This window comes from Melospiza melodia, chromosome 20, assembly GCF_035770615.1.
Source record: "Melospiza melodia melodia isolate bMelMel2 chromosome 20, bMelMel2.pri, whole genome shotgun sequence".
In the NCBI taxonomy this organism is placed as follows: domain Eukaryota; kingdom Metazoa; phylum Chordata; class Aves; order Passeriformes; family Passerellidae; genus Melospiza; species Melospiza melodia.
This window is the reverse complement of record NC_086213.1, coordinates 4,207,564-4,455,378: the sequence shown is the minus strand read 5'-3', so window position 1 is coordinate 4,455,378 and position 247,815 is coordinate 4,207,564. Positions and strand designations below refer to the sequence as shown.

The 247,815-nt window shown below is 44.1% G+C and overlaps 10 protein-coding genes across 33 annotated transcripts; 7 read left to right on the top strand and 3 right to left on the bottom strand.

Annotated features, from left to right (window-relative positions):
• The first annotated feature begins 9,676 nt into the window (after window positions 1-9,676).
• Window positions 9,677-15,180, top strand: DRG1 (developmentally regulated GTP binding protein 1). Its single transcript, XM_063173201.1, has 9 exons — window positions 9,677-9,784; window positions 9,949-10,072; window positions 10,829-11,004; window positions 11,394-11,463; window positions 12,028-12,197; window positions 12,869-12,999; window positions 13,359-13,526; window positions 14,466-14,588; window positions 15,063-15,180. The coding sequence occupies exons 1-9, from the start codon at window positions 9,743-9,745 to the stop codon at window positions 15,160-15,162; spliced, it is 1,104 nt and encodes a 367-aa protein (XP_063029271.1). The 5' UTR covers window positions 9,677-9,742; the 3' UTR covers window positions 15,163-15,180.
• A 1,285-nt stretch (window positions 15,181-16,465) lies between these two features.
• On the bottom strand, window positions 16,466-37,067 carry EIF4ENIF1 (eukaryotic translation initiation factor 4E nuclear import factor 1). 5 transcript variants are annotated; one of them, XM_063172770.1, is made up of 19 exons: window positions 36,963-37,067; window positions 36,385-36,511; window positions 33,128-33,201; window positions 32,207-32,334; window positions 31,433-31,713; window positions 30,640-30,841; window positions 29,363-29,538; window positions 27,740-27,875; window positions 27,223-27,402; window positions 25,140-25,369; window positions 23,791-23,862; window positions 23,151-23,334; window positions 22,615-22,694; window positions 22,113-22,252; window positions 21,854-21,938; window positions 20,681-20,813; window positions 19,248-19,592; window positions 18,871-19,035; window positions 16,466-18,338 (listed from the first exon to the last, which is right to left on the bottom strand). In XM_063172770.1, the coding sequence occupies exons 2-19, from the start codon at window positions 36,481-36,483 to the stop codon at window positions 18,112-18,114; spliced, it is 2,937 nt and encodes a 978-aa protein (XP_063028840.1). In that variant the 5' UTR covers window positions 36,484-36,511; window positions 36,963-37,067; the 3' UTR covers window positions 16,466-18,111. The 5 variants fall into 5 exon arrangements, with proteins under 5 accessions (XP_063028840.1, XP_063028842.1, XP_063028844.1 ...); XM_063172772.1 differs by having other exon boundaries at window positions 19,248-19,529; XM_063172774.1 differs by having other exon boundaries at window positions 19,248-19,310.
• Window positions 37,068-37,332: 265 nt separating this feature from the next.
• On the top strand, window positions 37,333-66,699 carry SFI1 (SFI1 centrin binding protein). Of its 3 annotated transcripts, XM_063173390.1 has the most exons (32): window positions 37,333-37,409; window positions 39,324-39,405; window positions 41,315-41,494; window positions 42,473-42,544; window positions 44,216-44,323; window positions 44,481-44,575; window positions 46,068-46,185; window positions 46,827-46,929; window positions 47,863-48,019; window positions 48,783-48,944; window positions 49,358-49,428; window positions 50,147-50,239; window positions 50,600-50,697; window positions 50,984-51,065; window positions 52,024-52,202; window positions 52,431-52,506; window positions 53,251-53,346; window positions 53,782-53,858; window positions 54,521-54,623; window positions 55,107-55,203; window positions 55,852-56,012; window positions 56,407-56,481; window positions 56,764-56,838; window positions 57,201-57,374; window positions 58,154-58,287; window positions 59,207-59,302; window positions 59,482-59,734; window positions 60,391-60,538; window positions 61,259-61,382; window positions 62,088-62,190; window positions 62,703-62,835; window positions 66,051-66,699. In XM_063173390.1, the coding sequence occupies exons 2-31, from the start codon at window positions 39,386-39,388 to the stop codon at window positions 62,808-62,810; spliced, it is 3,438 nt and encodes a 1,145-aa protein (XP_063029460.1). In that variant the 5' UTR covers window positions 37,333-37,409; window positions 39,324-39,385; the 3' UTR covers window positions 62,811-62,835; window positions 66,051-66,699. The 3 variants fall into 3 exon arrangements, with proteins under 3 accessions (XP_063029460.1, XP_063029463.1, XP_063029461.1); XM_063173391.1 differs by lacking the exon at window positions 37,333-37,409 and having other exon boundaries at window positions 39,121-39,405; window positions 58,157-58,287; XM_063173393.1 differs by lacking the exons at window positions 37,333-37,409; window positions 59,207-59,302 and having other exon boundaries at window positions 39,115-39,405.
• PISD (phosphatidylserine decarboxylase) lies at window positions 63,046-85,394 on the bottom strand. 6 transcript variants are annotated; one of them, XM_063173397.1, is made up of 9 exons: window positions 76,751-76,785; window positions 76,531-76,599; window positions 72,038-72,453; window positions 70,287-70,452; window positions 68,087-68,323; window positions 67,825-67,963; window positions 66,959-67,105; window positions 66,088-66,248; window positions 63,046-65,796 (listed from the first exon to the last, which is right to left on the bottom strand). In XM_063173397.1, exons 3-9 carry the CDS (start codon window positions 72,232-72,234, stop codon window positions 65,572-65,574), a joined length of 1,272 nt encoding a protein of 423 aa, XP_063029467.1. In that variant the 5' UTR covers window positions 72,235-72,453; window positions 76,531-76,599; window positions 76,751-76,785; the 3' UTR covers window positions 63,046-65,571. The 6 variants fall into 6 exon arrangements, with proteins under 6 accessions (XP_063029467.1, XP_063029470.1, XP_063029468.1 ...); XM_063173400.1 differs by lacking the exons at window positions 70,287-70,452; window positions 72,038-72,453; window positions 76,531-76,599; window positions 76,751-76,785 and adding exons at window positions 80,311-80,486; window positions 84,213-84,307; window positions 85,282-85,394; XM_063173398.1 differs by lacking the exons at window positions 76,531-76,599; window positions 76,751-76,785 and adding an exon at window positions 80,311-80,426.
• Window positions 85,395-87,414: 2,020 nt separating this feature from the next.
• Window positions 87,415-100,557, top strand: LOC134427506 (melanotransferrin-like). Of its 2 annotated transcripts, XM_063173394.1 has the most exons (18): window positions 87,415-87,500; window positions 90,797-90,931; window positions 92,401-92,564; window positions 92,923-93,022; window positions 93,420-93,596; window positions 93,775-93,937; window positions 94,044-94,108; window positions 94,717-94,874; window positions 95,357-95,543; window positions 95,686-95,834; window positions 96,043-96,133; window positions 96,439-96,507; window positions 96,725-96,907; window positions 97,187-97,343; window positions 98,037-98,119; window positions 98,936-99,120; window positions 99,456-99,642; window positions 99,930-100,557. In XM_063173394.1, exons 2-18 carry the CDS (start codon window positions 90,880-90,882, stop codon window positions 99,977-99,979), a joined length of 2,220 nt encoding a protein of 739 aa, XP_063029464.1. In that variant the 5' UTR covers window positions 87,415-87,500; window positions 90,797-90,879; the 3' UTR covers window positions 99,980-100,557. The 2 variants fall into 2 exon arrangements, with proteins under 2 accessions (XP_063029464.1, XP_063029465.1); XM_063173395.1 differs by lacking the exon at window positions 99,930-100,557 and having other exon boundaries at window positions 98,936-99,129; window positions 99,456-99,558.
• A 902-nt stretch (window positions 100,558-101,459) lies between these two features.
• PRR14L (proline rich 14 like) lies at window positions 101,460-121,430 on the bottom strand. 3 transcript variants are annotated; one of them, XM_063173388.1, is made up of 9 exons: window positions 121,382-121,430; window positions 119,661-120,153; window positions 118,503-118,584; window positions 110,982-117,282; window positions 107,970-108,038; window positions 107,059-107,227; window positions 106,678-106,784; window positions 105,673-105,744; window positions 101,460-105,058 (listed from the first exon to the last, which is right to left on the bottom strand). In XM_063173388.1, the coding sequence occupies exons 2-9, from the start codon at window positions 120,108-120,110 to the stop codon at window positions 104,782-104,784; spliced, it is 7,527 nt and encodes a 2,508-aa protein (XP_063029458.1). In that variant the 5' UTR covers window positions 120,111-120,153; window positions 121,382-121,430; the 3' UTR covers window positions 101,460-104,781. The 3 variants fall into 3 exon arrangements, with proteins under 3 accessions (XP_063029458.1, XP_063029457.1, XP_063029459.1); XM_063173387.1 differs by lacking the exon at window positions 121,382-121,430 and having other exon boundaries at window positions 119,661-120,648; XM_063173389.1 differs by lacking the exons at window positions 119,661-120,153; window positions 121,382-121,430 and having other exon boundaries at window positions 117,217-117,282; window positions 118,503-118,574.
• Window positions 121,431-121,758: 328 nt separating this feature from the next.
• DEPDC5 (DEP domain containing 5, GATOR1 subcomplex subunit) lies at window positions 121,759-165,198 on the top strand. Of its 10 annotated transcripts, none has more exons than XM_063173309.1 (44): window positions 121,773-121,922; window positions 122,484-122,601; window positions 123,320-123,407; window positions 124,081-124,127; window positions 124,461-124,546; window positions 125,336-125,419; window positions 126,088-126,137; window positions 126,642-126,711; window positions 127,044-127,122; window positions 128,055-128,116; window positions 128,539-128,608; window positions 129,028-129,100; window positions 129,254-129,357; window positions 129,670-129,744; window positions 130,748-130,882; window positions 131,345-131,406; window positions 131,494-131,567; window positions 132,074-132,143; window positions 132,655-132,691; window positions 133,140-133,260; window positions 134,699-134,919; window positions 136,868-137,071; window positions 138,751-138,886; window positions 139,238-139,347; window positions 141,267-141,332; window positions 142,184-142,255; window positions 142,701-142,857; window positions 144,585-144,745; window positions 145,515-145,632; window positions 145,789-145,956; window positions 146,785-147,004; window positions 148,262-148,395; window positions 148,744-148,852; window positions 151,599-151,661; window positions 153,209-153,351; window positions 154,119-154,196; window positions 154,630-154,762; window positions 155,589-155,697; window positions 156,365-156,529; window positions 160,421-160,590; window positions 161,538-161,709; window positions 162,723-162,783; window positions 163,509-163,591; window positions 164,382-165,198. In XM_063173309.1, exons 2-44 carry the CDS (start codon window positions 122,544-122,546, stop codon window positions 164,675-164,677), a joined length of 4,794 nt encoding a protein of 1,597 aa, XP_063029379.1. In that variant the 5' UTR covers window positions 121,773-121,922; window positions 122,484-122,543; the 3' UTR covers window positions 164,678-165,198. The 10 variants fall into 10 exon arrangements, 9 of the variants coding, with proteins under 9 accessions (XP_063029385.1, XP_063029386.1, XP_063029379.1 ...); XM_063173307.1 differs by having other exon boundaries at window positions 156,365-156,589; XM_063173310.1 differs by lacking the exon at window positions 151,599-151,661 and having other exon boundaries at window positions 156,365-156,589.
• A 1,504-nt stretch (window positions 165,199-166,702) lies between these two features.
• ANHX (anomalous homeobox) lies at window positions 166,703-176,437 on the top strand. The gene is made up of 5 exons (XM_063173470.1): window positions 166,703-166,956; window positions 167,553-167,677; window positions 167,899-168,022; window positions 168,893-169,120; window positions 176,345-176,437. Exons 1-5 carry the CDS (start codon window positions 166,705-166,707, stop codon window positions 176,435-176,437), a joined length of 822 nt encoding a protein of 273 aa, XP_063029540.1. The 5' UTR covers window positions 166,703-166,704.
• A 9,153-nt stretch (window positions 176,438-185,590) lies between these two features.
• YWHAH (tyrosine 3-monooxygenase/tryptophan 5-monooxygenase activation protein eta) lies at window positions 185,591-192,723 on the top strand. The gene is made up of 2 exons (XM_063172816.1): window positions 185,591-185,902; window positions 191,300-192,723. Exons 1-2 carry the CDS (start codon window positions 185,816-185,818, stop codon window positions 191,954-191,956), a joined length of 744 nt encoding a protein of 247 aa, XP_063028886.1. The 5' UTR covers window positions 185,591-185,815; the 3' UTR covers window positions 191,957-192,723.
• A 26,660-nt stretch (window positions 192,724-219,383) lies between these two features.
• Window positions 219,384-245,839, top strand: SLC5A1 (solute carrier family 5 member 1). The gene is made up of 15 exons (XM_063173229.1): window positions 219,384-219,709; window positions 221,988-222,059; window positions 229,338-229,442; window positions 231,434-231,493; window positions 231,910-232,014; window positions 236,679-236,784; window positions 237,005-237,085; window positions 237,422-237,642; window positions 238,575-238,710; window positions 239,431-239,538; window positions 240,424-240,574; window positions 241,117-241,285; window positions 242,706-242,921; window positions 243,800-243,902; window positions 244,752-245,839. Exons 1-15 carry the CDS (start codon window positions 219,623-219,625, stop codon window positions 244,973-244,975), a joined length of 1,944 nt encoding a protein of 647 aa, XP_063029299.1. The 5' UTR covers window positions 219,384-219,622; the 3' UTR covers window positions 244,976-245,839.
• The last annotated feature ends 1,976 nt before the right edge of the window (window positions 245,840-247,815 follow it).

The following is a 247,815-nucleotide window of genomic DNA, read 5'->3' as shown; positions in this document are numbered from 1 at the left end:
CCGCCGCGGGAAGGGGCGTGCGCGGCGCGGCGGCTGCAGCCGGGAGGGACGGGGGTCCGGCGGCGGCTCCGGGCTGCCGGCTCCGTCCGTCCCTGTGTGTTTGGAGCGGAGGAAAGATGGCAGCGGCTGCACTTCCTCTTGCACTTTCACCCCTGGGGGGAGGAGAAGGAGGGGGCGATACCACCCCCCCTACAAAAATCCAGCGGGGGCCCCCCGGCTGCTGCTCCCCGACCGAGCGCCGCCGCCGCCGGCCCCGGTCCGGGCCCCGCCCGCTTCGACGCACCCTCACCACCGGCGCCGCAAACTTTCCTCTCTTCTTTGGACGAGAAGACCCCCACCCTATTCGCGGAGACCCCCCCTCCAGCCACTCGGGCTCCCCCCTGCCCCCCCGCTTCCTGCCCCCCTCCCTCCCCGCATCCGCCAATGCAAGAGCAGCCAGAGCCAGCAGGCCGGCCCCCACCCCGCCCGCCCGCGGAGGCTGGGGGCTGCAGTCTCCCCCTTCCCCAGCACCGATCCTCCAATGCCGAGCCGGCAGCGAGGCCCCCCCCCCTGCGGCTCACGGGGGTGGTGGGGCTGCGCTCGCCCCCTCCCCCAAATATCCGGGCTGCAGCTCGCCCCCGAGACCCCCCTCCCGCTGGAGAGAGGAGGAGGGGCCGGCGGGGGGGGCTGCAGGCAACCTTCCCCCCTCCCCAGGCGCGAATCGTCCAATGCAAACCCTCCCGGAGCTGCAGAGGCGCAGAGCGGCCCCCACCTCCTCGGCTCGCCTGAGGAGAGCCGATCCCAGAGGGGCCAGGGGCTGCAGCGCAGACCGGCCTCCCCCCGCTCTTTCATTGCATTTCTCACCCCCATCCCCCGTACGCGATCAACTCTCAGCCTCGCTAGAAGAGCGCGGCGCCGGCATTGTGGGGGAGGGAAGGGGTACAGCGGGAATTCTTGCAGTGCGAAAATGCCCTCCCCCTGGGAGCGGCTGGGAGGAACGGTACCCGCGGGCCGGGGGCTGCGGGAGGCACGCGCACCTCAGAGCCCCGGGTGCGTCCATGTTGGGGAAGCGGCTGCCCGCGGAGCCCCTCCCGCGCTCCCGGGGTTCCCACGGCGCCCGGAGCGCCCCACGCCCCAGCGCGGCGAGGCTCCCGCTCCCTCGAGTTACCCTTCCCGGGCCCAGGTTAAACGCTCCGAAATGCGCCGCCGAATTCACTGCGCGGGGCTGCCTGGACTGTCCTAGTGCTGAATCTTCCCTGTGTGCTCCAGGTCTCTCTATGAAGAGCTGCTATTTCAACATCGTCGTTATTCATTTGCATCTGAAATCTGCTTTCTGTCTCAGAGAGGAATTTTTCTCTACTTTTGAAAAAACATCTCTTCCCCCCCCCCCCCCCATCACACACACACATACACATTCCCCAAACATAGTTCTTTGTTTTGTTAAAGACAACGCTTGGAAAAAAGTGTTCAAGGACACTTTTTTTTTTGCATTTGTAACATCAAGCTTAATTAAGCATGCTTGGACCACCTATTCACGATCTAATATTGTCACTTAAACTGTTCTGTGGAAAATAGTGAACTTGGCTCATGTGAGGGCATCACAAACTACAGAGCCTTCCAAAAGCTCAAACCCAGCACTTGAATTAAATAGTGGTGGAACTGAAAAAGCATTCTGGGTACTGATGTGCAAATGAGCGCACCAAGCTTCCAACTTTCAAAATATTACATTAACACTTAAGGCCGCACAGTGCCCTCAGCCTGTACACCAGATTTCTTGTGCTTTCGATAGGAACTGTTTGTCTCTGCTGCAGTCAGAATACAACCAGTAACTTTTTATTACTGCACTATGTGTGTGAACACCCTGATATGAACATACACTTTGAGAAATTCGAGGTGGAGTGGTAGCAATGCTGACAAAACCCAGCTTAAGTACACCCTATTATGTAGATAACACAGTGCTTGTATTCTCTTAAGTCTGTGACACACAAGTTGTACTTGCTACAGTGAGGAAAATGATTGTGTTTAACTCACTAGCCAGGCTGCAAGCACACACAGACATGGAGCAGTGAAAGAATCTGGAATTTGCTTATCTTTCCTAGTGGCTTTGGACAGTTGTGTGCCTTTCCCCCAGTGGTTTATTAATTTGCTTTCTTTTAGCCCCCAGCCTCCTGACATGGTTCCTGCTTCCTATTTCAGTTCCCTCCTCGCCTGTTCTTTGTCTCTCCTCTAGGCAGGGGGAGGGGGGTCCTGCCTCTCTCACAGCACTTTCCTCAGAACTTTCTCCAGTTGCCACGGAATGTTCTGGTTTCGGCTTCCAGCCCTCCTGTTTAAAAGGCACCATCCCACACACCCTGCCTGCTTCTCTGGGTAAAAGCTGAAAAAACCCAAAACCATGGCTGTTTTCTTGGCAAGTGACCCACTCACACTTGCCACGAGGATGCCAGATCAGCACACCGGGAGTTCACACTCTCAGTAGTTGCTGGATGCTCATTCAAGATGACTTCCAGCACCTTGCAGTCCCGGGTAATCACAGGGATTACACAGCCCTCTGCCTTGGCTCCTCAGCACTCTGCCATGGCAGAGCCTGCAGCTCTCCTCTTGGTGCTTACAAGCTGTGCACACTGCCTCACTGCACCCTACAGCACATTTCAAGGACTGCTGCTTAGAACGTTCTCTGGTCCCAAAGTTACCCTGTCTCAGAATATGACACTATCAAAGTAGTCACTCAACTAGTCTTTGTTAAAACATTGCCAAATTACTTCTGAAAATGAACAGGTACTAAACACACTGAGCAAAAATTGGGCTCATCACTATGAACAGACTTGTAAGGTGAAGTTCCCTAAATTGAATGTGATGACTAAATGACACTTCTCCATACATAAGTGTGTAAGCACACAGGAATGATTACCTTCAAACTCAATTACCGTCACAACTAACAAGTTACTTTTTAAAGATAAAGTTCCAGATAATGTGAAAGAAAGTTTTAAATTTCAATTTTGAAATTTAGGTTTCTGTATCCAGTATTTCCTCTCCTTTTTAGATGATTCATAATCTATTTTCTTTGACATCTTCTGCGCTGGAACGTGCTGAACTTCTTTTGAATCCATCCCTCCTTTAAATAAAGGCATTTTCTTCAGCTACTTTATTCAGCTTCTCACTATTTCCTGTCTCACTTCTGCTCAAGGGAATTCCTGAGGTGTCCCTAAATGTTTTGCAGCTGCCTGGTGCCTGCTGAAGCACTCTGATTGGTATTTCAATAGTATTAATAATCTCCTTTTCTCCAAACATGTGTGTACCATTTGGGACTCCACATTGTACATTGCTCGCTTCACTGCAGATCAATTGCTACTGGCCTTACCCAGAAGTGCAGACCTTAAATTGGTGTGCAAATATAGGAGGTAACAAAAGACTGTTACAGTTGAATCTGTTCAAACATATTTGGGTATATGTTAATTAGAGTTGAGTCATACCTATTTGTTCAACACTTTCAACTTGTGAATCTGTGTAGGTCTTGAGGCTACTGAAATTTTTCAGAATAGTCCCATTATTATACTCTTTAAGAAGGTTAGTCACTGTTTCACAGGGATTATAATATTAGCAGAGACATTTGTGCATAGCACTTGTGCCAGCTAATCTGTCATATGAACCATTTCCTTTCTATGCATGTTCCACAGAAATACACAGCACTGAGCACTTTGTGGCACACTTGCGATTTCAGTGAGTAGCTGTCAGTTTTTCTGAGCTTTCACCCATATTTTAATTAACTGCTACTGATATAACAAGCAATTAATTCAGCATTCATTACTTATTCGGTTGATTATTACTTAAATTTAGTTTTTAAAGCTTGCTCAGTTTATTATTAGGAATCATCCCATGAGAATGCCAACCCCAGCAGCAAGGATTCTCAGACTTGGAGACAGCAGTTTCCTCTGGAACCCAGACGTGGGTTTAGTGATTTGTCAGCTTTCTCCTCTTTAAAAATACCCAGCACCCTCACAAAACCGACAGCAACAGGATGGTATGTGATGCTGTGGAAAGTACACAGGAAGACTTACTTTAAAAAGAGAAAACAGCAGTGTTTGGTTTTCCTCTTTTTGATCACTCTCCTCACTGCACCCCTGTACTGTGTACTCTGTGTGTTGCATGGCAGTCCACGACAAAGTGTGGGGAGCTGATGTTAAACTATACAACTTTTAATTGTTATACTAATTTTACAGTCTTGGGAGCCAACCTTTGATACTTAATCTCCCTTTTGTTCCCCTCATTTCTTCATTCTACTCAGTTTAACTTATTCTAGACTGCCTGGAACCAAAGCAACCTGACCCATTCAAAACAAGATTGCCACATTAGGCATCTGTGCAACCTGGAACTACAACCTAGGATTCCATCTGGTTGACTCCCAGTGAATTAGGCATTCATGCCTACCTAAGCAAACCTGACTGACAACTTTTTCTCCTAAAACATACATTACAATACATTCCTAAATATGCAATGCAAGCACAAAGGTTTGGTATTTACAGATTAACAGCTAAACTACTGTGCTTTCCCCCAGGAAAACTCCTACCTAGATAACAAGTAAACTGGCATGAAAAAAGTTAATCCCAAAAGACAACTAGGAGCAGCTACATCTTTACATTTTACAGCATTCAAAAGAGACACAACTTTATATTGGCTCAAGAGTTAATTAAGATGTGAATTGCATCAACTCTCAGAGTCACTTCACCTCAGGCAATCAGTATTATGCTTCCATTGAAGATTCAGCACTATGGATTTAAAAAATCTTACCTTTAGATAGAGCGTTTTCAACATATCTTTCCTCCAAACAGACATGGAGCTGGCCCTTAGTCCACTCATTATAGCTCATTGTAGTTTTGTCTCCCCTTCAGCACGAGCAGTTCTTCCCTGAAATACAATGATAGGGTTAATTAGCAGCCAGTTCTCCAATCAAAGTACAATTCATAGGGTAAATTTGCAGAACTGTAAAAATGAAATAAAACCAAACACCAAAACTGAATAAAAACCCACAGAAAAGCCACCTTAAAATGAACCAATTCTCCACATGCCTTTAGTTGCAGTTACCCTATTTTCATGAGGAAACTCTGTCAGGTGGTTACAGTCCCATACCCATAATTGTTAAAATCATAAGTACTCAGATCACCGTTACCATTTAATAGAGATCATTTTCCCCTGGGCAGGTGATAATTTCTGAGAGGATATGAAATTTCCAGATCCTTGCTTCACCTGAAATCATGATTTCAGTTCCTCCCTGTCACCTTCTCCCCACTTTCTGAAACCCTGCAGAAATCCCACCACTAATCTGGAAGTGCAGTCTGTAGCAAGCCCACACAGCATCAGCTGATTGCCAGTGGAGTCTGCAGCTTCTGGCAGGAGGTGAATTACCAAAACCACAAGGGCTGTACTACCACCAAAGGAGCTCTTAAGCTAAAATGACCTTCCTAGTGCACTGTGAATAAACTTGATATCCACAAGTATTTGAGTTATTTATTAGAATATAAAAGAGGAGGAAAAACCCTCAAACCTGACTAGGTGAGCACGCACTGCTTATTTTTAACAAGGTACTTTATGTGATTTTAATGAAGCATTACATGAGTTATCACAATTAATTTCATACTCACAGTATTTACCATGTATTGTACAATGATAAATTTTAAATGGTTATCCAAAACACTTGCAAGTCTCTTCTCAATTTACTTTGTTTGCATCTCACTATCTCATGTAAGTAAAACTCTTACTCAAGCTAAAATACTGGTTGATTTAGAAAGAATTTCAGAATTTGAATCATAATGAAGTAGCTTATTTAAATTTGATCGTTTGACCTAAAATCTAAATGCATTAGCTCCTAAGCTCTCCTGTGGAAGTGAGCTACAGTTACCATACTCCAGGGCAATGCTATGGAAACATGACAGTTTCAATCATTCTGCAGCAACTGCACATTCCTCCTGTGCAAAAATAAAACTGTAAAGGAGCACAAGTAAAGGAAAAGACTTGCTCAGGATCAGTGTCAGCAGGACTGAAATGTGTAGATGATTTTTTGAAATCCATTTTTCTCCATTGCTCAGATCTTGCTGATGAGCTGTGTGCCATTTCAGTCACATCCCTGTCACTGGTGAAACAAACACTCCTGGTTTTTCCCAATCATTGATTCCAGGCTGTGCCGTGTTCCTGAGGTGTTTGATGAGACAGCCTTTACCTCAGATGCAGTCCTTGTCCACCTGCTGAATACTTTCCAGAATATTGCTTTCCTTATCTTATTAGGAATATTATAAGAGAACTGCTGAGGGGTTTATCTCCTCCCCACTCCCAGTTTATCAGTTAGTCATTCATAGGACTGTGTGATCATTTGTGAGTTTTACTGCAGATCTGAGCCTTCATTCTGTGTCATCTGACATTACAGGAGAGACTGACTGTTGTGCCAGTCCCAGCCTTTGGAATATTCCCTCTGCTGCACTTCATCTACATTTCCTACATGGAATGATTGCAATTTAAAAACACACATACACATTTTAATAAAAAAGATGGCAATTCACATACTCCATCTTCCATCAGTGCCCACTATAAAGCTCAATTAACCTTTGGAGCAGATCTCAGTCTCTTGCATCTCCTTTCATTTGCTCTCTGCTTCTACTGGGGGCTTTTATCTCTTCTGATATGATATCCAATTTTCTATTAATATTTTCCTTGATTTTTCCCTTCTCTGACTTTTTTTTTTTCCCTTTTTCTTTAATAAGGTTTTATCATTTTCTAGTTTTTACTGCAGTCCTCAGGGGACATCATTTATCCATTCCCAGGCACCCACCCTTCAGTTATTTTTCCAGCTGTTGCACCTTATTTCCTATGGTCAGAAGCACCCTGTTCTCTAAGCACCATATCACATAAAACACCTCTAGATTAAAAAATTCACAGCAGAAAGAAATTCACAAGAAATAAAAGTAACATTACTCTGTTCACAACCTGGAAACAATCTCTGTTGAACAAGCCTTTCTGAAGCTTGAAAGATGGTGCTGTTATAAACTAATATAAACTACTTTAAACATCCTAACCAATTAGAAAGTGTTAATTTGGCTACCAAAAATCAGACTAATTATCTTTATTAATTAAATTCTTTCTTCCTTCAGGTAATTAAGGACAATACTCAACACTGAAAGAAGTTTTTAGGTGCCTAAATTCCTTATACCCTTTGCTTGAGTAGCTTTCTGAGAAAAAAAGAATTTAAGAGCTTACTGAGCAGCTCTATGTTGAGAACACTATGGAAACATAAACCAGGAATACAAAAACCAGCCAGTAACTAAATATTCACACCATGTACTTTATTGGCATCTTTGTTCATTCAGCCCCCACTTTGAAAAATAATTTTAAGTTAGACTCAGTTTATGAGACTTGAAGTGAGTTTGTAAGAAAAATTAGCAATAAGTTCTGGAATTAACCATGACCTACTGCACAAAAGAGGGGAGATCTTAAATCCTGATTGAGCATTCAGAATCTGTATTTTTCTCAATGTTTTTCCTTTTACTGAAAAGAACCACAAATGTGGACTGATTGTATGGCTGATTTCAGTTGAGGCATAGAGAAGTTCAACTCCATCTGAAGTAAATAGGAAAAAATTTGTACCAGGGTCAAATCCCTGTCCCATGTTGGAAAAGGATGTTGTTCACAAGGAATAATTAGAAAACCATGAACAAATATACAGAGGGTAGGTGCATTTATATTTACCCTAGCTTAGCTGAACTAACAGTACCAGGAATAGCAATTCCATTTTATTTGAGATTCTATTTTAGTAAGCTCTGTATAAGCTTATATTAATAACAGTTTCTACTATAAAGAGTTTATGACAATAAAGGCTCCTTTCTTGATGAAAATGAGACAGACAGGGAAATGCAGAGGCAGAGACCACAAATAGCAGTGTGGTTCCCATTGCACTAGCACTCTTTTTTTCCCCATTTTCGCTGTAAGTTAAAGAAGATTTAATGATTCCATAAAAATTCTATCACTGAAACTGTTGTAAGGTAGGTTAAATTTTGCCAGTTGTAACTCAGAATTCTGTCTGAAGATGTGGCAGGTGTGTCTGTAAGTGTTCACACTACGGGCCCAGGAGAGTGTATTTTTGGCTTTTTTTCCTAAAGTTAAGTTTTACGTTTAGATACACCCTACAGAAACAGACTTGGCAGTAAGTTGAGATAGAAGAGCCTTCCTGGAAAGGACACTGAACATGGACAAAAAGGTTTCTATAAATATTCGAATTTAGACAAAATATGACACAGAAACAAACTTGTAAACCGAAGTCCTGAACAACTATTAAATTGTATTTCCATGTCATAAAAATACTTTTAATTTGAAATCCAGTTGTTTGGCTTCTTGTGAAACAGCTTAGCGCTGGAAATGCTTGGCATTTTAAAGTTTGAAGGGACCTTCTAAAAAATCCTTGTTCTATTTAATTAGCCTGCATTCAGAGCAGAGTTACAGATGTCCCTGGGGCACAGCGGTACGTTCAGGACTCGGCTGAAAGGAGCCGTGAGAAAGCTCCGGCATGAAGTCCCGGTGTGACAAAGCAGCAACTCGGGGAGGCTCCGCCGCGGGCAGTGCGGCAGCGCCACCCGGGCCGGCAGCGCTGCGGATCGCGGAGTGCCACAAATGCACAAATACACACCTGGCTGTGAGCGGGGCGGGCTGCGGGAGGGACCGCGGAGAGGCTGCTCCGGGTTAGCCCCAGGAAAGGGCACACGGCACCTCCCCTCGAGGGCAGCGAGACCCCCGGCTCCTCTCACACCTGCGGGGCCGCTGCCTCAGCGCACGGCTCCGCTCGCACCGTCCTCTCTCCCAGCCGAGCCCCAGGTTTCTCTCGCCGCCGCAGCCCGGCCGCCCCTCACGGCCAAGCGCCTCAGCCGCGCCAGCGCCGTCCCCGGGCCCCCTCAGGGCTCTCGCACACCCGGCTCATGCCGGCTCCCACAGCCGCCACAGCCTCGCACACATCACACGGACACGGGGCACCGACACACGGATCTCACACACACACACAGATCAACGTACACGGATCTCACACGTACACGGATCTCACACACATGGACCTCACAGACACAGACCCCAGCGATACACCAATCTCTCTCACACACAGGGATCTCACAGGCACACGATCCCTCTCACACACAGATCCATCACACACATGGATGTCACAGGCACACGGATCTCACACACATGGATGTCACAGGCACACGGATCCCTCACACACACGGGTCTCTCACATACACGGATCCCTCACACTCAGGCATCCTTCAAACACACACGGATCCCTCGCATACACACGGATCCCTCACAAACACGGGTCTCTCACACAGGGATCCCTCACACACACATGGATGTCACAGGCACACGGATCCCTCACACTCGGGCATCTCTCACACACACACGGATCTCACACGCGGGCATCTCTCACACACACACGGATCTCACACGCGGGCATCTCTCACACACACACGGATCTCACACTCGGGCATCTCTCCCTCACACTCGCCCCCTCACAGCATTGCCCGCTCTTTCTGTGAGGCGGCGGCGCGCGCTCTGCACACGGCCCAGGGGGCGCTGCGCCGCCTCCCCTCAGGGCAGCGCGCGAAGCCGGCGGCGCGCGCCGCGCGCCCTTTCCCGGCCGCCGTCTCTCGCGAGAGGTCGCCGGGCGCGTGCGCGGCCCCGAGCGGTGCGGGAAGAGCGGCGGCGCTGAGGGGCGGCCGGGCGGGCCGGGCCCGACGCCACCATGAGCGGCACCCTGGCCAAGATCGCGGAGATTGAGGCGGAGGTACCGAGCGCCGAACGGGGCGGACGCGGGGCTCGGGCCGGGGAGGTGGACGGGCCGTGGGCAGCGCCGTGGAGGGGTGGCGGGGCCCTGTCCCCGGGCGTGGCGCAGGGGCCGAGGGCGGCAGAGCCCTCCCGGTGCGAGCCCGCGGTGCTGTGCCCTTGCAGATGGCCCGGACGCAGAAGAACAAGGCCACCGCCCACCACCTGGGGCTGCTGAAGGCCCGTCTGGCCAAGCTGCGCCGGGAGCTCATCACCCCCAAGGGAGGCGGCGGCGGCGGCCCCGGGGAAGGTGCGTTGTGTGTGCGGGAGGTGGGACGGAAATCGATCTGATCTGATGGGGGGCTCTTGTCCCGCAAATCGTGTCAGGTTATCTGCTAAACAGTCACAGAAACACAGACGGGTTTGGGTTGGAAAGGAGCTATTTCGTCTTACCCCCGTCATAGCGGGGACGCCTTCGCTAGGTCAGGCTGCTCCTGTTTAACCTGGCCGTGCACACTTGCAGCGATGGGGCAGCCGCAGCTTCTCTGTGCATTCTGTTCCGTCCTTGCTTTCTCTTGTCCTACCCGGTACATGGACCTCTAACCATGATTTCTGTCCCTTCCTAGGGCTGTGGGCTGGAGCACTTCCTGAAGTGTAGATGAAAGTGCTTTTGTATTTTGGCTCATACGGTCTTTGCAGAAATCTTAAGGTTTTTACACAAAGAAGCACCTTTGCAGCAGCCACCTCTTTTTATATATAAAGGTGTGAATTTCCTATGCTGCAGTGCTTAAAGGGAATGCTCCACTTACACTGAAGTCAAACACAGTCCACTGTGAAGCTTTGCAGCCAAGATTTTATTAGACAGGTACATGTCATAGAGTGTTACAAAGTGGTGCAAGCCAATAAAGAGTGTGAACAATCTGTATCCCACTCCCATCCTTCTTCTAGGAAAGCCTACTTGGCTTTTGCTCAGGCAGTATTAAAAATAATGTATATCTGCTGTCCAGAACATTAGAAGATAGAAATTGTCAATCATTAGGCAAACATTTCTACTCCTTATTTGCAGGTTTTGACGTTGCCAAGACAGGTGATGCCCGCATTGGGTTTGTGGGTTTTCCATCAGTGGGGAAATCCACTCTTCTAAGTAATCTTGCTGGTGTGTACTCTGAAGTGGCAGCCTATGAATTCACTACACTGACGACTGTGCCTGGAGTCATTAGGTACAAAGGAGCAAAGATCCAGGTGAGATCCTGTGTCTGTGAGGGCAGGATGGGCTACACAGATGCTGTGCTGTTAGGGTTCAGTGGTCTGGCCTGACATCAGCAGGTTAGAAGTGATGTGTAGAAGTGCTTGAGAATGCCTTGGAAATGTTTCCATGAGGTATGGATTTCTCCCTGGTTTTTACTTTGCTCTGGGAAGAAGTTCCTGTGGTAGTTCTAATTATTCCCTAGGAGATAATCTATTCCACGGGATGAATGTGGCACATGGGATAATGCAAGATATAACAGTCAGATCAGTCATACTCTGTTCAGATTTGCAGTAGAGTCAGCTGGTTTAGAAGGGTGAAAGTAGGATTGATTTAATGGAGAATGCTTTTCTCATGTGATGCTTTCCTCCCTGTGAACAAACAGCTGCTGGATCTGCCAGGAATTATTGAAGGGGCCAAAGATGGTAAAGGCAGAGGTCGGCAGGTCATTGCAGGTGAGTGTGTGAGAGCTGGAGACAGCAGCCAGTCACTGCTTCATGTAACACAGGGCAGGAGAATGGAGGCTTCACTCACTGCTCTGATGTCTGTAAAAAGCTGGATTGTTTCTGGACTTGAGCTGTTTCTGAGAAGCAGTAGCTGCTTTTGTATTGTTGTTTTCAGTTCTGTTTTGTGCCCTTGCTGGGTTTGTGCTCTGCATTGACACTTCAGTGAAAGCACATGGCCAGGTTTGCAGGCAGATGTGATCCCATCCCAAACAAGGCTGCTGGTTTTATTCCTCACCCAGTTAATTGTCCTCAGTCTGGTGTCTGAATGGAGACAGGAAGATTTTTTCCAGCCTCTGTCATTCTTGCAGCATGTACAGATCTGTCTGTCAGTGATGCTTGGCCAGCGCAATAAACTTCAGTCCTGGTATTTAAAAATAACCAATATGCTTTAAAAATAACCCAGCCTTCAGGGGTTTTGTAGTGCCGTCAGTCCACGAGCCATGCTGTGGTTGTTTTGTCTCAGGTTATGTGAGAATGCTTTTTGAGAGGTGACTTTCTTTTTCTGGTTCTCAGTTGCTCGAACCTGTAATCTCATTCTGATTGTTCTGGACGTGCTGAAACCCCTTGGCCACAAGAAAATCATTGAGAATGAACTGGAGGGATTTGGAATTCGTCTGAATAGTAAGCCCCCCAATATTGGCTTTAAAAAAAAGGATAAAGGAGGCATTAACCTTACAGCCACAGTAAGTTGGAACTTTTCTTTAACCAAAATTAAAAACAAATTGCTTGGAGAAAGAGGCATTTGTAGTTGATGGTATGTCTGGGACCATGCTGAGCTGTGTGTGACTTCTTTAGGAGCTGAACTGCTGCTCTGTGCTGCAGTCAGTTACTTTCCTTTGAGGAAAGGATCCTTTATCCACACCTCTCCTGGAGCCTGAGTCCTTGCCCTCAAAACAGAGCCTCGGTGGTGGCTACAATGTTCTTTCTGAGAGGATTGCTCGGAGTTTCAGGCCTTGCACCCCATTCACCTGAATCTTTAATAGCCAGAGATAGCAAAATTCAGAACTCTGCACTCTGATACCTAAAGTGTGGTTGTCTGGGCTCTGAACTAGAAGATACTTGGGTGTGTGTTGTATCTGGTCCCAAACTGGAAGGAAGCACTGCTGAAATGTGTGATTGCAGCTCTCAGTGGGTCACTGATATAAATGAAGCTGTTAGGATTTAGGTCTGGTTTTCCCTCTCCTCAGACCAGCTCTGGTGAAATCACTCATGTCCAATAAGTTAAAATGCAGCTATTCTTTCTAGCAGTGCACATGCAGTGTTTGCTTGGTGACAGCACTGTTAGCTGTAGCACTGGATTTGGCTGTTAGCTCTGCCATTCCTTAACTCTGTGTGTGTGTCTGTGTCTGCTCAGTGTCCTCAGAGCGAGCTGGATGCTGAGACAGTGAAGAGCATCCTGGCAGAGTACAAAATCCACAACGCCGATGTCACCCTGCGCAGCGACGCCACCGCCGACGACCTGATCGACGTGGTGGAAGGGAACAGGTACTGCTGGCTCCCTCCTGTGCCACTCCTGCACTCTGTCACAGAGAAAAGAACTGGCTTTTGGCTCCCTGCCTGTGCCACTCCTGCAGTCTGGGTCACAGAGAAAAGAACTGGCTTTTGGCTCCCAGGCTGTGGCCCTCCTGCAGTCTGGGTCACAGGGAAAAGAACTGGCTTTTGGCTCCCAGGCCGTGGCCCTCCTGCAGTCTCTGTTACAGACAAAAGAATTGTCTTTTGGCTTTACTTCCCACTCAAGCTGAGCCACCAATGTGGCATCAGCACAGAGATAAGCTTTTTAAAAACATTTTTTCTTTGCAGTGTGCTGCTGTCAGGTTGCTCTAACAATTTCTTTCTCTTTGCAGGGTTTACATCCCATGCATTTATGTCCTAAATAAAATTGACCAAATTTCCATTGAAGAACTAGATATCATTTACAAAGTACCCCACTGTGTACCAATATCTGCTCATCATCGCTGGAACTTTGATGATCTGCTGGAGAAAATCTGGGACTACTTGAAACTAGTCCGAATGTGAGTCAAAATTGCTGCTTTCTGTGCAGTTAAGTGCATGGCTGAGACTGAAAAAGGTCTCGGAAATGGATGTGGAATATTTTACAATGTTTTTATACCAACTGGTATTTGCTTTGTAACTCAGAAATTGTGCTTGTCTTAGCTGTTGTGTGATAGCCACAAGTGCTGATTTGAATTTGTAGGTGAATGAAAGGAGAATCTTGTGAATCCAACACCAAAGCACATCTGAAAAATATTCCTGAAAATATGGAACTCTAGTCAAACTTTGTGATAACCCTGTGATTCCAGATGTAATAATCTTTTCAGCTTCCCATGGATGCTCTCCTGACAGAACTTAGTTCTTCATCTAGAATTTCAGATATTTTTACAAGTTATTCCAGGTTTACATCATAATTCTTGGGCATTTTTGGATGAGCTTATGAATGAGTTTATTAGTACTCGTAATACAGTAATTGTTGTATTTTACATTTATATCTATCTGCTTGTAATAATATAGAATGTATTGTGAAAAGGCATTTCACAATTCCTTGTGACTGTGGTCTAGGTATCTGTGCTAATAGACTTCAGCAAGTGCCTTTTCTAATACATGTTGAGGTTTTCACAGAAAAAAAAAAGGCAAGTTGGAACCATAATACTAAAGATGTTCTTTTCCAACAACTCTTGCCATTTGGCTTTTTTAAAGCACCTTTGGAAAGCTCACAAGTGAGAAACCTTTGCAGTCACAAGGGAGAACCCTCTGCAGCCACTGGCTGCCCTGGGGCATTTTCAGCTTAGCTCCACCAAAGGTTTTGCAGTGCATCCATTGTCACCACTGGAGCAGTGGGACCTGGCCAACGTGCTGGGGGTGACAGTGCAAATCACTGAATCACTGATGAAATACCATGGTGGGTTTGAAGAGGAAAGTTTTGGTACTGACTGATGGTTCCATCTGTGTTACAGCTACACCAAACCTAAAGGGCAGCTCCCAGACTACACCTCTCCTGTGGTACTACCTTACTGCAAGACCACTGTGGAGGATTTTTGCATGAAGATCCACAAAAATCTCATCAAAGACTTTAAATAGTAAGTATTATTGTAAAAGAAGATATAGAACAGAAAATAATGCCTTCAGATATAATATTTCATCCTCTTCTAAACTAGAAGGGAATACCAGGACTTTTTTTTAATGTTAATTTGAATAAATCTGCCTATTATGATAATCAGTCTTAGTACTTCAGTTGCTATATTTGATGTTCTCATGCTCTTTGCTACATGAATGTCCTCTGTGGAGACAAATTTATGTTGCTATTTAAAAGTAGCACTAAACACAGCACTGCAAGCCATTGTCCCATGCACTGGGGTACTCAGGACAAATTCAGGCTTTGTTTTGATCTGTTTCTAGCCTGGTTCACACCAACCACTCAGCCAGGTACTTGTATGAGAACAAAAATAGCTCTGAAGCATTGCTTTCTGTATTAGCTGTGTGACAGAAATAGCTGCTGTTCTACTTGCATATCATAATTCTAAGCCTTTTAAATTTGATTTTTCTTCTTTCAGTGCACTGGTCTGGGGTTCATCTGTCAAACACAACCCTCAGAAAGTTGGTAAAGACCATACTCTTGAAGATGAGGATGTTATTCAGATTGTGAAGAAATAAAGTTATTCTTACATGGTTTGTTGCTGTGCCTGAAATTTGTCATTAATTGTAATTGACAACCCCTCCCTGCCCTCTCCCAGTTTTTATTTAGAAATGGCCTTTTCTTATAACACCTTGCTGCATGGTAAAAGTGATGTTTCTGGCCAACTTACACTGCAGGGGCTCGCTCCAGCAGAACTTGCAGATGAGAAACTCTGGTTAAATGACTTTCCCAAGGACAACATCTTACAAGAAGCTTTGATTGCTGGGATAAGGTTCTGCTGCATGTCCGTGTCCTTCCAAATTAGAAAAAAAATTCACACATCAGGAATTATTTTGTTCCAAGAACAAAACATGAAAAGCAGAGGCTAGAGAATCATATCTTATGAAACAATGCTGGAGGACAGAGTTCCAGCTGCCTTTATCTGAAAGTGTTCCTCTTGGAATACTTCAAGGCTATTAATAGTGCTGCAGTGGTGGAAAAGCTGGGCAGTTCTGCTCAGGAGCAGTTGCTTTTTCAGTTGTTTAGACTAGTGGCAGTGAGCTACTGCCTGTGTATCACTGAAAGATTTGAAGTTTTCTTATAGAATTTCCTGCCTAGATAAAGAAGGTGCCCAAGAGAAGCACATTGCTCAGAGTGGCTCTGTTGCTTAATAAAGACAAATAAAGAAGATTTTAGCTTATATCAAGAGTGCTTATCAAAGCCTCTAGCATTTGCCCTCCTACAAAAAGGAAGTAGGGGTGTTTAATTATAGGGCTGTTTATTTAGATGCATAAAAACCACTCCCCCTCATGTTGTTATACATTAAAGAAGCCCAAGTGATTAGAGACACCCACTCAAGCACTAAATCCTTGGAACAGTGGCTGCTCTGCAGCCTGGTAAGGAAACATCCAAGCCTTGCTTCTCCTCCCAGCATTTGCACCTGTACTTTTTCTCAATCCCGGCAGAAATGAGCTGAACTGCTGCTGGGTGCTTGGCTTACGAGCCTCAGTGGAAGGGGCAGAAGATGAGGCTGGTGCTCAGATTGGGTTTCACTGCTGTTTCCTCACACTCGCACTTTTTTAGAGCTGGTAAGTTTTACAACTTCTAATACACTGAGCCTCATTCCTCACACTTAGCTGTGATATTGAAATGCAATTCCATCCTGGATCATCAGTGAGGCCAGTCACTCTTGTCAAAGCAGACTGATCCTCCCCACCTCTGCATTAATTGAAGTTTTCTGCATCTCAACTCAAAGCCTGGTTCCATCTTACCCACAGGAACAGTGCTAAAAATTAATCAATATTCTGACATAATTTAGTACAAGAGCAATTGATACAGAGAGCTGGTAGAATCAACTTTATTTACAGAATGTTACTGGGAAAGTGTCAAGTTAAAAAAGTATGAAAACAATCTTACAAGGACAAGCTGGTGATTGCATGTTTTACAGGGATTGTTTTGGGAACAACCACTGGAAGAATGAGTGACCTCCAACAGCTTCCAGGTTGGAGATTGCAGCTTGCTATTTCATACAACACTGTCTCTGCTGGACTGAAACAAACCCACCACAGCACACTGCCAAGGCTTATAAAATACAGACAAGTGATTTTTTTTTTTTCCTGCTGCTGGTTTTGCTTTCAGTGAGACCGAAGAAAGAGCAAGTCTGTGAGAGTTCTGGTTTTACTTTCACCTCTTAAAAGAGCACAATGGCCTAAGCTAGGTAGGACATGACAGCAGTACTAGACTCAACACAAGTGAGGGAGTGAAGTGAGGAACCATGCACAAGGATGGAAGAGAACACTTAACTGTTCAGGGAAGTGAAACAGGCTTAAAAGGAACATAGTATTTTAAAACCAAATATACACAGTAAGATCACAAAACTACCCCATCCTCCCCCTTTCAAGCCACAGAACAAGACTCCAAGGCAAGTTTCACAGTAATGGCATCACCAGATGCACACTAGATTGAGGACAGTTCTTGGGACTCCCTTCTATGAACAGCACTGAAGGCAGTACAGAATATCCACAGCTATGACTGAGGAGTTGAAGGGTGAGGATTCCAAGGCTCCATTTTGATGACCTTTAGTAACTGGCTTGAAAGATTAAAACAAGGAAAATACTGCAGCTAAATAAGGACCAGCACCAGCCCTCTTGAAAGAGCAACAACCAGTAGGTACCTACAGACTGAAGATCTGGCTTTATCATGACTGCACCAGGTCCCATCCTCAAGGCTTTTGAAGACTAAACAATTCTCTCATTTGGTGGCAAGAGTCACAGGGAATCAGACCTTTGTTACATAGACAGCAAGATGTGGGCTTTTACTTTGACACTTTAGCTACACTGAGTGCACAGTACGTGACAGAAAAATGTGAGAGAGAGACCTAGAGGAGATGAGCAGCAAGAAAAGGCAAAGCAACTTCATCCTGTTCACTCACACTTAGGATATGCAACTTTAATCTTAAAGAAAGTCCCACACGTACAATGGAGAAAGGTCCAAACCATAGGCACAACTAAAGCTCAACTGTTATCAGCTACTCTTATGTACAGCTGTATAGATTCAAAAAGGCTATTCTAGGTGTGTATGTACAAAAGATTGTTTATACACAAGTCTGTACAGAAGGGTCTATACATGTAGTTTTCTGCAGAAGGAATCCATAGCTGCTACCTCTACACTAGAGAATATCAGCACTTCATTCACATATCTTACAAAAACAAACAAACAAAAAAAAAAATAGACACTTCCAGGATTAAACTGGCTTTGTCGTGCATCTAAATTTCTTCAGGCTTCACTATCCAAGCCATAATGGATCCTTTAGTCTTGATGCAGACATGAGACCAGGACAGGTGCCATGTGCTTTAGTCTCTCAAAAGGAAATTCTGCACAGGAGTGCTAAAAATAAAAGCCCCAAAAAACCAAACAGAGGTGAAGTCCTGGCTATGGACATTCTCATCCAGTCTAAAGAATCGCAAGTGTTCCACCCAGTGGTCACTTCACTGCCGGAATTCCAGTTCATCCACACTGATGACTTTGGATGGCATGGATGGAAGAGGCTGCTGCAACACATCTGAACCAAACCACTTTGCAAGGCCAATGGGAGAGCCACTCCTCTGGCTGGGGCGATGGTCGAGCTGTGTGTGCCCGTGAGATAATCCAGTCCGAGGCAGCACATTCTGAGGGGTTGTTTGTGCACCAGCAGGTGATCCCTGTGCTCCAGAGCCTGTGAAATGTAAAGTATTAGAGGTGCAGTAATACCCAGCACAGATTTGCCCTCGAGCTATCACCTGATAAGGCATGTGAGCTGAATGTGGCTTTTATTCATTCTATGAGCCCCAGAAGTCCAGGTACCACAGGTTTATTTTCATTAGTACTCCCATAAATGGCCTGACACTGCCAGTTCCGGACACAGACGGGTGTGAAGGGAAGACCAGGATCAAATAGCATTTCCCTGGAGAAGGTGGGTGGCCCGTGGCCCCAGAAGGCTGAAAGCCTGCACACATGCTGCAAGAGTCAGATCTGTCAGTATCAACACATGTTCTGAAACCAAACACTTCACTTGGACTTTGTTCTGGCATAACAGCTTGCATTGGCCCAAACCACCTGAGACCCACACAAGGTTAGTGATCACGAATAACTAAATTAAAGTAGCTCCATGAATAACTAAATTAAAGTAGCTTCCTGCTAGCACAGTGCACTCAACACCCCAGAAAGGAGCCTTCTAGAACTCACTCCTGCTGTCTGGTCAAGCCTACCTGATCGTTGTAGCTGCTGTTGCATCATGGCGAGCTGCAGAGGTGTCCCCGAGCGTGGATTGAGGATGTGATGGCTTGCTGTTGGTAATGGATAAAAAGGCTGGCCAAGGATGGGAGCAGATATTCCCTGCAAGTGAGACAGGTCCACTCCAGGAGGAAGCATACCTGTGGAACATGAGCAAGAAAAACTTCTTACCTGATAAGCATAAGGAACTTCATGCAAAACAAAACATATGTATTTAGATGGGTTGGAATTTATTGTCCAATTTTAAAGGTAAGTTCTGATATAATAAAGACTACCAGTAGTATCAGTTTGTGCTGCTCCTAACACAGTCTCAAAGAGAACATGCATGAACAAGAAAAAAAGTATGGATTACCTGCTTGCAGCAGAGGAAGATGCTGTGGATGGACCCCCTGTGCCATCATTCTCTGGACCAATCCTGGGTGCAGTTGATGAGCAGGTCGTACAAGTGGTACATGGGGAACAAGGGGTACTTGATGAACAGGACGAAGGAAAGGGCCTCCTGGTACTGGGGAGGCCATTGTAGGAGTCTTCCTACCAGCTGATTTGGGCCTGTAGTCTTGCTCTTTGGTGCAACGATTTGCTTGGGTAAGAGGTGTGGAACATGCAGAGCGTTGCAGTGCAGGTAGTTTGGTACCTAAGGTGGGCAAAGTTCCTTGATCTGCATTCTCCACAGAACTAGACAGTAGGTTATCTGTAGCTAGAATTGAATACAGCTATTACAGTCCACAGCTAGAAATTGCACCTAATGAAAATTAAAGCTTAATGATTGGATTTGATAGGTTCCAGAACTAGCTGAACTGTAGTCATATATATTTAATAGCAAGCATCTTTTTTCTGGATGCTTCTGGCCAAATTATTTCAAAAAGAGTAATGAGAGGGAATTTGTTCCACAGGAATCCCTGTACAGGAAACTTAAATTAGTTTAGAATCAACAGTAACTCCATTTTTAATTCTTATTTTTCCTTCTTAGGAATTTTGAACTGGCAGCACAGATGAGTCAGTGCCAAAGGTGACAGGAGGTACAAGAGATCCTCCCTAGACAAGACTGTAAGTTGGAGTTGTGCCAGAAGTCTGGCCAAAGGTGGTTTTTCAGTTTAGCTGTGTTTGGGGGTTAACAGCAGCCTTCTATATCTGATATCTGCTTAGCAAGATTTGGAACTAAGGCACCTCCAGAAGCAACTTCCACATACCATCCAGATGAGTTGGAGAAGGCCTGAAATACCCTGGCATTAAGTACTGCAGTGGAGATATTTCAGTTGGACTGCTACCATGAACTGCAAGTTGCCTCTGCAGCTACCAGTGCTGAAGCACAATGCCACAGCCATTGGCCACGTCAGTCTGACTGGGTCAGGCAACTGGTGTTGAGCATTTCCTTTTAACAGCCTCTTACATCAGCTTGGGTGACAAAATGCTTCCCTGATCTGCTACACTTAAGAGTTTAACTGGTCTCAGCTTTGACTGTTCAGTTGTCTCAAGACAACTAAGTTTTCAATTATTGGCGTAGAGAGCTATGGAAGCATTATTGTCACTGTGCTTGTTCATCAAGAAAAGTTGCAAACAATTATGGTTCAGCCTTCTTAGTGTTGCTCAGAAATTGATAGGAAATAGAGATTAAGCCCTGGAAGAGCATCCCCTCCATAGCTCTGGCCCCTCCTCCCATAGGCTCCCTCCTCATCTCCACAGCTAAGGAATGTCTAAAGGTAGCCTGGGTGCATTATGTGCTGAGACAATCTGAGTGTATTCCAAATCCCTTTTGCCTGTGGTATTTTAAAGCCATTACAATACCTTCATTTGGTCTCTGATTTTCATCTTTAACATCACTGATTTTCATTTTCCCAGAAACTGGATCCTCTTTGCTTTTCTCTTTGCTCTCGTACATCTTGCGAATCACCGAGGTAGGTGTGAAGGAAGGAGACAGCTGCAGAGGACACAGTGAGAAACTCACCTCACCCAGGGCTCATTATCCAGGCCACAACATCTCAGCTGTGGGAGGACACCAATTCTAGCACATCCTTTCCATTTAAAGCCCTTTTGAATCAGCTGCTGCATGCCCATGATTTTACTTCACCTCATTTCATAGCTTTATTCTATAGATTAAGCATTTCTCTTTAGCTCTTTTGCAAGTCCAATATCAAAACCTGCAGCTGTTCTCAGTTAAATGTACTTTAACAGGCTTGAAGTAAAATAGCTGAGCTGTAGTGTAAGTTACAGCTGTTTCCTCTTTGCTATTGGTTCAGAAGAGCAATTCCATAGGAATTCCTATAGAGCTGTTTCATCTGCATGAGCTCAGGGCTGATGTTCTGCAGAGAATTATTGCCTCATTTGGGTTCCCCCCATTCAGAGTTCCATAGATCCTGTGGAAGTCACTCATTTGGAATATAAACCTTTATTACTTGTTTCATTTGGCAGGTGATGGAGCTGCAAGTACTTGACTGATTAATTGGAAAATTTAGATGAAAACTGCATTCTACATAATGCTGAAGGTAGAAAGGCAACAGCTTGGCTTTGAGATTTCACTAATCTTCAAAGTGACCCTGAAGCTCCTAGGCATCACTTCAACCCATAGACACTTAGGTCAAACACTTTACACCCAAATACCAGTGTTCTCTAAAGCATCTCATGGCTTTCAGCACCTGTCTTAAAATTTAAGCACCAAAATATGATTGCTTGGTTTTTCATAACCACCTTCACTTGGCTTCAGAACACAAGGTCAAGGTAACATTAATGGTATTTCTTCAGTTTTAGGTAAGACAGTGGTCAGAAAAGGCTCTTTTCCAAGGTAAACACATTCAGTTAAGCATGAAGGAAAAATCATTCCTGTGTCACATGGCCACAGATATAACATGAATGTGATTAACTCGATGGCCTCCCTTTCCCCCATCAATGACCACTGCTGAACTCTGGTAACTGCAGACTCTGTGACAGTTCTCCTACAACCACTGAACATCAGGTACTGACCATGCTTGTAATGGATGCTGCAGGGGCTGGAGAAGATGCACTCCCTCTGTGTCCTGGTGCAGGGGATTTGGTCATTCTCTGCTGCCTGTGAAGGGACAGGGAGTCAGAAGCAGCTCTGCTCTTGGCACAGAACCAAAGGCAGCACTGCCAAGAACCAATGCAATCCTGAGTGACTAGTGCTAATATCTACTGAAAGACAATACTCACATTAAAAATCAGTTAACAGCATATCCCCTACATTTTGCAGTCAGGTGCTCACCTGTTTCTGTAGCCATCTCTGCTTTTGTCCATTTGTGGTTTACCAAAGCCATGCTGGTAGAAATTTGCTGCGTGTATGGCCAAGTCATGTGGGAGTGCCAGTCCCTCTAATGCAGCTTGCTGGATCTCCAGGGGACTCATCTGAGGTACAGTTGGATAAAAAGCACACAAGTCAAAGCCTATATTTGGCTGGGTTTTTAAAAAATATATTGAAGACTGATTGCTATAGCTACTAATGTCTTCACCAACATCTGCCCACCAACAGTCTGGTTTATTAACAGGCAATAGATGTTTCAAAAAATTTTGTACTTCAGATACTCTAAGATGGGCCAAATTGCAATGAGGTTTGGAGACTGTACTAAATTAGACTTGTATCCTCACACTCAGAGAAAACTTAAAGCACAAACATCTGGGTGCAACAACTACATATTTCTACACGTTAGCTCTAGACCGCAGAAGACAAAGACATGCAAATATATTAAACAAAAAGCAGGTCATCTAACCTGTGCAGCAACTGGGCTCATGGGCTTCCTTACACCTGGAAATGGATCACCAAGCAACTGCTGAGAACCTTGTCCAAAACCTAAAGAATATAGAACAGTTGTTTTTAAAAGCACTAACAGTTCCTTTCAATACAAAGAATACATATCCCAAAGTAAAATAATGCTACATGAATTAAGGATTCCTTGTGAAGACTCTCAGCTCACCCCTTAAATCTACCTAGAGCTACATCTCTTCCTTGTCACAGAGCTAGAGAGCTACAAAGAGGCTCCTGGTAGTGTTTTGTAGTACAAATGGCCAAGTACTCCTTGGAAGTTATTTTTACACAGTAGCTGAGCACATTATTCCTCACCAGAACTCACTGTGAGCTCTGGGTGATGAATTTAACATTAGAGACTAGTAAGTGAAAAGGCACTTAGCACTCAAAAGGCAGACACTGCCCTAGTTGCCCACCAAGTGCCAGGAAGTTTTTATAATTCTAAAAAGCAGTCTTAAAAAACCCTCAGGCAATGAAAGCCCCCTTTGCAGGCAGCCTCACCAATGGGGGAAGATATTCTGTGGCGCAGGTAATCTGCAGAAGCAGCTCGAGCAGGGAACACAGGAGGGATGGGGGGAGAGGGGGCTCTCTGTGCCAGCAGGGAGGCTGCAGGCTCCAAACCACCCATCAGCCCACTCAACACATTCGATGAAGCAGGTCTGGTAATGGGTGGACCAAGAAGCTCCTAAGAATAATTAAAGAAAGAACATTCAAAATAGGACAAATTTACACAAACCAGCTCATTTTACTACACCACAGCCTGCCCTATTTATAGCAACTTGGAGACAAGGGGACTTGTGCAACCAGATACACCAATCCTGCTTTGCCCAGAATCAGGCACGCAGCAAGCTTTTCATTTTCAAGCTCTAATTACAGGAAGTAACATGACAAGACAAAATTTTAGGTAAACTGATCTAGTCCCTGGCTCTTTCTTTATAGTATCTTGTCTGATATTATAAAGAAAGGACACACTTAATGGATCAATGTGATCCATCAGAGACACTGTTAAGGATGACTGACACTGCCAGTATCTTGTCTGACTGTTGATGCCATAAAGCCTTAAATGCCTTATTTTAAAATAATTTTTGTTTTCCCATTGGGGATATGCTTTTAAGTACTTCCCTCCCCGCAGTAAGAATACCTGCAGAATATTCTTTGACAGAGGCTGGCCTGATATCTCTGGAGGTGACATTAAGTGGCTTTCAAGGCTCTGCTAAGAAAATGAAAACACTACATTAGACATAAATACAACCAAGCTCATTAAGAGACTATCTACATTTGTTTCAGTGACAGAAGTAATTTAATCTGTTGTGTTGAACAGTACTTTATGCAACAGCCAAATAAAATTTCAGCAAAGTTAAGGGCTGAGCTGGCTACAGATTTCCCCTAAGAAAAATGCCTGTACTAGACTGCATACAAGTATTTCACTGTGCCTTGTTCAAGTTTGGATCAAATATATGAATTTATGTAATTGTGTAAACCAGAGATGGACTACTGAGCCATTGGTTAACTGAAAATATGTACAAACTAAAAATTGTTTGCATGTTTAAGAAATTATTTAAGATATTTTTCTGTGCATCAAAACTGCACAATGTAAAGAGACACCCAGAGGCAAAGCATTGATTTAAGCCTGAGATCAATCTGCAAATTCTTCACAGGGCAAATTCACATTCTTCACTATCCTTTAGTTAAGTGGGATGGGTCTAAAAGTCCTTGGGCATAGTTTGGCAGGAAAACCACATGCTTCAGACCTACTCGGTTGTTAGAAGTATCTTCTGGTGCCAGAAATATTTACTGACAGCTTCTGGGTCAAGCACACTGCTTAGGCAGTTAGTGGCAGGATGAAATTTCATCCTACAATTCCTTGCAGTTTAAACCTTACTATCATCTGTTGTTTAATATTAATCTTCCAGCTAACAAGTATTCACACTTCAGTTTCATCTTAGTACAAGTGTGGTGGTGTTTGCAGGGGTCTTAGGATGAGGGAAGAGATGAGGAATCTGACTCCATGTTTCAGCAGAAGGCTTGATTTATTATTTTATGATATATATTTATTAAAACTATACTAAAAGATTAGAAGAAAGTATTTAATGAGAAGGCTAGCTAAGAATAGAATAGGAATGGAAATGATAACAAAAGCTTGTGTGTTGGACAGAGTCCAAGCCAGCTGACTGTGATTGGCCATTAATTAGAAACAAGCACATGAGACCAATCCCAGATGCACCTGTTGCATTCCACAGCAGCAGATAACCATTGTTTACATTTTGTTCCTGAGGCCTCTCAGCTTCTCAGGATAAAAAATCCCAAGGAAAGGATTTTTCATAGAATATATCTGTGACATCCAAGTGCTGTTAAAAGTCAAGTGCAAAAGAACAGACTGTTCACTGCCATACCTCTACTAAACAAAGGTCACTAAAAGCATCTGGTAAACATTCAGGTGAGGGTTAGCTGTTACCCCCCCAGGTCACCAGAGGCACTGGCTGCACTTACATTGACCTTGGGCTGGGAAGGCAGAGTCCCGCTTGCCTTCATGCTGCTGACCAGTTTGTTAAACGCTGTCATGTCCCCATCCTTCTTCATCTGCCTGGAGCCACTGACGTTCAGGGCTTCTTCCATCTGCTCAGCCATAAAGGGAGTGGCAATTTTCCCCTCCTGATCCACTTTCAGACCTTTTAGCCCAGCTTCGACTTCCTCCACTGAGAGTACAACCCCTGAATGTGCTGAGAAATACAGGAGAAATACTGGTAAACCACAGTTCTGGTCTCAAATGAGATAATTCTTGTGCAGGTGTTGAATAGAAGTTGTTTGAAAACTAGGAACAGCCAAAAACTTATTTTTTGATACTGATGCTAACTGCCAAACCATGACTGATCTGGGTTTAGATTGACATTGTAAGATATCCATATTCAGAGAACTGACATGAACAACTGCCACATAAGACTCCATAACAACCTGTTTAGGCTTCAGCTAGTAAATCCTTGCTCTTTCATTTATCCTGCAAGAAATGTTGTTACTACATTTTACAACTTTGCTTGCATTTAACAGAGAATATTAATGTGACAATTGAGTTGGTTTCTTTTCTCAATTAGGAAAGTTTCATTTATCTTATACTCCAGGATTCCAGATGGTTTTACAGCCACAGTGCAAGCCATGCCGAATTTCTGAAGCTCTCATAAGCAGAAAGAATACATACCTGGAAAATCTAGACACTTCAGAGACTCAGCTACACACTTAAGCTCAGTGTGTATAAAGTTTGAAGTAGATTTTTTTACTCAGAAATTAAAGCCTCTTATAGAAAGATTTCACTGGCATAACCAGCACAAGGTACAGGGCTCTTAGCAGTACTTTTTTCTGTACATGCATATATCTACACATATATAAACACCTACTGGTGCTTGACATCAAGGCTAAACATGCTTTATGGACCAGCTGACACACATCACAAGGCATGATACCTTAAAAGAAAAGGAAGAAAAGACAGAAGCATGCCATGGGTTGCAGATATTGGACCAAAGAAACAAGATTTACTGGAAATTTGGGCAAGGAGGTGGAGAAAAGAAACAATGATGCAGACATGCAGCACAGAACATGAGCAAACATGATGCTGGTGGAGAGGAATTGATCTGAAAACTCCACAACACTTGAAGAGCTGTACAGCATTTTGTGGGAATGCAGAGGCCCACATCAGGTACTTTTGAGTAAATGGAAACTTCCTGACAGATTTTTGTTCCTTCATCCGTGGTTTGTGAGGATCAAAGTTGAAAAAGTTTTTAGTAGGAAAGTCAGACTAAGCAGAACAGAAATAGAACTACAAGTCTTTTTAAAGTGAAATTAAGGAAGCTCTCCACATGTTAGCCAACACTACCTACTCCAGACTGGATGTTTAAGAACATTTGCAGTGCTCAGATGCTTTCCTTCCTAGCTACCTCACACTAATCACTTTTTCTTCAGTCCAGTTTACATGGCAATACATGCTGCTTGCCAAAGAGAAACCAATTTGGAATCAGACCTCAAGATTTCACAGAACACATGCATTTGTACACTCCATGCATGCTATGGGCCCAGACATGCAAATCCCTACACTGGAGGCACCCTTGAAAAAACAAAACCAAACAAATTCCCATTCTCAAGGCACTGTACAACTTCTGACACTTAATGGATCAATGTGCTCCATCACAGACACTGCCAAGGATGACTGACACTGCCAGTTTTTGGTAAAGCCAGAGTTTCAATGCCACAGTTTCAGAGCTGACATTACCAGTCACCACTATGAAAAACTGCACATGCCATACACAAAGCTGGAAACTCAGATCAAGACTTGCATCATCTTATAGTTGTTTCTGGCCACTAGAACAGTCTGATAAAGTGATGTCATCCTGTGATTAGGATGAAAAGAGTCAGTGATGATATTGACACAACTGACAGCTGCTGAATACAGAGTTTTCAGTGCTGTAAGTAAATCTGTTACACTGCCTACTCCTGGATTTGGGCAGTTGAGGTTTCCAGAACACCAAGCCTCTTGCTGGGGGATACTGCATCACAAGAACTCGACAATAGCTGAAGAGGCACTTACTGCTCTCTCTAAGCTTTTCCTTGTTGGCTGAAAGACTTGAGAGAAGAGGTTTTAAGTCCACTTTGGCTTTCTGTAGCATTTCTAGGATGTCCACTTTGTTTTCAGAGTGGTCTTCCAATGGAATGGGAGCAAAGTAGTTTCCAGAGTTCTGGCCAGGGGAGAGAATGGCTTGCTCTAGACCTGCAACAGCAAAACCAGGAGCACTGCGACATCAGTTCACCAACCCAATGGCTCAAGATGAACATACACGGGCAACCAACCTCAGCATGTCACTGCAAAGTCATGCCTCACACCCCTTGCCCAAGATCTGCTGGAGAGTCATCAGGAAGCACTGACAAGAACATTTATTAACAAAGAACTTACAGCTGCTTACTCTAAGAGCTTCCAAAAGAATGCCAAGTGCTTAAACTGTGGGAGAATTCACTGTCCTAAAGCCTTATCTGCTATCTTCTTATTGAATGAGTAAGAAAGAATGTGGAAGGAGGCTCCCTGACCCTGCCTTGTCCTGCAGCCTTACCTGCCAGCCTCTCCAGCTCCTCATGAGGGGTAGATCTCAAGCTGCTTGACCGACTTCCAGAACGACTGGGATTGGAAAACCACCTGCTGAACCTGCTGGCAGACACTGAGCCTTCCCCCAGCACATCCTCTATCATCTAAGGGAGGGAAAAAAGAAAAAAACATAAGCAAGATCAGCAACATTTCTGAGAAGCTTTACTGTGCAAGCAAGATTCTTCTGCTAGACAACTAGATGCTGTTCCCAGAGTTTCAAAGCTTTGATGTGCTTTTTTCCTGCAGTTAACATAACCCAGCGTACATCCCTACCTGACACCAAATATTTACTCACAGTAAAACTGTAACTGGAAAAGCAGTCAGGGCTTTAACCAAAGGCCATTAACTACACCATTTTAAAGTGGAAGTGACAAAAGAACCCCAAGTACTTAAAAACCAGTGCATTATAAAATATAACTCAAACTAAAACTTCTCCTATCCTGCAAGACAGTACCCAGTAAAAGCCTGGCTCAATAGGCACAGATGCAGTTTCAGGCACCATGTTTTCTTTTAGACAAAAGGAAGAGCAGCTTCTTCCTCTCAGAGAAATTAGGTTTTTTCTGAAACAAGGAGCACTCAACACTATTTACAATAGAGAAAAAAAAAGTATTGCTCCATTTGGTTTTGATTGCTTGACTCTAACATATTGTACAAGAAATGTACAAACCTATGGTAACACTTGCCACAGACATCTCACCACTACAAAGAAACTCCCATTTATAACAAGTTAGAACATCTGCCCAACTGCTTCATCAGCAGTTTTTTTCACTTGGGAAATCCCTGCTTTAAAAGGAGTCACCACCTTGCACGTATGCTGAAAATCAGATTATCAAGCCTAAAGAAACCATTTACAACTTCCATAGGGAGAATGAATTCCCCTCCATGTATTTGACAAATCACTGGCACCATATAATGACTCTTTCCTAATGCAAGCGGCTTGTCCACATTAAAGATTAGGTCAGAAGTCCATTTGTTCTAAAACCTCAACATTTCTAAACCATGTCAGGTCTGTTTGTTTGCAGTCAGAATCCAATTTTTGACTTTTGACTGAACTGGTAGGCTGTGTTTATCCAACACAGGAGTAATACCTGTAAAAAATTAATTAACTTCTTAAAGATTTAAGTAATAAAGATTCAAACCCTTTCAGACATACATCCTTTCAGGCACTAGTGTCTCACTGCCTGCCAGGAACTCTGCACAGGAGATCTGCTTGCTGCATTTCCCAGACTAAGACAGAAAAAGCTGTCTTCAGCTAGGCTAAATTTGTACAATGAATCTTTTCTGAACATACCCTTAATAATTCTAAAGATCCATTCATAATGTCAATTTTGAGCCTTCAAGTAATGACCAAAAGAAAGGAAAAATGGTCAGCTAGTCTGCCTCAAACACTTACTCTGGAGCCAGTCCCAGGGATAACACCTTGGCAGAAACATCCTAACACTCCAAAGCTAAATCTCTGCAAATTCATCTTAAACTTACACATTTCATAAAGGAACTTCCACAAAGCAAGAAGTTTTAGCTTTCACAGAATGCAGCTGCAGCAAAAATGACTCTCATTAATACACCCAGTCTTAAGCCCCAGAAAACTCACGGAAGCCAGGCCAGGAACACTTTTATCCAAGTTAAAGAACTCATTGAAGTCAAACTCTCCTGGAGCAGGTTCTTGTAAAACAGCTTCTCTAGGAACTTCTTGATCTGCTGGAGTTTCATTGGCAAGGACAGCTTGCACTTCATCCTCTTCTGCCACTCCACCATTGCATTCTATGCCTTAAAAGAAAACCAAGTGACTGCTGAATCACTGAATTTGGCTATTTCCTGTGGGAACAGGGCCTGACAGCCAATGCACTTGCCCAGGGATTAGAAGCACAGGCCCAAAAAAACCCCAGCCCCCAACTGACACCTCATCAGTTACACCCCACTGGCTCCTGCTACAACTCCTAGCACACAGCTGCTAGTCTGGTAAGACTACCTAGCTCAAAAAACTAAGAATTGCCATTGAACTGGGCATAAACAACTGCATCCTGATCAGCCTGGGCTGTTATGCCACACCAAGCACATACAGCTGTTGCAGAGAGTCAACAGCTGCTCCTGGTTTTCCACCAAGAATCCTTTGGCAGCTCCTGCCTTCTTGACGTGGGTTCTTAATAGTCAACACATGACAAATACTGCTTCTCCTCCTTCACCAGGAGCAAGGCACTTCTCACTTTAAAGACTTCTCAGCAAGCTTGCACAGGGCACTGCAAAAAAGCTGTGACATGGCTACCAACTCCTGTGCTTGGAACTGCACTACAATCCAGTTATGTTGCACACCTGCAGAATTTCTAGCATTAAAAAGTCATCTCGCTTGCCATACTGCAATTTTTTTTTTAATCATCTAATGACTGCACACAAATTCAAAGTTTCCTAATTCAGTTTAAAGCTATGTTACTGGGAGATGTATGCCCAGATCAGTGTTCATAATGTTAGTATTACCATAAGGAAAAAAACTATTTCAAGCACCTCAGAGCATTAGCTTAATTTAAACAGAGCCTTTAGCACCCAGCAGGATATAGAAATGAACAAGACCTTTAGAATAACCTATCAACTTCTGATATCATTCAGCATCCATACAAGGTTTTTTCCCAGCCTCTCAATCTCACCTCTCCTTGGAAAAAAAAAAAAAAAAAGGTAACTTATCACCTAATTGATCTTTCAGGTTACAAACACCATTATAGACTTTACATCTTGTGCTTCAAGATGACTAAAAGCTGTGCAAACTTAAGATAAAGGTTTTCATCTACACTTGTCTGGGTGTGTAACAGGCACCTGCACACCCAGCAATGAGCCCCTCTAGCAGACAAGCAGAGCTCCCCTGAGATTTGTCCTTACCTTCCTTCAGCGAGGCCGTGCGTCGCCTCGTACGCTTTCTGCCTTTGTGATCTTCCTCCAGAATTTTATCATCAAAGCCTGTCAGCTCAATGGTTTCAGACTGACTTGTAGGCCCAGCAGAGAACCACTCAGGCTCCTCTTCAGTGTAGGAATCATTCCTTCTTCGCTCCCCAAAGACACGTTTGCTGTCACCAAATTCCCTCTGAAGGGGAGATGTTAAAAACATTAGCCTTAATAAAATACTGCTTCCTAAGAGTCTTCCCCAACTTCCACCTTTCACACCAGTTCTGGGTATTTTTACATGTGTATACCACCTCCTGTATGCTCTGTAAGCTTTTAAATTTAAGGCTTCACAGCTGAATTTCTGCTTCATTACACCAAAAGCTATTGATCTGCAAGTGTTTCCATAAACTCAGTTCTGCAGCCTGAGAGTTAGCAGTTCCTTTTTTTTGTAAATAGCATTAAAAACGCCTGAAAGCATGGAAAGCACCCATTTACTGAGGTTATGCTTGCTGACAACTGCCAGGTCAAGAACCACAAATGAACTATTAGACTTTTGAACCTCTTGCTAGTAAAAGTCAGCCACAGGCAGCGTTTGTCTGATAAACAGCATTACATATCTCCCTGTGAGCTCTCTGAAGGAATGTAAGTTTTGAAACACCAAGTGCTCACCCTTAAAGGACCTGCTTGCACAGAACCCTTAGCTGCTGCATGCAGCTCACCTGCCCCAGGTGCTTTCAGTGCCCAGGTGTCCAAGCCCCCGATTTAACAGCGAGGAAAAGAAGGAACAAACCCTGAAGCGTTTATCCTTGTAGTCCCTGTCCCGATCGCGGTCCCGGGCGTCCCTGGAGTCCCCGCCCCGATGGTCCTTGTCGAAGTTCCTGGAGGAGATGATCCTGCCGCTGCCGATCCTGCGGCCGCCGATGACGCGGACGCCGTCGCTGTCCTTCTCCAGGGGGCTCCCCGCCCGCCGGGAGCTGACGGACGCTGTCACATGGCAGCCGCCCCCAAAGCTCCGCCTCTGGGGACTCAGCACTACATCCAAGTCATCTTCTTTCACTCGCTCTCTTGGATCTGCCAGTCAATGACCACACAAAAAGCACTCAATTTAATGTATTAAAGACAAGTGAGTTGTGTGTATAGCACCCCTGTGTTCCATAGCCTTGCTGCTATCCACAGGAAGTGGAGACCACACGAAGTACAAACAAAAAACTGACAGCTGGGTATTGAGGAACTACTGTGGTCTCCTAGAAGTACCTGCTTTCCCACTATTAGACCTTTAAGTGATCAGCTTTGAGTTGCAGGGAAATTGTCCCAGCACTTGCATTTCACACATGTATTCACTATTACAGGGCAAGAATAGAAGAATGTAACTGACTGATGCACAGGCTTGTTCTTAGGTAACAGTCACCAGAAAACTCAGTATGGTCTAGTGGAACAACCAAGATTTTTGACACTTATCCTGTGCAGCCAAACATTTTTCAGAGACTTTGGTCTCTTTTGTGTTATCCCAACAGAAAGGTTTTGCCAACAGCCCAGGTTCAGTTTTGTGCTCAAACACACTCACCTACTATTCTACGCATAAGAGAGGTCCGATCTGAATCCAAATCTTTTTTAAAGCTTTCCACTGGTGAAGTTCTCCCTGAAGTTGGATATAAAGATGCATGCCACTTCTCTGGATCCCAGACACCATCACTAGGAAAATAAAATTGCAGCATTGTTTACTATCATGTAGCCTAACAAATGCTTCATAATGATGCTGCTGGAAACCTAGAACTTACTGGTTAGCGACCTGTACAAGTGAATTATCCTTCATACCCAACTTTTAATCTGCTGTACTATGGTTTATTACTTCACACATAGTATTTGGATCTCTTCTGTAACAGCAAGGAAGTACAATATCCAGTATCAGGTTTTAAAAGACTAGTTACTACTAGCTTGCCTGGTACACTGCAAAACAGTTCAAGCAGATCATATGGTGCTGCTCTTAAGCATTTGGGTAATTTTACCTCAATCTCACACTCCCACAATAAATTCATCTGAATAGTAAAGAAACTGCTCCTTAATAAACTTACAAACACTAGTCAAGAACACACATCTCCATTTTTTAGTGAGGTACAGTGACAACATGGGAGAGTAATCCACTAAGCAAGGCAGCTTGTTACAGCCTGACCCAGTCTGTGCTACACACCCATCCATGTTCTTGGTACTTTTTCCTGCAAGTCTGTAAGACTTGTGTTGTGTGAAGTTATGAGATCCAGCAGAAAATAATCTCTGTTCAAAGAACAAAATACTTGGCCAGAGCACTGAGCCCTTCCTAGCAGATTAGTACTTCTGAAAACTGGACTCTATAGCAGTCTGAACTTTGTGGCACATATAACCTCCCATCAACATAAGAGCACTTCTTAGCTAAGTGGTTTTGTTTTTTGCAATTTAAACTTTTGCTTTGAAAGAAATGTATATAGCCTTTGTATAATCAAGAAAATACCTGTCATATTTTTCAGAAAGACAAGAAGGTCTTTTCTTAGAGTAGGGACGCTCTTTAATATCCAGCAGCTCCTCCTAGGAAAAAAAAAAAACCCCAAAAAAAAAAAAAACAAAAATCAAGACAGGAGTTTTGATTCACACCCAGACAAGATTTAAGTGACTCAAACCATCTACTCCAGACTGCCTGTCCAATTTAGTGTTTTAATTTGACAGCCCGGGTTTCCCAATATGCTGTTTCCTATCCTGTGAAATACAGCACTGCAAGTTTATATTTCAGTTGCTCTACCAGTGGCCACTGACCAAACACTTATTCAAAGCACTAAGCCTTACTAGGCCAGGTTCAGTTTCTTGTGAACACTCCAAGGCTGCTCACACCATAAATGTTTATGTATTCACTTCCCTGGACACTTCAGCCTAAAAACAACACAGGCATCACGGACACCAGAGCAGCTGAGTTCTCAAGAAGGAATCAAAATTGCTGTGGTTAATGCTATATAGAGTTCAGCAGGTAACAAAAGCATTAGCACAATTTCAGTTACTGGTGTAGATCTGTGAATTCTAGACAAGCTTGCCATTTCTGACCATCACCAACTCCCAGATATTATGATACGTGTTATACAGTTACCCATTCCACCCAACACCAAATAAATGCTGAATAGTTTATTTTCCCACTTTCTACCAGCTTTGAGCAGCCCTTAGCTTACCACTGCACACCCTGAGCAGTCACCCAACTGGCAACCAGTGCAGTCTCACTGCAGCTTGCTGCATTCAGAAAGCATTATTAATGGTGTGATCATCAGTGCTTTAAATCAGCATTAACTCTGCTGCCCATTTCTAGTTACACTTACTCATTCTCCCAAGATCCCCTTTCTTCAACCTGCCCCACTCCCAACTGTACTGAAATATTCAGAACTGTGCAGGGATCAATGAGCAGCTGGAAAAATAAAGAAATCCTAACAGCAGACACCATACATCAGCCAAACTGAAAGAAATCTGTTTACCCTTTGCCCCCAAAACCACAATATCCTTCAGAACCCTTTCATCATTTTCCCCACATTATTAAAATCAGTTCATTAACTATGTGAGTTTGACACTTGCTCTAGGTGGCAATTTGGTAGCTGGATAAAACTTTAACATCCCCATCCCACCCCAGGCATCACCATTAAAGGGAGCCTGGCCTCCCTGCCCACAGCTTCCCGAAATAAACCTCAATCTGTGAGGAACATCAGTGCTGTAACACTATCAGAGCCTGATGCAGACACTACAGTATTAACAGCCCTGTCCATCAGCAGACTGGGAATGGGTTCTGCTGGCCACGAGAGGGAGTCCAGGCTCTCATTCACATCCTATCACAATTCTTCCACTCAAGTGAGGAAAATTTGAATTGTTTCTTGCCTTTCAGTCATTAGCTGTGCACCCTTGGGGGAACAGCTTCCCAAGAACCAGCAAAGACACAGCTTAAACTGTAGAGCACTCCTCCTACAGAGGAGATAAATGCTGGCACTTCCACCTGGGGGGTTTTATGTTTAATTCACATACATTCTAAGCAGGCTGGGGGGAAAAGTGTGCTTAGCTGTTATCAGTTTTAAGCAGAAAGCTTAGAACTACTCAGAGAATGAACCAGATATTTTCCTAGTGGTAGTAAATGAATATAAACCATTAAAGGAAATCACTCCTCTTTCTATCAGCAGCACATACCCTGTGTTCCCTCAATCCCTAATTAGTAGGAAACTGTAACACAGGAAAATGCCCCACAATGTTGATTTTCTCACCACATTAAAATATTTGAGCTGTAACGTGTAGGGAAACCATATGATGTGAAGTATTTTAACACAGACTGATTTCTGGTATTTCTTGATTCAGGCTCCTTGGAAACCAACTGATAAACAGGACCAGGCACCCTCTGGCACTAGTTCTGCAACTCTGTCCTGGTCAGAAACCATAGGTACTGAATTAACAAAACTGAAGCTACACAGGCATTGCTTTCAGTCAACAGCCACCACCACCACTGCCCTAAAAAGCAGAGCAGAAATTGAAGCTGAATTCAGCTACTACACAAGAGGACTTAGGCAAGACTGAATGAGAAGAGAGACCACTTTTTCAGCAGGGGAGCTTTAAAAACAGCTCCTCTCTTTCACTTAGCAGTTAACTGACTAACTAGGTCTGAATAACAACATACTTTGCATCCTCAAAAGTTAAGGGTACATCTTTTCTCAGAAGTAAGAGAGATCTAGAAAGCTGTGCTATTCCCAAGAAGTTTTGCCAATTCTGATGTACGTGGTTTATTGTTGATGTCTACTCAAAATAAGCTAGAGCTCTGCTATCTCAACAGAACATAGCCACAATGATAACTTCTTTTTCCTTTAAAAAACAACCTGCTAAAAAGCCAACAGCTCCAAATTCCTCAAGAAAGATAACACAGTCAGCAACAATATACTATCTCTCCTGTTCCACACTTCAGGCCATTTGCTGCAAAGTATCTTAACAGCTTTTCACAAAGCAATGACCACCTGTTCCCACAGCTTGCAGCCATGGGAAAATCAACCACCATTACACACACTTCCCAAAGGCATTTTTCAGCAGTGGTACCAAAACCCCAAACAAAATTTGAATCCTAAACCCTACAGCATATCAAGCTCACTTAGTACTAGAACAATCTTTTTTATTGGCAAGTTATTTGGCTCTTCTTCCTCTCATACATATATTTAGGCATCACAGTTAAACATAAGCACCTGTGTTAACGTTAGAACACTAAGCATTGATTAGAGTCACAACTGTTGAGGCTTCCAGCAATCAAACACGAGCAATTCTAAGGTTACAACAGGCATCCAGTAAATATATGAGAGGTCCTGATAAGATCTATGTGCTACACCTTCCTAGGAAATGGCACCTACTGCAAGAAAACATTTTTGGTCAACTTCTCAAAAGAACACTGCTGAAAACAGAACTACCAAGTGCTTGAGAAAGCTGGTAGAACAACATACTTCAGACTCTACAATAATCTCTGAGCACATGCTGTGAGGAGCTCAGATATTAAAATAAGGTGGTGGGAAATCAAAAGCATATCGAGGACAAGATTGCACAACTGCATCACATTTAACCAGCTGCTCATTTGATACCACTTCCTAAATCCTAATCCAGGCAAAGGCTTTTCAGCTTTCACCTCGCTGTTTCCCTCTCACAGGAGCCTCCACCTCCCACTCTACTGCGACCGAGACTTTCACGCACAACTCAGAGACGAAAGAAGAGTGATCTAACCTTTGTGTAACGATGTGGGTATTTAGTTGTAATTCTGTTCAGCTCCAGGAAAGCATCGCCATTTTCAGTTTCTGTTGCTGCACCTCCTCTTTTATCCATGGTTACTTCAAAGCCTTTGACCGCGGAGCTAATTAAAACAAAACCAACCCGTCAGATTTCAAGACGTACCTTTCTAGAGGGTGCATTTTCTCTCCAGCCCGAGTCAGTTTAGCACTCGGGCACAGCAAAGCAGAGCCGCGCTCCCCAGCAGCGCCCGTTCCCTCCCAACCCTGCCCCTTCCCCCGGCCCAGCCGGGCGGCTCTGCCTGAAGGGTCCGAGGCGCCCCGGGAGCGCGGCCGGCCCTATCCGCGCCCGGGCAGCTGCGGCACTCGGGGTACCGCTCTGCGGGCACGGCCGGGGCGCGCGGCCCCGGGACCCGCTCCCCACACAGCCCGCGGGGCCCTGAGGGGCCGGGCGCCGCTCGCCCCGCGCCGAGGGGGCAGCGCGGCCCAGGCGCCGTCCCGAGGCGCCGGAGCCGGGGAGGGGAACGGCGGCAGCGGGGCAGGTGACTCAGCGGATCCCCGCCCGGCCGCACTCACCGGCGGGTGTCCCGCGCCGCTCCGCTCCGCTCAAGGCCTCACCGCCGCCCGCGGCGTTTCCTGCTCCGGCCGCCGGCCCCACTTCTCCCCCGCCCGCCCCCACTGAGGGGCCGCACACGCCCCGGGCCGGCGCTGCCGCCACCGCCGTCCCCCCCCCCCAGCCCCGGCCGCCCCGCGCAGCCCCGCGCGCCGCCGCCGCTCCCGCTCCGCCCGGCGCCGCCTCCGCTCAGCCGCCGTAGCCGGGGCCTCGCGCCGCCCGCTCCGCACCCATTTAACGCCCCGCGCGCAGGCGCGTCGGGCGCGCGCGCCGGGGGCTCCCCCGCCTGCCGCCTGCCCGCGATTGGGCGGCGGGAGGCGCTGAGGGCGGCCGGGCTGCGCTCCCGCCCCGTGTCCCCGCCGCCGGCCGCCCCGCGGAACCGGCGTCTCACCCTGCGTGCGGTGCCGTGGGTGAGGAGAGGCGCGGGGCTCGGCGAGGGCCTGCAGGCAGTCTGGGCGGGCAGCCCTGCGGGGGAGGCGGCCGCCGGCGGGATGCGGTGCGCGCCATGTGCGGGGCGGCGGCGGGATCGGCGGGTCCCTGTCCCGGGACTGTTGCCGTGTCTCCGTCCCGCCTCAGGGGCAGCGCGGGGTCGGAGAAGGGCGGGAAGCGGCGGGGCGATCGCGGCTGAGATGGGCTGGGAGCGCGCTCGGCGGGCGCTCCCCTCGCCCCGCGCGTTCGCAGTGGTCACGGCGGCCTCGGGGCGGCTGCCCTGGAGCGCCGTCATGTCCCGGCTCCCGCGGCTGAGGGGGGCGGTCCGGCCGAGTCCGCGCCGCTGCCCAGCCCGGCAGTGTGAGCGCAGGGTCCCGGTGTTCTCAGCCCGCACCGGGCTCGTGTCACGTTGGAGTCTGGTCTGACTGTGCTAGGCTGGTGAAGTGAGCAGGGCAGCGGAAAAGTCTCAGTTTTTGCTAATAAGGAGTAGACATTGTTTTCAACGTCACTTTAAGGAATTTATTGAGTGAGATCGCTGCTCCGTTTGCCCACAGCTCTGTTCCCGGCACTTGGATCCATTCTGCCACAGGAACCCAGTGGGGCCGTAAGGTTTCCAAACACCTTGGGCAGTGAGGTCTGTGTAGGAACAACAAATTTCGTGTAGTGAATAAGGTGTTCTCTTCCCTGATCTCTAATGAAGTTGAATACCAGAATTAAAATCTGGTTACTTATGGAATGAGAGAAATTAATTTCTCACTTTTTTTTTCGTGATGAAGTGCTGCATTATTAATGAGACAGCACTGCAACTATTGCCAAGTCTCTTGAAGCCGGCAAGTACTTTCCAAACAAATACACAGGGAGACTCCATAGCAACCAGCGGGCCACCGGCCTCGAGCTGAGTGGTTATTATGAGATGCTGTAGGTTTTGAGACGGCCTGAACTATGTTGTGTTTCACTGTCACCTTTGTGCACATCGCTGTTGTGACCTAAACTAGGCTTTTTGGTTACCAAGGCACATCTGCCACAGGTGCCTGTTACAGCAGAAATGTCCAGTGGTGCCACAGAAAACAGTTTTTTCCCCAAGTGCAGCAACAGCTCCCTGCCGCGGCCGTTCAGCCCCTTTTCCTGCCTGTGCTCGGTAAATCCCGGTCACACCGGGGCCGGGACAGCGCTCGGCCCCGCCCCGCCGCACAGGGGCGCTGTCCGTCCTCCCGCCCCGCCGCACGGGGGCGCCCTGCTCAGGGGCGGGGCGGGGCGGGGAGCGCCCGCTCCTCCCTCATGGCGGGGCCGCCTCAGGGGCTGCTGGTTCCTCCCTCCGCTTCCCGCCCGTTCGCTGTGATTTCCCCGCTGCTTTCCGCCCGTCTCGTGTGCCGATGCCGCATCCGCCGGTGCCGGGATCCCTGGTGCCCCCAGCGGGGCGGGGGCGGCTGCCGCGGCCCCTCACGGCGGGGCTGTGGAGCAGCGTCGTGTGGGTCTCCAGTGTTTGTCCATCAACACAAAAAGCGTTCAGGGTACAGCAGGTAACAGGTGAAAAGGAATCAGCTGCTGATGGTGTCACCCTTGGTTATTAATTTATTTTTAAGTGAGGGGCACATAACTTGGAGTAGTTTACTTTGTACAGCACCTTTCTAGCACGTTTTTGTTTAGGTGAACAGAATTGCTGCCTTAGGATTCAAATGGTTATAACTTTATTACCATTAGATTAAGCCAGCACAATGTTGCTAAGACACACAGATGCTTTTCATGTTAAACATCTGGAATTGTATTATTCTGCTTGAGTGCAGCATAAGTCTGAGTGGAAATCATGTCATTTCTATGATACAGACTGCATTTAGCATAGATCCACGGTTGGATTCATCACAAGTAACAGGCACCAACTCATGCTTTGTCCATAGTTAGTAAACAACATTGCAGAGCAGAAAGTGCATTTGAACTGCAGGCTTGGAGGTACAGTGAAATGGAGAAATTCAGGGGAAGGTAAGCAGTAATAGGCAGCTACTATGTTAAAGACTTCAGCTGTAATTTATTTTATATTTATGACATCTTAAGGTTCCCATGGGGCGGAAGAAGTGGAATTGAGCCCCTCTCACAGAAGGGCTATGGAACTTTGTTAGCCAGAAAATATTCCTCTTAAAAGTAAAGTAAAAAACTGTGAACACCTAACTTGCAAACTGATCATGAAACACAACTTTATATGAGTTTACATTATCATCACATGTACATGTAATGATGTTCTTGAGCTTGAGCTATTAGACTGGAGCATAAGGTACTTGGCCACAGCTGTTGGCCCAAGCAGAGATTTACTCCGTGTTCTCTCATTCTTCCCATGCTTTTGTTTTCTAACTTTAAAAGGGAGAAATTATCCTTCTTTGACTCTTCTTTTTCATGGGCACTTACTATAAATTTTGGGGGATATAGGCTGTCATCATTAAATATATGCAGCACATAATAGTGTTCCAATTAGACAAATAACCTGTTTAAAAGTAAATACGTTGGAAAATTATTAGATATTCTCACACCTTAGACTTTCATACCAAACTTTTTCATGTTTTACCCAGGTTAGATTTTTTCACTTCCTTTGTGTAAGGTTGTTATTGCCTGTGGTCAGACCAGTTTTATCTTTGGGACAGATGAAATAGTTTAAAAGGGAGTTGGGCCTAATAGGTGTGTACAAGAACTTGTGCTGAAAACTGTTTTACATAAATTTTAAAGTGCCTGGAACTCCTCTTCAAATGTGCATAGAGTTGCCTTAACTGCACATCTTGATGTGAACAGAATTCTTTTGTCTGCTGGACAGGGCCTACCTCTTTCAGAAAACATTCAGATAATATTTTATAGAGCAAGAATTTCTCACACAAAATACAGGTCTTGTTTTCTTCCATTAACTTTTATTTTTAACTCTTTGTACCCTGCTGGCACAAGCCAAAAATACTCTATTTCCTCCCAGTGATTTGTTGTTAGCAGTGGTTATTCAGCTGAACTTTTGAAACTTGCATTGTTCCAGTCACTTTGTGAAAACAACATTTTTTTCTGGCTGCAGCCATGTTTTCCCTAGCTCAGTTCAGGAGATCTTTAGGGTGAGATTTCAGATTATCCTCTTCTGTTGCCTCTTCTGGAACTCAAGAATGTGTTTGTGTTTCTAATGTGCAAATTTTCAGGGTGGTGGCAGCATTTGTTTTGGGAAAGAAGCTTCAGTGGAACCGGTGCAGCAAGTTTTATCTGCATAGTTTTTTTTTTTTAATCCTTGTTTTCAGAAAATTACAAAGAAAAAATATTTAGAATTTATAAAAATACACTTGTTATTTTTCAGATTAGAACTACATGTGAAAGTAAACTGTGTGATAGAAAAATAGGTCTAATTTTGTTTTTTAATGATTAACATGTAAAAACAGGAAGAGATTTTCAGTTGTTTTTTTTTTTTTTTAAGGAGAAACACAGTTAAAATATGAATAAAACTAGGGAAGAGCTTGTAAAAGAGCATTTTATGTTAAAATGGAAATCTCACTTCAGTTCACCAGTGCCCAAGAGAATTTATCAGCAGTAGGCAGAATACCTTGATATGTTTGGGACTAAAAGGCAGAAAACCACAATCAGAGCTTCTCTGTCAAGACGCCCTGTGTGCACACACAAATGCATTTCAGTGGTTTCTCATTTCAGCTTTAGGGGAAAAAGAGTTGTCTGTGACATGATTGCACTGAAATGTATCTTCCTGGTTGTGTTGGGGAAAGTTTAAAATTCCAGATATTGAAAATCACCTGATAAAGAAACAATAAATGTTCTAGCATTTGTAGCTGTTGTGTTCTGTGTTTGATTAGACACTTTTGTTACAGACCAAGCTATTGCAATAATGCCACTTTCCACAAAATATTTCTTCTTTCCTTTTAAGTTCAAAATCCCTGATGATGGATGAAATCCAGCAAGCACCTGAGCATCAAGTTCATGCAGCTGGACAATCTGGTGCTCCCCAGTCTGCAACACATGAATTTCAGGACAGAGATCATGACAAACCAGGTCAAGATGGGTATACCCAGAGTGAAAGAAGAATGTTAAAAAAATTCCAAAGCAGGTGATAAATACAAAACATATTTTTCACTAAATGGAGCACGGGGTCAGACCTGAAAGTGTCTGGGTTTAGTGGTACCAGGGCAGGTTGCTATAGAAGTTTTAGTTCATGGCTATGGCAGACAGTTCTGAGAATGCCTTGTGGTGACTTGAGGACAAGGATTGACAGTCAGATTTCAGGTATTTTTTACTTTCAAAGGCAAATTTTACAATGGCTGTTTAACAATATTCTTTGATACACTGCCAGGTGTCATGATTTCTTCTTGCCCTCCTCTAGTGTTTTTTAGTGGTTTATTTTTTTTGTTAAAAGAACCTTGACAAAGGTGGGATGTAATTGTGTAGAGATTAAAAGCCCATCATTTGTTGAGCAGCTCAGACCTACTGAAGGACTGAGGCCCCCCTTCCTGGCTGTGTGCTTTAACTAATTACCTTGTGGAGGTAATTACCTTGGTGCTTACCCTGTGCCAACTGACTCTGAAATCCATTGGGAAAAAAGAGAGGAAGGGTGATAGGGTCACAGTAACACATTGGTGAGCTGAGCTGGTGTTGGGAGAACCTTGTGGAGATGTGGAAGTGCTGAGGGGAGGTGGGAAGAAGGAAGATTTGCTGGCTTCAGGAGGGGCCAGACATTAGATTGGCTGAGGTGTTCTGGACTCAGCTGTTTGACTTGGGAGAACAGTGGTGTGACCACACTGGAACCTCAGAAGGGGCTGCTTGGAGGGCATTTTGGGTGCCCAGCATTCCTAAAGAAGTACATCCCAGTTCAAGTTTTGCAGTGATGCTTGGACCTCTTAATCCTGTATGAATTGCTGTGTTACAGGTACTGATTTCAGGGTCTAAATATTTCATATATGCATTGATATCTGAAAACTAGACCCTTAGTTTTATTAGTGAAGCTCTAATAAAAATTCCTATTTTCACTACTGCCTGGGAATTTGCAGAGGAGGAGTACAAAAGCAGCTAATCTTTCCTTGTGTTCCAGATACCTAGCAAGGAAGTTTTTCTGTCTGTGGGCAAAAATAACATTTGGACAAGTTCTCCCTTCCAAAGCCAGGTACATAAAATGACAGAACTCAGAGGTGGAGCTTTGCTGTTTGGTGGGTTTTGTTTTGTATTTTTGTTTCTTTTGTTTTGGAGTTTATTTTGTTTTGGTTTTTATTTTTTTAATGGCTTAGTGGTAAACCACTGGGCTGACAGAGTACTGGCTGCCAAGAAAATATTTGGATGTATTTTGAGATCACTTGAAGATTTTCTTTGGGTACCTTTCTTGCTCTTGCTTTTTTTGTTTGTTTTTAATAATCATTGTTAAGTTTTTGTTAACCAAATTCATAGGAATTGTGTTTTGATAAAGTTGAGCAGTATGTGCATATAAATGATGGGATGTGATTGGGATACCTGCTTTAAATTTAACTATTTCCCAAAGTTATGATGACAGAGATTTCTCAGACTATTCTGAGTTGGAAAGGACCCACATGGATCATTAATTATTATTGTTTGCACTGTTGTTCTTAATGTATATCTGTGTATGTTTGTATCTGACTTGGAAATACCTGTGGCAGATAATTCCTTTTTGCTGTCAGTGTTCTGTGAGCTACTGAAACCCCATGCTGTGATATTCATTTCTTGTTTTGCATTAATTTGCATGTTCATTCTTGCTTGACCACACCCTTGGGAACTGAAGCAGTTCCCAGTGGGAAGACTTGCATTTGGAATAAGATCAGGTCCTCAGTCATTCAGTTTCATTTTTCTGTATCAAATATATTCTGTTTCTGCCTTTGTTGGTAAATGGAAGTTGTCCTGTGAACCTCACCATTCCTCCTGTCCCATCCACTGAGTTGGCACTGCTTTGGCTATCAATTCAGCTTGATGATGAATTTATTTTTTAAGGGGAATAGATTTTATAAAGACCAGCAAGGAGCACAAGCAATAATGAATTGCCTTGCTAGATTTAGAAGTCCCCAGTTCTCCATAGCTGTAATACCTGTTAATGCATGTGCAATACTGTTAATACCCCAGGTCCAAAAAATAACACATAGCTCATTTCTTTTTTCTTTTTTCCTTTTCTGCATGAGTGCTTGGAATGACTTAGCAGCTTGGCTCGGGGTAGGTGGCTGTAAATTACAGCGTGTGAGAGGATTGATTTGTTCCACTGAGAAACCTCTAGGATTCTGGGCCTAATTCTGCTGTTATTGCATGATAAAAACATCAGAGCATTATAAAATCTGTTGTAGCTTTTGTATTTTTATATATATTTATTTATAAATGTATTATATATTATATACTTATTATAAATAAATATATATTAATATATTTATATATATATAATATTTTGTGTCAAAATTGCAAAGAACAAGATTAGAAAGGAAAATACATATATTGTTATCTACTGTTCTGGTTGTTAAAGTAAAACACAGAACTGAGGATGAAAAATGTGAACAGGTCTCAAGTCAACTGGTACTGTGATGTTTGACAAGTTAACAACATTGACTTTTATTCCTTGTCTTTATGTGAAGTATTTACAGTCAGTAGAGTGATTCTTGCAGTGCTTCATGGAGTCTTCCAATAAAGTGTCACAGTAGGGAAGTGGTTTTAAATGCAATTAGAGGTTGTTAGGCTAATCAGGCAAGCCTGGAGAAGAGGTGGTGTAATATTCATTAAAACTGATTTGTGGTCATTCTGGAAACCTGTATGACTTTTCCTCTGTCCAAATCTTTCAACTGTTTAGATGTTTGTATGATCAGAAGATTCTTCAGAAAACTTTTGGAGAGTGGAAGGAGCAGTGGGCAGTTTGCAGAGACAAGAAGCTCAGCCTCAGAGCAGACAACCATTACAGGTTAGTGAAATGAATTCCCTTTGGGGTGTGTATGAGACATTTTCTGAAGGAGTTCTTAGTACCAGTGAGCAAGTTCCATCCATGGTACATCTAGGCCAAGAGTAATCTTTTCATTGCTTATTTTAATATTTTACTGAATGGCACTTTCATTTTTCAGGCATTTACTCCTTAATTTGATATTCAAGGCTTGGAGAGCCTATGTATGCCAACAGCAAGGCAAGAAGAACAAGTTTTATGTTGCAGAGTCTCATGGTAAGTGAAGTGATGGTAATTACCAGTATCTGGGGACATACTGAGATGGGAGTATCCACAGGGAATTTTTATCCACAGTCTGTGTCCCCTGTGCCTGTTTGAACCCTGAGCTCCCCCACCCCATGGCAGTGCAGTGCTTGCAGGAGCAGATGGCAGGGGGTTCTGTTATAGGGGTGTAGCTATATAGTTATTTAGGGATGCCAGTGAATAAGTTTAAGAGCCTCTCCATCTGCTCTGGATTGCTCTGGTTGTTTTTGAGCTGGTGGCTTGATTTTTGGTTGTTTGTTTTTTTTACTTAATCACAGTATGTTTTCGAGTAGAAGTTTTTTGATAAAATGTTTTACTGGAATTCTCTGTCAACTTTTGCTGTAGACATTAGATAGTAATTCCCTGTGCTTTTAACAGCACTTATTTTATATCTATTGACTGTTCCTTCAGCTTGTGTCTAGCAATTGAAAGAAGCCCAAACTTTTGAAGTGCCCTTGGTCTTACTGTGTAGGTTCTTTGCTCTGCAAAGACTTGGAGCTGTCTGTACTGGTAGCAACTTTCTTGGGTTCAGGGAATATATTTTGCTGAAGGGAGGTTGACCTTCATTTAAAGATGATAGTGAGGTTTTGTTCTGTGCTGATTTGCAGAATAAGTTAACTGCTCTCTTTGCACATGAACATAGCTTCAGAGTGTCCTAGAGACTGGCACCTTTGGACACAAACTGTCAGGCTATCCAGACTTCTTTCTGACTAAGTGAGGCCAGAGTATTTACAGCAAAGGCTGTGTGTTACTTGGTCAAAAATAGGAAAAGGTGACCTGTATCAAGGTAGGTTAATGCTTGATTCACAAGGAAATCCTAAAAAAGGAAAAGTCTGTGGTTCTTTTATGTGTGTGTGTGAAGTGGCATAGAATCAATGAGAGTTTTTTCTAATAAAATTGCTTTAGTAGTGTCAGTTTTGACAAGCCAACCTGCTGTGAGGAGAATATGCAGAGTGCTGCACTAAGTGGTAAACTGGAATTTGTGACACCACTTCTGTTTTTAGCTGCGTGACCAGCCTGCTAAATAAAGTTGACTTGTTTCTGGTTCATTTCTCTGCTTGTAGGAGAGAATAACTCTTGAAAAGCAGCTGATGAACCTGATACACTTTTTTTTTTTGTTTTTTTAAACAACCCAAAGAGAATCCTCTCATTCTTACCCAGTAGAGTCGTTATGCTGACTATTGTTCTACAGTTATGTCCCCACAAGCACTGAAGGCCCAGCGGTTATGGGCCATTGTCCGATCGTTCACGCTGCTCTGCACAAGTGGCTGGACCGAGCTGTCAGCGATTCTGAGGCTTCTCCCTGGGACACCCTCGGCCAGAGGGAGGGTCGCTGTCATTTCAGGCTTTTCCACAAGGTGTCCCTGCAGGTTGAGGACGCAGAGTCGGGGAGGAACTGTGGTGGAGTGGTTGAGATGTGCCAGATTACAGAATTTAAGATGCTGCCGTTTTTTGTCGTGCACAGCAAAGAGGCAAACTCTGCTCAGGACCTGGCAGCGCTGGCTGGTTTATGTTGATGTTCAAAGGACAAAACATGGGATGCAGTCTGTGGCACTGGCATTCAGGAAAAGAAGCTGTTTGAGGTAAGGATGGAATGCAAACAGGCAGAGAGGCACTGACCATAAGGCCATGGCTTTTATCTGTGTTATGTTATCTTTTCCTAAAAGATAAAAAGTCACACCATGACTTCATTCGGTGTTTGATTTTTCTTTAAGAATTCTTTTGTTTTCTGGGATTTGTGAGTTCTGGCACACCCATAGACTGTGAATTGAAGAGATATTATATAGCAGCTTGCCAATGCCTGATGGAGCCTACAGGAAGGCTGGAGAGTGACTTTTGCAAGGGCATGCAGTGAGAGGACAAGGGGGAATGGCTTTAAGTTGAAAGAGGGTAGATTTAAATTGAATATTAGGAAGAAATTCTTTACTCTGAGGGTGGTGAGGCACTGAAATCTGGAGATTACCCAGAGATTATGTTGATGCCCCATCCCTGGAAGTGTTCAAGGTCAGTTTGGATGGGACTTGGAGCAATGTGGGGAATGGAAAGTGTCTGCGCCTGGCAGGGGGTTGGAACAAGATGATCTTTAAGGTTCTTTCCAACCCAAACCATTTGATGTTTCTTTGAAAGGATTGTTGTTCATACCTTTTTCCAGTCAGATGAAAATGATTTCTTGCACCAAGTGATGGCACCTGTGTTTGAACTTGTCTGTAACGTTTTTTGGCAGCATTTCATGGGCAGTTTGGAGAAGACAACACTACCAGAAATGCTCTGGACATAAAATGAATATTTTGGCTCTGCAGCATTGGGCCCAGAGCCTGCAGTTTCGAGTAAGTCTCAGGAGCTTCAGCTACTGCCATTTCTAATGTTAAAGTTGCACACATGTGAAAATGTTGCAGATGAATAAAAATTGGGTCTTGTACTTATTTACTTTGAAAATTGCATACTTATCATGGAATATCATATCAGGACATGGGGAAATGGAATGAAGCTGTGTCAGGGCAGGTTCAGACTGGATATTAGGGAAAGGATCTTCCTGAGAGGGTGGTCAGTCCCTGGAACGGGGAAGTGGTTACAGCACCAAACCTGTCAGAGTTCAAGGTGCATCAAGTCCAGCTTCCTTCTTCTTGCAGGACTACCTAAAACTAAAACAGATGACTGAGAGTGTTGTCCAGATGGTTGATCTTAGCTGAAGTGAAAACAGCATGGGCTTCTTTTTTTCTTTCACTGAAACTGTGGCTTTTTGTCCATTTCATTAAAAAGAGGGGATGGTATTTAATTTGACCTGCACTGTAAGATGCAACATGGCAAATGCACTGTAAAATGCAACATGGAAATTGACCTGCACTGTGAGATGCAACAATACTGGTTTAGGGCAGTGTTCTGCTAAGGAAAGAAACTTGTGACTTAGGAAATCTTACAGTATCTCATGATGGGATTTCCTTTTATATGAAAATAATCTGAAAGAAAGTCTGTTGGCAAAAGTATTATATTGGTCTTTTTAATGGGAAAAAGTGTGAAGGTACTTAAAAGAGGGAAAAAATCTTTGACGTTTTCTATGCTGACATTCCTTTGGTGTTTGGGTTTTGTTGGGTTTTTCCCCTTTTTTGGGGGGGAGCCTCATTGCTCATGGCTTTCACCTTTAGAACTTAAATGGAATTTCTTATTGCACATGTGTTCTTCCTCTCCTCCTCTTTGTTCTACTTCTCTAATCTTGTCTGTTTTTTCCCCTTACTGCCCTTGCCCCTTAATTGTTCCTTCAGGCTTGGCTGCAGTGGCGAGAGCTCTATTTACACACCCAGAATGAAAAGCAGAAGGACACCAGGGCAGTAACTCACCATCAGCACTGGGAATTGAGGAGATGCATGGGAGCATGGCTGGGATACCTGAACCTCCACAGAGTAAAGAAACGCCAGAATGGTGAGTGAAAGTGGTGAGGTGGGACAGAACAGGGCTCAGCCCCTTTGCTGAGGGCATGGTGGTGGCTTTTTCTATTCTAGGAGACATTGGAATGTCTCTGCCCACCCAGGTCTTGAGATGCAGCTTGGGCTGTACACTGTGACAGACCTGGCTTAGCTCACATGCTGGACTGTCAGGAAAATCACCTGCTTTCCACAGGATTGAAGAGAACATGCTTTACAATTCCCTTGATGAAACTTGCATATTGTCTCTTGGATTTTGACTGAGATATCTGGGAGAAGGATGTATTCAAGACTTTGATCAGTCAGTCTGTGGATTTTCTTGATAGTCAGTCAAATCACAACTCCTATAGGATGGTAAAGGTTCTACACCAGTTCCTTTGTTTCTTCCCTTGAATGGGAATGAGTTCAGATATTTGTATGAATTGCTTTTTGATTGTGGCAGTGGAAAAGAATCTAGCTTGGCTGTGTAGGAATTAGTAATAGGAGCGTGCTGAAATGTAAGCAAGTTTGAGTATGTTGCACAAGTAATACATTGTCCTACCTTCCCTCTCTTAAGTCAGCACAGCAGGTTACTGCTTTAAAACTGCCTTTGTGATCAATAGGAATGATCTCTAGCTGAGCATTAATGTGAATTCTTGTAACCATTTCTCAGTGTTAGAGCTCATGTCACTTGTGAGCCAGTGGCTCAGGTGCCAGGATCTCATCTGATACAATGAGCCTGGGACAGAACAAGCCATGAGTGATTTGTGTTTGTCTTGCAGAGCTGGCCCAGGAGTTCCACAGGAGCAGGAGGCTCCAGAGGTGCTTTTCTGACTGGCAGCTGGCATGGGAGTGCAGGAGGAGAATGCGTGCTCATGGAAGGGACCTGGAAAAACAAGCAGCAAGGATTGCCTTATGGAGAGCCTTTGCACACTGGAAGCATTGTATCCAGCCTGGGTTTGGTCCCTAGCAAAGCCACCCTAGAAACATTCCCACAGGGGGAAGATCCAGTTAATGAGCAGGAACATTGTGCAGAAGCACGAGTGACAACAAACATGTTGTCATTATGTGTATGTAATGCCACACTAACAATTCATTAAACTGTTGTAATTACAGTATGCTAGCAGCTGTATAAGAGTATATTACAGACTGCAGAAGATAATTTATGGTTGTTACTTAAGAGTGAATCAGAAACATATTGTAATAAGCCAGCAAAATCTAAGTTTTACTGTAGTCAAAACTTCTGCAGATAACAGTGCTGGGACATTCAAACATTGAAACAAATGTAGATGGAGATGCAGTGCCCCTCTGTGGGAGAAGGTTGTTCTGTGTAAAAGATACTTTAACTCAGTGACAGATGTTGTGCTGTGTGTGGAAGAGGCTCAGCAGTGTGAGCTGGCTGAAAAGCACTACAAGTGTCACCTGCTGGTAAGAGTCCTGTTATGTGCTGGGTGGGAGGCTGTGGAGGTCTCTGTAACACTGACAGTGGTGAGAGGGTGTTGGGTGGGAAATACACCAGGTTTCTAAATTTCAGCTATTCTGGAATCTGCCAGCTGAATCCAAACGGGGAAACTGTGCTGATCTCCAGAGCAGCTATTCATTCATCTGGGAAACTGGTGAAGTAAATTGAGGGTGTTGGATTACCTGCTCCCTGGTATTCCACCATGAGATTGCCTTTTCCCCTTGATTTTTTTTTGTGCTGTTTGCTACAAGGATTATTTTTTCTCCTCTGCAGTAATGTGTGCATGCTGCTTTTCACATAAGACCAAAGATAGCTTGCTGCATGTTCAACTAGTTGATGTTTTGGGGTTTTGTTTAGATTTTAGGGTATTTTAAAGAAAAAATAAATCCCTGAAGGCTGTCTGAAAGGTGGGCACAAGCAAGCCTCCAGCTTTTTGGAACTGAGCTATTTTCAAGGTTGGATCAGTACTGGTCATTAAAAGAATACCAGTAAACTGGTTTGGATTGTGAAGTGAAAACAGTAGTGATTATAAGAGCAGCGTGATTAGTGATTTGAAGTAGGATGCTCTCATAATGCTGTTTACCATTTTCTGCCCCCACTCAAGAGATTCTAGGATTGTAGATCAGTTCTAAATTACCTGATTGGATTACAAATGAAAGTTGTGTTTATTTCTTGTGGTTACAGGAACTTGGCCTTAAGGCTCTTCGGCAGAATGTCCTGGACACTCGTCTTCAGCGAATGAGAACAAACCTGTCATCCTGTCAGCATCGAGTTACAGTGAGTTGGACTTTGTGTCAGTTTGTCTTGAGCTGTCCTGTTGACTTCCACTGTCACCTGCAAAGTACTTTTTTATTACAGCAGTGGCTTTGTTCTGAAATACTAGTAGTCACAGAAAATCTGTGTGAGTCAACTGCCACTCTTAGATATGTTTAGTTTTTCATTTCCCTGTGTTTATGGTGGATTTTTTCTTTTAGCAGAAAAACTTATAGGAGGTTAAGAAGTTTGGTATGTGAAGCACTGCAGGACACACCCATTGCAGTATGCAGTTTCATTAGGACTTTAGCAATTTATTTATTAACATTCTTCCCCTCACTGGATATCTTTTGGGGATTTTGTGTCTTTCTTGTTTTATTTCAGGTGCTGCAGAAGTACTGGAACCGTTGGAAGTCCCGTTTGGAAGAGAAGGAGGAAGAACAGCAGCAGGCCTTAACAGCAATGGCTCATGCTCGTTACAGGTACGCAGAGAACTATTGATACAGACTTGTACAAATGTGGAATCTGTGGGCCTTTGGTTCTCTTATAAGTATGCTAATGCCTTTGGGGACATGACTTGATGGCAGCTGCTCTGACATTTTCTGTGAGTAATGAAAAATTTACATCTCGTGCTTCTCTCTGGAATGTAAGAGGGAGATTGGTTAAGCCCAGCTCGGAGGTTCATTTAGTCAGCTGACATTCATAAGACCAATATGTTTTCTGAAGGAATTATCTCCTGTGCTGACATTCTCCCTTTTTGCTTGCCAGGAGGGTGTTGATGAGACAGGTATTTGACACATGGCTGCTGAAGACCTGCAAGCTGCAAGGATATCGAATGGGAGAGAAGATGGTAAATGCAACTTTTGTACCTTGGTTAGGAAATAGAGGGGATGATTTCATAGTCTCTGTCTGTGAATATGAGTTAGCATGAGATGGACTTGGTGTAAATTCCATTTTCCCTGGTGAGGGATCAAGTCAGGGTAAAGAGATGACAACAAATATTTATTGACCACCTTTTTTAAGTTAAGCAATTTGTTAATAATAGAATCAAGTCATTATTAGAGGATTGCCATTCACATAGTTCATTCACTTATTCCCTCACGGTGTGAATGTGTGTGTGCTGTCTCTCACAGAGTCTCACAGTTACTTTGTTGAATTAATAATAATAATACTAAATGGCCAACCCCAGTCATTTAAGAAGTGCAGGGTTGTGCTGAGAAATTAGCTGCTTCTAGGTAGGTGTCCATAAAGTTTTTTACAAGGCCCTTAATTTTTTTAGGGGTGTGTGTGTGTATATATATATATATATATATATATATATATATATATATATATACACACACACACACACACGTGTATATGGTCCTGGAGTATTCACCTGTAGCAGCCACTGTGGCCTTTATGTGCTCTCTTACAGAGCTCCAAGCTGCCAGTAGCATGTGTGGGTGTCTTTGTGCAGATATGGCTCACCCTTGGTGGAGGGAGGTTATCAGTTCTTGTACATTCAGCAGGACTGGTTTCTGGAACTTATCAGTCCTTAGGAGTCCTTCACATGCCGTTTATCAGCTTGTGTTTTTCCTCTCTTTGGCTTGCTGGTTTTTGGTAACAGCTCCTCCACCCGCATGCACACAGGTACCTGCAGAGCACAGTACATAGCCTCACCACTGAGGGGCTTTGGTGGCGTGTCCATTGCTGTTCAACCTCAGAAAGCAAACACTGGACAGTTCTGTGCATGCCATCTTTAAGGAGGTGTTTCCTGTAGCTGCCTGTGCTGTGCATTCATTGCCTCCTTCCCTCCCTCCATCCAGGCCGTGCTCCATTTCCAAAGGCGGCTCCTGTGCTGCTCCTGGTCCTGCTGGCGGGGAAGAGCAGCTGCACGGCTGGAGGAGCAGGAGGGCTTGGCCCGTGCAGGACAGCACTACAGTAACCAGCTGCTGCTAAAGGCCTTCTGTCTGTGGAAACAGAAGACTCAGGAGAGAGAAACAGAGTAAGATTTATTTTGAAACAGAGAGTGATTTGGATTGACTCTCCAGCAACCTACTTTGGAAAGCATTTAATTCACAATGGTGATCACTCCTTTTTTGTGCTTTAGAGTCTACTAAGTTGTCTTTCAGTAAGTGAATTACTGAAAATAACAAATGTGGACTCATGTCTGTGCTAGAAGTGTCCAATAACATGGATTGCATTGTAGGACAAATAATTATTTTTCTTATAGGAGGCTTAAGGAGACAAAAGCATTAAGATTTCACTGTTCAAAGTGTCTGCAGCAGACTTGGAACAAGTGGAGAGAGGTGAGAGTTAGCAGATGGGAAAGAGCATGAAGCCTTCCTGTTATGTTTGAATTGCTTGTACCCATATGGCTAGAAGTTAAATTGTTTAGAATAAACACTAGTCATTCCTAAGCTCTCCTCCCTTTTCATGTGGATAAAACCAGTTTGGTGTGGGTGGAACAGGAACTGTGTAGGGAGAAGAGAGAATTCTTTTTGTTCATATATGTAGATATGGTGAGAATAGGAATATGGTTTAGATGTACCTGGGAATGTAATTCAGTGTGATGAAATTGTCCCCACCACAGTAGGATCTGTCCTTCTCAAAAGTTAGAAGTTTGCAGCCAGGCCTTCATGTATGACCTGTATTTGTGTTACAGGATGTCACAAACACAGAATGCTTTCATGAGGGCCCCTTTTCCTTACCATGATATGAAGTACCAGATGTGCCTTGCAGCATGTCTTGAAAATGTATGAGAAATTTTATAGTTGGAGCTGCTCTGTCAGTGCAGACCTGTTAACTTGAATGGTTTACATCAGTCTTCAAGAGGATTCCTACAAAGGGCAGGAAGAAAAAGCACCTCAGCTAGGCCTTTTGGGGACATAGTAGAGTGAAGCACCAGTTTGAGTGAAAAGCTGTTACAGCAAAGTGAAGGATTGATTCTCCAGAGAATGGGAAGGGTCCTTTTCCCTCCTCTCTCTGCTATTACTTGTTTTCCCTCCTTCATGTGTATGTATTTTTGGGTTTTTTCCATTTCCTCCTTCTAGTATGTGGAACATCAGCGTGAGAAGTGGAGGAAGCTGGTGCAAGCAGACCTGCATTATCAACATGTATTGCTGGGCAAGACCTTGGCAGCTTGGAAGGTAGGATGGAGCAGCCTTTTTGAGGCACTTGTCTGTGTGTGCTGTAGTGTTTCAGTGAGAGCTGAAGAGCTCCCACTCTGCTTCACTGGAGGCACATACACACCACATGTGCAAGGTAGAATGGAGGCTCTTGTATGTAGGGCTGTATGAGCTCTGGCATTGCTTTTTGGAGCAGAAGAACCAAGGTAATTTTGTAGCACTGGTCATTGGTACATCACAGCTGGCATTAACTATTGTGTAGTGACTGCTTGCTACAGCAAAGCAGCATTTGATTTCAGTGTTTGGTTTGTGTTTTTCCCCCCTGTACTTTACTGCCAGTGCTACATATGAGTTACTTAGAGTTAGTTAGATGCTAGTAAGAGTTTCTAGAGGTTTCCTCTCCTCACAGGTGTTAACAGTTGAGGTAAATTTACCTCTCAATACTATTTTTTCCAGATTTACCAGCAAAACATACAGTGCATTCTGTACCAAGTAGCTGAGAAGGAGGAACAGCACACTCGACTGCTGCTGAGGTGAGCCTCTTCCTAGGCAGCATGAGAGAATGACTGCACTGCAGTCAAAATCATTTCTTCCTTTCACTGCCACCTCTGTAACTTTCTCAATGTTTGGTGCTGGGAATGGACCCTGCCATGCACTGAGAAAAAATTTTCTTTGTTTTCTGTTTCTTTGCATGAAGATCATCTAGCTAAAAGAAATCAACCTCTTCCTGTTTGCTATCTGTTTTGCTTGAATATTTTTTAAATCTCTGTTTAGTCCTGCAAGAGTCATCAGACAGCAAACTGCATCATTTATGGTATTAAATACATCTGTTATGGTATTAAAGGAGCCTGGAAGATGCAGAGCCTCTCTTTCATTACAGTGAGGAGAGTGATTAAAGATACTATCACATTGCATTAAGTTGTAGTTATTTAGTTACCTTATTTTAATGCTATAAAGCTGGAGTCACTTGCAGAGCCTGACTGGCTCAGCTGAAGCTGCTGATTTCAGAATGTGTTCTGTTTTGCACTGCCTTCTCTTCAGCAGGGACCTGAAGGGGCAGAAGTTGATTTACATGACTAAGTTTATAGATGCAGCTGGTTTTGGTTCCCTTGTGAGTAGGAAAGTGCCAAATGAACAAGGGAGAATCTTTCTTAATGGCGTTGTTTTTAACTTTTGTGTGTGTTTTTGCCTTCAGAGAGGTGCTGTGTACATGGAGAGAGAATGCTCTTGCTCTTATACATGAATCTGAGGCAACTGCTCGGGCAGATGAGCACTACAGGAGAGCAGTCCTGTCAAAGGTAGGATCTGTACAGCAGGTGCCAAGGTCTCAGTACAGCTGCTGGCTCAGGCAGGGGTCAGATAATACAATTAGAAGGACCAAAAATTTAAATCTAAGAGCCACTGCTAAGAGAGAGCTGCAAAGTGGGACTCTTATCTTGTTTTTACAGGTGTCTCTGAAATTTGTCTCTGTAAGCTCGTGGCTTTTTCTCTTCCTTCCTCTCATTCCTTAGAAGGAAGGAAAAACCAGTAGAATGATACAGCACAGTAGTATTGGTGAGTGAGGCAGGGAGGGGATGGATGAAAGAGAAGAATGCCTTGAAAATTGCCAAAAGGACCCTCTGAAACACTTCTGCATTTAATTTGTAGGAAATTCTGTCTGCTGAGTCTTGTGAGGAATGAGGTGGAAATGGTTATGTGACAATGATGAGGGGAGTACATTGTGTCCCCTTCCATCTCAGTGCCAGTCTGTGTCCCAGCTCCTGTTTGCATTGTGTCCTTAGGTGCTGCTGCAGTGGAGAGACACTGCCTGGCTACGAGCCTGTCACCGCCACCTGAAGGTGACAGCTGTGCTGGAGGCCAGAAAACACTTGGATTTAGGTGAGCTGATGGAGATGCTGAACTCTTAAAAGTCCTCACTGTCTGTGAATGAGCCATGGGCAGTGTGTTGTGTCGTCTGTACAGATGAAGTGACTGGATGGTCTGTTGTTATAAAGGATGTCCCCTCAGAATGAAGAGTGAAATTGGGACTCCAGTGATCTGCTGAATGCTGCTTGTGTTACTTTTATTTCTCTGTTTGTTCTTTTTACTATATAATGGATGGTAACACTTCCTTCCTCAAAGGAATTTTCCATTACTAATTTTGAGAACCTCAGACATCTGTTTTGAGGGCAATACAAGTAGTCTTACCAATTACTACTTCAGTCTTTCTCTGGTAATTCTTACTGAAAGACCCTCAAACTCTGCTAGCATTTTCGTGGTACCATGGTACATTCTTGACACGAGGACTCTGAAGCACAGAGGGCTTTCCTAACGATTGTAAAGAATTGGCAGCAGGGAAGACTTGTAAGTCACAGCTCCCTGTGTGTTACATGAAATGTTTCACAGTTCTTCCTATACTGAAAACTGTCAGTGCTGAGTGTTGTCCAAGTTGAGTATTGAAACAGTTGAGAAGAGTAGCTGATACTTGATACTCTGAGATTAATAATCTCCCTTTGATACATGAATTAATTTATCTTCCTTTAACAGTGCGTTTACAGAGCCTGTTCCTGCACTGGAAGGAATCAATGAGGGAGTCTCTGATGCTGAGGGCTCAGCACCACAGGGCAGCACAGCACCACCACCAGCACCTGCTCCAGAAGTACCTGGTGAAATGGAAACATTATCATCAACAGTGCCTTGGAAAAAAGGTGAGAAGGATCAGCAGCCTCCCCAGCCTGTGGGGAGTTATGGGTATGGAGGAACACCCTGTGCTCCCTGCTGAAGGGCATGGCAGTCTGGGCTGAGAAGGGACATGACAGCTTTGTGTACTGAGAAGGAAGGAGCATGGCTGTGTCATGCCTGAAGAAACTGGTAGAAGTAACAGACTTAACAAGACAACCTGAGCTTACTGTAAATGAAATCCCTGCTGGGCTTGTAGCTGTCTACACATGGGGTTACACTGTAGGGCACTTGGATATTGAGGGTGGCCTCAACAGAGCAAAGGGAGGGTGATAAAGGCTGTTTGCTAGCTGTTCTAATAGCATTTGGCTCAGATAAATGGGGTTTGTCTGCAAGTGACTCACTGTTTTGGTTGTCTTGCAGCTGCTGCAGAGAAGGGGAGATGAACTAATGACTCACAGACTCTGCTCTGCTTCCTTCTCTTGCTGGAAAACTCGGGTAAAGAATTTTGCCCTGGGTAGACACCTAGCTCCTTGCTAGTCATTCTGCCTTCTCCTTCATGTTCTGTTCACACAGGACCAAGAAAATTTTATTTAAAGATTTTCAGGATTTTTTGGTTCATCTAGCACAAGAGACACCTTACCATAGTCTGGGTGAGCTGAGAGTTTTCTGCTCTGGCTCTGCCATCACTTCCTCCTTGCTTGGTGCTTTGGTTGGCATTCCTGGTGCTGAGTATGTGAACTCCTAACCTGGTTGCTGTGCATTTTTTTCCCCTAATAGCTGTTGCAGCAGCAATGGGAAAGGCAGAAGACAGTGCAAGCATTGTGGCACTGGTCCCTTTCAGTGCAGAGAAAGGTAAGGGGCTGTGCAGGGCTGGGGCAGGCAAGTGAATTTGGTAATGTGCAGATTTGACTGCAGTCAGTAGAATGCACACTAAATGTCTGTTTCCTTTCCTCTTTGGGTTGCTGTATGTTATTTTGGGATGCTTGAAAACTCCTTAACATTTCTTGGCTGATTAAAAAATATGCACATTTTTCCCCATCTGGTCTCAGCTGACTTAAATCCCTGTCCCTTTGTCATTGTGGCAGTGTCCTGCTGTTGCTGCAGCTCTGCTCATTCCTATCCAGTGGAAGGGAGGGTGTTGCTGTCTGCAGGGGGAGTCCCTGGCCTGGAACCTGTGTGTGTAATTCCCACAGCTCTCATTGTTCCTGTTGTAGGTGTTTGATGCTTGGCTCAGGTTTGCCAAGGAGCAGCAGGAGAAGAAAGATGGCACTGAAAAAGTCACAGTTCACCACCCAGCTCCTTTGAGAGAAGGTGTAACCTGTGCCTTGAGAAACACTGCTGGCATCAAACAGCTCCAGGGACAGCTCCATACCCAGCCCCAGCTGGAGGTGAGAGAGATTGCTCAGATATCCAGAACTGGGCTGCTCTGCTCTGTGTGTGTCTGTGCATGTATGGATCTTGGAGCCCCACATCCCAGCTATTGTTTAGATCCTACATATGCTTCTATCTCTGGTTCAGAGCATTTCATTCAGCTGAGACTAGAGGACTTCAGACTCACTAGGAACCTTTCCTAATGAAACTGTTTTAAAACTGGCCAATTTCTGCCACAGACAATACTCCTGATTGAAACCTTTGCATGTGGGTCAGGTCTCTAAATTCTGTGCTAGAATGAAGCATTAGAGACTTAGACTACATCTGATCTTGTTTTAGCTTCAGCATTGCTTATACCTTCATATGTGGGCTTGTGTCACTTCTGCCTTCGAATATCAGCCCAACCCTGTGTGTGAAAAGGATGCCTGTATTGACTGCTCTCTTCCTGCTTCTGGGCAGCATTCCCAGCTCTTTTCCAGGTTTTCAGGATACCGGTTGTTCCATTTGCTAATGTGCAGCTTGGTGCAGAAGTACTCAGTTAATTCTGCTCACCCAAATGTTACCACAGTGGAGCTCTTGATTTAGTATAGAGAGCTGCTATGGCTTGGAGGGAATCAGAAATCTTGGTTCCTTCTCCATGGTGCTTCCTGCTCTCAGCCATCAGATGCTCTGCTATTCTTTGTGTTGGCAGGCAGCCTGCAGTCTTCACCAGTAGTGTATTGTTGTGCCATGCTGTGGAAACAGAGGCTCTCTCCCAGAAATTAAATAAGCCTTTTTCTTTTTTGCACCTCTGGAGAAGCAAGTGACATTTAAAAGGCCTGATGTTAGTCCAGAGACAAGAGGACATTCATCAGAGGAAGAGCCATGGCCTTCAAAATGCAGACAGCTACCACTTCTCCCTGCTGAGGGGGGCTCAGTGCTCCGTGGCCTGTGAGTGTAAATTTCCTGTCCCTCCCCTGTTTCTCTGGCATACAAATAACTTTGCATATATATAATCTGTCTGTCTCATTTTTGTGTTTCCAAGTTTTCTCATTGATAACTTTAGTTCCCTGCATTCTCCTTAGCTCTGACTGCATCCTGTGGCTGGTGGTACAGAGTTATACAAGAGCTGCTGTGTAATGCAAACACCAACCCCCACATAGGGAGGTGTTTGTGACTGTACTTGCCAGTGACAGGTAGAACCAGCTCAGCTTCCACTTTGTGTTTCTCAAGGCAGAACTGAATTTGTGGAGCATTGGCCATTTGTCATAGGAACAGTTATACAGAGAAACACTGAAAGATACCTCTGATGGGACTTCAGCCATCAGGAGAGCTTATCTTGCCCAAGTGACCCAGTGCCACTGGAGCTCTTGTTTTTTGCACTGAAGTCACTTGATGAAATGATAAATATCAAGATCCTGGTGTACAGAAGCTGAAGTTCCTTCTTGCCCCTTTCTTTTCCCTGGGGAAGCTATTCCTTAAAAAATTCCTGTTGATTATGGGGCAGTTGCAAGGAAGAATTGTCTATGAATCTTCTCAGTGCAGGACAGGAACCTTAAAGGGAAATGAGATTGTAACTTCACATTGCTGTAAGCAAGTATACCTGCCAAAAGAAGAGTTTCTGCCCTGTTCAGTTGTGTCACTTCCACCATTCTTGGTGTTGGCCCCACCACTCACATGCTGGACTAGATTCTCACATTAATACAGGTTGACATTTAATCTTTAAGAATCAGGATTGCATGCAAGGAGAATGTTGCAGAGCAGGGATGAATGATGAAACAGGGGGACTGTTTCTTTAGCTGCATCCAGCTGATGCCAGTTTACAATAATTATAAGTCTGGGGCATTCTTTATTCTGGTTTTCTTTTCAGAAATGCCATTCAACGAGCCAGGTTGGCACCCCGGAAGCCTGACTTCCCTCTGGAATCTCTAGAAAGCAAGGAACTGCTGAGACCTCCTTTTACTAGGTAGAAAATCTAATTTTAGAAGCAAAGAAAAGAGGGTGACTTACAGGGGGCACAGTAGAGCTGCTAATTGGAGAACTGTATGCAGGGGAATGACAGGAGTCTCCCCTTTTTTGCACTGACCCAAAGGACAAGACCAACAGGTTGCAGTATATAGTGACCTTATCCTTCTTCCTGTACAGGTCAGAGGTGCCCTTTCAGCAAACATCTGTGAATAGATGTCCTGCACAGACTGGGAACTTAATGCTGACACCTCACATGGAAGAAAGTACCTGTAAATGTCTGTCTCAGATGGACAGTGCTGCTCATCCCCATCCCTCTCTCACTTGTGCTTCTCTCCCCACATGGACACAGGACATGCACAGAGCTGGGCAGGGGCCAGAGCTGTGCTCTCCTGCATCTTTCAGGTCCCACATGAGAGCTGGCTCAGAAGAGGTGAGTGAACTGCTGAAGGAACAGTTAGTGTGTGTACTGGGCTGCTGCCAGCAGGCCCATTGCTCACTGCTGTGTTTTCTTGTGGTTCTTCTGAGCTGCTCTGGTTGAGCTGGTTTTCACTTGTTCTAGCTGTGATCTTTAAAGCTGACCAGGTGAACTGCCTCTGAATGCCCAAGAACTGTTTGTCCCTAATCTGAAGCAATCCACATGTGGGGTTCTGTATTTCATGCCTTTTCCTGGCCAGATCTTTTCCTAGCAAGTGATGTGAGGGTGCTGCTGCCTCTTGGGAGTTCAGAGCAGTTACAGTTTGCTGTCCAGATTGCAGGGATTTAAGAGAAACTTAGCTTAGGAGCAGTAGGTGTGTCTAAGAGCTTAAAAAAATTGAAGTTCTCTTAACCTGCAAGTAGGTGCTTGTTTTTTAACTCCTTGTTCCACACAGAATGGGAAGTCTTAATCTTGGTGAAGTATCCCCATGCTAGAAATCAGAGTCCATCTTTTAAGCTCTCCTTCTTCTGTGGGATTTTATGAGAGGGGCTCAGCACCTACAGGAGTTGTCTGAGTGGGAGTAGGACTGAGTAGGGCAGGCACATCCTACTTGTAGGGTTTACTTAAGAAAACCCTTTGAGGAAAACCCCAATATCATTCTGATCTTCCAGAGAGGAGGGCAGCCTGCCAATGGTCACAAAGGAGCCCATTCCCAAGACTCTCAACAGAATTCTGTGGAGAAGAAGTTGCCACCAAATTTGCAGCCACATTTGCTGTCATCTGAAGAGTTGGTGGGAAAAGGGAGTCACCACACTGCAGGTACATCCTCAGATCCCAACAGTAGCAGTTGCTCATGCTCCTCTCTGATCTATGTGAGACTGCAAGTGTGACACAAAATGTGTGGGAGAGAGGGCAACCTTGTGTGCCAGCATCAGGAGGGTACCAGAACTCCTTTCTGGGAAGGGAACTGCAGTTTGTGGATTCTGCTAAAGCCCTGCTCTAGGCATTGAAGGATGGGAGGTGCTTGAACATTCTTTTAGCAAGAATGTGCTCAGGTGCTGGGGTGTTCACCTGTACAGCAAAACTTGTTCAGGAGGGAAGTTCATCCTGTAGAGCTCTCTGAGGTTTCCCTGTACTTACAGCATGGCTGTAAAGGGGACAGATGGTGTCTAAGCACCTCCCCTTGTGGTGTTTTAAATGACATCAGAGCATGACATTTGTTCTGCAGGACTACTGCACTTAATTACTTCTGGACTAAATCCTGAACAGGCCAAAACAGTATCTGTAGTACTGAACCAGAGCATTTCTGTCTTTCATGTGTTCAGACTGAGTCTTCAAGAGCTTGTTCTGTTGTCAGAACTCCTGCCCTCTCACTGTACCTGATCCTTTGGGTGAACAGGTACATGTCACAGGGTAACCAAACACAGTTGGGAGGGTTCCTTTTTCCTGTCATTAAAAATATTTTCTGTTTTTTTAATATGAAGAAAGAGTGGATGTCTGTTCTACCTTCATTGCTTGTGCCTTATATCTTCCATTCAGCTGAAGGGGAGAAGAGGGAGCACAGTTCCAGAGAAGAAATGATGTTGGAGAGAAAGGTGGAAGTTGAACTCTGGCATATCCAGCAGCAGATGCAGTACTACTACAGCAGGAAGCAGGAACTCAAGTAATGCCTCTTTAGCCAGCCTCTCTTCATGCTGTCAACTCTGTTGAATTTTTTCTGTGTATCTACCCAAGAAATAACCAGTCTGTTCACAGCAGAGCTGTGAATGAAACAGAGAAAAGTTCCAGAGATTTTTATTTTCTCCTTTGGAGTTCACTCCAGGTGAAGGAGAGTTTGTGCATAACTCCTTCTGTAGTCAGCCAAGAGGTTTAATTACACCTTTGGCAGCTCTTGCAGAAGCATGTCAGAGGTATCACTGGGTGTAATCAGGAGATAGTACAAATGAATAGGGCAGGGCAGTTGAAATTTAGCTTTTAGTTATTTTATCAAGAGGACTGAGCTTTTACAGCTTTTAATTAAAAAAAAAACCTAAATATGGCTGGTATTTGATAACTGCTCTACTAGAACAAGCAAACAGAAATGCTCAAGAGAAATGGGGCTTGGGGGCGATTTAACTGCCAGGAAAAGAAGAAGTCAGGGGCTAGAAGCAGGAGGTGGAGATGACAGTTTTCAGATTCCTCTACTTTCCAGCATCTTTTGGTGGTTTTTTTTTGGTTTTTTTTTTTTACCTTTTAAAAAAGATTTTAACCATTGACTGGTTTGAGACAAAAATATGGGTCTCATTGCAAGTATCAATTGCAAGTCTAAGTTGGCTTAGACTGTTGAGCTCTTAATTTGGATAAGAATCCTTCTAATCCATTTTATCAGGTGCTGTCAGCAGCAGGCACAGATTCTGCAGCAGTGGCTGGAAATGAGCACACAGCCAGGAGCCCAGGATGGTGTGCAAGGAGTTCAGGAAGAATTGGGTCAGGTATGTACACAGCATTTAAACTGAAGCTACTGAAGTGATTAGCACTGTGCCTAAAGGCTGATGGTAGCTGTGAGGAATTGTGTAGTAAGCCATTAGTAAAATGCCAAGGGAAATTTGTAGTCAGAAGTAGGCTGAGGAGCAGAAGAGGCTGTGTAGATGCCTCTTCCTGTTGTTCAGAAATGCAACTCCTGCTCCAGTAGACCTCTCTGAGGCTATTTCCAAGGTACAGATCAAGCTTTCATAGACTCAATCTCAAATTTTTTTCTGCAATTTCTCGAGACAACTCCCTGTGTGCAGACTGGCCCTTGCCCTGCCTTCAGGCCCCAGGTTCACAGAGCCGGGTGTGGGTACTGGTACCTCTGAGCTGTTCCTCAGTGACACAATCTGCTGCGTACTGGCCCTCAAGTGAGACAACACAAAAGCTGCTGGGGCATCTCTTGCTGTCCAAAAGACTAAATATTGTCTGACCTTACACACTTATGTTGATGCTGATGCACTGGTGTTCCTTGCAGTTGCAGGTGAGGATCAGCACTCTCACCAAAGCACAGCTGGCTGAGAGACAGCACGTGCAGGCCCTGCTTGCCCGCCTGCGAGACATCCAGCTGGCCCTGGACCTGTAGGATCTACCAACTGCCCAGCTCAGGGGTAGGACTTCTGGCCCTTTCATAGCAGGGGACAATGGAAGAGATGTATCCATTCACTTGGTTCTATGTATGGAATTTATATTTGATAAATTAAGTGAAAATAATTTGGCTTTTTTTATTGTTACTGTAGCTATTGTTGCAAACTGGAGCTACACCTACCTCATGCTGCACTTGCAATACCTAGTTTAGGTTACCTGTCATGCCACAAAGATAAGCAACACAGATAAGACTCTTTATTTCAAAATGTTTGCAATTAAATGAGTTCATGTCAGTAAGTCATACACTTTGACATACAAAAATACCGTGCTACTGATACAGTTGAATTAAATGGATTCTCCGTGCAGGAGAAATTCACAGCATTATCAGTACCCTCGAGGAACTTTTTCACTCCTGGGGTGCATTGCTGGCCCCTGCATCACAAGCAATGTTGGTTTATTAGCTCGCTCTGCACAGTATTAAAACCACCATAAACAGCCACTTGCATGCTGAATCCTCTCTTCCTTCTGGGATTTCTAATAAAGCAAACATCAAGCAACCCATCCTCCATCACTAGGCTAATATGTACCTTCAGATACTATGGATGATGCTGCTGAGTAGGAAGAAATTAAAGCTTAAACTTCCTTTGGCTCTGTCTGGATGTCATAGACCCCAGTGGAAAAGAAGGAAAAGATTCAGTTGTCTTTTTCTCTCATCCACTGGAACAAATTTGCTTTCTCTTGTTAACATGACACTGAAGTTTAATCAAAAAGATCACCCAAACTTTATCCTCTCAGAGCTGATATTTGCCTTACTCTTTTCTCACTCTCAAAGGTTTAAAAAGACTTGTATCTGGTACTATACTGCTGCAGGAGTAAACTTGCTAATACCAAGAACTTTAACAAGATAGGTGGCTGAGAGCCACTTCAAGCTTTCAAACTCCTCCCTGTGTGAGGAAACACTGACTCCTGGAGCCAAATGAATTTTCTCCTGCTTGTCACCCAAACAGCCACCCTCATCTGACTCACGCCTGGCTACATCACTTAGAGGCAGTTTATCATCCCTTCCTTCCCGATGACAAGCTAAGCATACAGGACTTGGCAAACTGGACATTTGTACAACAAAATTATATTCTATTTTCTGCAGTGCATACAAAGAAGGGTTTCTTTAGGAGATCAGAGCCTGTCATCTCCTTGAAGTAGCAGAAAAGTAGCTCAAGCAAGGAAGTAGTAGGAGAAATCTTTCAGAAAGCACAAAGGCAGGTTTCATAAGCGTGTCCACTCCAACAAGCTCTGGATAGCAAAATCATGTTTGAGTGCTGGGACTTGAAACAGTTTATTCTCAAAAAACAATTTACATTGCTTTAAAACTCAATTCCTCTTCACTTTGGCAGTGGTTTTTGTCAGTGCCACATGCAGTAGATCCAAAGTGTTAGATTTTAACTCTTCTTGATGTGAAGTTGCAGAAGCTTTAAAATTTTACAGTGGATTAAGCTTCAGCACAAAGATTTTAGCCCCCAGCACATTCCTAGCATTAAGTATGAGGGTACAAGTCAGAGCCAGTGTGGTTTTTTGTTTTGTATTTTGAATAAGATGAAGTTGTTGCCCAGTCAAGGGAGGGCCAGATTGGCACCTGGGAAGCAACACGGAATTTCTTTAAAAAGCCATAAATATTTTAAACACAGTCAGTGCATAGGGCATTTCACTCTGTACAATAAAAATTGGTCCTGAAGTAGCTGAAGCTGTCCTTTAACAGAGGAACTAATTCTTCAAGAATTTAGTGACAAAGTAACAAGATACATAGCAGAAAGGAAAAGCACACTTTAGTTGCCATCACATCACCCAGCAAAAATATGCTTTGTGTCTTCTAACTCCTTAATCCAAGAGATGAAGTTAACTGTCTTTCATAAAGACAAAAACTTTAAGGCCTGGAATAGCAAAATAAAACCATGGATTAGGAAGAGGACACAGAGCTTCGTCTGTCTTTAAAAAAGAAAAGAAAATTGCAAGATGACAAGTTCTGTTGTCTGGAATGTAGACACTGTTTTCAGGTTTAAAATACACTGCAAAGCCCATTTTTAAAGCAGCAATGTCAGACAAAAGAATTAAAGTTTTTTAACAGTACAAAACTCAGGATGAGGGATGAGTGTCACTCATTGTACTGACTGACTGTTGTACATTTTGCTTTGTTTGGGCCATGAAGCCACACCAGCAAATTTCACTGTTTGGCCATCTGTGCATTCAGAGACTGCTTTTATCTAGTAATTTGGGTGGAGTTTCTTAGAATAAAATAAATATGAGAATATATTCTTTACTCAAGGTCTGTAAATCAGATTCTGTAGATACAAGGTCTGACTCAGCCTGTCAGTGTCCCTTTAACTACAGGTAATCTCTACCTCCACCCTTTCCTACTGCACCTGCCTAGGAAGGCTTAAAAGGGACTTAGAGGCTCTAAGAACATAATTATCCTGTGGCACATTCAGGGCAGAACATGAAAGACTACAGGCACAGGGTGGGCCTGAAACCACCATGGGCAACATCTTTAAAGGCAGCTGTACCCAATACATCCATGATCATTCAATTCAGTTTCTACATTCAGCAGCAGGTAAATGTAGACCAAATATTTTCAAGTTTAATGCAGCAGTGACATCTTTCTTCCTCCTCACCCAGGTCCTGCTGAGTGACACAAACTTGATAAGTGAAACACTCGGTGGTGTGAAAAAAGTCCCTTTTTATAGAAAATCTTCTTGCTGAGACAGTTCCTATAGAGAGCCCAGTGCTTCTCCAAAGCGGATTTTCTGTCCAGCCTTGAGGTTGAATCTGAAGTCCTTGGGTGCCTCAAAGATTAGTACAATTGTAGAGCCTAAGTTAAATTCCCCTAAATGTTCCCCTTTCCTCATGGGGATTCCCTCCTTGTTGTTGTTGGATATGAAGCTGAAGTCATTGTAGGAACCTTTAGAGTAGCTTGGACTGTTCGTGTGCAAGTCCTGTACAGAGAAGGAAGAAGAGAAGGATTTCAGTGCTCTGTATTCCTTCATCACCACAGCTGTGGACTGTACACACTCTCACGTTTTCCATGCACAAACTCACAGTACAAAGGTGCAATAGGAATATTTTTTAAATTGTCTATATTGGAGACAACACTGTTTAAATCAGTCTTAGAGTATCAGTACTGTGAAACACCCTAATTTCAGGGTAATAATTTTTCTTTTTAAATTTTGTTATGCTGCATCAACCTCAGCCATTAACAAAAAGGTGCCTGCTATGATCCTGCTCACCTGGTCAAAGTAGATGCGGATGGAGCCCACATTTGTTGCTCCTACAGCTGTTAGTGAGAAGAAGCCATGTTTCCAGTCACCTGTAAGGACAACCCGTTCATTGTGGCAGAACAGCTCCTTGATCCAGCGAGCTACTCCAGGATTGACAGACATCAGAGAGCCTGAAGAAATGAGAACATGTTCAGGTTAGGTTGTCTGGTTTGTAGTGATACTGTAAGGCCACTCAGATGGTGTTTTCAGTGTAACTGGAGTTGATCCAGTAAACAGCTCTGTCAGTTATTTGTAGGAAGAGAGGCAAGTGCCAGGCAGAGCAAATGAAAGAGAAGTCTGTGCTGAAAACAAAGGGGTCACAGAAGGATGTGTGTGGTGGGTCAGTCTCTTTCTCATGGTGTTTGAAACCAAATCCAAATACTTAGGATTTTGCTAGATACCAAGAAGTAAAATATTCTTATCTGCAAGAACATCTGATCCCAGCTCTAGGAGTGTAACTGTTCAGTTGCATTTTCTTTGCCAAGCACAAGCAGAGATCATCCTTTAGGCTACTGTTTGGTGTGAGCTGCAGAACTGTCTATATTTCAGGTGCAAACTGAATAAACAGTGTTTGGGAACAAATCAGCTCAGCTTGAATCAAGGGGTACTTCAAACAAACAGTTTGAATACAATATTACTGTTTTCACTATTTTTATGTGATTTGCTCTGGTAAACTCTACAGCTGCAAAACTCATTACTGTTTGAGACAAATCACTTTTCTACCATTGTCTATCATATTACTGTCCAACTTCTGCACTGGTGTGTCTCATTGTGCAGAGGCCCATAGCAGTGCTTCCCTCCATGGCTGCTCTGCAGCTGTTTCCTAGGAACAGAAACCAACCTGGGAAGTGCCGTCGGTGTGACACCGTCCAGTCTGTGGGCGAGTGGAAGCAGTGATAATCCCCTGGTGCAAGGTAAATCACACAGTGGTAGAGCTCATTCCCCTCCTTTGTGACCAGTTGTTTCTGAAAAGAGTTACCAGGTGGGGCTGCAGGAAAAGCAGGGAAAGGAAGGGGTTAAAGATATTCCTCCTGAAGTCATCTACCTTAGCCAGGCAGTCTGTGTTAGAGCCAGTGCAATAGCAGAGGATTAAATGCAGCTCATGTGGATTGGTGAGACTACAAAAACATAGCTTTCATGCAGAAATCCAATATTTCCAAATGTTCCTTTCCCTTAACAAGAAAATTAGATCCTGGATTGTTTCAATCACAGTGAAAAATTTCCTTTTGGAGTTTGCCCTTCCATAAGCAAAACAGCAGAACTGAAATCCAGTACAACAGAATTTTTACTAAAGCTATCCTTTAAGAACAGAATTTGTGAAGAGTCCTCTAAGTCATCAGACAGGAAGTGCTTGAGCATGGATCTTGTTAAGATCCAATTTTTGCTAGCCAGTGCTTGGGCCCATTTCAGTGTGACTGCAGGAGTGCTGCAGCTATGGTGTAGCAACAGATCTTGGAGTCAAGTGTAGGAACCAAGCACCAAGCAACTCAGTTCAGATAATCAGAATGAGCCAGGCATGACTGCATAAAGCCACTGGTGAGGAAGAACTAGAACAGTGACATGGTTACCCACAAATTAAACCAAAAATCAGACCTGCTTTTGTTCCTGACAATGCAAGAAAATGTTACATTTTTTCATCTCTCTTATGATTTCTGAGAACACTGAAAGGGCACAGCAGAATAAATGCAGAACTGACACAGAACTTACCCTGGCTAAAATGCATTTCCTCTGTGGAGATGCGAGGTCCTAAGAAAGATTCCAGAGAATAAGTAACCCCTTTTACTTGCTCCACTTCACAATTTTTTACCTGTCCGAAATTAAGGATCTTTCCATCAGAGGGACTAATCTACAGCAAAGAGAAAAAAGGAACCAGTCAGCAGTTCATGAAGTCTTCATGAAGCAGTGCCATTCCTCTGGGGGCTGAGGGAAGTGGCAGTGCAGGGTGAAGCCCTCCCTGCCTTTCACTCACCACGCTGTGCACGCAGCACACCGGCCGCGCCTGCGGTTTCAGCTTCCTGCGGAAGAACTCGCTGAGGTTCCTGTAGTGGTGCAGATCCTCCACAGCTGCCTCCTTCATGTTCACCCCGAAGGTCCAGATGTACAGGCTGTACACCGGCTTCCTCAGCCACGTGGGCAGCTCCACCTGGTTCAGGCGGCCCCAGGCTCGCGAGAGCAGCCGCGTGGGGACCGACTTGTACAGGGCAACCTGAGGGGACAATGGCAGCAGGTCAGTGCTCTGCCCACTGATGGCTTCCTTACTTCTGTCACAGGAAGGATCAGACTGTTCTGCAAACCTCTCCCTTGAATTCATGGAGCCTTTAAGGCAGCAAAAAATTTACACTGCACTTCATTGTCATTCCCTCCATTCTGGTGAGATCAGACAAGAGACAGGATGAAACTTTATATAACTTTAAAGTGAAGCCAGAATTTCCACTCCTTTGCAGGCTGAAGCTCCACACTGAAGTTACTGCAAACTGTCCAATGTGAGGCTTACAGAAAAAAGAGACATTGCACATATTATAGCAGAACGCTCATCAGAAAGGCTTAACATTACCAATGTATAAATTTTTGTGAATAACTAAATGAAAATTGACTGGAAAATAATTTCTCAGTGTTGGATGACATGTTCCCCAGACTGAGGGTGCTTCCCACACCCAGTACTGTGTGTTGTATGCTCTAATGAGTATACAAGTACCATCAAAGAAATATACCCACTGGATGCAGCTACACAGGTATAAACTTATACCAGCCTTACTCCTTCTCTTGCAACAATGGGAGCTGCTAATTGCAAGAATATTAAATGCCTTTATTTCTGTAGAAATACACCATTGGACTTGCACCAAAAGCCAAGTTTTAACAAGAAAAACAAATGAAACAAAGTTGGCAAGAGGTATCTGCTGTTGATGGAAGTGGAGAGATGACAACATCTTTCTGTTGGTAATTCCAGCAGACAGCTCTTCTGGGGTTTGTGGTGCTTGCTGTCAGCCAGGAAGCTCACATGGCTATGATGTAACTGGGGGAAGCTGGGGAATATGGACCAAGGGAACTGAACACTCTGAAACCAGTTTTGCAAAGGAAGTGGGGATCTGCTGACTGCTGTTTTTGAACAGCTACATTCAACTTGCAGCTAAACCTTGGGATTTTTCTTAGTGAGAGTCATTTGTTCTCAATCATATCCTTCATGATTAAGTCTTGCAAAACACAGCCATAAACACAAGCAGAAGTATGCACTGGCTCCATCATACCAAATACAACAAATTAAGATTTCACTTACAAATCACCATCCTGTGTACATACAGGGATATTTCAGAAAGGAAGTACCAACCTAATCTTACTCAGATAAAACCATCTAAATGAACAGTGTTTTAGGTTATATAAGCTGAAATACTGAAGAAAAAAAAAAGTTGCCATTTTATTTGACATGCCCTGTACTGTATTAATTTCTAAAAGCTGTTTTCCACCAACATCAAAAATGTACATACACCTATAAAATCACATCAATTGTCATAAGCAGTATTTCCTAGCAGCCCCTTCTCTTCAATGGAGCCTGGTTTTCAAGCTGATGGGATCAGACAGAACAGATGTTCAATGAAATAGGCTTAAGAATGGCAATTTTGTTCCTGTTTGCAATCAAAATACTTACTTGGTTGTTGGATTCTGAAATTGCATGATTGTGGGGAGAATTACTACGAGCAAGGCATCCCATACCCCGGTCTCAACAGTGACAGAGCAGAGATTTGTGTATCATTTGGACATGCTGGACTACAAATGCTCAATGAACTTGAGGAACAAACCCTCTTGGTGCGAAAATAACCAAAAACAAGAGACCATTTCAACAGGACCAGGAAAAGGAACTTGCCAAAAGGTTTGGTCTTCCTTGTCCGAGCCCTGATACTGTGATGTGACTGAATTCCTTCAGAAGTTTCTGTTAACTTTCCCTGACTACTAGAGGACAAAGTAATTCTCTGCTCCTTAGCAAGTCACTTGTCTGTGAGGCAATTGATCAACACAACCACAGTGAAAACTAAACAGAAGCACGAATTGCAGCTCTGCTTTCACAGCAGTGATCAGCAGGCTGCCCTGCATGCAGCAGCTCTCCCCCCAGCTGCTGCCAGCTCCAGGACACAGCTCCCAGATGTGGCACATGAGAGAGAGCTGCTCACACTTACCCTGCTCATAGGCCTCCATCCCACTCTGGTCAAGGGTTTAAGAGCACCGAAAGGCAGAAGGTAATAGAGAATAGTCAGAGGCCAAGAACGGAGTTTCAGAGCAGGCCTAGACATACAGCTCAGCTGGCCCAACCTTCGCCTCAGGGCCAGCTGGGGGAATTGCAACCTGAAAGATTACATACACAACATCAGAGGGTCAGGCATCTCAGCTGCAGAGCCACCAGCTTCCGACAGCTGGGTCAGTTATTCCTGCTAAACGTTTCTTAATCTTTCATACTACAAGTCTTTACTCCTTTATTTTGATTGGTTCTTCCCCTTCCCAAAATAAACAGTTTATCTAAAAAGTCCAGATAATGGTGTTCACCCTCATAGGTCACGTTTTATGAATGACACCCTCAAAAATTAAAGGTAAGACCAGTTTCCAGGTCTTAAAGCCTTCACTGAGTATCCTGGTTCTGAATAGGGAACACGTGGTCAAAGCCAATATTTCTACTACTGCACAACAATCTAGTCTCCGTAGCCCAATAATCAACTCCCCTCATAACCAGCTGCATCTCTGATTTTTTTTTTGTTACATGGGTGTCCTGACTGAGAGAGACCTCATTTTGCACAAATATCATGGGGAGAAGTTGACCTAACTCTCACAGGGAAAAGCTGCTCAGCTTCTTAGCAGAGGACAGACATTAGGGGCCTCAGTTCAGATCCTTGCAGGAGGTCTGGATGCAAAACCCTTCAGGTCCCCATTTATTCTTTGGCTTCTACTCATGAAAAAGCCACTGGCATTTCCAAGGTCACATTATCAAATGGAAATCTGTCTACCTGAGGGCAAACTATTGAAATGACTGACTGAACTCCTGGCTAGGAGACTGTTCTGCAAGCAGGACACAGCGACGTGCGCACACAAACCGAAGTGGCACAGTCTGGCCGCTCCCAACAGCTCACTCTCTCAAGGGATCCTGTGACATGAAAGAGAAACTACAAAATATTGCATATGTCTTTCCAAGATGGAAAGAAGCTGAGAATTTAAAAGGAAGTTTTCTTGTCAACTCGTTCTTTTCAAAACTTGGATCAGAATTAAAATATCAGGCAGGTATAACTGTCACCATTTTGGGATGCAAGATGGTGCTTTTGGCTCAGAGATGTTTTTTTCTGCAGTGAACACAACTTCTTTCCCCTGAAGAACTAATAAATAGAGAATGATCTGTGCATCTTAATGCAACAAGGAAAAAGAACCCTGGGCAGAAGTGCTGTCTTAGCAGAGTTAATGCAGGATTCTCAGCAGGAGGTAGGACTGACTCGCCATGGGAATAGGAAGGGACACTTCACATTCTCCCATCCCCACCACCCAGCAGGGCTGGCGGGCCAGGAGCCGGGTTGGGTCTCGTTCTCCCCCTCCTGCTGCTCTCCCCCCCTTCACTGCAGTCGCTCCTGGACCAATCCCTGCAGAGCTGCATCGCGTTGGAGCCCTCGGGCTTCTCACTGCCTTGGCCTGGTTTCAGAGCGGCCCCTCAACTAATTTTTCCATTCTCCGAGTGATAGAGAGTAGAAGGGAAAGGAATGAAAGCTTCCCCATTCCCCTTGTCATGGAACAGCATGCCCTTCTCTGCCAATACAATGTATAAGGAGCTTTATAGTAATTAGGCCAAACAAAAGCTTCGCAGATGGCTCCCGCTCCTTCTGCCCAGAAACCCTCCCAGCCTCCCTCCCGCCTCAGTCACCACTCCTGCAAAGCAGAAAATACTGAACAGTACCTGAAACGAGTTCTCCTACTTGGTGTCCCACCAGCAGAGCCAGCTGGGCCTGGACTCTCCAGCTGTGGGTGCTGGTCCCCGGCACAGCTGCTGCTGCCGCCGTTCCCTGAACGCAGCCTCCGGACATGAATTTTAACTTTGCGGAGGTTGTAGCAAGAGGGTGGAGGGTTAGATAAAGCTTTGTAGCATCTCACCATTTCCCTGTGTGCAGCTCTGGTCCCTGCAGGGTGTTTGACTGACACATCGTCAGGGTGACGGCTGTTGCAAGGCTCAGTCTTTTTTCCTCTACCTCTCTTTCCTTTGCTTGCTCCGGTATAGGAGAGAGGACTCGGCGTCACAGTTCCTAAATCCCCCGCTGGTTTGGCTCTGGATTCCCTCTCTGTTTCCCACTTGAATCTCTGCTACGAGAGTTGCAGCTATTGCAAACAAACAGGCATTGTGTCATATTTCAACATCCCACTACAAAGCCGACTCTGCACACGATAAAAATGAGCTGTCCATATGAGCAGTCCTTGCTTCTTGCTAGTCCGGGTGGCCATTGAAGCCCAACTCCCCAAAAAACACCCTGCAGTCTGTCCCAGGCTGCTGGGCAGCAGTGCTCTAGTGAGAGGAGCAGCCAGCTGGCCTGGCACAGCTCATCCCAGCGCCAGCCTGAATGCAAGGCTGGGAGGAGGAGTGGGGCGGAGAAGAGGAGGAGGAGGAGGAGATAACTCCCAGCTTTAATTCTGCAGTGCAGCAGCTGCTGCTAAGAGTTCTGGACTCTTGGGCACCAAAAATCCTTTCCTGTTCTTAGTGTCCAGCTTGTAAAGAACAAAACAGAACAGAAAGGAATGTCTTTCTATTTTACAACTCTTGCCAGACACAAACATCCATCTGCGGAAATCTGCTTCCATCTAAAAACACTCAGTTAAGGGAACAGGTAGTGGACATTCTTCTACAAATAACCAGATACATACAAAAAAAGCCAGTTTTAGGGCCAGCTTGATAACTAGGTATAAAAGAAGTGTTATGTGCCTATTATGTGACTTTCAGTACTGTCACAGTTTTTTGTGTCCAGTAGAACTAAAATACAAAACAGTAGGAAACTGTTTGGTAGCTGGTTTGATTTTTAAAGACCAAAGGCTGCACTGTTTCTATCTAAGCATTCTAAATATACAGAGACATTTCCCTCTTAAATCCTACAAAACACACCTCAAACATAGATTTTCTGAATCTCCTGTGACTGGGTTTGGATTGTTAAGGGAGTCCTGCTTCAAAAAGTGAAGTCAGATAGCTACATCTCACCTCAAGATTAAACCAAATACTCAGAACGATTGCAGGGCTGACTCTCTCGTGGTTCCATTTCACTTCTGCTTTCTGCTAAAGCTGGGTTGAAAACAAATTAAAAAAAACCCTCCTTGCTTCCAGAGCTTTCTAAGCACTGTGAAAACTCTCTGGCTGACAGAGTAGATGAAAAAGAGCACTGTTGCTCTGACTGAGGGAAAGGCTTGTATTGTAATAGGGATAATGCAGGAGGAGTGGGAGGACCAGCAGGAAAAGCTAGAATTAACTAGCAAATGGCATCCCAGTGAGGCCTCAAAAGGAAAATATTCAAGCAGTAATTGTGTATTTTGATTGGCCTTCAACTCCAAATATTACAGATACTCCCTAGACACACCTCTGGAGATCCTGCATTAGAATATTTTTCTCGGGTAGAAAATTTCTATATGATATTCTGTGTGTCAGGAAGATCCAAGACCTGTGTGCATGTTGTTCAAGCTGAATTTTAATAACTGCAAATTAAAAAAGAAACCCAGCTAACTGAAAGATGGGAAATTTAAGATCAGTGAAAGCACTCAAAACATACTCCTTCCTCCCTGAGCCTTGTGCCAACTCTTTTTGTTTTCCTATTTAAAATATCATTTAGTCTTTCTCTGGCTGGCACAAGAAACTCCTACACAACAAAAACGATGCCATCTGTATAGTAAAATGCTGAAAGCAGTTAGCCAAAATCCTATCAAAATTCAAAGAAAAGCAACAAGGAGCACAGAGGAGCTACTTTGGGAACATCAGAAATTAGTAAATACTTAAACAGCAACAAGCTAAATCGACAACACTGTTTCAAAAGAAACTTCATCTGACCAAGACAGAATTATTTTTCACACTGAACACGTGTGTTCACAGAACTGCAGGGAGGGAATTCGTTTGGAGCTGGGCAGGAGCAGCAGAGCACCCAGTCCAGCAGCTCCTGCAGCCAGGGTGGAACCCTGCTCCCCATCCTGTGCAACCTTCACCCTTGCAGAGAGAGAGCAAACACATCACATCTACTTCAGTGCTCTTCCCTTCAGGATAAGGGAGGTAACCCACAAGCTCTTCCAGTAAAATCCAATTTTACCCCTCAAAACACTTTTAAGGAATTATTGTATTCTCAGCTGAGTAACCATGATTCTATGGAAGCATGTACCCAGATAAACAGCTGATCTGCTCCCTAAAAAAACCTAGACCCTGAAATGTTCTACAGCCTGATGAAGGGGGTAGTACCACCCTTCAGTCCAAAAAATGTGGGGCAAGTGAGATTCCTCTCCAGGAAGGGAAAAACATGGGTGTTACAAGATTTTTTTTCTCCACCTCTTAAAAAAACTGTGTGCAGCCAAGAAAGAAGTTTCTCTGAAGTTCTGTTCTGCTCCCCTCATGACGTTCACCAGGATGCCAATACCTGAGTCCTGCTGAGGTGCTGACATGCCTGCTGTGGCTGCCCCAGAAGTAACATGCAGTTCCTACAGTGTAATGAGGCTGAAATGAAAAATCCACCCTGATTTTACCTGCTTTCCATGGGGAAAGGAACAAGAACTGCTCATCAGACAGCTCATGAGAGAGGAACTCATGTAATGGCATCTCAACAGCTGGACCTCTTGGGATGCAGGCAGTGCCCACAGCCTGTGTCAGCTTAGACATCATCAACTTAGACAAAAATCTTTAAAATGTTTGGTTTGTAGGGGTTGCAGACCATTCCCAAACTCCCTCACCTGTTGAACTCACCCAGAATCCACTCTGGGCTAATAAAGCAGCAGTTAGCAGCAGGTATGAATCCATAGAGAATTATCTCATAGAGAACTGCTAATCTGCCAGCTATGCCACAGCTTCTACTCTGTCAGCTCAAATAAGCATCAAATCCAGTGACCTCTTTTAATTACTTGTCAAATAGTGAACTACTCAAATCCTTCTCTCAAGTTTTAAAAAGACACAGCAAGGCAGTTGCAAGTAAGACTAATGTGCAACTGAACTGCAAACCTGCAGCCTCGGTTTTAAACCGTAAGCATGAATCATTAGGCTTGGAATGTGCTGGTCAGTGCTCAAAGCCCTCTGGTCAAACTTTCTACATTTGGTCACAGAACTACTGTTTAAAAAATGCACTGAACGCATCCCAGTGCTGTACTCGAGTGCCAGCAAAAACTACGCTCTTGCACTCAGGGCCGAGGTACTGGGTGCCCGTTGGTGAATTCCCGTTCCTTTCCCAGCAGTCACTGTTTGATATCACAGTGATATTAATATCTCATCCCCGCTCCCACCCAACCTTCTCGGCAGGCGGCCCGGCAGGACAAACACTGGATACTCCACACCCAGGCAGGACTCCCGGACTCGGAGAGCACAACAGAACCGCCCGGTGCCGCTGGAAACCTGAGCGCCGGCTGAGCGTCTGCCAGGGCCGCGGGATTGCCGGGCAGCGCCCTCGGGAGCTCTCCCGGAGTTTTCCAACGGGGCCACTCGCCATTGACCAGCGCTGCCTAATGAAATGTATCGTGCTCGGCTGCATCTACCCGCACTGTCTGACATGCTTTACTTCTCATTTAAAAAAGCCTTTCTATACATTTTCTCTTTGTGTATTAGGAAAAACCTTTTTATTGCTTTCCCGTAACTTTACAATGCTGTTTCAGTTACTTTGTATAAATATAAATGTTACTTCTTCAGGAAGAAAAAGAAGTATTTAAGGATAGCCTAACTGGACGACTGGGTTCTGAATTCTGTGCAAAAAGCATGTTATACAGTCTCAAAGATCTTCTGTGAAGCAAGGACACAAAGCTTTATTTATTTACAAAGTGACATGAAATTTGATGGCACCCTTTTAATACTTTGTAGTAGTAATTTCCAATTAACGGTTTAGAACAACACCGCCTCCTATCGCCCCATTATTTGAGTTTAAGATATCAGTAAAGCAAACTCTCAGCTCCAGAAAGGGTCTCTAAAGGAAGCAGAAGCCGCGTTACATCCTCCCCACAGAGCAGCACCCGGCGGAAGCTGCGCAAAAGCCCCGGCGGCTCCTCGGCCCCCCGTCCGCCCCGCGGGACTCTGGACTCCGATAAGGCTGGTCCAGCAGACTCATTCTGCTTAAATATACTCAGAGATTACTCATGAGTCGACTTTGGAACATCACCTGGAACTTCCAGCAAGCCAGAGTGAATCACCCCTTGGCCGCCAGCCCTCGCACATCTGCCCTGCGGTCCGATAGCCCTTACCTGATGCCCAGGGAAGTCTCCTTCGTCCCGGCTTTCCGCCTTCAATCGCCAAAACGACACCGACCCTTCCTTTCAAAGCAGTTTTCAGACACGTGAACAAAGCTCAGCGCACCCCCCACCCATGGCAGCGCAGCCATCCCGCCCCAGGGGCCCCTTCTCGGGGCAGGGGAGCGGAGGGGCCGCAGCTCCGCTCGCTCCGTTCCTTCCCTTCCCTTCCTACCTCCCGCCGCCGGCAGCCGCTCCCTGCCCCGCTCCGCTCCGCTCGCTCCGGGCGGTGCCGGCCCGGGCCGGCCTTAAGGAACCCCGCGGGCCCGCGGCCCTGCCCCGCCCGGCTCCAGCCACTGGCGCCGCTCGGCAGCTCCTTCCCTCGGAGGCGGGGCCAGGGCGGCACAAACGCAAAGGAAGAGAGCCGAGGGCTCCGCAGCACGGGGTCCCCCACAAGGGTCAGGCACTCCTGCGGACCAGCGCTTCCCAAAGAGCGCTGGCCCGGACAACGCGGAAAGAGACTCGTCGGGGAGCAAGGCACCGGTGCGGATTCTGTGCCTTGCACAGCTTCCCACCGCGTCTCCGGGTGCGGGAACACAATCCCACACAGGCACTGGCAGCCAAAGCACCGAAGTGTGCTCCAGTCTCACAAACTGCTTCCGAAAAGCTCAGCTAAAGTGCTCCATAAGCTCAGCAAGGCCCTCAGGAAGATGCACAGGAAGTTGCACGACTCATCTAGTCAAAAGGTCTTTTCATTGTTTAGATTTTAAAAAAACCCACAAACCCAAACTGGTTTTATTTGGTTCCATTTGCCAAGACAACCGAGAAAAACATCTACACCATTGCAGCCTTTACACAATCTGATGCTGTTGAAATGTCACTGGTTTTAACATTTTCTGAACATCTTTCTTGCGTACTTTGAACCACTTTACGAAGATTTTTTTTTATAATTGCATAGATGCTTCAATAAAACTCCAAGCATCAGAATCTGGGAGCAAGAATGAGGAATAAGAAACCAACTGGAGATTATATTTCTTCTGAAGTCGAATTAAAAAAAATAAAATCATATATTCTTTCATTATTAGCTCTTGCCTGAACTTGAAACACACCTCTTACCATAATACTAAATGTCTCCTCTGGGCCAAGAAAAGCACCTTCTGTATTGTACTGCCATATGAGCTCCAGCATCCTCTGTTACATAAATACAAGCACTTCCTGCCATCAGTAGGAAAGACTTGTTCTTAATTCTGAGAATCCAGATCCTAAACCTATGCTCAAACACTTTCCTGGTGAATTAAGTTGTTTTTAAAACAACAATAAGCTGCAGTTGGAACACTGCAGCTCACTTCCAGAGACATTTACTGTGCTTTCCTGGCACATGTCGCTCCAATAAACACTGCTTTTTCCTTACACAGAACAGAACAAACTACAGGAGGAAAGGACACTCTCAAAGTTCCACTCTCAAAACTCTGGTTCATCTGCTCACTGTGTTCCTCCAAACCCCCCCTCTGGCCAAGCTTTCCCACAGTAATTATTGGATCCTGTATCAACAGTGCCCTGCTGCCCAGGTAAGAAGAAGCAAAGTGCCCCTAGTTAGCATATGAATGGCATGCCATGCATGGCAGATCCCAGCCAGGAAATGTTCTGTGACAGCAAAGATTTGGAACAATAAGCTTCCATCCATCTGATAAACATCTACCTGTCTGCCTCCAAGCCCTCTGCTTTACCTCATCTAATTAAATGAAAGCTGATCCCCACTGGTTTCACAGTAGGAGACACTAAGGCGTTAATCAGCTCAAGCTATTAGCGACAGAATGTCTCTAAGAAAATGACACAAAGAAAAGGTCTGTGCTAAAGAAACAGTAGTTCTGTCTTTCCCTGTGGAGAAACTTAAGGAACACTTGACTTGCACCAGATTAATTTCTGCCCCATCCTTTTATGAAGCTCAAGCAAAACAAAACCACACAAGTGTACTGACTGTAATTGAGTCAAAAATGCTGCACACCTCAGTGAGGCTCCCAGCATGTACCTCTGCCACAGGGGAGCTCCCCTGCCAGCTCAGCAGGGTTAATACCTTTAATATCTGTCTTCTCAGAAGCAGGGCAATGTGCCTCACACAGAGCTGGCAGGTGGAAGAGGGTCCACATTCCCCTGTGGAATCAGCACTTCAGAGCTGCAGGCTCGGCAGTGAGGGCACATGCACCAGTTCCTTGTTCTGCATTACTCCTTCAAAGCTCATTCAATCACACTTGGTCTCTCTCTGCCTATGTAAATGGGCTTTCTCTCCCTTATTCTGCCCTAAAAACAAGACAACACTCCCCCTTCCACACCCCTCAGCATGAGCCCAGTGATGCAAAAACCCAAAACAATGGAAAATGATAGGTCAGCAAAAAATCCCACTTCACTCTACAATAAAAAGGAACAATGCAGCTCTTATTTTTCTTGAATCCTTCATTGTTTGGAATATTTCTTGCAATGTCTGACCATAGTTTCTCTTTTTCCTCATAACTATTGAGCTTCCTTTTCCTCCCACAGAATTCAAACACATCAGGAAGGACTGGGATGTCTTGTTAGTGTCTCCTACTGGGGTCTGCTGCATCTGGGGCCCTGCTTATCAGTTTGAAATTCTTTGTGCGTTTCCCCACATTTGTAAAAACCAAATCCTTTAAAGCTGTTTCATCAAAAGCAACACTCTCAGCTTCACCAAACAATAACAAATCAGCATATCAGTACAATGAAAGAAGGCAAATGCAATAAGAGAATTACCCAATTTCATACCAAAAAGTATGAACAATAACAAAAGAATATTCGTTTTCAAGCATCAAAATTGAATTGACATTGCCATGTTAAATAAATCCTCTGTGGACACTTACCTGTTCTTTTTTTTTAATCAGAACCCATTTGAAACAAACTTCAGCATGATAAGAATATACAGGAGACAGATTTACAGAAAGATTCCTGAGGAGCTATCACAGGCTAAGCTGTTAGCATCTGGACTGTCTGGATCATATCTGGTTTTGGTCACTACTGAAATTTAGGGATTCCAGCCTAGTCTCCCACAGGCATGTGGCCAAATCACTCACACACCAGCAGTGTGCTCAGGAATGCAAAGAAACTGCAGTGCCAGAGGTCACACTGAAGCATCTCCTACACAACCTTACAATCCTAGAATCTTTAACTCCTTGCCTTCAGAAGTGACACTGAAGCAGGCACTCATGTGGCTGTTTGGAAGAACACCACATGTATTTTAAACTGTCCAACATGGAGTTGAACAATATACTTAATACTTCAAAGGCAATACAGTAGCTACAGGAAGCCATGAAGTATTTACTTCAATGCTGCAATGGGTGTTTGACCTATGAACACCATACACACCACCTGCAATTCCACAATCATTTCTCAACTCCTTGGAATCCAAAAGGAAAAGGCAAAAATTCCTCTGGATCAAGAGGAATTACAGACCTAAGTGAAAAAAAAAACCTATGAAAACAAGGTCTTGCTGTATATTCATTCAAGAAACAGGTAAATTTTTATTAACCAGGCATTCATTCCATCTCAGCTTTCTTGTAAAGCACATATGGTGTCAGCCACACTAAAAGATGGAGGAGTTGCTGGCAGTTGCTAATGTATCATGGCTTCAGCCAAATGAGTTACTGAAGTGACAGAAACTTTAGTTCCATGAGCTGTCAAGAACACGTTGTCAACAGAGGCAAATTCAAGACTCGTGTGTTGAAATGGAAGCAAAGGAGCTTTGCATCAAATGTGGCAGAAGTAAAATTGCCCCAATTTTCTTACCTCCCATTCACTTGCAAGCTTCACAGGCACCTCTATGCCCCTCTTCTCCAGCTGTTGCAACTTGTAATCCTCATATTTTCTGTATCCTGCATATCCTCCACCTGTAGCTACGAGAACGTGGAAGGGCCGCAGGCGGAAGACTTGGCGCACTGCAGCAGTGTGAAGCTTCTTCCTGTCTGTAACAAAAAATCCCAGACTTCAGGAGAGAGAACAGCTACACAGGAAAGAGAAAGCAACCCTGTGCAGTGAGGGATATGAGCTGGGGTGATGAAAATGTGATTAGAAAATAAACCTGTCACAGAAGGTATGTACAGATGCTCCTGAGTATTCCAGTTATTGCAGTTTACCAAGTTACTGTAACTCAACTGACCAACACTAATTGGTCATCTGAGGTTTTAACCTCATCCCTGTCCCTGCCACCCCACATGCTTCCAACATTCTTCTCCCCAAAATATGTATAAACTGTGCTCCCTGGAAGCCCCATGGAGAAATACACAGAATTAGTGTCTGACAGCACTGTCGTTTCCAGCTGTGAGAACATTGGTACTGTGCAGAATAATCATTTTCTGGGGAACAATCTGTACCACAGTGAAGCTTTGTGCTTCTCAGTCATTTAAGCTTTCACTACAGTTAGGGAATCCCCAGACTGCTCAGCTAACTGGAAGAGGGAAGGAAATGATGACCTGTTTTAGAGTAGGTGGGTAACAGGAAAACAGGCCCATTTCTGCTGTAATACAGGTCACCACATGAAACAAAGAGATGTGTAGTATTAAATCTGGTTTTTACGGAGTAAACACCGAGCTCCTCCTGCCTAAGTCCAGCCTTGCAGTCACTGTGAGATACAAGGACACAGTGTGGTCACTAAGCAACAGACTGAGCATGGGGCAGGCACAGCTGTGGGAGTATTTCCCTTCCAAAACCTTCAGAGAAAACAAATCTGTCCAGGGCTCAGTCAGTATTAGACTGTGCTGCTCGTGTCTGTCTGCCAGCCAGTCGGAAGTTCTCAGTTCTACCTGACAGAAAATGCCCAGAACCAATTCTTGATTCCGATTGCTGTCATTCCCACAGCAATCATTAACTTGCATGCACCAGAATAAAACCAAATTAACTTCCTCCATAGTCAGGCTTCTTAGGGTTTGACTATGAAAGGATGCATTAGCAAACAAAAGAATTCAGCCAACACCAACTCTATTTCTAGGCTCACACAGAGACAAAGCACAATTGTTTTGAAGTCTGGAAGGCTTTAATTCTAAGGAATTTAGTTGATTAGAAGCATTCAGCCATGATGCTGCAAAAAGATGCCAAATAAAAGTAATTCTTGTCCATATTTTGTTTTATCAAAATAATATTTCTTAATAATTTCTTTCCTACACTCATGATTTAAAAATATTGCTACATATCCCAAATGCACCATAAAACAAAACCAGCTTTGTTCTTTCTTTAAGAAAAAAAGTATTTTCTTTTCTGGGGGAGAAAAACAAGGCAGCAACTACAGTTCCAGTTAAGATTCTAAAAATTATTCTTTCCTAAGGAACAATGCTCATGGAAGGAGAGGGATAATTTGGAACAGCAGAATGTTTAAAAAGACAGACTTGCTTGAATTTACAAAGACTCTACAACCTTTCAACTTTGTATCACTATTTCAACAGAAATGTCTGTACACAGACCAATGATACTCTTTAGCCCTAAAGCCTTTAACTCCCTTCCACTACATCTTGGCTTCTAAGTTAGCAAAGCAGCCCAGCTATTTCAGCAATTTCACAAATTCCCAAACCAAAATCCCTCAGCAAGAACAGCTTTTTCTGGTTTGGATCCAGAGAGAGGCAGTTTCTGTTTCAAGAGCATTGATTACACCCATGTGAACATTTCTCTTCCTGTAACAGTGACCAAACCATGGGGTGTTCCACAAGCCACAGCAAACACAATTTAAGTTGTTGATAAATGAAGAGTTGACTTTTCCCCATCTCCAGCATTAATGAAACAACACTTCTGTAACTGGTCTCCAAAACATTATCATTGCAAAGGCACCCAACATGCCACTGTCAAGCTTATTTGCCCTGACAAAATTCCACACCTTTCCCACACAAAGTGTACAAATTCTAAGACAAGAACAGGAGTTACTGACTCTGGCAACAGAGCCAGGTTTAGGCAGCTGGCACTGCTCAGATTTCAGCTGAACATTGTGTTCTCTAACGATGCTCCCTGGAAAGCACCATGAGAGTGTGTGGAGAGCTCATCCTTGGCACCAGAGCCACCAGAAACAAGTGCAGGGCAAGAGAAAAAAGATGCAAGACTGTCAATGTACTAATATAACATTTTTAGATACTACCCTAAATCTGAAGCCCTCACTGATAAAGCCAACCTCTTCCAGAATTCTCTTAAACACAGAGTATATCCAGCAAAGGAGAATAAAAATTAGTAACAATTTCCTTCTCTGGCACAGGTGAAAAAGACACATTCCCTCAGAAAGGCTGGAAAATTCAGGATGAGAAAGGAAGCTGAATCATGGCAGGAGTGCTCTACTTTATGCAGATAGATGCAGTAACATAAATGCTGCTCCATTACTCTGACCAAATTAAGAATTTCTTCCAGGACATGACACAAACACTTAGAGGAGGCCATTATAAGGGATAGAGATAAAATTAGAGAAGAGTTATCTTTCCTTTATATCCAAATCAGACTCTAAAATATCAATTAATTAGAAAATGTCAGGCTAAAACATTGAGTTGTTCAAAACTCAAAGCTAATTTAGACTAAAATGACTTTTTCTGCCTTGTGATCAACAACTTTGCATTATGTCTCAACTTGCAAATTTTTTTTCTGTAATGACTTTGATTTATAGACAACAAAGCCCTGCTGTTTTATTCATCTGTGTGAGCATATTTTTCAATAACAAAATATCCATATATGATATGCCAGACAAAGCACTTGGACAGGCCAGTTAACCCAAAGAAATGGTTTTGGAAAATGGGACCAATAGCTCAGCTGGCAAGGAAACAAAAATTGAAGACTATTATTTGTGACACTAATATATGGCAATGCACATGCTACAAGTTTATAAATATTCCTTAAAACCAAACAGTAATATTTGATCTTCACAGCATTACCCAGCTACAGAAACATCAAGGGCAAGTACCACTTTAACCAAGTCCTAAACATTTCATGTAAACCTACTCTGATTTCCTGATCTATTCAAATTACAACTACAGATTGAAACATAAAAGGATATTTATACCTTTTTATTCTTATAGGGCTGTTAAACTGCTGAAATCTCAATCTCTCTGACTTTTCAAGGTGAACACCTGGTAAGAGCAGCACTACAAAGCAGGTAATACATTTGAATATTATAAATATGCAGAAGTTTGATGTTGCCTTTCCCAGTCAGTCACTTCAGTAGGTGTGGAAAGTACACAAATTATTGCTCATCAAGTTCATTTAAGTGGGTTTTTTAAAATGTAAAAACACTGTCCTAACATGAACATGTCTTTCTGGTAAATTATATTGTGTTTTTAAAAAATAATTTTTGGACTCTAGACTCCTGAGAAAACTAACTAAAGTGCAGAAATTAATTAAAAAATAAACCTATGACTAATGGGTTTTAATTTGCTATGTAGGAATCATCTTCACTAGAAAAAGTTTCAGATGCTTTTGTAAAGTTTGAAAGCAACAAACAACAACAGCTCATAATGAATCTTGTTAAAAAGGTAAATATACTTCTTTTACTATGTGGAAAACACAATTTGCAAGCTTGTGTCTAAGGAAATGCCATTAATTGGTATTTGATGCTGGACTCCCAGTCCTTTCATTTAAAAAAATTACATTTTCCTATATGAGACCACAATTTGATTAACTGTGAGTGGCCTTGAGTTTGAAACCACTTGTAGCTACAACCCATCACTTACCACTGAAGAATGTCCTGGAAGGAGGCTGCTTCCACAGGACTCCAGCTCTAACACACAGGTTCCTCTGCACCAGCAGGTTACAGCTGCACAGCAAGCTGAAACACAACAAACAAGAAGTGGCTGCTGAAGTACAAATGTCTAATAATGCAAATTTCAGTAGTTCAGCATAGTGACCATCTAATGTTTAGCAGCTGAGTAACAGAGGGAAAAGTCTACTCAAGTTATCATAAAATTTCCACTGAGCCCAGTCCCCTGGTGGTCTACTCCTCTCCTAAAAAAATTTTGAAAAATCCAACAATCCAACTGCTCCTGCAGGTATTTATTTAAAGATACATCTTTGTATTTTCTTTTTCTTAACAAATATTGACATGTTCCTCTTGGGCTGCTGTAACAGTGATACTTTTCTGAGTATTGTAGATGCTGATCTTGCCAATAGTCCTTTATTTATGTTATCAGCATGTACTGTATCTTGGCCTGTCTGGAGCTCTAAAATGCAAATGGAGTGGTAACTTTTATAATTATTGTTAAGTACTTGGGATTATTCCATTTCCACTGGGCTGCTACAACTGTGTCATTTAAGAACCTCCTACAACAGCAACTGTCTAGAGAGACACTCAGGATTTGGTTCATGTTTTACCTTATCATCCTGGTGGGAAGGAGGAAGAGTGCATGGGGGAGTTTTGGATTCTATGAAGAAGTAATGGCATTTCTAAGACCAAGTGCTGTAGCTGAAAAAGTAAAAAGGCTGCCAGGCACAGCAGCTCTTCTTTAGAATTTACCTTATCACTCTGTTCACTGGTGAACTGCAGTGAGAGTGGTTCTGACCCTCTGAAAATCCCTAAAATAGACTTGGAACTGGCCAATATAGAAAAAGGGTTCACCCAGGACTTTTTGTGTGTTTAATAATGTTTAATTTCATGTTGATAATAAATCTGACAAGCAGGCATCCAGTTGTACAAGAACTGTTCCAAGTCTGTAAATAAGCATGTTTCAACAAGTATTTGACTGTGGCCCGGCAACACCCTGCTGTCAGACAGGATCACAGGGAGGAGAGGGACAGAGTTCTCACCCCAACAGGCTCAGACCCTTGGGGAGAACCAGATCTTTGTGCAACCTGCTCACTCTCAGGAGGCAATGCCACAGCTGGGATGTCTTCATCTGCCCTCTGGCCTTTCATCTGCTCTTGATCAGATACACGGAGGGAGGACACAATTACTTCAGTAGCTTACAAGCTATTGCATCATTTGGGGCCATTCAACCTCAGGAAGTGATTATTAAGAGTTTAAAGACTTAATTTCAGGTGCCTACTGAGTTACATATAGGCGTGATCCCTTTATTTCGAAGAAGAATCTACAGATTTCTTACCTAGAAGTCACACCATTATGTCAGCACACTTGGTAACTATGCTTTAATATCAGCCAATGAACAACAGCTAAAGTTTTCTCTTATCCCTATTGCAACAGTGTCAGAATATCTCACTGTGCCCTTCAGCTCCATGGTCTCTGTTAAAATCCCTGCATTAACCCAAATGTGAGAGGACAGACCCTCCCTCCCCAAGCCCCACATTCCTGTAACCACGTGCTAAACCTGCCCCACTGCTGCATCATCTCCCAGGATGTTATTTTCATTACAAGACAGAAAAAGTGCTGAACATACAGAACCTGTATGTTCTACAGAGCAACACGTTGGGATTTGTCATGAACAACGAAGTCACCTGATGCTCTTGGGTCATACCAGGCCTGCACTAATTTGTGCACTTACAAGGCCTGTTTTACAACCTATTAAAACACTTGGGATAAAAGGAGCACTTGCTCATCAGTAAGCTGGGAGCCTGTGGGCTACTTCTAAGGGAGTCAAGAAATAAAGAACTAATCGAATTAGCAACAGACTTAAATTTAGCAGAAGAGTTTTCAAATCCTAAAAAGTAATGGAAAACATTATTAAAACTTAACTGCAGCCTAAAGCATTAGTATTTGAGACATTTATTGGCCTTCCTACATACTAGTGTATGCAAAAATGCAGTCAGAACAGAACAGTTGTGTTGGCTTCACAGGAGCATCCAGGAGCTGCTCCCACTACTGAGGCAGGGCAGGGCACTGGGACTCGGTACCTCCTCAGTGAAGGACACAACACCTAACCCTAAGCTCTTACCAAAATTGCTTTTGGTGTCCAACACTGGAAAATCAGTTTCCATCTTACTCTGAAACCTGCCTAAAACCAGGCAAAGACAACAAAACTAAAAACAGTCTCACCTTCCCTGCTCCTGACAGCCTGACCTTGGTGGGTACAAATGCAAGTCGGAGTATTGACCCCCTGCCTCTCCCACCTGACTGGAGGCTGATAGAGAAGGAACTGCCAAGAAATTCCCTGTTAACTGCAGCCCCTCTGTGTCTTCAGCCATCTCTGGATGAGGGACAACACTGGGTCTGGAGGTAACAGAACAGAACACTCTTTGCACGAGGTGTTTGCTCCAGGTTTTGAGAGAGAAGGGGGAATAAGGGGACTGCGTGTTCTATCCAAGAACAGGGAACAGTGGCCGAGAAGCAGCATTCCTTAAGCTGTTTGGTTGCTATGAAAAGCACAAGCCGTAAGAGGATATCTCTTGTAGATATCTCCTCAGTGCCCGGCCGGGTGCCCCTGCTCCCAGCCATGCCCCGGATCGCATAACCCGAGGGGCTGCAGCTGCTCCCCATCCACCGACTGCTGCTCAGCCCTTCCACTCTGACAGCTACGGACTGCAAACCCAGCCAGAACTGCACGAGGCCACACGCTTCTCCTTCTTAAAATACCTGAACCCCTTATCTTCCTTTCCAGCTTGGAGAAGGAGGGCAAGGCTCCTTACCCATGCCAAGGGCAGGGCCAAGGCTGCAAAGACAACCGCACTCACCGCGCTAGGGAAACGTCAGTGAACGAGGGGGGCGAGAAAGGGGCGGCTGCGGCCCCCGGCCCGGCTCCTCCTCCCCCGCGGGGTGCCGGCTGTCAGACAGGGCTGCCGGGGCCAGACAGTGACAGCAACAATGACAGGGACAATGACAATGACAGCCCCGGCCCCGCCGTGCCCGTACCTGCTCCGCGCCGCGGCCGCCGCCATCTTCCCACGCCGCCGCCGCCGCGTCCTCTGCCGCGTCCCGCGCGGGAAGGCGGGAACAGCGCGGGGGGCGGAGCCAGGGGCGGAGCCGCGGCCGTGAGGGGCGGGGCGCTGCCGGCATGATGTGTGTGAGGGAGTTATTCCTGAGGGAACACACCGTGTAGGGAGGGGTTCGTTCCTGAGGGGAGACACGCAATGGGGTACGGCTGCGAGGCTGTTCTTCAGAGGGGGGTTTGATCTGTGAGGAGGGATGTTCTCTTAGCGCGGGGGAAAGGGCCGTTGCTGAGGCGATGTGGGGTGGGGATAGGGCCGGCCCTGAGGGGACGGGGCCAGGGGCGGGGCCGCGGCGACCGTGAGTGGGAGGGCGCTGCCGGCATGGCGTGTGTGAGGGGATTATTCCTGAGGGAACATGTTGTGTAGGGAGGGATTCATTTCTGAGGGGAGACCCGGAATGGGAATACTGCTGCGAGGCTGTTCTTCAAAGGGGAGTTTGATCTGTGAGGAGGGTTGTTCTGTTGGCGCGGGGGAAAAAGGGGCCGTCGCTGAGGCGATGTGGGGTGGGGATAGGGCCGGCCCTGAGGGGACGGGATGTGGGGACATTTTCCCGGGGATGTAGAGTGGAGACGGGGTGGTGGCTCCTGAGGGTGTGTGCTGTGGGGATGGAGCTGCCCCATGAAGGGGCTGTGGGCTGTGGCCAGAGGGAGGACGGCGCTGCTGCTGAGAGTTCAGGATGGGGCAGGTGGAGTTCAGCTGCTTTTCAGCGCTGCTATTGACACACAGGTGAGTTATTTGCCCCAGGTGTGGGATCACCAGGAATATTAAGGCAGGGATTTTAGGGAGAGGACACACGACATGGGACAGACACGGTGCTGTTCCTCCAAGTGAGGTGCCTGGTGGTGTAGTGCAGTAACATCTATTCCTCCTCTGGTGTCCTTTGCCTGGGTGTTGCCTGGCTGCCTGCTGTCCAGAGTGAATTTTATAGAGGTTATTTGGTTTTCCACTCTCTTAGATGCATCCCTAGATGAGTAAATGCTACACTGCTGGGAAGTAGCTAATTACCTGTCTCTGACAGTGACAGAGGGGTAGTTTCATATGGTGAATCAGTAGGAAAAGAATTCAATAGTCCTGGCTGTGTTTCCACATCCTTAGTGTTTTAGGACATTAATCAGGCAAGCTGATTAATTTAATTTAAATTCCTGATTTATGTTTGTGTTTTTTCCTGACCAGGCCTAAGTGAAGTCTATAATACCTTCATGTGATTCTGCCCTTTTTTCACATCACTATAGGTAGTAATATCTGTATAAGTATCTTAAACATGTACAGGAAAGTCTTTCATTGCTAAATATGTGGAATTTGAGGGGAAATCCAGACACAAACCTCATGAAACAGTAATATTATTACCTGACTGAATTGTTGGGATTTACATGTCCCATACATAATGGTAGGATTGGCACAAAGTAAAACCTCAAAGAAGGTGGGATTTGGTGCTGTTAGGTGCTTTGGTACAAGCCTTGCAAGAACCATTAGCTTTGATGTGTAAGAGCACCCCACTGCTGGGCCTGACAGACAAGTTTCCCAGAATTGACTGGGAAGTGATTCAGAGGTTAAGGTGCAGTTAAATGTAACACACTTGTTTATAGTGTAAAATAATTGTCACAAGGCTAAACTGATTAATAATCTGTCCCGATCTAATCTTTCTCCTGGGAATTAAAAGTAAATATGTGGACATGTAACTAATTTAAAATTACTTTTATCATATGTCTTGTTATTACATTTATGGGGTTTTTTAACATCTGGTGAGATTATATAGACTGCACTCACTGAGGGATAAAACTTCCCTAAGGGTATTGAGCTGTGCTAGGCCTGTGCACCTGAGCCAAGTCAAAGAGGGGATTAATACCACAGCTCCTCCAACAAATGAGATACTGGAGATTTTGGGCTTCAGAATGGTTCAGGTGGTGCCTTAAGTTTTAGCTTTCATATTTTCCAGATTCTGTACTGCCCTAAAAAGTGTCAGCAAGTTCTCTTCACAGTTGAGTTAGACAAAACAATCCTTATCCAGCCTGACACCATTTTAGCTTCAGGCCCATAAAGTGTAAAGAATGGGGAATTGAGGAGAGCAGTCTGGGAGGATGAGACTTCATAGCCTGAAGCTGTAATTGGACAGTTAACCCCAAATGTAAATTGACCAGGACTTAAAAAAGTGTGAAAACTCAGACTGCTTGTCCATCTTGTGTCCATCTGGGGTGTGGCCTCAGCTGGGCTCTTGCACTGCCCAGGGTGTATCCTTTGAAGGCCTTTAATAAATGCCGACCTCATTCCTTTAACTCTGTCTAACCTCTGTTCCAGGCAGTGCAGAAGAAATGAGGAATGCCTCAGGCTGGATGGGGCTTAGAACAACCTGATTTAGTGGAAGGTGTCCCTGCCCTTGGCAGGGGGGTGGAACAGGGTGAGCTTTAAGGTCCCTTCCAACCCAAACCATCCTGTGGTTCTGTGTAACTCCTTCTGTGATCAGATCAGTGGGAAACAACACCTCAGCAGATGTTGCAGATCTAGAGAGGGAACTTGTGAAACTCGAGGGATGTGCAATACGTGAGTGGGGAATGATGACTGAATCACCAGGGGAGGGTACATGAGGCAACAGAAGAAATCTGGGAAATGTATCTGCAAAAATACATCAAATAAACAAAGCACCAGGGAGATCTGTAAAATGAAGAAGGAAAAGAAAGTAGGATAAAGACTCTATTTCTCCAGAACTCTTGGAACAGTTAATTCTTTCCTGAACAGAAAAGATTAAACCATATTCACAATATTTTATACATCATCAGACACTTCTGTTTATATATAATACATCAATGTATTTCATCTCTCATATATAATATATAAATAAATGCATTTTTTCTTCTGTAGAATTAATGATGTTAATAGCTGCTGTGGAGTAATTCAGAGGTAATAATAATTCAGGTTAAGCATTAGAAAATAGGAGAATGAAGCAGTTTGGATGAGATTACTGGGCTGGGATGGAATGAAGAGGATCAGGACAGTCAACAGTGTCCCAGGTCTGTTCTGAATTCTTAGGGAGGCATAGGATTATTTTTGTTTAAATAACTCAGGAGATAAGCCATTATCAGGTGAAAAAAAAATAATGTAAGAGGGGACCCTTCAGTATTCTGTAGAGAGATATGGTCAGTAGTTTGGATAATTCACTTAGCTTTTGGTATCTTTTTTGTAAGTTAGGTGTAAATCTTGCCCATCTCCCAAAGGCTTTGGGTGCCTTTGGAAACAGCAGTTCTATTTCTTTTTCGAGCAGAGGCTTACATTCGTTTGTGTGTCTGATAAAAATAGAGCAGAAAATGCATGGATATTTTCCATCTGTGGGTAGGAAAGGGACCCTGTCCCTTTCTCCTTTGCTACTAGGATATACCATCCTCTGACTGTTTTTTAAAATCTTGGTTCATCCTTGTTGATATCCAAACCCCCCTTTGTTATCTTGCAGAAGCTTTGGTAATCACTGTGGAATTCCTGGTATGAGAAGGCAGAGCGTCAGGGCAGAGAGAAGATCCTTGCTGAACAGCTGTAATGATGAAGACACTGATTTTAATTGTCCTAATCACCTCTTTGCTGGCTTCAGGTAAGGCTGATGCAGAGAGGGAGAGAGAAGGGTTGCCTCTGGGTGGGTGACATTCAAACTAATGAATGCTTTGCTTTTGTTTTCCTCTGTGCAAAGAAAGAAGTTGCAGTTGAAGCTGTGCCTGTGTTTTTTCTGTTTGATCATTGGCAGATGGTGACCTTTTCGTTTTGAAGCAGCTTGATGCAGAACTCCCTCAGTAATTCAGTGAGGCTTTGTTTCCTTTGAGTAGCTGAGATCTGTGTACTCGTTAGTGGTGTCAGAATGAAGCAGGGGACCTCCAGCTGCTCCCCTCTAAAACCACTGCTGGCTCTTCTTGGAATTGTGCTGAACTAGCACCAAAACAAGTGGAGGACTAATGTCTGGTGCTGTGCTCACAGAAATAAAAACTCCAATGATTTAATTGTACACATTTCTGGTATTAATAGTTCTCCAGAGAGTCAAATGCTTAAACATCTGGAAATGACAATGTTAGAGATATTGTGGCATTTTCTGTGTGTTCAGTCCTGGTTTTCATTACATGGCTTATGATTCTCTCGAGTTACATAACTGCATGCTATTTTTGTGTACAACAGTCCCATGTTTTCCTCCTTAAACATCTAGTATCTTCTTGGAGATGTATATGATGATATATTTCAGAGGAATAATACAAGATGGAGTAATTGCAGCCTAAAGCAAAAGAGGAAATTCTGTTGGCATGTCTGGATTCCTTTAAGATGTAGCTTTGTAGTTGGTTTAAACCTACCAAGTCTCCAAGTCCTTCTGAAAAAGGAAGTTTCAGCTTCACCTCCACCCTTAATTGCATCTTTTTGCTGTGTGAAAGCACCAGAGGAAACAGCAGAGCAAAGGCTGAAAGCATGGCCTGTATTGATAACCAAGGGCAGCAGTAAAACTGATAAACCCCAGAGAATGCATGTTTACATCAAGGTTAGAGGGTCTGTGCTCTGATAGAGTCACATCCCAGTTGACTTTTAGGAGAAAATCTGCACTCTGGTAACAGGAAGATGTTACCCTGCAGTGTAAGTGCCATTCCTTCTCTTGCTGTGCCAACAGGAAAACAGCCATAGCCATAAACACATCCTCACCTTTGGTTCCTCCTAATTTTGGGTGACAGCCTTACCTAAAATTCACTAAGGTTGAAGCAAGGAAGATTCTGTGGCTTAAGCTCTTGCCATAATAATTGCTGATTCTTCAAAAATCTGCCTAAAACTGTTTAGTTGCTTTCAGTCAAAAGGAAGCAAAGAGACATATTAAAGATTCAGCATCATATATTGTCCTCATGTTGGGAAAAAGTGACCTTGGTCACACGTGGGCACATCTCTTGGGTGCCTCTAAGTGTGTGAGTGTGAGTGAGCACAATCAAGCTTTTGGGAACTTAAGTAAAATAGAATAACCTCTCTCTTCCATAAGGTGTTAAACTGAGGGTTTTTCATGAAATCCTACAAATCTTGACTTCTTTTTTGATGCTACAGGGAAAAAATTTCGATGGTGCACCCTGTCTGACCTGGAACAAAGAAAGTGTGCTGAGCTCTCCAAAGTGCTGACAGCTGTGCTGCCCCTCACTCCTGCCAGTTCCTTTACCAGGATTTCTTGCATCAGAGCCCACAATACATATGACTGCATTGATAAAATCAGGGTGAGTTCACAGAGACTTTAAAAACTGACTTTGTGTCCAAATCCTCTTGGAAAAGTAACTGGTAAACAGAAACTGTGGGAAAATAAATGATACTGAAACAATTGAACTGCTTAAATGACAAAGTACACAGTCACTTGAGAGGCAAGAATTAAATCCTGTGAGCATATTGCCAGAGGTACTGTTTTACCCCAGCTAATGTCTTTGCAATCTCCAAGAAATAGTGAAAGCTGCTTGGAAATAAATAGGCAAAAGAAAACTACTAAATTAAAATTTGTTGAAGCAGAAACTGTGGTCTTGAACCTTCGGTTTGTTTCCTTGTAAACACACTTGTTTTGAGCGTTTTTCTGTTGTTTTGAAGGCAAATAAAGCAGATGCTGCCTCCTTGGATGCTGGAGATGTTTACTCTGCTGTAAAGCTGTACGGTTTGGCAGTGGTGGCAAAAGAGATCTATGATCAAGGTAGGCTGGGAAAGCTGAAGAATAAACTGTACTTCTGATTTGGCTAATAAATGGCTCTAGATTTCTTGAAAAAAAAGGCAATATGTTTTTTATTAACTTTGTAGGAATATGGAGGTGGCTGACAACTGTTTCTAAAATATTTAATGATGATGACTAAAATCCCAGTGGTGCTTTGTACCCAGTAGCCTTTCTGCCTGTGGTACTGACAAACTTGCATTGCTTGTTTGACAAGTGCCATGTAGCCAGTATATGGTTAAGTTCCTGGCATGAGTACCTACATTGAATAGCCCTAAGATAATTTCTTCTTTAGCCATGTTCACTGAAGTAGTTCAGCTCCTCTTCAGAGATGGAAGCTGCAGAATTGAGATTTTTTTTTACACATTTTGTGCTATTGCAGGAAATTGTGTGTTTGCTGTGGCCATTGCCAAACGAGGAACTCTGGATGTCCAGAGGCTGCGAGGTGTGCGCAGCTGTCACAACGGGGCCAGGTGGACATCAGGCTGGAATATTCCCCTTGGCTTTCTCCTGGCAAGAAATTATCTTTCCTGGGATGAGTCCCAGCCTCTGAGCCAAGGTAGGTGATAGCAGCCATAGGGCTACCTCTGGCCACAGTGAATGTAACTGAAATGCCAGCAGATGGAGGATGAACTAGTTATGGCCATGATATGTTTGGCCCTTTTCCTCTTCTGATTTTTTCCCCATTTGACTTTTTTCTTTTGTTTTGTTTTGTTTTTTTTTCCCTACACCTGCAGCAATTAGTGAGTATTTCAATGCAAGCTGCATCCCTGGGGTTGGTGTTGCTGCTCCCCAGTTGTGTGATCTCTGCCAAGGACAAAAATCCTATGTCAGAGACAGGAACCACTTCTGTGAGACAAGCAGTAATGAACCCTTCTATGACTCTGAGGGAGCCTTCAGGTGAGCTCTGGGACACTGGGCCTGAATTCACTTCTGGGGGAAAAAGAACTTTAAAGGTAGGAAAGCCAGGTAAAATGTTAATAGGATGGCATTTGTCTTCCTGCAGGTGCTTGAAGGATGGAGTGGCAGATGTTGCCTTTTTAGATCATCTAAGAATTATGAGTGCCACAGGTAATCTTAAAAATGCAATTTTCTTTTCATCTCTGCCTGTGTTCTTTCCTCTGTAGATGTTTGAGGTATATGCCTATATTTTTGTTGTTTCCAGGGAAAATTCAATCCCTGCAAGCAGTTCAGGGGCATTTCCTGGCTCTCCACACAACTCAGAAAGAAACAGAACAGGAAAGTGTGAGTGAGCAATGATTGCTCACAGGAGATTTCATTAGCTGTCAGTATTTGCTTTGCCTGAGTAACAAGATTCCTTTTAAAATTCAGCATATTGAGCTGCATAACTGTGAAGTTCCCGTAAACCTGCCTTGTACTTTTAAACTCAGTTGAGCTCTGTACCAAAGGTGGTTAGCAGCAGTATTTGCAGGTATTTTTAAATAAATGCTTTTAGAGTGGTACAGCTTAAAGAGTATTTTGGAGCAGTTCTGGCTGAGGTCTCTCTGTTTGTTATAAGAAGTATTTACCAAAGACAACTTTCCCAAGTGTGCTTGGTACACCATGCTGCCTGCATAACCTTTAGCAACCTGCACTGAAAAACATTTTATATTCCATCTCTGTGCCTGCTGGCAAGTCATGGCTCTGGTCAGAAATTCATGAGTGTCTCCTTGTTTCAGAGTCAGAAAAAGAGGAATATGAACTCCTGTGTCCTGATGGATCCACAGCTGAGCTGACTGAATACAGCACCTGTAACCTGGGCAAGGGGCCTGGCCGTGGCATCGTCACCCGCAGCAACTTCCAGAAGATCACTAACAAATTTCTGAGCATGATCCAAGTGAGTGAATATTATAAACTGTCTATGTCCAGACACAGGTTTTGCTTCCATCTTTGTGTGGCAATCATGATCCAGGTTGCCTTTTTTCTTGAGAAATACATAGTTACTGTGAGTAAAGAGCTAAAAATTGTTTGTTCGGGGGAAGGATCTTGCATTGGCTTGTGTAAGGTTTTGTTTTTTTCTAAAGAGTTCTTCTGTAGGAGGCTGAGAATAAATCAGTAAAGAAGGGGAAGATGCTATAACACACAAACTGCAAAATGGCTAATGATATTTATCCTGCCATGGAACTTGAATCAATTTTTATGTAGCTGAGGAGACTCATAGGTTCAGGCAGGGCTCACTTTTCTTCATGTCTTTTTCTCAATTTATAAATAGTATTTGATATCTTGACCACTGATACAAAGGGAGGGAAGGCTGAGGCTGCCTGTTGCTGGAAGAATGAGCAGATTTGCTGCCATTTAAAAGTGTTGTTCTTGTCCTAGCGCCTCTTTGGGCAGAAAGGAAAGGAAAGAGCCCGATTTGAACTCTTCAGTTCAGCACCCTTTGGGGGAAAGAACCTGCTGTTCCGAGATGCCACTCAGCACCTGCAGCTTCTGGAGGAGCAGCTGGAGCTTGCCTATGTCCTTGGTCTGGATTATGTGGCTCTCCTTAAGGGACTTGGCCATGAAGGTGAGAACTGTAGCTAAGGAAAGGGAAGAGAAAGTTCTCCTTCCACATAATTCCTCTCTCCAGGCACAAATGCATTTCCCTGAAAATCCCCTGAACGTGTCACAGATGGGTGCACTGGTGATGTGATCTGCTCCCATTTCAGGCAGCTCCTTGGAGAACAGCGTCGTGCGCTGGTGCTGCATCAGTGATGCTGAGCTGAGCAAATGTGAGGAGTGGGCACTGAACATCAAATCCGACCCCTTAGTCTGTGTCCAGGCAACTTCCATGACCAAATGCATTGAAATGATCAAGGTAGGAGACTCCTTCTGCTCAGGGTCTAAGACTGCACAGGCTATGTATGTCTTGTCTGAACTAAAGAGAGGAAAACTAGCTTGAGGAATAAGTGGGAATGAGAGGGAATTTATGCAGGGGAATTTTCAGCCAGTGGAGAAATCCTACTGCTTGGATACTTAATTCATGCAAATCCTGTTTTTGTTATTTTCTCTAATGCTGTTGGCAGAGTAGTGAGGCTGATGCTGTCACCCTGGATGCAACACATGTGTACATTGCAGGGAGATGTGGACTGGTGCCTGTAGCTGCAGAATGCTATGGTGAGTTCTCAAGTGACCTTATCAAGGAGAGAGGGAATCAAAAAAGTACTGGTAAGAATATAGTTTAATTTCCACAGTTTGTAATGTTTTGTGATGGAAGCAGGAGTCAGTATAAATGTCCAAATACTCTTCTCAGCTCTTCCACTAACTGGCTCTAGCATTTGGTCTGTTTATTTTATCCCTTCTGTTAAAGGGACAAAGATGCTGACATGGCTGAAGAGGATCACAAGGGTTTTGAAGGCATGCTGCCATATAAAAGGAATGACAGCAGTTGCAAGATCCTTAATGTTAATCTCTCCTTCCAGGAGGAGATTGTGCCCCAGCAGCTGAGACCATGGAGAAAACAGGGAAACTAATTCATCTTAAGCACAAAGGTAACAGAAACTTTCTAGGGTTTATGCAGGAGTTTATTTTTGTGTTGGTTTAGAATAGAATTTTTTGTGCAAGGACAAGAGCTTTGTGGCTAAGCAAAGAGCAGGTCCTGTAATATAACTGAAGATGCTGTGACAAGATGAGGGAGGGAAGGGGGGCTGTACCCTTGTGGAACACTTAATTGCCTTGGTATAACTGGTTGTTGTCATTGTTTCATAGCACTACCACCAGTTTATGCTGTTGCCCTAGCTAAGAAAAGTGCCAAACAGATTCACATCCATAACCTGAGGGGAAGGAGATCCTGCCACAGTCACCTGTACAGTCCTGCAGGATGGTTACTTCTGTCCAGACACACAGTGCGAGCTCAGCAGAATGATACTGAGGACTGTGATATTGCCTCTGGTAAGGGCTGCCTCTGGCTTCTCTCTTAACTAGACCATGAAAATCTAAGGCTTACATTTGTGAGTAAAATAGAAACAGGGCCATGAGGATCCAACCAGCAACTGATGACTACAGTTTCAGAGGGTGTTAAAGCAGCTTTTCCTCATGTTTTACATGTGTCACACTATTTAGCCCTCTTCTTGCTAGCTGTTAGGATGAAATTTCTTTCCTGTCTTTTCCCATATGTGAAGAGGCTTGGGAACACCTTGCCTTAATCTCATTTCAGTTTTCTTTACTCAGCTTATCAGAGTTACTTTTGGAAGGGCTGCATGCCAGGAGCAGATGGAAACCTGTGCAAGGTGTGCATTGGAGATGGGGATGTGGAAGGAGCTCGAGTGTCCAGCAGATGTGCTGCAAGCCACAACGAACGTTACTATGGCAATATGGGAGCACTCAGGTGAGAGTCAGAAATGCAGAGCAACAGCCACAATTGCCTTTTTATTTTGCTGATTTTGGGTTTTTTGGAAAGTTTTTTTTCCCCCCTATTTGTTAAGCATCTGTCTGTATAAACTTTTGCTAGTGTGTATTTTGTTTTGGTTGCAGTTGCTATGGGATGTTCAGCTGACTGATGGTTTAAAATGGTCATTAAACCATTTCCAGAGCAAGGCAATGCTGCCAAACCTGCACAGCTTAGAGCATTGGTACTGACTCATTATAGGGAAGGGATGAAAGAGGACCAGAGAGCAGAGCTGCTGTCCTAAGAAGCAGTGTAGCATATAGGAGATAATTAAATAGAGTGGAGATTAAAAAAAAATAGTTTAAGACAGAGGCAGAGAAGACTATTAAAGGTGAAACTTTAAGGAAAGTTTAAGGAAGCACTCTTATGAAATGTACATAATGTATTTAGTTGGATTCTACTCTCTTTCCTGCCTAGGCATGGGGGAAGGTGCACATTGTGCAGCAGCTTTGACTTGGAAGCTGCTGTAAGGAATGAAAAGGATTGTTTCAGCAAATCTCTATGCTGAGATCATTGACATATTCCAAGAGATTAGAGATGGGAGGGATACTTCCAGCTATTCCAATTTTAGCTGTCCAAAAGTCAGTCACCATGTAGTGCTGTCTTTGATCCCTTTCTTTTTTCTTGCACTAGGTGCCTAGTTGGCAATCCCAGTGGAAGAAGCTTTGGAGATGTAGCTTTCCTGGAACACTCAAACCTGCTCCAGAACATAGAGGGTGAGATACAGATATTCTCTTTTCCTTTGAGAATGTTCATTAATGTCAGTTACTTCCCACAAAGCAACCATCACTCATAAGGATCAGCTTGTACAGGTTTAATCTAGGTCCATGAAGTTGTGTTTGTAAATGGAAGATTGCTAGAAGCTTTCTGCATGTAGGTGTTCCAGTAAAGCTCAACATTCAGATACTGTAAGAGAGGAAAGAAGAAGAATCACCCAGTGCAAAGATGTGTGTTGGGATAATCATCCTTGGAGACTGCACTAAATTTCTGGAAGCTTTAAATTTCACAGCTTTAAAAGGCAAACCAAAAGATGTTTTTCTTAGAGTCAAGGAGAAAAGGAACTCTCATTAAAGTAAAATAAAATTATATTTTAGGCAATTTCAGTAAGAGAAGAGGCTTTTCTAAGAGAGTAATCTCTCTAAAATCAACTGAAGATATAAGGGGCTGGAAACCCACAGGAATTCCTGCAGCAATTAGCAGTTTGTTTGGGGGAGCAAAGGGCATGTAGGCTGAATCCCTTTGTTTCCAGAAAGAGATGTGGTTACAGGTGCAGATGAGACATGATATGCTGTTCATATGCCTTGAAATTATTCTATTTTAGTTGATAGGTGCAGCTTAAGTTCACTGCCTCAGTGAAGACACTGCCCTGGTCCTTATGCTTTCCTAGGAAATGATGACATAGCACGCTGTGTTTGTTTTGAACACATTGACTAAACTTCTCCCTCCCAAGTTTTAACATTTTATTTGAGATTCACCCTCTCTTCTGCTTTAATTTTTCAAAAGGATTACCTTTCATTTCATCTTCTTTTCAGATCTGGGCAGCTCTGGCTGGGCTAGAGGTTATTCCCCCCTTGACTTTGAGCTCCTGTGCCCGGACGGAACGCGCGCCGCAGTCACAGAATGGGCTGGCTGTAACCTGGGCCCCGTTCCCCCCAGCACAGTCATGACCCGACCAGTCACTGTCACTAAAATCTCTGACTTCCTGCTGAAATCTCAGGTGTGACAGGTAACAGGGAACAGCTGGGCATGTTAACATTTGTTATGTTCAACTGCTGAAAACCCTTTCACGATTGAAAGCTTTATATACTAGTGCCTTCAGATCCAATACAAAAGAATTAAAAACGTGCATAGGAGATTGAGAAAATAGTTATTTGGGTTCTCTTAAGGGGTATTTTGGCACCAGTTCCCAAGTTCCCATTTTACAAAGGCCATACTTTTGCTGAGAAATAAGGCACTGTAGAAGTGCATCTTATTGTACTGATAAGAACAGTGCTAGATAAAAGTACTATTTAATTACCTAAGCTGTGAAACTTTTATTCTTTTTCTGTTCAGGAATCTCTGGGAAGCAAATTGGATTCTGAATTCCAGCTCTTTCAGTCCTGGAAGTATGGTGAAAGTGATCTGCTTTTCAAGGACACCACTCAGTACCTTGTTCATGCAAGTCACCTGAGCTATCAGGAGATCCTTGGGGAGTCTTTTGTTCAGCTGGCAGAATCAGTGTTTAATTGCACACCTGCAGGTAAAGATAAGTTCTTAATTCAGAGTTAGAAAGAATTGCAGCAGGCAGCCTTCTGTGCACAGCTATGGCCCTTTTATTTAGACAGCATGGAGATGTTCTACCTAATCTTGTTAATAACAAAGGTCTAAGAAGTCCTGTGTTAGACTTCTGTGAGACTAACTTGGTAATTGCAGTTCAGAAAGGGAATTTGACCTCTATGCTGCTGTTTTAATGAATAGCATCTGAAGAACTTACTACTTTTGAAGCTGATAGCATCTCTAAGTGTGTACTTTCTTACTGGTTTGTAGGCATCTTGGACTTCTGCAAACAGGATATCTGTGCATCCTCATCCAACTGACAGCTCATACAGAGGCTTTGCAGGGCACTAAACATCAGCATCACTGCTGAGAACAAGGGAAATGTGCAAGTCCAGCCAATCCAAAGCAATCAGCAAGGAAACAATCATCTCCAGAAATGTATGCTGAACACCTCCTTGTCTTTTTTTTTTCAGCAGATTTTAAGTTTATGATGATGTAATACTACTCATATATTATCCCTTTCTTTTTTGGAGCATGGCAGCATGGGGAACAGCACAACCAACAGCACAGAACTAGGATCAGCATTGTGGAAAGAGCAGGGCCAGTACCATGGACTAAAATACAGACTTGGTAGGAGTGGCACAGGTTAGTTGGTAGCATTTTGCTTTGTTTGTCTTATAAACAGTTTCCATGCAAAAAACCCAATCAGACACTTTGGTAGTTGCAACATGGTCTTCCTGTAGCTGTGATTTTGGTTGCAGCTATATAGCCCCTGCTGAATGCACATCTATATTTCTTCTTTAACCAATGATTTTTTACTAGTAAATCGAAACATTTCTTCTCACAAATAAATGTATTAAGACATTTAACACCCAGCAGAACTGGATGCTTGCAGCAATGGATATTCCTCTTTGTCAAGACCTCCAACTATTACTTTATACTGACCCTTTGGATTTGAGATTCTCTGAAACGTCAAAATACTCTCTATCAATTAAACACCACAAGGTTTACAAGCAGGAACTGCCTGAACATGATATGAAGCCCTTTGAACAGAAATCATCTGCTCATCATCTCTATCCTGTCTTGTCCCAGTATGGTGTCAGAGCCAAATCCTCAGCTGCATTTGCAGCCAGCAAGCTGCAGCCCTGAAGGAGCAGGGACAGAGCAGGATGCTGGTTTGGGCCTCTCAGGTGTTCCTGCCTTTCTTTCCTGGAGCTTCCCTGCCATCTGTGGGGCCCGTGTGACACTGCACTTGGGAGAAGGCAGTTCTGAGAACACAGTGAAGAAATGCATCTGGCAGCCTAGCTTTGCCAAGAGCAGCCTGCAGCTGACCAGGGATAAATTAAAAATCTGGGTTATACACAAGATTTTATGGGTTGGGAGGGCAGGGATGTTGTTTTCAGACACAGACATTACCAATGCTTACTGGGCCTTGTGGATGATCCTGTGCTGCAGCTCTGATTCACAAACAGCACTGTGCTGCCTTGCACAGCCTGGGGTACATGAACCAGCCTCAGCCTTGAATCCCAGCTCTGAGCTGAGCAGCTGTTTGTGCTCCTGCTACTCTGCTTTCTGAAGAGATGGATGCTGCCTCAGTATTCTGAATAGCAGCTGAGATCATGCTTAATATCTGCCAGGCTGGGATGAAGGAGCACCAGAACTGCTCCTCTGTGTCTCAGTAACAGCACTCCCTGTAACCCAACAGTGCTGATCTCTTTGGAGATTTGACCTTTCCCCCCCTGCATGTAAGACATTATCATGCATATTTACCCATACAAGCCTAAAGGCCTTAAAAACCTGAAAAGTTCTCAGAAAAATTTATTTCCATAAATTAAAAACACACACAAAAGAAACAGTAAAATTTTAGATTCACACCATATTGAACAGAAACAAAATGCCAAGAGCATGATGGAGGCTAATGGCACAAATGTACAAATTCTCATTGAGCTATTTGTTACCTTGATAGCATCATACAGACTTGTAATCCACAGTTACTATCCATAGTCTAGAAAAGCACCTGGAACATAATATACCAAAGGCCCACCTGAAATAAAATACAATGAATGAGAACTGCTTGCAGGAACTCAGATCCAGCAAGCACAGGAACTCAAATGTATGCAGACACAAGCCAGGCAGGCAAATGCTGTACATACATTAAGGAGCCTTAGCTGCTCTAGTCATAGCATGATGAAAACAATGAGTTTTTTCTTCTTCTTTTTTTTTTTTTGAAAGTGATCCTTCTATCTCTGACAATCAGCAAATTTAGCAAAGAGCTGCTTGGCTCTACTAAGAGACAGGACATGGCAAAAGCTTTGCAATCCTTCTCAAGCTCTTCTGGCCATCAGTTTGTGATGTACTTTCCATGGTGATACAAAAACATCCCCACTGGAGTGGGTCCACTTAATGAAAAGGCAAGTGTACATATCCTTGTGCTAGGGATGTATGCATGACCCCAAAAGATGAATCCTCTACAACTTTTTACTTTTAATTGACTGTGCCAGAAGCAGCTCAGAGTGGAAATGCCCAGTTTTTACCCAGTCACCACTCCCAGTGTACAAGCAGCAGCCACAAGGAACAGGGCTGTTCCATGAGTGCTGTAAACAGAAACAGAGGTGGGAAAGGAAAAAACAAAAAAGTGCATAAGCAGGACTGACACCTGCATGCTGGGGAGGGAAAGAGATGCTTGGTCTCCACTAGCTTACATTGTCATACAAACACTAAACCAAAAGAGATTAATGCTGTGTGTTTGGGTTTCCACAAACTGAGGTCTGGGAGAAGCTAAACAACTGCAACATCATTTTGTAACTCCCCCAATTTCTGTAAACTGAAGAGTATTTGAGTGTTTTCTTTGCTCTGCTCTCTCCACTGTAGGAAAAAAGTTCATAAATCTTATTTCAATGCAATCAGAAACGAGAGAATAGGGAAGATAGTAAAAAACCCCACCCTAAACAAAACCCAACACAACCCAAAGGAAAAGACTCAACACATTCCGTGTTTTGAAGCACATTAGAGGTCTGAACTTCTCCTGGACCAAAGTCTCTTCCCCCCCACCCCAATCTTTATTTCCTTGAAAGCCCCAGTAAGGTTACAGCTTAACTGGGTCACTGGAAGCCTCCCATATTAATAGAAGGTGAATGAATGCTCTGTAACAATCCCATTCTATAGCACAAATCCATAAAAATATATCTCTCACTCTTGCTACCACTTCCAACTAGTCAATAATTGGGCTAATAAGCCAACATAGGGAAACTTTCAAACATTTTTAGGAGGCAATTGATCTTTGTTTTTTAGGGATTTCTTTTTACAAAAATAAAGAGAATCAATTAGAATGTTCTACAACAGCCCAGTAAGTTAACCAGAAAAATACTATGTCAATATGTTCAAAGTTTGCCTTGTTATTTTATCCTCAAACTCCAAACACTACTACTCTAAGTGTGCACTCCTCTCTTTTCTTCAATCTTCCTGATTAAAGATAACTAGCCTTCAAAACAAGAATATAAACTTCTACAAATCCCAGCACATAAGCTGGGAGCAAAACAAACCCAGATTAGATTTCTTTCAAGATTCAGGCACACACAGTGTAATAATTCTCTTCCATTTCTCTACTCTCAAAGCTCTGCAATTCAACAGATTGCTTGTTAACATTTAGTTTTCTGTTTGGTCAGTAACAGAAGTGGTAGAGCAACAGAAGATAATGATGGTATTTGCAGTCCTGCATTTATTGGGACTTTATAAAAATTACCCACCCATTAGATATTTGCTCAATTTGAAGGTAAATAGAAACTCTCTTATATGGGTAGATAAATAAGAAAGTGCAAGTTCAAGTGACAAGTGAAAGAAAGAACAGACTAATTAAATTTGAGCATCCCAGCAACAACAGCTTTGCCTGAATAACTTCTCTAGGCACTAAGGGACAGAAATTACCTGAACAACAGCTAGCATTGGATTTATGCTTCAAGTGAAGTTCAACAGAAGTTATGCCAGAAGGGAGCTCTCTTCCTTCCAAAGGTAGAGCTGAGAAATTGCCCAGTGCTGCATCAGATAATTACATATGGCCTTACATAACAAAAACAATGCCCACATACTCAGAGGCTCTTTGTACAGCACTGGCTATTATGTACAACAGTGCCGTACAGAGAGTGTCTAATTATGAGCTACAGGAACTGTAAATCTAAAATGGTAAAAAAAACCCCAAACCCTTCTTGTTGACATTAAAATCAAGTTAGTATGAATGGAATTAAAATAACTTTAAAATAAGTATAAAAGATTTTGCTGGTCTTCCCTGCATGCAGCAGCTCAGCTCAGTTAAATAAAAATCTCTGCCTATGTATCCTGCAGCTTAACACCCTCATGGACCAATTACCTTTTCCTCTGGAGAAGAAGTTGGCATCAGCCAAGTAAGTAAAAAAATCTTCTATTTGGGAAAAAATAGTACTGGGCACCATTTTTCCTTAAAACATTACCTTTTTTTGAATTGAATTGTGTTAAAAGAAGCATATACAAAGTGCAAGTTATTTAATGTCTAATTATGTGGGGCTTCTGCTGCCTGGAGCCAGGAAGGGCAAAGATACTTAGAAGGAATCTTCTAAGTTAACAGAAGGAAGAAACAATTGTATGCTAATCTAGAGAGCTATTTTTAACTATCAAAAAGTTAGTGGTTTATCAAGAATGTGTTTGCTAGAATTTTTCTTTATCAAACACCCTATCTCTTTTGTCAGCTTGTTAAAAATAGCCATTACAGTAACAACAGCAGACTCAAATGTGCAAATGATCTGGAGTACAGAGTTCTAGCATCACTGAAGGTGCACTACTTCCTCCCTGACACTCCTACTCTACCCCCAAAAGATACATAAACATAATTAATTAAATATAAGCAGTAATTTCCAGAGGTTGAGAAAGGAAGGGTAAATTTCACGTGGCTGTGCTACACTCAAACAGGGACTTAAAAGAATCCCTCCAACAGCATTTAAAAAAAAAATAGCACCTTAAAGAGGGTCACAGCCAAAAACTGATTATCAGATGTTAGAGCAGTGGCAGAGTAAGGTTTGAAGAAGTCAGTAGACTTGTCCCAAGAAAAAAATACTAAAGAAGCTGACTGGACCATTCCAGCTAAGGGGCTCCCTCAGATGCTGGAGGCCTGCTCCTGCTCAACCTCCTCTGCAAAAAAGGCTTCAAGGTCCATTAGCTTCTGACTCAGAAGAACATCTAACTCTGCACTCTGCAGCGCAGCTCTTTTTGCTCGGGTGAAACTCCCCACTGCTTTCACTTTGCCTCGTGTCTTCCTTTTCCGGGGAAGGGTAAAGTCCTGAAACTCCAGAATCCGCTTTCTCTTTTGCTGGCTGACAGAGATCAAGTGTCCATTCTTCTCCTTGGGCTCCTCAAAGATTGTTTCCAAGCTCCTGGTAAAAAAAAAGGAACAAAAATCATGAAAACCTTAGCAGCAGCCACCTTACTGACAGGGAGATTGGGGGATTTCATAACCCAGGTAAACACACTTCTAACTTTTATATTTTATATTTACAGCCCCTCCACACCTCTTGTAATGTTATCTGTACCTTACACCTCCTACAATGCACATTACTGCCAGCTGAGTTATTGCTGCACAGACATTTGGGTAGAATCTCTTTGTATTTCAGTTCTAAAGCACAATTATAGAATCTTAATTTTACAGAATAAATAAGTTTGAGCATTTGATGACAGGCCATGATTGTTAGTATTTTAAAGAACATGTAATTCCCTTTGAATTTTGGAAAGTACTGTACTTTGATGGAGATTGGAATAAATGGATAAGTGAAAAAATATATAAAAATCCATACTTAACCAGCTGCAAATTCTTAGTTCATATTCTATTTCACTTTTAAAAATCCAAACAGTAAAAGGTATTATTTTCAAATGAATTTTCTCTAGCAGTTTAAACTATGCCAATTTTAAGAATATATCTCCCTCTCATTTTTCATACACCTTTCATCTCCCCCTGCCCCCTAATAATTTACATTTAGGAAGGAGAACCAACCTGGCAGGAGGAGGGGACTTGTAGTTCTTGTTTGTGTAAATTTCTTCTAAACTAAATTCTTTCTTCTTAAGCCTGAAAAAGTAATGACAAATCAATCTAGAAGGAAGAATCTCATAACAATCTCTCTTCACAGCAAGCAGATTTACAAGAAACAAGTACTGTTTGCATTCTGTGCCTAAATTAAATGCTAACTAATTATGCTTTAACTAACTGGGGACCAGAAGGAATGAAAAATGAGCTCATTAAGTACATAATTTCATAGTGTTTTATAAGGTTGGTATCAAGACTTGCCCTTTCTGCAGAGATCAATATTCCTTCCAGCATTCTGTGATGCTTTGAAATATTGATGCTCAAAAGGGGAAATGCCCTTCACCTTTTTGTGAAAGCTGAGAAGTCTTACAGTTTAACAGATTAATACTTCATCTCTTGAGACTGATTTTAGTTACTGACAGTTACCCAGCTGATCTGTGAAGAAATGCATCCCTTTGTCAAAGGTGGTACCTGTGTTTAGGACAGAAGTCACACTAGATGAAATATGACTAACCTGACCAGTATGACTGGCAGGCACACTGGATGATTGACTGGAAAACTTTATCAACCTCTGGCACTGTGATTCCCCACACTTTCACTGAGCTAATGCTTCCCTAAGATCATACCCCAAATAAAGAAACTGAAAAACTCCAACACAATTTGCATCAACAGGACTTCCTAACAGATCACTTCATCTCACTGTGCACTGCAGTTGATTCATTTTCACTTTATCAATAAAAACTCCTTTCTTCTTTAGAAAAATGATTGCATTGCAGCTTGCTTTTTCACATTTTGCCTAAACTCCAGTCAATAGTTTTGATCCAGTTGATAGAGCTGTGTCAATCATTTCTTGTAAAGGAAGTAAACATCAGATGTCACTCAACTGGGGCTGTATAAAATAGTGGTGGTAAGAGAAGCATTTATTGAAATGATTACACTCAAATGCTTTGAGTCCATTTCAGAGGCACTGCTCACCTTTTTGGTTTGGGCAGTCCCATTGGAGTCAGGTTAGGGTCTGGCTTAGGAACAGTTTTCCTGATTCGGATCTGTGAGACTTTCTTTGGCCTCTTTTCTGGCTCAGTCTTAAGAAAGAAAGATGGAAAAATGGAAAAGTTAAAAACAAAGAAATTAAAACCATACTAGTCAACAGAATTCTCTTTTATTCTGAATATACATTATCTATGGAATAAACATTCCTCTCTGGTTTGCCACCTTCTTTCTCTGCAGCAGCACAGAGTAGGACCTGCACTCTGTTTTCTCTCCTCATCTTTAACAGTCACTTGATAATATCCAGCAGGAGCTTCAGCTTCTGGAGAACCAAGAGTCTGAGAGATCTAAAATATAAAATGAACTCACTTTTTTCAGTTCTGTGTCATCTTGGGATCTCAGACAGGCTGGAACAGAAGCATCTGCTTCATCAAGGGCAGGGATGTGGAGCTCAGATGCTGAAAGCCTGGGGGGAGATGGCAATGGCTCTGGAAGTGTGTGAGGCTTTGGGGATGGAGGAGGGAATGAAGTTTCCAGACTGTAACAGAGAAAAGGGGAACATGAATTAGATTGATACCCAAGTGATAATGCTCTCAGGAGATGTTCCTAAATTGCAATATGGGCACAAAACCCCAACACATTTCACAGAAATGGCCCAAGTGAATGAACTCTGGCACACACATACAGCCCAAACCTGCTGCATCCCACATTGATACTGACACCACCTAAACTGCCAGAGTATTTGAACATGTCATTTAAAACCCCACTCTCATCCTTTTCATACAGCTAAACAGTATACAGCTCTATATATGAACTGACAGAAAGGGATCAATCCTCCTTTTCTACCAGCAAATTTCTTTGACTCAACTATTAATCACACTTTTTGTTTACAGATAAAATATAGCTGATACCTGCCATCCCTGCACTTAGAAGGAACAGAAGGAAGTTTCAGCACCTATCATCCAGTTGCTAAGGCAGAAAGGACTTCTATCCAAGTAAGGAGTCAAACGTCTATAGTTTCACATATTCATTTCATAAGAAGTGGCACAACATGGTTGAAAGTAACAGAACTTTCTGTCCAATGTTTTATGTGGTGTTTGCATAACTGCCCCTCCACTCCTCCATTACATCACCCAGCTTACCTCACCCACTTCCTAATCAGAAAGCTGTTCTGGGAGTGAACTGCCAAAAGCTGAAAGCCAAAATGACATTACAATGGCTTTCTGAGGAAGGTTATGATCCCACTACTCAGAGTAAATACCAACACCCCAGATACTCACTGTATTGCATGGCCTGCAGGCTGCAGTGCTCCCATACTCTGCACAGGTGAGTGTGGTAACATGGCACAGCTGGGTCAAAGAGGAATGAAAAAAAACAAAACAAGACAGACAGAAATTAGGGCTACACTATAAAAAGACAAGGGAAAAATTATTAGTATAAACTGTAAGACAAGATGCTCATATCAGGAATGAGAATGAAAGACTAAAATGATACAAAAGAAACCTACATCTGTTTAGGTAACTAAATTTCATTGTTAGGGAAACTGTCCTGCTTTCCTTTAAAAATGGTAGTAATGAGAAAAGAAAATAAAGGCACAGAAAGAGAATGAGACAGTAATATTAAAAGTCATAATTATTTAAAGTCTGAAAATTGTCCTTCTTTCTACGAAAGTCTATTTTTCTTATTCAAAACTTCAAGTTTTTACAATTTCAGTAACCAAAAACCTTGAAGGACTTGGTTACTAAAGAAAATAGTGCATAATGGCAACAGTAACAGGTAAAAGGAAGTACTTCCATTAAATTAACTCCCTGTTGTCTCTAACTCCCACAGTACCCTTACTTGATTGGAATAACCAAAGGCCTTTCCATAAGGGTTGGTAATGACCAGAATTCTATGGCATAAAAGTCAGCACAGCAGCTCTAAGTCCTTTGATATTAAGCTTTACTTTTGTGCCCAAATTGTTAACAGCAGGAAATCACTCAGGACAGCTTTTATTACATTCAACAGCAAATCTTGTATTTGCTGTTCTCTCTAACCAGCAGTGAAATACACTTCACTGTTCTAAAGTAAAGATGTTACAGCCAGACTGGAGTTCTACAAAGGAAATGAAAACCAGCCATGCTGGAAGCACAGGGAAGTCCAACTACACATAAAGAGGTCAGAAAAACCCAGTTATTGTGTTCATCACTTATGTCAGAACTGTAACATTTTGTTTCAACATTCCACTCATTATTCCAGTGTTATTGGAATCTGTATCCATAGTGCAGCAGAGCCTTCTGTCAGAGACAGAGCTTATGGTTTTATGCAACAATAATACAAAATTATAAGCACAGAAGGAAATCACTTTAGAAATTTTTAATTCAAATAAGCATTAATTAGAAAACAACTTCACTGAAAGAATGCTTTATTATTGATAGTGGAAGGGACAGTGGAAGTTAGGCAGGGCAACTACTTTAGTTCCCTGTTCTCCTGGTTATTAAGAACACGAATTGTGAGTGAAATATTTTAAAGAGAACAAATCTTTTCCAGATGAAAATGGCCTGCAGGGAACTTTTTAATTTTTCTGATTTTTAATTATCTTAAAACAGGCAAGAATTTCTGTCATAGTGGGAGCTGAAAAGGCTTTTATACTGCACAAAACATACCTCTAACATTTATGTACCAAACAGCTGAGTGGGACAGATTTATGTCTGCCTCATACACATAGCTGTAAGGTATTTTGGAGGAAAAAAAAAACCAAATTGAGTTTTAGGGTATTTTAACTCTGGATTATTTTTCACTTGAAGATGTTTGATTTGAATACTCTCCCTTTGGGAAAAAGATCACCACTCATAGCAAAGCACTTTTCCAATGACTCCTTACATCAGGAATGAAATCCTCTGACACATTAGCTGACTGGATGTGTTGTCCCGAGCTGCTGAGGAGCCTGCACACTTAGGGATGGGGAAAACCCCAAGTTCTCATCTCCCAGTCCAAGGAGAGCATGCCTCAGCAACACAAAACACTGAATTCACATTATACACACAACTCAGTTTTAAAAAGATGTTTTGTTTTTGACAATGTGTTATTTTTAAGTATAGTGCTCAAACTGTACTTTACTGGTCTGATCACTTTCAGAGTATGGAATGAAAATGGAAGTAAGTCCCATAGAATGTGCTGCAAAAATTGTCTCTATGCCATTATTCTACTTAATTCTTTTAGTGCAGACAGCTCCAGAATGGAGCAGTGCTTTGCTCACTCACACCTTTGGCAGACGTTACAATTTATATTAACAAGTGATAAACTTTTAGATATGTTACCCGTTTATACAAAGCAAAGTGCAGCATTTGTTATCTGGCAAGATTTTTGGTTACACTTGTGTCAATCTGTGACACAGGCTAAATTCAACAGCTCTCCACAGACTGCCACACTAATCAAACCAATTAGTTAAACAGACTTTGGTACAGTGCTCATGAAGCTCTCTGCCCAGGAAATGCAGGGTGACAAAATCAGGGACTGATCTGCCCTATGTTACTGAGGGATAGAGGGCAAAATCTTTGCTCAAGGGCATGCAAAAATCCTGGAACAGAGCTAGGAACTTCTTTCATTCTTTTTATTAGCAAAATGATCTTAAATGCTCATAGCAAAGTAAAATTAAATATGCAAAATAGATTTCAGTCCTCTTCCCACTTGTAACGAGATTGACACACAGAGAAAAATTCATTACCAATATTAACTGTAGCTACATTTGCTTGTGCCTGCATCACATATGAAAATCCATAGCATGCATAAAGAGGTTTCAATTAGCATAGAATGGTCATGGAATGCAATTAAAAATGTTACTGAATGACAACCCCCCGCCCTTTACAATTCTTCCTGACCTGATATTGAGCATTTTACAGTGGTTCCAAGGGGTTTTTGTGGCTCAGACCTCTGAAAAAAACTTTCCTACCTCAGAAATCCAGTTCCTCTGCAGTCACTCAGAATAGACCTAATGAAGTAGCTCACCTTTTGCATTATATACTCTGATGCATGGTGTGTATATTTTGCAAGGGAGAAGAAAATAGAGTTAGCCATTCTGCCAAAACAGGATAGTATTAAAGCAGTGAAGGCAATATATTTAAATTCAGCTAAAAGACTGTTCTGTAAGAAAGGATCTTCCACGCTGAGCCATTCCTGGAGCAGAATGTGTAGATCTGGAACAGGAGAAACTGACTCTCCAGTGCAAGCTGCAATCACCCTCTCCCTCCCAAAAAGGAGCAAGAATATACCCTGCACACATTTAATCTCAGAAATAAGGTGATGGGTTTTACCTGTTCTCGATGGCCACACGTGGCTGCCACTTGCAGTGACTGGAAAGGAGAGGAGTGATTTCGGAAGGACAGACAGCGGGACCGTGCTGACTCCATATGGACAACACCCTGCCCAGGGAGTACGGCAGTGAGGACACCAGGCCATGGGACACACACCTCGGCAGCCTGGCCCCTTTCAAACCCTGGGCCAGCTGGGATATAAACAGTCTCTGGATGGTGGGAATATGGCTGGTTAAGTTTCTTCTTCTTGTCCAAATCCTGTAACATCCAGGGGAAGAAAGTGCCAAAACTGTGTGAAGGCCGAGCGTGGAACAGCCTCCTCTTCTTCCAGCTACAGTGTTTCTTCCAGGGTCAGGATAAACAGCAACAGTCCTGGGGGTTGTTGTGGAGTGAGAGGAATGAAGATCATTATTTACACAGGAATCTTCCTGGAAAGCTGTTGTATCTGAACAGCTCTGAGAAAAGAGAAAAGACAAAGTCCACTTTGAAGCTGGTGCTGGAGTTTCTCTGAAGACTGGGCTGTGATGTACAGAGTGCTGGGATGTAATCCCTCTGAGGTCTGTCACAGGACTGGAGTCCAATTTTATGTGGCAAGAAATTGGGAAAACTGAGGTGTCCAAGCAAGAGGCTGGAGGTTCGTGGCTTACATCTGAAGAAAGTATTTTGGTAGTTTCTACAGGATAAAGTGCCAAAGGCTGAAAGCTGAACATCTTGGTGCAGCAGCTGTCAGCCCAGCGGGAGTGTACGTTCCTGTTAATGCAAGAAAAGGCTTCCAAGAGATTTTTAGATCTACATTGGCTGTACCTGTCACCCACTGGAAGAATTTCAGAAGAAGATGGCAGAGGTTCTAAGTCACGGCTGCTTTTGGCAGGGGCCAGGAGCTTGCTGGCCATTGCAGACAACTTGCTCAGCAATGCTGGTTCTTTGGTACATTTTCTAAATTTCAAACTGTTCAACAAACTGCACCTCTTGGCCCTCTGCCTTGGCATATGCACAAATCTCATGGCTGTTTCCTTTTCCACTGTTGGTGCTTTACATGCAAAGTACAAAGATTCCAGAAGCGGGTTTTCCTGTTTAGGGAATATTTCCAGGGGAATCTCAGAGACAGGTGAACTTTTCATTGTTTTGATTTTTCTTACGGTTTTTAGCTGATACAATGTGGGAACTTTTTTGCATGTCCTTCCAGGTTGTATTTTTAATGGAAGAGGTCCTCTTGGTTTATTTGTAGTTCCTCTTCGTTTATTTGTAGTTCCAAAGGCACCAGGGATCCCATCATACCCTAAATTAAGGTTCAGGTTTTCCATTTCTGAATCCTGAGTCTTCAAAAACTGTGAACTAATAAAATCTGTGGTAATCTTTGGCCTTTTAACTTCTTGTAAAGTGCTACATAGTTTACTTTCACTGCCTCTTACAGCAACAATCTCCTCTGAAGGACCCCCAAAGTTCGTACTTCTAGATGTCATCAACTCAGCTGAAGAGCTGCATAAGAGTTCAGAACTGTGCAACACACTTGGTTGCAGTATGATTTTTGCTTTCTCCTGATGTTCTAACTTCTGTTCTTGTTGTGCCTTGTCCAACTGATGTGCTTCCATCTTTCCATACTTCTGTATAAATACTTGACGTTCCTCTATTTGATCAGGTCTCTCTGAGCATAAAGCCCCATCTTCCTTGCAAACTGCACCAGTTGGTATTTTGTCCTGGCCTTCTGTTACTTCCTTTACATTTTCTTTGCTCCATGCATTCAATTTGTAAGGCACACACGCTTCACTGCAAACCACACAGTTTGGGGATGGCTCTTTGCAAGTGTCTGATAGTGTGCTCAGAGGTGGAGAAAACGTGGGCGTTGCATCATCCTGCACTTCTGGAGCAGCCTCTGTGGCAGATACAGCTCCAGCCTCACAGTCATGCACAGTTTCTGAAAGTACACTAGTACCTGCTGAGTTTGGGAGCTTTGTATCATTCTGTCTTTCTTTTGAAAGATTATTTAATTTGGATCTTGGGATTTCTTCCAAAACCTTTCCATAATTCTCAATCCTGAGGAGGACTATTTTGCTACCAGACTCTTCAGAATCTTCCAACAAGTCCCATGAACAATCTTTGGGCAGCCTTCCTCTAGGGGCTTCCTCTTTTCCTATCATCTCTTGTACACAGGTATTCTTAAATTTTTCTTGACCAGAAGGACTTTCTGGTGAGCTCATGTCCATGTCTTTGGTTGGTGTGCAAAGTCCCTCACCTTTCAGACTTTCTTTGCTGCGGGCACAAACTCTTGAGCTTTTGGCACCATTCAGAGAGCCAGCTGCTGATTCATTCCCTGAAGATGGAACCTCAATATTGCTGGATTTTTTCTTAACAGAAATTGTTACAGAAAGGATTTTTGTCATTGAAGTATCTTTGCTAATTTTTTTGACTGCAGATGAAATATCTCTTTGTGTATTCTCAGGTGACAGACACAGCTTTACTTTCTCAGGCAGAGAGATGTGAGAGTTCAGAGCTGACACAGTTTCTGAATCCACCTGAGTCTTACTAGAAGTTTCTTGGATGTCAAACTTTTCAGAATGGGATGCAGAAATACCCCTTTGAGCATCAGTTTCTTTACCAGGTTTAAAAGTTAACTGTGGGCAAGAGTTACTTAGGATAGGAGTTATACTCAGACTTTCTCTGTTTTCTGTACCTGACAGCACATTTATATTTTCTGGCTTATCTGTATTCTTAAACTTCTCTTGACCAAGAGGACTTTTTGGTGAGCTCATGTCCATGTCTTTCCCAGCTGGCATGCAAAGCCCCTCACCTTTCAGACTTTCTTTGCTGTGGTCACAGACTCTTGAGCTTTTGGCACCATTCAGAGAGCCAGCTGCTGATTCATTCCCTGAACATGGAATCTCAATATTGCTCATTTTTTTCTTAACAGAAATTGTTACAGAAAGGATTTTTGTCATTGAAGTATCTTTGCTAAAAACTTCAGCTGAAGATGAATGACAATTATCTCTTTGTGTACTCTTGGGTGACATACACAGCTTTTCTTTCCCAGGCAGAGAGATGTGAGAGTTCAGAGCTGACACAGTTTCTGAATCTGCCTGAGTCTCAACACAAGATTCTTGGACGTCAAACTTTCCAAAATGAGATGCACCAACGCCCTTTTGAGCATCAGTTTCTTTACCAGGCTCAATAGTTAACTGTGGGTGAGAGTTGTTTAAGATAGGATTTATACTCAGACTTTCTCTGTTTTCTGTATCTGAAAGCATATTCCTATTTTCTGGCTTGTATGAAAGACTCCCATGAATTGATGAAATGGGCAGAAATTGAGCACTAATTGTATTTTCCTGGTTCTCCACCAAGCACTTTATCTTTGGCAAAGATTGCTGCATTTTGTTTCCTGCAAACACCAGCTCTGCTTGCTCTTTTGCACATTGGATAAAACCAGCCTGCTGTGAGCACTGTGCTTTGTCATCAGAAAAGTTTTCTTCAAGAGCTCCTTTATTGTTTCTTTCACATCTGTTCTCATGTTCTTGTAGTCTGATTGTCTTCTCTTCAATCAGATCACTGATGGAGTCCATGGATGCTGAAGAATCTTCATTTTTCACACCAATTAAAGAGTCCAAACCCATTACATTCTCTCGTAGAGCTCCTTTAAACCTGGTTCCTCTTGCACATTTATGGTCTAACAGAGGCAGGTCACCACCTGCTTTTAGCAGAACCTCTTCACTGTGATTAGGATCAGTTTTGTCTCTTTCCACAGAACTGGTTGTGCTTTGTGAGCCAGTGTTTGGTTGGTTGGTTAAACTTTCTAAATGCTGCTCACTGCCCAGCACTGGGACATCACACTCACTCTGACAGGGATGAAACTGATTCCCCAAGGGACAAAGGGTCTCCTCAGCATGTTGTGTTGGAATGTTCACGCTGTCCAGGGCTGGCTGTGGATCACAGGTTGAAGGGCTACACTCAGAGGGATCAGCTGGGAGCAATGGCATTTCTTCCTGCTCATGTTCTCTCTTCCATGGGCCTAACAGAGAGTTGTAAAATCCAAAATTATGAGCACAGGTGTTTTTGTTAGATCTGATTAATAGCTGTTCACGAGTCCTATTTCTCTGATTGCCTTCAGGAGCATTTGGGGAATCCAAAGCTTTTGTTTTATCAAACTCCTCTGCCTGGGAAGCACACGTGCCAATGTGTTCTTTTGCCTCATCTCTGTCACAAACAATTTCACTGCACATTGCTTTACAAAGATCAAATTGTTCCACAACCTTCATGTTCTTATTTGAAACCTCATCTCTTGACAAGGTAGCAGCAGACTTCTCTGCAGTATATGCTGAGCAAAACATGTTTTTTCCTGTGGGAATATAATTTGTACCATGCAGAGCTCTACCCCTGTTGCCCCAGTCATCTTCCCAAAGAAGAGATCCACGTGCCAAAGGGGTGTGTGCTTTTGGAAAGATCATTGCCTCTCTACTCTTATATCCTGATGAAGACACTCCTTTCAGATTATCATTTTCTTCAATCTTATCAACTTCAACACCAAAAGACTGACTGTTCAGGAAAACTTCATCCACACATGTACTCCCTGATAAAATACAGGAAGTGCTGGCAGCTGGACCCTGGTTTTTTATACTCTTGTTATTATAAAGCCATGTGTGACAATGTTCATTTTCTAAACCAATGACCAATCTCTCCATATTTCCTGCAGAAGATTTTATATTCATTTGGGATACTCTGCTTGCTGTATTAGGGTTATCAAAGGTCATGTAATTTACAGAAGACTTGAATTTGTCTTTATGAAGCAAAACTTCAGCAACTTTTCCCGCTGGTGTTCCAGAAGCAGCAATTAATTCTTTTCTAGACCAATTATCCCAGGCCTTGTCCCTGCATGAAACTTCATTATTAGTACAAGGAAGACACTCCTTATAATGAGGTTCTCTTGATTTTTGTAAAACAGGAGGTAGAGTTACATTTAGTGTATAAAACAAATTTGTTTTGTTCCCAGTGTAGAAGCTGTCATTACTATCAGCTTCTGCAGCTCCAGCTAAACCACCAGCCAACTCTTCTGATGTTTTATTGCTCCCAGATTCCTTTTCAAGCAGTTGTGCCTTGGGTGAGTCTTTTCCTAGCTTGGTACCAAGATGAAGACAGCTGTGGTTACTGAGAGGAGGGATTTTATTGGCAGTGCTATAAAAGCAGATGTCTTTCTGCCCGGTTTCATGGGAAGTAATGTTACTTGTTTCCATCCACAAACTATTTTCTTTTGTATCATACTTGCATGGGTCACTGACAGAGAATTGCCACTGGTCCTTTTTCAGCTTCTCACCATCTGATGGGAATATTTTCAATTTTTCTTTTGAGAACTCCTCAGGAGATGAAGCAACAGAACCAAAAACTGGAGAAAGACACTGCTCAGAGTTAGCAGCCTTTTGAGCTTCAGGCCAGCTACAAATTTCAACGTTATCTCCCACAGCAATTTTTCTCCAGACTTCAGCAGCTTCTTCAGATTCAGAGCTGTATGATTTTCCTATAGCAGCACTTAATTCCCTAGGATCAGGTTTTGCACTAGATAATCCTTTTTTCCTTACCACTGAGATCTTCTCTAGTGGTGCAGATGTGGAAGTTTGGTTTTTTAAAAACCCAGTTCCATGGTCATAAAGAGTGTGGTGTTTGATGTTTTGGGGAAGGTACTTCTGGGGGGTTTCACTGAGAATTCTGTGAACTGCAGAACTGCCTTCTGGTGGCATATTTCCAAAGTCCAGATAACAGCTGCTTTTCAGAACCGGACATAAAACTTTAGATCTTTGTGTGGAGAGTGTTCTACAGCTTTCTGCTGAGAACAACTCATGAGGTGCCTTTTGTTCTGGTACAGGACCCTTAAAGAAGTCATAAGCATCATTTTCTTCATCCTGCTGACAAGTCTGGCAATTAGCAAGTGATGTACTGAATTCCTTAAGTGGATTTTGTCTGGGTAACTTTTCTTCTCTAACCTCCAACACAGACACATCACTCCCCCCTGTTCTCAATGGCATGGCAGCACGGGGTTCTGACCCACTATAGTCACTTGTTTTTTGTGGATGATCTGCAGCTGCTCCAATGTCCATGACTTTTAAAGGCCCTAAAAAACCTAAGATGCTGCTTTCTGAAACCCCAGTTCTGGCCATGACTGGGCATTGATTGCCCTCAGGTGGAAGACCTGTACTCACTCTGTCATTCCTGTATCCTGCTTTACTAAATATCCTAGTCCCATCAGCCTTCATACCTTGTACTTCTTCAGTGAGCTTTGGCAGAGTTTCAGCTGTCACCTGAACATTTGCTTGGTTTTCTTCTGCATAAGAAAAAAAAATAAAGCAAATCAGAACTATATGCTAAATTTAGAAGACATTCAGCTTATTAAGTACCTTTGTTGTTGTACACAACACTGTGCAGTGTTGGTTACCAAATGTTCTTAAAAGTGAGAATTGATGCTATCAATTTTAGTACAAGTCTTTAATGGAAGAAACAAACTATTCCACCACAAAGCTAAGGCAACAAAAACAATCCTTTTCACTACAGACACTTCCATGGGCAGCAGGCAGTCCAAGGCCTGTACATTTCAGATTCCTCTAACATCAAGCTAGGTGAATGCAGGTCCTGTAGCTTAACACACAGGAAGCTGTGGCCAACATTAAAATAATGCTTATTTGTAAGATCAAAATTGAACATAGGCTGGGACTTGATCTGCTCCAGCCTAGAAATAGGGCTGGCCATTGTGTGGCCATTTCCATCTCTTCTTCCTTGGAGTCATGTCTGTCAGTAACTCATCCACAGGAAAACAAGACATATCTCATCTGCCCAAGCAATTTAGATTATTAATAAACTTTTTTCTGTAAAATCATAAAGAAGGTGCTAACTAAAAATATTACAGTTACTGTAAAATATCTTCATACTCAAAACTTTACAGGGAACATATTTACTCAGACTTCTGCAGATCTTTTCCCTCTTTCCTTGCAAGCACCAAGACTAGATGGCATTTACAAGCTAAATACAAGTTTAGGTAAAGATAGCAGGGAGGGAAAAGAAAATAATTACTAGATGCAGGCAAAGTGACCAAAATAAATGGACCTAGAAAATTATGGAGGATCATGAAATTAATAATTACTTTAACTGTCCTCTTTCTTTGGATTCTGCACTTTCAAGTGTATTTTTCAGAACACTCAAAAATGAATGAGTAATACTTTTATATATATATATATATATATATATATGCTATTACTGCTCTCATGCACTCCATCTTTGAAACAAAAGGAAATACAAAACATCTGCTATTAAAAAACCTCTTCTGCTTTGGAAACAAATAACTAAACCACATCTTCTGCAGAAAAGGTCTTCAGGCAAGTACATACCCTGCCAGGAGAAAGTAAAGCATTACGTTTAGATAGTGTTATAGTTACACAGGGTAATACTTTCTAAATGAGCCATCTCACAATCACTCATCTGTTTTAAATCAACAATAAATAACTGGGAGAGAAGCAGGGGCTGGATAGGGATGTACAGCTAAATAACTACCTGTGCTCCTCAGAGATCCTGCAATTTCAGTGCAATAGGTTCTCAAAGACTTTGCCTCTTGCTCATTTAGGTGAGGGTCCTCCTGAAACAAGACAGAAATATGGTCAGACATGGTTAGCTATGGTTAGACAGAAAAATGGTTAGATCTTCTCAAGTGTCTCCTGTCTCAGGGACTGCATCTGCTCAGCTGGGTTAGTTCAGAATAAGCAATTCACTAAGAAACCTCCAGACACATCAGCCTTGCACTGCAAGGGCTTCACACAAGCACTAAGGATGTGTCCCCAAAACATTGCTGTATTTAACTGCAGTGAATACCCAATCTTGGGATGTGGCAGCTAAAATATAAGTACATGGCTTAAAATGTGAATTGTTGAAAATTGGAATGAGAAGAGTAATCCAGTCTCCATGTCTAGTTCACACCCCCAAACCACTACCACTAGACTCCTGGGAAGATGTGTCTCTATTAGAACTTGCCTTCTACTATTCCTTGGACTCAAACCCACAAACACTGGAATAGGTGACCTAGATCTGCCAGCAAAACCACCAAACCATGATCCCACAACCAAACCACCTGCATTTGGAAATATGCAAAAATTAATCTGGAAAACAGAATGACTATAAGGAATTTAACAATTTTAATTTCACAAAAGTGATAAATATTTTTTAAAAAGTCAGATAAATCAAACAGATATCAAAATTTGGAATTAAACACACAAAATTATGCAATACCCAATAATTAGGTAAAACACTCAGCTGTGCTGAGTTCCATATCTGCCTTACACCATTCCAGCAGTATTTAAGCAAGTGAAAACATTGGTATTTTAAAATACTGCTGGTCTACTGAATTATTGTCTAATTTTTCACTAGACCCACAATAATCCAGATACTGACACTGACACACACACACTCTCCTGGACGTGCCCAAGGCCAGGCTAGACAGGGCTCTGAGCAACCCGGTCTAGTGGAAGGTGTCCCTGCCCATGGCAAGGGGTTGGAACAAGATGACCTTCAGGTCCTCATCTCACCCAAACCATTTTAAGATTCTATACTAGAAGACACAAAAAAGAACCAGGAAACCCATTGCCAAACTCACTGCCTGGTGACTCTAAGCCTAAATTCAATTATGTCATGCAGGGATTCATTTCTGCATTCACTTACTTGTTCTGACCAACTTTTCTCCAGAGTTAAAGGACAACATTCAGCATGCTGGTCCTCAGCACCTTGTGCCTCTTCATCTTCTTTCTGGTACCCATCACCAGAACAGTCTAGTTTCCTAAAGTGTCTTTTTCTGCTTTTTTCATCCTCTGCAAGGTCTCCAGCCTGTAGTAATTCTTCAGGAAAGGATTCTGCTGGTCCATGAGAAATCACCTGGAGCACATCACCCAGATCCTGTGTCTGGTGGCAGAAGTTTCCCAGGGCAGAAGTCCATGGCCCATCCCTGTGTGCCAGCACGGGCACTGGCCCATCCGACTGTGCATCCAAGCCCAGGCTGGGCCCCGGCACTGCCATGAGGTCCCTGGAGAAGCTCTCTGGTAGCCCAGGGTACAACTCCTCTGTTACAGCAGACACAGAGGAATCAAGGAGAGACTCCACCCCAGATGAGAGCATCAGGGCTGTTGAAGATCAGCTGCCCTGAGCTTTTCAGTTTATCCTAAAAATAAAAGCAACGTTAAATCAACGTACATTGGACTAACCATAGAAAACCCTGAGCTGGAAGGGATCCTCAATGATCACTGAAATCCAACTTCTGGACTAGATTAAAAGGAAAAGTTTAATTCCTCAAGATTCAAGTATATATATTTATGAAAGACACTTCCAAATATATCTTTAAGAAAGCAGCTGAGGAAGATTTTAGTATCTAAGGAAATGCTCCATGAACAAATGAAGAGAATAAAGTGAAATAGATATTCCCAAGCCTCATTTCCACATTCAAACATCTCCCTGCAGATTTAACCACATCTTCTGAATAACCTGAGAAGAGGTTATAAAGCAAATCACTGGGGCTTGTATCAGACATCCTCCTCCTTCACTAGAACTAAAGCACTGTTTGATTTCCTGGGATTTTCATGAGTTTCTAGTCTTTGGAAAAGAGCTCCAAGTTTGCTTCACATTCTGTGCCTCAAAGGAACACTGTCTAAGCCATCGGCCAGCAGCCTGTGCCTGTCACTCTGTGCTGTCCCGGAGTGCAGAGGGTGCCTTGTGCCAGGACACAGCCCCGCTCCCGATCTTCCTCGGCCCGGACCCGAGCACCGGCAGCGCCTCTGTGAGCACGGGCCAGGAGCTGCGGCTGAGCTGGCACCGCTGCTCTCGGTACCGGGACAGCCTCGCCGTGCAAACGCCGCCGTCAATCGCTCCCGGAGGCCCAGGGACAGGAGCGGGCTAAGCCAGGCCTTAGAGGAGCACCAGTGACTCAGTTTAACGAAACTCGGGCTCATCAGCCGAGCGCTGCTGCGTGCTCCTCTAGCAGGAGCAGCCGGTACAGACACCGGGGAAACTCGCACCAGCCCCCCGGGAACACGGGAGCCCAGTGGTCCCGGGAGAGCATCACCGTCCCGGCGGTGCCGCCCGAGCCCAGCCGCGCCGGGACCGGGGGCGACGCTTTGTTCCGAGCGCCCCAGCAGCGCCGACGGACCCGGCCCCGGGCCCCGCGCCTTCTCCGCGGCAGCAGCTCCCGCACCGCCCAGACCGAGGGTCCGCAGCCGCCCTGCGGCGGCGCACCGGAGATCGCCGCTCTCGGTAATTACACAACCGCCGGTTGCGTCTCCTCCGCGCCCGTGCTCAGCAGGGCCCGCGCCGCCCACTCGAGCCCGCTCAACTCCCGGCGCGCGCAGGAGGCGGGGCCCGCCCGGCGCACCCCGCGCCCCGCCCGGTGCCGTTACCTGAGCGGCGGCGGCCGCCGGCCCCGCTGTGCGCGCCCGCCGCGCCGCGCCCCGCCCCGCGCGCATCACTTCCGCATCCGGGGCGGGCCCGGCGCGGAACCGGCAGCCGGCGCTGTGGCCCCGCCCCCGGCAGCGCCCGCCCCGCCCCCGAACGGCCCCGCCCATCACCGGGCCGGGTCTCTCATGCCCCGCCCCCACAGTGGGCGTGTCCCCTGCTCCTTCCCGCGGTGGCGGCCCGGGTGTCACGTGGCGCGCGGCCCCGGACGCGGAAGTGCCGCGCGGTACCCGCGGGACGGCACCGCCGGGGCAGGGCCGGGCCGGGCCCCGCGTTGGGCGCTCCGCGAGCAGGGCCGGGACTGCGCCGCGCTCCGCTGTGGCACGGCCGGCCCCGGCCGCGCTGCCCGGGACTGTGAGCGGCGCGGAGCGTTGAGGTGCCCGGGCTCCCTTGGCGCCCGGACTGCGCCGTTCTCCCCGGTGTCCTTCCCCCGTGCTCTGCCGTGAGCCGCCCTGCTGCTCGCTCTGTGCTACTGCCCCCCGTGCGGTAAGGACCCTGGCGGCCCGTGTGCCCCTCGCCGCTGCTCCGGGCAGGCACTCGGGTGTCTCGGTGCGCTTCTCTTCCCCTGTAAGCGAATGGACGCAGCGGTTCCGTGGCTGTTGAATGCCGTAGGCACGGCAGCGCAATGGAACCGCTTGGCTTTGTTTGCTCTCCGCTCTTTGAGGCGCCCCCGGTGCGGCTCTGCCGGGTCCCAGCACCAAGCGGCGCTGCTTTCCCGACCCGCATCAGTTCCAAGTCATAGAGTTTATTTTAACAGATTTTAGTTATACGGGGCTTTTTTCCCCACTACGACTCTGTAGCTCGGTAATTGACTTTCTGTAAAGCACTTCTGCAAGCTCAATCCTTTAATCTATTAGAAAAGCACACTTTTAGCACACTCTTTCCTTGTGCCTGTACCCGTAGCTGCCCCTCACTCTCCTGAGCTGGGCCCAGCTCTGCCACGCCGCGGTGAAATCGGCCAGGACAGCGCGCTGTGCTCACCTGCAGAACATAAACAATGGTTCTGTATTGTCAAGAGATCTGTGTTTGCTTTCCTTTCTGTGTTAGATATGCAAGATGCCTGTAACCGTCTTGGCTCGAAGCGTCTGAGAGGAACTGGAGCTCAAGATGAGAACCAACAAGGTGTACAAGCTCGTCATCCATAAGAAGGGGTTTGGAGGCAGTGGTCAGTATCTCCTTGCTCATAACAGTGAGATCAATACTCAATTGAAAACAATTGTCTTATTGTAAAATTGCATTTGTAAAAGAGTGAAGATGTAACAAGCAGTATTTCCAGCCAGAGTTTGGAAAGCTCTTTCTAATAACAGGATAAAGCAAAATAAATGAATGTTTCTTAGAAGAGACCAAGATTGTATCTAAAAATAAAATAGGTTTGTTTTTTTTTCCTCCCCTTTTGTTGCCACACTTCTCTCTTAATCTGGTGTTTCAGTCACCCTAAGGAGTGACACATATGTCAGTGACTTATGACTGCACATAGATGTGTTTCTGAGCACCAATAACAGTGTGCCACTGACTGCATTGCTCACTGCTTCTGGACTTACAGCACATTGATAAATCTTGTTGAGATTCTCTAGCTGTCTACTTTCCTGCTGGTGTTTGTTGTATGAAAAGTACAGAAGATGATTCTGGTTGCCTAAATAAGACACAGTCTTTTGTGAACACTTCTTTTGTAAAAGTTCTGTTATTTGAGTTTGTGCCTGCAGAAGTGGCTGATCTGAAGTGGCTGGGTGGGGACCCTGTCATGTGGGGAATAGAAAGCATTTTGCTGATGTGTTCATCTTGGTTTGGAATATTTATGTATGCTGAGCTGTTGTATGCAAACATGCAGGTGTCTGTGTTTAGTATATAGCTGTTCACTGCCCTCATTCATTTATGTCTTGTAGATGATGAACTGGTGGTGAATCCTAAAGTATTTCTTCAAATCAAACTGGGAGATGTTGTGGAAATTGCACATCCCAATGATGAATACAGGTGAGTTCTTTTTGCTGGTATCAGTGAGGTTGGAGCACTGAAAGGATCTGTTCATGTGTGGTGCTTTCTAGAGTGGAGGCTCTTAGGGCTGACATAACTTTGCTTCAGGATGCTGCCATAATTTTTTTCTGCCTAAAGAGAAGTAAAGAGGCTAGCTTTAGCAAGAGTGCTTCATTAAAATGTATGGAATTCTTTGTGTTTGGTGTTAGTTTGCTGATCTTCCATAGGCCCAGTAGCACCTGAATATAGAATCAACAATGTCTGTATCCTCTTCCTAGATCCGCTGTTACCTAAGGATTATTCTCCTATCCTTCAGTATATCCTAGGCAAAATTAAAATTTTGTGCCCTTGTTGTATGAGCCTATTCATCCTGCAGTCTCTGTCTGAAAAGCAGCAGTACACTTAAGTGAGGATCTGTGAAGTTCTTGTGTGACCTGGTTTCCCATTTGTAGCATCATCTTTACCTCAAGAGTACCTTATAATTATGGAGAGTGTAAGGAGCAAGACAGAGAGACAGGTGGAGAGGATGGTGTATGAAGCTTTCTAGAAAATATTAATGTTTCTCTTTATCTTATCCTGTGGTCCATGTTACTAAATAGTTTTGAGTGTGTGATTTACCAAAGAGACTGTTGGTATCTCAATTTGCCTACCTTTTTTCTCTTCTCCATGCTAGTCCCCTGCTTCTCCAAGTGAAGTCACTTAAGGAAGATCTGCAGAAAGGTAAAATTTGAGACTTATGCACAATAATACCATATGAAGGGTGACATGACTGGGCTGTACCTGTAATTGACTAGTGTGTGTATTTAATTTCATATGAAAATCAATGCTTTGTCTGTTTAGCAAGGGAAGGATTAGAATTTTAACAGAAAATGGGCAATTAGTTCTAAATCTGCTTTTGTTTGGGTAACACGAGTATGGTTTAAGCAAACCTGACTTTTTAGCCTGCAATGTGTGTTTCATGACAGTCTGACTGTGCTGGTTTTGTACCTGTAAATCACTTGGAACCTGTTGGTGACATTGACTCCTCTGCTGTCCTTTCTTGCTCTCTGGCAGAAACGATCAGTGTGGACCAGACAGTGGCCCAGGTGTTCCGCCTGCGGCCCTACCAGGATGTCCATGTCAATGTTGTTGACCCCAAGGTCTGTGGGTTTGCCACTTTTTTCCATCCATTCCATCACTTGACTCAAGTTACAGCCCTGTGACTTTCCATCTACAGTAGTCTGGGGGAAGAAAAGCATTTATTTTTCATTGAAAGATATTTAGTCTTCTTCTCTAAGAAAGTGAGCCTTAGGCTTTTGAATTATTTGTTGGTTTGTTATGTGTCTCTTCTCTCCCTGCAATCTCTGCTCTCTTTTTGGACTCTATGATCCTGCTTCCACAGAGCTTGGTAGAAATGTAGACATTTCTCATATTTTTAAATTTCAGAAATTCATGAGAACCAGGCACAATAAAGAAAAGCAGAAAGTAGCCCAGTCAAAAGAAGAGCCATGGCCTGGATTTGCATTATTTGGTACCACAGAGCTTCTTACAGAGAGGCATTTCCTGTAAATGTTCCAACTGTTAAAAGAGCTGCAGAAAAGTCAGAACTTACATTCTGCACAAGACAAAAGTCTGCAGGAAATGAGGTTTCCTTAATGTCATGAACAATGGCAGTAATTTATTTCAGCTTCCAACCTGCACTGAGACTTATAGTCCCTGGGCTTTTCTGATCACATTGTGCAAGGTTTTGCAGCTCACAGCAGTTGAGGTACATACACAACTTTGTTATTTATTTGTATGGGCTTCCCCTTTATCTTGCAGTTTTAGGGATATTGACTTGCTTTTGAATGGCATTTCTTGTAACATTTGGTTATTAAATGAACAGATTGGTGTGCCCTACTTAGAAACAACCAGTAAAATCTAAGCAGTGTTTTTTATCCATTTCCCAGGAGGTGACCTTGGACTTGGTGGAGCTGACATTTAAAGATCAGTATATTGGGCGTGGGGATATGTGGAGGCTGAAGAAGAGTTTGGTAAGGCCCCTGCTGCCCTTGGGCAGGGTGCAGGTGATGAACCTTTTCTTTTGCTTGCTGTGGATGGAAAGAAGTGCTTTGTAAAATGCAGAGAGCCAAAGACAAAGAGAGTGCCTGCAGCTCCTGAGGATTTTGTGCTTTAAGTGGCACATCAGAGTTGGAGAAATTGGTGTAAATGTTGCAGAAAAACAAATCCCATAATTTCCTACTCCACTGGTATAATTTTGATTACTGCCTTGGGCATTGAAAAATGAGTATAGAGAGTTTTTTTGCTTATGTTCTGAATTTTAATGATTGCTACATTTGGAAGGAAATGAATCCAAATGTTTTTCAAGCAGAAGTATGCTGAAGTGTCCCCTCTCTGAGAGTACCACTTAATAAGCAGCTATTAGAGTATCTTCTGCCTGCATCTCTGAAGTGCAGTCTCTAGCTCCTCTAAGTGCAGTGAATTAGGCAGATGGTCCCAGTTAGAGCTGATCTGTGTTAAAAGTGATTTTCTGTGTCTATTACAGAGGTTCTGTAGGCTGAGCTATTAGTAGTAACTACACTGAATGGACTTTGTGACTTCTGTCATAAAAATGATGTTTGAGTGGGTTTTATGTACATTGTTCTTCTCACTCTGAAGAACACCTGCTCTTATTCTAACACCTGTAACTCCTCTTTCCTAGGTCAGCACATGTGCATATGTCACCCAAAAAGTTGAATTTGCTGGTATCAGGTCAGTGCCTCCTCTGAGGGCTTACTGTTACTTATTGCTTTAACTTCATGAGTTTTAAGTATCCAACTGGAGACTCTTCTCTGAAAAATCCCTCATGTTTCATTGTTCTCTTACTCATCTGTAGATTTCTGTCTGCACCATGGGGTGTGGAAAGGCTTCTGCCTGGTGTGGGGTAAAAGAAACTAATAGTAGAGCAGCCAGCTACACTTGTGGCCTCTGATGGAGGCCAAATAATTTTTTTTTTGATCTCTTTGAATATTTACTCCCCTTGCCAAGCTGTATTAATAGTTCAGAGGGGATTGCTTCAGTTGCTTTTGGGGCGACACAGGGACAAGGAAATGTGCAGATGCAGAGGGAAATGGCTGTTTGACATCTTTTGGGTTAAATACCAGGTTTTAACCAAATAAGTCATCCTTGAGTGCAGATTTTGGTACATCTCTTCCGTGCTCAATTGCTGATTCTCTAATCTTCATATTCAAATATTATGCACTTCTTTTCTTCCAGAGCCCAGGCAGGTGAACTGTGGGTAAAGAGTGAGAAAGTCACTTGTGGATACATCAGTGAGGACACCCGGGTAAGAGCTCAGGAAACAGAGAAAGCAGTTTTCCCTTCCTTTCTTTGCATGCCAGGATTTTGTAATTCTGCCTTGCCTGCAGATTTGTATGGATCATTGGAATTGGCTGTGTTGTGAGGTGAAGAATGGCAATAAGTTCAGGACAATGAATAATTATTGAGCTTCAGCTCTGCTAGGAATGGCTTGTTGGAGGGGAAAGGCAGCTTGTCAGAGGGGAATTTCCCTGTGATGCAAGGGCCAGAGTTGTATGAGTTGCTGTGCAGGTAACCTCTTCATTTGGGCCTTCTAATGAATGTACTTGCTTTTAAAGGAGGTCTTGCCTTCCTTTGCAGGTGGTCTTCCGCTCCACTTCTGCCATGGTTTATATTTTCATCCAGATGAGCTGTGAAATGTGGGATTTTGATATTTATGGTATGTAGGTAACTGTGGCTGTGGATGGTCACAGCTGTCCCTTCTGCCCCTGCTGTTTTTTCTGCCACTTCCAGCAAAGTAAAATATCCTGCCTTTGGCCTAAGCAGTGCTCCAGGGTGTGTTGTGGTATTTCTTTAGCTCCTTCCTTGCAGTGCCACCCATTGCTGTCCCTGCTGTGCCATCCTCCTCCTGTCCCTGTAGAGCCTGGGTACCATTATCTGTCTCAGCCATGAAATCACTGTGAGCACTGGAAAGGTTTTCTATGGATATGAACATGTTGGGTGATAAGGGCAGGTGCAAGTTTGTGATTCCTGAAGCCAGAAATGTGTGGAGGTCCTGTGCAAAGAAGACCTTGATGTTTTAGATTTCTCTGACATTGGCTTCTTGAGGAAGTGAAACCTGCCTTAGCCCAGGTTGAGGTTGGTGACTTCAGCTGGAAGAATTACAACTAGGCATTAAGAATGAGTCACTTCTCTGTTGTCATCCTATTTTTTTTCTGGCATAATTCTTTAGCAAACCTCTTGCCACTTCCTTTGACCATGTGTTTTAGGCATATGGAACTTGGCAACTATTCAAATCAGAGCAGGGGATCAGTTGTGCATTCTCTGCCTAAAACACAGTACAGATGCTTTCCCAGCATGCTGCAAACGTGTTGGAAAAATGAATTAAAGGTCTGATCCTTCTGGCATTGTCTCATGTTTACATCCTCTGAAAAAATGATGCTTTTAAATATTTTTATCATAAAACAGTCATGCTTTTAAATCTTTTTACCATCTTATCTTAGTGATATTGTCCTTTATTATGCACACAGCTGCTTGAGATTTAATAATTATAATTGTCCTAGAATCTTAGGGTTAGATATGCCCCATATCTAACTTCTATAGGTGAAGTAACTATTGTTATCTGATGCTTGGGAAATTTTTATTTTGCAGGGGATCTATACTTTGAGAAAGCTGTGAATGGTTTCCTTGCTGACCTCTTCACAAAATGGAAGGTAAGTAGATGATTGAGTTCAGTTTTAATTTTTTATTTTTCTGTAATTGTTACGGACATCTCTGAACAGTAACACATCAGAATATCAAATTGCTGTGTGTGTAAATAAACTGTCAACTGTCTGTTTTCTTAACAAAAATCTTGGCAACTGCAGAGAGGAGCTTCTTTAGAGACTAGTGGAGAGTGCTCCTGGTCAATTGATATGGCCAAGCAGCACAGAGCCTGCAGGACAGACCATTTGTTATTGCAGAGAGGCAGATGGAGCACTGATGCAGATCCATTAATGCAATAATCTAGGTTTTGTTAGTTACCTTTGTTTCTAGGTATGAGGGAAGAAGGGCTGTTACTATGTGTGCATATACACAACTTTCTACCAAATGTGACTTTTAATGTTTTCTTTCTGCATTTGTTCTTCCTGGACAGGAGAAGAATTGCAGCCATGAAGTGACAGTGGTTCTATTTTCAAGAACATTTTATGAAGCAAAATCTATAGGTATGCAAATTCTCTATTTTCATGTTTGCATTTTTAAACCTATCTCATCTCTTGAAAGTTGGTCACAAGCTGACAGGAACTTCTATTTTTTTAAATTGCCATTTTCAGAGTATTCTCTATCAAGCACAGTAGGTACACAGCCATTGTTATGAAAGATCTGCAGTCAAAACTTTACATAGAAGAGTGTTGCAAATTTTCCTCATCATACTCAAGCTGTCATATTTGTTTCAAAGCAGTTTTTTATTATATAGGAGGTCTGATATTTCTCCAGGTATTTTGGTTTTTTAGTTTACTTGCTGGAGGCCTTTTCTTGTTTTCTGTTTGTTTTTTTAAAATGGAAATAACAGCTTCTTGCTGGAAAAGATTAGTCATTTCTATAGAAGAGCCTGAGATAAGATGTGCTTTTCCTTCCATTTCAGATGAGTTTCCTGAAACACATCGTGCATCAATTCGGCAGGATCACGAGGGAAGATTTTATGAAGATTTTTACAAGTATGTTTTCCTTCCTATTCTTTTCATCTCTTGTCCCTCAGTGTATGTGCCACCCAATGCACCCTTTTGTGCATTTCTTTATAGTTTGTTCATCCCCTCTCACTTGCCCTCATAGCTTCTTTCCTGGGCCTCAGCAGGCTGTGTTTTTTCTAGAGTTGTAGTGCAGAACGAGAGGCGGGAGGAGTGGACCTCCTTGCTTGTGACCATTAAAAAGCTTTTCATCCAGTATCCTGTGTTGGTACGACTCGAGCAAGCAGGTACAAGAATCTTCCTTTCCCTGCTTTTATCCTTTGCTCTCTCCTCTTTTTTTAACATTTTTTAGCTTGTCAGTAAACTATCCATTTTTAGTTGGAGTCTGGTGTCATGCTACTTAATGCTCTCCTGGCTGGGCAGTTTGCCTCAGTCTTTCTGTGGAACTTAATAACGTCAATTTTGCCATTTACATTTTGCCTTTTACATTTTTGAACCAATAGTATTTAGTACAGCTGTATTTTTCTGTGGGTTTTTTATTATATAAAGCTGGTATACAGAAATGATGATTTTTTTTTCCTTTTTGAATACTTTTCCAGAGGGCTTTCCTTCAGGTTACAATTCTACCTCAGCACAAGGGAACTACCTGGAGGCTATAAATCTTTCATTCAATGGTAAGTTATGAGCAATGGCTAAAAATACAACCATTAAATGTTACTTTTTCCTTAACACTGTGAGGAGGAGGGGAATATTAGGGGTTGCCTGCCTTTCTCTGAAAAGAAACATCCAGGGTGTTCTGACAGTATTTCTGCTTTCTTGTCACTGTCATATTTTTGGAAAAATTCTCTTTGCCCAGGATTTCCTTCTGGGAAGCTGCTTTGGAATGTGGTTTGGAGATGGTTTATCCAACGTGTGAATTGTTTTTACTTAATGGCCAATCATGGCCAGCTGTGTCAAAGCTCTGAGGAGCCTGTCACAAGTTTTTATTATTCATTCTTTTTAAGCCTTCTGTCTGTATCCTTCTCTTTCTTTAGTATAGTTTTAGTATAGTATTCTTAGAACACCACACCACATACAACACATCTATACAACACAACACATAACACACTGTGATGGTTTTTGCAGGGGTCCAAGGATGCGGGAAGAGATGAGGATCTAACTCCATGTTTCAGAAGGCTGATTTATTATTTTATGATATATATTATATTAAAACTATACTAAGAGAATAGAAGAAAAGATTGCATCAGAAGGCTGGCTAAGAATAGAAAAAGAAGGAATGATAACAAAAACTTGTGTCTCGGACAGAGTCCAAGCCAGCTGGGCTGTGATTGGCCATTAATTAGAAACAAGCACATGAGACCAATCCCAGATGCACCTGTTGCATTCCACAGCAGCAGATAATCATTGTTTACATTTTGTTCCTGAGGCCTATCAGCTTCTCAGGAGAAAAAATCCTAAGGAAAGGATTTTTCATAAGATGTGTCTGTGACAACACACCTTGTATAACTTACTTATATATGTTATATATTAGTTTTATTAGTTTTATGACTTATATAATTAATATATTAAATACATAATATATAATAATAAATCAGCCTTCTGGGAACATGGAGTCAGATTGCTCATCTCTCAGCTTGTCCTGGGGACCCTGACAAACTCAGCATTTCTCTCTGGCAGTGTTTGACAAGCATTACATCAACCGCAACTTCGACCGCACGGGGCAGATGTCGGTGGTGATCACGCCCGGCGTGGGGGTGTTCGAGGTGGATCGGCTCCTCATGATCCTCACCAAGCAGCGCATGATTGACAATGGTAAAGGACTGTGCCTCTGCCTCTGCAGGCAAACACAGATCTGGGGAAAATCCAGCTGCTTCTGGCTGTGAAAAAGTACCTACTGTCAGCCGTGTGTTGTGTCCTTAGCTGCAAGACTTGTGTCTGCACTTGGTATTGAAATGAGCGGATTTTCAGAGTGCTTACAGGCATTTAGTTTCTTTTGTTTGTGACAGAGAACTTCACCTCTCTGTGCAACCCTTTCTCTTAAAGGATAGTCTTGCATGAGTTGCATTAGTTTAGGAAAATAATTTCTTATATCCCTTCAGGTACTGTTGGTTTGTAGCCATACCATGGGACCATTAACTACCATTTTTCAGTATTATTGCCTCTTATAATATGATGTGAATGCATTTTGGGTCTTCAGTTCAAATTGGTGATCTATTTTGTCTTAGCATATCAGTCCTGCTTGGATAGCTGAACTCTACTGTTGTCTGTTTACAGGGATAGGTGTGGATTTGGTGTGCATGGGAGAGCAGCCCTTGCATGCTGTCCCACTCTTTAAGGTAGGGCTGCTTTCCCTTCCTGCTACAAATGTTGCTCATGTTGTGACTGGCTGGGTACAGGTAGCTCCTTCTGAATTACTCTTGCAGCTCCATAATCGCTGTGGCCCTGGTGACTCACGAATGGGTGATGACTACAATATCCCACACTGGATAAATCATAGGTAGGTGAATTCTATCACCTTTTGCTAAACACTTCTGCTTTGCTTTACTCTTCATAATCTCTTGAATTCTCCTTCTTCTTTTATGCCCTCTGATTTCCTTGTGAAGCAAAGAAATATTCCATTACTCTTGCAGAACTCTGGGCATTAATGCAACCTGACAGAAATGACAGGGTTTTCAAACAGCTGGTGTGAATCACTACAGTTTTGTAAATCAGGAAGAGTTGTGTAAATGGCACAGTAGAAATGGATGTCTTTCTGTAGAAAATGAACTGGGCAATGCCCGTGTTAAGCCCATTAAGAAGTGTCTAGACTGAGGCTGTATAAGTATCAAAGCCCTGTCTTTAGGCAGAGTAGCTTCTCTCAACCATCCCTCAGTGTTTTCCATACTTTTTTTATGCACAGAAACTTATCTCTTTATCCAATAGCTGACTCAGGTTCCTGGTCTGCTTACTGTGTAGCAAACCAACTGTGTTGTGTTCTTAAAGCCACACTATTTTTTCTTTCAGTTTCTACACATCCAAAAGCCAGCTCCTGTGTAACAGCTTCACTCCACGGATCAAGCTGGCAGGAAGGAAGGTGGGAATTTTCTGATTTATATTTTCTTACTAGCTTGTCTGATAACTCTTCTCAGTCAAGCATCACTAGTATTCCAACAGCTGGAACTAAGTTTCTGTGTTAAAAGGCTGTGAAAGCAAAGCTGCAAGGTTTGTTTTGGGGATTTTGAATGAGATTTGTAGTTTGTAGGTCTTTCCTTTCTAAATAAAGCTGGGTGAGAAATGTTTTAGCCACCCTTAAAATTAATTTTATTCTGTAACAAAGAACTGTATGAAGAGGAGGAAAGGTGTTGAACATTGTGTTTTTCACACAGATTTGTGACCAAGTATCAGTATTTAATATTTCTGAAATTGTCTGGCGGCCTCACTGAGTTAGCAAGCTGAACTTGGTCTGCTTGGTCACACTGGGTATATTTGCTTAGAACATGCTAACTGATTCCCTTCCCTCTGTCTTTTCTGTTGCTCTTTTTTTTTTTTTACTTTCTTGTTTGTTTTTTTTGGTCACTTCACACTTCCTTTGTTGGACCCTTCAGCCACTGACAGAGAAAGCAAAAAATAATCGTGATGCCTGTAAGTAATTCTGTCCTGGAATGGTCTGTCCCACTGACTCCCAAAACTAACAAAGAGCTGCAGGAAGACAATGACACTTCAGCCCAAGGAAGGCACAGTTGTTACAGGAAACCATCAAACTCTTATTTGAGTATTTCCCATATTTGTAACTTGGGATGCTAATGTGCACGTGCCAGTTGACTTCTTGGCAATTATTCATTTAGAGTTTAGGGTGTATGAGGGAAAAGCATTATGGCTTCAGCCAGTCTGATTCAGAGGCACCTCCTTTGATAATTTGATTCAGAGGCACCTCCTTTGATAATTGAGCTGCTCCAGCTGCTCTGCTCCTGACACTTTGGGATTTCTTTTGGAACAGATACTTTCCTTAGGGGTGGGAGGTGGTTACTCTGCCTTGCACATCTTGAACATTGTTGAAAGAGGTTCCAGTGCTGTATGATTTTTATTTCAGCATTAGGAGCTCCCAAGGATGCTGAGAATGCCTTGCCTATCCAGGTGGATTATGATGGCTATGATGCCCAGGTGTTCAGACTGCCAGGCCCAGCCAGAGCCCAGCGCTGCACCACTTTCAGGTGAGAGGCCTGGGAGTGCCCAGCTTCTGGAGTAGCCATGTGTGCTTGATACATAAAACACTTGGAGAAATACAAAGAGAATTGATCTGCACGCGCTCACAGTTGAACAAAAAGCTTATTCTCTGTCTGATCTTCATGGCTGGCTGTCTGGTGTTTTACTCCTAAAACAGTGTGGAGTCTAGGAAAAAGCATAAATTTTTTTTCTTTAAATCTTGAATTTTGTTTGAATAAAGCTAGTCTTTCCAGCAGATTTTGCAAGGGGGTTAAGAAAGTATTTGCACATTAGACTTGCATAGAATTGTAGAAGTAGATTGTTCAATGCACTGCTTAGTAGCTGGTGAACAGGGTGGTGAGGAAGCCTCCCTGAAAATGATGCCTGTCTGAATGAGAGAAGAGGCAGAAAAGCTGAGTGCAGGTTCTCAACTATTTCATGTCCTTTTGTCTGAGGAGAAAGGCTGATTATTCTCAGGTCCTGGCCAAATTCATTGAATAAAACGATAAATTTCAGTGCTTTTTCAGAAATACAGGGTTGTTTTGAAGTTCTTTTTTTTTACTTTGCTTCTTTCAGTAGTAATGCCTAACTCAGAGCATGTGGACTCTCTTGTTAGTATGTTCATTTGAGCAGCCTGTAGGAACCCATGCTTACAGTGAATCAGGGCAGCCCCAGCAAGGGAGAAAATGACAAGGAGGACTCCATTGATATTAGAGGGATAATTAATTACTTTATTGTACTATTGTACTACACTACATCTAAACTGAATCTGCACAAGCAACCCACTCAACTGCACAGAATCTGGTGACTGTCAGCCAACAGTCCTGACAGACATACACAGATTCAATTGGTCAGTGAATCAAAACACTCACACCAGAATCCAATTACCAATTCTCTTCAGGTAAACAGTCTTCCACAATGCATTCCACTTGTGAACAACAAGAGGAGCAGCAATTGACATAAGAATTGTTTTTCTTTCTCTGAGGTTCAGAGAATGTGAATCCCAGAAGATATCCTTGGGAAGTTGTGCCTTGCTTTTCTCTGTGAAGAGAAATGTGGCCACACATGCTGAAAGATAGCAGCACAATTGAAACAGTTCATAATTCCGAGTAGTTTCCCTATAGCTGCATGGTTCTGGCACTGTAGGCTGAGGTCTCTGGGCTAGGCCACATCTCTGCCAGGTTGGTGTGGTGTGTGTAGGATTGCAGAGGGAGCTGAGCAGGTCCTTTCACAGCCCTTGTGCTGGAAGTGTTGCCGTGTTCTTGTTGTGTTGTGTGATGTGCAGAAGTATAAATTACCCAAGCAGTCAAAAAACATAGTGATGGCTTCCCTGTAATGCTCTTCTTGAGTTCACCTGCTGAACACTGAGTCTTTTGCATGACTTGGGTCTGTCCCAGGGCCCTGCTGACCTGGGGATGATTGTGTGTTTCCTGTCACCCCGGGCAGGTCGGTGCGGGAGCGGGAGAGCCGCACCAGGAAGAGCTCCAGCTCGTACGACGTGTCCTGCAGCCCGTCCCTGCAGAGCCGCGCGCTGCCCCCCGAGGAGGTCCGGAGCCAGGCCTCTGACGACAGCTCCCTGGGCAAGATCTCCAACATCCTCATGATCCCACGGCCCCACCTGCACCAGTGTGAAGTCAGCAGCTCCCTGGGCTACACCAGCACCAGAGGTCAGCCTGGGGCAGGTGGGAAGGTGCCTTTGGTGGGGACTGTGGTGTGTTTGCAGGGGTCCCAGGATGAGGGAAGAGATGAGAATGTTGACTCCATGTTTCTGAAGGCTGATTTATTATTTTAGTATATATATTATATTAAAACTATACTAAAAGAATAGAAGAAAGGATTTCATCAGAAGGCTAGCTAAGAATAGAAAAAAGAATGATAACAAAAGCTTCTGACTGACCGAGACAGTCTGGACAGCTGGACAGTGATTGGCCATTAATTAAAAACAACCACGTGGACCAATCACAGATGCACCAGTTGCATTCCACAGCAGCAGATAATCAATGTTTACATTTTGTTCCTGAGGCCTATCAGCTTCTCAGGAGAAAAAGTCCTAAGGAAAGGATTTTTCAGAAAATATCATGGCTACAGGGGAGAGAAGGGGGAAGTTTGTGTTGGCCACTGCCAGGCTGGCACGATGGAGATGGTGCTTGAATTGGCACTCATGGTACAGCTCTTCCATGGCTGCAGCTGGGTGTGCATTCTCCCTTTGTCATCCTTGTCCAATTCCATTGCTTTTTTTTATAGCTTGTCCTAAATAGAAGTGTCCTGACACTGATTTGCTCTTTTCCCTTGCCTATTGCCTTCTTTAGTACTTGACTATTCTCCTGCGCCTGCCTTCAAGTGTGGACGTACACAAGGAACTTGTATTATCCAGGTCACCTATAATCTATTGAATGAGAACTGGCCCTAGCAGTGAGCCCTGGGGGGCCCTGCTTATAACATTTCTCTGTGGGGATTTGTTGTCATTAAGACTCACTTTCTGGATCCTTCCTTTTGACAATGTACTGCTGAGCTGTCTCAGTGTGTTAGCAGTGCTGGTACTCCTCTTTTTTTCCTTTCCAATTTAATTTTGTTCTCAGACAGTAGGCAGTATCTTCCACAAACCCACTTCATTTCTAGGTAAATTGTGTTCCTCCTGCAACTGTTTCATCTTCTATAAAATTCCCTCCCTGAAGGCTCTTCATGGTTTTTTCATCCATGCTGTATGACACTGATACCATATTTATCCTGTCACAGGAATCACAGTTGCTGGTGTGGAGCTGTTCTCACACAGTGTACTTGACATCAAATCTACCATTCATGTTTTCCCCTGCTGTCAGTTAATACAACTCTTTCCTTTCTTTGGTATTTCTGTTACTCCTTTAGTATGAAGTACAGTTGTGTGACCCAGCTGAAGGTGTTCAGCTGGATGAGGATGTGTGTAGATTACAACCACCAGGGAGGGAAGAGTCAGAGAAGCTGAGGTTTTTCACGTATTGTATTTGACAATATAGAATGGTAAATGAGACCCTTCTCTTTGGGTCTCTTCCACTTGTTGGGCAGAATAGTCAGAGTAATTGCTACTTATCTATCTGGTATATTTTTCTCTCCTATTTCTAAATAACTGTGCTTCTGTTCCACACTGAATAGTGACAGCTAACTTGTATCTTGTGGAGATCATGTCCCACATCTTCTGGGAGTAATCCCTGATTTCAGTGCTCAGATCTGAGTGTTACAGAAAAGCCATGTGTACAAGGCTCAGCTGTGGCTTTGGTACTCATCCTGAAGTTTTTATGTCAGTCTTTTGATTTCTCAAGAATTCTCCAAGGTCCGAATAGCTCTTCGTAATTGGCTTAGCAAGTGGTTTCTTAATGGATTCATTTAGTAGAAGTTTGCAGTTTACAGCAGTGCTGTAATGGCAGATGGAGTAATGATTTTTCTTGTCTGGGTTCTTGTTTCCATTGTAACTTTCAGGCAGGATAGGAATTGCTTTCAGCTTCTCTTCCTGCTTATTTCTTAGGTCTCCTTATTTCCCCTTACCCTGGGCCATCTTTATATCCCTGAGCAGTTAATTCTCTTGTGCTTGGCTCCTGCAGGATCTCACGCTGATTTGTGTGGCTCGGTTGTGTTTTGCAGATTTCCTTGAGAACATGTTGGAGTCGCAGCAGCGCGACTCCAGCGCCCCGGGGCGGTTCCACGTGGGCAGCGCCGAATCGCTGCTGCACATCCGCCCGGGCGGGTACGCGCCGCAGCGCGCCCTCATCAACCCCTTCGCCCCGTCCCGCATGCCCATGAAGCTGACATCGAACCGCAGGCGCTGGATGCACACCTTCCCCGTGGGTGAGCTCCCTCATTGCACTGCACACCTTCCCCGTGGGTGAGCTCCCTCGTTGCACTGCACACCTTCCCCGTGGGTGAGCTCCCTCATTGCACTGCACACCTTCCCCTTGGGTGAGCTCCCTCATTGCACTGCACACCTTCCCCGTGGGTGAGCTCCCTCATTGCACACCTTCCCTGTGGGTGAGCTCCCTCATTGCACACCTTCCCTGCCCACTTTCCCCGTGAGTGAGCTCCCTCATTGCACTGCACACCTTCCCCGTGGGTGAGCTCCTCATTGCACACCTTCCCCGTGGGTGAGCTCCCTCATTGCATTGCACACCCTCCCTGCACACCTTCCCCGTGGGTGAGCTGCTCCTTCATTGTACACCTTCCCTCATTGCACACCTTCCCCGTGGGTGAGCTCCCTCATTGCACACCTTCCCTGCACACCTTCCCCTTGGGTGAGCTCCCTCATTGCACACCTTCCCTGCACACCTTCCCCTTCGTGGGTGAGCTCCCTCATTACACTGCACACCTTCCCTGCACACCTTCCCCTTCGTGGGTGAGTTGCCTCCCTGTGAAAAACGCCAATCACTTGTTTTTAAAATTTTTAAAGTTTAATAGTAATAAAATGGTTATAAAAATAGTAATACAATTAGAGTAATGATAATTTGGACAATTTGATTTAGGACAATATGAGGCAATAAAGGCAAAGAGTTAGAGATGTCTGGGTACCTTTATCTGGGCAGCACAAGCCCAAAAAAGGACACCCGTTAACAAAGGATTAACCCTCAAAAACAATAACCCATTGCATATTCATACACTTCATACAGGATGCATAAATTCCATTCAAATACAGGATTCTGTCTGGTCATCATCAGCTTCTTCCTTCTAATCCTAACATTGCCTTTGAGGTGGGAAGAAGTTCATTTCTTCTGATAAGAGAGCAATAAATTCTTTTTCTCTGAAAGATTTAGGTGTCCTGGGGCTGCTATCTGGTGCGAGTGCCTCATTCCTTTCTTAAAAAATCCCACTAACTTAGTTCTTATTTTAACTACAAAAGTTGCCTTTTAATTACAAGACTACAGTTATTATTAAAATGTTAATACTGCACTACTAATCAATACATCAAAATACATATGGTAAATGTCTGCATAGAGCCATATAATATGCACTTTTCACACTCCCTGCCCACCTTCCCGTGAGTGAGCTGCCTCCCTGCACACCTGGCCTCTGTGACTTTGCCCTTGTCCAGCAAGAGAGCCAGTGAGAGCTCTGGGGTATTAAAGGGCTTGCACACTACACTCATTTGTGTGCAAGCCTGAGCAATCCTCTTTTGGGAAATAGCTCTATTTGCAAACAAGCAGCAACAGGTACAGAACAATTCCCTGTTGAAGGGAGTCTAACTCCTAACCCTATTGAAGGGAATTGTAACTACAATTTGAGTTGCTTTTCTGATGCTGAATTGTTTGCATAATTGCTTGATGCCTTGTAATTAGGCCCTCCAACATGTTTTCAAAAATATTCTGGTTCACTTGTTTCAGAGGAGATGGCAGAGGTTCAAGGCTTTGAAGATTTTGTGAACATGCTTTCATAATGTCCATTAGCTCTCTTTGCTTGTGCTTCTGGCAAAAGAGGGGAAAAGCAACTGAGGAATCAGTGCAGATGTGGTGATCAATGATCCAGTTGTACCTGTGCAGGTCCCTCAGGAGAAGCTATCCAGATCCATCATCAGACCCGGCAGAACATGGCAGAAATGCAGGGCAGTGGGCAGCAGGATCTGACACATTCCTCTGCAGAGCTGCTGGAGCTGGCTTACCACGAGGCAACTGGCAGGTGAGCCATTGAATGCTGGGTTCACAGACCATGAGCTCAGGTCTGTAGGTAACCAGCTAGGCTTTATTTCTCTCCCGAGGGGGTGTGAGTAGCTGGTTCTTTGCTGTCCTGCCAAGGCAGTGCTTTGGTCACTGCTGGAGGCAAACAAACAGTGTGGACATTTATGGAATGCTGTCATGGCCTTCTCTGTGCTGCCCTTGTGCTGTTCCATCTCTGCAGACATCAGCGAGGGAAGAGTTTGCTCCCAGCTCGGGCAGAGGGGCTGATGAGGGCTCGCTGTACCTTTGCTAAAAGCAGGGGTGGCCCAAGTGAGGAAGGCTGTACAGAACAGGCTGCTTTGTTTCTCTGCAGACACGGCAGCTCTCGGCATCCGGGGGATGGCGGCTCCTTCCTGAGCTTCGGCGGGGCGGAGGAGTTCGGGAACGGGAACGGGCACGGGCTGGGGGCCGGCCCCGGCGCAGGTAACGGGGCTGGGGCGGGGCCGGGACAGCGCCCGACGATGGGGCAGGGCTCGGGAGGGGACAGGCACGGCCAAGCAGGAGGAATCCGGAGTGGGAAACCAGTGATCTGTTCGTGCACTTACTTGGACTGCTTGGTGCATGGTAGTTCTTTGGCTTGCTTTGTTGGCTTCAGTTTAGTGTTGTTTAATGTGTCTCTACTTTTCTAGACGTGTCTTATAAGGTTTGCTATTGAAAGATGCTCATTGTTTACTGATAATAAACTCTCAGAGCAGTGATGTTCAGACACAAAAAATAACTAAATATGCACTGGTGCTCAGAAGCCTTTTTTTGGTGGGGTTGCCTTAAGCTATTATCCTTTTAGAGAGATGATGTGTCTGTACTTTCAGTTGAAGATTGCCTCTATCTTCCTTAACTTACCCAGACACCTGAATTAGTGAAAATTCTCAACATTTCTTTTCAGCCCTGTAAATGGAACAACATGCCATATTAAACATTCTGCTGTGTTTGTCTGGTTTTTTGTGACCTACCCTCTCTTTTATAGATATGCATTTTAGTTAGGCACATGGGAAAAAGTTGAACTTCTGGACTATGGCATTCAAAACTTATTTTCTCAAAAATAATTTGACGTTCTTTTCTCAAAACCAATTTAAAGTGGTTTTTTTAAGAATTAATTTGCCCTTTTGAATTACATTAGATTAAGACAATTTTGTTTTCCATTATGCTTTGCAGAACCATAGAGAAGTTAGCAGACTTAATTTTCTTGTGCCTCATTTTGTATTCACATAGTAACATTTAAAATTATTTTGTGTTGCTTCCTTCTGTGAATTTCTTCTGATTACATTTAATTTTCTTGCTTTACATTTTTGATATTTTCTGGCTTCCAGATAGGCTCTGTTTGTTTTTGCAATTGCTAAACTGCATTTCAGCTGGCTGCAGTTTGCACAGTGTAAATGCAGAGCATGTCCTGGCAATAAAAAATGCTTGCATTTATGGAATTTCTTTGTGTCTGTGGACCCTCACCTATCTGTAGGGGCCAAACTGGGTACTCAGTGATTGGACTGAGAGCTCTCCCTTATGGTTTGAGTCACCTATGAAATGAAGTACTCTGGGGGGAAGTTGTGTTTTTTGGAATTTCCAGAAATTTCTCATTGAGCCTGGTTCTCCTCTGGTGCCTGCAGCATGGTTTGATGCATCATGGGCTTCATTCAGAGTGAAAAACGATCCCATGCATTTCACATCTATTTCCCTGGGGCCTCGGGCCGTTGTCGCTGCTGGCCCGCAGGTGGAGGTGGTAGCTCAGAGAAGGAAATGCTGCAGCTGCAGTTCCCGGTGTGGATGGCAGATGGCAGGAGGAGCTGGTGCAAGGTGAAGGCCACTGAGAGCCAGCTCCCCTGCGGGTTACTGGCATCATCAGTAGCAAATATCCACCCTCTCTCTTACAGGGGAACAGCACTGGTGCTGATACCAATCTCCTGGGTAAATCCACCTAAGCTAGTTTTAAACAATAGTTCCTTTTAAATGTTTGGAGGCTTACTGAAATTTTTATTTTGATAAAAGGTTTTGAAGGCAGCAGTTTTTCTTGTCTCCTTAGCAACTCTTTTTCTCTGATGTGCCACACCAGCTGTTTATAGGAGCTTATAGCATCTACTTTTCAAGATGTTTCACTGTTTTTGGGGAGGAGAGTTTTGTTTGGGTTTTAGCTGTTGAGCACTTCAATAGCTAAAGATGTTCAAGTTAGATCCAAGATATATTTTTTCCTCATTAATTGCCTTAGTGTTTTTTTTCTGCTGTGCAGAACCCTGGGATTTTCCATGCAGAGAAATTCTGTATCTTAAAACATCACACTTTTGATTTATTTTTATTTGAAATTCAAGAGAAGTGCGTAATTGCTTAAAATAAAAACCATTTCTTTCTTATAGGGGTGAACCTCAAAACTCAGAACAAGGATTCCTTGGAAGATGCTGTCTCTAATTCTCCAGATCCAAGTAAGCAGGAGAAAGGTTTGGAAGAGAGTTTGCATAGGTGGGAAGATGGGAGGGAAAGGGCATGTACATATATAGAGGCATCAGGAGGTGGTAGGCAAGAAACTGAGGAGCCTCCTTGGCTTTTGGCAGAGGTTTATTTTGGCCTGCAGTAATTTGCAGGATCTGCCTCTGCTGTCTCACTGTGGTTGCAGTTCTGTAGTTCTTAAGAACATGTGAAGCTGTTTGTTGTGTTACAGCTGAAATTCTTTCCTTACCAGACACTATTCTGCAAAAAGCTAAAGCTGCTTTTTGAACTCTTTTCTGCCTCTCAGTATGAAAAGTTTGTTTGGTACCAGCTTGTTGAAGTAGAATTAGTACAGTCAGTTTCTGAATTTGGTACCATTTACTGAGAAGTAGCTGCCTTTATGTCCTAGAGAAACAAGTGTGTCACTGCTTAAGAAAGCATTTCCTTTGTAGCAGTCTGTCATATATTACTTTCTTGTGCAGTGTTCCTGCCATTGGGGTTAACAGTTTGATAGTAAAATAAATTTCTGTCTGTAGGAGCTCTATGACAAGAAGTTAAGCATCAGTAGGTGATACAGATTGTTTTAATTGGGTCAGAATGTAATGCAGTAGTGTGAATGGTCAGAATGTAATGAGCTGATGATTTGGTATAATCTAGTTAGCTTTTCCTTTTTAATGTCTAGTTTTACATCCCTGTAATCTCAAAACTGCAGCATAACTCTAGGAAAGGGTGTGGGAAAAGATTGCTTCCCAAGTTACTATTTTTCTGGTCTTCCCACCCCTCTGGATATATCTTCTGTTTTTATAACTGTGGAAATACTCCCTTTTCTGCTGTTGTACTATTCCAGAAAGAGGCTGGTCTGTCATTCTTTCTCTCCTCCTCTCCAGCTCCTTCTGCAGTTGTCTAGGATGCAGAACTGGTCTGATTTTCTTGTTCAGACTTGGAATGTTGATCTGTTTATTAATAATCAGTAACTGCACCTGACTTGCTGTAATTTTGGAAGAGCAGTGGCTATGTCAGCTCTAGCTTTCAATCAAGAGGAAATTAAATGTATTAACTTGGAATGCCTTTTGCATGATGGGATTGAATCAGCATGTGCACTGCATTGTTTAACAAACTCTGTCTCTTTCTCTCCCTCCCTTCTTCCCATCCTATTTTCTTTTCCCCTTCCCATTCCACACCCCTTTTTGTCCCTGTTGACTTTATGCCAACTGTTTTTCGTCTCTCATTCTTTAACTCCCCTCTTCATGCACTCCTTCCATCCTGCTCTGCACTCCGTTTCTGCACGGGTGACCCCACGTGCCCCCCTTGTGTGCCCCCATGACACAACGAGGCAGTTCTGACACTGTCTGCTCCCCCCATAGTGCCAGGCTTCTGTTGTACAGTTGGAGTGGACTGGAAGTCCCTGACCACCCCTGCCTGCCTGCCCCTCACCACCGATTACTTCCCCGACCGCCAGAGCCTGCAGAACGACTACACCGAGGGCTGCTACGACCTGCTGCCCGAGGCTGACATGGACAGGTTTGGCCAGCACCTCCTCTGTACCTCCTGTGCTTAAGGAGGTGATGGAAGAGGATCAGTTGTCTTGGTTTGGAAAGACTGGTGCCTGCTAAGGAAGGCAGGAGCCTCCCCTGAAATGGAGAAAATGAACCCTGCCACCTCTCTGAATTGCTGTAAATTTTAAATTAAGGAGCTCTCAGGCAACAAAAATTATGGGAGCAGGAAATAACAGTTCTTTAATAGGGAAGAAAATAAAAGGATAAAATAAACAATGCAGTAAATGAAAACAGTACTGACAGAATCAGAACACAACCTGATGCTGTTGGTCAGGGTGTTGGTGGCAGTCCCATTGGAATTGTGACTGCAGCCCTCCTGCAGTGTCAGGGGTGGTTCTGCTGGAGCAGGGATCCTGTAGAGAAGGATGGATTCTTCCTCTGAAGATCCAGTGGGAGGAGAGGCAGCTGCTGTTCCTCTGGGGAATCCAGTGCAGAAGCCGTGCTGGTGTCTCAAAACCTCTGGATTATATCTGGGTAGGAATGCTTGGCTCCTCCCTCTGGGCTCACATCTCCCAATGGGATGCTGTAGTTCTTATCAGCCATGCAGTGACATTCAATAGCTGTTATCAGCAGCTGTCCCCTCATGAGGGAGGAGTGATCCTGATTGCTCAGAGATAAGGCAAACTGCCCACTTGACAAAATCAACTGCCATACAGATGGTAATAGAATACATGTCACCTTGCAATCTGGAACACAAGTGAATGATGGATTGCTAACAGAGCAGCAGAATACTTACTTTTTTATTATTTTTTTTCCAGTGATAGCTTTGGACTTTTTCTGATGTTCCCACCTGACAGTATGGTGTGCTCCATAGATTTATGTTAGAAATTGTTTGGATACAAATTTTTATGTCTCTTTTCTGTTGTGTTTTGATCAAAATATTCAAGCTATAATCCCTGTTAATCTACCTCCTAGCAAGTGTTTTGGAAACACTCAAGGAGCAAATACATGTGGACAGAGTATTTAAGATGCTTATCCTCACTCTAAAGGATATTTAGTTTAAAGATTGTTGTTGGAAAACAGAATTAGTTGGACGAATAGAGCTTCTCTGCTTGTCTCAGAGGTATTTGGTAACTATTCTTTAATAGGGTTAGTTTGATTTTTACTAAAGCAGTCTCATTATCTTAAATTTTTTTTTAGTCTTTCCATAACTTGTAAGACATCAAAAGACCTGCCTGTGTTTCTGCTTTATGGGAGCAAAACAAAAGTATTAATCAGGGTGGTTGAAATACATAGGAAGGAATAGGATTAATGAAGAAACACATGAAAGAAATGTCAGTAGGAAGGCAAAGTTCGGAGCAGGAGCTGCACTAAGATGAATGTGTTCTCCAACCCCTCCCTGCTCTCCACTTCCCACTGTGGGAGAGGCTGGAGCATTGCTGCCCACTGGCATTCTGAGCTCTCCTGAACAAGTGCAAACTGCACTGAGGCTGCCTGCAAAGTGCTGGAAAAGTCATCTTTGGGCAATTTATTGTTCCACAACTGCTGTAGGAAAATTTGTTACAGGTTGCCAGACTGCTTTCAAAGGCAGCAGTAAATATTGCCAGCCAGCTCATCACCCTGTGTCACAAGGTGCCCCTTTTCCCTCCTGCTCTCACAGGCAGGTGCTCCCAGGCACAGGGCTCCAGAGCAGAGCTAAGAATAGGTGTGTGGTCAGCTCCTTATTCTGCTCTGCTTAACCTTTGTGTCCAGGAGGGATGAGGAAGGAGTGCAGATGACAGCCCAGCAGGTGTTTGAGGAGTTCATTTGTCAGCGCCTCATGCAGGGCTATCAGATCATTGTGCAGCCCAAGCCGCAGAAGCCGGCCCCGGCCGTGCCGCCCCCGCTCAGCAGCAGTCCCCTCTACAGCAGAGGTGAGTGACCTGGCCCTGGCCAGTCAGCCTTTGCTCTTCTGCCAGCCCCAGTAGCCTCAAATTAAGCACATCCACCAGTTGCTCAACACTGTGTTGGCTGTTCTTTGGTGGTTCTGCCCAGGGAAGTTCTGAATGGGTGGCGTAGGAATCCCAAGTGCTCCTCTTTGCTTATGATATCAGCACATCTTAACTGTTAGAGCAAAAGCTGCTCCCTAAAAATGTGGCCTAAAAGCTGGGTTTTAGCTTGTGCTGAGATCAGAAGCTGACTTCTAGACTCCAGTTCTGGATTCTCTTCCTGTAGGCACAGTTTGTTGATAAAGTTCTGAGTACTGCAGTGTGGTGGTGTTCACAGGGGTCCCAGAATGAGGGAAGAGATGAAAATCTTGACTCTGTGTTTCAGAAGGCTGATTTATTATTTTATGATATATATTATATTAAAAGAAAATTATGTACTAAAACTATACTAAAAGAATAGAAGAAAGGATTTCATCAGAAAGCTAGCAAGGAAAGAAAGGAATGATGATAAAATCTTCTGACTGATCAGAGAGTCCGAGCCAGCTGGACTGTGATTGGCCATTAATTAAAAACAACCACATGAGACCAATCACAGATGCACCTGTTGCATTCCACAGCAGCAGATAACCATTGTTTACATTTTGTTCCTGAGGCCTCTCAGCTTCTCAGGACAAAAAATTTTAGCAAAAGATTTCTCAGAAAATATGGCTTTGACACTGCAGTAAGCTGAAAGGGTTTTGCTTTTTACAAGCAGGTCTTGTGTCGAGAAATAGACCTGAGGAAGAGGATCAGTACTGGCTGAGCATGGGCCGTACTTTCCACAAAGTCACCTTAAAGGACAAAATAATTACTGTCACTCGCTACCTGCCAAAGTGAGTATCTCTGCTGGAGCACTTTGCTGCCAGTGTTCTGATGAACATTCTTCTCCAGCTCTGTGCTTGCTTGAGAGAACACCTTTCTTTTTAGGAGAAGAAAGAGAAGCATCAGTATCAATAATACCTGATTAATGCTTGTGTTTGATCTTTCAGGTATCCATATGAATCTGCCCAGATAAACTACACCTACAGCTTGTGCCCCTCACACTCTGACTCTGAATTTGTCTCTTGCTGGGTAGAATTTTCCCATGAGAGACTAGAAGAGTACAAGTGGAATTACTTGGATCAGTATATCTGCTCTGCTGGCTCGGAGGATTTCAGGTGAGAGCTTCTTTTCCATCCAGACTGTTCTGTGTCCTAATTGCCTCTTTTTCTTTTTGACCTAAAATTTCATCATCAAGTTCAACCCACGAATGCTCAGTACTCCAGGGAGAATATCTGGCCTGCTTTCACTGTCAGCTTCCAGCAGCTGTTGCCTTGTGGGAGCCTTGCTCTATGTTGCTGCTGCTTAAAATGACCTTTGATACAGACTCTTGATCTCAAAATTCAGCATGAACTTCTTTTTTCCTCTGCTAGAAATGCAAAGAAATAAGATAGCATTTTGTACCACACAGATGCTTTTCTTGGCTTCTTACTGATCTGACTCAAAACTTCCATTTATTTTGAAGCTGTTGCAGGTTTGCTTGAGTGCTGGGTTTGACATACAATCCTACTCCTAAGCTGTGGAGCAAGTGCTTACCAGAAATGTGGAATATCTCAACTAGTATCAATGGCTTTTTTGATATCTTCTCTCCACATAACCAGTCTTTATCATCTTTTCTTTTCAGGTCTCAGTCAAAATACCTCCTACGCTAATGTGCACCTTGAAAATCCCTTTTTGCTTGCATATTTATAGAGAAAAAGCTTTTGGGGCCTATCTTTTACAGAAAAGAAAGCATAACTGTGTGACAGTTATTCTGAGGAGAGCCTTGTTGCCAGTGGTTTTCAAATTGCTCACCATTCTTTTGCATGTGTGCTCGTTCTGTGCCAGGGATAGCAGCGAGGGTGATCGCTGAAATGTGCAGCAGGTATAAAGATTTATACTTTAGATTCTGGAAAACCCTTCCCAGGAAAGTGCTGACCTCTGTCCTGCCTTCCCCATTGCCGCAGCCTGATCGAGTCGCTGAAGTTCTGGAGGACGCGGTTCCTGCTGCTGCCCGCCTGCATCAGCGCCACCAAGCGCATCATGGAGGGGGAGGCGCACTGCGACGTGTACGGCGACAAGCCCCGCTCGGACGAGGAGGAGTGGCAGCTCCTCGATGGCTTCATCCGCTTCGTGGAGGGCTTGAACCGCATCCGCCGCCGCCACCGCTCCGATCGAATGATCCGAGTGAGTCCCGCGGGGCTGGGTGTGCCCCGGGCCGCTGGCGAGGCGTCAGCAGAGAGACAGAGTGTGTCCCTGTTCACAGGGGTCTGAGGGTGAGGGAAGAGATGAGGATCTGACTCCATGTTTCAGAAGGCTTGATTGATTATTTTATGATGTATATTATATTAAAACTATACTAAAAGAATAGAAGAAAGGATTTCATCAGAAGGCTGGCTAAGAATAGAAAAGGAATGAATAACAAAGGCTTGTGACTGACTGAGACAGTCCAGACATCTGGACTGTGATTGGCCTTTAATTAGAAACAACCACATGAGACCAATCTCAGATCCACCTGTTGCCTTCCACAGCAGCAGATAATCGTTGTTTACATTTTGTTCCTGAGGCCTATCAGCTTCTCAGGAGAAAAAATCCTAAGGAAAGGATTTTTCATAAAATATCATGGCCACACCCAAGTGCACCCCGGGCAGGTGGGGCATGGTGTCCCTGTCCCTGTCATCCATCCCTAAAGGACACTGCTGAGCCTGTGCTGTGTCAGCTTTCACACAGTGGGGCTTAATGTGCTCGTTCTGCATCACTCAAGTGATGTATTGGGAGAGGAAACAAAGCTGTTTCCTTCAACAGCTTGAGGAAATGTCCCTGGGATGAGCATCCTGTGCTGCTGTGACTGCACCCAGGCTCAGGGCAGTTCTTTCTCAGGGACAAACCAAGTTCTTCTGCACCATCTTGTCCTGCCACTGCTCTGTTTTATACTGTAGCCAGTCTTTTGTTACCCAGAGCCTCCTCTTTGAGGTGTGTTCTGCTTGGTGCTGCAGCTTAGCCTGGGTGCACCACTCTGCCTTGTGATGCAGACAGTTCATCCAGAGGGGCCTGAGGTAGTGTAGCTGGGCACTTCTGGGGTAACCTGGATTGGTTCTGTGCTGCAGATTCAGGAGGAGGATTGGGAAAAGAGAAATATGTGAGTGAGTCTTTGGGTAAACAGTTTCAGGAGGCTGAAGAGAAACTGGCTAGTGTTCCCATTCTCACAGCAAATGAGGTCATTTATTTTAAACCAAATTCACCTTTTCCATAGAATAACAGACATTTTATTTTCAGCATAACGTCCACACAAGACACTAGGCTGTTCCCCTTCTTGTGTACCAGAGGTTTGACTCCTTTTTTAAAATGTGCTTAGTGAAGCCCTGCTGACATGAGGTGATGTGTTCTTGCTTACTAGTTAAGCCTAGCTTGACTAAGTCTGTGCTTCCATTTTTCCTTTGTTAGAAAGGGTCTGCCATGAAAGGCTTGCAGATTGCTGGTCCAATTCCCACTCACTCCCTGGAGCAGTCTGGACCTCCCATTGGGAAAAAAGGAACCTCAGCACTCTCAGCTCTGCTGCAGATGGAAGCCAGTCAGAAGTGAGTCTCTACAGGCTGTGTGAAGAGCCAAGAACATCCTTCCTGCATATTGCACCTGGGCTGGCTAAAGCACACTTGGGGAACCTTGCCTCATGTTGTGTTAAATACATAAGAGATTCACATTTTTAATGCTATATTAGTATTATACATGCATAATAAAACGGAGTGCAAGGGTCCATGTTGTTTGTGGGGGTAAAAGTTACTTTTGGAATGTTGGATCTGTGCCTTAGTGTGTGGGAAAGCAAATATCTGAAAATACAGCAGTACCCCTCTGCAACAGTTGCCTCTGGGGGGAAGCTGACACAAAGTGTGTTTGAATAAACTCTGTATTCCTTCCTTTTCTTTTAGGACCCTGGGGGAGCAGCAAGCAGCAATGCTTTCTGGGAAGAGCTCTGGCCAGCCTTCAGAGAGTGGGAGCATTGCTATCACACCCACCTATATGGACAGCCCTCGCAAGGTAAGGACTCCCTGGGCTTTCTTTGGCTGCTCTTTCTACATAAGAATTCATCAAATAACCAAAGATTATTTCTCTGAGCATTTGACTACATCATACCACATTTTACTCTAATCCAGCAAGGGCTGCTCCTATGCTGGTCTTTGTGTGTGAGGGCAGAGGAATTCAGTTCTGTAAGAGTGACAATGGTGTGGAATCCCTGGGATGCTGGCTCAGCATTTTGCTGATCTAAGTGCTGTTTGCTAATTAGTGCATTTCCTTTGCTGGTAGCACATTTCATTTCAGTCATGGCTTGGCTGTTGGGTGTAGCAGTGCAGAGCTGTGTGCATCTGTGTGCAGGCTGCCTTGGAGAGCAAAATCAGCCTCTAGCTTGTGACAGTGTGAACACTGAGTGGGATTTTAACAGCAGGAACTTGGGTCTCTTGCCTCTGTTTAGAGGAGGGGGTGTGTTCCTGAGAAGTGATTTAGATGTCATTCCTTCACTGGCTGGACTCCAGGCTGGAGAAGGTGATCTTCCTGGAGCTCTCTTGAGGCACTTAAAGAAAAGACTGTGCTATCCCTCAGCCTTTCTGTCCACTGTCTTGTGAGACCCAGGAGAGCAGGAACTCTGCTTCCAAGTCCAACCAGAAATATTTGATTATTTTTCTGTGTTCTGATATGAAGGTCTTTTAAATGAAGTAACAAGGAACTGGATAAGAGTAGAGGACTTAAGTGTGACCTGTGTGTGGGTTCAGCAGTTCAAATATTGCAAAGGAAAAGTTCTCAGATTCACCACTATCAACCACTTCTTTCAGCATTTTTCTCTAAGCTAATGTTTCTACGTCCACTGTTTTGTGCCACCACTAGGAACAATATTGTGTTATCCTGGAGACCTAGATATTGAAAGTTGAAGTGATAGAGCAACCGTGATCACCTTAGTTCTAGACACTTACTCATAGCATCAGTGTTTGGAGAGCACAGATGAGTCTGGAGCAGGATGTGCTAGGCCTGGGAACAGCAGGTGCTCAGACTGACTCAAGGTGTGTGTGCAAACTTCCACATCATAATTCAGGCTTTACATGCTTCTCTTCTACCATTTTGAAAAATCAGATTCCCTCTTTAAATACAGAAATCTTAAATGTCCTCTCTACCAGTAAAACTGGTGAAAATTCCACGTGAGAAACAGGAGAGAAGATTATGTCCAGTTGTTGTGTGTGGCAGAGGGGGGAAGGGGCAAAGTGGGCTTCCCTAGCAGTGGCACAGGAGTGTGCTGGGACCAAATCAGCAGATTTTGTGCTACCAGAAAATGCCATTGTTAAAAATAATGTTCAAAAGCCTCTCTGGAAGGCTGACTGGAGACTCTGGAAGAGTGTGTTCTCAATTGAAGGCCTTTCATGCTGCAGCAGTAAACACTCCTGTAAATATTTACACACAGGGACTGGGAGATAAGCAATTGCAATCTCCTAATTGATGGCTTATGCCTGTTGGAAAGATGCCAGTGGGCAGGCAGCATTGTGCTCACTTGGGAACAGCAGCCAGTGTGTGCCTCGTGTCACAGCCCCTGCAGGGCTCCTCAGCACAGGGAGCTCTGCCTTTCCACACACTTGCAGCCAGAGAAGTGACAAATTATCACAGCTGTGAGCTCTGCCAGCAGCCAAGGGAGCAAGTGCTTTTCTAGGATGCCCTTCAGTGCCTGAGTTATTCCAGATGAAAACTGAGCCACTGGCTTTGCATCACTTTGTTTCAGAGTAGAATTGACAAGTCACTTGAGCCAGTTACTGGGCAGCACTGTGAGTTCACCCACTTGATTTAACCCAGTGAGGTTTAACCCACTTGTTCTGTTTGGGAAGTGTTTGCCCTTATGGATCCAGGGCACTTGGCTCTGCACAATGTCAATTGCCAGGCAGGTAACCCTGGCATTGATTCTTCCCAGAAACTGTTTTATATGTATGTACCAAGGTAAGCATCATCTTAACTGCAGGCTAGACAAAAATATTTTGCCAAGGGAACAGAATAAAGAATTGCAAATAGGGAATGAAATCTAGATGAGTTCCACTACATTGTCTTGTGTGATAAGAGAGTCGTGACACATCTTTGAATAGCAGCTGGGGATAACTCACTGGGTTTGTCAGTAGGCAGGAGCATAGCACAGGCAGTGGCTGTTTAATTTTGCATGAAGTATTAAACACAGTGTTGGAAGGATCTTTGTGATGAGTTTTTCTTCCCTTTCCTTTGCACCATACCAGACCTGCATGTAAGAGGAAGAGGATGCTTCCTGAAAAGAGCTCCTTTGCCTCTCCCTCTTTATCATTTGAATGTCTAGCAGATTAGAAAAAAAAACCCTGACCTTCTTTGGATATTTGTCATTACACCTGTGGTTTCTGTATTTCAGTTGTGTATTTAGGATGGAAGCCCCCATACTTCAGAGCTCAAGACTTTCTCCTTTGAAGTATGGAGGGAAGGCTGCAGTTTCAATTGATCAGTGAATTGATCAGGCTTCTGATCAGTGTGGGTTTAAAAATTTTGGGAATGCATCTGTGCCAAGGAAAAGCAATGTCTTGTTACAGAGAGAAAGTAAAGATGTGTGTGTGAGTAATCCTGATGCTGTGCATTCTGCTGCATCTGACCTTCTGGGTCTGGGATTTGCATTCTCCTCATACTTTCTCTCTGTGGTCATTTCATACTTGCACAACCTTTTATTTGCTTTTCTTGAACTCCTTGTTCCTGTTGCTGTTGCCATTAATGGGCCTGCTTCCTCTGATGCCTTCAGGATGGGGCCTTCTTTATGGACTTTGTTCGCAGCCCACGCACAGCTTCAACCTTCTACTCCCAGGTCAGTTTGGAACGGGTTCTTGTCATCTCTGGCTTTTGGATTGAGGTGATGGACAGCATTTGTGTCCTGAGCTGAACACACTGGGAACCTGTGTTGGTTTTCCATGAGAGTGAGGTGTACAGCACTGGCAGAACAAAGTGGCAGATGCAAGCATTATTTTTTCCCACCACTCGATGTTTGTGCTGTGTTCTGGATGTTCATGTGCCCTGGCTGCTGTCCTCTGCAGTACTGTCTTGTCAACTACTAAAGCTGCTTTTTCTGTTTTTCAGTAAGTGCTTGTTTTCCATCTTCCCTCACTGAACAAAATGGCAACAGCTCACTTGTCTGGTTCTTGACTAAATTTCTTCTGTGGTGTTTGACAGGTGACTCTGGAGATATCCAAGTCAAATTGTCTCCTTGGATTCCTGAACAACTGAGGCTGAAAATAGATAGTATCATCTTAGTTTAAAGGAGTCCTTGTGACTGAAGTCATTTGTCCAGTTAACAGCAGTTAGGAATGAGCAGTGACACAGTGTGGCCATAGGAAATGCTGCTTGAAGTGAGCCCTGAGGAGGGAGAAAGGCTTTTGCTGGCTGTGGGCACTGAGGACTTGACCCTGGAGCATCTGCTGGTTTTGGCTGCCCAAAAGGGGACATCTGCCATTAGAGATTTTTGGGGTGTGAGAAATGGCATAAATAAAGGACTTTTGACAGTCAGACCTAAGTCAAGCTCCCAGCTTTGTGATTTTTAGCTGTGTGTGTGCTGTGGATTCATCACAGCAGAGCAGCCCCCATGTTTATACCAGCTTGAGTTCGAGTTCCTCTGCCGTTCGTGTTCTCTCCCCCACCTCTCCAGCTTTTATATAATGTGCCTTTACTAAACCATACGTGTTAATGACAGATGGCAATTACAGCCTGTACTTAGCTGAATCCTTCAGCATTCATGCTCTTTCTGCAATGATTTTATGGTAATTTTGTGAACTATTCAGTCTACCATTGGAATAGTGTGAGTGTTCCTGCGGGAGGAAAGTGTTCCTGTTGTCTTGGCGACATAGGTGTGGGTGGGTGTCAAGCAGCCTTCTCATACTGCCCTGAGAAAGGAGGGGAGATGAGCTGGGGGTTTTTTTGAGCATTATGAAACTTGAATTCGTGTGATACATTTGCATATTTTTGAGAGTTAGACTTGAAACTGTGTTTGCTAAATGCTTACTACCTTCCCAGTGACCAAGTGTCCTGTTGTGTGCTTATAATCATAGTTAACCCCTTGGGTTGAGAATGTCAGGTTTGGACTGGTGTTGCTTATTTGCCAGTAGTTCTCTCAGTGCAATTGTTGCTGGGTTGGTGATCCTCATCTTTATTTGGGTCTGAATTTGTTGTTTGTCAGGAGCTCTGTGGTGATGACAGAGTAAGACTGCATTTATCCCTTCTGCATATGCCTGTGCTTCCTCAGAGCATTGCTTGTTGTTGACTAACTTGGGCTGAGGCACGGATGATGCAGGGAGGGGAGAAGATGGGAAATGGATTGTATGATGGATTTCACAGAGATGATGCTGTGTTTGCTCCTCCCAGGTCTCTATTGATCAATCAGTTCCTGCATCCTCAGATGGCAGCACCTTGCTCCCCACAGGGCAGGTCCCTGACAGGGGCAGCACCCAGGGGAGCACCCAGAGCACTGAGCCAGGATACAGCACAGCTGCTGCTGCAGAGGGCAGGTAGGAGAGGCCCAGCAGTGCTGTGCTGCAGAGCTGTTCAATCCCAGCCCCTTGCTGGTGTCAGGGAATGGGCACTGAAGCAGGAGCCTGGAACAGGCTGTGCTGTGCCTGTCAGCACGGGCAGGCACTTGTCACAAGACCTTACTGCAGCATTTCCACGTGCAGACAGAGTGGTAGTAAAATAAGCCCTGCAACCCAGTTTTCCAGAATTAAATGAACACAAGGCCTGATTTTTTCCACCCACAAGAAGGGCTTCATTCTTCAAAAAATGAAGAAATTCCATTTCTGAAATTTGCTAGTAGGAAACCAGGCTTTGAATTGACATCTTGTCTGTTTTGGCAAGGGGTGGGGGGGCTGCAGGTCTAATTGGATTGAGTAGGTTGATGAAATCCAGGAGGTTCTAACCTGGAAGCAAGACCCCAGGGAGGAAGCAATGTTGAAAATAAACTTTATTAGCACCTGTTTCCTGTGGTTGTATATTACAGTAAAAAAAAAAAAAAAAATTAGCCAACTTCAAAATGTTTGCTCTCAATTGCTGCTGAGTACAGCTGGATGTGGCACACTGTGCATTGGGTGCATATAGCAATGTCCTGGTGACCTCAGGGGGGAAATACTCATCTGATGCTTTTAGTTGTGCTTGAGATGGAAAAGGAAATAAATGTGGCAAAGTCATTGTTGAGAAGAGAGAGCAATTTTCTTATATGTACATATTTGAACAAATCTAGCAGCTTCCTTGATTTCTGAATCTGCTTCTGTTTACTGCCCAGCTCTCAGCAGTGTTCAACAAGTGCTCTGACTTCCTCCTCCACTTTGGTAGAGATTCTTGAAGCCATGAAACACCCCACGTAAGTTTTTAATACAAATGTGCTTCACATGTGGTGAGATGTTTAATAAGAGGACGTGAGAAGTGGAGTCACTCAAAGGAGAGCCCATGTCAGCTGTTGAAGAGTTTTCAAACAATAACAAAACTTCCTTTTGTTATTCAGTTCCAGACTCTCTAATAAGAAATTCTATAGAAATTGATATGAGCAAAGACTTCAATTATTAGAGTCCCAGAACCTTGTCAAATCAAGAATTCCCAGTAAGTCACCAAAGTGCTGTCAATGGCAGCTGTTCATCTTGTTACCAAAATGAGACATCACTCCAGGGGCACTGTGCATTTCTTGTCCTGTATTCTACCCTCCCTCTCCCTTCTTTCCTTTCCCCCAGCAGTGATTTTTGTCTTTGTTACCTAAAAGAGCTCTTGATCAGTGTTAACATGTGTGACTTGTGCTCCAGCACAGGGATCCAGCTGCTCTCTGAACAGAAGGGGCTCTCCCCCTACTGCTTCATCAGTGCAGAAGTTGTGCACTGGCTGGTGAATAACGTGGAAGGGGTGCACACCCAGGCCATGGCCATTGACATCATGCAGGTAAGCAAACTCCCCAGGAGCACAGGGAGGGCCAGAAATGCCTCACTCTGGGAAGAAAGTAAAGCTTTAGAGCAAAGCATAGCAATAATTTCTGTTACTTATTAAAATCCTCTTATGGATGAGCATTGAAAGCTGTGCTCAATAGAATACAAGGCAATGGTGACATTTTTTGGATTCCCTATCACAAAACAGCAACATTCCTCTCTAGTACTACATACTTTTTTCTACTTAAATGATGGTAGTTCTGTTTATAACCTCCAGTTAGCTGGTACTTACCAAGTGCTCTGCATTGTGTTGGAATCGAGGCACTGGGCTGTGATTTGGTTTTCCTTTCTGATAATTAGTTAATAAGGTTGTAATAAAACCAGCATATGACCTTTCAGATCTGAAGCAGACACACTTTATGCAGGAACACTGCTTGTATTCATCAGGGGATTTTTCTGTATTGAACTGTGTCAGGGGCAGAAGGTTGGAAATGTTCTGGAGTTCATTCCTCTGCTGAGATCCCATATCAATTAACAGAGAACTTAGAATGCTTCCAAACTCTTACCTTCTATAAATCCATCTATAAAACCAGAGCAGGGTATGGGAGAAAGACAGACATCTGTAGAAAGGTCAAATGTAATTTCTCAGGGAGATAAGAAATTGCTACATTTATTGAATATGAAGAGATAACTTTGCTGGTATTCTTGTTAGGCACATATCTGGACAAAAAGGTGCTGAGGAAAAGAAAATTACTTCCTAATGTTCTCTAGCAACCTTTTTATGTAATTGGAAGAGTGATTTCTGTATCATGTTTGCTCTGTTCTTTCTTTTTCTTGTTCAGAAAATGTTAGAAGAGCAGCTTATTGTCCATGCATCTGGAGAAGCTTTACGAACCTTTATTTATGGCTTTTATTTTTACAAGATTGTTGTGGACAAAGAACCAGACCGAGGTCAGCATTGTTATTACAAGACTTTCCTCACTATCCCTTTGCATAATCACTGGGCTCTTCTTGATTCTTAGGGGTGCTGCAGCAGGAATGCATTTTGGGAGCAACCAAAACCACTAATCTCAAGAGTCTGAGAAATTTGGCCTTTTTACTTAAGGGAAAAAAAAAAGAAATAGCAGAAAACATAAACTAATTTTTATCCTGCCTATTTTTCATCAAGAGCTACTTTTCTGTCTGAGCCTTGTCCACTTGTGTGGTGGTGTTCACAGGGGTCCTAGGACAAGGGAAGAGATGAGAATCTTGACTCCATGGTTCAGAAGGCTGAGTTATTATTTTATGATATATATTATATTAAAACTATACTAAAAGAATAGAAGAAAGGTTTTCATCAGAAGGCTTGAAAGGAAATAAAGGAATGACAATAAAATCTTGTGACTGACCAGAGAGTCTGAGACACTTGGACTGTGATTGGCCATTAATTAAAAACAACCACATGAGACCAATCAAAGATGCACCAGTTGCATTCCACAGCAGCAGATAATTATTGTTTACATTTAATTTCTGAGGCCTCTCAGCTTCTCAGGAGAAAAATATCCTAGCAAAGGGATTTTTCATAAAATTAATCCGTGACACACTTGTTCCTAACCGACTTCCCTTCCTCCTTGTGCAGTGGGGCTGCAACAGCCTGCCATGTGGCACACAGCTGCCATGGATGACTTCTCAGCCTTCCAGAGGAAATGGTTTGAGGTGGCCTTTGTGGCAGAAGAGCTGCTGCACTCGGAGATCCCGGCGTTCCTGCTGCCCTGGCTGCCCAGCCGCCCCGCCTCCTATGCAAGTAGGCACAGTTCCTTTAGCCGCAGTTTCGGAGGACGGAGCCAGGCAGCTGCACTCTTAGGTAGATGCACAGCACAGGTGACAGCTGGGGAAGTTCAAGGGGATATTTGAAAGGGGAAGAGCAGCCAGCCAAGGGGATGATCTCACGTGGACCAGCAATCAAGCTGCAAATTTCATGCTGGCCTTACAGTGTCTTGCATGTGGACTCGCTCTCATGTGCTGGAGGTGTGTTTCACTGGCTGGGCAGGAAACTTTTACTTTTTATTGTATTCCAGTACTCTGAAGTATTTCTTAAAATGTTCCTTCTTCCTGAACCTCTAGAATTCAGGAAAGAAGATACTTTGTCTCCTTGCAAATCCTGAGAGACTGTTCACAACCTGTAAGGAGTATGGAGGGATAAGTTGTGAGAACAGCAAAGCAACCAAACTGTTCTTAAAATTACATATCTAATTGTTTCCTAGGGGCAAAAGCCACAGTGAAGTCCAGATGTGTTAGAAGTTTCTGTGATGTGCTGGAGGCTTTCTAGCTAATCTGAACCAGACTCCTTGCATTAATGAGTCTGTGGAGCCCAGCTGCAGATGATCCCTGTGCTATGGAAGCAGTAGGAAGATCTTGCTGCTGGGCAAGGTCCCATTAGTGTCTGATGTTCTCTGAGGTGTGGAGAGTAACCCTGACTGCTCTAACAGCCCATGAAACACACTGGCTGCGTGACTGACCCCGTTGCTTTGTCAGCTTCTTGTTACATTTCCAGGCCAGCCTGAGTCACTTGCTTTTGTTCTCCTTTCCTTGTTTAAAAGAAAAATCATTGCTCTGGAACTGCAGCTTCAGGTTTATTTAGATGCATCTGTTAAAGGCCTGGCAATTAAGGATAAAAAGAAACATTTTGCTTTTCTCCTATTGTGTATATTTAACCTTCTGAAGAGAAGTGCCTTACTGCAGGTGTAGTATCTCTTAAACCTGAAGTCACAGTAATCCTTGTGTATTTCTGAGAGCCTTGTTTGAAGAAGAACAGCATCAGAAATCTGAAAGCATTACGGATAGGAAGTCTGAACTAATGGTTAATTCCCTGAAGCCAACATATGCAGGTTATTTTCCCTGTCACATGATAAATCTGTTTCCTTGGCTGGTGTCCAGCCTCATTAGCTCAGTGGCTGGCTAGAGCTGAAGCCTGAACTGGCTGGCATGGAAGTTTTGTGGAGGCTGGAGGCACTGGAGCCAGATCCTCTTCATGGTTTGATCTCTTACTCACTATTTAGCCTGAGAAAACCAGTTCACATTGCTGTGTCTGTGCTCTCTTGTGAGCTGAGAAGCCCGAGGCTCAGCAGCCTGCACCCCTGGGGATGAGTAGAGATGTGCCTCAGTGTCCCCCTCACCTCTCATTTAACACCAGCCAGGAACTGTGTATTCCTGCAGCATGTGGGTATTACACACCTGAGTAGCTCTCCTTTTCCTTTCAGTTGGGATTATGTCCATTTTACTATTTAACTCATTTGCAGCCCTTGAATGAGTGATAAATGCCTTCAGATTGCTCTCATGCAGTCTGGGTTTTCCAGGAATTATGGTTTCTTGTAGAAAAATTGAGCTTGGAAGTTTTTTCTTACAAAGGAACTGGATAAATGATGCTTCTGTGCTGTTCCTCTTCTAAACAGTATTCCAAAAAAACTTCAGCAGTTCATCTGAGGTAAAGAGCTTTACTAAACCCAGATGACCCCTGGTCCACGTGACTTCATTTGTTCCTCTCTTGGTCTTGATTAGGTTGTGGTTTTTATTTCTTCCCCTCCCCACCTTCCCTAAATGTCAGGCTGTGACATAAAATTGCATGCAAGCATTGGGAGCTCTGGAACAAGCTCCATGTATCTCTCAAATCTTTGTCCCTCCCAACTTCCCAATCACTGCCCAGTGACTGTCCCCTTTCCCTCCCCAGTGGAAGTGTGACCTGTGACACAGCTAATCTTGTCCCTTTGATTTGTAGCAGTGCATGCACTAGCAACTGTAGTCATGTATGTAGTGGAGTCTGACTGGAGAATAACCTGCCTGCTCCTCTCCGATTGCTTAGTAAATCCTTAGTTAAATACTCAATAGTAGAAGACAATTGGGAAGCAGGTGAGTCCTCTTAAAGTCTGACCTATGGAAGCCAGAGTATATTCTATTAAAACAAGTTGGTTTTAATCAGAAGCTTCTGAATTCAGACACATGGACATTCCTCCTCAGTGTTTAATGTATTTTTGATTAGCTCACCTTGTTGGAGTGGTTTCCTCTGGCTTTGCCTGTGAGCTGCAGACGAGGCAGAGGGACAGTCCAGCCCTACCAGGGAGTCTGCACAAGCAGACTCTGGGAAAAGCAACAGTGTAAGGGAGCAGGGAGCTCATTCTTCACAGTGTGCTGCTTTGGGCACACTGGGCTGTGGTGTTATCACTGACCTCTTGGCTAATGACCAACACCCACCTGACTGAGCTGCTTTGGTTTCACAGCTTCCAGGATGTTGTTTCCCAACACATTGTTACAAATTTGGCACCATAACCTCCTGACCACAAATATGGTATTCAAAATATCCCAAAGGAGACAGAAAAAGGAACTCTCACAGTGTTGGTCTGACAATACCAGATCAACTCAGAAATTGCAAATGACATATTTCCCAAAGACACAAATGGGTCTTATTTATGAAACAAAACTGGGTGATGTTCTTTCATTTTTGTTGTGTTTTTATTTCTCATGTTTTATGCTGCAGTAATAGCAATATAAAGGGTTTTTTTATAACCTTGAAAGTGCCTCCAGGTAACTTGCAGTAGCAGTGAAGGTGGGAACTTTCCATCTACCTTGAGGAAGGATTTCAATTTTTTTATTTTAAATACCATCAAGCCATCAAATTATAAGTTAATTTAAAAGCTGACCCTATCAAGGGGTGCACATCTACTTCAGCAAGAGATAACACACATCCCTCATGCATGCTGTGATAAGAAGGGCAGAAGTTTTCCCATAGAAGCCTTGCAGCCCATTGTTTTCTGTCAATTTTTAACATTACAGAAATGTTAAATTATGTATTTGTCTAAAGAGAAGTTAAAGGTGATGGTGTGTTTCATAGCAGGACTTTGGCCTCCAAGTCAGGAGATCTGGGTTCTGTCCCCAGCCTTGCAGTCCCGTTTGTGACCCCAGCCAGGTCACTTCCACTGCTGTGCTTCTCTCCCTCTCCTGCCTGGCTCCTGAGGGTTTCTGTCACCTGAGGGATGCTGGGCTGTGGGGCACAAAGGGAGCTGCATCTTGGGCACTATCCCAGCCCTCACTGCAAAGCACCAGGAGCTGTTGCAGTGGTCAGAATGCTGCTGCATGTCTTGGCTGACTCTGTGCTTTTACAGAAAGTGTTGGATGTGCACTTTCAGCATTGTGGTAATGTGGGATATTGATATGGGATTAAAGAAACAAGAAGTTTAACTTCTAATCTCCTTTAGCTGTGGAAAGTCCTGGAATGCTCCTGCCCCATGTAACAGCACCCTGTTGTGATTTCTGGTGGAGGCATATAGAAATATTTAGAATGTTTTGGGCATGAAGAAGCTGGTGTTGTCTAGCCATGCATAATTATGGCACCAGTTGCTTGTTGATTAACTGCTGGGTTCTTGGTTCTCTCTCCTTACTGCAGCTGAAATGTCTTTTGACTGCCTGGGGGGGCTGATTCTGTAGCACATCCTCCTGACATGAGAAATACTTCAGGATTTTTGTCTTTTGTCACCTGGATGTGCCGCATTCTGGGACTTTTCTGCCAGCCCCAAAAATACCTGGGGAGGAATGGGAGGACAAATTCATTTCAGATGTCTGATCTTGGTTCTGTTCTCCCCATCCCATCTGCCACCTTCTCTCTGACGGCCCTTGTGGACGCTGCTGTCCCCCGGCTGCGCAGCTGCCACGGTGCCCGAGCAGCGCACGGTGACGCTGGATGTGGATGTCAACAACCGCACGGACCGCCTGGAGTGGTGCAGTTGTTATTACCATGGCAACTTCTCCCTGAACGCTGCCTTTGAGATCAAGTTACACTGGATGGCAGTGACTGCAGCTGTTCTTTTTGAGATGGTGAGATCCTGGTGTTCTGGGCAGCCACAAAGTGCCTGTCTGGCCTCTGTGTCCCTTGGACATTGTATTAAGGAGTCTTAGGGACAGAGACGGTGGCTTCCATCTGCCTTTATTTCTATAGGTAATTTTCCTGGTGGTTGTTAGTGTTGCTGCATCTGGTCAGCATTTATCACACCAGCTCTAGTCATTCTGTCTGCCTGAGTGTGTTCTGCTTTCAGTGGGTTTTGTGCACACTATGCAGAGATCAACACAGGTCAAGGTGATAAATTTAAGTCCCCCTTAGGCAAATTTTAAGCCCTGAGCCAGGTCTTTGGAAAAAAATCTGTTTCACATTACATTCCTTCTATCCCCAAACCTTAAACCTTTAAATCTCAGTGGAATTGCTTTCATAACAGGGCTTTTCCAGGCAATGTGTTTTTCCTGCTCAGGAATGTTTTAGGGTTTTTTTTTAACTTGCTTAAAACATTTTGAAATGAAAACATGTCAGTTTTTAATTTTTAAATTAAATTTTTAGATTTCATTTTTAGATTCTTTTTCCCTTATGTAGCTTCTGTAAAACTCAAACTGTTTAACACCAGGCTTTACCCCACCCAGCCAGACAGCACTGAGTAGTCGGTTTTGCTTTTATTTGAAATCAATTGCACTGTTCCAGTAAAGCAGAAGTGTTTAGCCACTGGTGATAAGTAGGCTGAATCAGTTCCTGAAAAATGTCCTATTTTAAAGTGCTTTCTGATTGATGAGCACTTCAGAAAAAGGAAAGCCTGATGTCTTGTGCTTGTACTGCTTTGCTTGCAAGGACGTTGGTGTGCCTGCCATGCCGAGCAGGGTGAGCCTGGAGAATTGAGCATGTCTGATCTATTCCTGGGGAATGAGTTGCTCTTATGCACAGAAGTGCCCTTTGTCAGCTGGCATGTGTGCTATGATTCATTGTGTGACTCTCTGCTCAGGTTCAGGGCTGGCACAGGAAGGCCACCTCCTGTGGGTTCCTGCTGGTCCCAGTGCTGGAAGGTCCCTTTGCCCTGCCCAGTTACCTGTACGGGGACCCCCTCCGAGCTCAGCTCTTCATCCCCCTCAACGTGAGCTGCTTGCTGAAGGAGGGCAGTGAGCACTTGTTTGATGGTAAGAAATGCACTTTCTTTTACCCCTCAGGGTTCTTTGTGCAAACAGGTCACTATTGGTGCAGAATTGACATAAAGGAGCTCCTTTACCAGCCAGCCTTAGGTAAAGGAGCTGTTTTTGCAGGTCAGCAGCCCCTCAGGAAGGAGGTGCTGGAGGAAGCTGTGCTGGCAGGCTGATTGTGGGCAGCAGGAAGCACCAGCACACAGGAAGGGTGGTCTCCCCAGTGGTGCTTACCCAGTGCCCTTTCAGACCCATATCCACTAGCTGTTGTGTTTGACAGACTCTTGTCTCTTTTGCTGGTAGACCCACAGCTGCTCTGCATTTGTATCCTGCATTTGTTTATTCTCCCCCTCCCTAAGATTGGGCTTTCACCACTGCCATCCTTCTTTGTTGTTGCTATGGTTACTTTAATGGTTACAGTGTTTGCACATGAGATTAAGCAGAGAAGCTGCAATCTCCTTTTCTGCAATGTGACCTCGCCCTTTCCAGTGAGCCTGCTGTGGTAAACCTCAGGTGGAACCACAAGATCAGAGACCTGTCCCATGCAGAGAAGGGCAGAATTGCATCATGAGGAGGGACAATTAGCAAAAGGCTCTGTTTTAACATAGTAAATTTGATATTTTCATCAACCCTTGACTCAGTGTCCAGGTGTAACTGAACAATGAGTGTGACAAATCCATATTCTCTGAGGCCACCATAGCCCAGCTGACTGAATTAAATATTTTCAGAGCACTCTTGTGATACACAGCAGCCCACTCTTCTTCCTTGCCCCCTCCCATACCCCCCCTTTATGTTCCTCTCCTTCATCTCAAGAGGCACAAATAATAAATTCAGATATGAGTCTGCTACTGGCGTGCACAAGACACGTCTCTAAGAGACACCTGACAAAAAAGTGTGACTGAAAGGGGAAAAAGAAAGAGTGAACTGAGGCCTCCTGGGACAAACCTAAGTTTTTAGAAGGAAGGAAATAAAGTAGCTTTACTAGATAATTGTTACTTTTCTATTTGTTTCAGGCTTTGAACCAGAAACATACTGGGACAGAATGCATCTTCTCCAGGAAGCAATAGCACACAGGTATGCCTGCAGTGGAGTGGGGTGACCCAACAGTTCCTGCCTCCCTGGACAGTGTGGGATGAAGGCCTGTGCTGAACAGTCACTCCTGAGTCACTGGGGTTCTGTGCTGTCTGCCTCTCTGAATTCTGCTTACAGACAGACTAAAATACAGCCTGCATGCCCCCAGGTGGGTGCCAGGGGCAGCTGTGGGGTGTTTCAGCCTGGCACTCCTTGGGAACCATACTGTCCTCCTAGGGAGAGCCTTGCCTTTGGAAAGTGCCTGTTATTCCAAGTTAGAAGCAGAAAGGCTGTAAATAGATTCTTCCTGAGAAGGAACAGTGTATTATACACTGTTAAAAATACAACACCTTCTTGTGTACTTAGCATAGTCTTGAGCTGGATGACACCTGATGATTGACAATAGGCAGGAGACTGGGGTGGGAGCTGTACAGAGGAGGTTGGGCCAAATTTAAGAAGGAATTGTTGGAACTTTTTGATACTATCTAGCCTTATCCTTTTGTGTGATTGAGCTGCCAGTTTCTTTCATGGTGTAGATGCTGGGGAATATTTGGAGAGGCTCAGATCTCTTCATCCCTTTTCCTTTTGCCTTCAGGCCATGAGAAAGGGATAGTGGAAGGATTTCCTCTGATGCCCCTGCCTTTGGCTGATGAATTCTACCTGGAGTGGCTCCTTTTATCTTTTTGTTTTCTTTTCTTTTTTAATTCCCCTTGTCTCTATTTCTTCAGATTTGGATTTGTACAAGATAAATATTCAGCCTCTGCATTCAACTTCCCAGCAGAAAACAAGCCCCAGTATATCCATGTCACAGGTGAGCAATATCTGGGAGGCTCTGTGGCAAGGAGGAGGTTATTACAAACAAGAGAACTATTTTTATGTGGTTTGTGTTTCATGATGTTGGTGCTGTTCTGTCCCTAACCAGATGACAAGTAGGTGTGTCAGAAAACACAAACCAGAAGATTGGAGGGGGCAGTATGAAAAGCATGAACTGTTGCTGCTAATAAATGATGTTGGTTTGAAATCCTGCTTTACAGCAGCTCTGCAACTTTTCTTTCCAGATAATGAAGAAATTTTTTAAAATAAGGCAAAGCTTATTCCAAGGTCAATGTAAATAAATGTGTACCCAGAAGCAAGAAGGAGGGAAAGGTGTTGGGACAAGTCAGTGCTCTGTTCTTGTGTCAGTGCTCTGTTTTCATGCTTAAGGTCTGTTGTAGATGCATCTCTACCCATACACACTGTGTGGGAGATACATCAGGCATTTAGGGTCTGCTTGCTGAGATGTGGAAACAATGACAGGAAGGCAGTGTTTGGAAAACTGCAGAAGAGAATGAAAATGGATGGGAAGCTAGCAAGATGGATCAGAGCCTCCATCTTTGCTTCATTCTGTGCTTGTAAGAGAAAGGCAGACAAAGTGCACTCCCTCCTGGTGCTGTAACATACAGGAAGAAGGAGCACCTAAGGGCCAAGGGTAAAAGTGTATCCCATTTTCTCTTGCTGAAAGACAATTAAATGAAACTCAGGCCAGTTTCATTTTGGAATTTAACAATCAGCTACAGGGCCTTAGCTCTGCCTCAGACTGAAGTGCTGCCTGTTTCCTGCAGGGACAGTGTTTTTGCAGCTGCCCTATTCCAAGAGGAAGTTCTCCAGCGGGCAGCAGCGGCGCCGGCGCAACTCCACGAGCTCCAGCAGCCAGAGCCTGTTCTGTGAGGAGCGCATCGGCTACAACTGGGCCTACAACACCATGCTGACCAAAACCTGGCGCTCCAGCGCCACCGGCGACGAGAAGTTCGCGGACCGGCTGCTGAAGGACTTCACAGACTTCTGCTGGAACAAGGACAGCCGGCTCGTGACCTTCTGGACTGACTGCCTGGACAAGATGCATGCCAGTGCCCCCTGAGTGGGGCTCCCTCTCTTAGGGAGACAGCTAGAAGCTTTACCTTGTGGCAAGGAAGTAGAAGTGAAGTAGAAGTCTCTCTGTTGGATTCATATTGAGGCTCCAAGAGGACCTGAGTGATATTGCTGTTGATATTCAACAGAATTTGATTAAGTGCTTGAAACAAAAAAGAATTTGAGCTATTGGCTTGCCAGTATCTATCACCTGACCTCAGCTTGGTTTTAAGTAGCTACAGTCCTTGGTTGCCAAAACTTCAGTTAGAGCAGAGGTAAGGAAAGGAGAGTGCAAATGGTTTTCAAGGGCAGTTGGATTCAGCACAGTGTGATGGTATCAGCTTCCAGTCCCTGGAAACGGTCGGTGCCAGTTGGCATCTGATGTGCCTGGCAACAGTCTGTCTCTTCCCCTTCCAAGGTGTACCTGATTGTGTGAATATGTAAAATAAGATATGAGAGATCCTTGTTAAATTTTCATACATGTAAATAAGTAAAATACAGAAAATAAAGTGACCTGATGTTTTGTTGTAACTCCACAGACAGCAATACAAAATTGGTGAGTAAAAGAAAACAATTGCCAAAAGAAAATAGCTTTCTATGTTCAGCTCAAAATTCTGTGCTGGGGCTTTGTCTTGTAATAATGCAGGACTTTCCGTCTTCATGTCTGGATCTAGAACAGTGTCACACAGCAAGAGCAGGAAGCCAGCACCAAAGCCTAAGGAGAAATCGAGGGCCACTGAGCACAGGTTGCTGCTGAGGGTTATGGGCAGGTTTTTAGAATGTGTCTGCATGCAGCAGAGGAAGCTGCCTGCACTCAAGTGTGGAGCCTTTGTCTTTGCAGGGTGTTGGCACCAGCTGGTTGTTGGAGTGCAGGTTTAGGGTGGCTCACAGCCGGCACCCAGCCTCTGTGCCCAGGGGCTGTTGGCTGCTGCAGATGGTCCCTCATTGTTCCATGTCCTCGGGAAACTGGACTGAGGGAGGACTGACACCTTCACAGTGGTGTTCAGATCTGATTCAAGGCAAATCGTAGATGCTTCAGTTTTTTATCCCTTAAACTGAGTCAGGATGATTCATCTGTTTTTAGACAGCACCCACCTATAGAAGGTGGGTTTGAGCTGCGTGCCTCTTCATTCAGTCGGTGTAAGTGTGTCACAATTATCAGTGCTTGTCTGATCCCCATTAGCGACTCAAAAATACTCTACTATGGGAAGAACTGGCTGTCATCTGTTCTGTACCGTTCCCCATGCACTGTGCCCCCCGGCAGTGCCGTGCGGGCTGGGGGTGGGGTTCAGGGCAGCCTCGCAGCCCCGGCTGGGCGGTGTCTGGGAGCCGCGGGCGGCGCCGCACCTGCCCGAGCCCGCCGAGCCCCCGCGACCGCTCGGACACGCGAGGCCGCGGTGAGCACGGGCTGGGAGCGGAGCGGAGCGGGGCGGCCGCCGGGAGCGGCCTCGCTGCGGGGTGAGCAGAGGGGGCCCCGCTTGCAGCTCCTGCGCTTCGCAGCTGTTTCCCAGCTTCTCCCCGTTGTGCCCGGCGGGGCTGGAGCTGGCCCGGGGGTCCGGGGAATGGCGCCGTGTCCTTTGCCCAGGAAAACGGGCGGGACACAGCCCCGACGAGGCTTTTACATTTTACAGCACCTGCGGTCTGCCCGGGCCTGTCACCTGCAATTTTCGAGAAATTTCACCAAATTAGTTTCACCTGTACTCAATATTTTGTAAGTTTTAACCTGTAAGCAGTGGTTGTAAACCCTAGAGTCAGTCTCTTGAGTTTTGGGGAAAGTTTATTGTGTCTTTCTGAGCTCACTTTTCTCAACTGCAAACCTGGTGTGTCTTTAGCTTTTCAGGGCTGCTTTAGGCCTAGTTTTATTTTAAGCATTTTGAGGTCCTTAGGCTGCTTTTAACAGCACAGTGAATTTACTTCCTAAATAAAAAAAAAAAAAAAAAAGAAAAGCATACCATAGAAGCTAAAAATAGGAGATAAAAAGTTTTTATCTAACCACAACTTTGTGCATTGCATAGAAAAAGCTTCCAACAGGACATGATGATGAAGCAGTTCATGGCCATGTTAAAGAAGAATGAAAACGAGCATCCCCCACCCACCAAACTGCTGGATCTAGCAGGGCAGCTTTGCCAGGAGCTCCAGAGCTCTTCTCCTAGTCTGGAGAAGCTGGTTGAAGCCATGATGAAATGCAAGAACAGCAGAGATTTTCTTACTAACATCCATGTTGTCCGGGCTTGTGTGTCCGTTCATATCCATAAAGGGCAACATGATGCAGCCTGCAGACTCCTGGAGGTAGGAATGTGTTCTTCAGTTCTTCATGGAAACAAAAAGCCATGTTAGAAAAACAGTAGCTGGGAGCCGTGAGTGCAGCAGTACCTGAACTGCTGCACATGGAGCACTTCCAGCTCGTGTAAGGCAGTGGAAGGTGATAAGTGCATTGCTGACCTGCCAAAGCCTTTGCTGCAGGCACTTCGAGTTAATCAGCCAAGGAGAGAAAGGTAACTGGGTGATTATGGGGTTGGCTGTAGCAGGATTTTTGGTTCTTGGAGTTTTTAACAATCTTAGGGCTCAGGACATAGAAGTATTGGGAAGCCCAACATTAGGGGGCTTGGCAGGGTGGGAATATATGAGGAAGGCTGGATGGTGCCACTCAAGGTGAGGGATTTTTGGCCTCTAGATCTGGTAATGCAGATGTTTGCATCAGGGGAAAAGAAGGAATTAGGCAGCTCCCTGTGAACTTGAGGGAAGGTACAGCCAGCCATATGCTCAGATAATGCATACCAGTCAAACCAGTAGGAATCCCTGAGTGTTTCTGTTGAGGGTTTTCTTCTTCATACACAGTCTGAATGACTCTCTGGAAAGTTTGCTTATGCACAGTTTTGTTTTAGCATTGCAAGGCACAAGAGAAGGAAGAACTGGTGCAGCTTTGGCATGAGGTTCACTACCGGAGGGTTATGGAGAAGCAGCAGACAGATGTTCTGACACCACTGCAGAAATTCCGTTGCAGGAAGAGGTATTGCACAGTGGGGAAACCAAGATTTATATATTTTTTTTCTCTGTAGTTTGCAGATGCAGGGGCTCCAGATGCAGAGGCTGGTTTTACGCCTCAAGATGCTGCTTCTTGGAGCTTGGTTTTTTTTGGTATTTTGACCACTTTGGCAATGTGAGAAAATTCCCATGAATGCGAATTGTTCCTTTTGGGTCCTTTTTAATCCCATTTTCTCCTGTGTACAGGAATCCTCCACCTCTTTCCCTTTGTCCTGAAGGTTTGAAGAATCGAAATTTTTCAGAAGAAGTACGCCAGCACCTGTTCAGGTTTGCTGCAGAGGTGACAGCAAATCCAGACAAGAAACAGAGGGTAGGGATATGCTAGGGGTACTTCCAATCAAACCTCTTTGTCACAGAAAAGCAGGACACTGTAATCAAGAGTCCATAACTGGTTTAATTTTTAAATCCTTGTTTTCAAAAGGCTTACTGGGGCTAGGATTCCTCATACGTGATCTTTCCCTAAAGGTTTCTTTAAAAAATCATGAGGTTCATGCTAAGTAATTTCTCTTGCTGTGGACAAATGTTGAGGGGCAATAAATTCCTCACTGGGTTTTTAACAGTTTTAATTTTGTAGTGATTGAGCACGGGCAGCCAAACAGCCATCACTCAGCAGAGCTCTATTACAATGATAAATAGCTCTGACTTGACTGAACTATATAAAATTGCACTTTGTTCACCAGAACATATTTTGTGCTGACTTTTCAAATGCTGGTAATTTGATGTGATAACACAATAGGCTGTGTTGGTGTATGCATGGATCTGCCTTCTTTGGACAGGGACAGATTTGTAATGGAAGAGATGTGTGAATTAAATCAACAAGCACTGTTGATCACTGCCTTGCCAGGTGAGGGCTTCAGACTTCAATGTCTGCCTCTGTGAAGCTGTCATTTTGTGGGAAGTGCATGGTTTGGTGAGGGTATTATCTGGTGAGCAGTATAGAATAGCAGTGGCTTCCTTAGCAAACAGATTGTCTGGGAGTGCAGGGTGGAATTTGTGTTTTCTATCAGCTCTGAGTTTATAAAATGGTCTCCTCGATGGGATCCACAAGACCTATCAGAGACCTAGTGAGTAAATGCCTCTGGCTTTGGAAGGTCTCTTGCTGGACTGCTTTTGGAACTGAAGGGAAATACTTGATTATTTGGATTTTTCTTTTGATTTCTCCCTACACCTGGGTTTGCAGGAGGAACTGGCTCGGGCCATGAACCTGCAGCCAACCCAGGTCTATAACTGGTTTGCAAATTATCGGCGCCGCCAGAAATCCCGCCTTGTTCGTGTGGAAGAGCTCAACAATTCCTGTCCTGAGAGGGCTTTGCCTTCCCACAGAAGTGAGCCACAGGATAAAGGATCCAACACTCCACAAACTGCAGGTTTGTCTCTTCCTAATGGGTTCAGGATGTGGTCCAGAGAGGTGAAAATCAATTTGAAATTCCCTCAGGAAGGGAAGGATATTGCTTGTTCAGAACAGCATTATGTGCTGATGGATCAAGTGGATGCCGGAGGACTCTGCTTCAGTGGAGTGCCTCAGTGTTTGGCTCCAGGCTGTCACTCCAGAGGAGCAGACACTGCTAATGCCTGTGCAACAGCAGGTGAAAAGAGATGCCTGGCTTTAAGGAGGCACCAAATGAAAGCAAATACATGGGAAGCAGCAGGTTTAGCTCTCAGATTCTGGGATCAGGGCAGTGCACTCCAGGAAAACCCAGTATTTTCACGTCCTTCCGCAGACACTTAACCAAACCTCAGTCACAAGGAACACAGGGGTCTTGCTGCATTTGGCAGATTGGACTTGTTTTGTTGCCTTTTGGAGTAATCACTAGCATTGTTTCACCTGCCTGGCCTGCACCTTTCAGGTGGATCTCATGTGGACATCAGCCCTGGGCAAATAGAGATAACCCACATGCCCTGTGAGCCAGGATGGGAGCAGTCAGCTGCACCTCTGTATAAGCCTCCTGAAGGGACATATTTAAAGATGCTGGAATCCAGGTGATGTATGGCATCTTTACAGTGACAGTTCAGAAATGAAACAACATTTAAATGTATTCACAGAACTGACTTCCATGTTGGTTCCTTGGGGACATCACTTGGGAGCCTTGCCACCACTGATGGAGATGTTCCATGTCCACTCAGAGCAGTTCATCTCCCAGCTGTGGAGGGCAGGATTCAGAGGTTTAGCTGGGGGTCCCCTTTTGGCAAAGCAGTATGTCTGGCTGATTCATTTTCTCCATCATTGCAGCTGTATGCAGAGCCCTGAGCTGTATGAAGCTGGAACAAGCATGGCTTTGTTCACCACTCGCAGCTCTGAACAACCTGTACCTTTTGGCACTGAGGCTGTGAGGGAAGCAGGAGCCTGCTTTGGCTCTCCTGTGCTGCTGCCTGCAGAAGCAGTGAGCAGAGCTGCTGCCAGCCCCTGGCAGGGGAGCTTTGTCCTGCACTCCTACCAGTCCTTTCCCTCTGTCAATTATTGCCTGCCCATGTGGTGGGCCCCTTACAGCACTGGAGGAGGCTCTGGCTCCGTGTGGACCCCAGGTGTAGAAGGTTAGTAAAACTGCACCCAGATTGTTGACCCTAAGACTTCCAAGCTTCTTTTCCCATTGCTGTAAACATTATTGCTCACTTAAGTGTCCTGATGAAGGAGAGCAGGGCTTGTTTGGAGCTTTGGAGTTCCTCTTCCATGATAGTTCAGTGAGAAAATCTGCTGATTTAAGGTATTTAAACAGACATACTTACGTGCTCTTTTCCCTAAACTGCAACCACTTCCATAAGATAGTGGTGGGTTCCTTTTAGTGTATCCATTGAGAGAGTCCCTCCAAGTGTTGTCTGCTCACCTTGCCCTTTTGCAATGTTCTGGGTTTTTAATGCCTGTCATCATTAAGATATTGCCTGAGAAAAATCTGGGAACTTAACTGTGACATGGTGCTTGTCTTCAAGTACATGTTTTCGCTTTCCTCTCCCTCTTGCTATTTTTTCTCTCTTCCTCTTTGTCTTCTTTCTGTCCAGTCTTGTTCAGCGTTCCCACCCTCCTTTTCTCCTTCTTCTTCAGAACAGGCTTGATAGGATGTGTAAGTGATGCCCACTTGCTTTTGCCATCAGTGTGTAGAGCAGGAAGGGCTGTAACTGCCATTCACCCAGGCTCTGGTGAATGTGGAGCAAGGAGAGAAGGAATAGCTGGGTCAGAGGTTGGGGCTATGTTATCTGTATCTGTACTTGTGTTTAATTTGAGCATTTACTTCAGCAGGTTTCAGAGTTCCCTTGAGCACAGTCCCTCAAGCTGGCTGTGTTGAAGCCAGTTCAGAAAGAATCATTCAGCAGTCAGATTTACAGGATGAAAGCTTAATCCTTAGAGGAGGACAGCTAGGGACCCTGGAATCTATTCTTCACAGGTAAAAGGAGGGAAAGCACAGGGCTGCCTAAAGGCAGGAAGAAAAATGGTGCAGAGTCCAGCCATGTCTTGATGTCCCTGTTGAAGAGAGTTGCAGAAATAGTGACACACCTCATTCCCAGGGACTGCTTCTCCTTGTGTCCATCCTTCTTTGCCAGTATTTATATCTGTGCATGGCTAATCTTGTCTAAGTACACAAGTGTGTGTGTGGCACAAAGGAGATTTGGAACCAGCCTAATCAGAGGAGATATGACCCCCTGCTTTTTAGGCAGGTTCAGTTTCTGATCTATTTGCTTGGTTTTGGCAGAAAAGCATAACCTGTACTGATCCAGTGAGGGCTGCGTTGGTAGGGCCTGTACTTAATCCTAAAATAGTTTTTGTAGCTTCACAACCTCATGACAAGATTATTCCATAGTGCAAGCTTTCCAAATTGGAAGACAGAAAGACAGGCACTGTTCTCTTTCTGTTTTCCACCTATAACAAAGGTTTCAGATTTCAGATTTTCCCTGGGAATTGAGATAAATTCAGAGAATGCAAAACAACAAAAATTCGTGCCATTTTCCATATGTTATACAACTTCCATAATGTTACATAAAAATAAACACTGCCAGACATTATGGGCTTCCTTTAATTTGCTGATCTCCAAGGCAGAGCAGGAGCAGCAGCCCCATTTTTAACCCTCTGCTTGACACTGACCAGTGTTTGTGCCAGCATGATGCTGTCAGTTTGTCAGAAAGGGAGGTAGAAGAAGCTTTATTCCCACTTTAAAGATGAGGAAGCAGAGGCACAGAAGGCTTTGTGGCTTGTTAAACAACAAGTGAATGCAGTGATTCACTGGAGATAAGATTGGTGAGGCTTTGGCCCCAGTTCCCTGCAGAAATAATTTCTGCCTTTTGCCCCTGTTCCTCACTTGGCCTGGTGCCTCGTTCACATTCATGTCAGACTCCTTGCTCTGAATTGCTGGGGAGAACCCAGGTCAGGCATTGTAAACCTCAGGCTGTGTTTTGGGATTCACAGTTTTAAACAGTGGCTAAAGATCATGAAAGATCAGCAAGGCTTGCTGGCAATATTTTGGCTGGATTTAAAATTGCATGTTCTGACTCTGGAGTGAGCTCATGTTTATTTTTAAAATATGTTCTGCCAGAAGAAGAAATCTATGGTGAATGTCTCCTGGTTGGGTATGTCAGTGTGCCAGGCATCCACACACCCTTTATCATATTCCTGTGAGGGGCAGGGCTTGCTGCTCTGTGGGCACCTTTTGGTGGGGACATAGGGCTCAAATAACCCTGTTTGTAAACACTGTTTAGTGGCCTGGTCCAGGTCTCCCAAAACCTTGACCTCCTCAAAATTCCATGAGTGCTATGGAACATCAATCTTTTTCAGAAGTGAGTGATGCTTGGGCTGCAATTTCAGCAATTTAATTTTGCAGTTTCTCTCTAGGGAGCCAGGAGAGCTGGTGTGGGTGGTCTTGGGTAAGATGACTGCTCAGTCAGTGAGGATCACCTGTGTTATAAGGCAGAGCCCTCTAACAGAGGCAGGGGCTAGAGAGGAGTATTGGTACCAGAGTCCTCTTGAGCAGTTGTGGTGCAATGAGCATCACGACTCATGGGGGCAAGAGATCAAACTGTCTGATCAAGGCAAATGAGTGTTGATGTCTGTAAGGACAAGGCAGTGATGTTATCCTGGTTTTAGAGGTAAGAGTAACACAAAGAGAAGGAAATTATTTAGCCAAGATCACCTATCTGGAGTGGACTAAGTGTTATGCTCTTCTTGCTTCCTGAGCACTGGGATAGAGCTACAAGTCAGCCAAAGGACCCTTAATCTGCTTGTCTCATTTTTAAAGATGCTCACCTGGACAGGATGTGGTCTCAAAGCTTATCAGAACAATTCCTGTTGATTTCTTTCATGGGCTTTTTACAGCCACTCCTACGCACCTGGGCTGTGTCCAAACCTCTTCTGATCTACAGGGCTGTGAGGTGGGAGTGTGAGAGGGAAGCAGGCTGGAAGCTGACTGTCTCCATCTGCTTCTGCTGCCTGAGAGGAGGGGTTGATCCAGCAAGTGGACTGGAAGGCCCTGTGGGACACCAAACAGATGCTCCCCCTTACAAATAGGGGTGGTGTGTCCTCTTCACTCTGCAAGTCAGAACAGGTGGAATGGAGCCCAGCTAATGGTTCTTGCAGAGTGGAAATCTTGTGCCTTCCATTTCAGAGAGAAAAGCACACTGAGCAAGGCATTCTGCATTTGAGCCAGCATATTGATTTAGAAAATGTCAGTGCTGAGATGTTCATGGTGGCTTACAGCTTCTGCCTGCATTTCTGGAATTCCAGCTCAGAGTGCTGGGAATCCTCTTGCTGTTGGGCTCTCCCCTTTGGACAGCCCAGCATCCTGACAGGGGCAGGCAGCAAGTCCCAAACCACCATCAGAGGCTACTCTTTGCCATGTTGCATAACTGAATTGCAGAACTCGTTGCTAAGGGCACTGTGCATGTCGCTGTAAGTGGGCTGTAAAAAACACGAGACAAATGCTTGAGAGGGTGGCAGAGGGAGTTGAGCCCATTTGTCATTAGGAAATGTGACTGAGTGCAGCCTCCAGCAGAGCAGTCCCAGGGCTGGTCACTGGAACCTGGGCAGCATTCCAAGGAAGGGAACTTGACACTTATCCATTGGTTCTGCTTCTTTCCTGTACTCCACTATTGGGCACCTCTTGTCTGGGTCCAAATGGACACGCACCTTGGGCTCTTCCTGGTGGTGGTTTGGGCACTGTTCTTGCATTAGAGAGACTTTTGAGTTGGTGATGATGGGAGAGAACATCCCATTCTTGAGTACCCAGTGCCCACAGACTGATGTGTTTTGGGAGGCTGGCAGAGCCTCCAGGGCAGTGTGGATGTAGCCCAGACTCCACTGGTGGCCTTGGAAAGCTGGAGCAGAAGTGTGGCTAATGTTGTGTCTTTGTCTAAAGCCACATATTTTGACTCTTAAGGTCTCTGCTTTTAAAACATGTTCCAGGAGCTTTGCTAGACGCCTCCTTATTTATGGGGAGTGTTTTGGGGCAGAAGGAAAGTTGCCAATTGAGATGTGATTCCCTGTATACTGCTCCTGGTCAGGGCAGTCTTCCCACTGCAGAACCTGTATTTTCAGGCCATAACAATTTTGAGAAATGGGACAGGTCTGTAGACAAATTAACAGAACTCTACCAAGTGAATAGTCCTGCCAACAACCTCTCTTGTCCTGCTGCAAAACATTACAGTAAGAGGCAAATAGAGCATAAATACAAATGCATTTGTATATAATATTTTTCCAGTTCCTCTCAGACTGTGTTTGGCAGCACTCAGTGCCCACCTGTTTCTGCACCCTATGTGGAAGAAAGCCAAGCCCTGGGACAAAGCCAGGTAAGAACACACCTAAAGTTCAGAGAAAGGAGCTCTGTACACACAATCCCCTGCAGCTCTCTCAGAGGAGATGTGAAATCTCATATCATATTCAGTATGAAACATGTTTGATCTAAGCATAGCTCCTGAAGTCCAGTGCAGGGCAAGCTGGGCATTCCCTGGCTAAGACCCAGCAGATAGTAGAAGGAAAGGTGGTTTTGTTTTTTCCTACTTAAATTGCTAATCAGACCCTAATTTTACTAAATATGTCATTGAAATGGTGACCAAAAGACCCTGTGCATATCCAAAGTGTCATTGAAATGGAGGGCTCACTTATAGAACAATCACACAAAGATGGATGCTTGAGATCCTCCTCTCTAAGGTGTTGTGCACAATTTGACTCTGTTCTCTCAGATCTCTTAAAATGTTTAATGCAATTTTCATTTGCAAGTCTGTGTTATTGTTGATGAAAGGGGGTTTTGCACTGTTCTGAGATGGCTGATGGCAGTACACAGAGCAGTGTGATTATTGGCCAGGATAAAGAAGGTACTTCCATGCTGTGGGTGCAGTCTGCATTCCTTCTGATGGGGACTTCAGGGCAGTAGAGAATACAAATTAGAAATCTTGTGCTTTCAAGGGGATGGGAGCACATCTCTGAATTTTTACCTAAAAACAGGACCCAAGGAAGCCCTGTCTGAGCTGGACATTGATGTATTTTTTGGCTTCACATGTGTTGGTCTCAGTCAGTCAGCATCCATTGCTGTTTCCCTTTCAGTGTGAGCTGCTGGGGAAAACCTTTTCAAAAGAGATTACAGAAAGCAGGACCCATATCTGCTGGCCTCATTATGAGAAGTGGCTGCAGCTCTGAGGGCAGTAACAGAACCTCTTTTGAGTCTCTGAAAGCATCAATATAAAGATCTGTATCTTGGAAAGTGGCCTTTTTTCCAGCCATAATGTAAGCCAGACGAGAAGGAAAGCTTTGGGCATTAATAATGAATGAGCCTTTTCTAAGATTCCCAGAGCAGGCTGTCTCTAGCTGGTTTTCATCTTGCTGTTCTGCATCCTTGCACTGATTTTTGCAGTGGTGAAGAAACATGACACTCAGTACACTATGGGCAGAGAGCAGGATACTGAGTGATGCTTGTAGATGTCAAATGGGACATCTTCAAATTTTTGTAATAATTACTCAGTTCAAGAATTCAGAAAAGCAATTTTTGTATATTTTTGTGTGAGCTCTATGAAAAGGAAGAACTTGAATGGGTAAATGATTTTACAGCATTCTACAGACTTCCTGGGCACTTTGCTTCTTGCTGAATCAACTTACTCTGGGCTTGTGGCAAGAATATGCAGATATTTGGTTCCTATGCCTGAACCACAGAGGTGCAGGTGAAAACTTTCTTTTGTCCATGACTCAAGTTTTTTTTGGTAGGTCATACATCCTGTTAGAATCAAAATGAGAGTAAAATGAAAGCAAGCAAACAAACAAAAAATGAATTCATTTAGGAGATATTTCATTCTCTCCCTGAGCAGAGCTCCCTTGTCCAGGACATCACTTCCTTAATGATTTAATTCCTGTCTTACCCTCTGCCAGTTACTGCCTTTTATAGGAGTCAAAGCCTCGGGCAAAGTGAAGGGAATTGCTCTGCTCTGAATTCCTGGGAGCTGGATTTGGCATGGATTGTGTTCATCACTTCTACACCCACTGATGGATTACTGTGAATGTGGAGGGGAGGAAGGCCTTTGTCTCTCCATGCACACAGCCCTGACCAGTGCCATCCCCTGCCATTGCACGCCTTGTGCTGCTCTCTGCTCAAAGGAGCTCTTCCACCACAACCAACTGTGTTAAAATCATAATGGTGAGGCTTTGGTTCCTTCCTGTGTCTTTCAGGTCCTGGAGGATCCTGTTGTTGACTCTCTAACCAACGACATGTTCCAGGCAGCATGCCTGCTCTGTGAGTTTTCTGACAGTGGACGGATGTGAGCTGCCTGCAGATACACTCCATGGGTCTGCAGTTCCCCAGGAAACACCCCATTGCTTCCTTTTTCCCCCTTTTTTTTAATAGAAGGATGGGTCTGACAGGGAGAGGAATAGAGTGAGGGAGAAAGATGGAGGTGTGTTCAATGGTTACAAAGTTTGGTTTAGTTACAGTTTTATTAAGAATTTTGCAAAGCATAGAAGAAAGCAAAGGTGCGCTGTGGACTGTAGGTTTTTCCTGGAGCTGTCTGAAGCTGCACTGTAAATGTCAAAATTATCAAGGCACTGGTTCTGTGGCAGTAACATAGATCTAGTCATAGCACTGGCCAGATCCGAGTTGCATCATGAAGGTAAATGAAGCTCCTGTGCTCAAAGAAGTAAAATTTGGTTACATTGCCTTGCAGTGAATATTGGATAACCTTTTATCAGGCTTGAAAAATAAGGTCTCAGTAAGTGCTGGTAAAATATTGCTATTTCTTATCAGTGCCTTCCTGTTTTACAGCAGGGTGTAACTTCTGGAGTGTTCCATACTCCGTGGTGTCACAGGTGACACAAACTGCAGCCCAGCAGAATTTTCAGTGCCAGGGCATGCCATTGAATTGGGGTTTAATACAAGAAGTACCCTTCATGCAGGTTTAAAAATAACCCTGCAAGTTATAGGGGGGGGGAGGTTTGGGTATTTTCATAAAGTGTTACTCTTTTTTGAAAAACTTGTATTGCAAAATGTATCCCCATTGCCAGACCTCCAGCCTGGAGACACAGGAGGAAGATGGCTCCCTTACCTTTTGTTCCAAAGTTTTCAAGTAAAGGTTTTCACTTACTGTTTCTCCAGAGTTCATTTCTTTCAAGGTAAGGATGTGAAGTGATAACTTTCACATGTCAATTATGTATTAAAGGGCAGGACCAGCTGTCCTGGGAACACTTGCGGGTGCTGAGAGCCTGAAACCTCCATTATTTTGGTGGCTCTCACCAGAAATAACCCCTTTTGTTTGTGTTGGGAACAGCGGTGCTTGGAAAGGTCACACACGTTATCGTTTATTGCCGGCAACAGCGGGGCCGTGAGTGAACCGGGCATTTCTACAGGGAGCAAAGACGCCGGGCTCGTGGGGCCGCACGAACACCCGTGAGGGACGAGCCCGCCCTGCCCTCACAGCCCGGCCCCGCCCGGCCCTCTCCTCCGCTCGGGGCCGTTCCCGCCGCCCGCCGCCGCTTCCCCATTGGCCCGCGGGCCGCCCGCCGCCGCCTTCCCATTGGTCCGCGGCCGTTGGCAACAGCGACAGATATATCCTGCGGCGCTCTGATTGGCTGTCGCCTCCCGCCGAGCCATAGCAACAGCGGGGCGCGCGCGGCCCCTCAGGAGGCGCGCGGGGCGGCGGGACCCCTGAGGGGCGGGCGGGGCCGCCATGGCCGCGCCTCGGCAAAGCCCCTTCTCTGGGCCCTGTCACCGCTGTCACCGGCCCTTCTGCGGCCCGCGGTGGAACGGAGACGCGACACGGTCAGGAGCCAGCCAGAGACGCGGCTCCACACAGAGGCAGCAGCCCCATAGCAAAATTCCCCCTGGATCTTGCTGGGCTGCTGTGTGATATCCCAAAGGTACTTTATTTTTACTTTAGTTTTCATCCCTGCTGGTGACATGTCACTAAAATGACTGATTTAGGCAGCCAGTGCTACATGATACATGTGGATGAAAGCCAGGGAGGTTACACTTCCCTGCTGTTGGAGATGTATTGGAGTAAAGAGGAATCACGCCTCTCTTACAATGAGATGTATTTTCAGTTCCTTTCAAATACTTGGTTCTGCTTCCTGTCAGGGGAGATAAGATTAGATTAACATTGACTGTATAGGAATTTTAGAGAGCTGTCATTCTATATAGGTTCTTTTCTAAGAAAGCAACCCATGCTAGGGAATGCAGGTATTTTGGTTTGGCATATACGTGACCTTTGTTCTACCACGTTAGCAACACCAGTGTCTTAAGACCTTGTAAGTTTTAAAAATAGTTCAAGAACACAGTTGTTTTGAGTTTTTAGTTAAAAAGAAGAGGTTCAATTCAGCAACATTCCTCAGGAGTACTAGAACAACAAGTCTCTTTTCCAAACTTAAATCTGAAAAAGGATTTTCAGCTAAAGCAGAATTAAGGCCTTTTCTCTTATACTTAATGAATTTCATTTCTGAATTTGGTACAATTGCTCTCTGGAGGACAACTGAATTTTCTAGGTCATTTCCCAAGTGAAATAACTTATTACTTTTCTGAAAATTTATGTTAGACAATTAAAAAGTTTGATATGTAAAATTGAGCAAATTAAAATATCCCTTTAAGAGATGTAAAGTCAAGTGGTTGAAGTACATTGTATTTTGGCCCAGTCTCACCCCGTGTCACCTGGATATTGGACCTGCACAAAGCACTTTGGAGGAGCTAATTGCGTTTGGACAGGAATTTGCAAGTGGTGCCTACAGATGGTCTCAGGACTTGGCCCTGCTGGGTTCCAGGGGGCTGAGCAGCACTCAGGGTGAGCTGAGCTGAGCAGCACTCAGGGCTGAGCTGAGCAGCACTCAGGGTGGGCTGGGCTGAGCAGCACTCAGGGGTGAGCTGGGCTGGGCTGAGCAGCACTCAGGGGTGAGCTGGGCTGGGCTGAGCAGCACTCAGGGTGGGCTGAGCAGTACTCAGGGTGGGCTGGGCTGAGCAGCACTCAGGGGTGAGCTGGGCTGAGCAGCACTCAGGGGTGAGCTGGGCTGAGCAGCACTCAGGGTGGGCTGGGCTGAGCAGCACTCAGGGTGGGCTGGGCTGGGCTGAGCAGCACTCAGGGGTGAGCTGGGCTGGGCTGAGCAGCACTCAGGGGTGAGCTGAGCTGGGCTGAGCAGCACTCAGGGTGAGCTGGGCTGGGCTGAGCAGCACTCAGGGGTGAGCTGGGCTGGGCTGAGCAGCACTCAGGGTGAGCTGAGCTGGGCTGAGCAGCACTCAGGGTGAGCTGGGCTGAGCAGCACTCAGGTGGGCTGAGCTGAGCAGCACTCAGGGTGGGCTGAGCTGGGCTGAGCAGCACTCAGGGTGGGCTGAGCAGCACTCAGGGGTGGGCTGGGCTGAGCAGCACTCAGGGTGAGCTGAGCAGCACTCAGGGTGGGCTGGGCTGAGCAGCACTCAGGGTGGGCTGGGCTGAGCAGCACTCAGGGTGAGCTGAGCAGCACTCAGGGTGAGCTGAGCAGCATTCAGGGGTGGGTGCTGCTCCCCCATCCATGAGCCAGAGCAGATGGGGTGCCTGCCCATGCAGCAGAGGAAGAGAACAAGTGAATCTGTGCTGAATGCCAGTAGTGCTTTTGACCTTCTCTGCCTGTGCTGCTGGCTGGAGTTGGTCTTTCAAGGAGAGCCTCGTGGAGTTCTTTCCATTGCATTCACATTGGGGTTGCAATTTGTTCAATTTGTGCCTTACCTCGTTCTGGTTTCCTAGATGTGATTCGTGTCCCCATCATGTTCTGCTTTCCCTGTGCTACCATCTGGAGCAAGCTCTGGATGTGTTTTTGTTGTTCTTCCTTGGAGCTGTACTTGGAAGCACGCTGAGCACGTGGCTGACCTGCCCTGAGCTGAATGTGCTGTACCTGCTGTTGTCATTCCTCCTCCTCCTCCACATGGCTTGGCCTAGCAAAGGAAGGAGCTTGCCCTAGATAGAAAAATCCCAAAGTTATTTTTATCTTTAAATGCATATAAGGGCCCAAAGTACAGTGCTGGTATGTCTTGACTGGTCACAGAAAGGGGATGGAAATCTAGGAGCACTTTCAGAAGTTCTGTTACTGACCCTCCCTGAGGTGAGAGGGACACTCTCCAATAGGCAGCACCCATGTTTTCCAGCACTGCTGCTGGAGGTGGCTTTTCTCTTGGCAGTTCAGCAGACAGCCCTGAGCCTGGCAAGGTGAGGGGCTGAGGGTGGTTCTGCCCTGGAGTGTGCTGTGGAAAGGGCTCTGGGGAGGTCCTGCACAGGAACTGCCATGAAACTTTCCCTGAGCTGATCCAGCATTGCTACAGGGGATGGAGGGTGTGAGCAGCAGCTTCTCCTGCTCACAGCCCTTTGGCAGTTCTGCTTTCTGTCACTGCTGCATCCAACACCCACTCAGGACAAGTGCTGGGGGACACAGCTCCAGGGAAGTGTTTTCAGGCAGTCCCTCAGTCTGGATGCCTGGCTCAGCTTTCCTGGGGCCTCGTTTTTAGAGGAAATGAGCACTTTGTGCAGTGACTCAAGTGGGGCGCCCAGAATCAGAGGCCACTGTTGGAAATGTTGGCAAAGGCATTTTGTTTTATCTCTGCACTTCATTAGTCTTATCCCCAAAGTCTTTCATGTTATGTTCTACAGTGAAAGGTCATTGTTTCAGATCAATCATTTTCAGTGGGATTTAATCCAGTTCTAAGTCAAACTAATCCACTTTGGTAAAGGTTGAAGGGCAGTAAAAATTCATTTAAGACAGATCTGGTCTTATTTTTTAAATGTGGCTGTTGATGCTGAGTCCTTAATTGTTTATGCTCAGCACGAGGTGTCTTTGAGAGAGGTTCCAGAAGGATTGAGTTATTTTGTGTTCATATTGTTCCTTTACTTCCAGTATTTTCTAACACAGGTTGTTTCTTTTTCCTCTTACCTGTAGAGCCTCTTTTCAAAATGGTGCTCTGCTGGCAGCTGCTGATAAGCAGGCTTTTTCATGTCTTCCTGTTGAAGCTTCTGAGTCCTGGTTACTTTCCCTTCATTATATGAAGAGTAAAACTGCATTTTTCTATCTGGGCAGGAGTAGCAAACACCAGAGTCTGAAGCAGCTCATGAGGAGTTAAAGCTGCTTTCAATTAGCCACTGTGTTCTCGCCACTTAAAGGAACCCCCACAACTGAGCATGCCTGACAACCCCCAGTGCATATCCCTGAATCATTCTGGCAAGGAAAAACTGCCATCATCTTTTATTCAGACAGAGTGCTGCTCCTCACTGGACTCTGAAATGAGCAGGTGCTGGCAGATAACACATTTTGCCAGAGAGTTCTGAGGGTTTATCAGCTTGTGTCTGCACAGGATTGTGAACATGCAAAAGGCTGCTGTGTGTGAATACTGAATGGCATTAATGCACTGCAGTGATCCCAAACAGGCTTTGGGGTACACACCTCCCCTTTCCCAAGGGAGCGAGAGCTTCACAGGCTGTGTAACAATCAGTACCCTTGTGTTTTAAAGTGTGGGTTATTGATACACAGAGCACTTCACCACAAGGCATGGCATGAACCCTGGTGCTGCTGCTGAGCAGCACTCAGGCACTGTCATCTTCCTTCATTCTAGGATTTACCCTTGAGTTATGGGGGAGGTTCTGTGAGTGATTCAAGATTAATATGAAATTGAAATATGACAAAGAGTAGAATATTTTCACACACTGTGACAGCCTAGAGGCTTGTTAAAGTGTGCTGTATGGTTTGGCTAGAAGTATGTCACTGAAATTACAGTCCCTTGTGGTTTGGGAGAGAATCATCACACTACAGCTACACCCACTGCTATCTCGTGCTCTGATCTTGTCACTGCTTACACCATCTCTCCTCCTGGTGCACATTTATTTCACTTTACTGGGGAATGTGCTGCTGGAATTCTAACAATAAAAATTAAGCCTCTGGAAGAGTCTGTCCTGCAGCACTGTCTGAGCACCATGACCCATGTAAGGGCCACTCACAAGTATTTCCAAGACCAGATGTTCACAAACTCCATCTCTTTTTCTTCCACAGTTGTCTCTACTCCCTTTGCTGTGATGTGGAAGCTGGTTAACCTCCCCCACCAGTGGGTGGTTTCTCTTCTCTCTCTCTGTTTTTCAGTATCTTGTCCCCAAGACTTTCATCATTTAGCAGTTCCCTAAATAAAACATTTCCTTGCTGCAGAAAGGAGAGGGAAGATCATTTTCTCCAGGGATCAGGAGCATGTTAGTGGCAGGGACTTTGTGGCATCACTGCTGTGGTTCCATGAGTCTTGAAAAGAGTGGCACAAAATGTGTGTGTGCTCTCTCAGTGCTTCCAGGAGAGCAGAAAGGGGATGTTTGCTCCCTCAGTGCTTCCAGGAGAGCAGAAAGGGGATGTTTGCTCCCTCAGTGCTTCCAGAGAGCAAAAAGGGGAGGTTTGCTCCCTCAGTGCTTCCAGGAGAGCAGAAAGGGGATGTTTGCTCCCTCAGTACTTCCAGAGAGCAAAAAGGGGAGGTTTGCTCCCTCAGTGCTTCCAGGAGAGCAGAAAGGGGATGTTTGCTCCCTCAGTACTTCCAGAGAGCAAAAAGGGGAGGTTTGCTCCCTCAGTGCTTCCAGGAGAGCAGAAAGGGGATGTTTGCTCCCTCAGTGCTTCCGGAGAGCAAAAAGGGGAGGTTTGCTCCCTCAGTGCTTCCAGAGAGCAAAAAGGGGAGGTTTGCTCCCTCAGTGCTTCCAGAGAGCAAAAAGGGGATGTTTGCTCCCTCAGTGCTTCCAGGAGCACACAAGGGGAGGTTTTCCACCCTGGGGATGGCACATGGTGGTTTCCTTGTGGTGGTGCCTCTGCAGCAGTTGCCTGCAGCTGAACATCAGCCCTGGGGAGACCCCTGTGAGGCAGCTGTGGTGTCCCCAGTGCCCCTGTGTGAGTGAGCCCTGAGCTGGAATGGCATTTCAGCACAAAGCTATTTATGGAACATGGGTGCTGGCCAATAATCAGATCTGCCCGTGGAGCACAGCCACTGCCTGAGGTCATAGTGCAATTTTCAGTGTCATAAATTTCTCCATCTACAAATTCTTGCTGGGTGTGGTCACTTTGGGAACAGTTCTCAGTCCTGCCTCAGGAGAGCAGTGTTCCTGAGCTCTGATGGGAATCACAGAGTGATGCTGGTGTCTGAGCTCAGCAGGGGAGCCACAGGCATTCTGCACTCTAATGAAAGGCCTGCTGATTTTTTCTTTTCCTTTCCAGTTTTGTTTTAAGACATTGGAACTCATAAATACTGTAGAAATTCTAACAGTCCCTGTGTGAGCTCCAATTCCTGTTTATTTGTACCTGTGTATCTGTGGAGCCTCTGCTGAGGGTGGGGAGCAGAGCCCTGGGCACTGTGTGCCAGAACAGAGGCGCTGTCCCCAGGCCTGGGTGTGAAATGCAATCTCCTCCCTTTCTCTGGGCTACAGTCACACTGTGCAAATGCTGCACACAATGTTGCCTTATTTTAGCACTTTTCCTTGAAACTGTTGAATTTAGATGTGTATCTGGTTTTAGAGCAGTGAGGTTACACATGACCTCGTGGATTCCAGGTTAGGAATTTTTGAGATGCTTTAGACTGAGAAATAGCTGTTTTACAGAAGCCTCAATTAAGGAAACCAAAGCATTTAATGAGAATGTTTTGTGCATGTGTGGATATATCCACATATATTTGGAAGATTAATGCAGATTGGTTCAGTGGGTGAATAACTGGTTTTAAAAATACTTTGTAATCCATTTCCCTGGGGAGTCTGAAGCTGCTGTGCAAGACTAGAAAGCTGCTGGTAAACCCTACATATTTTCAGAGCTGTTGGAATCCTTTGCAAACTGACTAATCTCTGCTGAGAAATTATTCCAACTGCAAAGGTTCCCAGCTGAAGTGAACTGGGCAAGGAGGATTGGCACATCTCTCACTACTCTTGCCTAAGGGTCACATGCAGTTAAATTTGTATTTTTACATGGAATCATATATTTTTGAAATCACATCTTTGCTGTCTATACCTAAACATTTATTCTAAGGTAAAATCAATGCAAGTTTTAAAATAATTTTGATAATAAATGGAATTGATGCTTGAGTTCAGGTTTTGGATGTCACTGCCTTCTCTTAGAAACAGTGAAAATAAAATTCCAGTAGGGAAAAGCCCCATTTGGCTTGCTGGGATGAGTGCACAGTGGTGTATGTGCTTCACACTGCTGCAAGGGCTGTTTCCAGAATGTTCTGACAGTCAGTTTATAACTTGCTAAGTTATCTCTTTCATGCCTTATCACATAAAACTATTAGAGTTTATTCTTATTGATCATATTTATTTATGTCTTTTAACAAGCAGTATTCATCTAATCCCTTTAAAAACCACAGAATGGCATTAGGGTGTAATGCACAAAAGCCAGCAGCACTAGAGTTAAGGCTAAAAACTTTTGTCTGACACCAGGGACTGGATTGACTCATTTGAAGCAGTGTGAGAGTACCGAGGGTAGTGGAGGGGTCGGGAGCAGTGAGAGCAGCCCTGTCCCGGCTTCCCGGGGTGCTCCTGGACTCTCTCTCCTTCTCTTTGGGGGTGAGGATGGATGGGAGCTGGAATGGCCTCGGGTGCTCCGGTGCTGAGCTGCCCGCAGGTGAGCAAACCTTGGCTCAGCCGTGCAGCAGCTCCCCACACCTTCAGCACTGCAGGCGTGTCTAAATGCTGCCCAGGGCTGAATGGGAAAATGAATCCATGATTTATTGTAAGGGATGAGTAACGTGGCTCCCAGCGTTTCTGTGGACACCAGCAGCAGTTTGTTGTTTGTGCGAGGTTCTTACCCTGAGATAATTTTATTGTCAGAATGGTAGTCTGTCAATTTATGAAAGAGGAGCTTGACTATTACATATTAAAATACGTAGTAAAATTGAATTAATTGCATCTCTTAGGTAAGGTGGTGGAATTGGTCCGTGGTGCCACCCCCACAGCTCGGGCTGTTTGAAGGCAGCCGCGGTGCGAGATCCGCTCATTTCCCCACAGCGGCACGGCCGTGCCCCACTGCGGGCTGCGGCCGCACAAAGCAGCCCTGGGGCTGGGCAGGGTCACACACGTGGGCGCGGAGCGTGGTCACCCTGGCCGTGGTCAGGCAGGGGCGGCCCGCCCTGCCTCGGGCGAGGCCAGGCAGGCCCGGTGAGGCGGTGACCGTGTCGGTGTCGGTGTCCGAGCCCGTGCCGTGCCGTGCCCCGTCCCGCAGTGCCCGCGCCCCCCGCCCACCTCCACCTTTGCAGCAGGAAAATGCAGCACTCTCAACGCGCACGCGCGGCCCGCGGCCGGCGCCCCGCCATGGCTATTTATAGCAAGTGACGTCACCTAGAAATAGAGCGCGGGGGAGCGGCGCCCCCTCCCCTCCCCTGCAGCACCGCGGCTCCGCCCCCTCGTTGCCTTCCCGGCGCGCAGGCGCGGGCGGCGGCAGCAGCGCGAGGCTCCGAGCCGCACACGCCGCGGTCGGTCCGGGAGCGCGGCCGGCGGGCGAGGGAGCGGCGGCCAGCGCGGCACAGCCCGGCACAGCCCAGCCCGGCACAGCTCATCTCAGCCCGGCACAGCCCGGCGGGCGGCTCCGCTTACGGTTCCTGCTCCCGCCACCCGTGCGCGGCCAGCCGCACATCCCCGCCCGCCTTCCGCTCTCTCTGAGGGGCGCGCAGAGCCCAGCCCGGCAGCCACCACGGAAGCGGCCATGGGGGACCGAGAGCAGCTGCTGCAGAGAGCCCGCCTGGCCGAGCAGGCGGAGAGATACGATGACATGGCCTCGGCCATGAAGTCGGTGAGTGGGGCCGGTAGCGTGGCGGCCGTGGGGCGTACTCGGGGAGGAGTGTGCCGGGGAGTAGTGGCGGGGGAGGGAGGGAGAGGAAGTGCGGGCTGGTCCGAGGCGGGGTTGGGCCGGGGAGGATGCGAGCCGCCGGCTCCCGCCCGTGGCGGTGAAGAAAGGAGGGCGGGAGCGGGAGCCCGACCGTCCCGCCGGGACAGCTCGCCGCCGTGTGGGGCGGTGCCCGGTACTACCTGCCTTGGGCAGGGATGAGACAAAGAGTAGCCGGTCCAAACCGGACCAGGCACCCCCTTTCAAAATGTGTTTCCTTGTCCCCTCATTCCCTCCGTTCCCTGTCTCGCAGCCCTCCCGCTCCCCGGCTGTCCCTGCCCCGGGGGTGTGGCTGTCCCCATGCCCTCCTCTCCGTCTCCCCACCGCGCCAATCGGGCTCGCAGTGCGGCCATTTGAATGGCGCCCGCCTCTCCTGGCGGCGGGAACGCTGTGCATTCCTTCTGTGCTACACGTGGGGCCCGTCCTCGCCCACCTCCCTCCCTCCCACCCCGACCGGGTGCTGGGTTCACCTTGGGGTGCATCTCCCCTTCTGGGCATCCGCCAGCGTCTGGGGGCGCTGCTCCCGTGGGATGGGCACTGCGGCGGGGGCTGTCTGGGGACACAGCCAGAGGAGCCCCTTCCTCTTCTAGACGTTTCTATTGCCTCACTCACTGCCATCGGTGACTCACGGACAGTAGCTGCCTCCAGGTGTGAAAGCTGCCCCCCGTTCCAGGAGCGTTTCCCGAGCTTTAACGTTGCCTTTTTGCCTCTTCTTTGTAGGGTAACAGTTTCTCAGTGCATTCCATACCCTGTTGAATACTGAGATGTGTTTAAACAATGTTACATTTGCAATTCTGCTCCTTTCAGAAGCAAGCAATGAAAATTATTTGTACTGATCTGACTGTACTGATACATAATAAAATTGTAGAATGGTCAAACCTGTTATGTCTAGTCCCTTTTTTGAAAACAAAGCATTCACAGGATCCGAATGTTGTGGGTAATGTTAATGCCACTGGATGCTTAGCAGTGTCTTTCCATATCAGATTACAGTTGGTTTGTTCTTGCTGATCTGTCCTCTGTGAACACCAAAGGCACCAAGAGGAACTGTTTCTCTTGAGAGTTCTGCTGTTTGAAAGCAGCAGATGATTTTAGTTTGGAAAAGAGCAGCTTCAAATGGAGTCCACATTTTTGTTGTAAGAATGTCACCTCCCTTAAATGGGGGCAGTAAAAAGACACTAATTTTGCTGCTTTTGTTCACTATTGCTATTATGTTGTAATAAATGTTACAACCAGTGCAGTTCTAAAACAGTGATACTAATGAGTATCTCAATGCCAGAGCCACAAGACATTAAAATAAGGTGTATTTACAATTCTATCCCTAGAGTTCTTGATACAAATAATATAATAGTAACAGCTCCTCTTTCAGTTGGTAATTTAAAAGATGAGAGAGAGAACCCACTAAAACTACTGCTCAAGAGGACAATTTCTGGCTGTTGCTAGTGGAAAGTTTTACATTTCTCCAAGAACTGCAGACCTGCAGTGTGTGTAGGTCCCTGGGTACATGTGAAACCATGAGAACACAGTAGCTTTGCTTTAGGAAGTGTAAATAAAGTACTTACAGCTAGTGTGCATATCCAGGTGTCTTCAAACTGTTCTAATTGCTGTGCAAATTTTCATTCATCTGGAGCTGAGCTATTCTCATTTATAATGCCACTTCTGCTCACAAATAATTTGTGTGATCATGAGCTTCTGGAATTGGGAGCTTCAGAATACTTTGTAAGTAAGTGGAGTCTTGAAACATATAGATACTTTTAAAATACAAAAAGCAAGCTGAATTTAAAAGCAACAGTTCCCTTTTTTGGAGCTGTTCATACACTGTTTCATGGCTGTGATGAGCATCTCTTGGCTATTTGGCTTTCCCAGGTGGTCGCTCCAACTCAGCAATTTCCAGAATGCTCTTCAGTGTTGAGGTTGATGTTGTATGTCTGAGCACAATCTGTGGAATGTTCTGAGGGCTCTCCTGGCTCTCCTCACAGCTCATACTTCTGTCTCAGTGATTGCAAATAACTGAGAGATAATGCAGAGAGCTTTTAATCCATATAGTTTAATATTGAAGTAATCTTGTAATCCAGAGAATTTAGACTTCCTCCAGAAGGAAGGAAATCAGTATTCTAACTCAGAAATCTATTCTCCAAGTTATCTTTATATTATATATATATATTAATATATATTTATATATATTGATATTTGAAAGTTTATTTTATTTTTTTAAATCTGAATGTAACACATCTGATACTTTTTAAAGGTGCTATATGAAAGTAGTGTGCTTTCAGTATAAACTGAAATCTGAACAATTTCAGTTTGAGATATTACTGCACTTTTCAATACAGAATGTAGCAAGCAGCATGGTAGTTACTTCAGAAACATAAAGTAACAAATGTTAGTTTTAGTGAAAGTGTCTTTGCCTGATTTTTGACTGGAGAAAAAAGTGGCAAGGCTGCTGTTTCATTTGTCAGCATAAAGCTGGAGAAACATTCATTTTTTATCCCATCAATTCCTTCTATAAACAAAAAAGCTAGACCAAGTAGCAGTTGTAGCTTAAATAAGGAATTTACTGCTCAATACAAATTTTTGTTGTTGTAAACATTTTTTTCATGGAAGAATTCCAGTATTTTTGATTGTAATGTATAAACAGGAGAGGAAAATGAAATAGTTGCTGTTACAAATAATTGGTTTAGTTTACTGAACCCATTAATTTGTAACTATTAAAGTCATTTTAGTACAAATCCAACCATATGTGAATGGCATTCTTGCATGGGGCATGGCATTCCCATTGCATTAACTGCTGCTCCAGGATCCCAGCTGTCTCAGATAAAGCTGACATGGTAGGTACAGAATTGTTTCTCAGCACACTGAGGGAGATGCTTTGGGTGGCAGTGTGCTGAAAGGTTCTCAGTGAATGCAACAAATGCTTCAGCATCCTGAGATTTCTGCATTGGTTTAGATAATTCCAGAAACCATGAAAAATTGTAGCTGTGTAAGCCCTTTGTTTTTGGACAGTATTAATCCTAATAGGTAGTGCTTATGACCTCTATTGATTTATGTTGCTTTTCCAGTATAGCTACATAGTGGCAAAAAATAATTTATTTTTAACATTGGTAACGTGGGTGATGTGAGATACAGAATTTTAAAATTAGTCATGTGAGAAATACTGCACCGTGAAATAAATTTAAATATTCAATTAATTTTTTTGAAACAAATAGCTTGAGGTTCTAGTTTGTTATGTAGGCTTTATCTGTATATATAAATGGACTTTAAAAGTGTGGGATATTCTGTATCTTTGTCACCTATCCCTGAGTGCCTGGTTTGGGCAGGTTGTTTGTGTAGGAGAGGGGAATGAGTTGTCTTTAATGGAAGCAGTGCCCTCCCTGCTGGGACATGGCTTCCCCATGGCCTTCCCTGGGGCACCTGTAGCTGTAGAATTCCAGTTCTTGCTGTAGAGCTCTGAACACACATGATACAGAAAGTGATCTGGTTTAAATTCATGAATGGTTTCTATTTGTTCCACAATGATGGATTGCATAACTTTGTATCAGGCAAGTTTTATTCATTTAACCTGGCTCTGTACTGGCTCAGGTACAGTGATCTTTGCAGCTCCTGGCTGAGAACTGGCTTTGGCTGGCAGAACCAGAATAATCACAGGGTCAGGTCATGGATCTGCTCTCCATTGTGGAACTTTTCACTTTGGGGTGTTTTCCTTGGAAAGGAGCTCAGCTTGGTGTATGGTCTGTATAGGATCACACACAGAATTAATTTATTGATTTCTGAGCTGATGGAGTGCTGCACACTCATTAGCATGGGGAGTTAGGAATTCAGGGTTATAGTCAGGATTCCTTTTACATGCTCCCATTTTGGTCACTAAACAGCGAAAGAACTGTAAATATCTTTACTAGAGAAGATTCAGGTAGGTTGTGGTGGGGATTGTTGGGGAGAATATTGCTTGGGAGCTATGATGAAGATTCTGAAGATGTCATTAGAGTTTATTCCCATGCATTTCATCCTCTGTAGGTTGCCTCTAATTCTATTAGGACAAGCAGAGCAGTGTCTTGGGAGTTCAGGTTCCTGAACTGTGGAAAAGTCAGTTTGGAGATAAAACTAATTGACTTAATATATTTTAAGAACAAACCTAAATTTGAAAGTAATTTCTTAGTGTAAGAGTTATAATTTACATAAATTTTTTTTTTTGGATCTGGAAATGAGCACATTTGTTAGAAGGTTCACTGCCTGCACCAGCAGTCTCAGAATAGTGCAAATATTTGTGACTTGATTGTAGTATGTAAGTATTGGCTGTGAGCACTCTGGTGCCTGTCATCAGTGTAAATGTGCACATTTTAAAAATAAATAGTTAATGATTTTAACAGTGTCTCAGCAAGGACAGGTTTATTTTCACACCAAAGTACATATCCTTAGACTAATTTAAAGCAATATGGCTAAGGTAGAGGAATTACATTTGTCATCCTAATTCCTTTGAGTTTAATTTCATGTGTACAAATTTTTAAAAGTAGAACAATTTCAAGTGTCCATGTGTGTGATATCCTGAATTAAAACATCAAGTGAAATAGGCCTAAATATACAATATGAGAAGTATTGGCCTTCTACCTCAGCTTTTTGAAGCATCAGTTCCAAGTTGGTCATGGCTTCATTCCTGATTTGCTGTCCTATTTCTATGCAGATTCTTTCATGTCCTATCCCTGGAATTTCTCTGCAGCCAGTTAGCAGAAATCAGGGTAGCTTTTGTATTCCACTGTGTAATCACCCACTACATGTCTGAAAGAGACCATGGAACACTGATTCCATTTGTGCTGTGCAGAGTGAACGACTGCAGCGCTTCCATCTCTGCTGTCAAATGGACACAAGCAGCAGGGGACAGAAATGGGAGAATTGCACCAGCTCCCAGTGTCACTGCTGTGCTCCAGAGTAAAAAACTGGTTCTAGGTACATTTAAGTTCATCACTAAATGTGTAGTCTGTATAATTAGAACAGACTTCCTAAAACATCTCAGTCTTCCTCTCTGATTGCTTCTCCATTACACAGGCTTGACTCACTTTTATTCAGTGAATGTTCTTTGCAATGGCTTTAAATACCCCTTCTATTCCTTCAAAACCATGGGCATTTCTCTCTTTTAAGTCCTGACTGCAGAACCGTTTTGAACTTTCAATGTTACAAAGTTAATCCTGTCTAGAAGGAATTTTGGGTTCTAGAAGAAGTTTTGAATCTTGCATTTGTGATGAAAGTATTGAAGGAGGTTTGCACACTCTTCTCTAGGGCAAACCCTTTAAATTTGCTCTTTGTGTGTATTTTCAGGTAACTGAGCTGAATGAGCCCCTCTCAAACGAGGACAGAAACCTGCTGTCTGTAGCCTACAAGAACGTGGTGGGAGCCAGACGATCCTCCTGGCGCGTCATCAGCAGCATAGAGCAGAAGACCATGGCAGATGGCAATGAGAAGAAGCTGGAGAAGGTTAAAGCCTATAGGGAGAAGATAGAAAAGGAGCTGGAGACAGTCTGCAATGATGTTTTGGCTCTCCTAGATAAATACTTGATCAAGAACTGCAATGACTTCCAGTATGAGAGCAAGGTCTTTTACCTGAAAATGAAGGGGGATTACTACCGCTACTTGGCAGAAGTTGCTGCTGGAGAGAAGAAGAACAGTGTGGTGGAAGCCTCAGAAGCTGCCTATAAAGAGGCCTTTGAAATCAGCAAAGAGCACATGCAGCCCACTCACCCCATTAGGCTTGGGCTGGCACTCAATTTCTCAGTGTTCTACTATGAAATCCAGAATGCCCCTGAGCAGGCCTGCCTTTTAGCCAAACAAGCCTTTGATGATGCCATAGCAGAGCTGGACACACTAAATGAGGATTCCTACAAGGACTCCACTCTCATCATGCAGTTACTTCGAGATAACCTCACTCTGTGGACGAGTGATCAGCAGGATGAAGAAGCAGGAGAGGGCAATAATTAATAAGCTTTTCTCTGATCCCTCTTTCATCCACTTGGCCATCCCCATCATCACCAATATTTCCTTGCCACAGTCACACTAAATATCTAGTGCTAAGCATATCTGTATTGTACAGCTGTTCAGATCTGCTGTCCACTTTATCAAGAAGCAGTTTCAGATGAGTCTTCATGGGCATTGATGGATTGATTGGTTTATTGGCCCTGTTTATCTTAGTTGCACTTCAGCAGTGCAGAAGGAGGCATTTTTAATTTGCCTGTTGATTGGAAAATAAGGAAAAGAATAATGGAAAGTGATTGAGGATAACTAGATTCCAGTTAAAGTTCTCTGTTTGAAATGAGCTGACAGTTCTGTTAAGCAGTACATTTTGTGCATGCAAAGTAAATTAGCCACCCCAAATTTTTTTCAGTCAAAGAAAACAGTTAAGCTGATGTGAAATGACAACTCTGTTCATCAGTTTACAATAAACTGTTTGAAATGTGAGGTTTCAGTAGCAATTTGGTTTTTTTGCCTCTAACTTATGTGCACAGTTTCTTTAAATGCAGTGCATCTACCTAAGAGTTTTGATACTTGTAACCTTTTGCAGTTGTTTTGAAGAATCATGAATTTATTTTTTGTAAACTCTTTGGCTGTTTGGTTGTCTGTGTATTCTGACAACTCTATGTCAATATTTGCCCATGTTAAGATGGATGACTGGGAAGCCAGACTTCTAAATTAAATGTTTTGGAATTAAGTGAATAAAATAAATTGCTGCTTCAGGGATGTTATCTCTACATGAGCTGTCCTGTGTTTTGTTTGGAGCAGAGATAGAGTTACCCAACACATCACTGACAAGTTAAAACATATTTAATCAAAAGTTTAGTGAGAAGTTGACACATGCTAAACAACAAAACCGCAACATACTGTGCTGAAAGAAGAAAAACCCAAACCCACAAAACCCAAAAGCACCTGCAGTGGGGTCACCTCTATTAAAGTGGAGTTTCCCAAGGTGGCAGATTTAGATGTTTGCTAAGTACAAGAGCTGCTGAACAGCTGTAAAGCACATAACTTAGCATATCAATGAGAGACTTGTGTTTGCTTCTGCCCACTGCAACTTCTAAGCTTTCTCTGAAGTGCTGATCACCAAATCAGCTTTATAGATGAATCTCCCAGTAGCTATTTCATATTTACCTGCTTCAAACAGAAGCAATACTTGTTGCTAAAGACTGCCTTTCTCTATTTAACTCACTTAAGTGTAGACCACAAACTTAACACTGTTTTTGTTTTCTCCCAACAGTTAGAGTACAGGCACGTTTATTGGTGCTGAGCACACTTCTGCCATGGTATGTCCCAGAAGCAGGAGAAGTTAGCTGTATCCACTGGCACCTGAGCTAGCTCAAAGGTCATGTAAGTTCTCCTTTATCAGAACTGATAGTTTTTAATGATAGAAATAATTATTACTGCTCAGAATTACCCACTACAGCTGCTCATACTTTTTAAAAGCCGTGCACTGGTTCTTTTTAAGTAATCCAGAGTTTTAGAATTTTTAATGGTAGGTTTCTGTATTCTGTCATTTTATTTATGTATTCTGTCAGAATACAATTTATGTATTCAGAATACAATTTATGTATTCTGTCATCTTAGAGATAATTCTAGCTTTATTATAGCAGTAAAATTGACAACAATTGAAAGAGTAACACAACATCTGAAAGAGGTGAAAATAGTTACACACCTTCCTACTGCCCCTGTGGAACCCAGGTAAAACTTGGCCAAAAGATTGCCTTTTGACATTGAAACACTCTGGGTGGTTAGTAAAATACTGGCAGTTGGTAGGTTTATTTCCTTGTTGATAGAAATACCTGTCTTTTTGTTACCTTTTTAATTAATATTTTAAGATAATATTACCTTTTTTATTAATATTTTTCTTAATTCAAAAGCCAAGAGGTCATTTCTTATTTTAGTTCCTGTCTTGTGCAGACCCTTCATACAAAGCCATGAGCATTGTGTATTTTACAAGTGAGTCAGCAGGGCTGGCATCTCTGGGCTGGCAGCTGAAGGTTGGTTGCTGCCCTGATGCAAGGATCCCAAGTGGAGACCAAAGGCATCCTGCAGAATGATGCTGTGCAGCAGTGATTGCATTCCCAGGAGGAACACAGACACTTCTCCCTTGTTCTCCAGCTGCCAGGGATGAGCAGAGCATCTTTTGTGGTTGTGTTTTGGTAGGAGTTAGTAGAGAATTTTCTATGGAGCAAGAAAACAAATGCTCCAGTGCAATCCATATCCTTGTTTACACTTCAGCAGCTTTTTCATTTCCTGGGCCCTGGGATTGCCAAATGCTTTTTTGTAATCCTTACTGTGATCTGGAGGAAACCAAAATTGATGAATAGCACGTGTTTATTCCAATATTTTGCAGAAGACCACAGGATTCAGGTATTTTGGAACTGATATTTCTCATAGGTCATTCCCAAGTAATGTCTTCTGCTTATCACTCTCTAAAATAAATAAAATCCTAGGCTATGCCAAATTTACTGTTAGAAAACACCAGATGTATTCACCAAAGGTGCTTAGTTGAAGTTCACAACATGGTTTGAAGCAGTGGTAATTCCAATGGAAAGACTCAAAATGGAGTGACTTTGTCCCCTGTCCCTAGGGGGGACTTTATGTGTCCCTGAAGGCATAAAAGGTTCTTTGCTGCTCTTGACATGGTGGGGGTTTCATTAGTGTCCATCTGAGCATTACTCTTGCCCAGAACCACAATTTTCATGTCTTTTACAGGCAATCTTTTGTGGAGGGATAGAATGTAAGAAAATAAAGATAGTGCAGAGGGTAATCTCACACCTGAGGAGTTGCAGCTGTACTAATCACCAAAAATTAGGAACAAGCCTGCCCTTAACAGGCCCCAGCTGTGTCCAATAAGAAGAGTGCTACAAAAGAGTGGCTTAGCTGGGGGAGGAGAGAGCTGGAGTTTGTTGGCTGTGCTGTGAGGAGCTGCACATGAGCAATCACTGAGCAGGTATGAAAGATTTACAATAAAATGACAACAATCTTTGTTGAGAGGTTCAGTCATTTTGAGGGTTTTGGTATAATATTAGCAAGGCTTGTGCATATCCTTGAATGTTTAGCATCCTGACAGCTGCTAACAGTAAAGCAGCATTTTTGGAACTTGGAAGCTATGGTGTAGCCAGCCCTTAAATTAATTGTGTCTTTATGGGGACAGAGATACTCTCAGTCTATGTCCTAATCTGCTCAAACATGTTCAAGTTTCACAGAAATGGTTGTGTTCATCTCTCAGAGTACAAAAACACCCACACCCTATTGAACCCACTGGAATAAATGTGCCAATGCTGTGGGACACTAAAGTATGTACTGAGAGGCTGCTCTTCAACATGAGCAGTAGCCCTGAACATGTGAAGGTTGCAGGGAAGCAGAAACCTTAAGAAGAGAGAAGAGGTCCATGGATAACACATATCAAAGGTCACAGTTCCTCTGGTAAGTAACCATTCACTGTTACTACTTGGGTCTCACTATGGGTTTGGAAATAGATTTTCCACATTGCCTTTCCCTTGCCTGTAACTTCAGGCTGTGGTTTTCCTTCCTTAGTCCTCACACCTGTGATCTACATCTGTAAATTGGATGGACTGACTGACTGGCTTCCATCCAACTGACAGAGCCCAATCTATTCCCAAAGGAGCATGGAGGGTATTCCCTAACCTACTCTCAGGGCCTCTTCCAGCAGCTGCAATATAATAATCTAGAAAAAAAATGATGTCAGTACACCTCACATTGAGGAAAAGAAAAAGCCTGGCTGTATTTTAAGTCATGTAAGAGAATGACTTAATGATAATAGAAGTTAGAAGGGTGAAAACTGATGTTGTTATACATTGGAAAACATTTTCTGTCAGCATGGGAACAACTGGAAGTCTTTCAATAAACCAATTTAAGTTTAAGGACAGAGAGAAAACAGGAAAAATATTCCAGTGCTTTGTATACTTGGTTTTTTGGAATTCTAGCCACACCACACATTGGAATTAATTTAACATAATTGAAGAGGAAAAATTGGCTAAACCACTTCAACAACACAAGAAACCTATTTGATGGATCTTAGGTTCATTGAAGCAGCTCCTTGAAATCAGTGGCAGATTTTGAAGGATGTGAAGTTGATTATCCACATAATTGACAGAGGATGTTTAGATCTTGTTCTGAACAAGCCTGCAGTACTTGAAGTTCCATAGATGCAGATGGTTTAGTGTCTGAGCCTTAATGATTTCTGAGATTAATGAAGATGTTTTCTGAACACTGAGGTCAGGCCAGGTAAATTTTTAATTGATGTTAGAAATTGAACCATCTGTTAGAAACAACAGTGTTTATTATGACTTTCTTATATGCCAATTGTGATTTAATATTGAATAACTATAAATGTAGTAATACACTTGCATATATATATACACTTCAAGTATACACATTTTTCTGAATCTTCAGTGTAACTTGTCTTATATTTTAGTCTAAATGATTTTAACTAATGATTATGAGCCAGCTTGGTCTGTCCCAACTCAAACATCATAGCCAGATGAATTATTTTCATTGAGTTGGGTTTTTGTAAACCCCAGAGTGCACCAAGGCAAGGCACTGTGAGTACTTCAGCAGTTAATATATATATTTTTTATAGAGGAAATCATTAAGAAATCACTTATGTACTGTAATGTACTGAAATTAGTATGAGCTATTTTCACAGAACTCGATAATGTGATCGATTCCACTTTAGGACTCAATCTAACAGTAGTTGAACTCTTCCATCTCTGAAGAATTAAGTGGTTTAACAACATGTCTAAGAGAAGAAACAGCTCAAAATATACTGTCCATATGAATTTCAGTGATGTTTTGCCAGTTATAAATATTAAATATGATAACTATAAATATATAAATAATGCAACTATTATTATATTTATATAAAATATATTATTGTAATAAATTTTATATATATAAATTATATATGATTTATAAATTATAATAAACCTACATTATTAGAAATATAAGCCTAATATATTTGCAGTAATTGTATATAAAGTTTGTGGCATTTGGAGAGCTGCATCCTTGTTTGAGCAATCTGAAGAATGCCATTTATTCAGGGATATCTCCAGCAGAGGCTACTGAAAGAGCAGGGCTGGCAGAAAAGCATTGATTCCTTTCCCAAGCACATTGGAAGGAAGCAGAGTTGCAGGGGGATGCCAGGAGCAGCATTTTCCTGGCAGGCTTTGTGGCTGTTGTTGTGCCCTTCCAGCACAAAAGCACATCTGACTCTTGCAGAGGGCACAGAAGGGGATGGGTGACAGTGATTAACTGCTTTCCCTGCTCAGTAAAATGGATTGTGCTCTCTGGCTGCAAAGAGAAACTTGTGCTTGTCCGTGTTTTCTTTGTTTTGACTCAGAAAAAAGCCAAATCCTGGGTGGTTATTTGAGAAGTCCAGCCCAGTTATCCAGTGACACACCTGCCCAGGGTGTGGGGCTTAGGCACCACCCAGAGGGATGCAAGGTGTGGCACCATCTGCAGGGGCCTCCAGTCTCCATGGCAGCCAGAGCCACCCTGGAGCTGCCATCTCTGTTCCTGTCACTGCCTGCCAGGTCAGAGCAGGGAGCAGAAATGGCCCAGGTCTCTCCAGTGTTTGCTGTCTGTCTGTCTGTCCCAGGGGTGAGGGAGATTCCAGCATGTCCTTAAAGGGCAGACACATCTCTGCTCCCTCGTGCCACCCCAAAAAGGGTGGCACTCTTTTTAAGGACTGATATTTGCCAGGTCCTGCTAAGCTCTCTGGGCTCTAAGGTGGTGTGGAAGGATTGGGAAGTTCAGACATTTTCTGTCATTGGTATCATCAGAGCCCAGCACTGCTCAGAGATGAGCACACTTTGGTACCACTGCTGAGTCATTCTCTGGGTTTCCACAGCTGACACTTCCTCACTCTGAGATTGTCCCCTCTTAGCCTAGGCTTGTGGCCAGAATTAACTTATTTTTAGATTAGTGAAGCCCAGCTTTAGCTGAGCTTATTAGCCCATTGTTAGTTGTGTTTAAAACAATTGCTTTAAATTTTTACTAAACACATTATGTGTGTATGCATGTTGTTAATTCTGCCATAAAGATTATGCTGAATCCTTGGATTAGGAACTGATTAAGAGCTACTAAAGTGCCAGATCTCTGGGTAAGGGATAATGAATTATTCATACTGTTATCCTAATGCAATCACAATAATATCTTGCTGCTAATTAGCAGGTGGATGGGCTGACACAAAGTAAGGAATACCCAGAAGATATTTTATTCAACCTATATTCTGATTCCTCATGATAAATATATTTTCTGACCTCACAATTTATTTCTTACTCAATAGAAGCAAGTCTTATTTTCCTCTCTGTTATTTCAGCTTTTGGTTTTTGAAGCTAATTACTTTTTTAGGGCTAACTAGCCTGAGAGCTGAAGCTTTTAACAACTTCTGCAAAGTTTTACTTTTATTCCTCACTATAATACTTTGTCCATATTGGTAAGCTGCATGTTACCATTTCTTCTATTATGTGTGAGCTTTATTGTCTTGTATCAATCAGAGCAGAATTTGTCTTATTCTTAATCCACCTAGAACTTTTATGTGCACTTGTGTTAAAGCATGGCACTTACTGTGGGAATGAATTAGCTATTTATGCATATTAATCTTTCTTACTTAAGGCAACACAGTTTATAACAGATTTATTTTTGCTTGGCCATTAGTCATTACTCTAGATTTTCCTCTTTCTCCCTTTTAAGTAAATTGTCAACATTTTGTTTTACTTGGTGTTGTCATATATCATTGTTCATCAGAGAGATTTATCAGAAGCCAAACAAAAGGACATTATTTTGCGTTTTGCCACAGTTTCTTAAAAATTCCTAGTGTTTGAAATAAAACAGCAGCCTGAAGCATAGCTTAATGCAGATGTTTCAGTCTCACAGCTCAGCCTGAAAAAACCCCATCCCACAACCAATACAGCCCTCACCACCTATTTCCCACTTCTATTCTCCTCTAGCAGTTATTTTCCAAAATTCTGTGCTGACCCTGCTGAGCTTTCCTTCCCCTCCCCTGCAGAGATAATTCTGATAACTCCATGAGGGCGTAACTGGTTTGTGAGACCTGTTGGTTGTATGAGAATTACCCAGCTCAGCCTGATTTTTGTGTGAGATATGCAGCTGGCTGCTCCATGAATATTTTTTAATTTAGAGAGGAAGTGTATGAGGACAGTAGAATAACTTGGGGGAACCACTGCTGGCCTTCTTTGTGTCTGTCTCTGGTGTTTGTGTTTCTGCTCATCAGCAGTGTGAGATATTTATTCTCCCTTTCCTCTCCTCCTCCTCCCCTTTTCCTGTTTCTCTCCCTCGGCCACCATATCCTTCCTAGTGCTGCTTATCTCTGAGAATTTTTCTTCCCTCTCTCAGTTCCACTTGCTGTGATTAAGCACCTGGAACATTTCCAAGCTGGTGACTGCAGGGTTTTGCAATGAAACCCCTTGGAGATTACTGAGTGGGCTGCTCTGAAGGAGCTGGACTTCAGGAGCCCTAATGCCTGCCTTCGTAGAGCTTTGGGAAGTGCTTGGCATATGAAATGCATTGTTGCTATCTGAGTAACAGCAACAATCTGCATGAGGTCTTGAGGTACAAAAATATTTCCTTGTGACAAACTGGACAAAATCCTTTGTATAGGAATGTGCTCTTTTCCTTTGTGCTGAACTGTGCAGACAGCTGGGCTGGTGGGCACTGCTGCCAGGGACCTGGGAGAGTCTGTGGGTTAGTCTGACACAAATAGCTCATCCACAGCCATGCTCAAATTAGGTTTCTAAGCTTCACATTATTATTAGGTTTCTGAGATTCAACATTATTTGGTTTCTAAGCTTCACATTATTTGAAGTTTGGGTCTGAATAGACCAGCTGAGGTTCTTCACTTCAACTGTAGAAAACAAGTCACTTTTAGATGTCACAGCTGCAACCCTGCATTGCTGAGCTGCACTGTTACAATCACAGTCCCTGCATCTGATTCTACATTAATCCATCTGCAAAGAGTGATGGAGGGCAAGAATTGTGCTGAATAAACTACACTAAAGTTTTGCTGTAGAGAGACTGTGTGAGGATGCCTTGCTGGATAGAAAAATCCTGTGATAGACCTGGAAGATTCTCAGGAGCATTGCCCTGAGCTTTTAGCCTGCAGGCTGTCCTCAGAAGGCAGAGCTTTTTGTTACTTTATCTTGCACTCAAGGCTGTATACATGGATAAAACACTGTGTATCAATAATGCTGGCCTTTTATTGCCAAGAAGCTTTTTCCCAGGGGTTTTATGGCCATTTACCATAAAGCTGGCATAACATTGTCTGCTGGCTGAGACTGGCCAGAGCTAAAACAGGATTGAATGCAGAAAGGGTGTTTGTACTCAGTAAATTCAAATGTTTGGGAGTATAAGAGAACTGGAAGAAGACATAGAAAATTAAAAGAAGGGACACTCTTCCATCTTGGTGAGGGTCTGAAGGAGCTTTCAGTAAAAGGAAAACATGTTTTCATCTGTCAGCTGGCCAGGTTCTTGTTATTGTGGCTTTAACTACAAAGAGCAGAAGGAAGAGGGCAAAGGAATCTTTTCCTTGAGCCCTGTACAGGTGTGGCAGCAACACCTGGTTATTGGCAGTGCTGTGACAGAGCCCTGGGTAGTCAGCCAGAGAATGGAAATAGATTGGAAAATGTACCTATGTATTCTATATAGTGTGCTTTCCCTCAGTGTCTCTGGAGATTTCTGACAGCTTCTTCTGGATGGTCAGAAGTGCCTTCAGTAAATCAGTGTTTGAACCATGCTGAAACTTCCTGTGACCATGTATGCTTTGCTTCAGAATCTCTGACCTAAATAACATATTAGAGATTAGAGAATTAAGATTTTTTAAAAAAAAATTATAGTTCAAATTACTTAAAATTTCTCCTTTTTTGTCTTCTGTCTGTCCTTCAATCTGTCCATTAATTCTTTTTCCTTGCATCTATCCTTGACACAAAGTTGATATTTTTACCTCAATTATCTTTTATCCTGCTCTTCCCTGAGCCCTCTTTTGTCCTTTCTGACCCATCTTCCCACTTAGAGAACTTTCTTCCTGGCCTCATGGAGCATTGCCATGGTGACCACATGACATCACTGCACTGGGAGTGGTTGCCTGGGAAACCATATGATGTCATTGTGCTGGAGGCTGTTGCCATGGTTACTGAGTTGGCTGAGGTAACTGGGAAAAAGGGTTTGTCATGATGGGTGCCAGGAAATGTTCCCATAAACTGCAGTAAAGAAGAGACTTTTATTTATATTTTTAGACTCCAGGGAGGGCTGCCTGTGACTCAAAGACCCCATTGCTTGATGTCCTGGAACTTCTCTGGCTGGGCTGTTTCCATTGGTCTCTGGGATCTTCCCACCTTGTGAACATCAAACCACAAGAAAATGGAGAAAAGCTCTGTTGTCCTGTGGTTCTGCATAAGATGGGATTGCAGTTTCTATTGCTTTTGTTTTTTCCTCTTTGGTTCCCTTGGTTTCTCAGATAAATAGCCCAGCCCACCCAGAGGTGCTGTCACAGTGAGTGTCACAGCCTGAGCTTGCTGCATCTGCACCAGGCTCCCTGTGTGCCTGTCATTTGTTTTCCACTTCTTTCCTACCTTTCCCAATTTCTGTTTCATCACTGCTGACATGTACCTGTCTTGTTTTAATAATTCCAGCAGTTCCCAGAAATGTCAATGTGAGAGGTGAAGCAGAGGTTAAATAAAAAGTAGGAGGCAGCTATCAGAGATGAGAAAGGTACTGAAGAACAAGTTTAGTGAGTGTGTGATTCATGTAAGGATGTGGGGATGTAAACAGTGGTTAGCACTGTTTGTGATGTGCAGATCTGTACCTCTGGCAGCATTTGTGTATGTGTATAAACACATGCAGTTGCTCTATGGATAAATAGATAACTTTTAATGACAATAGCTTTTCCAAGCTTTCTGCAGTTTGAGAGAATTACATGACTAGGTCATGCATGTGTAAGTGTGACTGCCTCCACATATCCAGTAAAGTCTCTGCTCTCAGTGCCCCTGCAGATGCTCTGGAGCTCACTAGAAATGAGTTACAAACTTCCCACTGAAGTTCCTGGAATGAGCCATCCTTTGGCCCCACTGTGTGCAGTCATCTTCAGGCTGAAAATCAAAATCCTTACAGTTACTGTGGAGCTGCAAACAGGAATGCAGTCAGGCTCTGGAGAGGGCTGATGTCAGGCCAGGTAATTGAGGAGTTTAGGGGCACCTGAGCTATTGACTGACATCCAGGGCTGCTGAAAGGTTGGGAGCAGGCTGGAATGGGGCTAGGAGCTCAGCTCTGGCACAGCTAGGAGGAAAATCCAGAAGAGGAAATGTAGCTTCATTGGACAGGGAACAGAATTTCCACTTAGGTATGGGGAGAAGAAAGGGAATAGAGGGTGGGAGTTTTTGATGTTTGTTTGTTTTTTAATTCCCATCCTTATGCTTTAGAAGTACTGCTCAATTGACTGTTTATTTGTTCAGCATACTGAAGAAAGCAATCTCAGTCTTTGTGCCAGAGTAGCTGTAAAAGAAAGTTGTGCTTCATACCTGAAATCATTTAATGTCATTTTGATCAGGTGGCAAGGAACAAAACAGCTCACAGAGGGGGAAAGCAGCAGCCAGTCAGTGCTCAGGGCTTTCCAACAATCAGGTGAGCCATGAAAAATCACTTGCTTGTGCTTCAGATCTGTGTGTAAATCCTTAAATTCTAGTTTGAAAACAGTGTTTAGTTAATGGCCATGCAATGATGGGGTTTGCAGATCAGACTGTTCTGTTCATGGTGAGCTAAGGCACTTGCATCACTGTAAAATATGTCAGTGATCATGGCCTTTGGGCTTTGATGCACTGGAGCAGCCTTGCAGGTACTGGCCTGGGATGCTGCTGGATCTGTAATTAAAGGGATATTTGATCCTACTATTAATGGCCACTTGTGTTACTTTTTCTGTTAACTGAGCTTCAGAATGACCCCTGAACTTGGGTTTGTTTCATTTCAACACTCTACCTGGCAATTTGAGGTTATTGTATTTAAGTACATTTTAAACATTTATGTTTGGATGACTTTTACTGGTAAAATATGAGAAAGCAAGCAAGAAACTAGACTGTGTTTGTTTAACTGGCAGGGAGGTGTGGGAAAAGGTTGGTAGAGCTTATGGGGTTTTGATAGATTTTACCTGAAATCCACATTTTTATGATTCATACTCCGGCTTTTCCTGTCTCTGGACTTTCACCAATGTCAGGTTTCTGTAAATATTGAAATAATAATTGTGTGCTGTGCTGTAGCAATACTGGAGATCTCAGGAGGTACAGAATTGTGGATTTGTTTTCCACGAGTGTGAAGCACTTGGGGTTTGTAGCTGGTGAAGTTCTGTGGGTGGCAGTGGAGGTGATTTGTGGTGCTGCAGCACACACAGTCCTGGGAGAGCTCAGCTTTTGCTGACTAATGCTTCCATCTGCTGGAGAAGTTTGTTTGCACAGTATTCACTCTGTACTCACAGAAATAAAATCTTGCTCATGAAACCCCCAAGGATTTAATTATCATTAGTTACTGGAAGAAAACAAGTTCCTCTAGGATTTTAAGCAGCTAACACAAATCACCTGGGTGCTCTATAGCTTTACATCTAAAAGATGTAACACTGCCTACCTGGAACCAGTATTCTTATGTTTTATTCTAAAATATCATCACTTACAGAGCAGTAATGGAAGTTAAAGTACAGATTCTACAAACATCTTCCTAGTGGGTGATTTTGTGACTTGTGACTGAAGCTGGTGCTTTCACTGAGAGGCTGCAGGACTTTCCCTTTGCACTTCATGGCCCAGCAGGATGGGGCAGGTACCCAATCCAGGATGGATTTCAGTGCTGAAAGTTCACTCAGGATTATTTACACTGCCACTGCACATCAGGGTCTGGGCTCCCAAAGGATATTTCAGAATTGTGGAATTAATTTGTTTTGCAATTAACTTCAGAACTTTGAATGAAACTTGTGACTGGAGACACTGTAGCCCAGCTAACAGAGTACTTCCCTGCCCACTTTTCTGTTTAATGAGTTATTTTCTCTTTTTTTCCTGAAAATCCATTGATTTATTGAATGAACAGCATGAGATGGTAACTCTATCTTTGCATTATCATTTTATTCTTATCACGTTGTGTAGGAAAAGTGTGCAGATAAAGAAACCCCACCCCAAACCATAAAATTTGTGGAGAAGAAATTTTTTTCTGTGTTACTTGTTGTTTATGACAGTGTTGTTAGGAGTAATGATAGCACAACACCTTTGGACTTGATACAGTGGCATTACAAAAAGTAAAACATTATATTGGATAAAAGTTTAACTTTATAGATACAAAATTAGATAGAAAGTAAATTACACATAGTATATAAAATTTATAATCTTGTATATAAGATTAGATTTACTAGTTCAGGATAATTTTAGAGGATGTAATAACGATGTAGATTCTTCTATATAATATAATCTTATATGAAGATTACATACTGAGTTATGTCTATTCATATTTATTTAAATATATTCATTCAATGGACAATAAAAAGGACAATAAAATAGAAAGAGCACCTTGCCCCTGCCTCCCTGCAGTGTCTGCAATTGTGTGTCCTTTGGGATCATCCAGAGGATGATCACTTGATGTTTCACTGGATAAAAATTATCATTGTACACGTGGCTGTTGAAGGCCATCTCAAACTTCCAACCCAGGGAACACAGCAGCTCCATCTCCTGCACATCTCTGGGCTCCACGGGGCAGTTGTCACTGGGATGTTGAATTGGCTGTGCAAGGACCACCAAAGGCCCTTGGCTTTAAGGCAAGGACTTGGAATCAGGGTCAAACACCAAAAAAAGGGATGGATTTTAGGGACTTAATATTTTTAAAATGATGAGGGTGGTAGGAAATACAGATTTTAGATTTTTGTTGTTCTTCTACTGCTAAGGAGAAATAATTCAAGATGTCTTCACTGATGACACTTATATATTTTGTAAGTAAATTGATCCCATGTGTGAGGGTTTGTGCTTTTTTGAAAATAACCATCTCAGTACTTCTAGGCAGCAAATGTTCTGCTCTGGGTGTTGAGAATGTGGGAAACAAATTTGTGAATGGTAGGAACATTACAGTCTAGGTCCCAAATCCATCATTTGTGTGGACAAATAGCTGCTGTTTACCTTAGCAGCCGTCAGAAGCCATCTTTGAGTAGGATTAATTGAACTGGATGTGCAGTTTAAAAATTCAGAGGCAAAAGCTTAGGCAGTTACTGATTTCCTTTTGTTGTTACTTCACTTGCAGGAGAAACAATATCTGAAGCTGCTATTGGTAGTAATTTAATAAAGAGGGTTTTCTTGGATTAAAAAAAGATCCAAACCAACCACAGACTGTCTATCCATCATGTTATTTATGCAAATAAAGGCAGAAGAGGTGCTTTTCCATGAGTGCCCATGCAGGAGCACATTCCATTGCTGATGGCTGTGCTTTGGTGCTCAGAGTGTTGTGGCTGTCAGGATCTTTATGGCTCACATACCTCAGCAGCCTGGAACTCACACCTGCAAGGGTCTGCACAGAGAGCTTGAATTTCTTTTTCTACCTGTGAACAGAGATGAAGCTGCTTACTCTCCTTGTTAATGGATGCATTTGCTCTTGAGGCTTCAAACTGTTTTCTTGAGAAGTTATTAATAATTTAGTATTTAGCCAATTGCCAATTCCTAATTTTCATTAAAAAATCTACTTAAAGTGGCCTTAATCGCCTCTTGCATGATGTCATAGCTTTGGACAGTGCCAGATCCCAGGGAAATGATGTTTTTTACGTGCTTCATGTAGGACTGTACACACAGAGGTGTTGGGATGTTGTGTTGATGGGCATGATTCAAATCCTAAATTGCCATAAATTTCAGAACCAGTTCCAGCAGGTCAAGAACATGAATTCAAATTTGTCACACCCTGGTTGTCAGTGACCAGATTCACAAGAACTGATGACAAATTTTTCACTGAATAAAGTCATAGGCGGAAAATGCTTTCCTCTGAAAAATGTACTTATACCTCATTAAGCACAGTAATGCTCCTTAACTTTGGAGCTATTGTTTATTTCAAAGGAAGAAAAATGTCTGTGTGTGTGTACAGGAGGAGGGGAGGGTGAGTATTGATTTGAGCAGTTGAGTCATGGCAATCAATTTACTTTTCAGTTCCTGGAGAATGGCATTGCAGCTGTGACTGCCTCATCCTTTGTGTCATCATGGGGCAGAGAGCAACTCTGCTCTGAAGCAGGAAGCTCCTGTGCCTTGGGTGCTTTGTTCAGCTGGGGATAATGATTTGTTTGCAGTGATTGAATGATGTCAGCAACATTCCCAGGTGAAACTGTGGCTGGTGTACCTGTTAGCAAGCTTTCTAGATGTCTTCTCTACCCCTTAGTGATTATGGAACATCCTGAGCTGGAATAGACCCACAAGTGTTGTCATCAGGGGGTTATTGCAGGGGTTCCATGCTGTTGTCTCCTTATCACAAAAGTTTCACACCTTCCTGGTGTTTCTCGTGGGCAGCTCCTCAGAGCACTGACTCTTTCTTCTTCACACAGTCACCGACTCCAGCTGGCTACTTTGTGAAGAAATGAGGGTTTGGTAGTTTGAATATTATGTCAAGGCTACCCTCTCTTTTTCAAAAGGAGCCACCACACTCCTTTATTGCACTCTTCTTCTCATTGCTTACAGCTGTGGCCTGGTAAAGTCAGGCCTGTTCCCAATCTTTGATAATTGGCCCAGCTGCAACTCTGTAGGAGCAAGATTACTTTCTACACTATCTTTATTTTCTTATATTCTATCCCCCTGCACACAAGGATCATTGATTCAAAGTGCTGACCCTGCACAGGACACCCCAAAAATCCCACCCTGTGCCTAAGTGTGTTCTCCAAATGCCTCTGGAGCTCTGGTAGGGTTGGCACAGGCTGAGGGTGCTCTGCTGGGTGGTGCCAGGGCTGGTTTTCAGTCTCATTCTTGGGGAGCAGCACACTGAGGCAGTTTTGCTGTAACATTCTGAACATTCAGTGGTGCTGAGCTTGGTGCAGGGGCAGCTGGGGACCCTGAATCCACTGATCAGCAGAGAAACAAGACAGGGGTCTGTGCCTGCACAGCCTTGCCTGATGGAACAGTTCTGCTGCCTTCTTTCCTTCCCTGTGCCACCTGTACAGGTTCAGTGAACACCTTCTCTATTCATATCAATTCTGTTCAGTCTGATTTGCAAATTGTCTCTCATACCAATTGTTCCATTGTCAGTTTTGGTGTTCCTTCCACCTTGTTTTTTCCTCCCTATCTATTAGATCTTGTTTCCATGTGTTTAATAATCCTTTTGTTGTGTTTCTTGGTTCAGATGCAACAGTAGAACACTCTTTTTCCATGTTTGGAATGGTTTCTTTCTAAGTTTCTGATTGCTTTAATAAATAAACCAATCAGATGAGTGCTGATTGTAACTTTCCTCTTATTTTAGGTCCTGATGGCAATGGATGTCAGCCTCCCTTAACTGGGAGCACTGCATGGATTAGTGGTTAGTAAATGTTTTAAGGTTCTTATGGATCACGAGTGTACTCTTCACTACTCAGTTTACTATGTGAATGACCATCTAAGAATATAAATGAGTCAATTAGCTGGTGCTTTGTGTCAGAAGTTCAGTGTTCCACCCTCTTTACCTTTGCTGTTTTCACAGTTACAAGGTTGGAGCCAGCCAAGATTCATGTGGTGTTGAGTATTTTACTTTTTTCCATGGATGTGATTAAAAAAAAAAAAAATTCATCTCCTATCACTAAACCTTTCTGGACTTGTAGATGGAGCTTTCATGTTTGTTGTGAAACAAAATGTTAGCAGTGCTTCAGAGTGGGACTGTGATGATCTGTGCTGACTTCAGCCACAGGAGTTCTCTGTGCTTGTGCATATTCACCACAAGTCTGGTTTTTCACCAGTACAGTGTGTGGAGTTTAGGATTTCTTTTCTGTGGATCTGGGATTCCCTCTTGTGGATCACAAAGAATGTTGAAGTTCAGTAACAGATTGCAGCCCATTTCCTGTAACAAGTTGTTTTGTAGAAAAACAGGAAATAAAATAAGTAACTTGTTTTTCCTCCAAGGTTTCTTCGGGATAAACCACAGTGCAGCCTTACAAATTTAATTCCTGGGATATCATTCTGGGTTTGATTTTTTTAAGTGTAGAATATTTAAGTGGATAACCAGGGAGTTAATGAAATTTACTGATGTAAAAAAGTGAAGATGGTTCTTTGCATGAATGAGGACTTAGATAATAAAAGCAGGAGCCTGGAGTTGGAGCACCTTTATAAAGGGAAGGCTCTGGCTCTTCTGCCAGTGTGGCCCTTGCTTTGTCAAAGGGTAGATCCACTCTTCTGAATTCATAATGTTTTAGAAACCTTATCAGCAGGGACCTCTGGCATGGTCCTGTACAAAGCTCATGTACAAACCTGATTAAAAAGCACATTATATGTTTGTTGCCAAGGAAACACAACCCATTAAGCCCTAGGAACATCATTCATAAAAACAGAATTTTAGCTATAAACATCTACTTTCCCCATTAGTGCCATGAAACCTCCATGAAACAGCCTTGCAGTCTCCAGCTAATGGATGTGACATAACTGGGAGTGAGGAGGAAAAGGAGGAATTGCAACTCACTGAGCTCTCAGTGAGGACAGGGCAGAACAAGGTTTGTTCTCATCTCTTGTGCTCATAAGGCACTGAGCACCTGTTTGTCCCACTCCTGTTCCTGCTCGTTATCAGTCACATCAAAGACAAGTCTTTGCTAAGCAGGGAAAGATCAGGCCTGCATTTTCCAGCAGGTCTAGTGGAATATGAAAATAAAAACTAGGTGTGAGAAAAGAAAAAGTGAAGTATTTTGAATTGGTTTCAGATTTAATATCTTAGTAATTTTAATTTTTACTTCTCTGGATTTATTATGTGTGTTCTGTTCTAATTAGCTAACTCACAATGGGTTTAACATGATTTGTGCTTATAGATAGCATTTTAAAATTGTTTGTTTGTTTTAGTATTCTTCCTCTTCATCCTTCTATTTTTAGCAATTAAATTAGATTCTTTTTTCATCCTGATACTGCAAAGTACTTAGGAATTTCTTGTGAAGAATCCACTGTGGCTACAGAGGTGTTCTGTGCCAAAATTGCACTGTACTTGTGTTCTAGGAAATATTTCCAGGAAAAAATGAGAAGTAAAGTGAATGTGGCTCAGTTTTTGCCTGCTCTAAGCTGTTGGTTGCCACTCTCACTCTCAGATGCTGTCCAGGAGCACAGTCAGGATCCCAAGGCTGGCCTGAGTTATTGTTTGCAGTCATGGATGTTCAGCTTTGGGATCAAGAAGCCAAAGTGAACTCAGGGTCATTACTGCACTTTATTCTCAGCCATCCCACCAATTTTGAGCTATCAGTTTTGGAGAGCAGAATTAACATTGGTGTCTGGAAAAAGTGCTGAATTTACTGGAGTGGGGTAAGGCTCATGAGTCACTGAGCTATGTAGCCTCAGTCTGCAAATCATCCATCAATAATTGAGTGTAATAAATCAGTTACAGTCAGCTGATGAAGCCCATTGCCAGCTTTTCCCAGAAGTTATTTGGGCACCTCTCCTGCAGCTCTGGAGAGATCTGTGTATGAACTGCTCAAACGGTGATTAGGAGCTCCCAGACTTTGCCCCCACAGCCCTGGTGTGGTTTCATTTGGCTCACATGCAGTTTCTGCTCAGTTTAGTCACAATGAAGTAGGGCTCTGAGGTGCACTCTGCTTTCTCCAGGGTTTGATGGGCCTTTGCCTGATAACAGCCTCAAGGATTTGGCAGTGAGTGATTAGTAAAAAATGAGTATATGGCACTATTGACTTTTTCAGCCCTGTAACTGTAAGAACTACAATTTGTCAAATCTCTGACTTGTGAGCCTGTGATAGCAGACCTGAGTGCAGGGTTGAGCTTGTTGAACAGCCTTGTGCAGCAGGGTACAGTTAAAGACAGGGAAACGTGTCAGGGATCTCCAGATAAGTTAGTTTGAAGTGTGCCTCCAGAGAACATGAAGGGCAAGGCTGCCTTCAAAGCTTGATCAATTGCTCAAGGCTTTGTCTGATCAGATTTTGAAAACCACCAGGAACAGAGATTTCTGTCTTTCTAGACAACCTATTTCAGGACTTCAGCCCTCACAATGAATCTTTTCTCTTCTATATCTCTTCTGTATCCACTGGTGATTTCTCCTGCCCCAATCTGATCATTGCTTTTTGCCCTTGTACTGTTATCTCTAAGAAGTGTCTTTATCTTACATGTAATTACCCTTTAAATGTTTGATTACAGCAGTTGGATTCTTTTCCCAAACCTTCTCTTGAGGCTAAACACACTCAGGCCCTCAGCCTCTCCTCACATGCTGCAGGCACTTCACTACTCAGTGATTTTCCCTGAGCTCCCTGCATGTTCTCAGTGTCACCTGGGTGACAAAAAGCCCAGGGTGGGACACAGTGTCCCAGGGGCTGCCTCACCAGTCCCTCGTGCCCCAGCTGCTCCCTGTGCAGTGCAGACCCTGCCATTGCAGTGCAGTGCTTGCTGTTAGCACAGTGTACAAAGGATGTCCTCAAATGATCTGTGTCCTGATATCTGTGTGTTTTCCTCTGCAAAGCAGGAAATCAGGACAATTGTGTAACACAGAAGTTTGTGGAGAAGTTTCTTCTTTGATATTTGCTTTTTTTCAAGTTCAATGTCAGGAAAGGCACAGAGCTACTGCAAGGACACTTGAGCCTCATGAGTGCCTGGATGCTGCCCCACTTCTGATCTCCCATCCAAACCCAAAATGCCAGGCTGAGGCAAAAAAAGCATCCTGAGACTGGCAGAGACAACATTTTTGTCACTGGTGGGGACTCCAGTGCTTGTTTGGCAAACAGCAACCAGCATGGAGCAGGGACTAAGCAGTGAGAAGGGAAGCCTAGAAACCTGGGCCTGCACTGCTTTCTGCATTATTTTCAAGCAGTTTGGGACTTCAGATCTGCCCCCACAATGTGGGAGGTGACCCCAGCCATGTGGGAATTTCTTGGCCTGTTGTTATGGATGCACAAATATTGGTAGCAAGCTTCCTTTGTGCAGCTCTAGGGAGTTACCTTTGCTGCTCTGACAGTGAGGGTGTCCCCTCCTGTCCCCAAAATGTTGAAGGATTTTGTCTTGATGGTTGTTATGTAACAGTGATTTGCTCATGAAGGTCACCTGGGCTCTGACATGGGTCATGGTGGATTCACTGAAGCACCTGATCATGATGAAAAGTCTTACATGGTAAAATGAGTCTCCTTTCTCTTACTGCCAGTGGTTCTCACTCTTAAGGAATCATTAACAAGTAGTAAAATAATAGCCACTCTAAATCACTTTAGTGTCCTGTGATTGTACAACAATGATAATTATTCTCTACTCCTTGTGATCTCCTTGGAGAAAGTACAATTCAAATACTATTTCAGTCAAGTGAGGTGATTTCTAATGTATGAATGTGGAAAAGTAGCTTTTTATGTGTTTCCTAATTTGGATACTCAGCTTTTTTATAGAAACTCCTGTTACTGATAGCTAAGAAATCTCTCAGAATTTTTGAAAGTGGCAATATAGTGTAAAAATGTGTAAAATTGTGTTTCAGGATGTGAAAAAAAATCCTAAAAGTTACAAATATACAGTTTTTCAGCAAACACATGTGCTATTCCTCTGACAACTGAAAGGGCCTCACTGGTATTGTCATCAAATAATTTTTTAAAAAAATTAATTTGTGGTAAATTAATGTGTGGTTGCTTTCTCTCTAAAGTATTGAAATAAAATTTTATCTACAAGCACAAATGGAAGCTCAAACTCTTAACTGTCCCTCTGGGCTACACCCAGGGTGTTCTGGAATGTGCATCTCCCATTCTATCTGTGATCTTTGCATGATGTTCCCTGAACATTTACTCTTCTTTTGCATGAGCTTAAGGGAGGACCACTGACATTTGAGGAGTTAGAAGAGATTTTTGCTCCTCTGGGATAGATCTCCCAGAGCAGATTGTGAGCTTGAACTCCAGTGGGATGTATTCCCTCTGCATGTGATCTGTCTGGGGGGGTGTTGGAAGCTGCATTCCTGCCTGGGGTGACTTCAGTCCTCCCCCTGCTCTGCACAGCTCAGTCTTACAGTCCTCAGCACAGTTTTCAATGTCCTGATGATGTGAAACTTCTTAACTGATGCTGAAAAATGTGTTCCAAATTTTACACACCCTTCTTAAACACAGTGTTCCACACAGTGCAACTGCATCTGAATCACCTGGTTCCACACCTGCAGGGTTGTGAAAGTGCAGGCTTTTCAAAGCTGTCCCTCTGCAAGCAGGCACACAGAACCTGTCATCAGAGCTGATCTTCCTGGCAGTGCCACCCTGCTCACACTCCCAGCCTGTGCTGTGGGCCAGGCTGCCAAAGCTTTACCCCATGAGCCCTGTTCCTGATAGATCCACAGGTGCATTTAATGTGCTGTGTGTGGGGGAAAGCACAGGAATTATTGCTGTAGGGACAAGAAACAGAACAGGTGTAGCTGCTGAAAGAGCTGGATGGAGCTCTGACCTGCTCTGTGACCTGTTCTGTGGATCCATCACAGATCCTGAGCTCCCTGGCAGCTAACCAGGCTGTCAGAGCTGTCCAAGCCCACAGGAGCTTTTCTTTCAGCAGCATTATTTGGAAAATAGGTGAAGTTGTTATGTTCTGCTGCTGGAACTGTTCTTTATTAGGCTCTTATTGATTTCCCACTCCTAATTGCTAACAGTATCATTCTCTTTAAAGAAGTAAACTGCAGAGTGGAGTCCCCATAAAATCAAGATGACTTTTATGAGGGGTTTTTTGGAGGGGGTGGGGAGCAAGGGGGAAAAGGAAAAGCATTCCAGGGATTTCTCTCTGTTCCTTTAGTATTGGTATAATTATCCTGTATATGGATGTGTCATTGTTTCCATTTAACACTGTTGAGCTGAATAAATTGGTGTATGATTGTAAGTGTTGTTCTAGGCTGCAGCTATAGATTGTGCCATGGATTGGATGGATGGAAAATATTGCTGTAATGACTGCTTTGGGTACAAATTATCATTTTGTATCAAATCTTGGAGCAAGCTCCTGGCACCACTGAAGAGAAAGAAAAAAGGATACAATGCTGAATTTTTAGTTGCTTTATGGTAATGCTGGGATGGCAGGAATGCACAGAACTGCTCCAGGAGGTTTTTTCCCTGAAAAACATTTCTTCTGGTGGAGAACATCCATAACTGGGTCCTGTGGTGGTGTTCACAGGGGTCCCAGGATGAGGGAAGAGATGAGAATCTTGACTCTGTGTTTCAGAAGGCTGATTTATTATTTTATGATATATATTATATTAAAAGAAAATTATATACTAAAACTATACTAAAAGAATATATAAAAAAATATAAAATTATAAAATATATAAAACTATACTAAAACAATAGAAAAAAAACTGTACTAAAAGAATAGAAGAAAGGATTTCATCAGAAGGCTTGAAAGGAATAGAAAGGAATGATGATAAAATCTTGTGACTGACCAGAGAGTCCGAGCCAGCTCACTGTGACTGGCCATTAATTAAAAACACCCACATGAGACCAACCACAGATGCACCTGTTGCATTTCACAGCAGCAGATAATCAATGTTTATATTTAATTTCTGAGGCCTCTCAGCTTCTCAGGAGAAAAAATCCTGGCCAAAAGATTTTTCATCAACTGTGTCTGTGACAGGGTCCCCCTGTCTCCCCCGTGTTCCCTGGGCTCGGTGGGGGTTTGGGGAATTCCTGCTCATCCAGTCAGTCGGGCTTTCTGCCCTCTGCAGCCCGCAGATAACAGGGCAGATATGGCTTTTGAAGCCAGGGTATCCCTAAATATTCTCCTCCTTGTGCCTGAGCGCTGCATTCCTAGACATAATCAGCCCTGTGCTCCTGGAACAAAGGGGCAGGCGGCTCTCTCTGCCTTTGGGAATGCTGATGCTCCTCGCTGCTGCCCCTGCTCCGAGCCCCGCCGCGATCAGCAGGGTTTGGAACGTGAGCTTCAAAGCATCGGCCAAGCCCGCAGCAGGGCTGGGCTCTGCGCAGCTGGGACAGCTGCTTTGCCTCAGCAGGAGCTGCAGATGTTTGGAAGAGTTTCCTCCTGTGAAGAGTTTATTATATTTAATGATCAGTTTGTCTGTCTCCTTACATCACAACGTGAGGAAATAGATCTCCTGCACCCGTAAAGAACAAGTAGGAGTTTTTGATGTTCTGCTGCCGGTAAACACTCAGCTAAAAATGTAAGGAAGCAGCTTGTGCCTCAGTCAGAATCCCGGAAACTGCCCCACCCACCACGGTCACCTCTCCTCGTTCCTGGTGCTCTGACACACCTGGAGAAATCCTCCCCTAAATGCACACATGGGCTGAAATAACATCCATCTAATGGAAAAAACTATTGGTGTCTGAGCTCCATTTCTGAACTAGAAATCCTCTCAGAAGTGTTCTTTCTACAAAATGACCTTTAAATTCTATCCAAAGACCGCATCACACTTATTTTGGGGGAGAAATGTACCTGGTAATTTATTGATATTTTTTGTTTTCAGATGTCAGTATATTTTCCGCACTCTTCATGATTGCCATTTCTCTCCTTTCTTTTTCCAGCAATAATCTGTGTATAATCTGGGTTGTGGTGGGTTTTTTTTGTTATTGTTATTGTTGATCTGTTAGCTTTTCCTTCCTTCTAGTAGGGATTTGTTTGCAGGCAAATTTTTCACTTTTATCCTGATCAGAGATTCCTTAAAGAATATTTTCCCAGGTTCTCTCCAACAATATTTTCTGTTCTTTCTCCTTTTCAGGAAGCTTCATATATATTTTGTAGAATATTATTAAGATTTTGTCCCCATGTGATTTCTCAACCAAACACTTTACAAACACTTTTAACTGAGGAGCCCCTGGGACACTGTGCAGCAAACTGGACATTAATATAAGCTATGACATTAGTGGATTATGATCTTTCCCCCCCCTTCACTTAGATTCCTTTAATCAAATTAAACTGTCAGACACAATAAATAATAATATATTTGTGGCTGTTTATTGCTGTAGGGCAATCAAAACATACCCACAAAGGCTGAGGCTGTCTGCTGTTCAAGAGTAATTACACTGGGTTTGAGCAAATCAAGCAGGGCAACCAAAGCTTTCATTGGGTCTCCTGGAAAAGTGGAGAATTATTTCAGTGGAAGGGGCATCAGCAGCTCAGCTCCTGTTCATTTCTCACTTTATTTTATGCAGTTGAGATGTTGTTTTCCTTACAGTGTTTCTGGAACATGAGTGTTAAAAATACTTGTGAGAGCTGGGATGATGATTATGCAGCTCATTTGCATAATTCCTTCTGTTATTTAGGTTTAGCAATAGTAGAAGTGGCAGGTCAGCATGTATCCATCTCTGAAAGATGTTTTTCTGGACACCTTGTTTGAAGGGAAAGGGGAAATCCCCAAAAGGGTTAGCAAGACTCTAATATATACAAAACACAATGGATTAGATAATGAGGGTAACACATAATGTCCTGTGTTATTTAGTCTATTATTTATGAGATAATAATAATAATTGTAATAATATTTCTGTTTTAATGAGAATGCTACTCAATTGAGAAGCTGCTTGTGGAAATTAATCTGCCCTGCTATCAGGTGCTAAATCTGGAGACAGCCTGCATTGGCTTTGGGGAGTAATTTTTAATCTGTTATTCAACTTTATTAGTCCCAGTGGAAATTTCAAACCCATCTCTTGCCATTATTTCTCCCCTATTAACCTCCTTAAATATAAGAATTAATAAAACACTAATAAACAAAAAATTAATTATTTGCTGTCTTAGCCTGTTTTGTAGGAAGACTTACAGCCCTGAGATTGTTGTTTTCATAAGATTGGCAATGCAGGGCTGAGTGTACTTAGTGATCACACAGAGATAATTTAACCAGTTGCTGAAGAAGTGAGTGTATTTCCTTGCTTCATTTCTGTTGGTCCATCTGCATATAGACCTATTTTTATGTCCTCTGATATTTCTCCTCTGTAGAGATACTAATCAGAAAATTAGTCCTGAAAGTGTTCATTTTTGTTATCTCTTTTGTCTCTTGATAAATACGTGGTTCTGTTCATGTTTCTCAACCTGATCCTCTCAGTGAATAAGAATAGAATGACCTTGCTTTCTTTCTGATAACCTTTTTGGAAAACACCTGTTTTCCTGCAGGTTTTTTTTTCTATCTACGTCATACCCACCGGACTTCAGATCTTTTCCCCTTTTAGTAATTCCTCTTCAACTGATTGCACATTTCAGTTTCCCACATTTTTGTCATCCTTCTGTGACTAATTCTTCTAATTAGAACCTGGTTTTGTTCACTTAATGAAGATTGCAGAAAGAGAAGAAGGACTTTTGATATCAAAAAAAGTGTTAAACAATTCTCTAACTGCCACCCTCATATTAGGAAAGCTGTGCTGAGAGCCTTTGAATTTATATTCTGTCCACTGGCAAATATGAACTCTTCCAAGTTCACACTGCATGACTAGGAAACCATCAAAGGAAGGTAGAGAATTTACTAACATAGTACATGGCTTTCTGCAAATAAAATAATTACAATTTTTTGGTCTGTTTCTGTCCTTCATTACTTGCAGAAAGGATTCTGTATAAGTTAGCATTTCTGAAGAGCATCCCCAAAGAAATCTACTTGCTTTATCAAGAGTTGTGGAGAAATGCCAGGGGAAAGATCAGAGGAGTTCCTCTGTGGGAGGTAATTTGCATGCTGATGCAACTTTCTGTTTGTTTGTAGTTTATTTGTTTTACCATTGCTTTATCATTTGTCATCCTCAGGAGGAAGACTTTAACACAAAAGTTTGTAAGAGACTTGGCTAAGTGCCAGTAATTCTCACATTTTCTATGCTACAGTTCCATTTTCTGTGGCCAGCACAGCAATTGCAGCTTCTACCCAGTTCATGAGCTGCCCTGACAGCTGTGCCTGGTCAGTTGGGAATGCAGATCCATCACATTTATCCCATTTGCTCTCCATCAGCAGCCTGGGGTGGGAATTTGAACCAGTTCCCTGCTGGTCTGTAGCTAATTGCCCTCTCCCCCATTCTCTGTTTTGTCTATCAGGTCTGAACAGAAATATTCATGATAAGCTTGATGTCACCAGGCTCTATCCAGAGGGGAGCATTCATTATAGACAGGGATCAGAGGCTCTGTGTTATCTTACTTAAACTATTTCATTTTCTCACTCCTGTTAACATCTCTCTTCTGTAAATTGCCCTGGCTCACAGGCAAAACTAGAGAAATACCCTCAGTATGTCAAATTATTTGTCAGTTTGTCTGGTGTTGGAACCCTAAACCTGCTTGAAGAGACCCTTCAGGATGATGAGAGACCCACAGAAGCACACTGCTCACTGAGAGTGAGGAAAAGAAATCATGGTTGTGTTCTGACATGATGTCCCCTCATTACATCAGGAGATTCACTCCTGCTTATCTTTGAAAGCTCTGACACAAAGAAAGATTTAGCCTATTCCAATCTGAAAACCTGCCTGACCTTTCAGTGCATACCTTTTGTGTGCACTGAATTCAAGCAGTGAATCATTGGGTGCACCAACAACCTGCAATGCTTCCAGGTTTCTCTTTGGGCTGCAGATATGAGGATGTGGAGATGAGATATTCAGAGCCTTGACAAAGCTCCCTCCCCTTCTGACAGTCCTGTAGATGATGTTGGTTTCTGCTTAGTTTCTGTTTGTGCCCTATAGAAATAAAAAATCCAATGAAGTTTGTTTCCACTGTGCATAAAGATAGGAATTGTGTGATTACTATTTTTTAGATGTTGATTCTCCATTAGTGTTTCAAACCTTGGGATTTTGTTGGTGTGGCCACACCAGGAGCTGTGAACAGAGGCTGCAGTATTGCTCAGCCTCTGCAGAGGCTGGGGTGAGCACACAAGGCACATTAGAATAGATCAGTCCCTGACTAATGTTTTCTTTTGCTTGTCTCTGTAGAACACAGAAATGGAATTCATGAAAACCAAACTTTTGGGTGCAAGGACCCGGAGGAAAATGTGTCAATCTCTGTAAAGAAGTGCCATCTGCAGCCTATCTTAGACAAACTGTTTCCTGATAATTAAGGTTAGTAAATAAGTCTTTTATTTTCCACTGAAATACACAGCAGGGAAGGTCAGAACTAATGGGAATTTTGGATGCTCAGCAGCTTCCAGGGTTAATTTTTTCTCTGTTGGATTTAAAGCTAACATTTCAGAGTCATGTAGGACAAACTGAAGAATGTATTTGGGAGAGATGCCTAAACTATCAAAAAGGTAGCACTGTTTTATAAGAGTATAGCTGCTCAAACAAGAGACAGATTTTCAGATTTCACTCTTTCAAGCAATCCCATTGTATTATAGGTTCTTTGCTGCTTTTTATGATCCACAATTACCCCAGGGCAGTTTACCCAGGAGAAAATCGTTGCCAATGAGCAGAGTGCCAGCCCTCAATTTCATCTCTGAGGAAATAACACCTGCAAGATCAGTCAGGCCTGCTTGCTTCCAACGTTCTTGACTGCTTGTTCTGCTCAGTGTCACTTCAAGGTCACATTTTACACCCAAAAGGCTGTAAATGAATAATGATTCTTTAGTATCAAGCAGGGATGGGACTCTCAGACATCCTCAGAGCCCACAAATGTGCCTGGTACCCAGATATATTGTTCTAGATTCCCTGGATTTCTCTGACCCCTTCTAGCTCAAACAGAGGATCATGGGCATCGTTTGGGGAAGCTTCCTTCCTCAGAGCTGTAAGGATATAACCTGTGTGTTCCACATCTTTGTGACCACTTGCTTTGCTTAGCTTAATTCTGAAGTCAGAGGAGCAAATAAAGGGAGAGCAGACCCAAGGTCTGATGAACTTTGAACTTACTCAAATGTGAAGCTGATTAGCTGGAATAGAGAGAGCCAACACCACAGACTAAACAGGCTGAAATTCAGCCCAGTAAGCTCCTGGCTCCAGGTCTTGTGTTCACATGCATCTTTACCTGTATCCATGTGAGAGATGGAAGCAGATTGAAGTTTTCTCCTCCCCAGAAACACAGGAGTGTTTCTCCATTGACTAATGCTGCTGAGCTGAGAGATGACACAGAGGTTGTCCCAGATCCTGGACCCCTGGGTTTTCCCCAGGTGCCAGGTCACTCCTCACAGATAATTGCTTACCATCATCAGCTAAAATAACTACATCTTCCAAGACTAGATTTACAGGTGCAACCACTTAAAAAAAAAAAAAAAAGTATTCACCCACAGTGAGGTAAATATGCAGGTTTATTGCAGCCAAGCCACTCCTTTCTGTGTCATTCCTTCTCAGACATCTGCTCGTGGATGTTAAAACCCCAAGCACCTTTGGCAGGGACACTGAGCTGTGAAATCTGCAGCACCTGTGACAGAGGAGCACTCTGGTGAAAAAAGTTGTCCAAGGAAAAGCAGCAGCTTCAACTTGTGTCCCATTGGAGACAAGTGAATCTGAAGTTATATATTATATAAGACGTAGGTGATGACAGCAGTTTATCATTAACCTGAACCCTGCAAGAAGCACATAAGGAGAGGAAGAAGAAGAAAGCCAGAGAAGCAGCCAGGATGGAATCCATCATAAGGATCAACAATGCTGCAGACATCTCTGTTATTGTTCTCTACTTTTTGATAGTTCTGGCAGTGGGACTATGGGTATGTTGGGATTTTATTTTGTTTTACTTGATGAGCAGGTAGATTATAGAGTCTTGGCAAAATAGTATAGTAAGTGAGAATGTGTAATTAGATAAAGATTTTGATGCTTAATTGAAATAATTAACAAGTGCATGGTGGGCAAAATGTGGGCACTTATTTACATCAGAGGGGATGGTGAGCCAGGGTGGCATCCCCATCCCTTTGGGTGGATGAATGGAACAGTGGGGAAGGTGCAGTGCTGGGGTTTGTGTGGGATGGAGCCCAGAGATGTGATCAGTAAAGATCAGCCAGGGTCCCTCAGACACGGCTACACCTGAGGGGGGGCGTTTGGCCACGGGGCGCTGGGGCTGCGGGAGAGCTGTGCTGTGAGGGGATGGGCTGGGAAACAGCGGGGAGGGGGAGCTGCAGGGCTGGGCAGGGACGGGAGGGGACGCGGGGTGCGCCGGGGTGGGGAGGCGGTGTGGCAGCACCCACAGCGCGGGCCAGGGACGGGAGCAGGGATAGGAACAGGGATAGGGGCGATGACCGGGACGGGGACAGGGACGGGACGGCAAAGGCGCCTCGGCCGAGGCTGCGGGTTCCGTTTGAGGGCAGCGTTGGCGGGGCTGTGTGTGGGCTCCAGGATGCAGAGCCACGGAGCCGGGAGCAGGAGCAGCCCCGGGCTGTGTCAGGAGCCGGGAGCAGCCCAGGGCTGTGTCAGGGTGCAGAGCCATGGAGCCGGGAGCAGGAGCAGCCCCGGGCTGTGTCAGGAGCCGGGAGCAGGAGCAGCCCGGGCTGTGTCAGGGTGCAGAGCCGGGAGCAGGAGCAGCCCCGGGCTGTGTCAGGGTGCAGAGCCGGGAGCAGGAGCAGCCCCGGGCTGTGTCAGGGTGCAGAGCCATGGAGCCGGGAGCAGGAGCAGCCCCGGGCAGGGCTGCGAGGGGAGCCCGGAGCCCCGGGAACAAAGCCCCGGCAGCCAGGGCAGAAAAGCAGCGCTGGGACCTCAGAGCTGTAGCGTCTGAGAGAATGGGCCGATGCACTGAGCTCCAGAGGAAGGCACTGAATTCGGGTTTCCCTGGGGCAAGCCCTCCTGGTCACCTGAACACCTGACTAGTGACAAGCTGAGAGGAGGGATTGCCCTTCAGGGATCCTCTGCTTTCCAGGAGCATCCCAGCAACATTTCACAGTGCAGAAAAGTCAGCTGCAGAACAAACATCCCTTTCTAACAACCTGGCAATATTTTGAGGGGCACCAACAATTTACAGGTTGCACAAAGTGGACACAAACTTTTCTTTGCCTCTTCAGCACAGAAGCAGAGGCCAAAAATATAGTTAAAAATCTGAAGCCCCAGTCCAGCAGAACACCTGGCTGTCTGGCAGGAGGGAGCTGGGTCCTACCATGAGAGTCTGGCTGTTGCTGTAGTTGAACTTCATGTTAAAGATCTCTGACAATAAGGAGCTGATCTCTGGCTTCTCAGGCCATTGTGTGCTGAGTTAATTCCTGGAAACTTTTCTTTCCAGCCATGAAAACATTGTTATTGGACAAATACTTACCCAGTTGCTGTGTGTAGTTAAATGTAAATCCATTGTGTTTACTTCCTTTCTTCTGCATTGGAAGAAAATACATGGATAATTTCCCCAGGTCTTCTTTCTTTATTTACCTGTTCAAAGTCCATCAGAGATGACAATGGAAATCCAGTAAATAATGGCTCAAGGTCATTAATAAAAATTTGAGGAACTTCCCTCTAAAGCCCATCCCTTGACAAAGACAACATGAGTTTGTAAAAAGGAAATTTTAACTGGCTTCTTCTTTTGGAACTTCAGAGGGAATCAGGCACAATGCTGATATCACAACAAGGGAACAGATACCTATAGGGGCAGGATGGTATTGAGTAAAAAAGCTGCATACTTTCTGTATAATAATAAACTTGCATATTATAGTCTGTTTTGATGCCTGAAAGCAAAGGCTTTTCACCCCAACAAAAAATTCATGTGAGCTTTTACTTGAGCGAAATTTTTTCTTGGTTAAATTTAATTTTATTTAGTGTTCACACTATAATGAAAAGTGAAGGAATGAAACTTGAATGGCTAATGCAGACCTAGATGAAAGAATGATTGTTCCATTGTATTCCATTGTATTTCCTTCATCATAAGGTTGTTCTTTTTGGCCACTCTGTTTTTTTCACTTTACCCTGCCCGTGGGTTTTGTTATCCCTTCATTCAGGCTGTTTGTTCTCAGCCTGTGTATAATTGCCTAGCACACTTGAAATATGATTAAAACTTTCTTTTTTCCTTTTTTCCAGGCTATGTACTCCACCAACCGAGGCACAGTGGGTGGATTTTTCCTGGCTGGACGGAGCATGGTGTGGTGGCCGGTGAGTGCTGGGTGTGAAACACAGGGTGTGCATCTGCCCTGTCTGTCCTGGCACATCCAGGGCTCTGTGACACTGCTGAGGCTGTGGTGGCTTTGTTGTGTGGCTGCAAATCCAACTCTTTCTCCAGCCACTGGTGTCACAGGGCACACTGCACAAACAAAGCCACAGGATGGGCAGGGAGAAGTGCTGGGGGAAGTTCTCTGAGCTGTCTTGATTGTGTGATCAACTTGTTTGACTATAAGTACATTGTTAATGTCAGTACAGACAAATCCAGTGCTTTGCCTTTCATGCCACTTTCAAACTTTTCAACATTTGGACTCTGTTCTTTTCATTGCACTCAAAGAAGGTGGCTCATTTTAAGGTTGTCACAGACAGGAATTAATTTACTGCAATTTTCCCCTTTATTGCTCTATTGTTTCTACTTTTGGTAACAAGTTCTGGTCTGTACAAGGAGAAAAATCCTGGAAATGTTCTGGTATGTTATTGGTAAAATATATTTTAAATGTATTTAAAGATTAGCTGTGGCTTACCTTGAGTGTCTTCTGTGGAATTCTGTTATATTCCAAGGCAGAGAACAGGAGTCAAAGCTACAAAGTGTTTTTAGCCATCCATTCCATCAGGCCATTTGGCAGAAATGATGTTAGATACAATTATCTATTTCTTCCTGATCATACAGTCTCTTTAATATGAAAAGCAGACAACTTACACAAACCTGCATTTTCTGTATTACTGGAATACAGGAAATGGAATAGTGTTTTACATTATTCCATTTATTTGAATGGAATTCCTCAACACCTCTGATCTTGCATTCAGTCTCAGAAAATGTTTCTGCACTTCATTAAGGCTTGGGAGTCAAGAGTCCCCACACATTGATTCAGTTACAGGACCAGAAGACTGAGAGTAAAATTTGATTCCCTAAAGATTTAGGAATTTTTTTGAAGTAGGCTGCAGAAATACCTGCACAGCTTTCAGTCCTGTGCTTCAGGGAGCTGCTCTCTGCCTTCAGAAGGCATTGGGACAGCCTCTGTAAGGACATGAAAGGATTAAAGGCCAATGACAGTAAAAGGTTTCTTCATCTGATGTAGCAGATCTAACAAAATTCAGGTTCCTTCGGAAGACTGAGGAAAGAGAAAGTTTTCAAGTTATTTTAAGATAAAACCCATTGTTCTGGGAGAAGAGAAGAAAACCTAACAGATTACTCAACTGTCACTTTAATCAGGGGGCTGGTTTAAAACCTTGTGCAATTGTGTCTGCCTGGCAAGGGGGTGTGAATATCCTTTTGTGAGGTGTAAATGGAGATGGAGGCAGCAGGGCAGCCAAGCCTCACCATAGGAAAGTTCTGTGCTGCTCCAGTGGCACTGAGAACTCCTGATGATCCCCTGAGGCCTGGGGGAGAGGATCTGACACCAATCCTCTGCCAGCACAAACCCAACAGAGCCTGCAAGCTCCCCTCCTCCAGTGGGAAGCCAGCAGGGATCAGCCCAAGTTCCTGCCAGCATCCCCTCCCTCCTTCCCAGCCTCTGGGAGCTCAGTGAGGACAAAGTGCTCAGTCCTAGATCTCCCCTTCAGTCCTTCCCTCTGGAATGCCAGGAGGGGCTTCCCTGCCATAAAAATGAACCTTTCTTGCTATTCTTCCTCGTATCACTCAAAATAAACAAAGAGCAAACACTCCAAAACCACAAACTAAATACCATGTCAGCAGCACCACCCTGGAAAGTTTGCCTTGGATAAAAAGTGCTTCCAAAACACCAATTCTGACAGCTTAGCAGGTAGATGGGATGTCAATCACCCAGAGCAAGCTGGGCTGAAATGATGAGGAAACCAATGAAAGTATAGAAAGTTTAGTCAGAGATGTGATCTCAGCTCTGCAGCTGCTAAAGCTGAGTGTGATGTTTTACTTTGTGCTTTGATTTCTCTTTTGTGCCAAGTCAGGGCTAACCTGGGATGGTTCTGGTGGCCTCAGTGCATTTTCACAGAAAGGGTGGGGGCAGCTGTTTTGCAAGAGGCCTCTTGTTTGTCAGATTTCTCCCCTGCCATTTCAGGATAATGACCCTTGTCATGTAATTGCTTTCTGGAACAGAGCAAAATGAAGAAAAAAAATCCTTCCACAAACTTGGTATAAACTTAATTCCCCTAACTAATTGTGTTTTTCAGTTGTGGTCTGTATGCTATGCTCTGCAGGGCACCCACAAGTGGCATTTCTGACCCTAGCAGTGTGTTAGGATGTCTTACTGACAAGCTGGGAAGGGATTCCCTTCACTTAAACCATATCACATCTGTGCTTTGGTGGACTAGAGGAGACCCTGGTAATGAAGGGCTAGGGATTATTCCTGCTTTTATATGGGTTTTGAATGTTTGTACTCACTGCTGTGATTGTGATTTGATTTCTCAATGTATAAAGTAGGACCAAGACACATCCTGGGCCAAGTTTGCCCTGCTTGGGCTCTGATTGTTCTGCTCCAGCAGAATCCAGGAAAGCTGCTCAGCACTTTGCAGAACCAAGCCCAGAGATAGTTTTCTGGCTGAGGTGAGAGTTCACTTCACTGGAGTCACTGCCCTTGTGCAGTGGCTGAGCCATCTCAGTGGTTCCCTGGTTAATTAGGGATAAAGGTATATAAGAGCATTCTCCCAGATAACCCAAAACTGAAATCAGCTGTTGGTTAGTCTTAACCTAAGAAATGCTTACGAAATGCTGAGCCCTTTCCACTCTCTTGCTGTGGAAACTGACAGAAGAATCTTCAAGAAACTGTCTTGGTCTCTTGGGCTTTGGGGGAAATATCTTCAGGAAAGACTCATGGCTCTTTAAACCCTCATAATCAGCTCTGCTTTTCCCCAAAAGACCCAGAGAAGTTCAAGGCAAGTGACAGCTCTGTAGCAATGGGCCTTGCCAGCTTCAGCTTCCTTTGCCAGATGAAGGAGTTGGGTTCAGCCAAATGCTTCCTGCCAAGGTAGGACATGAAGTGTCTGTTCCTGCAGAACAGTCAGCTTTGGTAGCAGGAATCTCACAGGATTAAAGCCCTTCATGCACAATTAAAAAACCTCAAACTTTTGAAGCCTTCCTGCTTTTGAATTTTCTTCTTCAGGTTCTGGAGTTTTGCAGACAGATCTGTCTGCACAAAATTATGGGTTACCTTGCACACCTCAGTTCCTGAGGCATGAATAGGACAAAGAGAATCTGCTGGGTATGTGAAGCCAGCTCTGTTAGAGAGATTTACTGAACAGTGGTGCAGGGTCAAGGGCACTCCAAAGAGAAATGTAACTCAGCTTGTTTCTGGTCATGTACATTTAGATCTTTGTCAGAGAGATAAGAATTAGGGGAAAAAACCCAATGGATTCTTTCTTCAGCTGTGCTCAGCTAATCTTTGTGGCTATCAGAACTGACCACTGGCATGATTTCTCTGATCTTTGCAGCCAGGTGAGTTTCACATTGTCTCAGGATTTTGCCCACTTGCTGAGTCTGACACTGCTATGAGGAACCAGGAACAACAATTCTGCTATGAATAAGATTTGCATTTCCTTTTCTTAGGTAAAGTAGAATGAAAAATTACCTTGTCAAGTTCCATGCCAAAAAAAAAAAAAAAAGTTAAATCAATAGTTTTCAGGGTAAAAAGAATAATGAAGTAATCAAAGCAAAGCTCTGATAGAAAAGTAGAAGTTCAGTGAAATGGATTTCTGCAGAATCTGTGAGACTTTCCAGCTGGCTGGGAGGTGTTTCTGCTTCAGAGCACAAAGTGGGGAGGTGTCAGATCCTCCTGAGCCTGAGCTGTTCCAGGTTTGTTGGAGCACAGACATTTTGATGATTATTGTCCATTCCCTCCCTTAATACACTGGGAACTGTAAAGATGTGGCTTAATTGGCTAATAATGCAATTCATAGAATTTTCAGATTAATTGGGAAAGAAGAATAAACCCCACACTTCCTTCTTTGGGTCTCAGAGCCTAGGAAGTGTGGCAGTAATATTGCATTTCCAAAGGGACTGAGGGTGATCCCAAAAAGCTCAGGTAGGAGAAGCAATGCCTTTGCATCAGAGTAAAGTCACAAGGTGCAGGGTAGAGCTGTTGGTTAAAGAAAAGCAGGAACAGCCTCAAGGGTAGGAATGAGAAATGTGTCAGGGAAGAGGGGTGTGAGAAGAGCTTCTGCAGGAGTGATACCTCAGGGATGGCTCAGGGCCTGTGGGGTGAGAGGATCCCCTGTGCTCTAAGGATCAGTGGGAAAGGGTTTGGTGAGAGCTAATGCCTCCAGGAGGGTGGGCAGGGGGTGTGCTGGCAGGTCCTGGCAGGGAGAGGAGGCACGGGCTGTGCATTCTGCACCCTGCAGCTGCCACTGCCTGCCCAGTGCATCCACCCAGCTGGGAATGGCAGGGCCAGGATGTCACTGCATCCTCCTTTTCATGAGGAGAGCAAGGTGAAAGAGTTAATGAATAACAGGAAAAAACACAGTGATCATCATCTGTTTCAGGGTGGTGGTACTTCTGCTGAACAGAGTGCTCTTGTTAGGGCCTGACCTCTTAAAATTTATTAAAAGAGTTAATGTTCCACATTTGCCTCAGGTTAGTTCAGGTTTTTCATCCTCTTTCCCTCTTAGCAGCTTTTGTCCCTTTCAACCAACTTTGTTCTTCACCTTCCCTCCTGGATCTGTCTCTAAAATCAGTTCACTCACACATTCTCTGGGAACAGTTAACACTGCCAGAAGATTGTTTCTCTCTGCCATTCCCAGTTTCAGCCCAGAGTTTTTAAGATGTTCAGCAGCATCTACCAATGGCAAATCAAGAATTCCACTAACCAGCCTTTCCACTACAGAAATCCCACAGCAGAAAGTTCTCCAGCAAGGCAGCTCAGGCCCAGAGCCATCTGCCTTCTTTCCTCATCCTTAAAATATGGTAGATGGGAAACTTCTCTTTCCCCTCGGGCATCAGCAGCCACTGGGGTGTGAGGGTATTTGGTCAGCACTCTTCTTGCTGTGGCCATGCTGCAGATTTAGGGGTAATCTGCATTTCCCTGGCCATGAAGCCATGTTCTCCTTGGTTTAAGGGTAATCTGCATTTTCCTGGCCATGAAGCCATATTCTCCCTTCCCAGCTGTGTGACATAACTGAAACTTATTTTTAAATTGCATCCATTATTAGTATATGTTGATCCTAAAGTTCTGCTGCACTGGATGTTCCCCTAATTCAGAGAAAAAAAATTAGGATGTGAATGTGGGATCTGCATTCATATTGCTTTGTCCTTGTGCTGGTCCTGAACATGTTGGTAGTTTTGCATTGGTTTGGTTTGGTTTGGTATTTTTCTTTCAGTACAATATTATTTTAGATAAATGTAAGAACACAGCATCAGCAGCATTGCCTGCAGTGTGTCCTGGGGTTTCAGGCACTGAGCCAAAGCTTGTGCCTGTCAGTTCTCAAAGTTCCTCTTTAGCTGCTTCTGTTACTTGGATCTGCCTTTAAGCTCTTGAACCAGGAGAGGGAACACATTAAATAAAATCAGAGATTAATGTGGTTAATATTTTCTGGTGATTGCATTTCTAGTAACCTAGATTTAAGTTTAATTATTTATCTCCAAGGAAAGTGTTGGGCAACAGTGCTAATGCTTAGTAAAAGTGATATTTTTTTCTTCACTATCATTTCTGGAAAACTGTTGCTGTCACCAAGAGGTTAGAAGAAACAGAGGTCTTTTGTTTGCTAATGTTTGTTGCAAAACTTATCAATCCTGTAGAAATGTCATATGACCAACTGGTTACAATCCTGTAGGGCACAACTGGCTTTTAGAAATGTGTAAAAACCCCAAGTCCAGAACTGAGTGAACTTAGAATCATAAATTTCCTGTCCCAGCAAAAGAACAGTTTGTCTGCAGAAAAAGACTTGAAGAAATCAGGAGATCAAACTGATGGAAGAGAAAAACAGTAAGCCTGGAAAAGAAAGAGTGGAACCCCCTGAATTTTATTTGTGTGTTGCAAATTAAAATAGGGGAGGATAAGCTATTTGTTATCAGAGATCAGGGCTGTGGGTTGAAGAGTGTGGCTGCTATTTCTGGCTATGCCACAGCTCTGTAGAATAAATCTGCTCTGCAGGGGTGGATTTCTAGGATGAAATCCTTCATCCTCCCAAAACTCAGGGGATTGTCCCTATGCTCCCAGACACATTGATTGAATATTTGCTGCTATTCAAATCAGTTGGACTCAATGATCCCTGTGGGTCCCTTCCAACTCAGGATATTCCATGATTCAAATGACAGCATTGAAAGAGGTCAGCAGAAATTCCCTGGCCTGCTTTTTATGTGGTTTTCTTTTTAACCCTGATTATTGTTGTTATTGTTTTAGCTTTAAATGTAAGGATGTAAGGAAAGAATAGAGAAGAATACAAAAATGTTCACTTTCATTTTTTCATTTCAGAACTCTTCCAGCTTCCTTGTCCTCTGCCCACAATACTCAATCAAATCCAACCTCTTTTTTCTGCCTGACTTCTCACCCTGCATCTTTCAGTGCTGCCTTTAATGTGTTCATTTTGAGGAAATGAAGCTCAGTCCTTTTCATCTTTCCTATTGTCTAAGTTACTTAATTAAGAATTAGGTCTTTGTGAATGGCTCCTGCCTGTCTGCAAACCATCAGGAACCTTGCATTTTTTCAGTCTCTCCCTGTTCATCAATTCCCATGTTCTCCCTGCTGTTCTGTTTGTATGATCAGTGCAATATTTGGGGGTCTTAAAGATCCAGCACTTCTTAAATTTAACTCCTTGATTTACTATTGCTCCTGGCTTCCACTTTCTCAGCAGACATTCCTGCTCTGCAGCTTTCAGAATTTAATTCAGTAATCAAATACTTCTGGCTAACAGTGAGCCAAGTCCAGCTCTCAGCAGGGGCACATTTGGATGCACAGGCTGTGCAATATGGAACAGGGAGTGCAGGAATGACAGCTGGGGATGCCCTGCTCATTTCCTCCTTGAACAAGGAAGGAAGATCACAATCTTCCTCTCTGATTGCCTGGATATCATCCCAATGCCAGCTTGGCAAGTTTTGCAAACATTTAAAAATCTATGTTGGTGTAATGTGTTTTTTGACTCAACTGGAAGATATTTGATTCACCATCCTCTTCTCCCTCACTATTGTGGATGTGGTGCTGGGGGCTCTGGTTTCAGTGGGAGTTCTGAAGTCTGTCAAGGAATTGATTGTCAGTCATTGCCATCAGCACCACCACAGACAGGCACAAGTTCAATGTGCCAGATGAAGGGGATTTTTCAGCAATTCCCATGAACATAAGAACCAATTTTTGTTTTTTCTCTTTGCAGATTGGTGCATCTCTGTTTGCCAGCAACATTGGCAGTGGGCACTTTGTGGGAATAGCAGGAACAGCAGCAGCTGGAGGAATTGCCATTGGAGGATATGAGTGGAATGTAAGTGCCATATATGTCAGGGAAATACTTGTGACATCTGGATTATCTGCAGAACTTAATCAAAATAACATTGCCTAGTAATTTAGGACTGTCAAAGTTTGTACTTGGCAACACTTGTTTTCTGCACAGACCACTAAGAGCCAATGTAATCTCGTATTTAACCTGTCTAAGCCACTGGAGAAGGTGACACTTTTCAGTTGAAGCTTTTTAGAGAGTATTTGAACCAAATAAATTGGAGGATTTTCTCCTCTATGCATATAGTTTTATTACTTTTAAAGTATTTGTGAAGAACATTTTCAGACTGCAGGATGCTGGGAAGAATTTATCAGGCAATCCATGGTAATTTTTGCAGCATTTTGCTATGTAGAAATTATTGAAGATGCTTTGATTTCTTCACAGGCTGTAAGGAATTTTGAACATCCTGCATAAGCACCTGCATTCCAGAAATCTTTTCCTCTTTACCTTCTCCTTCCTGTAATTATGCTCGTGTTGTGCTGATGGTTCCAGCACAGGGTAGAGCTGTCACGTAGCATTGTATATATCAGTGATAGAAGTGATCTTCCGGAGTAGCAGGGTCAGCGTGAACGGAGACTGCCCTGAACCACTGCGTCCATTTCCTTGTGCTGTCAGCCGTGAGGGTGCGGCTGACAATGTCGTCGTTGTGCCTAATTCACCCTCGGGGAGGGAATTAGCCATGGCACACAGGGCTGAATGAGCCTCCACAGGTCGATGCTTCCCTGCATTTATTTCTGAGCAGCAAAGAACCCTCCCACCCTGGGGGATTTGGCTTTGTGTTCCTCAGCAATGAATGGTTGCTGCAAATAATCAAGTGCTGGTATGATAGAAATGTTTAAGGAGAAGGACAAAGCTTAAAATGAACTGAGATGTGCAGTTTATCTGTCAGCTCCCTCTTTTTGATGATATCAGGCCTATGGCAGACCTGATTCTCCTCCTTTTTCCAGCAGAACAAAGCAAATTAAAACAGAACACAAATCTCTCGGGTCCATATCCTTCTTCAGACATCTCTAACACTTTGTCTCCTGTGAGGTTCCTGCTGGACCAGTATCAGCCCACCGTGAACAGGGAAGCAGCAATGAGCTCTGGGGGTGTTTGAGCAGACACTGCAGAGTTCATGACTTAGAGTGGCACAGCTAACACACATAACAGCAGTAATGAAAGTAATACCAAATTTGACTGTTGACATCCTTGTGTATCCCTGTTCCATTCAAATTATTTCTATTTTGTATCAGAATAACAGCAGAAGCTGACCCAATATTTCTTGTCCATCTTACAGTTCTGACCTAAGGGCAGAACTTAAAAGATACAGTTTAAAAGCCCTCTAAGCCCTGTGGACAAAATAAATACAGAGTGCAGCTCTGAGGGCAGGAATTTGTTTTGTATTTGTTGATTTAAGTATGTACAAATCAGTATTGGGCAGCATTCCACCAATTTAAGTTAGAAAACTGTGACACTGCTAGAAGTAAGATCAGTAATTCACAGAATACACATGGACACACAAAATATACTATTAAATTGTAATATAACAATACAGAATATTTTACAAATTGCCTGTGGCGCATCCTGTACAGTCTCTGAAATTGTTGTAAAGCATTCAACCATGCTGGGCTTGTTCTGAAGAGAGCTGGGATAGTCTGGTACCACTGGTGGAGCTGTGACTCAATACCAGAGGGCAATCCTGTGAGGAGAAATCAGCTGGTAATGTAGAAAATACAAATCATGTGTGCTTCTTTGGGACAGCTAGCATGAAACCCAGGCTGCATTATACCTGATGAAGTTTTTAGCCAAGATTCCATCGCCAAATTTTCAACTGTAAATCAGAGGTCAGAGCAGAATCTCCTCCCCCCACACCCCTGCAGTGCCCAGGTTTTTGTGATTTCAATGTTCCCCAGCTGCTGTTTGCTCTGATAAATGGTTTTGGGAGCAGTGTCTGGATACAGGAGCTAATTCAGCTGATCTTGTCTTGGCTGCAGGCTCTGATATTTGTGGTGATTCTGGGATGGATCTTTGTACCCATCTACATCAAGGCTGGGGTAAGTCAAACCACTACATTGCATTTGTCAAACCACTACATTGCATTTGTCAAACCTCTACATTGCATTTGTCAAACCACTACATTACATTTGTCTTTGCTGCACATTTCTGCAGCTCAGGGCTGGAGTGCAGCAAACTCATTATGAATGGCACGAGATCCCAGTGTGCCAGAGCAGCACTTTGTTGTGTCTGTGTACTTGAAAAATGAGGATTCTCTGTTCTAAGACCTGAGCTGGGAAGTACTTGGTGCTCTCTCCTTGTTCTCCTTTGATTCCTGGAGCTGCTGTTCCTTGAAGCTGCAATTACAATCTCCTGATTTTGTGCTGCACTCTCAGAGTATCTGAGTACCAAAAGTCTTGCTCTAATGTGATTTGCAGCTGTTCCCCATTATGTGAAAGCTCCTCTGCCTCCCCAGGTGGTGACAATGCCAGAGTACCTGAGGAAACGTTTCGGTGGGAAACGGATCCAGGTCTACCTGTCAGTGCTGTCTCTCATCATTTATGTTTTCACAAAGATCTCAGTAAGTGAAACTTTTACAATTTCTTCCATTCTACACTGATCTAAAGGAAAGAAATGCCCTTTTACAATATTGCTCTCACAACTGCCCAACCATTCCAGGTTTGGAGCTCTTGGCTGAATGAACAACTGTAAAAGTGTGATTTTGTGTTTTCTTTATTCTGTCCAGTGACACTCTGTGCTGCAATCCAGGGTTTTTTTCTTCCTTGCTACTTGTTGTGCTTTGTCCTCTTTTTAAAGTTTTAGGGTTTACTTTTACATTTGCTCTCTTCTAGAAAACATCAGTGTGGAGGGAAATTTGTATTGTATTATGGTCTGTTATCTTAGGGGTCTGTGAAACCCAGGGCAGGAATTTTTGTTCCTAGATTTCATGTTTATCTGTTTTAGTATCCTCTGGTGAACATGCCATCAGTAATATAGATGAGGGAAAAGAGCAAGGGGACTATGGATAAAAAAAGAATAAGAAGAATTAGAAAATGGAAGAGTGGGGAAATGGAAATGAGGGAAATTGTACCAGCTGAGGTGAAAGGAGGGAAGAGGAGAGATTCTTTTAATGGGCAAGTGACTGGTGTAAACTTTAAGGTACTATGAAGTTAATGTTTATTAAGTAAATGGATGTGTTTCTGTGGAGTAGTAAAGGGAGCTGGTATTTTCCATATGTCTTGAAAGTACCAAGCTACTAAGGAAGTCCACAGTTCAGGCATACTTGAGTCTGTTGTTTTGCAGAAGTTGTCATGGCAGATTAGTCTTTGCCCTCTGAATGGGAGCTGAGTGATAATAGTGCAATTTAAGCTAAAAGATTGGCCTTTTGCTCTCATTCTCACATTATAGCTGATCCTTAGAGAGGTTATAAATTAAACAGGTTGGTAGCATGAGCTGGCCTCAGAGCTGGATTTCTGTATATCTCAAAAGGATTAGAGAGTTTGCTGTAGTTGTGCTCATCAGAATCAGAACTCCTGGGTACAACACAGAGTTCTGCACGTTCCAGCTGCAGAGAAACTCCTCCAGTCAGAGACTCTCAGCCCTTTTCAGCAGCACATGTTGGTGCTGAGTCTATGAAGGTGCTACACAGCTTCTGAATTTACTGTTCAGCTTTGGCTCCCAGCCTGTGTCATGCCTGAGGCTCTGATTATGGGATTTTTCACTGTTTCACTTGGAGTGTCCTGTTTCCAGGGAAAACAGGTTCTGCATTTAAGCTTCCAGTGTGTACAGGAGGATCAAACACCCTCTCCATGGCCAAGGATCCACACAGCAGCAGCAGGAGGTTACCTGGGCCCCACTCCACCATTGGCCCACCCCAGCTTCCCACCACCCCCTTTACTCCAGGTGTTTGTGGGGAAGTGCATGGAGCTGGGTCTCTGTGCTGTGCAGGTGACAAACATGGTGTTCAATTTCCTCTAAGCATTTCCTTTGTTTCCCCAGCTGCCCTGAGCAGCTGTGGCAGTGTCTGTGCCTGTCCATGTGAGATTCCTGCAGTACAGACAGGTCCCTGCACTGCTGCCTTTGGACGGGCAGGATCTGCCCAGCCCTGATTCCCCTGCTCTGTGTGATCCAGGCTGGCAGAGCAGGCAGTCCCTGGAGGTCTCAGGAGCTGTCAGAGGAGCTCACTGCAGGTTTTGCTGTGCTGTGCTGTGCACACCATGCCCACACGGTGGCCAGAGCAGGGAGGGAGGGCAGGGCTGTTCCCTGGTGGGCTGCAGGGAGCTGTGCTGGGGGGAGAGGCACAGGCAGAGCTCCCTCCCCACAGACACGTTGGATATCCAAACACATGCACGTGTTGACAGAGCCATTGTGCTTTACTTCCCGCAGAGCTGCCTTGGCAAACACTCCCTTGTGATCGCTGGGGCTCTCAGATTTGATAGAGGAGGATGGGCTGCTGCCCTGCCCTGAGTGGGTCACACCCACCAGCAATTCCCACTGCCTCTTATCCTTGCACAAGAGTGGCATCTCTTGCTTCCGGGGTAGTTATTTCATGTGCTTCTTCCTTGCTGGGTTGAAATATTATGGAGTGTACTTAATAATATCATTATAACAATGCTTTCTAGGGAGCAGTGTCACATATCAGCTCGGGTGACTCCTGCTGTGCTTTCTGGCACAGTGCCACTCCCCAGTGAGGATCAGATTCCCTTTGCACACCTCTACAATGTCCTTGCCATTTCTCTTTCCCTGCACATTTTCTGTGGGCTTTGTTGATTTCTTTCCTTGCTTTGTGGCTAATCAGCCACTTGACCGACAAGGACAAGGAGTTCATCCTTGGGATCAGGACACATGTGATTTCTGAGCCCAAAGGATTTCTGTCATACAGGGACCTCAGCTGCTCCTTCTCCCTAAGTGTGCAGCACATTGTGAGTAGTGCCCAGAGCAGCTTGCAGAGGCTTTTTAGCCACCAGTGTTGATGATATTGGTCATTATGCCAAAGGAAATGGCCTGGTGAAAATAAAGTCTTGATGGATAGTAATAGGGTAAATTTTGACAAGACAAAAAGGAATTAAGGTCTGAATGTTTTTGAAGAAATCAGAAATGGTAAACTGGAACTTTTAAATCTCTTACAGCATTTTCTCTCTGTTCATTGTGCATCATTTCAGTAGGAGATCTATGGGCAAACACTTCCCAGGGAAAGAGGAAGAGGAGAGTCACCTTCTCCTAGGAGTGCAGAGTGCAGGGGTTAGAGCAGGTGCCCTGCTCTGGCACCCACAGGATAAAATCAGCGGGCACTGGTCTGGCCAGCTTTGCTTTGTGATCCCTGCCTCTGCAGAGACAGCCTGGAGTGGAAAGGAAAGAGTGACTCTAATTAGAGATTAGCTAAAGATTGTCTATAGAACCGTATGAAAGGAGAAACAGGGAAATATTGGAAAGCAATAATCTCACTGGGGAGGAGGAGCAGTGAAACTGGAAGATAACAGCAATTTGAAGAAGCCGATACATTTCTCAGAATGCTCAATAATTAACTATACATTTCTTCGTGGGAATCATTTTAGGCTCATCAGTATTTAATGATATGTAGGCTAAACTAAAGCCAAGAACAATAAAAGGAATGTCTGGAACATAGACTGATTAGTGGTGTGAAAAGATAGGAAACAGATTACCATAGAGAAATGGGGCAAAGGATACGGTCTGACAGCGACTGGGGCCAGAGCTACAGGTCCTGGTTCCCAGTGCCAAAGAAAGGCTCTGAGAAATCTGCTCCAGAGGCAGTTCCGGGGGTGGGAGCTCTGCTGTGCCTCCCACTCTGCTCACAGAGCAGCTCTGTGCTGCCAGCACAGCGGGGCTGCACAGCTCCGGCCTCTTCCTCCTCCTCAGCAGGAAGCAGGGCGAGCTCTTGCCCGGCGCTCTCAGTTTCGGTGTCCCGGCAATGAGGATGGTATTTCCCTCTGGTGTCCCCCAGGCTGCTTCCCTTCCTGCCGGGGGGTGTGCCCTGCCCCGCCCTGCCCCGCCCTGCCCCGCCCTTCCCCAGCCCCGCCCCTCCCTTCCCCTCCCTGCCCCGCCCTGCCCCGCCCTGCCCCGCCCTGCCCTGCCCGGGGCAGCAGCGGGGCTGGGCTGTGACCCCCGGCTCGGGCTGGCCCCTGGGGGAGGCTTTGCCCAGGGCTCAGGCAGAGCTGTCTGTCTGTCCCAGCTGTGTGTCTGTCTGTCCAGCTGTGTGTCTGCCCCAGCTGTGTGTCTGTCTGTCCCAGCTGTGTGTGTGTCTGTCTGCTCCAGCTGTGTGTCTGTCTGTCCAGCTGTGTGTCTGTCCAGCTGTGTGTCTGTCCCAGCTGTGTGTCTGTCTCCCCCAGCTGTGTGTGTGTCTGTCTCCCCCAGCTGTGTGTCTGTCTGTCCAGCTGTGTGTCTGTCTGTCCCAGCTGTGTGTCTGTCCCAGCTGGTGACCCTGCGGGCACTTGCTGCCAGCTGAGGGTGACAGTCCCTGTGCAGAGCCCTCTGTGGGTGCTGGGGTTGCAGGGCAGCCCATGAGCTGCATGCTCAGGAGCAATGAAAGCAGAATTTACAGTAAGGCATCACAAGTGCAAGGGGCAGATTATTCTGATTGCAAACTTGTGTAAATACCATTGATGCCAATTATCTCTGAATCAGGAAGTGATTTAATGGGATTAAGGGCCCAGTGTTACTCTGAAATCTGAACAATCCCTTCCTTACGTAAGAGCTAAAGGTTTCCTCTCTAAGCCAACTGCTGTCAATTCTTCTGACAGGAACTTAAGAATAGAGACCATAGAAGATGTTTGCCTTCAATGCAAATGCAGCATTTGTCCTGAGCCAGCAGGAAGAGCTACACCACACATGAGCAGTAAAGGGAAAGAGATTTGTGGGGTGACACTGAAGGAAGAGAACTGTCCTGGAGGTGTCACCCAGTCCAGCCCTGCACACAGCAGCAAATGGAACTCACACTCTGTTTTACACAGTTTGTTCTGAATCTGTCTCTTAGTGCCTAAGTACTGAGCAGTGAGGTAACTGTCTAGAGAAAAGAACTCTGTTAAAAAAGGCCTGGGAATTCTCTGGGAAGTGTTACACCTCTGGTACTAAGAACTCCACAGCTCTGAGGGGACACTGGCAGGTACACAAAAATGGCTTCTATTTTGATTTGTGTGTGCAGTACTGCAAGGGGCAGAGTTGTGCATTTCAGTATAATATGTCACCATGAACCCAAACATGGCTGAACCTGCCATTTTTCTTTTCTAGGCTGACATCTTCTCTGGAGCTGTATTTATCCAGCTGGCCATAGGGCTGAATCTTTATTTGGCCATAATCATCCTGCTTGCTATTACTGCTCTTTACACCATCACAGGTGAGTTTGCAGAGCAGTCTGATAAATCAGAGATGTTGAGGGAGGCAGAAGAAAGAGAAGTGAAGAAAAGGGGAGAAATTAAAACCTGAAAGGAGGGGGGGGGTATTTATAGTGGTCCTTGAAAGGCAGAGGTGGTGAAAAAGGGAAAAAAAGAAAAAAGCATTTCCACTGAGACATTTGTCCAGGGCTAACTTATTTGTCCTGACTTCTCTGCCATCAGGTGGCCTTGCAGCTGTGATTTACACAGACACCCTACAAACATTCATCATGGTATTGGGATCCTTTATTCTCATGGGATTTGGTAAGTAAATCAGATGAATCAAACTGGAATGTTCAGCCACAAATCTTGCAGTGGCTACAGGAATGAATCCTGCAGTGTGAAACTGTTACCTTAACCAGGAGGTTTCAGCTCCTGTACCCATTTATCAGGGAAGAAAGCAGGCATGTTGCCAAAAGTCAGGCACCTTTAGTCACCGAGTCTCTCTGTCTCCTGAGCACAAGTGAATGTGGAAGGGAACAAGCAGCATCCCATGACAGGATTTTTATGCCCACATCAAGGGGACTTTTCTCCTCACATTCTCAAGCTAAGATTTCAGTAACAAATCCTTCATTGCTCCTGTTATTTTGTGTGTTTCAGCATTTGCTGAGGTGGGAGGCTACGAGGCTTTCATGCAGAAGTACATGGCAGCCATTCCCTCCAACGTGTCCTACGGGGGCACCGAGGTGGATCCCGCCTGCTACACGCCCCGCAGCGACGCCTTCCACATCTTCAGGGACCCCGTCAGTGGGGACCTGCCCTGGCCAGGGCTCGTCTTTGGCCTCAGCATCCTTGCCATGTGGTACTGGTGCACTGACCAGGTAATGTGGGAGCCCATGCCCTGCTGAGGGCAGACACAGAGCTCTGTGCTCCAGGGAGATCCTCCCCTGCAATGCAAAGCTGGGCCACAGAGCTGGCTGTCATTTCTAGACTGGTCAGTGACTTCTCAGTTCCTGGTTTCAAGGCATCTCTCACACGTAGGAAAATGGAATGGGTGCTCTTTCAAACCTTTCTGCACACCTCTGCCCAGCAGATACCCTCTCTGCCTCCTTTCTCATTTTTGATGTGACCATGTGTGAAAACAGAGAGGTTGTGCTGTGAACACCTAGGAAACCATGGAACAAATGGCCCTTGTTAGACTGGGTCTAGATACCATTCCCTTTTCAGTAAGACAAGTTTGTTTCCTATATATGCAGCTTTCATCTTTGCTTGCATAGTCTTGGGGGGAATATTCTTTATATGTTTGGTCTTTCAGCCTGGAGACTCTTCCCCAATCATCCTTCCTTCTCTCTAAAACTACTGCCAGTTTCCTCAAGAGATCACTCTGACATGAGTAAAGAAAAATGTGCTCCGACTCCTGCAACATGTGAATGTGTCTCTAATAAATGATCTCTCTGCATCTTAAATTGTGAGAAAGATCATCTTCATGATTTCTCAACAAATTAACAAAACCCCCAATGTAACTGTATTTACTGCTCTGTTAAATATTCTATTCCTTTTTGGCTTTTTAGTCTGTCAGCTTTAAAAACTTCTTGTGAGAGAAGTTTTACCCCTCAAACACACACCAGATAAGTTGTATTTTCCTTTACTTATTTCAAACAAATCCTTTGATTTTCATGTAGTTTTCATTTTTCCTAGTGGCAGAAATGCTAAATAGGCTCTTTTGCTATACAGAAGTTAAGAAATACCTTGTATGTGGAACATGGCATGGTGTGATCATGGAAATGTTCTAGCTGCCATGTGTCATTGGCAGGTTATTGTGCAAAGATGTCTCTCTGGCAAGAACATGTCCCATGTGAAGGCTGGCTGCATCGTGTGTGGGTACCTCAAACTCTTGCCCATGTTCATCATAGTGATGCCTGGAATGATCAGCCGGATTTTGTACACAGGTATGATACAGATACAGGAATGCAAAGCTCTTGCTGCCTGCCTTTCATTGCCAACCTCTCTCCCTTCCAAAATACCACTTAGATTGTCATCTTCTCATCCAAATGTCCAGGCACCTTCAGCTAACTGCACTGTTAGAAGCCACAGACCTTCCTCTTTTCCCTGATCCCAGGTTTCTGCTAATAACTATTGCTGTCTGTTTTAGGGGAAAGAAATTCCACAGGGTCCCTCCCCAGCTGTTTGTCACAGCCCCACTGTGACTGAATAAGTGGAAAATGCTGTCCAGGACAGATACTGTGCTGGAGGGCCAGGGCCATCAGTCACAGACTGCAGGGTCTGGGCCATGGGCAGTCCCAAGGGCAGCATGGGGAAATGCCACTTTCCCATCTCCCTGACCAGCAGAGTTTGGCTGTGTTTGGCAGCAGGCAGAGGAGAGAGGTTCAGGCTGCAGGGACTGGGCTTTGTGTTCCTCTGTTTTTCTACTTGTGTTGTTCAGCCCTGGTCTGACAAATGATTTGCTTTTGACCTGCAGCACTTGTCAGTACTCTTTTAGAGAGGAAGAGGCTTAGGATCACCTTCCTCCCTGTCAGCAAACCAAGGATGAAATCAAATGTGTCAATCCAGTGGCTCAACACAAAAATACATTCTAGAAGCTCTGTTAATTTGGGAGCAATCTGTTGTTTACATGACCTTGTCTCAGTGTCTCATTATCCTCCCCTCAGATGTGGTGGCTTGTGTTGTGCCTGAAGTCTGCCAGCGCTACTGTGGCACCTCAGTGGGCTGTACAAACATTGCTTACCCAAAACTGGTAGTGGAGCTTATGCCAAATGGTAAGACAGTGTCTGTGTTTGTTGTTTCTTTATTTTAGGAAAGCCAGACTGTAAAAACAAGTGAGAGAGGGAGTCCAAGACCCATATTTAGTTCCAAAATTCTTGCTAGAATGATGTACTATTAACCAAAGGGGTTGTCTGTATTAGTGCAGAATAGCTCCACACTGACAGTGTCAGCTCTCAGCTGGCACATGCTGTGCACTGAAATGGTGAATGAGCTCCCTTTTTGTGAAGGTAAAATATAACCTGCTTGGCCAATGGTTTATAAAAGACTCTTTGCCAGGATCTCTGTGTTGGAGGCCTGTTCCAACACAACCCCAAAGGGATGGGTGCTGGCTCATAAGGCAAAAAAGCCAGGTTGTGATATTACAGAGACCATGGCACTTCCCTGATTGCTTTGGTACTTTCCCATCCTTTGATAACTGTTGTAAACATCCTGCAGTACTTCCCCATGCTCTGTGACCAGGCCAGACCATCTGGAAAAGTGGCTTACTCTGGTTTTCAGACAGTAAAAGAAACTTGGTTTTTTTGGCAAATATCTGGTTCACAAATATACTACAAGCAAGCGAGCACTCTCTTGCAAACAAAAGGAACAATTTTTATATGGTTGGGAAAAGTCTGCTTAATAGAATTTTCTTATTCCAGCATTTAATCAGGCAGAATTCACTAAAGAAGTAGCTACATGCTAAAAGCTCAAGAGTTTCCCTGCCACTGCTGTAAATAGCTCCAGCACGGGAATGTCAGGCAGGATTTTATGTCAGGCAGGTAAATGTGCCAGACACGCTCAGAGCTGCCCGATGAAAGGGTCGGGCAAAGAGCGGGTGCCAGGTACCGAGGCTGCCCACGGAACGCTCCTCCCTCCCCGTGCCCGTCTCTGTGTTCCAGGTCTGCGGGGTCTGATGCTGTCGGTCATGCTGGCCTCCCTCATGAGCTCCCTGACATCCATTTTTAACAGCGCCAGTACTTTGTTCACCATGGACATTTACACCAAAATCCGGACGCGGCCATCTGAGAAGGAGCTGATGCTGGCGGGCAGGTGAGCGTGGCCGGGCCCCCCTGCTCAGCCCCGAGCGCTCCCCGGAGCTCCTCCCCAGCCGGGCCCGGCTCAGCCTCCCCGGGGAACAGCCTCCCCTCCTTTGGGGACAGCACACCCTGCTCCCCGAGGAACACACAGTGTGCAGCAAGAGCTCATTGTCACAGCTCCCCACTGCTGTTGCAAGGAAAATCTTTTCAATTACCTTCCTGGGCTCCGTGCTGCAGCAGGCTGCAGCACCAATGAACTGGTTCTAGTTCATCTGCTATTGATTTGTCTCTGGACATAACAACCACAGCAGAAAAGTGATTTTGTGTGTTCTGATTGCATATTTAACCATGTGCTGATGGATATTTGACGTACACAATACCCAACTTGGATTTCTTTTGTTTGTTCAGCACTAATTTGCCATTATAATTGATTTCACTAGTTGAAATACAAAATGAACATGTAAATTATTGATTAATTGATGTTCTTTTTTCTTTCTGATAGATCATAGATACTTCTAAGCAGATGGCTAATTGAATATCTGGCTATGTTTACAGGGCATTTATGTTACTCTTAATTGGCATCAGCATTGCCTGGGTTCCTGTGGTGCAGTCAGCTCAGAGTGGGCAGCTCTTTGATTATATTCAGTCTATTACCAGCTACCTGGGCCCTCCCATTGCTGCTGTTTTCCTCCTTGGTATCTTCTGCAAGCGTGTCAATGAGCAGGTGAGTGTGAATTAGGAAACAGCTATGCCACCTGTTCCTTTAGGAATTGGGAGAACTGTGGGGTTTTTTGTTATGAGCAAATTCCTGTTTATTTTAATCCCAGGATAGCCCAGGGATTTTGTGTCTCCATACCCCAAAGCCTGAGGTTTCAGAGATGAGTTGGATAAGGTTCTTTCATTGTCTGATAGATAAACAGTCACCCAGGAATTCATAGATAGCTCTGAAGCTTAGGTTCTCTATCACTTTGCCCAGAAGTGTGTTAAAAGGATAATCTATGGACACATAGCTGAAAGTTTCATTTAGGATGTTGGTCACCAAGCTGCTTTACCAAACACACCATGTCTTACCTATCCTGTCCATCTGGGTTTTGAATATCCCCACGAGTGGAAACTCCAAAGTGTCTCTAGGCACTGTTCCAATGATCAAGCACCTTTACAGTAAAACAACAAAAACCAAAAGTTTAAACAAAATTTCCCATGTTTCAGTTTGTGCCCACACATAGCTGTGTGTCTGTTACACTTTGGGCTGGAGTTCTGTACACCAGGCACCCACCAACAGCACTGGGAATTAAATAATTACTTAGGGCCATTAGCAGGTAAAGCAGACACACATTTCAGGAAGGATGACACAACGTTCTGGCTGGCTCCATCGTGCCAGAGCTGTCAGGGATTAAGAGCTCAAAGGTAAAAAGGTATGAGAACAGCCCCTGGGGTGTGCAATCCATGGCTGAAACCTGTCCTGTAGGAGGGTGTCGCAGACATTTTTCCACAGAAATCCTTTCTTTCAGATTTCTGTGTCTTCTGGAAGGCAGAGGCCTCAGAAGGGAAGGTAAACAATTGTTATCAGCTGCTGTGGAATGCAACAGGGACACCTTGATTGGTTCATTTCCTATGTTTATAATTAAGGGCCAATCACCAGTGCAAGCTAGGGGACTGAGTCCCTGGACACAACTTTGTTTGGGATTTCTTTTCTATCTATTCTTAGCTTAGCTAGCAGCTCTGCAAACCTCTCTCTATATTCTATGTAGTATAGTCATAATGTATTATATATAATATCTTAATAAATCAAGCCTTCTGATCAAGAAACAAGATTCACCGTCTCTCTCTCACCAGCCGCGCCCACTCAGGCCCGGTGATAGGAGGGCAGAGTTGTGTGGAGCCAGATGGACTGTGAGAAATGGTCTGGACACAGTCCTGAGGTGTGCCTGACATCTCAGAGCTGTTCATTGCCCCTTTCAGTTGGACTCATACACTGAGCTGTAAATAAGGTGACTGAAAGCATCGGGGTTAAAACCCACATTCCAAAGCCATTGTAACACATAACTACATCCATGTTTCCTCCAGCAGCTGTTTATTCAGAGTTTATTTCCACGCCTGAAATGACTCATTTTGATCCCTTCTTGTCACACCCTTGTCTGCAGGGTGCCTTCTGGGGCCTGATCATTGGGCTGCTGGCTGGACTTGGCAGGATGATTTCAGAGTTTGCCTATGGAACTGGCAGCTGTGTGGCCCCTTCCAACTGCCCCTTCATCATCTGTGGCATTCACTACCTTTACTTTGCACTGATCCTCTTTGGGGTTTCTGCCATCGTAATCCTGGCAGTCTCCTTCATGACCAAGCCCATTCCTGATGTACATGTGAGTATCTCTGATGTACATGTGAGTATCACTGATGTACAGTGAGTATCTCTGATGTACATGTGAGTATCACTGATGTACATGTGATGTACATGTGAGTATCACTGATGTACACGTGATTATCACTGATGTACGTGTGAGTATCATTGATGTACATGTATCTCTGATGTACATGTGAGTATCATCACTGATGTACGTGTGAGTACCATTGATGTACAGTGAGTATCTCTGATGCACATGTGAGTATCTCCGATGTACAGTGAGTATCACTGGTGTACAGTGAGTATCTCTGATGTACATGTGAGTATCTCTGATGTACATGTGAGTATCTCTGATGTACAGTGAGTATCACTGGTGTACAGTGAGTATCTCTGATGCACGTGTGAGTATCTCTGATGTACAGTGAGTATCTCTGATGCACATGTGAGTATCTCTGATGTACAGTGAGTATCACTGGTGTACAGTGAGTATCTCTGATGCACGTGTGAGTATCTCTGATGTACATGTGAGTATCTCTGATGTACAGTGAGTATCACTGGTGTACAGTGAGTATCTCTGATGTACAGTGAGTATCTCTGATGCACATGTGAGTATCTCTGCAGTCCTGCTCCTCAGGAGATGGAACCCAATGAAAGCACCAGGTCATACCTGGTGTGTTACCCCTCGACACCTCAGCCTCCCCCAGCATACAGCTCTTGTAAGAAAGCAAAGGAAAGAGTCTTCATTTACCTGTCACAGATCTGCAGTGACTGCTCCTAGCCTGGGACACCCCAGACACTTGGCATGCTGTGGTTTGGAGCCAGCTGGGTGCTGGTCAGGCTGCTTGGTCTCTGTGTGCTCAGCCCATGATCAAGCCCAGTCCTTTTGTTCCGTGGCAGCTCTACCGTCTGTGCTGGGCCTTGAGGCACAGCAAGGAAGAACGGATTGATCTTGATGCAGATGAGGAGCAGGACAGAGCTGATGAAAAAGATGATGAATCAGGTAACTGTTGAATACCTAGAGATTCTGCCATATATTTGAGTATCCCTGTTTCACTCCTGAAGGAACATTAACATGCTTGATAGTTGAAGACATCCTCCCTTTCCCCAAGGACGAATCCTCAGCCCCCACAAATTTAAATGGCTCATGAGCTGCCTTTTCCAATCTCTCATGCTTAGTATAAATCAGAAGTGAAGTGGATTTGAAGGGAGGAAATCTTGTTCTCTTGGTATCTGGGTGGCAGCTCTAGGACTGAACCCATGGCAATGCTGTGCATTGACAGAGCTGTGTGTGACTCCAGCACTTGGAGGGAATTCACCTGGAAAGAGGGGTTGTGCTCAGGATTGAAGACACCTGATTGCCCAGACCCCTCTTTGTCATTCTTTGCTACAAAAATATGGTGAAATTATAAAGGGTATGGTCAGGCATCACAAAAGCAGACTGCAAACCCACCTGCTCTCTTTACTGGGTTTCTGGTTCTGCTCCCAAGCTCCTTTTTATCAGTATCCTCAAATTAATTTATTTGTCTTTCAGTTAAGAGTGTAGAAAGTATTGAAAAAATGGAGTTTAAGCTTTGAAGCACATTTGCATCTCCAATACCAGGCCAAGTCTCTGGGCTGCAAAAGGCCCAAGTGTCTTCTCCAGAAGGCTCTCTTGGAACATGTAGGAAATCCCTGTTTTCTCAGATGAGCTGTGCAAATACAATATTAACTCGATCCTTGTACTGTTTTGTACTAAAAGGCTTCCTTTAATTGTGACCATAAACCAGAGCAGGAATGCCCTCAGTCCCAGAGATGTGTGTGTGCCATGGTCTGTACTCACCTTTCCTGACCAGAGTGTTATTCCTTCCAGTTAATGAGGAAAACCAGGAGGACCCAGGATGCTGTAGGAAAGCTTACAACTGGTTCTGTGGCTTGGACCAACAGAAGGCCCCCAAACTGAGCAAGGAGGAAGAAGAGGCACTGAAGAAGAAACTCACAGACACCAGTGAAGTGCCACTGTGGAGAAACATTGTGAACATCAATGGCATCATCCTCTTGACTGTGGCTGTGTTTTGCCATGCCTACTTTGCATAACCCCTGATCACAGTCCTGAAATTGTACTGCATTGTTCAAGCAAAAATGATGGTTTGTAGATTTACACAATTAGATACACATTGTATTTTCATCATCTACATCTGTAAAACATCAGAGTGATTTAGTCACTGATTTTGTGATCATAATTTCAACAATTTAAAGATGAAGGCCACTGGGATTTCAAGAGAGAATTTCTATTTAGGCATTGAACCAATCCAGGGCTGAGGTTCAGAATTTCCATCCAATATTCTCTCTGCTCATGATACATTTCATATTTTAGGTTCAGAACAAGGCTGCTTGAGCCATATTTCATATCAGGTTTTGTGAACTACCTTTTAGGGTTCATGACACTATTTTGATTTTCATCCCCTCCTCTGATCATTCAATTTTCCTTTTCCTTTGGCTATGATAATGTGCAAAAAACTGACAACCACTGAGGGACTGTATTACAAACTCAAATTAAAACATTGCTTTTGTCCCCCCAACATGGGATATCTTAAGTAAAGGGTTTATGCACCTATCAATGCATTTGATATTATATATAATTTTCCATTATCAGTTTTCTCCCCTTTTTCTCACTTCCCACTGGGTTGTGTTCCTCAGTTGTCAGTGGAACACTAACCTCTGAATTGGTCACATTTTGAAACTGGGGAACACCTGTCTTGATGATCCTAAAAAGAATTTTGCTTACAGTAGATTATTTGTTTAAGGTTAACTTCCAAAGGTCCTCCTCTCTTGATATTTTAATATATACCTTTACTTGAATGTGAAGCTTTTTATACAAAATACATGTATTATATATACACAAGCAATACATTATGTATATGCACTATATATATTATATATATTTAAAATATGTATTTATGTGTGTGTATATATATTAATTTCTTACTGATCAATTCCCACCCTGGTGTGTCAAGGCCCTCTTTACTGTGGGCTTGGAGTCAATGTCCTGCCTCTGTCTGTGGACTGTGATACACAGCAGCCCATGGTGTCACATCCTCAGCATTGGAGTGCTGGGCTGCACTGTGAGGCACATCCAAGGGCTCTGTGCTGCTTTCCTGCAAAGCTGTAAATCTTTCCTCTGAAGATTTCATTGAGAAATAGGATTCCTGCTGCATGGCAGCATGAGTTGGCAGTTCAGGAAGGAGAACAGTCACAGCTGTGGGATATCAGCTAAACCAGGCTGATTGTCTCTCCTCGATAAGTTTGGTGCCAGCTGGGGACACAGGAAAAGACAGATTTAACACTTCAAAGCAGAAAGCAATAGATCTTCTTTTCATTTAATTCAGCTTCCTGGGGAATCAACTGTAGAAAGAAGATGCTGGTTGCTCAGTGCCACAGTTCCCTGCTCTTTCTGCACATCTTGGTGGCACTGTGCTGTCCCCAAGCCTCTGCCTCCGGGCTGGCAGCAGCTGAGGGGAAGGCACAGAGCAGCCCCTGCAGTGCCACAGCTCCTGCTCTGCCTGCTGGGCTGGCACCACCCTGCTCTGCCTGCTGGGCTGGCACCACCCTGCTCTGCCTCCTGGGCTGCCCCTGCAGTGCCACAGCTCCTGCTCTGCCTGCTGGGCTGTCAGCTCCCTGCTCTGCCTCCTGGCCTTGCATCTCTGCCACTTCTTCATCTCCTGGCAGGATCTTTGCTTCATTTGTAACCCCAAATGCTCAGGATTGCAGCAGAATTGCTGCTCTTCAGTAGAGTTGGTGCTATTCAGCATAATCCTTCAGGGTCCTTTGCATAGGCCAGATCTAATCAATACTTCAGGAATACCAGTGCAAACCTTAACACAGTGATAGAGTATTTTAAAGACCATGGAATTAATTGTATTTAATGGATGATGAAGATTTGTATGTATTAAAGTAATTGTATGTTTTGAAGGATTTGGTGTCCACAAAGTGATGGGATTTTTATATAATGTGATGGAAGACAGAGAAACTTCATTTGGTGTCTAGGTTTTGCCTCTGGGTAATAGTAATGGATGAAAAACAAACAAGGAAGATGTCACTGAGGATTGCCCAGATCCCTCTTTGTCATTCTTTGCTACAAAAATACAGTGAAATTATAAAGCTATTTGGATAAAGACAAAGAACTGATTTCCTGGCAGTGTGGGCAGCCTTTGGATGACCTCCTGGGTAATCAGGCATCATTGCATGACTTTGCTCCTCAGAAGCACAGAGTTGTGAAAATCTAACACAGTTTCCCAGGGATATTCACTGTATGTCCTCAGCAACCTGATTCATTCTGGTCTGAAGGTGGGTGTTGTGGAGGGAAGAGCTCAAATGTTTACAAAAAGTTTGACAGCTACTGTTGATTCCTGTAATTTTGTAGAATTTCAAGGAAAAATTGCCTTCTATTGTGAACAGTTGATAAAATGGTAATGTTTAGCTAACATTAAATGCCAGCTCAGGTTGGTAGCTATTGCATTCATGATTTTAAGGAAGAAAATGTCTTTCCTTCAGTTTTCAGGGGAGCTCTGTCCATGAGCTGTTGCTGGGGACACTCAGCTAAAAGCAGTAGCTTGCACTGTTCTGGGCATTGTCATGCTCCAGAGGTGGGAACTGTGAGCACACCCTTTCCCCAGTGTTTGATTATACATTTGAAAAATGTCTGGTTACTGGTGAGACTCCAAATAAATCTCTGGCTCACAGCACAAAGTACCTGCATGGCTTGTACAGCACAACACAGCTCTGTTCCAGGGGATCTGGAGACATCCCTGTCAGGTAAGACACATGGTTAAAACTTTTTTAGTGGACTTTAGATATACAGAATTATTTTAATAAAATAAAATACAATATGCACTTAGTAGTACTGTTAGCAAATTGTGACACTGCTGTAAAGAACA

Bases quoted from the DNA above. Each gene is read 5' to 3' on its own strand.
- DRG1 (XM_063173201.1), top strand. From the start codon at position 9,743: ATGAGCGGCACCCTGGCCAAGATCGCGGAGATTGAGGCGGAG. The intron at 10,073-10,828 runs GTGCGTTGTGTG...CCTTATTTGCAG, and splicing joins CGGCGGCGGCCCCGGGGAAG to GTTTTGACGTTGCCAAGACA. The intron at 11,005-11,393 runs GTGAGATCCTGT...GTGAACAAACAG, and splicing joins ACAAAGGAGCAAAGATCCAG to CTGCTGGATCTGCCAGGAAT.
- EIF4ENIF1 (XM_063172770.1), bottom strand. From the start codon at position 36,483: ATGGATAAAAGAGGAGGTGCAGCAACAGAAACTGAAAATGGCGATGCT. The intron at 30,842-31,432 runs GTTTGTTCCTTC...TCTCCCCTTCAG, and splicing joins ACAAGGATAAACGCTTCAGG to AGGGAATTTGGTGACAGCAA. The intron at 20,814-21,853 runs GTCAGTACCTGA...TGTCCTCTGCAG, and splicing joins CAGCATCCATTACAAGCATG to CTGTCTCCTTCCTTCACACC.
- SFI1 (XM_063173390.1), top strand. From the start codon at position 39,386: ATGGAGAAATTCAGGGGAAG. The intron at 50,240-50,599 runs GTGAGTTGGACT...GTTTTATTTCAG, and splicing joins CCTGTCAGCATCGAGTTACA to GTGCTGCAGAAGTACTGGAA. The intron at 62,191-62,702 runs GTATGTACACAG...TGTTCCTTGCAG, and splicing joins TTCAGGAAGAATTGGGTCAG to TTGCAGGTGAGGATCAGCAC.
- PISD (XM_063173398.1), bottom strand. From the start codon at position 72,234: ATGGTGAGATGCTACAAAGCTTTATCTAACCCTCCACCCTCTTGCTAC. The intron at 70,453-72,037 runs GTACTGTTCAGT...GTAATCTTTCAG, and splicing joins AGTAGGAGAACTCGTTTCAG to GTTGCAATTCCCCCAGCTGG. The intron at 68,324-70,286 runs GTAAGTGTGAGC...TTGTCCCCTCAG, and splicing joins GATGGAGGCCTATGAGCAGG to GTTGCCCTGTACAAGTCGGT.
- LOC134427506 (XM_063173394.1), top strand. From the start codon at position 90,880: ATGATGAAGACACTGATTTTAATTGTCCTAATCACCTCTTTGCTGGCT. The intron at 94,109-94,716 runs GTAATCTTAAAA...TCCTTGTTTCAG, and splicing joins AAGAATTATGAGTGCCACAG to AGTCAGAAAAAGAGGAATAT. The intron at 96,508-96,724 runs GTAACAGAAACT...ATTGTTTCATAG, and splicing joins AATTCATCTTAAGCACAAAG to CACTACCACCAGTTTATGCT.
- PRR14L (XM_063173388.1), bottom strand. From the start codon at position 120,110: ATGCTCTCATCTGGGGTGGAGTCTCTCCTTGATTCCTCTGTGTCTGCT. The intron at 118,585-119,660 runs GTAAGTGAATGC...GTCTTGTTTCAG, and splicing joins AGAAAAGTTGGTCAGAACAA to GAGGACCCTCACCTAAATGA. The intron at 106,785-107,058 runs GTGAGTTCATTT...TTCTTTCTTAAG, and splicing joins ATGACACAGAACTGAAAAAA to ACTGAGCCAGAAAAGAGGCC.
- DEPDC5 (XM_063173307.1), top strand. From the start codon at position 122,544: ATGAGAACCAACAAGGTGTACAAGCTCGTCATCCATAAGAAGGGGTTT. The intron at 142,256-142,700 runs GTCTGATTTTCT...CTCCCCCCATAG, and splicing joins TTGTCTAGGATGCAGAACTG to TGCCAGGCTTCTGTTGTACA. The intron at 148,396-148,743 runs GTGAGTCTCTAC...CTTTTCTTTTAG, and splicing joins CAGATGGAAGCCAGTCAGAA to GACCCTGGGGGAGCAGCAAG.
- ANHX (XM_063173470.1), top strand. From the start codon at position 166,705: ATGATGAAGCAGTTCATGGCCATGTTAAAGAAGAATGAAAACGAGCAT. The intron at 166,957-167,552 runs GTAGGAATGTGT...GTTTTGTTTTAG, and splicing joins CAGCCTGCAGACTCCTGGAG to CATTGCAAGGCACAAGAGAA. The intron at 168,023-168,892 runs GTAGGGATATGC...CTGGGTTTGCAG, and splicing joins ATCCAGACAAGAAACAGAGG to GAGGAACTGGCTCGGGCCAT.
- YWHAH (XM_063172816.1), top strand. From the start codon at position 185,816: ATGGGGGACCGAGAGCAGCTGCTGCAGAGAGCCCGCCTGGCCGAGCAG. The intron at 185,903-191,299 runs GTGAGTGGGGCC...GTGTATTTTCAG, and splicing joins TGGCCTCGGCCATGAAGTCG to GTAACTGAGCTGAATGAGCC.
- SLC5A1 (XM_063173229.1), top strand. From the start codon at position 219,623: ATGGAATCCATCATAAGGATCAACAATGCTGCAGACATCTCTGTTATT. The intron at 237,086-237,421 runs GTAAGTAAATCA...TGTGTGTTTCAG, and splicing joins CTTTATTCTCATGGGATTTG to CATTTGCTGAGGTGGGAGGC. The intron at 241,286-242,705 runs GTGAGTGTGAAT...CCTTGTCTGCAG, and splicing joins GCAAGCGTGTCAATGAGCAG to GGTGCCTTCTGGGGCCTGAT.